At 47.6% G+C, this 283,507-nt stretch overlaps 7 protein-coding genes and 1 long non-coding RNA gene across 12 annotated transcripts; 3 read left to right on the forward strand and 5 right to left on the reverse strand.

The window, feature by feature from the left end:
• Positions 1-2,410: 2,410 nt before the first annotated feature.
• Positions 2,411-42,864, forward strand: RAB11FIP1 (RAB11 family interacting protein 1). Of its 3 annotated transcripts, XM_053578660.1 has the most exons (7): positions 2,411-2,834; positions 22,049-22,488; positions 23,849-24,650; positions 25,611-27,428; positions 28,080-28,188; positions 40,660-40,851; positions 41,770-42,864. In XM_053578660.1, exons 1-7 carry the CDS (start codon positions 2,458-2,460, stop codon positions 41,773-41,775), a joined length of 3,744 nt encoding a protein of 1,247 aa, XP_053434635.1. In that variant the 5' UTR covers positions 2,411-2,457; the 3' UTR covers positions 41,776-42,864. The 3 variants fall into 3 exon arrangements, with proteins under 3 accessions (XP_053434635.1, XP_053434634.1, XP_053434636.1); XM_053578659.1 differs by having other exon boundaries at positions 40,660-42,864; XM_053578661.1 differs by lacking the exon at positions 25,611-27,428 and having other exon boundaries at positions 40,660-42,864.
• Positions 42,865-52,495: 9,631 nt separating this feature from the next.
• BRF2 (BRF2 RNA polymerase III transcription initiation factor subunit) lies at positions 52,496-56,985 on the forward strand. The gene is made up of 4 exons (XM_053578404.1): positions 52,496-52,780; positions 53,592-53,651; positions 54,105-54,426; positions 55,279-56,985. The coding sequence occupies exons 1-4, from the start codon at positions 52,627-52,629 to the stop codon at positions 55,985-55,987; spliced, it is 1,245 nt and encodes a 414-aa protein (XP_053434379.1). The 5' UTR covers positions 52,496-52,626; the 3' UTR covers positions 55,988-56,985.
• Positions 56,522-97,380, reverse strand: ADGRA2 (adhesion G protein-coupled receptor A2). Its single transcript, XM_053578402.1, has 19 exons — positions 96,718-97,380; positions 80,090-80,161; positions 69,883-69,954; positions 69,545-69,616; positions 69,313-69,384; positions 68,915-69,078; positions 68,024-68,237; positions 67,174-67,338; positions 66,359-66,557; positions 65,760-65,909; positions 65,484-65,645; positions 64,637-64,861; positions 64,292-64,505; positions 61,954-62,162; positions 61,193-61,320; positions 60,764-60,887; positions 60,248-60,393; positions 59,668-59,757; positions 56,522-59,462 (listed from the first exon to the last, which is right to left on the reverse strand). The coding sequence occupies exons 1-19, from the start codon at positions 96,981-96,983 to the stop codon at positions 58,205-58,207; spliced, it is 4,002 nt and encodes a 1,333-aa protein (XP_053434377.1). The 5' UTR covers positions 96,984-97,380; the 3' UTR covers positions 56,522-58,204.
• On the forward strand, positions 70,439-73,225 carry LOC128576332 (uncharacterized). The gene is made up of 2 exons (XR_008377348.1): positions 70,439-71,623; positions 72,448-73,225. It is a non-coding gene; the product is annotated as an uncharacterized LOC128576332 (long non-coding RNA).
• Positions 97,381-112,240: 14,860 nt separating the features above from the next.
• PLPBP (pyridoxal phosphate binding protein) lies at positions 112,241-134,048 on the reverse strand. Its single transcript, XM_053578259.1, has 8 exons — positions 133,895-134,048; positions 131,167-131,274; positions 131,053-131,088; positions 130,448-130,523; positions 118,536-118,670; positions 116,664-116,806; positions 115,328-115,426; positions 112,241-114,170 (listed from the first exon to the last, which is right to left on the reverse strand). The coding sequence occupies exons 1-8, from the start codon at positions 133,991-133,993 to the stop codon at positions 114,042-114,044; spliced, it is 825 nt and encodes a 274-aa protein (XP_053434234.1). The 5' UTR covers positions 133,994-134,048; the 3' UTR covers positions 112,241-114,041.
• Positions 131,380-132,411, reverse strand: LOC128576257 (40S ribosomal protein SA-like). Its single transcript, XM_053578258.1, has one exon. It carries the CDS (start codon positions 132,326-132,328, stop codon positions 131,441-131,443), a length of 888 nt encoding a protein of 295 aa, XP_053434233.1. The 5' UTR covers positions 132,329-132,411; the 3' UTR covers positions 131,380-131,440.
• Positions 134,049-140,420: 6,372 nt separating the features above from the next.
• On the reverse strand, positions 140,421-158,969 carry ERLIN2 (ER lipid raft associated 2). 3 transcript variants are annotated; one of them, XM_053578254.1, is made up of 12 exons: positions 158,834-158,969; positions 157,489-157,610; positions 155,528-155,609; positions 154,326-154,372; positions 151,692-151,753; positions 151,429-151,554; positions 147,060-147,133; positions 146,848-146,906; positions 146,233-146,324; positions 145,099-145,188; positions 142,679-142,758; positions 140,421-142,002 (listed from the first exon to the last, which is right to left on the reverse strand). In XM_053578254.1, the coding sequence occupies exons 2-12, from the start codon at positions 157,593-157,595 to the stop codon at positions 141,802-141,804; spliced, it is 1,020 nt and encodes a 339-aa protein (XP_053434229.1). In that variant the 5' UTR covers positions 157,596-157,610; positions 158,834-158,969; the 3' UTR covers positions 140,421-141,801. The 3 variants fall into 3 exon arrangements, with proteins under 3 accessions (XP_053434229.1, XP_053434232.1, XP_053434230.1); XM_053578257.1 differs by lacking the exon at positions 158,834-158,969 and adding an exon at positions 158,711-158,825; XM_053578255.1 differs by lacking the exon at positions 158,834-158,969 and adding an exon at positions 158,497-158,651.
• A 38,548-nt stretch (positions 158,970-197,517) lies between these two features.
• Positions 197,518-202,006, reverse strand: ZNF703 (zinc finger protein 703). Its single transcript, XM_053578613.1, has 2 exons — positions 201,275-202,006; positions 197,518-200,380 (listed from the first exon to the last, which is right to left on the reverse strand). The coding sequence occupies exons 1-2, from the start codon at positions 201,515-201,517 to the stop codon at positions 198,860-198,862; spliced, it is 1,764 nt and encodes a 587-aa protein (XP_053434588.1). The 5' UTR covers positions 201,518-202,006; the 3' UTR covers positions 197,518-198,859.
• Between the last annotated feature and the right edge of the window lie 81,501 nt (positions 202,007-283,507).

Genomic DNA, 283,507 nt, shown 5'->3' on the forward strand with positions numbered 1-283,507 from the left:
CCCGCCACAACGCCCAGCTATTTTTTGGTTGCAGTTTGGCTGGGGCCGGGTTTGAACCCGCCACCCTCGGTATATGGGGCCGGCACCCTACCGACTGAGCCACAGGCGCCACCCAGGGCTATCTTATTTCTACTCCTGCTCTGTCCTCTTAAAATACTCTACATTCCAGCCACAACAGGGTGCTTTTGACCTCTAACTATGCCATGGCTTTCTGGCCCCTAACTTTGCTTAGGGTGGTCTCCTGTTCTCTCCTCCTGACATGCTTTTCCCCTGCCCTCTGCCCACCAAACCTGATATAGCTTCAAGTTGCCACTGGGGGAAGAGCTGGGTGAGTGAACACAAACAGCCATCCAGCTCCTCCTTGTCCAGCTGCCATTTGTTTTTATGAATGCCACAGCCTTCATAAAAATCCACCTATTTAGGGGCCGAGTGCAGTGGCTCACACTTGTAATCCCAGCACTCTGGGAGGCTGAGGCAGGAGGATTGCCTAAGCTCACAGGTTGGAGACCAGCCTGAGCCAGAGCAACACCCCATCGCTAAAAATAGCCAGGTGTGTGGTGGGCGCCTGTAGTCCCAGCTACTTGGGAGGCTGAGGCAAGAGAATCCACGTGAGCCCAAGAGTTTGAGGTTGCTGTGAGCTAAGACCCCCTAGCACTGTACCAACGGCGACAAAGTGAGACTCTGTCTAAACAAAAAAGGTCCACTCTCGTAGACAAATTGCTCTCTCCTCAAAACACTCAAAGCATTTTAGTAATTGAGACTTCCTTTACATGAAGTATGTCTTGAAATGGAGTCTCATTCAGCTTTGTGCCCTCAGTAGCACCTAGCACATGCCTGGAACAAAACAAGTTCTCAATAAATCTTTATGGAAGCCTCATCACAAACCTCAGTTGGGTATGTCTGTCTTCCAATCTCCTACATGATAAAAGAGGAATTATACTATTCACATTTGCTGAATACCTGCAAACTCCTCCATTCAATAGCATTGCTTGAGTCACCTACTGCACACCGAGGTTCCTGCCAGAGGCCAGCAAGGAGACAAGAGGACTAAGTCACTCCCTGGCCACTGCCCTTCAGGAGACCACAGAAAGTCAAATCTTGGGGAAATGTGAGGGAAGCCTTGCAGTGGGAGGATGGCAGGGATAGCCAAGGGGACAACAGGTGAACAAAGGCCTGGAGGGAGGGAGAGCTTCTGGAGATAGGATAACATGCATGCCTGGAAATCTCTGTCAAGTATGAAGTGACCGCAGTGGTGGTGAAGCAGCATTGTAGGATTTCCAGCAGGTCAGCTTGGAGGGCGGAGAGCCCAGGATCAGGTGGGAAAACCCCAGCAATCCAAGATAGGGGTTCTGCACATCTAGAAGGAGCAAGAGATACAGTAAACACCAGATTGGGAGTCAGGGCGCTGGCATCTGAATCCCAGCTCTACAGCGGGACCTTGAACATGTACGTCCCTTCTCTGTTCTGGGCCTTTCCTTCATAGTAAAACTTAAAAGCCTTCAAAGTGACCTTTCTAATCTGATGCCCAATAAATGGAACAGTTGAGCCTTTGAACTAAGACCTGAGATATGAAGGGAAGCAGCCAGTTTATTATAGACACTTGGAACAAGGAAGGGACTGAGTGGGAGCCCAGGGGAGAAATGAAAAGGGCCAAGCCAGGGCAGAAATGGGGAACTGCCCCCCGCAACTGGTCCTGAGGTTTGCTTTGGTAATCCCATTTTCAGTTCCTCCTTTCTTCTCTTTTCCTAGTTTAGCCTCACCTTATTTGGTGAGGCAGGGCAAAATAGGTCATTTACACACCGACCTCACCTCCCACCCCCATGTGCCTTCCCCTTTTCAGGGCTTGACAAGATGCGCCATTCCTCTGCACCCACCTTCTCCCAGAGCAGCGCCCCCAGCCGGCCAAAGTAGCAAAGGGCAGTGAAATGCGGGTATTTTCAAGACCACCCTCAAGAGTTACCGTTTACTGAGAACTCACCCCATGCCAGGCACTGCGCTAAGCACTTGTAACGCATTTCTATTTGTTCTTCTTACGGCAATTCCACGAGAGGACTTTTCTCATTTTCAGGTGAAGAAACTAAGATGTGACGTTAAGTAATCAGTGCAAGGCCACAAACCTGCTCATAGGCGAGACGACACTAGCAATTGGGTATGACTGACCTCCAACCTTTGCTGGCTGGTAACCATCAATCACCTATCCCGACTCCCGGCAGAACTCTCAGAGACCCGCCCCTGTCCACGTGACCCTCGCTGCGCCAGCCCCGACCCCCGCGCCCGGGGTCCTGCGCAGCCCTCACCACGGAGGCGGGTCTGGAGCTGCAGGTGGGGCGGGGCCGGGTCTGGGGCGGGGCCTGGAGTGGGCGTGACCGGAAGCCTTAAAGGGGTTGGGGCGGCGGGGCGGGCTGTAGAAGCCGCGGGTGGCGGCAGTTTTCTGGTTGTGTCCGAGCTGTTGCCACCATGTCCCTAGCGGCCTCGGCTGGCAGGGGTTCGGGGGCCGTGTGGTCCCCAACCCATGTGCAGGTGACGGTGATGCAAGCACGGGGCCTCCGGAGTAAGGGCCCCGCGGGCACGAGCGACGCGTACGCGGTGATCCAGGTGGGCAAGGAGAAGTACGCCACCTCGGTGTCGGAGCGCAGCCTGGGCGCGCCCGTGTGGCGGGAGGAGGCCACCTTCGAGCTGCCGCCGCTGCTGTCCTCCGGGGCCGTACCGGCTGACGCCGCAACCCTGCAGCTCACTGTGCTGCACCGCGCGCTGCTCGGCCTGGACAAGTTCCTGGGCCGCGCTGAGGTGGACCTGCGAGAGCTGCACCGGGACCAGGGCCGCAGGAAGACGCAGTGAGTGCGCGCGGGGGGCCGAGGGCGAGGCGCGGAGCCCTCGGACACAGTGGCCTGGCGCCGCGCGGCGGTCAGGGCGCGTAGGGTGGGAGGCCTTTGGAGAGAGGGCGCCCCTCTGCTTGATAGTAATTCCTTCTTGCTTCGGCTTCTCATTCGCACCGGGAGGGCTCTCTGGAAGCAGGGGCGGCATCTGGGGGCATGTTTGAATATTTAGGCAGAAAGCACGGAATATATTTTTGATGAGTTGAAACTGTACGTGGAGAGGCGAATTCCTCTTACTCGGGTAGGTAGAGTGTGTATGGTACGTGCCATAACTTAGTTGGAAGACCCCCTGAGTATTTGATTGAAAACACACTTTGAGCTGAGAATGAGTGGGCCAGGACGCAGGGAAGGTTAACTGGAAGCCTGAAACGCACTGACACCCCCGGCCCTGAAAGGCTAATCCAGGGAGCGAGGCCATTACAGTGCAGGGCGAAGGCTGCTGGGGGAGGGGACAGCGGTATGCCGGCTGCCCTGAGATTGCTAACTCCTACCTCTAGCTCTTACCTGCCTGGGGGGTTGGTGAGAATTTGCCCCTCCAGAAACAATGCTAGGACAGTGTGGTGTGTGTCCTGGGACCCATGTTAGTAAGGATTTCCCAGTGACCGATGGAGCCAGGGTCTGGCCTTGGCCATGCAGGACTGGGCATTGTTCTTCTTTGGAGTTTGTCCAGCTCTTCTGTGGGTCCTGATTCTGGTGGACGGTTGCTCACCTGTAGCTATGCAGGCAGTCCAGCACTCTGTCAGGGTGCCTAACTTCCACATAAAAAGCTGGGCAAAAACGAGTTCACTCCCAGCTATTACCCATTTATTTGTTCTCTTTCACAGGTGTTTGGAAAGGGCAGTGCTTGACCCAATGGAACGTTTGATTACCTTTATCAAATATACCAAAGCCAGCCTTGATTAGCTTATTGGATTGCTTTACTAGATTTTACATAGGCAGGCCAGTCACCTTCTCACCTAAACCCTACAGTTTAGGAATCACACTGATTGATTCACTTTGTGTATTTTATTTAGAGCGTCTGGCTCTGTCATCCAGGGAGTGCAGAGGCACTGTCACAGCTCACTGTACCTCAAACTCATGGGCTCAAGCTTGCTGGGGCTACCGGGGTCCACCACCATGCCTGGCTAGTCTTTAGTTCTGTAGATATAGGGTCTCACATGTTGCCCAGGCTGGTCTTGAACTCCTAGCCACAAGTGAATCTCATGCGTTAGCCTCCCAAAGCACTGGGATTACAGGTGTAAGCCACCATGCCAGGCTCACTTTGTATTTTATTTATTTATGTTCAAAAAGTTTTTTGTTTTTGAGACAGAGTCTCAACTTTGTTACCCTTGGTAAGTGCTGTGGCGTCACAGCTCTCAGCAACCTCAAACTCTTGGGCTTACGCTTAAGCAATTCTTGTGCCTCAGCCTCCCATGTAGCTAGGAATACAGGCATCTGCCACAAGGCCCAGCTATTTTTCTTTTAGATACGAGGTCTTGCTCTGGCTCAGGCTGGTCTCCAACTCAGGCGATCCACCCGCCCCAGCCTCCCAGAGTGCTAGGATTATAGACTTGAGCCACTGCACCTGACTTTTTGTTTTGTTTTTTGAGACAGAGTCTTACTTTGTCACCCTTGGTAGAGTGCCATGGCATTATAGCTCACAGCAGCCTCAAACTCCTGGGCTTAAGTAATCCTCTTGGGTCAGCTTCCGGAGTAGCTGGGACTACAGGTGCCTGCCACAATGCCCAGCTATTTTTTAGAGACAGGGTCTCACTCTTGCTCAGGCTGGTATTGAACTCCTGAGCTTAGGCAATCCACCCACCTCAGCCTCCCTGAGTGCTAGGATTACAGGTGTGAGTCACCCATTCCGGGCCTTTGTTTTTTTTTTTCTTTTTGAGACAGGGTCACACTCTGTTGATGGAGCTAGAGTGCCAGGGCGTTAGCCCAGCTCACAGCAACCTCAAACTCTTGGGTTCAAGCAGGAGTACTGACCAAATCTGGCTACTTTTTCTATTTTTAGCAGAAATGGGGTCTTGCTCTTGCTCAGGCTGGTCTCCAGCTACTGAATTCAAGGGATCCTCCGCCTCAGCCTCCTAGAGTGCTGGGATTACAGGCATGAGCCACTGTGCCCAGCCCAACAGGTTGGGTATTTTAGATATGCATAGTATTTTGACTTTCCCCTCTGAGGCAGACGGGAAAAGCCAGAAGGTTTGTAGTTACTAGACTCCTTTACTATAGGGCAGGTTTGTTTTAGCATGCATGCTTGCAAATGGAATATCTGATGCCCTTATCTCACTAAAGATGAATAGGCATTTCTGAACTCAAATCAGATAAAAATAGAGCCTTGATGTGAGGACGGATGAGGTATCTCAGCATTAACTTACAAGACATAAGGTGAGCAGCGCGTTCTCTAAGGAGGAGCCTAAGCAATGCTAATTTTCCATCTGATTAAACAGCCTGGGGTCAGCTTCCTGTCCAGCTTCCTGTCCAGCTTCACATGGACACTCTGGGCTGTTCTTTGCTCCCTCCCAATATGTCTGTATCTGTTTTGTTATGTGGATATTTTCTCCCTTTATAAGACAAATTATATCTCCCTGCCAGAGGTGGAGATTCCAGAACCCTGGGTCTGCTGCCTGCTGTGGTCCTGACTCACCATTGGGCTGCTCTGTTTCTGAATCCCCAAGATACCCTGTTTGTAAAAGGGAATATGTTGATAGATGTCACTGATGTTTGGAAGATGTTTCTGGGTGCGTGGACTATTCAGAAGGTTCCGTACTTGCTTTGTGAGAGATGAAAACCTCCTTAAGCTGTCTTTTCCAGGAAGCATCTGGTCTCTGCGTCTTCACTTGTCTCATCTTCTCCGAAATAATCCTGAACAGTTTCTCCTGTCTCATTATCTGAGCTGATTACCACTTAGTCACAGTATCAACTTGCAGGGAAATAGTGCTTAGTTGATGGTTTTTGACTCTGCAGAAGAAGGCTTCTTTGCTCCTCTAGGTAGATTTGCAAACTTTCCATCTACAGCTTTTTGGGACTTTCCAGGGTGGTGGGGAACACAGTTAAATTAAGGCTGTCTGAAGCCTGGTATATCACTTGAGATAGCTGAGATTTGGAGAATTAAGATACACACCGATGTTTAACAGAAAGAAACTGGTTGGGGTAGGGAAGTTATTTGAATTAGTTATTAATTGTTTGACTCCATCTTAGACACTAAAAACTAGAAACAAAATCCAAAACTTGGTCTCTGTGTGTGTCTATCTATGTCAAAGAAGAGTTCCTGCAACAGAGTGTGACTTTTGTCATGGGTCCAGAAGCTAACTGTCGTTAATATTTCCATTTGTTTTCTTGATAAGCCTGATCTGTCACATTTATTTGGAATCAAGAGAATGTGCTTTTTATCTTGACTCAGAATTTGCTGACCTCAAATTTACTGTGATGACACACACTTTTAAAACCCCAGATGCTGACATAAAGATAGGATTCATTTAATAGGGCAAAATGTGTGGCCCTTTGGCTAGGAAAAATGGAGGTGAATTGATTTCGCACTTCTACATCTGTTACAGACCTGGGCTCTCAGTAGTTTTTAGTTAAATGGCAGTCTACTAGTTAGACTGGTTATTAGGATACTAGACTTGAATCTGAGAGGTAGAACTAGGTGACCAACAGACAGAATTCTTTGCTCAGCTCTCTAGTCTCACATAGTTTAGAATTTACTAAGAGCACCAAAATGTGGGGGAAGTAATATAGTGCAGATTAAAGCAAGTCTTTATTCAGCCTGGTGACTGGAAGGCTGTTGTGTAACTAAATACTGTGAAACTTAATATTGTAACAGTCTTCCCCATAGAAGACGTCCTGTCAGTGACTAGAGTCATGTTCTTACATCTATTAAAGACTCCAGAGGGAATTCAGTTACATATGAAAGGGTTAGATATTTTGAAGAACTGAAAATGTAGTAAGATGGTGAGATAGGTTGCCAATGGAAATTTAGGTTATTAAAAAGAAATAAAGGCCAGATAATTGGATGCAGAGACACAGATGACTATATTGAGCTATAAGTCACAAACTACAAACAGTTGGTGTTTGCCTTTATTCCCTTAGGCTTCCTAAGCACATTTAGGTTTTTTGTAATAGGTTGGAAAATTTGAGCAATGTAGTTATTGGTTAAGTTTTTCCTTTCTTAGAATTTCCCTTAGCAATAATATTGGGTCTTACCGGAAACCCTGCTACCTCCCACTGCAGGGTAGGAACTGAATTTCAGCCCTGAACACTGAGTTCACTCCAGGTTCTGGAGTAAACACCCCTAATCTGTTTGTAGCAACGGAATGAAATGACTAAGGAGAGCAATCCGGAGTTGTTCAGGTGAAGTGAAAGATGTTCCTTCGTGTTTGTTTGATAGTATTATTTACGATTTTGTTTGTGAGACATTGAGTTAGCAGTGGGGAAATTTCTGCCTCTTTTCCTTCTCATTTCTAAAGTTCATCCATTCTTTTAGCAAATATTTAAAAATCCCTAAAATGTGCCAGGTGCTATAATACAGTATAAATAATGATCCCTGCTTTGGGGAAGCTCAGAGCCTTATGGAGGAGTATATATTAAACGTATGAACACATAAATAAATAATCGTGTGCTGTGATAAGTACTGTGAATAGGGTATCATAAAAGAAAAGAGTGGGAGGGACATGATTTAAAGAAGGAGATTGTAAATAGCTTCTCTGAGGCAGAGAGAGCTGAAGAAATTGAATTGTTCTAGTCAAGAGTGGAGGAAGGGGGCCTGATGAAGGAGGAACAGCCTGTGCAAAGGCCCTGAGGCAGGAACACCTGGGGTGGGCTTTACTTAAGAGGGATGGGAAGCTACAGAGCATCACCTAACCCCAGCAAGATCAGCCCACATCACAAAGTCCCAAAACACCAGATGCTGGTGTAGATGTGGAGATAAGGGAACACTTCTGCCCTGCTGGTGGGACTGTAAACTAATACAGCCCTTTTGGAGAGAAGTATGGAGAATCCTCAAAGATCTAAATGTAGACCTTCCATTTGACCCTGCAATCCCATTACTACCTCGTTTCCCTGAAAATAAGACATCCTCCGAAAATAAGACCTAGTTACAGGAAAGATAAGACATCCCCTGAAAATAAGACCTAGCGCATCTTTGGGAGCACACCTTAAAATAAGACACTGTCTTATTTTCGGGGAAACAGGGTAGGTATCTACCCAGAAGAACAAAAATCATTTTACCACAAAGACATTTGCACTTGAATGTTTATTATGGCTCAATTCATAATTGCCAAGTCATGGAAGCAACCTAAGTGCCCATCAACCCATGAATGGATCAACAAACTGTGGTATAAGTATACCATGGAATTCTATTTAGTCATTAAAAAAGATGGAAACTTTACATCTTTTACATTTACCTGGACGGAATTGAAAAACATTCTTCTTAGTAAAGTATGGCAAGAATGGAAAAATAAATATCCAGTATACTCCATACTAATATGAAATCACTATATGAACAATTACATGTTCCTAAGAACAATAAAACACTATTATAATCCAGTTGGGGGGAGGACGATTGGCAGAGGAGGGAGGGCCTTAGGTGGGATCTCACCTAAAGTGCACATTGCGAGGGTGTATAACACGCCCCTCGGTGAGGGGCTTTTCTACAAATGGAACCTAAATATTGTACCCTCATTTAAATTTGAACAAACTTTAAAAAAAAAAAAGCAGAGGGTTGGCATCAGCCACTTCGTCAGTGATCACTTTGGCTCTTGGGCAGAGAATAGATTTCAGCCTGGCCTGGAGTCGCACAGACAGATGGAGGCTGTGGCAGTGATCTAGGTGACGGATGGTAGTGGCTTGGGCTAGGGTGGTGGCTGTGGAGACGGCAGCGGTGGCTGGATTTCAGAAATCTCTTGGAAGTTCAGTCGACCTAATGTGAGGTGCATTGAATGTGGCAGGGGGTGAGGGAGAGGCAGTGATAAGAAAGAACAAATAAAACAAGGAGAGCTTAGTACTGAAAGTGAACCAGGAAGTGGCAGCTGCTTTCTTTCCCCAACAGTCACGGTGATACTGGGGTGAGGTCACCATGACAAAGACAGCTTTGGGCGCTGACACCTGGAGTGGCGTCTTCTGTTGGGTGAATTACCAGGAAACACCATTGAAACCAGGGTGTGGATGTGTGTGTCTTCCGAGTGTTCACTGTTTTCACACAGACCACGTCTTTGTTTGGTGACTTTGTGGCAGATGCAGTCTCATTGGTGTGCTGTCACCCAGCTGATGAGGTCACTGCTTCCAGGGCTACCGGCGTAGGAAAGGAAAGCATAGAATTTAACATCAGGAAAGCTGAACCCCTAAGTGAAAAATAAAACTCTCAAGTGAGTGAGCCATTGAAATGTTTCTCAATGAGGGAAAGTAAGTATAGAAAAGAGTCTTCTGCCTTTTTCATTTTGCTTAAACTGCCTTTTGGTTACAAAGGCTTCTATTATATTTCTGTAACTACTGTCAGAGGAAGGTTTTTATATGCACATAAATAGTATCTGATGTGTCATTTTAATTGTAGTTATTAACTAAAAAAAGTTATAATTACATTACCAGCAGTACATGTGCTTATTAAAATGCTGTCACCTCCAACTTATATTTACCGACATCACTCTTCCTCCCCTTTGACGATAATCTTAGATATATATTACAATATTGTAATGGAAAATTACAGCCATATGTCCTGGAAAATTGTGCTTCTTACCCTACATTTTTGGAGAGGCAGGTAACTCTGGCTTAGCCCCAGGAGGATTAAGAAGCCCTGACCCTGAATAGAGAGAGTGATAACAGGTCTTTTTAGACCGTATCTTCATGTCAGAGCAGTTCCTCAGGGAGCCTTTGGTTCTGAGTCTGTGTAGATCTTTGAATTCCTACAAAATTAACATCCAGACCCTTACATTGAGCAGAGGGGTTTTGCTCCCCTTAAGGTGTCCAGAGTCAGATCTGAAGCCCTACCTGGTTTAGGAGGAGACCAGGCCTCCTTGTCTGCTTTCCCTGGGACAGGGCCCATGGCTGGCTGTTTAGTTCTTTGCTGAGTGACCCGTCCTCTCTGCCAGGGAGTGAATGGCTGTGGTTCCCGCAGACACAGGGCAAGGGGATGCTTGCCTGAATGAGCAGGGAGAACTATTTTATATTTAGTCCACTGGATTAGAGACCAGAGATGTCTGAAAGTATGAGGTCAAAGCTCTGCTTCTTACAGTTTCCCAATTTGGAATGTGGCATCTGAGCCAGTGCCCTTAGCATTGAAGAAGGAGTTTTTGCCTGCAGCCGCTTGGTAGCTAATGAAGCCTTTGGCAAAGGATCCTTAGCAGCTAATGAGATGAGAAATTCTTTTCCTGCAGGGAGAAGTCTGCTGATAATCTTCTAGACAAAAATCCAGGGCTTGCGTCTCCTGGCTGTTCCTGAGGGACACACTTAGGAATGTGCTTTGGAGAGGAAAGAGGCAGTGGTGATTGTCTTTTCTCCTAAACAGAGTAGTGGGAGGGCATTTCTAAGGACTCCCAGTAGAATATCTTAGAAGTGTGTCTGCCACATGCTTCGCTTTTAAAATATTCTTTCACTAAAAGGAACATGGCTAATCTCTAGGTAGAACAAGGAAGGCTTCCAGAAAGCCTTGTGTTGTCCTGAAGTATGGGTGTCCTGTGGGAAGGGCAGCAAGCTGGGCTGGGATGTGCCTTCAGGGCTGTCCCCTCCCCCGCTGCCAACGCTGGGGGATGTTTCCCACTCAGCGAAATGTGACATACCTTTCACCAAAGTGGAACTTTTTGTTTCTGCTAATCATTTGTTATTAACACAGGATTTAAAAATGCTTCTGGTGGGTGGGGCCTTGGTGTGTGTCACACTTTATGGGGGCAAGACATGATTGCAAGAGGGACTTTACCTAACAATTGCAATCAGTGTAACCTGGCTTATTGTACCCTCAATGAATCCTCAACAATAAAAAAAAAAAAAAAATGCTTCTGGTGTGTGGGATTTACCTTGCTTATGAAATACAGTTTAGATACTCTGCCGGTTTGCCAGGATCTCTGGGGGGAACAGTGTGTGAGTCTCTTTATGGAGTGAGGAGGGGACTGAATGTTCTTTGATGTCCCTCATGCTGGCGTTTGTTTTCCTTTGTTCTGGCCCTGTAATGTTGAACCAAACTATTTATTGTATTTTCTTTTTCCTTAAAGTCTCTGTGTGAAGACCCCACAGGACAATGCCACAAGACACTGTTCTGTGACAGACCAAATAAAATGCATCAGTGGGGCTCAGCGCCCATAGCACGGTGTTTACGGCACCAGCCACTTACACTGAGGCTGGCGGGTTCGAACCTGGCCTGGGCCAGTTAAAACAATAATGACAACTGCAACAACAACAACAAAATAGCCAGGCATTGTGGTGGGCACCTGTAGGCCCAGCTACTTGGGAGGCTGAGGCAAGGGAATTGTTTAAGCCCAGGAGTTTGAGGTTGCTGTGAGCTGTGACAGCACTGCACTCTACCGAGAGTGACATAGTAACACTTCGTCTCAGAAAAAAAAAAGTTAAAAAAATTGCATCAGTGGCACAGACATTTGGGCAACAGGTGGAGATACTGGATGGGGTGGGATGATCTTAATGTGTGTGGCATTTGGAGATAGGATGAAACTTTGTAAGGAACTGGTAAGCTGGTGGCGGGACAGGTGCACTACATGTTTAAAAACGCATTCATTGTTCTAAATTTTAGAGACTCTTAAAAAATACTGAGGGTTAGTATTTCCTTTAGTCTTCACCTTCAGGGAATTTAGTATTGCGGTGTTTCTTGTCTGTTCCACCCGTGTGGAAACTCTGATGAGTACCACGAGGACCCTTATGTTTCTCAACAAGTTACAAAAATATACACTAGTCATGGTCTTTTAAAAATGGTAGGCTCAGTGTGGAGGTTCATGCCTGTAATCCTAGTGCTCTGGGAGGCCAGGGTGGGAGGATAGCTTCAGCTCAGGAGTTCAAGACCAGCCTGAGGAAGAACAAGACCCTGTCTCTAACAAAACAGAAAAAATTAGCCGGGCATTTTAGCCTGCATCTGTAGTCCCAGCTACTCAGGAGGCTGAGGCAGGAGGATCACTCGAGCCCAGGAGTCTAAGGGTGCTGTGAGCTATAATGATACTGACTGGGTACCAGAGCGAGCCTCTGTCTCAAAAAAAAAAAACAAAACCAGGCTCAGTGCCTGTGGCTCAAGCGGCTAAGGTGCCAGCCACATACACCTGAGCTGGCGGGTTTGAATCCAGCCCCAGCCTGCCAAACAACAATGATGGCTGCAACCAAAAAAAAAAAAACAGCCAGGCATTGTGGCAGGCACCTGTAATCCCAGCAACTTGGGAGGCAGAGGCAGGAGAATCGCTTGAGCCCAAGAGTTTGAGGTTGCTGTGAGCTGTAATGCCACGGCACTCTACCCAGGATGACCGCTTGAGGCTCTGTCTCAAAAAACAAAAACAAAAACAGCACAAACAAAAAAAAATTACATATTTTAAAATTTTGGAAACTGTGTAATATAAACCAATTTTGGAAGTCTTTCCTTACTCTCTTTAAGTGCAGATCCTTGTTATTTGATGGATAAGTTTGGGTACTTAGTAATATGGTCAGTAAGAACTGTTATGACTTAGATTACCTTTTGAGAACCATCTGGATGGGTAAACTGTGGTCTGTATCACTTGTCAGAATATCAGATAGCCACTAAAAATGATGAGTATGAAGATTGTAAGGCAATAATATATAAATTATGCTACAAATAAAACTTGCATGTGCACACTGGTTACAACCACATAGTAATTATAGTTAAGGCTTCCAGCCAGGCACAATTCCAAGCCCTTTACCTGCATTAAGCTGTTTAATCTTCACAATATCCTTATGAAGTAGATGCTCTTAACCCTATTTTAGAGGAGGAAACCTGAGCATAGAGAGGTTAAACATCTTGCCTAAGTTCTCTTACCTACTAATTGTTAAAATGTACAGGAAAAGAAGAGTAAGAGTTCAAGACAGTTTATAAAGAGGTATTAGATTAGCAATGGATTGTGTCAATTTTTAAAAAATACATATTTAAAATTTTTTCCAAAACATGTTTTGATCACTTTCCAGGAGAATTTCTGTAGAGCAAATTGTAATACAGAAAGGGCCAGAAGCGTTTTAACCTGTCTTTTCTGTACTCTGTCCTCTAACAGGTTATGTACTAATTCTTAGGGTTGAGTTTGCTGGCTACCAATAGCCTTTCAGTGCTGCCAGCTTGACGGTTTTAGGGATTAGGGTGAAAAAATGAGCCACAACTCGTTTGCTGTGCTTGTGACTTACAAGGAGTTCTTCCAAGTAGCTGACAACAGGCAGAGGGGGAGGTCTAGGGAGCCAAGGTCGGCTGATGGGTGATTCTGGATTCAGAGTGAGGTGACAGTGACCAGCTACCTCGTTCAGTGACAAAACCTGTTACACTGCATAGCTTCTGTAAGGTGCACAGCACAAATGTTTCATAGGCATGAACACCCTGTCTCTGTTTGCTAGGCATGGCTTCTTGGCTGCTGGGAGAAAACGACAGGCTATTTCTTTTTTTTTTTTTTGTAGAGACAGAGTCTCACTTTATGGCCCTCGGTAGAGTGCCGGGGCCTCACACAGCTCACAGCAACCTCCAACTCCTGGGCTTAGGTGATTCTTTTGCCTCAGCCTCCCAAGTAGCTGGGACTACAGGCGCCTGCCACAATGCCCGGCTATTTTTTTGGTTGCAGTTTGGCCGGGGCCGGGTTTGAACCCGCCACCCTCGGTATATGGGGCCGGCGCCTTACCAACTGAGCCACAGGCGCCGCCCACGACAGGCTATTTCATCCATAAGGAATCACTCCTTTTTCAGAACCTTTTTAGATGTTCTCAAGTACTGACCACATAACTTCAAGCCTTAGATTTAATCCCTGGGGAAGACAGTTCATAAATTGCTTTTAAAATTTCTTCATCTAAGAAAGACTGAGTGGCCAGGTGTGGTGGCTCACACCTGTAATCCTAGTACTGTGGGAGGCCGAGGCAGGTGGATTGCCTGAGCTCCGGAGTTTGAGACCCGACAGCCAGAGTGAGACCCTGTCTCTGCTAATAATAGCCAGGTGTTGTGGCACCACCTGCAGTCCCAGCCACTTGGGAGGCTGAGGCAGGAGAATTGCTTGAGCCCAAGAGTTTGAGGTTGCTGTGAGCTATGCTGCCATAGCACTCTACTGAGGGTGACAAAATGAGACTCTGTGTCAAAAAAAAAAGGAAAGAAAGAAAGAAAGACTGAGTGCATCTTGTAGGTCAGGGGTGGTTCTGTTCTTCCTGCTTCTTTCCTCACCCAAGGCCATAATCTTGTGTCATGATGCTTGGTTAATGTGGACACAGCTCCTGCTATAGTCAGGGCTGAGATTTTGCACGCTGAGGGAAGTAGACAGTCCACACTGACCCTGGAGTCCACCCCACGTGCAGAACAACTCACTGTCCCTTGAAATTAACACCGACACGTCTAAAGTGTAGGAGTGACCTGAAGAGCTGGTCATCCTCCTTGCCTGTGTTTGATACAGGGGTGCAGGATTTATTCCTGTGTTTGATAGGAGGATGCAGGATTTATTCCTTTGCTGAACACTTCGGGTAGCTGGTTCTTATAGCTCCTTGAGGCTTAAAGTTGCTGAGAACCTTATTTGTGTGTGAGCCCTTGTGATGAAATTGTTGAAGAGTGGGCGGCAGTAACACCCCCTTGTGGTGTTTAGTGAGCCTGCTCTCTGTCCCACTGGAGGGGAAGTGTCTCTCGGCCTCCTCTTCTCTGTCTTTCCAGGGTCTGATATGTAAAAATGTTGGCACTAAATCTTTGATGCCATCAGTTCTCTGTACGTGTCTGCCCTCTGGGATGTTTTAAAGGAAAAACATGTTTGTGTCAGCTATGGAAGGATTATTTTTGAGACATACCAGTGTCATCTCAAATGCCTGGGGGATACACCAGAGGCCTTCCATTTCCCAGTAGTTGGACCCGCATTGACTCTGCCACATTCCAGCAGAAGTCTCCCAACTTGCCCCGCCCCGCCCCTTCCCCGGAGATCAGCTTGCATTGTGTTTGGGAAACCAACTGTCCATTCTGAGGCAAGCCAGCCCTGAGAGCGGGGCACGGGTAGATGGTTTTAGCTGTTCAGGGGATTTCCCGGTGTGGATCCAGGCACTGCCTCCCCGGTGGGGCTCCTGTGCCTGCGGAGCCTCGTCCTTCCCTGTACCATCTCACGTGGGTGCAGACTTGGGAGTCATTCTCATTTGTACCTAGTTCGTTTTTTTCCTACATTGCCTTATTTCTCTTCATAAGACATCTTTTTGAAAGTGTAAAATATTTAAATAACATTTTTTTTTTTTGAGACAGAGTCTCACACATAGCTCACAGCAACCTCAAACTCTTGGGCTCTAGTGATCCTCCTGCCTCTGTTTTTAATTTTTAGTAGAGACAGGGGGTCTCACTCTTGCTCAGGCTGGTCTCGAACTCATGAGCTCAAGTGATCCACCCACCCAGCCCTCCCAGAGAGCCAGGATTACAGGAGTGAGCCACTGCGCCCAGCCTTAAATAACTTCTTATATACTTTTGGCTGTTACCTTATCTTGTATTTGACACCTCCCCCCCCCCGCCCCCCAAGGAGTTCATAAAAACAAAAACAATAGGGTTCTCTGTTTGGACGATATGCATTTTTGCTCGCCTATGCTCAGACCATTGCAGGGGAGGGTTTATAACAGCAGATAACAATAGTTGTCTTTGGAAGGAAGACTGAGGACTCTTGGATAGGGAGTGGTAGGAAGACCGAACATTTCATTCTGTGCTATTTTGTATGATTTAAATTTTTACTCCATGCCTGGTATTACTTAAAAATATAGTTTAGGCAAGGTGTGGTGGCTCACACATGTAATTCGAGCACTTTGGGAGACTGAGGCAGGAGGATCCCTTCAGGCCAGGAGTTTGAGGCCAGCCTGGGCAACAAAATGAGCCCCCTTTTCTGGAAAAAAAAAAAAGATCACACCTATGGTGCATAATGCAAGGGTACATGTCGGATCTACTAGTATAGAGTATAAATGTCTTAACACAATAATTAAGTAAATGAGATGAGTTATCTATTAACCAGTGTGATGTAAGCATTCCTAATTCTCTATGAAATCAGCACGTTGTACCCCATAAATGCATTAATGTATAAATGATCTGTGTGTTTATGGTTTAATAAAAAAAAGAATAGAAAAGAAAATTAGGGCTCGGCGCCTGTAGCTCAGCAGCTAGGGTGCCAGCCACATACACTGGATCTGGCGCGTTCGAACCCAGCCTGGGCCTGCCAAACAACAAGGACAACTACAACCAAAACAATAGCTGGGTGTTGTGGTGGGCGCCTGTAGTCCCAGCTACTTGGGAGGCTGAGGGAAGACAATCACTTAAGCCCAAGAGTTTGAGGTTGCTGCAAACTGTGAAGCCACGGCACTCTACCAGGGTGACATAGTGAGACTCTGTCTCAAAAAAGTAAGAAAAGTTAGCTAGGTGTAGTGGTGCACATCTGTGGGAGGCTGAGACCAGGAGATTGCTGGAGCCCAGGAGTTTAAAGCTGTAGGTAGCTTTGATTAGGCCACTGTATTCCAGGCTGGTGAAAGAATGAGACCTTCTTTCTTTAAAAAAAAAAATGGCTCGGCACCTGTATCTCAAGCAGCTAGGGTGCCAGCCACATACACCGGAGCTGGCGGGTTCGAATCCAGCCCGGACCCTCCAAACAAGAATGACAACTACAACGAAAAAAATGGCTGGGTGTTGTGGTGGATGGCTGTGGTCCCAGCTACTTGGGAGGCTGAGGCAAGAGAATCGCTTAAAGCCCAAGAGTTTGAGGTTGCTGTGAGCTGCGATGTCACGGCACTCTACCCAGGGCGACAGCTTGAGACTCTGTCCAAAAAAAAAAAGTCTATATAGATGGGTACAGTTTATGGAAGTTGTCTGTCACTTTCAACATATTCACGGATGCTTTTAATTCTTACAGGACCTAGTTTTGATTATAAGCAAAAATAATTTTTAACTTACAGAAAGGATCACTTGATTTTTTTTTGATAGGTTGCAATATTTTTTTTCAGAATATAGGCTTAAAATAAACTTGATACACTGAGATTATGGTTTTTGTACTGTACTCTGCCCTTTGGACTAGTAAAATGGACCCAACCCTGATTTCTGAGATAATAGAAGCTTTCTGGGCCTGTGGGAAAGGTGAGGCCGGGACACACCCGCACCTCCATCACAGGCTGTGTGGCTTTGCTGGGACTCTATTATTTATGAACTACTTCTGTGAGGAGCAGGAATTAAGTGAACTTGAAAAACACATAGAAACACTTAGAAACGGAAGTGATCTTAAAGGTTAAAACCTACAGTTGTATCTTGGTTTGAAATTTATTAGGGCCAGACACTTACTGAGTGTGGCTTTCCTGAATCTTACCAAGTTATGCTTGGGTCAAATATCCCTTAAACTGTTTTTAAATCTAAGGATAATGTTGGTAGTAAAAGAAATAATTTCTGTTTTCTTTTCTAGCTTTAATAATCCAGCACAGATTTTTTAAAAATTTGGAACATTTGCATGGCTATTTACCTGCCTGAAATAATCAGTCTGCTTTGTACGTCTTTAAGTAGAACCAGGGCTGTTCTTGGCTACCTGGGGTTTGGTTTTAGGTTTGCTTGTGAAATAAGCAGCAGGAACAGTTGAAGTTTTTGTTTGAACCTTTTAACGGTGTTGTGAGTTTCCAAAACAAATCCTACTTTTTAGGCTTAGGAATTGGACCTGGGTGTCAGGTATATAATCAGTCTCCAGAGAATGTTCTGGAGTTGGTTGTAGCTTTGCTCAAAAAACATCAGGAAGTATGAACAAAAAGTTCACCGATATTTTGGAAAGGAAGGGCTAGGCTAGCCCCCGGAATTGTCAGGTGGCCTTTTTTGAAGGTCTGTAATGTTGCATCTCTGGGGAAGGCTGACAGAAGCAGCTGTTTACAAGAGCTGGGGGCCAACTCCCTGACTGACCCTCTGACCCAGGCAGGGAAGTGGGGCACTCCGCCTGCCTGTGGCTGGCATGGTCATCTGAGCCTGTGCCTTCGGCCTTCAGCAACTTCTCCTTTTCAGGTATTTACAACATTGGTATTTACGAAAGCCAAACACCCTTCCTTACCAAGGCTACCATTTACCATGTGACTTTCAGAACAGAGAAATACAAATAATCCTCTCAACATCTAAGTAACAAATATACAGACTATTCTGGGCAGACTATTCTGGCCAGGTCCCAAGACTGTATTGGAAAGATACTGGGGCGGGGTGGGGGTGGGGTTGTGTATAAAGACCTTGCATCTTTCCCCCAGCATCTATGCTCCCCCACCAGAGATTTTTGGTTTAAAAAACCATAAAAGATTTCTCTTAAAGGTCCAAAATTATAGCTCATATAATTTTATCAGATCTTGGCTATATTTTGTTAATCCATTTAAAAATAATTCTTCTTTTTCTTTCTATTTTACTAAAATATTTTTGAGACTCTGTCTAAGTCACTTTGTTGTCCTGGGTAAAGTGCTATGGTGTCAGCCTAGCTTACAGCAACCTCAAGCTCCTGGGCTCAGGTGATCCTCCTGCCTTAGCCTCTTCAGTAGCTGCGACTACAGGTGTAAACCACGATGCTCGACTGATTTTTCTATTTTTAGAAGAGACAGAGTCTCACTCTTGCTCGGGTAGGTCTTGAACTCCTGAGTTCAAGGGATCCTTTCACTTTGGCCTCTCAGAGTGTTAGGATAACAGGCGTGAGCCACTGCGCCACGTCTTAAATTCTTCTGATGACTTAGTATACTGGACTTTAAGTAATCTTATGATACATGACTGATGTCAAGTGGTGGTGGTTTTCCTTCTTTATCTTTTTATCTTTCAACATTTATTTATTTTTGAGATAGGGTCTTGCTCTCTGTTGCCTGGGCTAAAGTGTGGTGGCATCATAGTTGCTTGCTGCAAACTCAAACTCCGAGGCTCAAGTGATCCTTCTATCTTCAACCTCTTGAGTAGCTGGGACTGTAGGTGCACACCATTATGCCCAGCTCAATTTTTAATTTTTTGTAGAAACAGAGACTGTTTTGCTTAGGTTGGTCTCAAACTCCATCCACTCAGTCCTCCCACCTCAGTGTCCCGAAGTGCTAGGATTATGGGCCATGGCTGACCTAGACATTTAAATTAGAAGCTTAAACTGTCCTCTAAAAGAATTTATAGGGCGGTGCCTGTGGCTCAGTGAGTAGGGCGCCGGCCCCATATGCCGAGGGTGGCGGGTTCGGACCCAGCCCCGGCCAAACTGCAACAGAAAAATAGCCAGGCGTTGTGGCGGGCGCCTGTAGTCCCAGCTGCTCGGGAGGCTGAGGCAAGAGAATCGTGTAAGCCCAAGAGTTAGAGGTTGCTGTGAGCTGTGTGACGCCACGGCACTCTACCAGAGGGCGGTACAGTGAGACTCTGTCTCTACAAAAAAAAAAAAAAAAGTTTATATTTTTTATTTATTTTTTTAAGACAGTCTCACTCTGTTGCCCAGATTAGAGTGCTGTGGTATCATCGTAGCTCACAGCAACCTCAAAGTCTTGGGCTCAAGTGATCCTCCTACCTCAGCCTCCCAAGTAGCTGAAACTACAGGTACTTGCCAAATTGCTCAGATAGTTTTTTAATTTTTTTAGTAGAGACGAGGTTTTGCTCTTGCTCAGGCTTGAGCAAAACTCTTGAGCTCAAGCAATCCAGTTGCCCTGGCCTCCCAGGGTGCTAGGATTATAGGCCTGAGTCACTGCATACCCATCCCCTCTAAAAGAATTTAAATTCGAGGTCTTCTTTCTCTGTGTTAAAAAAGATGGCCTATCATAGATAAATAAGGACAGAGTTTAAAGTAGGAGTCTTGGTGTAGGAGAAAGAATAGGAGCTTTGGGGAAATGCAGAGCTCATTGAGAATCTTAGTTGCACTCCAAAACAATCACAAGACCTTATAGCAATAACCTGGATTGCAAGCTTTGGTTTCCTCATCTGTAAAATGGGTATGCTGTCCACTGCACGTCATTCTCACAAGACTGGAATGAGGATGTTTCCTGATGTGTGCAATGCCAGGTACACAGTACGTGCAGCTTGGGTGTTAGCTATCTCCTTCCCTCTGCCCCTTTTCTGTAAGTGCAGAGTGAGCCATGGTTGTGGGGGTAGGGATCTGCCCTGGGGGCAAACCCCAGCTGAAGGCCGAGAGGAAGTTGTGCTCATTTGGGCAAAACCATCATTTCCTTCAAACCCATGGCCCTCAGCTCTTAAATAGGTCATCAAGAAAGAACATCTGAGTAAGCTTTTTCCGTTTGCCAGGGTGACCCTGTGGAGGGCTCTCCCTGTGGAGACCAGGTATTTGGAGGCTTCTGTCCCAAAGTGGTTGTGCTGCTGATTAGGCTAACACGTTTGCAGTTCACCAAAGGTGTAGGACTGGCCAAGGGCAGCTTTCCTTTCTCTGAAGTTTGCTAGTCAGTAGAGTGGGACTAGTAGAATGTCATTTGCTACATCTTGAAGTAGTTCGCAAATGGTTACGTGAAATTCTCAAATAATATTTATATATTCCTTTTTCTGATTATCAAAACAGGGAAGACTGCCTCCTTTCCAATTTCTTATTTGTGTTGTTATTGTGTAAATAAAATAAAATTTACCATCTTAAATTTTACTTAAATTATAACTGTAAATAATTTTACAGTTATTTTTAACTATCCAGTGGCATTAAGTACGTTCATATTGTTGTACGACCCTCATCGTCATTCCTTTTCCCCACTTTAATCTGTACCTATCAACCATGAGCTCCCCACCCCCAGCTTCCCCCAGGTTCCCCCACTGTTCTTCCGTGATGAATTTGTCTACATTAGGGACCTCACATAAATGGAATCAAATAGTATTTGTCATTTTGTGACTGACTTATTGCACTCTTTAAAAAAACAACTCAGGTGGCGCCTGTGGCTTAAAGGAGTGGAGCGCAGGCCCCATATGCCGGAGGTGGTGGGTTCAAACCCAGCCCCGGCCAAAAACTGCAAACAACAACAACAACAACAACTCTGTCTTGTATATTCATTACTTCCTGGCAGGGACTATTCCTTAATACAAACTTTTTTTTGAGACAGAGTCTCACTCTGTTTGTTGTCCTGGGTAGAGTGCCTGGGGTGTCAGCCTAGCTCACAGCAACCTCAGACTCCAGGGCTCAAGAGATCCCCTTGCCCCAGCTGCCCAAGTAGCTGGGATGATAGGCGTGGGACACCACACGCAGCTAATTTTTCCATTTTTAGTAGAGATGGGGTTTCACTCTTGCTCAGGCTGGTCTTGAACTCCTGAGCTCAAAACTAATCAGCCTTCCAGAGTGCTGGGATGACAGGCGTGAGCCACCCCACCCAGTCCATGCTTTCGATTTTCCCTGAGATTTACATATACATGACAGATAAAAAAACCGAAGAGACCAAAGTGTAACAAAGGCTGCATTATTTATTTTGACACTTGAGTGCAAGTGGGTTAAGGTCTAAAGGGTGTTAAGGGGGAGGGCTAGGAAGGGAGGCCAGCTCTTCTATAGCTGGTGGGGGTGGGGTGGTTTCTATCAAGGACTACCAAGCTCTTGTTCTCATCCGGGTGTCAAAGCTGTCATCGCATTATAGGGGCTCTCCTGGCAGGTTCTTATCGAAGTGTCAGCATGTTTCTCTTGGGTGGGTCTATAATTGGGCCAGTGCAAGATGTGCAGGGATGAGCCTGCAGCCTGCCTCTTTCTTATCTGAGTTACGTCCACCTGTAACAGAGTCTCAGAGAATGACTTTACAAGATGGAGTTAGTTTGGCCAACCTAACAGTACACTTGCACGTTACCTCCTCAGATGCCTTTTTTCCCATGGAAGGAAAATATCAGTCACTGGAAGTGATTTGATGGAATGTTTTTATTTTTTTCTTTATTTTTAGAAATAGCACTCTTCTCAATAAATAAAAGTATAAATTCTGCCCTCTTCCCCCCCCACCCCACCTCTTCCCTAAAAGAAAGCATAAGAAAGTGTTTGTGTAAGAGGTTCGTGGTGGCAGAGAGGAGAGGGCCAGGTAGTGGGTGCTGTGAATATTGCTTTATGCTCTTGCATTTGAAGGTGACTCGTAGCCGTTCTTCCTTTCAGGTGGTACACTCTGAAATCCAAGCCAGGGAAGAAGGACAAAGAGCGAGGAGAGATTGAGGTTGACATCCAGTTTATGAGACACAACATGACAGCCAGCATGTTCGACCTCTCCATGAAGGACAAGTCTCGGAATCCGTTTGGGAAACTGAAGGATAAGATCAAGGGGCGGCATAAGGACAGCCCGTCAGATACTGTCTCAGCCATCGTGTCTGCCACAGCGCCCTCCGGTGACAGTGACGATGAGTCTTCATCCAAAGATAAGAAGAAGAAATCGAAGATCAAGGGCTTGTTCTCCAAGTCTAATTTGCAGAAGACGCCACTCTCCCAGTCCATGTCTGTCCTGCCGACTTCCAAGTCGGACAAAGTGCTGCTGCGTCCTGGGGACTTTCAGTCCCGGTGGGATGATGATGACAAGGATGAATCCTCCTCCACCTTGGACGGTGAGTTCTCACCACCTTCCTGCTGACCCCTCTTTCTCTGCGCAGCCCATGTGCCAAGAGAGAAGAAACAGATTATAGGAGGAAGATTTCAACCCAGCATCTTTGTTACTGAGACGATGGTGGTGGTGGGCGATCTTGGATAGGATACTGTCTATTTCTAAGAAGGCTTCTAAGAATGTGAAAATTACTTTCCTAAAATGTCTGGCTCTGTAACTGATGGGCATTAGTTTAAGCTTTTGCAAGTGTACTGTTAGGTTGGCCAAACTAATTCCATCTTAGTTAAGCTTTTGGAGCTAACAGGATGAGTCCCTGGTGTACATCCAAGTTATTATTATTATTTTTTAAGACAGGATCTCATTCTGTCACCCAAACTAGAGTGCAGTGGTATGATCATAGGTCACTGCAGCCTCAGGTTCCTGGGCTCAAGAGGTCCTCCTACCTCAGCCTTGCAAGTAACTGTGTCTACAGACATGTGTCAACAATTAAAAAACATTTTTTTTAGAGCTGAAGTTTTGCTGTGTTGCTCAGACTAGTTTCAAACTCAGGAGATCCTCACTCCCAAAGGCAGGTATGAACCACCATGCCTAGTCTTTTTTTTTTTTTTTCTTTGAGACAGAGTCTCACTTTGTCACCCTGATAGAGTGCGGTGGTGTCATAGCTCACAGCAACCTCAAAATCTTAGGCTCAAGCAATTCTCTTGCCTCAGCCTCCCAAGTAGCTGGGACTACAGGTGCCCACCACAATGCCCAGATATTTTTAGAGAAGGGGATTTCACTCTGACTCAGGTTATTTGTGAGCTCAGGCAATCCACCTGCCTTGGCCTCCCAGAGTGCTAGGATTACAGGCATGAGCCACTGCGCGGGCCCGGGCTGTTCTGTTTTTTTCTTTTTTTTTTAAGGTAAAACCATGGAACCTTATAGTAATTCTGATATTTCACTAATTCCTCAGATAGTTATTGAGTTCCCCTGATATGCTTAACCCTCATGGGGTACATCCTTAAAGGAAGCCCAGGAATTTGAGTCATTGAAGTTTGAATTAATTGTGTACTTTGAACTTCCATTTCAGTGATGACTAAATCTGTATTGGCCAGATTCTGCTGTCCTACCAAGAGTGTTCCCTCTTCACTGGTTTAATGTAAGGATCCCAGCCTCAGCACTGTGGTCAGTTAGGGCCAGAAAATCCTTTGTCGTGGGGCCGTGCCCTGCACTGTAGGACAACAAACACCAGTAGCACTCTCTGTCCCTGTCCTCATTGTGACAACCCTAAATGTGTTCAGATATTGACAAGTACCCTCCCCCGCATCGCCAGCGTCCTGCCTGACTTCTGATCTTCTGTCTGTTCTTTGTTTTTCTTCCCACAGTCATGTCTCACAAGAGAACAGCAAGTACAGATCTTAAGCAGCTGAACCAGATCAACTTCACCCTCCCCAAGAAGGAAGGACTGTCCTTCCTCGGTGGCCTTCGGTCTAAGAATGACGTCCTTTCCCGCTCTAACATCTGTATCAACGGGAACCACGTATACCTGGAGCAGCTGGAAGCCAAGAGCGAGACCAAGGACAGCAGCCCCTCTTCCTCCCCATCCCCTCAGGGCTTCAGAAAGAAGAATTTATTTTCATCTACGGAAAACCTGGCTGTTCGGTCTTGGAAGGAGTCTGGGGACGGCGGTGAGACGTCATCTGACAGGCAGCTCTCCAGCTCTTCCACCCATGACTCTGTGAAGTCCATGTCTCTGCCATCCTACCGGCCACTGGTCAGTGGGGATATTAAGGAAAACACAGCCCCAGTGAATGCAGAGGCTGCGAAAGAAGCCAAAGAGAGCAAGAAACAGGAGAACAAAAAGACCTCTTTGCTTTCCCTGGTGACAGGGAAGAAGGATGGGGCTAAGGGCAGGGAGGGCGAAAAGCCCTCTGCCAACCTGGGGCAGGAGAAGGAGGGCACGCTTGCTGATGTCAGCCCGAGGGACGGTGGGCCGGGGCCCGTCGAGGACTGCGTGAGGGGGTCTGAGAAAGATACCACGGCTGTCGTCCCTGGACGGGGCAACTCCCTGAATCCTTTCGAAGATGTGCAGATCACAGAACCAGAAGCTGACCCAGAGTCCAAGTTTGAACCAAAACCACCAGTCCCCTCTAGCAGGGCTCCCCAGACGCGAGCTGTGAAGCCCCGGTGAGTCTCAGCCTTTCCTCCCCACCATGGGTGGTGTTCTTGCGTGTTCCACGACTGGCCCTGTCTATGCCGAAGGTTTGCTGTTCTGAGTCAGTTTTTAGGCAGTCCCTGCCACCAGCCTGGCCTGCCCTTCTCACATTGCAGTGAGGTTTCCAGCCCCAAGCCACTGTCCAGCAGACATGGTGTGTCCGTCTCCACGAGATGATCAGGTCACAGAGGAATGCAGGGGTTTATAGCAGATAAGGAGTGTTGAAAGTTAGAGCTGGAGTGCAGAGCCTGTGTTTACTGAGTTCTCATCACACAATTCCCTTTGAGGCAGACATTATTTTCCCTCCTTGCACTTCGGCATCGGCTTGCTGGCCCTAGAGACCCCCCAGTCCACTCTCCAGTGTGCCTGTGACGGTTCTCTGCGCGCCCACTCTCCCCTCACGAGAGCCTGTGTGAGCCTCGGGGGCTTGTGCTCCTCTCCTGACTCACACCCACACTAACAATATTTCTCCCAGGGTGGGAGACACTTTTGAGAGACCTTTTTTTGGAGATTCTGCTTCTTTATTCTGAGACAGACAGCTGCACGCGCGCGCGCACGCGCACACACACACACACACAGACTGTTCCTCTTACACACCTGTGCCTGTTGCTTCACATCTTTTATGCTTGGAACCTTCGAGATGTGCTTTGGCCTGCAGTAACCACATACTAGGGCCTGGAGGGCGTCACCAGCAAGAACTGTAGGCTGTTGCTGTCCTGGATCTTCCCCTTTCTAGTGCAGCAGATAAGCTTGGTGGTAAAGGTGCCCCCTTGTATGTTAAGTATTGATGCTCTTTAACTTCTTAAGGTACTGACTACCCCCGATTTTTTTTTAAAGTTCTCCCCTTATGAATGGGTTTATTTTACATGTTTTTTTGTCTCTCACCGTGCATCTGCAACTGACCTGCAGATTTTATTTTGTCCTTTTTGCAGAGTGGACGTGTCTCCAGAGGCTCAGCCCACAGCCAGGCCCCTGCCTCACTCTGACTCTCCTTCTCCTCCTTTGTCCCCTTCCGGTTCTGGTCAGGCACCTATCCCCTCTGACTCGGGGCAGGGTTCAGAGACACAGTCCTCTGAGAGTCCTTCTGTCTCCTCCTCTTTCTCCTCTCCCATAGCAGCTCCCATTTCCACGTCCACTCCGATCCAAGGATGGCCTTCCACAGACAAGGGCCAGGCTGGGTCTGAAGAACCATCCCTGCTCCTTAAAGCAGAGTTGCAAAAGGAGAGTTTAACATCAGCTCCAAATGCTGTTTCTTCTGCCTTGGGGTCACTTTTCGTACAGCCACACCTTCCAGGCTTTATGGGGATGGAGGATTCCTCAACCGGGAGGACTTGTGAGACAGGAACAGAAAGCAGGAGCAGTGACAGGTCAGAAGGGTTCCTTCCAGAGCAACCTAAAGTGGGGCGACAAGAAGAGCTTCTAAGGTCCCCCGCTGCCGAGCAGGACGACACCTCTGGAGAGGCCCAGGGAGCAGCGCCTGCCCTCTCTCTCCACGGCGGCCGCCTCGCAGGCTCAGGCGTGAAGCCTCGGTCTCAGGCTTCTGCAGAGAACATGGCTGGGGACGATGGGGTGACATCTTCAGTCACAGCGACAGCAACCCCTCTTCACATGGGAGAATTGGTCCCCTCAGTTGACTCTGTGGTGCAGAAACCTGAGGAGATGGGTCTGAACATAAGGGAGGGCCCAAAGAAAGTTAAGAAGCGTGTCTCATTTTCCGAGCAGCTTGTCATGGAAGAAGAGGTGGCCAGGTCTGCTGGGTGTGTAGAAGAGGGCGAAGGTCGTCTAAGGGAGCTGATTCCTGTGGGGACTGCCACTGGAGACATGTCTGAAGCAGAGCCTACTGTGGCTTCCCACACAGAAGATGCCGAGAGGGAGCTGGCAGCCGCACCTGGGCCGGTGACACAAGGTGCCCCAGCTCCCACCGAGGGTCAGCCCCTCCGCTCATCCGGAGGGGAGAGTTTCTCCAAAGGCCCCACAAGGGAAGCAAGCTCAGCAGGGATCACTCCATTCCTCAGGGTTCAGGGAGACGATGCCTTTCTGGCCCAGTGTCAGAGCAAAGCCAGTGACCATGAAGGTCTGCTATCTGACCCCCTGAGCGACCTTCAGTCGGCCTCCGACGTTAGATCCCCCATCATGGCTGATCTGAACTTAAGCCTTCCTTCCATCCCTGAAGTTGCATCGGATGACGAAAGAGTAGATCAGGCAGATGATGACAGAAGGACAGCGCAGCCGGCGACCCTGGACGCTGGAGCTTCGTCCTCGAGCATGAGTGGCAGGCCAGAGGGGTCAGCGCCCGCAGAGAGGCTGGGCGACTTCAGGTTGGAAGCACCCAGAGTGTCTGTGACAGCTCCTTCCCAGCAGACTGCAGCTTTAGGAGTTCATAAACCACACCCTGACAAGATCCCAAGTCTGGAGAAGCAGCTGCTGGGACCTGGCAGTGGTGAGGAAGAAAAACCAAAGGGAAATGGGAGTGTTAGTCAGCCTCCGGGCATGTGCCTGGACCCTCCTCTACCTAGCCCCTCCCTTTCTGAGACCTCTTCTGCCACACACTCTTTTCCCAGCTCTCCACATTCTGACACTCATCACACCAATACAGCAGAATCTCCAAAAAAAGCAACAGCAGAGGGCTCGGCGGGGAAAGTTGAAAATTTTGGCAAGAGGAAGCCGCTCCTTCAGGCCTGGGTCTCACCCTCAGAGACACATCCAGTCTCAGCTCAGCCAGGCGCTGGCCTTGGGTCAGCCAAGCACAGGTGAGAGATGGGGAGATGGTCTTTGTGAATGTGAGCAATGTCCCCTCTGCACCTGACCCGCAGGGGTTTGGCTTTCTGACGGCACAGATATTCTGGGCTGTCCCTCATGGTGGGACAGACACTGCTGCGTTGGTAGCAGATCATGGTAGTAGGCTTCAAAGACAGCCTGGGAATCATTCTGCAGGGTCAGAGCTGGGATTTGGAGCTCTCGTGTTTTAACAATCTCAGAAGCTGCTGACAACAAGTGGCAGCACCCAGCGGTGTTGAGAGCACAGCTAGTGTGTTTGCGCTGAACTCTTTGTTTACTGTGGAGACACAGAAAGCTCTGCAGGGGGCTCCACAGTGAAGTCCTAGGCTCTAGTTGCCTCCAAACATAAGAGACCGCCTTTAATGTTCTCCTGGTGTTCAAAACGAGACTGAGGGTCTGGTGAGCACATCAGGACACCTGGCCAAGGACATGCCTTGCTGGCTGGCACATGGCTGCTGAGCCCTGACTTGCCTTCATCTCCACAGCAGCTGAGACTTGCCATGTGAGTGGCCCATGGAGCGTCCTGCCCCTCTCTCAGCTGGCTCAGTGGCTACCGTCTTTGACAGGGGCAGTTTCTTAGTTTTGTTGTTACACAACGATCTAAGGATGTTTTTCCCCTTTAGACTTCATCCTGTGAAGCCGATGAACACAACAGCCACCAAGATTGGTAACTCCAGCTTCGGAACTGCCACCATCATCAGTGAAAACATGATCAACGAAGCCATAATGAAGGTAAGTCTGCTGAGAAGTTAGGAGGTGCAGAGCTCGCGTCTAGAGTCACCATTCCATCTGGCTCTGAGCAGTTAGGGAGGCACAGAGCGCTGGGGTCTAGAGTCACCATTCCATCTGGCTCTGAGAAGTTAGGGAGGCGCAGAGCGCTGGGGTCTAGAGTCACCATTCCATCCAGCTCTGAGAAGTTAGGGAGGTGCAGAGCGCTCGCGTCTAAGAGTCACCATTCCATCCGGCTCTGAGAAGTTAGGGAGGCGCAGAGCTCTTTTGTCTAGAGTCACCATTCCATCCGGCTCTGAGAAGTTAGGGAGGTGCAGAGCACTGGGGTTTAGAGTCACCATTCCATCCAGTTCTGAGAAGTTAGGGAGACGCAGAGTGCTGGGGTCTAGAGTCACCATTCCATCTGGCTCTGAGAAGTTAGGGAGGCGCAGAGTGCTGGGGTCTAGAGTTACCATTCCATCTGGCTCTGAGAAGTTAGGGAGGCGCAGAGTGCTGGGGTCTAGAGTCACCATTCCATCTGGCTCTGAGAAGTTAGGGAGGCGCAGAGTGCTGGGGTCTAGAGTCACCATTCCATCTGGCTCTGAGAAGTTAGGGAGGCGCAGAGTGCTGGGGTCTAGAGTCACCATTCCATCTGGCTCTGAGAAGTTAGGGAGGCGCAGAGTGCTGGGGTCTAGAGTCACCATTCCATCTGGCTCTGAGAAGTTAGGGAGGCGCAGAGTGCTGGGGTCTAGAGTTACCATTCCATCCGGCTCTGAGAAGTTAAGAGAGGCGCAGAGCTCTTTTGTCTAGAGTCACCATTCCATCCGCCTCTGAGAAGTTAAGGAGTCCAGAGCGCTCGCTTCTTAAGAGTCACCATTCCATCTGGCTCTGAGAAGTTAGGGAGGCGCAGAGCGCTCGTGTCTAGAGTCACCATTCCATCTGGCTCTGAGAAGTTAGGGAGGCGCAGAGCACTGGGGTCTACAGTCACCATTCCATCCGGCTCTGAGAAGTTAGGGAGGCGCAGAGCTCTTGTGTCTAGAGTCACCATTCCATCCGGCTCTGAGAAGTTAGGGAGGCGCAGAGCTCTTGTGTCTAGAGTCAACATTCCATCCGGCTCTGAGAAGTTAGGAAGGCGCAGAGCTCTTTTGTCTAGAGTCAACATTCCATCCGGCTTTGAGAAGTTAGGGAGGCGCAGAGCTCTTGTGTCTAGAGTCAACATTCCATCTGGCTCTGAGAAGTTAGGGAGGCACAGAGCACTGGGGTCTAGAGTCACCATTCCATGCGGCTCTGAGAAGTTAGGGAGGCGCAGAGCTCTTGTGTCTAGAGTCACCATTCCATCTGGCTCTGAGAAGTTAGGGAGGCACAGAGCTCTTGTGTCTAGAGTCAACATTCCATCCGGCTCTGAGAAGTTAGGGAGGCGCAGAGCTCTTTTGTCTAGAGTCACCATTCCATCCGGCTCTGAGAAGTTAGGGAGGCGCAGAGCTCTTGTGTCTAGAGTCAACATTCCATCCGGCTCTGAGAAGTTAGGGAGGCGCAGAGCTCTTGTGTCTAGAGTCACCATTCCATCCGGCTCTGAGAAGTTAGGGAGGCGCAGAGCTCTGTGTCTAGAGTCAACATTCCATCTGGCTCCTGGTAATGCCAGGAGTTACTTAGTGGTAAGGTGTCTCTCGTCACCTTTGAATAATTACTCTTCCCCATATAGTTATTTAGTTTTTGTTGAATTTCTCTGTGTGTCTCAAGAAAATGCCACCCACAAGCTGGCCCCTTCGGGTCAGATTTTTATTTCCCCGTATTTCTTTTCTTTTGGCAAGAATGTGAAATTCTTACCATTGTAATCATTGCATAGATATACTTTTTTGGTAACTTGATTATGAAATAATTTTAAGCATTAAAAAAGTTGCCAGGATGGTACAAAGACCTACTGTCAGCCCGTCCTCCAGAGGGACCAGTTGTTAGCACAGAGCAGGTTCCTGTGCCCTTCTTCCCTCCCTTGGTCCTCCTTTCCTTCTGGGTTTGCATATAAAGGCACATCATTTTTTCTCCTAAACCATTGAAAGTAAGATGTATAGCTCATGCTTCTTTTGTCCTAAATAGTTAAGTGTGTAATTCCTAAGAATAATAAGGACATTCATCAAAATCAGGGAATTTATGGCTCAGTGGTAGGGCGCCAGCCACATACACTAAGGCTGGCAGGTTCGAGCCCAGCCCGGGCCTGCTAAATAGCAATGACAACTGCAACCAAAAAAATAGCCAGGCCTGGTAGCAGGTGCCTGTAGTCCCAGCTACCCAGGAGGCTGAGGCAAGAGAATTGCATAAGTCTGAGAATTTGAGGTTTCTGTGATCTGTGACGCCATGGTATTCTACCAAGGGGGACATAGTGAGACTCTGTCTCAAACAAAAAAAAGAAAAATCAGGAAATTTAACATTGACTGAACGCTGTTTTCTCAGCTGTGGCCCTTATTTCAGTTTCCCTGGTTGTCCCAATAGCGTCTTGTTAGTTTTTCTTGGTTTTGTTTTTCCAGTCCAGGGTCCTCCCTGCATTTAGCTGTCTTGTCTGTATAGTTGCCTTCATTCTAGAATAGTTCCTTGGCTTTTTTTTTTTTTTAATCTTTCAAGACATTGACACTTTTTTAAAAAATTGTTTAGGAATTACTGAGGGTACAAAGAATAAGGTTACACTGATTGCAATTGTTAGGTAAAGTCCCTCTTATACTTGTGTCCTGCCCCTGACATTGACACTCTCAGAGTTTAGGTCAGGTGTTTGTGGAATCTCCCTGAGTTAGGGTCTGTCCAGCGTCTCCTCGTGGTTTGGTTGATGTTACCCACTCTTGGCAGAAGTTAACTGTGCAAATCACATGTCCTTCATGTACTGTCTAAAGAGGCACGTGGCGTCACACTGTTCCACCAGGGACAGTGGTGACTCCGACAGCTTAAGTGGTGTCTACCAGGTTCTCCATTGCAAGGTTGCTATTTTTTCCCTTTATAACTGAAAAAAAACTTGTTGAAAGTTAATTTCAGACTATGTGAAACTTTTACTCATAGACTTTAGTGTCCATTGCAAAATGATAATTCTTCCAACTGCTTCACAGGTATGGAAACACTCTTAAATTCTCTCTTCCACTCAACAATACATTATAAGCATTTTTGCATGTTGCTATTTAAGTCTTTCAAATGGTCATACTGGTATTTACTTAACCATTCCCCTATTATTGACAATTTAGGTTTTCTGTCTTTAAATATGAATTAACACTATAGTAAGCAATTTCCTACATAGAACTTTTTCTCTTCTTTCTTTCTTTTTTTTTGAGACAGCCTTGGGTAGAGTGCTATGACGTCACAGCTCACAGCAACCTCAAACTCTTGGGCTTATGTGATTTTCCTGCCTCAGCCTCTTGAGTAGCTTGGACTACAGGCCCCCACACAACACCCGGCTATTTTTGTTGTTGCTGTTGTTGCAATTGTCTTTGTTGTTTTAGCTGGCCCAGTCTGGGTTTGAACCTGCCATCCTCAGTGCATGTGGCCGGCACCCTACCCACTGAGCTATGGGTACCACCCTCTCATTTGGAACTCGCCAGCTCCAGTGTATGTGGCTGGCACCTTAGCCCCTTGAGCTACAGGCATTTAGCCTAGATTATGTTCTTAAGTTAAATTGCTGGGGAGAATATTGCTAGTTTATAGAGTCTCTTTCCTTTAAAAAGCATAAGGTAAATAGCCGGGCGTTGTGGCGGGCGCCTGTAGTCCCAGCTACTCAGGAGGCTGAGGCAAGAGAATCGCTTAAGCCCAGGATTTGGAGGTTGCTGTGAGCTTGTGAGGCCACGGCACTCTACCGAGGGCCATAAAGTGAGACTCTGTCTCTACAAAAAAAAAAAAAGCATAAGGTAACATTAAAAAAGGATTCCTCCCCACAGATGATCTCTGCCTGGAATTGTCTTCATCTTGCCCTTTCTGGGTCTAAAATTAGAAGGATTTATTTATTTGTTTTTGTGTGTGTGTTTTGAGATAGAGTCTCACTCTGTTGCTCTTGGTAGAGTGCTATGGCTTCATAGCTCACAGCAACTTCAAACTCTTGGGCTCAAGTGATCCTCTTGCCTCAGCCTCCTAAGTAGCTGAGACTACAGGCACCCTCCACAGTGCCTGGATGATTTTTCTATTTTTAGTAGAGACAAGGTCTTGCTCTTGCTCAGGCTGATCTTGAACTCCTGAGCTCAATCGATCACCTGCTTCAGCCTCCCAGAGTGCCAGATATACAGGCATGAGCCACTGCACCCAGCCCTAAATTAGAAGGATTTACAGTATGGCATGCTGTAAATCTCTGATCTTCAACTCAAGGTCATGCATACCAGAAGAGAATGACTTACTGAGGCATTGAGGATCTTTAGTTGGCAGGGATGTACCATGTTTCAAATATGTGCAGAGGAACTTCCTAACCCGACTACTGGGAACTAAAATCTGTAGGAATAAACTTTTTGTTTTATTCAGAACAGCTGAAAGTTTCACTGAATCATAGATTTTGCAGTTTCATGGACACGAAGATATCAAATAGTTTTTTTTTGGCGGGGGTGGGGGGTTTGTGGGGGTTGATGGGATCTTGCTATGTTTTCCAGGCTGGAGTGCAATGGCATGATCATAGCTCACTATATCCTTGAACTACTGGGTTCAAGATATCCTCCTTTCTCAGTCCCCTGATCCCTAACCAGGTGGGACTACAGTTGTCCGTCATCATGCCTGGCCGAAATTGTTTTTCTAAGTGCCAGGTGGTGGTTGTTCCCTCTGGCTTTATTGTACCTCTACCATTAGGAGTTGGGGAAAGGTTCACTGGAAGCTGGAGATCTGAGTTTTGGATAACAGTGGCCAAGTAATGATAACTAATTATTGTTGAAAGCAAGCTAGCTTCTTCTAGCTGTCTTGCCTTCCCTTCCCTTGTAGTACATGGTAACACAGCAGGTGGTGACAAGCGTCAGCCTCAGCCTGACCAGCCACAGCCAGAACTGTATACCTACTACGTATTAGCCCCAGGGCCACTCTAAGTCGACCAGCTTGCCAGGCTTCTGTGTGGCTGTTGCAGAAGAGGAAGCACTTACCTTCTTGGAGTTAATGATATTTACCAGGAAATAGGGCAGAAGAACAGCATAAAGGGGACGTAATGAAAATTAGGGTCATTTGGCAGCCTCCCACCCCCTCTTCCCTTTACTGTGGAATGCAGCATAGCTCTGAAATAAGCAAACACCTCTGTTTTAGGAAGTCTTGCTAACTTCCCGCTTTATTTGCTCTTCCAAGCTCATTCAGCCAGGGGCTTCTCTCCTGGCCCTGATTAAGAGAATAACTTGTCTCAAAACCGATTTGTAAGCCCTGCTGCAGTCCCACTCTTAACAAGAGTGGGATGAGAAAGAATTCTCAATGCAAATATTAAGTTAGAAAGAAGTACAAAGTGTATTTTACTTTCTCTGAGAGAGTGCAAGAGAAAGAGAAAAGAAAAAATAATTATTGCTGCCAGCTGATAGCAGAAGGCAGAAGCAGCTGCATCAGTTTTTCCTTTTTGAATCTTCGCTGTGAGGCTTGCTTATCAGGGTCCTTGAAATAGGGTCTGATGGGAGCTGGGGGAGTGTCATGCTCCTATATGCTCAGTTCAAGTGCTGTAAAAACACTTAGAGAAGCTACAAGTACTTAATCTTTAAATCAATGAGTTAAGCCACAGGTGGCTAATCAAACAAAGGAGCTGTGATCTTTCTGTTAGTTTACTCCTCCTACCCCAGTTACTTTACTAGCAATGCTGTCCTTTCGTTTCTGCCTACCTGCAACTAAGCTCTTGGTCCTCCCGGACCATATCTAGTAAACACTCTAAGTGAATATGGTGAGTTTCCTGGAGACTTTGCTGTTGGCCTGCCACATAATTAATTGATGCTTTGTGCTAAAGCATAAGACAGTATTTATAAAAATAACTTTTGTTTGGAGTTTTGCAAAGTAAGAGAGAGGTTAGAGAAAGAAATTGCATAGCTAAAGTTTTGAAAAGCTAGTTGGATCATTTCTACAATGATGGTTTTCCTCCTTGGTTATTGTTTTGGGTCTCCATTCATTTTTTTTTTGGCCAGGGCTGGGTATGAACCAGCCACCTCCGGCATATGGGACAAGCGTCCTACCCCTTTGAGCCACAGGTGCTGCCCGGGTCTCCATTCATTATAGATGATTTATAACTGGGAGTTTATTTTTTACCCAGGTGGTTTTAACCCTTCTACTTTAAAATAGTACAGCCAACTAGATCTAAAAATCATCTGTTATAAGGATAGAGTTACACATACATTTGCATGTATGTGATCATTATCACGCCTATGTAAAAAGAAAAATCCAGTATAAAATTCCTGATAGAAAATACGGAATGATAGGCGCTGTTCTTTCTTGCATTAGTGAATATTTTATCTGTGCCTATTTTTCTCCATGGTCATTACTTTTTTTTTTCTTTGCAGTTTTTGGCCGGGGCTGGGTTTGAACCCACCACCTCTGGCATATGGGGCTGGGGCCCTACTCCATAGAACCACAGGCGCAACCCATGGCCATTACTTTTTTAGTGCTAGAATGTCTTGTATTTTTAGATCATCACATAGCTAGGCTCTTTTTTTAATGAAGAAGTTGAATGTTTTATTATTTTGCTGCAAAGCTATTATTGTTCACTGTATAAAAATAACTCCAGCAAATGCAGCATATTGCAAAATTAAGATAACATTGTTCTTCATTTGACACTATAAGACCAAGAAAAACTTCTCCACTCACAGTTATTTCCAAGCAAAGATCATTAAGAATTTCAACTAAGGGCAGCGCCTGTGGCTCAAAGGAGTAGGGCACTGGCCCCATATGCTAGAGGTGGCGGGTTCAAACCCAGCCCCAGCCAAAAACTGCAAAAAAAAAAAAAATTTCAACTAAATTGGCTGGGCGCAGTGGCACACACCTGTAATCCTAGCACTCTGGGAGGCCGAGGTAGGTGGATCCCTTAAGCTCATGGGTTTGAGACCAGCCTGAGCAAGAGTGAGATCCCATCTCTAAAAATAGCCAGGCATTGTGACGGACACCTGTAGTCCCAGCTACTCAGGAGGCTGAGGCAAGAGGATCACTTGAGTCCCAAGAGTTTGAGGTTGCTGTGAGCTATGATGCCAGGGCAGTCTACTGAGGGTGATAAAGTGAGACTCTATCTCAAAAAAAAAAAAAAGAATTTCAACTCAAATCCTGGTATTGATGTAAGTAAGTTACAATATTATATAAGACTTAAAACAACAATTTTATCCTCAAATTACATAATTTTTGCAACTAACTTTTATAATGGATAATGTCATGAATTTTGAATACTAGTGCCTAATCTAAAAGTCATAGGGTATTATGAAAAAGGTGCATATTTTGTTTATCTATAACCACTGGAAAGTTAAAGACTATTTCCTATTGGCAGTGTTCAGAGTAGTTGATATTTTAAGTCATGTACCTACCGCTAATTTAAATGACTCTGTTGCACTAAGTTATTTCACACTAGTTTATTTAGGGCTCCATTTTGACCCCTCAATAGATTTTACCAGTTTCTCACATGCGTCTTCACTCACTAGCTCATCTGGTTCTGAAGATGACTCAGTGTCATCTTGATCAGCCAACCATCTTCATAACGAGATTGTTGACAAGTCCTAGATTTTCTGCTAGAGCTTCATTAATTTCAGTTACTTCTGATAAAGGAGAATGGAGTTCCCTACCAGCTTTCACACTTTGCAAAGCACCAAACTCATCTTGCCTATTTAATTCTGTCCCAACTTCAAGCAGACAACAGTAAACATCTCTCAAAGCTTCCTGTGCACAATGGCTGATCCCCGATGTCCCAACACCATTTTCTAGTATTACCCATTCAGGTTTCTCTCTGAATTTATGCACTAAGAGCAGCGCGGGTCCTGTGAGCAGTGTCCAGACGAAGCCCACTCCTCACAGACAGGGCCGTGGGATGGGGAGCAATGTGCTGTGGGTGCCAAGGCCCAGCGCAGGCTGCAGGCCACAGTCCACGTGTCCCCTGCCATTCATAGCACCATGATTGCAGGGGGACATAGCTGGGCTCTTTTGATTTCGAAGTCCTATGTGTCTCCTCTCCCATGTGGATTACAGAACCCAAATGGAACATCTGTATGGCAGTTTGTAGGAAGTACCTTAAGTATTGTAGGCATTTTTCAATTTTAGGCATTTATCTTAAGGAAATATTTAGAGATATAGCCAAAGATTTATGTTAATGCATTTCAATAAAAATGTTATATGTAATTGTGAAAATTGAAAACCTAAATACCCAGCAATAGAGGAGTGGTTAAGATATAACAATTTTGGCTGGGTGCTTTTTTTTTGGTGGCAAAGTCTTGCTCTGTCAGCCCAGCCTAGTGTACAGTGGCTCTCGCCTATAATCCTACCATTCTGGGAAGCTGAGGTGGGAGGATGGCTTAAGGCCAGTAGTTTGAGACCAGCCTGAGCAAGAAAGAGACCCTGTCTCTACAGAAAATAGAAAACAGAAAAAAAAAGAAAGAAAGAAAGAAAGAAAACTGCTGGGAGTGGTAGCTTATGCCTGTGTTCCTAACACTCTGGGAGGTGGGAGGATCACTTGAGCTCAGGAGTTTGGGACCAGTCTGAGCAAGAGTGAGATCCTTTCTCTACTAAAAATAGAAAAATTAAAAAAATAATAATAAAAATACAAAAATTAGCTGGGCGTCATGGTGGGTACCTGTAGTCCCAGCTACTCAGGAGGCTGAGGTAGGAGAATCACTTGAAACCAGGAGTTTGAGGTTGCTGTGAGCAAGGCTGATGACATGGCTTTCTAGCCTGGGCAACAGAGTAAGACTCTATCTTAAAAAAAAGAAAAAGGACCAAACAAAAAAAATGAGAAAAACTGGCTGGGTGTACTGGCATACACCTATAGTCCCAGCTACTTGGGAGGCTAAGGCAGGAGGTTCACTTGAGCCCAGGAGTTTGAGGTTGCTGTGGGCTATGATGCTGCTGCTGTAGTCTAGCTTGAGTGACAGAGTGAGATTCTGTCTTTAAAAAAAAAAACTATATATATATATATATATATATGTATAAATTTTACGTGTCTTTTAAAAAGGTTATTGTTGCCAAAATGTAATGATGGGAAAATGTTCACAAAATAGTAATAAAAAGATGTAAAACCATATTCTGTATGATGCTAATGTTATAAAACATAAAGAAATCCAGGAAAAATTCAAGAAAGAAACCCAAATGTTAGATTTTGGGATTATAGGTGATTTTTTTCCCCTTCTGTATTTGAGATTTTTCTATGGTAAGCAAATATTCCTCTTATAATTAAAAAACTGTTGTTGGTTACTTTGAGGAAAATGAATTTTAATTTATTGTCGAAGTCTAGTTCAGATGCCACTTCATCTTTAAAGCTTGTCCCAGTCACTGGGGTGGCAGTGATCTGTTGCTTGTTCAAGCTGCTGGAGTGCATTACACCTCTCTGGCGTCTAAGCCCGAGAAGCCTCTTACTGCAGTCCTGGAGCTGGCAGGGTATCAGGCCCCGGCAGACCAGTGCTAACAAGCCCTGGCCTGGCCCCACCTTCAGGGACCACCACCTGCCTGGTCTTCCTCCCTCTTCATCTTCTGTCTCCCAGACTTCAGGACTGCAGGGAATTGCAGAGTATCATATGTAATAAGGCATTTTTGAATAAATAAAATCCTTATAAGACAAAGGTATAATCTAAAGTCCCCTGAGGACATTTTCTTGGTCTTTATTTACAAAGACGACTTTTTTCATTGATATCAAATGTCATGAGTACGTTCACATCATTGTGCCACCAGTCTCAGGACTCTTTTCCAGACATGCAGCTTTTTGATTGAATTTTGTTTTGGAAGTCACAGACAGAGCAGTGGAGGTCCAGAGGGTCTACCCTGTGAAGGCATGCCTTCACAACTTAAAAGAAAAAAGAGGATTACAGGGCATGGTGGCTCACTTCTGTAATCCTGCACTCTGGGAGGCTGAGGTGAGTGGGTCACCTGAACTCTGGAGTTTGAGACCACCCTGAGCAAGAGTGAGACCCCCATCTCTACTAAAAATAGAAAAATTAGCCAGTTGTCGTGGTGGGTGCCTGTCATCCCAGCTACTTGGGAGGCTGAGACAGTAGGACCACTTAAGCCCAAGAGTTTGAGGTTGCTGTAAGCTGGGATACCATGTTACTCTACCCAGGGCAATGGAGTGATACTTTGGAAAAAAAAGAAAGGATTAAGAGAGAAGCAGCTTTTAAAAAAATAGACCACCATCTGGCTTATTTGTGTGCAGTCTGTGTTGGTCACAACCTGTCGGTGAAGGGTAGTGTTTGTGTCTAAGCTAGAATGGCCATCGTTGTGTTTGGTTCCCAGCCAGGACAAGAGGGCAGGGATTTCTCTGAATTCTGACTTGCATCCAAGCAGTTTGTGTCACTGGGTTTGTACGGGGGCTTTAGTCATGTCGTGGAAGGACAAGTGTTGATTCTGCTCTGTCCTTAGCTGCTGCTTGGAGAAAGTGGTCTCCTACCTCTCTTGGTGGACAGTGAAACTGTTACTGTCTCAGTTCTACAGGCAAAATCCTCTTAACCTTGTTTCTTTAGATTCATAAATCTCCTGAGGATAGGTTTCAGGCACAGTCATGCTTTTATCTCCCTTAATGGAGAATTATACAACATTTACTTTCTGTTTAATCTTTATTTTGTGTTTCCTTATGGTTCAGGCCTCTTGGGCTGGGCTTGCAGTTGGGTCCCAGTTGTTCTGGATTATTAATGCTGGGAAAGCACAGTGACTGTAGGGCAGCTGCTGTCATCAGGAGCGGAGCACTCGGCTCTGGCACAGGCTGCTGTGTACCCAGAGGGTATGCTGGGGCATGGTGGTGCTTGACTCAGACTCTGCATATTTTGCAAGTATGAAATAACTTAAACTGGGGCCTCTGAGTGGCCACTGCATCAACTGATCACCAAATCCTTGAATGTAGCCTAGGCAGCAGCAGGTGGTCAGAGTCAGTGTGGCCTGCTCGTTGGAAGGAGTGCCCTCATTCCACCCTCTCTTGCTGGCATCCTTCAACAGCCCTTTCTGTCTTGGGGCCAGTCTCTAACTCTGTGTTGGTATTTGGTTGTGTAAGCTCCTATTGTCCCAGAGGAGTGAACACTCATTTGGACAATTGAGTCCTCCCGTGATGACAGTATTTTTTTTTTTTTTGTGGCAGAGTCTTGCTCTGTCACCCCAGCCTAGAGTGCAGTGGCATCATCATAGCTCACTGCAACCTCCTGGGCTCAAGAGATCCTCTTGGGGCTCACTGTCTGTAGCTCAGCAGCTAGGGCACCGGCCACATACACGGGAGCTGGCAGGATGGAATCCAGCCTGGGCCTGTCAAACAGCAATGACAACTACAACCAAAAAACAGCCGGGCATTGTGGTGGGCGCCTGTAGTCCCAGCTACTTGGGAGGCTGAGACAAGAGAATCGCTTAAGCCCAAGAGTTTGAGGTTGCTGTGAGCTGTGATGCCACGGCACTCTACTGAGGGTGACAACTTGAGACTCTGCCTCCAAAAAAAAAAAGAGATCCTCTTGTTCAGCTTCCTGAGTAGCTGGGACTATAGGCACCCACCACAACACCTGGATGATTTTTCTATTTTTAGTAGAGATAGGGGTCTCACTTTTGCTCAGGCTTGCCTCAAACTCCTGACCTCAAGTGATTCCTGCCTTAGCCTCTCTGAGTGCTAGGATTATAAGCATGAGCTCCATACCTGGGCCCATGATATATATATATATATATATATTTTTTTTTTTTTTTTTTTGCAGTTTTTGGCCGGGGCTGGGCTTGAACCCGCCACCTCCGGCATATAGGGCCAGCGCCCCTCTCCTTTGAGCCACAGGTGCCGCCCCCATGATGAAGTATTTTCTAAAACCCAGAGTCAAGTCCAGAGGCCTGGTGTGGTTTTTACATTTTTTAAGGGTCATAAAACAAAAAACAAAACCCCAAAAAAGCCAGTGAGGAACATGCTGCAAAGGCCATGTGTGTCCTACAAAGTTTACAACTTAATATTTACTCTCTGGCCATTTCCAGAAAACTCCAGTCAACAACTTGTGTTCACCCTAAATTGAAAATGTATTCCCAAGGGCGGCGCCTGTGGCTCAGTGAGTAGGGCGCCGGCCCCATATGCCGAGGGTGGCGGGTTCAAACCCAGCCCCGGCCAAACTGCAACAAAAAAATAGCCGGGCCTTGTGGCGGGCGCCTGTAGTCCCAGCTACTCGGGAGGCTGAGGCAAGAGAATCGCTTAAGCCCAGGAGCTGGAGGTTGCTGTGAGCTGTGTGACGCCACAGCACTCTACCAAGGGCCATAAAGTGAGACTCTGTCTCTACAAAAAAAAAAAAGAAAATGTATTCCCGAGAGACCCAGATTATGAATAATAGTTTCTTTTGTGTTTCTTTTAGACATTAGATTTATGCTGATTTTTATAATGTTTCCCTCTCTATTCTCCTCTCTCCAAAGAAATACAACCCCTCGGACCCTGCCTTTGCTTACGCACAGCTGACTCACGATGAGCTGATCCAGTTGGTCCTCAAACAGAAGGAAACAATAAGTAAGAAGGAATTTCAGGTCCGTGAGCTGGAAGACTACATTGACAACCTGCTGGTCAGAGTCATGGAGGAAACCCCCAACATCCTCCGCATTCCGGCTCAGGTCGGCAAGAAGGCAGGAAAGATATAAATTGCTAGAATAAAACAGAGACATTTTTGTGAGTTTGTTTCCACCTGCCTTTGAGATCAAGAATGGTTTGCTCGACAGCAGCCAACAGACTCCAAGTCACCATCTCCGTTGCTTGTTATCTGGCCAGAGTCAATTCCACCAATTGAAGTTAGGTTAATTATTGCAATATATCTTTTACTGTATGTTCCCAGGGCTTTATGTATAAATGCCACTGTGCCTTTTACTGGGTGGTAAATATTTTATGCCTACCAAAGATGTGGCCTTCAGAGCTGCTCCTGAGCTGGAGATTCAGACAGCATAGGAGCTATTAACATATTTGAACACAGGGTTTTTTTCTTTCTTATTGAGATTTTTTTCCAGTATGTACCCTATAGTTGTTAAAGCTTAGGGTAAAATGAGAAAAGGGCCATGCAGGTGGTGCTGTGTTACACATATTTTCTTGGCTTTTGAGTAGCTCAGGTATAGCTTTTGGCTACAGCTGCTAAATTTCGATACCGTGTAAACCTACCCAGCTTCTCAAATTTGGGTCTTGTTTTTTTTTTTTTGTAGAGACAGAGTCTCACTGTACCGCCCTCGGGTAGAGTGCTGTGACTTCACACGGCTCACAGCAACCTCTAACTCTTGGGCTTACGCGATTCTCTTGCCTCAGCCTCCCAAGCAGCCGGGACTACAGGCGCCCGCCACAACACCCGGCTATTTTTTGTTGCAGTTTGGCCGGGGCTGGGTTTGAACCCGCCACCCTTGGCATATGGGGCCGGTGCCCTACTCACTGAGCCACAGGCACCGCCCTGGGTCTTGTTTTTTGACAGGAACAGAGGCATTTAGCCTCTCTGTTGTGCCTTTCAGATTTTGAACAAGCCATCTTTCTAAACATGAGTTTCTACTTTGCAGCTTTAAATGTGCTCTTTAGATCCATAAGGCCATTCTGCAGGAGAGATGGAAAGTAGAGTACAGGGATTAAGAAATGGCCTTGACGGTGACTGGCTGATCCCAGCACTCGCTCTCCTCAGGTATGGAATGATATCAGTAGAATTCCCTTGGCCATTTTCCCCTGTGCCTTCTCTTGGCTCCCTGGATTCCTTGGCAGCGCTTGTTGGGGAGAGACAGATCACCAACTCCTCAAGATGAAGAAGCCCCTTCATTGTGAAGGGCACAGGGAGCCAGTCTTGGACCACGAAGGGCGTGAACTGTGTTCATATGTCTATCCTTTGAATACTTCCTGGCCCTGCCCAAAAGGACACTCAAGTTACTTCTGGGGTGCTGGGGATACTGGGGAAGCTGTAGTGAGGGACTTAATATAGTTAATAAAATTTAAAAGCTGGTAGATAACAGAAGTAGAAGCAGCATTCCCTTCATGAACACAGTCACAGACATTTTACCTCCTTGTTACAAAATCGTGAAGAGCAACAAGATGATACTTATTTTTTGCATTATTGTATTTTTAAAACCAGAGTAATAGACACAAACTTTTTAAACTAGGATACTTGACCCTTTCTTAACTAAAAGGATCAGTTCAGATTCTTCGGGTAAATTCATTATTAGTCACCTAATGTTGGAATTAGGATATTTCTGAATTGCTTATTTTTTCTCCTGGTTGTGATAGTATCTTATCAAATCTTGTTATCTCTCCTAAGGAAGAAAATCACAGGCCCGTGGGGGCAGGGAGTGAGGAGAGAGTGGTTATTAAATTGGGACTTTCTTCTCTGTATGTTTTTGTTAGGTTAAGAAGCAAGATTATTTGGCAGCAGAATCCCTTTCCAGGATTTTGTTTGCTGCAGCATTGGTTATGTTGGAGCACTTTAATCTGAAGGATGAAAACGTAACTTGATTTATCTAATTAGCTTTTAATTAACTACAATTATTTTATTTTATTTAATTCTCTCTTACAATATTGGGGACCACTGTAAGCTTCTCAGATGACTTGTATTTTTGTAGGGCTATGAAATTTATTTACAGACTTATAAAGAAAACTGTATATTCACTTGATTCTGAAAATGTACATGTGTGTATTTGTTCTGCATTATTTTGTACTTGATATAAATGCATTGTACTGTGATAACCCAAGTGCGCTAGGAGCAGGTGTGCTTTGAACAGTGTCTCTGCCTTTGGAGATCTAATGGGGGGTGTCTGTAGCATTCATAAGGATGGTTTGCCTGGGGTATGAAACACAGTCAGTGTGTGAGAGCGACTCTGGGTGGAGGAGTGAATTCCCGCGCTCTGAAATACCACTTGGAAACTCTGGAGAATGAAGGACAATTGACTTCAAGGGTGTGTCTGGCTTCTGCCGCTGCCGCTGGAAACACATTCAGTTTATAGCATTCCTGCACCTCACAAAGTAGATACCTGGAGGTTGTTCAGGTAACCCCTGTTGTCTGGAAGCTTTAGGTTGCTCTGAGCCTGTAGCAGATGTTGGTGGGTCAGCACACAGCTGTACCGCTGGCGTGTGTCTGGCAGAGTGCACATCAGCTGCACAAGAAGAGCTGGCATTTGCCTCCCTCAGCTGCAGGGCTCACCTGGCTGCTGGCCCGGGAGGGGGCTGTGCTCTAGAAAAGTCGGAGCAGTTCCTTCCTCGGCCTTGCCTGGCTGCCTCCAGAAAGAGCAGTTAGGAGATGAGACAAGTATCAGATTAAATACCAGGGACCTTCAGCTTCCTGGAAAAACACCAACCATCTGCCCGATTGCTTCATCTCTTCTCCTTCTGTGGATGGTGGCTGGGGTCCTCCCTCCCTCTTTTACTCCAGTGTGGTAACTTCATCAAGGCAGCCAAATGGAGGAAGAAGGAAGTCCGCCCTTTGCCGTGCTGAAGGGCTGTGGACCCTAAGTGGCAAGAGGGGATGTACTGGGCCTGCACCAGTGAGGCACAGGTGTGTGCTTTCCAGCTTTGCTAAGGGTGGGACCTCGGAAAGCAGCGAGGGGGATGGGAGGCCGGTGACACTTAGCCACATGCTGTAGAGAGCCACTTTAATGGTAACTGAGGCACCATCTTCCCTCCCTGGGTCCTTTCTCCTAATTAACCTTTTTTCTTTTTTTTAGAATGACTAATATTCTTTCAGGGCTGAAAGGTTAATTGCCTCCGATGGAGAACTTGACTCCTTGTGTCCACACCGGCCTCCACCCTGTGGCTTCTCTGTATTACTATGTGAGCTGCTAGACTGATTTCCCCTCCTGCCAACTGAAGGATCACCCAGCATTTCTGGATTACAGAATTATTATTTCCTACTTTGTTACTTTGGGAATTTTGAATTTCTTTGGCTTTTGTTTTTAAGAAGTAACCCGAAATTCCTACAACACTAAATAAAATGGTACAACCTTTCAAAGATTTGTGTTGGTTCTTTAGTATAAATGAAAATTCTTTAGTATAAATGTGTAAATGAAAATTTCTCCTTTTTCCTGGAAAACCTCTTGGATGGGTGTGGCGACTGGCATTTCTAATCCTGTGAGGGTCTCTCACTTGGATTCCTGCTGCCGGCATCCTACCTGGGGCCCAGGAATCCCAGAGCCCTTTGTCCTGCAGAGGACGGGACATCTCAGATCCCTTCTCAAGACAGACCTTTCCTCTTGGCCTGAGGGGTCACAGTAGCTATCAGATAAACATTGTTTGAACATTCTGCTGCCAGTGCTGAAAGCTGCCACCTTTTCCTTTGCAACAAGTGCTTGTGAGCATATAAACAAGGGTCCTTCCTTGATCTCCCCACCACGGGTTCCCAAAGAGTAAAGTCTTAGAAGGGCATGAGTTGAATCCAGACCTGCTTCAGCACTGTCCCATCTGGGAGCCAAGTCCTTGATTCACTCAAATTAGCTGACCTGTTTCTGAACAGACGGTGTTGAGGCTGTGCGAGAGTCTCCTTTGGAGCTCATCTCCCACGTCCTGAGCCTTGAGGTTTGCCTATCTCACTGGCATGTCTGTGGTCCATGCTCCAAGGCCCCAGACCTGTTGGGACAGAGGAGATGCTGTTGCTTTAAGCAATAAAAACCACATTATGGAGAGACAGGTAGGTGGTGTCCAATGAAGCTCCCAGGTTGAGCTGGGAGCCTCCCTGGTTTGGGTGGAAGAGCCTTGTTACCCCAACTGGGCGTCAGTGATGGGACCATCTATAAAGTGAAATGTGAAAGCAGTTTCTCTCAATAAAACACATACCTCTCCAGGTTAGATTTTTTTGGGGGGGAAGACAGAGTCACTTTGTCACTCTTTATGGTAGAGTGCTGTGGCATGACAGCTCACAGCAACCTCGCTTGGGCTTAAGCAATTCTCTTGCCTCAGCCACCCAAGCAGCTGCGATTATAGGTGCCCACTATAACACCTGGCTATTTTTTGGCAAAGACAGGGTTTCGCCCTTGCTCAGGTGGGTCTCAAACTGTTGAGTTCAAGGGATCCACCAGCCTCAGCCTCCCAGAGGGCTAGGATTACAGGCATGAGCCACTGAGCCTTGCCAATAGAAAGCTTTTTAAAAACTGCCATGAAAATAAGGGAAAAAGAAAAAAAAAATAGGGAAATAAGTATGGGATATAGGAACATCATAAAAAGTGAACTTTCCCTGGCTTGGCGCCCGAAGCACAGTGGTTATGGCACTGGCCACATGCACCGAGGGTGGAGGGTTCAAACCTGGCCCGGGCCAGCTAAATAACGACAACTGCAACAAAAAAATAGCCAGGCGTGTGGCAGGTGCCTATTGTCCCAGCTACAGGGGAGGCGGAGGCAAGAGAATTGCTTAAGCCCAAGAGTTTGAGGTTGATGTGAGCTGTGATGCCAGGGCACTCTACTGAGGGCAACATAATGAGACTCTCTCCAAAAAAAAAAAGTGAACTTTCCTAAATCCAGATTTCAGAGTCAAAGTCAAGCTCCAGGGGCTTAGCAGGCACCTGCCCACTCAGCCAGGTGACCTCATGTTCAATCAGCTGATCTGAAGTCCCTTTTGTTCTGCTCTGCAGGAACAGTAAATGCCGTTCTCCCCTCCACTGCCCTATCCACTCTGTATATTTTTCTAAGTAACACAACATGTTTGTTCTTGGAGAAGGAAAAGAAAAATCACAATTTCCCCATTGCCAAGAGGACCACTGTATTTTGACTTGTTACAGGAATGAACAGATAACACTGCAAAGGGAAGACAGGGTCACGAAGTCCGTTCTGCTCTGAGCAAGTCTCCATGCCTTTAGAGAATCTGCTGCTCACTCTACTTTGCAACAAGAGCAAATAGTGACTCCGAGGGAGAGCCTACCCTGGCCAACAATGCCCCCGGCAGAAGAGCTGCGGTGGCTGCAAAGACAACCTAGGTCCCTCGCACCAGAGAGGAGATGACTCACTGAGGGAGCACCCTGTTTTTCTCCACCCATAGAAAATGGTCGTTTACAGGGTGTCGTTACCGTTTGTGAGCCAAGGCCAAATGGTCATCAGCACAGCCACCTGTAGCCCTTGAACCTGGGTTCTCCACAAAGGGATCCTCTTCCCGGGGCAGCTCTTCGGGTGGCATCTTTTGGGCCCTGCAGAAGTCACAAGCTGTCATTTCTGACTGGAATCTGGCTTACTGGAGTCCTGTGATGCCAGCATTTTCCAAAGCCAAATAGTCTTGTGAGAGAGGACATCCTCACTTAGCCTCTCAGTTATCATAGAAACTATATCCCAAGTCCTAGCAAGTTGCCTTGGTGGCACTGATACCGCTCTCACATAGTTGAGAAAAAGTTGCCTCTGTCTTTTACATGTTGACAGCTCATCTCAGGCTAAACCTTGATTGCAAAAGGAAGGACGACTTCTTGAGTTCCTACTATTTGCTAAGCACTGATACAATTGTAATGATTCTCATTAAGGTAGGGAACATCTCCATTTTGCAGATGAACAAACTGAAGCTTACAAAAGCATCAGAACTTTAGTTTGACCAAGGTTTCACTGTAAATAGCTAAGAAAGGACTTGCTGGAGGGGTACCCTGCCCTCCCTCTACCCATGGAAAACGATCTTTTAATCTAACTTGGAGGTCAAGAAACCAGTCTGCATATTATTACCTGCCTCCAGTCAAGCCAAGAAGGATATTTATTTATTTATTTATTTATTTATTTGTTTTGAGACAAGGTCTCACTCTGCTGCCCTGGCTAGGGTGCAGTGGCATCATCATAGCTCACTACAACCTCCAATTCCTGGGCTCAAGTGATCCTCCTGCCTCAGCCTCCCAAGTAGTTGGGACTACAGTTGTACACTACCACACATGGCTAATTTTCCTATTTTTTTGTAGAGATGGTGTGTCACTCTTGCTCAAGCTGGTCTTGAACTCCTGAGCTCAAGTGATTCTCCCTCCTCAGCCTCCCAGAGTGCTAGAATTATAGGTGGGAGCCATTGTGCCTGGCTGATTTTTACATTTTTTTAATGCTTAGGAAAAAAATCAAAATAATAGTATTTCATGACATCAAAATTACACAAAGTTCAAATTTCAGTGGTATATAGACACATCCCTTGGTTTATGTGACTGCAGTTGTTTTCACATTACAACAGCACTTGAGTACTTGCAACAGAGTCCTTATTGCTTACAAATTCCAAAATATTTGCTATCTGGCTTTTTGCAGAAAAATTTTTCCAGCCCCTAGTTTAGGATCACTTCACTTTGGGGGCCAAGGAGATAATGTTCTGTGATTTGCTTGGGACTGTGAAGGATTGGAACATGAGGGAAAATGGTGATCACACAACTCAACCCCTCCCAGGGCTTCTGGGAAGGCTTCTCCCAGAGGAGCAGAGATCCATGTAAGGACATGTATTCAGGCTCTTAAGCCCATGCAGTGATGGGAGCCTGTGACCACTTTCTGATAAGAATCAGATGCCTTTGTTCCTAGGAGTTAAAGAAATTGACTGTATTAATCCTCATCCCAGGAGAGGGGAGATGTGTGGGGACAGAGCAGCAGCACTGGAGAGGAGTGAGGGAGGGAAGGTGGCGGCACAGGAATTTGGGCAGTCCTGGCTGTGCTCTGAGAGGTGCCCATCTCATCTGGGAGTGATGGGGAAAATGAGTGTTCACTAAAAAGCTGAGGTGGTAGAAAGGAAATCTGGTCAAAAGGCTCCAAGGCCATGGGTGGCAATGAGAGGATACTCCGGGCTCAGGGAAACTGGGTCAGAGTCACAAAGTTTCAGTCCACTGAGCTGGGAGGAGCCCCAGCTGGCAGCCAGGTCAATGGCCTCAAGCACAGCCCTGCTCTCACTGGTTTTCTTGCTCTAGATTACCATGGGTCTCCCTCCCAGGAATTCCATCTATTTGGTGTCTCTGATAGGCCCGCCTTGGGACAGGGCTTCACTGGGGTGGGCAGCTCTTTTCTGAGAGCCGACCCTCACCGCAACAACGCTCCTGGGGACACCGGGCTGAAGCAGCCGGACAACAGGTGAAGAAGCTGCAGCCTCCAGGCCACATGTGGCCCTCCAGATCCCCAAAGGTGACGGAATCTGAACTTTATGGAGGGATTTGTTCTGTGAAGTTTGGATTCAGTGAAAAGGCCGCTGAAGGATCAGGAAGGCCACATGTGGCCCCACCACTGCCAGACACCCATCTTGAAAGCCTCTTGGCCTCCAAGTCAGCCTTAAGTGCCTGGACCACAGCCAGGCTGCCTTTCCAACAGCCTCCCCAGCCCCTCCCCAGAAGCTTTCTGCTCTGACCAAGCCCTCCCCGGGACTCAGCGGAGCTGGAGGAGGCATCTGTTTAAAAGACACTCACCACCATGAATGACGATGACACCTAAGAGTTTGTAGCAATAGAGAGGGCACCAGGGATGATGCTGATTTCCTGCAGCAAGGCAAATAAAATACATTTTGCAAACGGATTTCTTGCTGAGAAAGTGCAGAACCCCAAACTTACATATCTTAGTAGAGTGCGCCATCTTCTGGCGAGGATCGGGTCCTCACAGGGTGTCTGTGTCTGAAGACAAGACTCTCCAGGGTAAGTACGTTATATGCTTGTGACAGGGAAAGACCATCCCCTTCCGACCCTTTATAGTTGCTGGATGCAGAGTCACAAAACAGCTTTTCCACTTTACAAGGAGGCATGCTGGGAAAAGTAGGATTTTAAGGTGGCTGTCAAGGTGGGTAGACAGCTGTACAAAACCTCCCTTTTTTTTTTTTAATGCAGTTAGGTTCAAGAACTGCACAAAATTGGGGATGAGAGAAGTTGATGCAGTTCTATATAATGATGCATAACTGCTAACCTTAATCATGTTGCTTTTTGGGACATGTTTTTTCTCTCCAGTAAGAGAGCTGTACCCTCTAAAACTGATGAATGTCTGCGAACCATGTTGTGTGTGAGCATACATGCAAGTGTGTCTTAATATTTACTTTCTGGAGAACAGAAATAAATCCTTATCCCATGCCTCACACTGTTGAATCCTGGAGAAGAGGAGTGTTAAAAGAGGAGCCACAAAACCCACCTGTGGCTATTGTGCTGAAGCTCCCTCTGGTGTAGCACTAGAGAGAATAATCCTAATTTAAGAGGAAGAACTATTTGGGGTTGTTGTGTCTCTTGCTTTGGTGGTGCATGGAGGATCCTCCACCGTGATCAAGCCCTGTGGTCATGGAATGGATAGGATTTCTCAAAAAAGGAGTAGTAGTCCTCAAACTCTGAGAAAGCAGTCTCTTGGGGAGGGCTGGCCGCCTAGCTTGTGTCTTACTCCTTAAGGAAGTATCTCTAGTTGTTAAGGGGCTGACGAGATCCTCTTATAATCTATCAATTCATTCTGCACAGAAGCTGTCAAGTAGTTTTCTGTTCTCAGCAGGAAGTGCTGGTATCACCCCCAATTCTTAACACAAGATTGTAATTGAGCTAACAACAGCTTCCAAAATCTGCAAATGCTGGAAGTTCTCCATTGTCAGCCTGGGAGACAGAATTTCTACGTACACTTTCAGCACTTGCCGTGATGACTACTTTCTGCTTTCTTGGACTAATAAGGGACAGGATTCTGGTAGCTCTTGTCATTTAACTCAACTTTCTTATTTTTTTGACACAATTGATTCTAAAATTTTCAGGCATTATATAAAATATTTATTCTTAATGAGCACAATTAGGATTTACTAATACGTCTTTTTGTTGAGTTTAATTTATATTCAAACATGCCATACATGTCTTGGTCCATTTGTACTAATCTGACAAGATACTTAAGAATGGGTAATTTATAAAGAACAAAAATTTATTTATTTTTATTTTTATTTTATTATTATTATTTTTTTTTTTAGAGACAGAGTCTCACTTTATGGCCCTCAGTAGAGTGCTGTGGCCTCACACAGCTCACAGCAACCTCCAACTCCTGGGCTTAAGCGATTCTCTTGCCTCAGCCTCCAGAGTAGCTGGGACTACAGGCGCCAAAAATTTATTTATTTTTATTTATTTATTTATTTTTTTGTAGAGACAGAGTCTCACTGTACCGCCCTTGGTAGAGTGCCATGGCGTCACACGCAGCTCACAGCAACCTCCAGCTCTTGGGCTTATGTGATTCTCTTGCCTCAGTCTCCCGAGCAGCTGGGACTACAGGCGCCCACCACAACGCCCGACTATTTTTCTTTTGTTGTTGCAGTTTGGCCGGGACTGGGTTTGAACCCGCCACCCTCAGTATATGGGGCCGGCGCCTTACTCACTGAGCCACAGGCGCCACCCTATTTTTATTGTTTTAAGAGACAGAATCTCAAGCTGTCACCCTGGGTAGAGTGTGGTAGCATCACAGCTCACAGCAACCTCAAACTCTTTGGCTTAAGTGATTCTTTTGCCTCAGCCTCCCAAGTAGTGGCCACAATGCCTGGCTATTTTTTGTTGTTGTTGCAGTAGTCATTGTTGTTTTACCTGGCCCAGGCCGGGTTTGAACCTGCCAGTCTCGCTGTATGTGATTTGAACCTGCCAGCCTCGGTGTATGTGGTTTGAACCTGTCAGCACTACCCACTGAACTACGGGTACTGCCCAAGAACAGAAATTTATTTTCTCACAGTTTTGTTTTGTTTTTTGGAGAGTCTCACTCTGCTGCCCTCGGTAGAGTGCTGTGGTACCAGAGCTCACAGCAATCTCAGTCTCTTGCACTCAAGTGATCCTCTTGCCTCAGCCTCCCAAGTAGCTGGGACCAGAGGTGCTGCCACAATGCTTGGCTATTTTTAGAGATAAAGTCTTGTTCTAGCTCAGGTTGGTCTCAAAGTCCTGAGCTCAAGTAATCCACCTGCCTCGGCCTCCCAGAGTGCTAGGATTACAGTGTGAGCCACTGTGCCCCACCTTTTTTCACAGTTCTAAAGGCAGGTTTGATGTCTGGGGAAGGCTGCTGTCTGACTCCAAAATGGAGCCTTGAAGACTTCCTGAGGGGAGGAAAACTGTGAGCCCACATGGCAGAAAGCAGAGGGGCAAAAGGGGCAAAACTCCTTCCACAAAACTCTGTTCTAACAGCATAAATCCATTTATGAGGGTGGAGCCCTCATGACCTAAAACACCTCCCGAAAGGCTCCACCTCCTAACAGTATTGAATTGGGGATTAAGTTTCTAACACATGACTTGAGGGGACACATTCATACCATAGCACATTTCTAATTAGTAGAGGCAAATTTTTAGTCAATATTCTTTGGTGTATACTGTCCCAAGTTAAGAACTTTGGAGCTAGAATTATGGAGCATCTTAAAGCTCAAGGTTTTAAAAACATCTGAATGTGCTCAACCTTCTCCCCTAGTTTGCCAAAAGCGTCCTTGCTCCATATTCTTTCACTCCAAATGAACTAACATGATTCCTCACTGCACTTGTGAGCCCTACACCCCACCCCAAACATGCAATGGGGTTCACTTCCTTTATACGTTATTCATTTTCACCTTCATAAAAACCCCTTGACCCTGCTAATCAAGGAGGTGGATTTGAAGTAGCCTGTGCTTCCTCTTTCCAGTTGATGCGTCCTCTGAAATAAATCCTTTCTCCATTGACAATCCTTGTTGCCTCAGTAATTAGCTTTCTGTGTGGCGCGAAACAAGAACCCCACTGTGGTTTCGTCAACACAAACTGTTAGCCATTCCTTGAATGTCTCCTGCGCTCAAGAGACAAAAAGCATTTGAATTTGCCCTCCCAAATTTTAATTCAATTCTCTCATTTTGCAGATAAAGAAAATAGACTGAAGGGCGGAGCCTGTGGCTCAGTGAGTAGGGCGCTGGTCCCATATACTGAAGGTGGTGGGTTCTAACGCAGCCCTGGCCAAAATGCAACAACAACAATAAAAAAGAAAGAAAGAAAGAAAATAGACTGAAAAGAGAGAAAGCAATTTGGCTGGGTAAGCAGTTCTGGAAAATAGAACTCAAATTCCTGCCCATTACTTAACTCTCCCTTTTAGAAACGTATTATACTTTCTACTATGGCCAAAATCACTGTTCATTATCAAAGAGAAACGAAGACTCTGAGATTCCCCTAGCGCTTTAAAAGGAGATTGTCCGGGAATGTCAACAACAGTTTCTTGTCTGCTATACGTGTCTATGTAAGTAGCAATTTCACCCAAATTCAACCCTCAGTCTAATTTACCCCAAACCAATTACAGATAATGGGGAAACTTGGAGACCCCGTTCAAACAAGGGACCGTTTTTCTCTAGCTCACGTTTCTACCCGAGTTCGCCGAGGAACAGACCGGAAGTGTAGCGGAACGGCCTATCCAGCTGTCGCTCTGGCCGGAAGACAAAGGTGCAGCTCTTGGACGCCTGCCCTTGTAGATTTTGCTGTCCTACGGCTGCTATTGCAGACGCTTGGTTGCGTCTCTGAAGGCTTGAGCGGCGTTGGACAGGTTGTGAGATGCCCGGCGGAGGCCGCTGTCCCGACTGCGACTCCACTGAGCTCGTGGAAGACTCGCACTACTCACAGAACCAGCTGGTGTGCTCCAACTGCGGCTGCGTGGTCACCGAAGGGGTTCTCACCACCACTTTCAGCGACGAGGGCAACCTCCGAGGTACCTGTGCCCGGCGTTTCGCAGGCTCTGGGGACATCTTTGGGCGGTGGGGTGATTAACATCAGATTCCTCCTATCTCCTCCCTTCACGCACATACTTAAATATGGGAAAAACGGTCTAAGTGAACAAGTGAATGAAGTGTTTTCTCAGCACCGAGTATGGTATCAGACGTATATCGTGGACATAGTACATGTGGGGTAAATGGGGGAGAAAGAGAGACCGAGCGAGCAGTGGCATCATGATAGCTCCCTGCAGCCTCCAAATGATCAAGTGATCCTCCTGCCTTAGCCTCCCAAGTAACTGGGACTACAAGCGTGCACCACCATGCCCAGGTAATTAAAAAAAAAAAAAAATTGTTTTTGTAGAGAAGGGGGTCTGTGTTGCCCAGGCTGGTCTTGAACTCCTGGCCTCAAGCAATCTTCCCATCTTGGCCTCCCAAAGTGTAGGATTACAGGTGTGAGCCACTGCACCTGACATCTCTTTTTTGTTGTTTACTTTTCAAGTTCTTGACCAGTGCAGCCCTCAAAATCTGCAGCCAGGAAAATTACCTGGGTTGGATGTACAGGAGCGATGACTGAAATTTGGAATACTTGGAGCTGCTTTAGTGTAGTCTTAACCTCTCTCAATCTTTGTGTATTTGATACTGCTTGTGGACAGAAACTGGATGGGCCTTCACCTATGCATAGATGGGCACCATCTGTGAGACAGGGAGCAGATGCTCAGTGATGTGAATTTTGCTTCCTGGACTTATGTGGTAGGAGGCCAGAGGTCTGATGAAAAAGCACACTATTTGTTGTTCATTGTCTTACAGAAGTAACATATTCCCGAAGCACAGGGGAAAATGAACAAGTTAGTCGCAGCCAGCAACGAGGTAAGAATTGACCTATTTCAGCACAGTGGCTTTAAAAAAAATTGTCCTGATCGTACAGCCCATCTATTTGCTTTTCCTGTTTTCAGCATCACTGGTAGAAGGTAGAGAAGAGAATGGCAATTAGAAATAAAGAGTGGGGATAATTCTGAGAAGCGTAGCAATTCAATGTAAGGTTTGAGTTTGCTCAGGGGTGTGGTTGAGGTAGCCTCCAGGAACCTGGAGTATGGCTAGGCCCTAAATCAAACTAACTTCCAAAAAAAATGGTGGGCTGAAATGTGACTTCTTTGTAGACATGTTTTTGTGACTCTAGAATGAGAACATCAAATGTCATTTATGTCAGTGCAAAAAGGCACATAGTTTGTGCATCTGAAGCAAGTTTAGCAGAGCTAAATGAAGTCCTAGCTGAAGTTTCTAGGAGCTCTCTCCTCTAATTCTTGCCATGGGTTTTCCTAGGTCTCCGCCGAGTGAGAGACATTTGTCGTGTTCTGCAGTTGCCATCAACATTTGAGGACACAGCAGTTGCTTACTACCAACAGGCATACCGGCACTCTGGCGTGCGAGCTGCCAGGCTGCAAAAGAAGGAGGTGTTGGTTGGGTGCTGTGTCTTAATCACCTGCCGGCAGCATAACTGGCCCCTAACCATGGGAACCATCTGCACCCTGTTGTATGCAGACTTGGATGTGTTTTCTGGCACTTACATGCAGATAGTGAAGCTCTTGGGGCTGGATGTGCCATCTCTATGCTTGGCAGAACTAGTGAAGACCTATTGTAGCAGGTACCTCCTGCCTGGTGGGAGACACTGGGGTGAGAGGGCTCCTTAGAGTTGAATCCTTTAACTTTTGGCTCTTTTTGACCAAACTCTTTCTAAAAGGATGTGTGAGAAAGATCCACCCTATTTTATGCTTGTGTTAATAGAGTTAATATCATTTTGCATTTCCAGAATGCTATAATTTTCAAATCCCTTTGCCCTCATAGCCACTTAATGAAGTAGGAAAAGTAGGTATGAGCCTGGCTACAGGCTGCTGCGCCAGTGGTGCTATATGAGGTGTGGATGTCGTTCCTGGAGTTATGCTGCAGGTGGCCCGTGTGGCTGGATGCCTTGGCCCTGCCTCAGCAAGACCATCTGTGAAGGAGCTGAAAGGATATTAGTGAATGACATAACTGGGGTTAAAACCTTTTTTTTGTTGTTCCTAAGTGGTTATGTTCTTACCTTTTTCTTGACAAATATGGTAGCCATCAAAAGCTATTGGTATCACATGGCCATAGATTTGAAGCGTGGTTACTTCCTAGCTGGATGACTGTGGGCAAGTCTGTCAACTCTAAATGCACGTAACAGGGTGCATTTGCATGTAGATTAGATGGTGTAAAGCTCCAAATAATGGCTGGTACGGAGTGCTCAGCACACTCACACTCTTCTGCATTCTTCTGCCCTTCCTCTAACAAGCAGAGGACTCACCCTTTTCCCTCTCAGTGCCTCTATAAACTTGCTGCCCAGTAAGCCAGAGTGTTCCCAAGAGGACAGAATAGCTGTCCTATCTTGAGTAGAATGTCTTTCTTCTGGAAGAGCAGCACCCCACCCTCCGCCCCCAACATCACTGAGACCCAACTCTCATTTTGGTTGTTTCAGCTTCAAGCTGTTCCAAGCTTCCCCGTCAGTGCCAGCCAAGTATGCGGAAGAGAAAGAGAAGATGCTGTCACGAACGTTGCAGTTGGTGGAACTGGCAGATGAGACATGGCTGGTGACTGGGCGGCATCCCTTACCTGTCATCACTGCTGCCTCTTTCCTGGCTTGGCAGTCACTGCAGCCTTCGCATCGGCTGAGGTGTTCCCTTGCCCAGTTTTGTAAACTGGCAAACATAGACCTGCCCCACCCTGCTTCCTCCCGCCTGCAGGAGCTGTTGGGTGTGCTGCTGCGAATGGCTGAGCAGCTGGCCTGGTTGCAAGTTCTGAAACTTGACAAACGGTCTGTGGTGAAACACATCGGTGACCTTCTCCAGCACCGCCACACACTGGTCCGCACAGCTTTTCGGGATGGCACAGCAGAAATGGAGACCCAGGAGAAGGAGCGGCGGGGGCAGGGAGAAGAGGTGCAGAATAGTTCCTTAGGTTTGCCCCAGGGGAAACGGCCAGCCAGTCCTGCCCTTCTCCTCCCACCCTGCATGTTGAAGCCCCCCAAACGGATCTGCTCTACACCTGCCATCTCCACTGTCACTGGAGATGAGAACATTTCTGATAGTGAAATAGAGCAGTATTTGCGTACACCTCAGGAAGTTAGGGACTTTCAGAGAGCACAAGCTGCTGGACAGGCTGCCGCCGGTGTTCCTAACCCTCCCTGATGCACATCAGTTGGGGCCACTTCACTGCAGTCTGATAGCAACTTAAGAACAGGTCTGTCATATCCGAAGAAGTAGGTGTACATGAGTCCTTAGGTAACTCCTTTTTTTGAAGGAACCAAGAAGGGCTTTGTGAATAGTTCAGTCTTTGGTCCTGGAGTAAGTCAGGCACGCAGGGATGACTGATTAGGAGAGTCCCATCCCTTGGTTCCTGAGAACAAGTTCTAGATACTCATTTTCTGTGGGATGGCTTTCCTCTTAGACTGTTGGGAAAATGTCAGGCTCTCTTGCTCCTGGTTTGAATTGGACAGGACAACTGATGCTTCTCTAGGCCTGGCAAGGCATCCCTCTACTTGTAGAGCAGTGCTTCTCTAAACACCACCTGCAGCCTTACTACAGTGGCCCCACTCTTCAGAGCATTGTTGCTAGGACTTGGTTTAGGCATGACTAGATTCTGCCCTAGTTCCAATGGTGGCTGGTGTGTGAGGTATTAGGAGATCCTCTACCTTGTAACAAAAGGACCAGGGGTGGACTAAGGCTCAAGGGCTTTGCAAAATTTTAATATATTAAAACAAGAGGCATCTGCTAGAAAACATTCTATTGTATAAAACCCAAGCTCTTAAAAACGTGTTTTCTTTGGCACTTTTCATTCCCTCCCTTCCCTTTCCCCAGCGTATTGCAAAAGCTCTCCAGTGCTAAGGCATTGGCAGGGTATGTAAACAGCAGCTGGCATATGTGGAAGAATAATACAAAGCTTTTTTTTTTTTCCTTCTAATATTGTCTGTGCAGCAAGCATAAATAACAGGACTCATCCCTGGGAGTGTGAGTTTTCTCCCCTCCTGTGTCTCCTTTCACCTTGGTGAGCAGGCTGGGGTGACATGAAGACTGGGAGGGGACCTAGACCAGACTTGGGCTTCCTGTTGCTCTTCCTAAGACCCAAGGTTCCCTCCACTTCCATTCAGTTGTGTAGTAAAAGGCTGGTCTTGGTTTCTTAGGTTGGGGGAGAATATAGGTGCTGGTGTTTAATAGTAGTGAAGGCACAGGCCTTTGACAATGTGCAGGGACCCTAGCCACTGCCTCAGGTCTCAGCTTGGGGTCTGAGTCAGGAGGCTGTTTTGACTTTGCAGAGGTTTCTCCCTACTGTGGAGCTAGAGATTAAAATAATTGGGATGGTTTTTCCATAAGGCCTCACAGAGGCAAGGAAGTGCTTTCATTAGTCCCTTAGTGATGGGAGGCTGGGATGGGGAGATGGATCTTGTTATAGAAGAGTAAGTGCTTATCCAAACGCCACCTGCAGCCTACTATGGTGGCTCCCACTCTTCAGAGCATTGTTGATAGGACTAGGTTTAGGCATGACTAGATTATGCCCTAGTTCCAAGTACCAGCTCCTTCTACTTCCTTCAGATCACCTGACAGACACCTGGCAGACTCAGCTTCTAAGGTACAGGGCCTAGATGTTCTGGTGTGCCACCTCTGAGCCCTGCTGTGCCGTCTGAATACCACTCCTATGGGAATGGTGGCTTTATCCCTAGCTGTACTCCCCTGTCTCCTCCCCCAGGGGATTTCAAAGGCTGCCTTTCACAGTTCTGGTCCTTCCCCTCTGGCATAGTTGGTTGGAGAAGATGACAGAAGGGGACCCATCTGTCCTGGTCACCTGACTCATCTGCTAGGCTGGCTCTCCTGTCAGCCAAACCCAAGAGGAGAGAGGACTTGGGATTTGGGCATTGGACTGGGCAGACTTCAGCAGGGGACGGAGAGAAGAGCACGGTTCTGAAGCTCCCCCCTGTGATTTCCTGGCAGGGCTGATGTCCACCAGCGAGGCGCAGCGTGGCCAGGAGTGGTAATACACTAGGGGAGGGCCCACGTGGGCTGTGCTGTGCCCTTTCACTCTGGTTGAGGGTTACCCCACATAGGACTCACCCCTGCCTGGGAGGACCCAGTAATCTGGTCTGTCAGAACTGGCCTGGGCTGGACGGAAACGTATCATGCCTGTTTCTGGGATTGTCTGTGGTTGCCCAGAGGGATACCCTCTAGGTAAGTGGCAAATATCTGCCTATCTCCTTTCCCCAGCGTCGGGGATAATGCTGGCCAACCTAGGTGCAGCCTTGGGCACCGCCACCTCACACTTGACGTACCGAGCGACGTCTTTGAGGGCCTCGGAATCGCTGAGGGTAACGAGCCCGTGTGTCCAGCCTGTCTTACAGCGTCGCCCGCCCCGCTTTAGACGGTGGTCTCGCTCTTCCAGAGGCCAGTCTTCATGCAGGCGCCGCCGGCCGCCTCGGCGCCCCCCGCGTTGACGTCGTCGTACTTGCCCCCCTTGGGGGCGCCGTTGAGGCCCGCGCTGTTGAGCGGGTACGAGCGGCGCTTGCTTTCCTCCAGCGCGCCGCCGCCGCCGCCCTTGAGGTTGTCGCGACTGGCGCTGCGGCGCTGGCCCGGCCGGCCCGCCTCCGGGAGCGGCGCGGCGCTGGTGTCGCTGCCCTCGGAGGGCGTGAGCATGGGCTCGCCTTCGAGCGGGTGGCCGCTGCTGCCCGCGTAGCTGTCGCTCGGGCTGTAGTGTAGGCTGCCGCTCTCGCTGGACGGCAACTCGGGGGCCCCGGCCGCCGCACCGCCGCGCGGGGGCTTCAGGCGGTTCTTGCCGACGGCCTCCCCGGCGCGGTGCCCCTTGGCCCGACTCTTGTGCGCCCGACGCCCCTGGTGGAGGTTGTTGGGGTGGCGAGAAGCCAGGCCCCCCCGGGGTCCCGCGGCTTCCGGCTCCCCTTCCTTGCGGGCCACCGCCCCGGCCTCGCACACCTGGCTCTGCGCCAGCTGCAGGTTGGTGAGCTTGCAGAGGCCTGGGGGCAGCGCGGGGCCTCTGCTGCCGCTCGGGGAAGACTTGAGGGAGGGGGGCCCTTCCCCGAACTCGGGGGAGCCATCCTCTGAGGCGGCTGGCTGGGCCCGCGGTGGGGCGTGGGAGGCCGAGGGCGAGGCAGGCGGGCTGCAAGCGCGCCAGGAGGCCCTCACATCCCTACGCCTGGCACAGTGGTGGGTGAACACGAAGAGGCCCAGGGCGGAGGCCGCCACGCCATACAGACAGCTGCACACCACCCGGGGCAGCCAGCGCTGGGACACGGCCAGTGCTCCGCAGACCCACATGGCCAAGTACAGGAAATGCGTGGTTACCAGCGCCCCCAGTTGGACGCCCGGAGAATAGACGCCGTCACCATCATCGGGGGGCCCGGGCGTCACCATGCCTGCACTCCCAGTTGCCAGAAGGGAACCTGAGTCACTCAGGAGGGGGCCGCTGCTCCGGAGCCGGGTGGGACCCCTCAGCTCCTCCCCTGGCTCCAGGGAGTCCCTGCTGTTGCCCCCCTTTGAACTCTGTGCCAGGGGACCCCGTAAGCGCAGCCCTGCGCACAAGAAATACATCCAGGTGACTAGCAGAATCAAAGCCACCGGGATGTAGAAGGCTCCTAGGCTTGGACGCCACACCAGCCAGCAGCTGCGGGGAGACAGAGGGGAGGGGCATGTTTGAGGTGGGACCCATAGGTGGGGTGGCTGGGAAGACAGGCAGAGACCAGCTTGGTCCACATGCAGGGATTTGGGTGGGTTGTAGTTGGTGAACCCTGGCAGGTGTTTCTGCCAGTGGGGTAGAATGAGTCTGGTGCCAGACGGGTAGGGATGGGGCAGGAGGGAGCGGCACTTACTAGGGACTGTGGTCCCTGTAGTTTTGGATATTGACAGCAGCTGTGATGCCACAGATAATGAGCGGGATCCCTCCAGCAATCAAATAGAACCTGGAAGAGAATGGAGTTGGGGGTCAGAGAGATGGGGAAAGGAAGATTCGCCAGGTGCTCAGAGCCCTTGATGTGCTGTCTCTGCCCCATCCTTTTTTCTCTAAGGTCTGTCACAGTACTTTGCTAGGGATGCAACGCCCCTCCAGGGCAGTCTTGCACATCTGCCAGGGACTTGGCCAAGACTTTTTCAAGGGATGGGGCCAGAATTGTTCTCTCACTCTAAACAATACATACATCAGGCGTGCCAGTCAGGTTCCTGGGATTCCCCCATCAATGCCTTCAAAGAGTCACCTCTTTCCCTGGCCTTGACATGCCTGGAAAGCTGCACCCACTCCACAGTCTTGTAAGTTGGCTGCACATAAGGCCTTGGCTCTTCTGTCTTTGGAGAGCAATCTTCCAGGGACCTTGAATCCACCCTGCACCCACCCTGGGAGGTTTCCTATGCCCACCTCAGTCCCCCATTGCAAAGCTGACAGTTGATAGTATGTACCGGAGCATGGGACGCGGAGTAGGTGGGGCAGGGTCCCCTTCTTGTGGAGGGGGCGCCCTCCAGGTGAGCTCCTTGTGGAGGACTCGGGCCTTCACACCCATCCAGAGCAGTGTGGACAATGAAGAGTAGTGCAGGGTGATGCCCACCTGTGGGGCAAGGCAGCGAGGCTGCAGGGCCTAGGCTGCCACTGTTGGGCCCTCCTAGAGCCTCACCCCTGCCCGTGTTGTCCCACGCTCCCCAGGGCCCAGACCCCAATCCCACGCTCCTTTGCTCTACCCAGACATTTGCCAAGCTTGAGCCACTGTGGGGATTCCCCAGGGCCCTGTCATTGCTACCTGGCTGACCCCTCTCCATCTTGAAGCCCATCTCTCATCTCTGATCTGGTTCTTACCACCCCACTCTCACGCTCCATGCCACACCCCACATTGCACTCCAAAGCTGGTGTAGGGGAGCAGTGGAGCTGGGCCCTGGTAGCACGAGCCTCTTGGTCCAGTGTCCCTCCCTGATCCTGCTTACCGCCTGGCAGACCATCTGGTAGTTGGTGAGTGTGATGCCCCCCGCAAAGACGGCAGAGGTCATGGCCATGTGGAAACACAGGTTCAGCAGCATGTGCCAGCCCTTCCGGGACACATGGATAGAGCTGCCCCAGAAATAGTCTTTCATTAATGGGGCACCCAGCCCAAGGTCAGGCTCATGGGGTCTCAAGGCCATTAGGAGAGCCAGAGGAGGGAAGGCAGCTATCTGTGTGCACGTGTGTGAACGTGACAGAAGCCCCAGGGCAGCAGGTCCTTATCCTCCCCTGCCCCCCAAAACGTGTTTTCCTATCCCAAAACCTCAGGCAAGAGCCTGAGGCAGTTGCATGGACCCACCCCAGGAAGAAACACTTGCCATCCTGTAGTGAGATCCCTGGCTGCTCTCATGCCCTCCTCCCTGCAGGGCACCCACCTGTGGTTGAGGATATAGGTGATGATGGTGGAGAAGAGGCAGAGCAGCAGCAGGGCTGTGCAGGGGTACACAGCAGGGTGCAGCCCTGCCCCTGAGCCACCCTCCTCCCGGGGGAAGGCACTCAGCTCCTGGGAGGGGCAGGGGAGAAGAAGTAAGCAGCGTGGAGACCTCACCAGACCCCCAGTCCCCCAGCCTTGGTGCTGGTGCTTCCAGGCTGTCAGGGTCGGGAGCACTGGGACACCCACACGGGGGAAGTCAGCCTCAGGGAGCACTGCCTGTCCTTCCCTCCCACTGTCCTGCCTTGCTGGGGACCCTTCACATCCCCAGCCTGAAAACTCAGAGGTGAAGAAGGAGGGAGAAGGTTCTGCTCATGGTGGGCTGTGTGTGCCTTCTCTGCCTCTGGGAGCACAGGGTACAGGATGCAGTGAGGGAGGTGGTGCTAGATGGTGACCAGTGAAGAGGATGACAGGAAGAGGGGAGTTGGTCCTAGGTTCCTTTTTCTCATTTTAAGAATCTGGTCTCAGAAAGTGCAGCATGTGAAGACCAGGCTAGATAGTTCCAGAACTGTCTATCTGGATGTAGGAGTGGAGGCAGATCCTCCCTGTCTCTGAAAGGTGGAGAGGCGTGGGAGAGAGCAAAGGGCCATCTCCCAACGAGTCCTGCCACAGGCTAATGTGCTTTCTGTATTCCTCGAGGTCACAGGGGATCAGAGTGCCCCACCCCTCATCCTTGCCCTCCCACCCCTGGGCCCCAACACCCACCATGAGCACAGCCACATTGCCCAGGTGCTGGCAGTGCAGGGAGCTGACATTGGGCTGGCTGGAGCGGAGCTGGCAGCCCTCGGAGCTCCAGCCCCCGGCTCCCCCGGGCCCCTCCTGGCTCCACCAAGCGGCCATGGGTTCAGCCCCCTCAGCCCAGTGCCGCAGGGAAACAGCCACCGGTTCTGTCAGGTTTCCCACGCCGCAGCCACCTGCAGGGGGAGAGACATGTCCACACAGGTGCACATGGGACCATCAGGGAGGCTAGCTCGGGTGGGATGCGGCGGCGGCGGCAGCAGCAGCAGCAGCAGCATTAGCAGCAGCCAGAACATGCATTAAACACCTGCCAGGCAGGGCACTGTGCAGGCTCAGAGGATCCAGTTAGAGGCCAAGTGCAGCCTCAGGCTAACTGGGGAGACTGGACAGGCGTGAGTGAAGAGGGTGAATGAAGCGTAGGCTCTGGATGACTGCTCCCAGGAGACGGGATGCAAGCTGGGTGCTCGGGGACAAGGCACAGAGGTGACAGTTGAGGGAGCCAAGCCCAGCTGCAGTGAGCAGTCAGGAAGGGGTGGAGGGAGGACAAGGAGGAGGCATTCCCAGGGAGAGAGGAACTCTGGGCAGAGCTGTGAGGATGGACTTGCCCAGGGCCTGGGCTATCCAGACCCCAAACCACCCTCTTCTCCTCACACTCCATCAGCCCACACGGCTGTCACATGGGACTTTCATCCTTGCTCAGCTAACTCTTACTTGCCCTTCAGGTCTTGGTTTGGGGGCAGAAGGCCTCCCTGGCCCCTCACTCAGCTGGGCCATCCCTCCCCTGTGCCAGCATGATCCCAACAACTCCTGTGGCTGCTGGCTGACACCCCGCTCACTCACAGGGACTTGGTCAACGCCTGACCTCTCTGCTGAAGTGTGTGTTCGTCATGGATAAGGAACAATGTCTGTGCGCAGGGGGGTCCCAGCCTCGCACAGTCTGGCACATACAGGGACTCAGCGCACGTTTCTGGTTGGAATGCAAGCATCTATAAGCAGGACAGGGGGAGCCAAGCTAGTGGCTGCAGTGCCTCTAGCTGTGGGAGGGAGTGGACCCTAGACAGCACGTGCGTGCTCTGATGGCGAGAAGTGCCCTGAGACTTTGGAAGGCTCTCTAATGTGTAAAGTGATGTTTTAAGGAGATGAATCCATGGCAGCATGTGGGACGGACTGCAGATGGAGAGGGTCTGGCAAACAGGTCAGGGAAGGCTATGACAGGTGAGGCACAGTGGTCAGGGATGGGGCAGGGGTCAGTTTGGTAGGAAGAACAGCAGCAGAATCCTGGATGGAGAAAAGGCAGGGTAGCTGGTCTGTGGAGAGGTGCTGCTCATGGTGGAGCCATGACAGCTGGATGGCTGAGGAGGGGCTGTCAGTGACCCATCTAGCTTCAGGTGCCAGACCCCAAGCTGGACACATTTGTTCATGTTATCCCTCCTGCCCTGACCTCCACCCTTCCTGGTGTCTGGGGAGGTCCTGATCATCCCACAAGGCCCACCAGTGTCACTCCCACTTCAGACCAGAGCTGCCTTTTTTTTTTTTTTTTTTTGAGACAGTCTTTCTTTGTCACCCTCGGTAGAGTGCTGTAGCGTCATAGCTCACAGCAACCTCCAACTCTTGGGCTCAAGCGATTGTCTTGTCTCAGCTTCCCAAGTAGCTGGGACTACAGGTGCCCACCACAACGCCCGGCTATTTTTAGAGGCAGGGTCTTGCTCTTGCTCAGGCTGGTCTCGAATCTGTGAGCTCAGACAATCCACCTGCCTTGGCCTCCCAGAGTGCTTAGGATTACAGGCGTGAGCCACCCTGCTCAGCCTCAGACCAAAGCTGTCTTATTTTTCTAGAACATTTCTCCCCCGGTTGCCCATCCTTCATTTGCTCAGTGAGATGATGGCCTCTGGGGGCAGGGACCATGACACAAGTGATTGTCCTTCCAACCCCAGAGATATCCATGCACCACAACTCGCTTCCTTGGGCCCGTGTGTGGCAATACAAGTGTGTGTGTTTGTGTGTGGCAGTGCAAGTGTGTGTGCCTTGGAGTGCATTGGAGGGAGCAGACTGAGGGTTTGTGTTCACAGCCCTCTTGAAATTTGCTCCATCTGGGATATAAAATCCAGTGTCTTCCTGAGCCTTTCCTCTTTCTGCCATCCCTTCCATATAGGGCATCTCTGTCCCATATTCCTCTGAGGGAAGGGTGAGGGACCATCATCCTCTGCCAATTCCACTGGGCCACTGGGGGCCACCGGCAAGGGAAGGACAAGATACAGAGGTGCAGGGCAGACAAGTGGGAGGCACTGGGCATCCAGCCCCTTACTGGTTCCTGCAAAGATGACAGGGGTGGCCACTCCACGCCTCTTGCCAGGCCCAGCTCCAGGGCGGGAGGTGTTGCCATGGCTGCGGAAGAGGCGGCCATTTCGGAAGATGAGTAGTTGCAGGGTGCAGTCTGGGGGAACTGGGGGGGCCAAGGCAGCCGGAAGGGATGAGAACAGGCTGGGGGGCAGCTGGATGGAGGCCAGGGCCACGCTGTTCTGGGGGGACACAAGAGCTCCTCAGACACACTGCAATCCCTGAGGGCTCTGCTGCCTTCCAGCCCCCTCTTCCTGCCTTCTCTCCCACCCCACCCCCACGGCCAGGCCCCTGCACGTCCCCCAGGGCCCACCTTGATGTGGAAGGATGACAGGGATACGTTGGGCCTCCCGGTGGTACAACGGAAGCGGAGCTGCTGATCAGTTAGGGGCTCGGGCTCGGCTGGGAGGTTCTGGCCAGGGCTGCCTGGCAGGGTGCCCGGTGCCCCTGCTTCCCTCCTCTGGAAGGCTGTGCAAGTGAGTCCCACGTAGCTGTGTGGCTTTATGAGGTAGGCCTCCAGGGCCACATTCCTCGCATTCTGGGGACAGGGATGTTGTCACTCCACTGTTTGAGGCATGGCTCTTTGGCCTGAACCTGCACCCTCCTCCTCCACGGATCTGCTCAGGCTGTGCCCCCCCCTTCACTCCTCACTGTCCTTTCAAGGGCTGGCCAGGCTGACATCTGCCTGGACTCTCCCACGTCCCTGGCCCTGGGCTTCCTCCTTTCTCTGGAGACGCTGAGCCCCGCTTGCCTGGCCATTCACTGTCAACCCGGCTGGCTGTGGAGCAGACTCCATGTCTGGCCCTTTACACTGCCCAGTACTTAGCACATAGAAGATGCTCTTCTGTGACTTAGACTGGAGCGGTCACCTCCTCTCAGGGAATGCCCATTACTGCCACCAGGCTCCCCTGTGCCCCCTCTGCCCCTTTCAGCCTTCCTCCTGTGCATTCTGTCAGGCAAGCCCCCCAGCTCATCTCCCCATTCTCGATTCTTGCATGGCCTCCCTGGGATCATGGCCCACTCTGGGATCACTGGCCCCTCTCCTTTGCATTGCCCCCCAACAACTCTGAAGTGGACCACATGGCTCAGAGCTAGCTGGGGCATGGCAGTGTGTGCCTGACCGGAGATGATGAGGGCTCTCCCACTCCAGACCCCATTACCACAGAGATGTGCTGGGCGTGAGGGCTGAGGGCAGCTCCCCCAATGCGCTCCAGGGCACCCACGATACGGCTGCAGGCCTTGTCCTCGCGCTGGGCCAGCCACAGCAGGTGCTCAGCCACCAGCATCAGGTTGCTGGCCATATCCACCATCACCTCTGCCAGCTGGTGGGTGATGGGAAGTCACCAGGGGCAGGCGTGGGCTGGGAACCCAGGGGCTGGGGTGGGAGAGAGGTTTCAGCCAATGAGGGGATTTCCCGGGGTCCAGTTAAATCTCACCTCTTTGATCTGGTCAACATAACCCAAAAACTTCTGTATCATCTGGGCCACATAAACTACATCCATCGTATCTGAAAAGCTGGCAGCCTCGGCTGTGTAAACGCGCAGCTGGTGGGCCAGGGTCAGCGCGTTGGATGCATTGATGGGCATCTGCAGCATTCGGAGAAGAAAGGGGCATGGCACCTTGTTCATTCCACCCCAACCACCCCTGGGGCCCTGTCCTCTGTACTGTTACTTAGGGCAACAGTGCCTGGGGAGAGACTAGCCTATCTGCTAGTCTAAGAAAGCTAGGAGGGCCTAGGAGACCAGTACCAGCACAGCCCTGGCCTGAGGACAGTGGGGCTCTACCTTTGTGTGCTGGGAGGCAAAGAGGCATGGGGTGGCCGGAGGTGTTAACGAAGGCCTGGTTCCCGTCCCCACTGTGGCCTTGGTGGATCTGAGTCCCTTGGGAGGGGAAAGCCAGTGGAGAGCAAGGGAGACAGGTACCAGCCCCTCACTGTGCACGCCCAGGGGGCAGAGGCATAGCCAAGCAGCCCGAGGGCGGCTGTCCTTGGGGGGGAGGGGGAGGTGCGTCTTCCCTTCCCTGCCCCTCTCCTCACCAACACGAAGGTGTAGAGCACCCTGGTGATGTCGTTGGTGTACAGGCAGTGGGAATAGTCCCCTGGCTCCCAGCGGCCAGCTCGGTCACACCGGCGGGAGGCTCGGGTGCCTGGAGCACCCCCACTCAGGGGCACTGAGGTAAACGGATACTGCAGGCAGGACTGGTAGGCTGTGATGCCAGCCAGAGTTCGAGGCCACCTGGGGGCAGAGGCAGGAAGTTGCTAATGACTCAGGAGCCTTAGACCAAGGGCTCTCCCCTGATGTCAGACCATGACATGAGACTTCTTTGGGGCATGGGGAAAGACCAAGGAGGGGGTGCAGGCCAGCCTTGGTGGGGGGTCCTAGTTCGACCTTCCATCTCTTGTTTTGGTTCTGACAGTGCTATCACAGCTGATGGGGGTGGGATTCAGAGTTTTAAGCTCCAAGTTCTGCCACTTATTTGCTCTGGCCTTAAACAAGTCACTTATCCACACATACCTCAGGATTCTCAGCTGTAAAGTGCGCGGAGCGATACCTGCCCCGCCTAACAGAGAGGGTCACTGGGATAGTAGAGTGTGTTGCTCCTAGCAGGCGAGCTTTTGCAAGTTGTTAACGTAGAAAGCAAACAAAAGCCTTTTTGTGCTATGAAGCGCAAGTTAGACGGTGATTTTATATATAAGGATAAGGCCTCTCTAAATGATACAGCAGGACTTTGGGCTGAAAGACAACAAGAAGTGTTTTCTCCATCTTTAGGACTTAGTCAAGATAGCGGGTGGGGAGACCTGGGTGCTCTAGTGGTGCACGGGCAGAGTGGGGTGGATGGATTTCACTGAACCTGAAGTCCCCGCGGTTGTTGGCCACGCGTTCTGCAGGGCAGTAGGAGGCTGAGGTCTCCAGCACCACAATCTCCACCTTCTTGCTGGCGTTGCCCTGGATGGTGGACACGGAGCACTCCCACTCGCCTGAGGCCCACACGCCGATATGAGACAGGGTCAGCTCGCTGTGGGAGCAGGCAGGTGCCATGAGGCACTCTGGGGCCAGCTGGGCACCTCTCTCAACATTGTCTGGGCCAGTGTCCTGCGGGTCCCTCCTTCTTCAGTGGAGTGAGAGGTACAAGTGTACCTTCCTTTTGTTCTGATAGCCTTGTATTGTTTATTTGAGCCTAAATTCCCCCAGCTTTACCGTGGATGGGCTAATACCCTTCTAGGCCCACTACAGACATTAAATAGGTGAGAGCCACTGTATACATTGTAAACGTACTACAGAAAGGACAGATTATCATCATTTTTTCCTATGAGGTATTCAATCTCTACTCTTGATTGCAGTGTTTCTCAACCTTTTTTACATCACAGCACACTTGAACCTATAGTTAAACTTCAGCGGCACACCTACATTATGTTGATAAAAAAAAAAAGTAACAAAAAGAATCTACTTAGTGTGCTTTGAATTTCTTTTGAAAATAATTTAATGGCCTTTAAACTTTTTCGCAGCATACTTAGGATCCTCTCACGCCTCACCAGTGTGCCACAGCACATGGGTTGAAAATCACTGATCTATTCAGACCATTTATGACTTAATCCAAGAATTCTAGAAACCATACACACATTTTCCATGAACATGTCTGGGCACAGCTCTTCCGATGAGGGTGCTCTGTGCCCTCGCTGGGGAGGGCGGCAGGACAGTACCTGGTGATGAAGGTGCAGTCGTGGACCAGGCTGTCTGCCAGCAGCACTCCCGCCTGCTCATCACCCTCCACAGCGGCCCGGTTGTGGTACCAGCGGATGCGAGTGTCGTTGCCCAGGTAGCTGGCAGAGCACTGGAAGGGCAGCCGGTCACCCTGGAACACCACTTGGCGCAGGGATGGGATGAGGTGGTGGGTGTGCAGCTCCAGGGCCCCCTCTGTGGGGAAGACACCAGCAGTGAGGCCTGAGTGCACACACATGATGGGAACCCTGTGGGGTGGGCTGGGCGCTCTCTGGCTTTGGCCTGCTCCAGATGGGAGGGAAAAGGGATGGAAAGAAACTTTCTAGGCTTGGCACCCATAGCTCAGCGGTTAGGGTGCTGGCCACACACACTGGAGCTGGTGGGTTCAAACCCAGCCCACGCCTGCTAAACAATTACAATACAAAAAAAATAGCTGGGCGTTGTGGCAGGCACCTGCAGTCCCAGCTACTTGGGAGGCTGAGGCACACAGAATTGCATTAGCCTAATAGTTTGAGGTTGCTGTGAGCTGTGAAGCCATAGCATTCTACCAAAGGTGACAAAGTGAGACTCTGTCTCAAAAAAAAAAAAAAAAAAAAAAGGAAGGAAGGAAGGGACGGAGGGAGGGAGGAAGGAAGGAAGGAAGGGAAAGTTTCCAGAGACTAGGGGCAAAGAAGGGGAGCAGGGGGGCCTTTTTATCCTGAGAGGTAGGGCCAGATGAAAACACACAAGTAGCCCCAAGGAAGCTTAGTGAAGCTGATGGAGGATGGACGGCAGTGGCCCCACGGGGAAGAGCACACCTTGGAGACCAGGCCCAGTGCACAGGGCTGAGGGTGCAGGCAGGGCCCGGGCAGGTGAGCCTGGTGAGGACTCACCACAGCGCAGCTGGGCCTCCTGGAGGCTGCCCAGGGCCTGGGTGTGCAGTGCACGGGGGTAGGCACAGAGTGTGTGTTCCGACAGCTGCAGGGAGTGGTTCTGGGCCCAGGGCAACAGCCAGCGAAGGTGGCAGTCACAGGTCAAGAACTCTGTGCCGAAGTCCCTGTGGGTGGAAGAGGGTCAAGGAGCAGAGCAGAGGAGGTATGGACACACAGGGTGGGGATGAGGCCCCAGGAGGAGATGGCTCCAGAGGGCTGTAACCTTTCACCCTCGGCAATCATGGGGAGGCACAGGGTGGCCACCCAGCTGGCCAGGGTGGTAACAGTGCTGTGTGCCTTCCCTCCTGGGCACAGGAAGGGAGCCTGTCAGGGTCTCTGGGCTGGGAACAGATACTCACACAACCTTAAGGGCTGGCAGCTCATCAAAGACCCCTGGCTGCAGACTGGAGAAGATGTTTCCAGATATGTTTCTGCAGGGGGCAGGGAACAGTGAGATGGGGCCTAGAGGTCTCCCTGGGCCAGAGGAGGTGGTGGGAAAGATGCAGGGAACTGTGAGGGTTTGGAGCCGCCTCCTTCCTCCCACGCCCTGTTCCTCTTGCCTCTGCTCCCAACTTCCCACCCGGCACTCACAGTCGGAGAAGCCTGGGGAGGCCTTGGAAGGTCTCAGAGGTGAGGCAGCCAATCCGGTTGTTGGAGAGATCTCTAGAGAGACACGCACAACCTTAGCCAGCCAGCTATGTGGTAGCTCATGGATCCGCTTGTGAGGGGCACACATGTGGGGCTGGGGCATGTGTGTACAGCCGGGCTAGAGATGCCTGCTCTCTCGACCCCAGTCAAGTTCTGAGGTACGGGGTGGGGGATGAGAGGGAGGTGGGGGTGTGAGCAGGAGGAAGATTGTTCATAGGCTCCAGGGGACTTTCTCTGGGGTAAGGGGAGGCTGGGACTGTGGGTCAGGACGTGCCACTCACAAGCGCCTCAGCTCTCCCAGGCCCAGGAAAGCCCCGGGCTGCACCGTGCTGATGATGTTGCTCCTCAGGTCCCTGCGGGAGGCAAGTGGGGAGGCCTCACACTTCTCCCCAGGGGTCACCTGCTTCCCAGGGGCAGTGTGTCCTCATTGTCACCACAGCTGTTGGGTTTCTTTGGGGCCTGATTTCCTGCCAAGTCTCTCTGTCCCCACTGGTTAGAGAGTTTGGGTTAAGGACCCCCTCAGATACCCTGTTTCCCCGAAAATAAGACCTACTTACAGGAAAGATAAGACGTCCCCTGAAAATAAGACCTAGTGCATCTTTGGGAACAGGGTAGATCTCCTTGGCCACCATCAAGGGGTCTGGCCAGAAAAATGGCAGAGGATGGAGAAGCCAAGAGGTGGGGTCAGAAGGGCCTCGGAGTAGGAGGTGCGTGGTGAGAACAAGCTGTGGGGAGAGAACTGGACTGGGAGTCAGAGAGCTGTGTTCTGACCTCACCTGGCCTCTGAGCTGCCCTGAGGATCCCATGTGGCATCCCCAGGAGGCATCTGGGAAAAAGGTGTTCAGGCCTTTTGTAAATTGCTATCCCAAGGTAGAAACTTTCTCAAGCTTGGCCTGGGGAGGTGTGGTGAGGAAGTCAGTTGGGCGGGTGGCCAAAGACCAAAGGACTCTGCCTGTCTCCCCTCCAGGGCAGGGTGTGAGTCCCCCATCCAGCTCCTCCTCAGATGAGGAATCCTGGGGGGGGGGGGCAGGAGAGGCACAGGCTGGTTCATGGTCCTCAGCCCCACCTCTCCACCTCTTGAGCAGAAGATGGCTGTGACCCACCTGGGCTGTGAGGTGCCAAGCCCAGCCTGTGGGGTGAACTGCAGGTAGGTCCTTAAAGCAGCTTTTTTCTCTTAGTCTGATGGCCCAAACCCAGCCATGGCTGCTCTGCCCCCTTCCACACCCACCCAGGGGCAGTGCCAAAGGGATGGTTCCTGCCCGTGGGGTACTTGCCAGCTGCCTGCCTGGCCCCAGCACGCCTGACCCAGCAGGCTTCTGGGCTTCCGGGGCAGGAGGACCACTGGCCTTCCTTCTCCAGACAGCAGAGCATCTGGAGCACCTCTGTAGGCTCTCTGCTCCGGTGGCCTCCCCTGCTGTGACCCTGGCATGGAGGCTGGGGTGGGGGAGTTACTTGTGCTCTGGGTTCCACCATCCTCCCTGCAGAGGGCGGGGGGCGGGTGGGGAGACTCCTGGGACAACCACAGGTCATAAGGGCCTTAGCAACAGGAAGACAGGAGACTGGTAGAGATGTCTGTGGTCAATTTGCTTTCCAAGGCCCTGCTGTCCCCAGCCCAGACGGACATAGGGGACTCTTGCTCTGCCTGCCAGAGCCTCAGGGTCACTTCTGGGTTATAGTTAGGAGGGGGTTAACTGAGCTAGCTCTGCACTGGGAGGAGAGGAAACCAGTGTTCAGGACAGGAGGTGCCATCCCACCAGGGGGCCTGTTTGTGCACAGTCCAGCTGGGTACAGAAACACCCCGCCCAGCCCTTCTCACAGCCAGGGGTCCTCCCACCTCAGTTCCCTCTCATAGGAAGGACTCAAAGGACTCCATGGCCTCCCCCACCCTGTATCCCCTTGAGAAAGAAGTCAGGTCGTCAGAAGGGGCCAGCTGCCCAGAGGGGAACTCCATCCTGTACACACGGGGAGGGTGCAAGCAGCAGAGCCTCGGTACCCGCTGCACCAAGAGGGAGATGATGCAGGGTGAGCGTCCCTGCAGCCTGCCCAGGGCTGCCCTTCCTGCCTGGGCCCCGTCCTCCCAGCCTGCCCCTCTGATGTTGCTCTAGCATGTGCCCCGGCCCCTGTCGGGCTCTGGCTCCCACCCCCACGCAGGAGACAGGCAGAGGGAAACACATTCCTCATTGTGTCACTTCCCTTCATGGGCTGCCAAGGGGCTCAGGCTGCAGCCCCCCTTCCTCTGTGCTCACTTGTGTTTATTCTCATTTCCTCCCCGGGCCCCTCAAAAGCCCCCGCCGCCTGCCCCACTGATGCTCTACAGATGGGAGTGAGGCTGCACTCGGCCCAGCCGCTTCCTGCCCTAGATTTCCTACAGCAGAGCAATGCTGGGCCTCTCTGAGAGGGGAGCTTCTACCAAGTGTTGGCATCCCCTCTCCCTTGTATTGCGCCTGCCTGGAGAGTGGCTTCGGGGGTGACCAAGGCAGCCCCTTGAAGCTCCCTTGAGAGTGGGAGGGTGCTCTCCTCCTCCACCTCCACCAGCTGAGGGCTGATTTCCTTCTGTGCGTGAGGCCGCCAAGGCCTCCTGGTCCCTCTCAGTAAGGGAGCAGCTCTGGGGCCGCAGCCTTCTGAGGGGCAGGAGGGAATGCTGCCATGGAACTTGGATGTTGTTTGGACCTGCAAGCCAGCTGTCCCAAACCTTTCTTGTCAGCACATCCGTTTGGAAGTCTGAAGAAGGCCTCCCACCCTAGGAAAACACGCTGTCCCAACATTGTGCCTATGATTTCACAGGGGTGTAGAACCCGTATTAAGAGGCTTTCAGGATTGTTTAATTTCTTCCTTTCATTTCTTAGGTGAAGTTACAAGGCTAAAATAGCTCATCTGAGGACGCACAGATGTTTCTATCATGTGGAAGTGCCCACTCCCTGTCTCCTCCATAGAGTCTGGTTCTTAGAACCTAAAAAGATGGTGTGTATTGACAGTGCTCCCCCCGCCCCTCCACCTGCTGCCCCACCTGGAGCAGGCTCCCTTGACTCCAGGCCACCCCTCTGTGTATCTCCGTTGATGTGCAGGAGTAGGACTCCCCACGCCACTGAGGCAGAAGTAGAGGGAGGATTCCTGGGAGCAAATCACGCCCTAAGTTGTTCTTAGGAAGACAGAAGCTGAGTGTGTAAGAGGGAGCCCCAGCAAGGAAAGAAGATTGAGAAGGGAATAAATAACGAACACAAGTTCAGAAAAAGCAAAGGGGGATGGAGTTGGAAAAAAGACTGATAAGTTGGACTTCATAAAAACCGAAAACTTTTGCACTTTAAAGGAAACTATCAAGAAAGTGAAAGACAACCATAGGATGAGAGAAAATACTTGCAAATTCCATATCGGATAAAGGACATCTATCTGGAATGTATAAAAATCTTTTACAGCTCAAAAATACAAATACAAATATAACCCAGATGAAAAAAATGGACAAAGGATTTGAATAGACATTTCTTCCAAGAAGACATATAGGCTGGGTGTTGGCTCATACCTATAATCCCAGAACTTGGGGAGGCCGAAGTGGGAGGATCACTTGAGCTCAGGATTTCAAGACCAGCCTGAGCAAGACCCCCTTCTCTACAGAAACAAACCCAGAAAGCTTAGCCAGGTGTGGGTGTGCGTGCTACAGGACTAGCTATTTGGAGGAATGAGGCAGGAGGATCACTTGAGCCCAGGAGTTTGAGGTTGCTGTGAGCTTGTCGGCACTCTAGTAAGGGCGACAGTGAGACTATTTAAAAAAAAAAAACAAAAAAAAACGGGCCTTGGCACCTGTGTCTCAAGTGGCTAAGGCGCCAGCCACATACACCTGAGCTGGCAGGTTCAAATCCAGCCCAGGCCACCAAACAACAATGACGGCTGCAACCAAAAAATAGCCGGGCGTTGTGGTGGGTGCCTGTAGTCCCAGCTACTTGGGAGGCGGAGGCAGGAGAATTGCTTGAGCCCAGGAGTTGGAGGTTGCTATGAGCTATGATGCCATGGCACTCCACCCAGGACGACAGCTTGAGGCTCTGTCTCAAAAAACAAACAAAAAAACCCCGCTAGGTGTGGTGGCTCACGCCTGTAGTCCTAGCACTCTGGGAGGTGGAGGCAGGTGCTTGAGCTCATGAGTTTGAGACCAGCCTGAGCAAAAGCAAGACTCCGTCTATACTAAAAATAGAAAAACTGAGGCAAGAGGATCACTTGAGCCCAAGATTTGGAGGGTGCTGTGAGCTACAACACCACAGCACTCTACCCAGGGTGACAGCTTCAGACTCAGTCTCAAAGAAAAATATACACATGATTGTTACACACATAAAAAGATACTTAGCATCACTTAGCAATAAGAGAAATGGAAATCAAACTCACGTGAGACCCCACTGTACACCTCGCAGACAACTATTATATAAATGACAGGCAACAGCAAGTGTTCACGAGGATGTGGGACAATTGGAATCTTCGTACAGTATTGGTAGGAATGTAAAATTGTACAGCCACTTTCAAAAACAGTTTGGCAATTAAAAGTTACCATATAATCCTTAATTACACTCTAGGTATGTATCCCAGAGAAATGAACGTACATTTACAAGAACCTGTGAGTGTTTCAGCGGCATTATGCATAATGGCCAAAAAGCAGAAGACACCCCAGTGTCCACCAGCCCAGAGAAGAGATGCTCAGATGGTATATTCATGCAATGGAATATTATTTGGCCATAAAAAGGAATGTGCTAGGTGCTAACACGTGGATGAAACTTGAAAACATCCTGCTGAGTGAAATAAGCCAGTTATGAAAGATGACATATTGTATGATTCCATTTATACGAAATGTCCAGAGCAGGCAAATCTATAGACAAAAGCAGATCAGTGATTGCTCAGGGCTGGAGAACAGGGAGTGATGGCTAATGATTCCAGGGAGTGACTGCTGATGATTCCAGGTTTCTTTTGGGGATGATGAAAATGTTCTAAAATTAGATTATGGTGATGATTACACAGTTCTATAAAATATACCAAAAACCCTTGGACTGTGCAATTTCAAAAGGGGAACTTTTATGGTGTGTAAATTATATCTCACTAGAGCTGTTAAGAGTGTGTGAGTTTTTATGATTTGTGTGTGTGTGTGCCCACATTCAGGCAGGGTGGGGCAGCAGAAAGTTGGCTTCCTCTGGCCCCCACAGACCTCCCTGCTTGTGGGTTTGAAAAACCAAATTATAGGTTTGGAAGCCACAGAGAAGCTTTCCCTGGGCCCTACAAGACTTCCAGGGTTCGTTAGAAAGTGAGGGCTGGCTGAGAAATAGACCAGAACATCCCTGAAGGTAGAGTGGTTGTCTAAGGGAGGAGAGAGAGAGGGTCTAGTGGCTGCGCCCCCCTGTCCCCCCGCCAGGAATTCACATGGTCCCAGCCTCTCTGCCACCTTGTCCCCCAAGGCCCCTCTTGTCTCTGATATCAACCAATAGGTATTTATTGAGCATGTAGCCTATGCCAAGAGTTGGGGCCACCTCAGGAAAGCCCCTGAACCCATCAGCCTCTGCACCCGCCTCCCCGGCCTCAGCCTCTCCATGGCATTCCTCCCCAGCACTGCTGGGATGGGAAGGAGAGACAGAGGCCTCAGGCCTCACCCTTGGCCCCACCCCCCGATTAATGGAAACCACCTGGTGTGAGAGGGCTTTACACTCCACTCTCAGGCCCCACTTGCCACCATTCCCATGAGCATCTGCTTCTAATGAGTGCCTCAGCACCCCTGCATACCAGCCCCCTGGGCTCATTAATCTCATTAGGCAATGACAAATCATCCTGGGGCCTGCGAGGCTCCTCCACCCCCTCCGCCCCCAGGTCCCTTCCTGTAGCCGTGCACAGCCTCTGAGGGCCTGTTTCACAGACTCACACACTCAAATGCACACGCATGCACACCAAGTCCTGTTCCCTGGGCCTTCTCCAGGGGCCAGCTTGGTTCCTGGCTTAGGGTCATCTCGTTGCAACTGTGACACCTCAGTGCACCAAAAGCCTTCCAGGGGCCTGCTCCCCACTGTATGTGCTTGGTGGGGGACCTGGACAGTGAAGCAGAGACTCAGGAATGAGTCATCAAGTATTTTGGACACTTAACATTTCAGCTATGTAATAGCCTGCCAAGGCTGCGGGACTCTGGACACATCTATGCCAGTGACAGATGACCAGGTTAGCATCTCGCAACTTGGGAACTGCTGTTTGCTGAAAGTTCACGGGCTCTGTACAGATTAACTCATCCATCATTATAACAACTTGTCATTGCCCCATTTTCTAGGTAAGAAACCTGAGGCTAGGAGACGCACCCAGGAGGTAAATGAAAGAGGGGTTTCAATCCTGGGCCTCTTTTTACATCAGACTAGTGTTCAGGCTCGTCCATCAGCTCCTCCCTGCCCCAGAAATCTTTTCTGCGGGAAACAGACACCCTTGGCCATGCTGAGAGGTGATGGGACAGAGAGGAGGGCTCAGAGTCAGGGCCTCACACCCACCTGGGCCTGCCATACACTCCCTGGGCTGGCCAGGTCCATCACACATGGGTAACAGAGGCAATCCCCCATCTCCATTCCTACCTCCAGACTCTCTGGACCCTGAGTCCTCCTATAAGAACATCTCAGATACATCCCATGAGGTGTCCACTGTGTACTCCCCCTGCTATGCTGTCTTCACCTCCTTGGCCTCAGAGTCCTACATAGCAGAACAGGCATCATGCAGGTCCCTGGACTCCTGGCCAGCAAGGTGACCCCCCCACCCATTTAAACACAACCCATTCTGTTGGCACACAGAGGCCACGTGGGCACTTGCTAGAGCAGCCTGGACCTTCCACACCAGCTGTTGACAGGCCCCAAACCCTCCCACGGGACTTACTGTATAGAGACCGCAGGACGTTCAGTAGCCATGGCCTCTGCTGCCCAAGCCAAGATATCTGAATCTACCAGGACAGACAGATCAGTGTTTCCTGAGCACCAACTATGTGCCAGGCCATGGTGCTGCATTTGTGATGAATAGGCCCTCAGTCTGGGGGTCATCCTATCCTCTGGCTCCTAACCCTGGATGAGCATGAGAATCGCCTGTATGCCATGTAAAAAATTCCCAGGCCCTCCAGCCCTGTTGAATTAGAAACTCCAGGAGTGGGGTGGCGCCTGTGGCTCAAGGAGTAGGGCGCCAGTCCCATATGCCAGAGGTGGTGGGTTCAAACCCAGCCCCGGCCAAAAAAAAAAAAAAAAAACCAAAAAAAAAAAAAAAAAAAAAAAAAGAAACTCCAGGAGTGGGGTCCCAGGTCCATATTACACAGGGGCTCTGTCCCCACTGTAGGACAGTGGTTAGATGGTGAGTTTTATGTCAGCTTGGCCAGGCTCCAGCACTGAGAGACTTAGTTGAACACCAATCTCAATGCTGCTGCGGCAGCATTTTGCAGATGTGCTGGACATGGTCAGTAAAGCACAGCACCCGCCCAGTGTGCGATGAAGCCTCAGGAGCAAGCACTGAGGTTTCCTGGAGAGGAACTTCTATCTGCAGACTGTGGCATCAGCTTCTGCTGGATTTTCTAGCCTGCTGGCCTGCCCTGCAAGAATTTGGATTTGCCAGTCCCCACAGTCATGGCAGCCAATTCCTTTCATTAAAGAATATCTTTATATGTTAACATATATTTATATAAAGTGGTGCTGGAACGAGCCCAGCCCCTACAAAGGCACTGTCCTGTCCTGACATGCACAGCACGCAGCACAGCTGCCTGAGGGCCCCTCCTTGCAGAGCCTGGCCCCATCTGCTTCCCAGCTGCAGCACTATGGGCCATCACACACTATCCACAGATCACAGAATGTTAGATCCACAAGGTACCTTCCAAATCACACCATTCCCCCCATCTTTTTTTGCAATGAGGAAACTAAAGGCCCAGGCCTGGCACTGGCCCTGCATCACCCTGACCTGTCTCCTAAGACTTCCCCCTTGCTCCGCCCACTCACACTGTCCTTCTGTCTCTCAAATGCACCAGGCACTTCCTGGATCCAAGGGCCTTCCCAGAGCCTGCTCCCTCCATCCCTTCCACCTTGGTGCTGTCCTCTTACTTCCTACAACCTCCCTCTGCCTGGTTTTCTTTGCTGCACTTATGTCTCCTGACACAGCACAAGCCTATTTGCCGTTTCCTAGGTCCCTCAGTAGAGATGAGAGCCCCGAGGGCAGGTGCCTGGTCCAGTCTCTTGTCCAGAATGGAGCCTGGTGTGTGGAGGGGCTTAACAAACACCTGTGAAATGAATGGATGAAGCCTTCGATGTGGAACCCCCACTCTGGAGCACATTATCACGCCCCTTCTCTCCCCCTGTCACACACCTCAGCCTCGTCAGATGCCATCCTGCATTAGTCTCTTATGACCCTCCCATTTCTCTGATTGCCTGCTGCGCCTTGAATGCACTGCGGCGTGGTCTCCTGTGTCCCTGGGCCTGGGGACAGCAGCTGACACAGTACCTCTGCATGGGTGGGAAGGAGAAGGCCATCATTTCATACTCACCAGAAAATGCACTCTTATAAGACTGTGGGGTGAGAAGGGGGTAGAGGAGGAAGAAGGGAAGATGCTAATGAGGCCACCAGAGGCTCTGAGCTCTCCTGCTAAGGCACAGCCACTGTAGGAGGCACCTGGATCTCAAGGGGGAGGGGCTGGGCTGGAAAGGCAGCCAGGTTAGTGTTCCTCCAAAAGACCCTGCAAAGAGCACCTGAGAGGGGGCCTCAAAGCTCCTGGACGTTCAGCTGCCTTCCCTCTTTGTTGGCACCAAGGAGACTTTAAAATAGCAGCTTGATGGCTTCCCATTCTCCTTGTCAGGACCACTGTGTCTGTGAGCTGCACAGCAGGTAGATGGCCAGAGGCACCTTGTCTCTATTGCCATCCTCCCAGACATACCCAGCATGCCCCAGATGGTAGACAACTCCCTTTGCCTTTCTACACAGACCCCAATAGGAGCTTTGCTCTGGGCCTTGGGCTTGATGTTAGAGGCTTGTCCTTGCACTGCAAAACAGGTGTCACAGAGGTGTGCTCATGAGACTACTGTTTTGGTGAGAGGTCTTAACACCATATCATGGAGATGTTGCACCTCTCTTACCTGTGAACATAGTCAGCCTTTGCTGACACTTCCTTTGAATTTAACAAGAGCACCACCTACTTAATTCTAGCATGTCGGGTTGTCCCTTTGGTGCTCTGGAAGCAGGTGTCACACCTTATTCTTCCGTATCTCCCATTGCACTGATCCAAAGTCTTTGGGTAACATGGTAGGAGAGTGAACCAAGAGCCTTCCCTAGGAAGAACTGGGAATGCCTAGCACACAGGGGAACCCCCAGCACATGGGAGCATCTCCTAGCACATGGGAGCACCATCTAGCATGCGGGAACAAATCCTGGCACACAGGAGCACTGCCTAGCAAAAGGGAGCACATCCTAGCACACGGGAGCATCTCCTAGCACAAGGGAGCATTGCTTAGCACAAGGGAGCATCTCCTGGCACGTGGGAGAATCTACTAGCACACAAGAGCACCTCCTAGCACATGGGAGCATCTCCTAGCACAAAGGAGCATCTACTGGCCCACGGGAGCATGGGAGCATCTCCTGGCACATGGGAGCATTGGGGAGCAAGAGGGGGGCTCGGTGGAGAGAAACCAAGAATCAGCCTCCAGGAGAGGTGGGGGCCAGTCTCTCACCCTGAGCGCAGGCTGTGATTCCTGGACCATGCAGGCAGACGGGGAGTTGGGGGGGGGGCGGGGGTGGTGTCCTCATTTGGCAGCTTTCGTGACTTGCCCCAGTGGCTGAGTCAGGTCTCTGACCCAGGGCCCACACCTCTCTCCATAGCCTACCTGAATAGCTCTGACAAGGCTCATTTCCCTGACCAACTTGCCTGGTAACAGGCTCCTCCTCACCAGTCCTCAGGGGTCCTAGCTCTGGGGAGGTTTGCGTGGGCTGGCAGGGCCCTCACAGCCCCAGTCCAAGGCCTGCCTGCCTGGAGGGTGCTGCTGCAATTTTCCCGCTCACGGGCAGGAGGCTCGGGCAAGATAGGCCTCCCAAATCTCCAGCCCAGCGCTCTGTCTCTGGGGGGCTTTGTTTGTTGATTTGTTTTTAGGGAAGGAGGAAAGAGGCCTCAGCACATTAAGCTGCCCTCAGACCTTTTATGCGAGGCCCCCAGCTGGGAGGGGGTGGCAATGAAGGATTTGGCCCTCACAGCTAATTGCTCATTAAAAAGCGTTAATGAGCTTCCCCCCCATCCCACCCAGATCAGCCAGGTCTCCCCACTTCCCTCTGGGTGCTGGTGGGGGATAGCTTGTCTCTCCCTTCCAGACCGGCCCTCTCCGTCTTCCTGGTGGTCTGGCCCCAGGCTGATCCCAGAGGGTCCAATTCCAGGTGCTGCTCAGCCAGCAGGTTCTGGACACAGCGGCCAGCGCTCCTGTCTCCCTGAGACCTCCAGACCTGGCCCCCATCCCAACCTTACCCCGCTTTCACCCTGGCACTTACAGCTTCTCCAGCAGGTACAGTCCCAGGAAGGATCCGTTTCGGAGCCCTGTAATCTTGTTGTTGCTCAGGAGTCTGGGGAACAGGGGGACACAAAGGGGGAAAGGTTATGTCATACCCGTGAAGTGCACACAGAGCGGGATCTGGTTTCATGTCCAGACCCTTCTGTGCACATGGTGCCCCCTGGAGTTGTGCAAGGCAGCAGTCCCACCCTCCAGCTGCTCCAGGAGGTTATAGTGAGAAGACCTCACTAGTCCTGGCAGATGGTCAGCTGCACCTGCTCAAATGTCCCTGCCCCCAGGCTGGATCTGACATGTGGCACAGGTGGGCTGAGCAGGGCTGGGGCTGTGATGCTCCCTTTCCACGCTGGGCCCCCAGGACAGATCCCATGAGCTCTCTCATGCCCTTCTCAGCTGTGTCCTTGCTCAAGCCAGGCCCAGTGTTCTGAAGGCAGTGGTGGGGTCAAGGGAAACAAGAGGCGCAGCAGGTGTGCAGGCAGCAGGTGAGGGGAGCTGCCCTCCAGGGGTCTCTAACATTTGGCCCTGGAACCCAAGAACCTTATGGGAGGGCGAGCCCTCCTGGCTCTCAAGGGACCCCACTCAAAGGATCTGAATGCCCAGTGGCTGGACTGTCCCTGTCCCCTTGCCTCCCAAGCCCGTCCAGCCCTGGGTCTAGGGCAAGGCCAGGCCCTCTGCCTGTGCCTCTGCCCCTCAGAGTTCTGTTTGTTTATTCATGGTATTTAGGGGAGGAGGAGAGAGGTCACAGGCCCACTGAGCGGTCCAACCCCGCCCACCCACTCAGCCTTTCTCTGCCAAGCTCCCTGCTGGGAGGAGGGAGTTCCAGACCCGCTGAAGGGCGCATCCCTCTGGTTAATTGTTTTTTAGAAAGCTTTAATGAACCTTTCAGCCAGCACTCTGGCCTGCCTGGGGCTGAGGCAAAGGTTTCCCTTCTATCCTCTGCCTTCAGGAGTAGAGAACAGACCCAGGAAGGCCAGTTCAGGCATCAGGCCCAGGGGGAGCTGGCAGAGAGGTCTGCCCCAGAACTGGGGGGCAGGGAGGAGCACAAGACAGGCAGGGAGTGTCCCCAGTTATCTCAGGGCCAGCCAGGTGCCTGAAGTTCCCGCTGCTCCAGCTTCAGGAGCCTCTTGTGGAACAGACAGGCCAGGACTGAGGCAGGAAGGGAAGGGGTGGAGACCTCTTCTCCTTCCTCCTGTCTCCCCCCTCCAGATAGACCCCAATCTTCCCAGTCTCTACCTAATGGTCCCTCCAGTGGTGACAGTGACAATTCCCAATGGGCTGTGAAGAGTGCTGGGAGAAGGGTATGATGGATGGATTTCCAAAATGCCACACACACACACATATTTTCTTGATATTTCAAAAAAGGACCTCATGATAGTCATTTTTTGCTTCTTTGAGACAGAGTCTCACTTTGTCACCATCCCTGGTAGAGTGCTGTGGTGTCATAGCTCACAGCAACCTCAAACTCTTGGGCTCTAGCAATTCTCTTGCCTCAGCTTCCCTGGTAGCTGGGACCACAGGCGCCCACTACAATGCCCGGCAAGTTTTAGAGAGGAGGTCTCAAACTCATGAGCTCAGGCAACCCACACACCTTGGCCTCCCAGCGTGCTAGGATTACAGGTGTGAGCCACCCAGACGATAGTCATTATATGAGAATTTAGTCTGGGTTTGGCTCACACCTATAATCCCAGCATTTTGGGAAACCAAGAAGGGAGGATTGTTTGAGGCCAGGAGTTCGAGACCAGCCTGAGAAACAAAGCAAGACCCTACCTCGGGCAGCGCCTACGGCTCAAAGGAGTAGGGCGCCAGCCCCATATGCCAGAGGTGGTGGGTTCAAGCCCAGCCCTGGCCAAAAACTGCAAAAACAAAAAAACCCTGTCTCTAAGAAAAAAGAGCCTCAAGCTGTCACCCTGGGTAGAGTGCCATGGCATGACTACAGGCGCCCGCCATAGTGCCCAGCTATTTTTTGTTTGTAGTTGTCATTGTTGTTTGGCAGGATTCAAACCTGCCAGCTCTGGTGTATGTATGTGGTTGGCGCCTTAGCCACTTGAGCTACAGGTGCTGAGCAAAAAAAAATGTTTATTAATAAAAATTATCTGGGGCGGCGCCTGTGGCTCAGTCGGTAAGGCGCCGGCCCCATATACCGAGGGTGGCGGGTTCAAACCGGCCCCGGCTGAACTGCAACCAAAAAATAGCTGGGCGCTGTGGCGGGTGCCTGTAGTCCCAGCTACTTGGGAGGCTGAGGCAAGAGAATCGCTTACGCCCAGGAGTTGGAGGTTGCTGTGAGCTGTGTGATGCCATGGCACTCTACCGAGGGCCATAAAGTGAGACTCTGTCTCTACAAAAAAAATAAATAAATAAAAATAAAAAAATAAAAATCATCTGAATGTCGGCTCGGCGCCCATAGCTCAGTGAGTAGGGTGCCAGCCACATGCATCAAAGCTGGCGGATTTGAGCCCTGCCCAGGCCTGCTAAACAATAATGACAACTGCAACCAAAAAATAGCCAACACCTATAGTCCCAGCTACTCGGGAAGCTGAGGCAAGAGGATTGCTTAAGCCCAAGAGTTGGAGGTTACTGTGAGCTGTGATGACATAGCACTCTACCAAAGGTGACACAGTGAGACTCTGTCAAAAAAAAATAATAATAATAATTAGCTGAATGTGGTGTTGTATGCCTGTAGGCTCAACTACTTGGGAGACGGAGGCAGGAGGATGGTTGCTTGAGCCCCGGAGTTTGAGGCTGCAGTGAGTTATTATGATGCTACTGCACTCCAGCCTGGGTGACAGAGTGAGGCCCCCGTCTCTTAAAAAATTTGATTTTAATTTTAAGAAAAGACAAATTAGGGCTTATATGAACTCCTACTCTCATGTAATGGAGGAAGATTACACAGGGTGGTGGGGGTGGTATGTCATAATCTTTTTTTTTTTTTTTTTATTTCTTTCCAGTTTTTGGCCAGGGCTGGGTTTGAACCCGCCACGTCCGGCATATGGGGCTGGTGCCCTACTCCTTTGAGCCACAGGCACCACCTGGTATGTCATAGTCTTATCAGTTCCCAGGGCCTCTAAAGGTCTCATGAGGCCCTGGTGGAGCTGGGGTGGCTCCTTGGAGTGACAGGCTCTTGATGGTAAACAACCTTTTATTTTTATTTGTTCATTATTTATTTATTTAGACAGAGTCTTACTTTGTCACCCTTGGTAGAGTGCCATGGTGTCATAGCTCACAGCAAACTCAAACTCTTGGGCTCAAGCAATCTTCTTGCTTCAGCCTCCCAAGTAGCTGGGACTACAAGTGCCCACCACAATGCCTGGCTATTTTTAGAGATGGGGGGGTCTCCCTCTGGCTCAGGCTGGTCTCGGGCCTCAACCTCCCAGAGTGCTAGGAATATAGGCTTGAGCCACCCTGCCTGGCCAACAACCTGACTTTTAAATCAATGCCCACCTCGCTGGTCCATGCTGTCCCTACATCCCAGAGTTTGCATTATATGCTGGAGAAGGGAAGAAGGTGAGGGGTCCTGAACTGTCAGGTGGAGAAAGGACATACATTCCAGCCTCCCCCCACCCCAAGGTCCTCTCCAGGGGTTGTCCCTTATTCCTCCCTGTAGAGAGGAAGTGAGGGGGGTGGTGAGGGAGGAAGATAGAATGCTGCTGAGGGCAAAGGGCAGAGGAAGGGAGCTCCCAGATTGCCATAGTCCCCTCCACAGAGGCAGAAGCCCCAGAACATTCTCTCCCAAGCTTGAGAGCACATGGACCTCTCAAAGGGGGAGAGTATCTTTTTTTTTTTGTAGAGACAGAGTCTCACTTCACTGCCCTCAGTAGTGTGCCGTGGTGTCACAACTCACAGCAACCTCCAGCTCTTGGGCTTACCCGATTCTCTTGCCTCAGCCTCCCGAGCAGCTGGGACTACAGGCGCCTGCCACAACGCCCGGCTATTTTTTTGTTGCAGTTTGGCCGAGGCCGGGTTTGAACCCGCCACCCTTGGTATATGGGGCTGGTGCCCTAGTCACTGAGCCACAGGCGCCGCCCGGGGGAGAGTATCTTATTTCCTAGAAATACGTTTGAGGATTCCAGTTTGAGAGACACTGGCTTTAAACATCTTACACCGTGAAAATGCCCTCTAATCAAAAATTATCTCAAAATTATCTGCAAAAGATTTTTTTTGTGTGTGTGGAAGATTTCTTTACTAAGATCATTGAATTGAAAATAGAGTATTCAAACAATTCTCCAATTCCCAAATCCCTGAGATTAAATCCTGAGATTCCTGTTAGAGAATCTTGTCAAGGTGGAATGGGGGGAGGTTCTCCACATTTTCCAGACTCTTTCACCTTTAACCACTTCCAAACACCCTAAATTCTTTAACTCAGAGCTGTCCTATATAAATACAATTTGAGCTACATATGCAATTTACAATTTTTCTTTTTGAAACATTCTCACTTTGTCGCCCTCTGTAGAGCACTGTTCTGTCATAGCTCACAGCAACCTCAAACTTTTGGGCTCAAGTGATTCTCTTGCCTCAGCCTCCAGAGCAGCTGGGACTATAGTTGCCCACCACAACACCCTGCTATTTTTAGAGATGGGGGTCTTGCTTTGGCTCAGGCTGTTCTTGAACCTGTGAGCTCAGGCAATACACCCTCCTCAGCCTCCCAGAGTGCTAGCATTAAAGGCATGAGCCACCATGCCAACCAATTTTAAAATTTTCTAGAAGCCACATTTAAAAAGTTCAAAAATTAATTTTAATATATTCTTTATTTATTTTTTTTTTGTAGAGACAGAATCTCACTTTACTGCCCTTGGTAGAGTGCCGTGGCGTCACACAGCTCACAGCAACCTCCAGCTCTTGGGCTTCCGCGATTCTCTTGCCTCAGCCTCCCAAGCAGCTGGGACTACTGGCACCCACCACAACACCCGGCTATTTTTTTGTTTTGTTGCAGTTTGGCCGGGGCTGGGTTTGAACCCACTACCTTCGGCATATGGGGCCGGCGCCCTACTCACTGAGCCACAGGCGCAGCCCCCAAAAATTAATTTTAATATATTCTATTTAACCCAGTGCACCCCAGTGGTCTCCTTTCAGTACGTGACTGACATGCAAATTATTAATAAGACTTTCTTTTTACTTTGCATGAAGTCTTCAGAATCTGGTGTGTGTTCTGCCAGCACATCTCTGTTCAGACCAGCCACATGCACGCTCTAAGTGCACGTGTCTGTGTGTGAGGAGTAGTGGCAGGTCTCCCTGTGAGGGAGACAGGCTAGGGTGGGCAGCCCTGACCCCAGACCTCCAGCAGGCTGGGCCTGCTTCTCTCCCTCTTTGAGGCAGTCTGTTGCTGGGAGCCCAGGGCAGAGCTGAGGAGCAGGGTCAGTGTGCCTGTACTCACAGCTTGGGGAGGCCAGCATCAGTTCCAGCCTGGAAGGTCTGGAAATAAGAGATTTTCTTGCTGCTAAGAACATGGCCCTGAAGCACCACCCTCTGACCACTCACAGAAGCAGGTACCAGGAAAATGCCTGTTCATCCTTCTTCCACGGCCCTCTTCTTGCTGCATTTCCAGATCTTGGAAGACTCTAGGCAGATAGCCTAGAGTGTCACCAAATATACAGCATGGGATCTTTCGGCCTTAACAACCGGGGGAGGTCTGAGGAAATTTACTCTAGACTTGGATTGTCCCGAGACCAGCCTCCACTGTGCTGGTGGGTTCTGTTCTCCTGAGGGCCCCCGTGGGCCCTCTAGCTCTGTCTGGGGAGGGCATGGAGCCATAATTCTGGACAGAAAGTACATGGGGCCAGCAGGTAGGAAGGTGGCAGTTACAGGGCTGCCGCGCACATGCGTGTACACACACACACACACGCACACACACACACACACACAGCTTCATCCAATGGAAAGAAAAATGTTCCCACCATTCTAGGCTGTCTCAGGGGATGAACGCTGGCAGGGCAGCCACAATGTCTGAGCAGAGGAGGGGGCCTTTCATCTGGCTAACACAGACCCAGGGTCGGCCTTGACCCTCCTCAACCCCCAGACAGGCACCTCCTTAGCATCCTCTTGCCCTGCAGCCTCACAGGGCCCAGCCGAGGGGTTTGGCCCACTGCACTAGCTGGGCCCCAGAGCCTTGGTTGGCCAGGCCAGTCAGCCTCAGGTTCTTTCTCCCCTACTCCCTCCTCCTCCTCCCACCCCCAAAGTCAACACTTTTCACAGGAAGAAGGGCCAGTCCCTAGAGTCTCCTGTCCTCTACTTCAGAATTTGAAATTTGGCCAGAGAGAAGGGGCACTCGGAGTCCATTCTAGAACTCTCTTGGGGTCCTATTTTCAGGGAGAGAAGCAAGCAGAGTTACCACTAATGAGGCTGGAAGCTGAGGGATCGAGCGGCTGGCGTCTATGGAGAGGCCCTGTGGTCTCTGGGCAGCCACAGGAACTCACCAGATACCACCCCAAACATCAAAGATGACCCTGAAGGAGTCACATGGGCACTGCTCCATGCAGCATGGAGCCAGCACATGCCTGAACTAAGCAGTTGTTACATGTGTAGGAAAAGTCATACAGGTCAGACCTCTCCCCACAAAGATGTAATGACCTCATGCTGGACACTGAGGACCTATGCTCTCCAAGGGGTCTGATCCTGGGACTTTACTGGACATAGGTCCCTGAAGTCTGGGAGGCCCCATTTCCAACACCTGCTGTTGGCAGCTTGGCAGTGTCTTAAGGAAACTAGTAATGAGGGGATGCCAGGCAGTCTGCTGCTGACACCAGAAAGACTTGAGGCCTGGCAGGGTACGGTGGCTGATGCCTGCAATCCTAGCACTCTGGGAAGCCGAGGTGGGTAGATTTTTCTGAGCTTACAAGTTCAAGGCCAGCCTGAGCAAGAGCGAGACCCCATCTCTAAAAATAGCCGGGCCTTGTGGAAGGTACGTGTAGTCCCAGATACTCTGGAGGCTGAGGCAAGAGGATCCACTTGAGCCCAAGAGTTTGAGGCTGCTGTGAGTTATGATGCCTCAGCACTCTATGGAGGGAACAAAGTGAGACTCTGTCTCAAAAAAAAAAAACAAGAAAGAAAAAAAGACTTGAGGCCTATAATCCACTCTGAGCCATCCAAGTGGATCTAGAGTTCTGCCCACCAGGCAGTGCCTATGACCTTTGAGCATATCCAGGCCCCACAGAGATGCCTCCAATACATAAATGCTATAAAAATGGAAATTAACAAATGCTTAATTACATAATCACCAACTGCCATGCTATGTCCTTAGCATGATTTTTGTGTTTAATGAAGGATGTGGTTACCTTTTGTGTAGTTGATTCGATAGGGAGGTTTCCCCACATAAGCTAAAGCCTGTTCTGAGGATCCCCTTCCCTTCCAGGCTTCTCCACGTGCATTTAACCTGGCTGCAGGGAACATCGGTGTTGGAGAGGGCATGCAAACTGTTTTCTCTACTTCCCCCACCCCCGGCTGGAAGCCTGTCCCGTCAGCCCTGAACATGTGCTGGTGATAGAAGGAGGCCCAGGTAGGGCCTTTAGAGGGTCTTGTCCTGAGATTCCCCCTGAAGGCAGCTTGGGAGCAGGGCTATGCAGGCAGGGCAGGAGGTCAAGCTGTAAGAGAAAATATCTTGCAGCAACTTCTGCTCTAACCTGGTTTATCTAGTAGGTCTTATTTCCTTTTCTCTGGTCTACCCTCTCCATAAGGGCACCCCATCTTGGTGGTGTGCAGGCAGAACCAAGAAACTGAGGCCTGCATGGGAAGGGCTGACTTTGAGGAGGTCAGTGGCTTTGGGTCTGACCTGGAAGGCAAAAGCCTAAGAAACAGAGCTATAGGTGTTTGTGGGGATGATTGGCGGGCCTTGGTGGGAATCCTGGAGCTGTAGCACCCTGGCTCAAGCACACGGAATAGTATGCTAGGATCACCTCACTCAGGCATTCACACACTCATGCATTCATCTCTCTCTCTTTTTAAAAAACTTTTCACATCACTTTCTTCTTTCCTTTTTTTTTTTTTTTTGAGACAGAGCCTCAAGCTGTCGCCCTGGGTAGAGTGCAGTGACATCACAGCTCACAGCAATCTCCAACTCCTGGGCTCAAGCGATTCTCCTGCCTCCGCTTCCCAAGTAGCTGGGACTACAGGCGCCCGCCACAATGCCTGGCTATTTTTTTGGTTGTAGCTGTCATTGTTGTTTGGCAGGCCTGGACTGGATTCCAACCTGCCAGCTCAGGTGTATGTGGCTGGCGCCTTAGCTGCTTGAGCCACAGGCGCTGAGCCCACTTTCTTCTTTTCAAACATGGTAGAATGCCATGGCATCACAGCTCACAGCAACCTCCATTCTCTTGCCTCAGCCTCCCGAGTAGCTGGGACTACAGGCACCACCACAATGCCCGGCTATATTTTTGTTGCAATTTTGCCGGGGCTGGGTTTGAACCTGCCACCCTCGGTATATGGGGCCATTGCCCTGCCCACTGAGCCACAGGCGCCGCCCTCATTCATCTCTTAAACTTACCTTAACATCCCCTGTCTAACATGCTGTCCTACAAACTGCCACTCATAGCAGGTGCAGGGAGACGTGCCTGGCAATGCAGAATGTTACTTTGAGTACATGTGTCCACCTCATTTTCAGAAATTGGGAGATTACCCCAAGCCACACTTCCTCCTCACACATCTGACATAACGCCCACCACTCAGGAGCCAAACTTTTGGCAAAGGAGAGCAGACCTCTTTTTAAATAGAAGTAGTCCTTAGCCGGGTGTTGTGGCGGGTGTCTATTGTCCCAGGTATTTGGGAGGCTGAGGCAAGAGAATCGCTTAAGCCCAAGAGTTGGAGGTTTCTGTGAGCTGTGATGCCACAGCACTCTACCCAGGGTGACATAGTGAGACTGTGTCTGAAAAAAAAAAAAGTAGGCCTGACAGGACCAGTGGTATCAGTCTTAAGTATAAATTAGTTTTTTGACCTTTCCTCCTTTACTTCGGGAGCCCATTTCCGTCACCACCATGAGACTGTAAGAATGTAAGGGCTGAGCCTGGGTCTCTCACCTCCTGGCTCGGGGCTTGAATGCACAGCTGGGTAGGGGGGACAGGCAGTCCCAGAGTGGTGGGGTGCTTGGTGGGCAGCAATTCATTGTTGAGCCGTAGGTTCTCCCAAGTCAGGGGGCAGTTTCCTTCTGTCTCCATTTCCCCGCTGTGCACCCCTGGGAGACAGCACCCATTCATCTCCTAGCTAACCTAGGCCCTTCTGGTACATCACTGCCATAGAGGTCACATTGTCCTGAAGCTGTCCCCGATGGTGCAGGAAGGGGGGAAGAAACACTTGGAAGGATGTTTCAGAGACCACAGACCTCACAATTCCTGGGGCAATGTGATTCCAAATACACTGTGCAGGGATTTTATACCGTGGACCCCGATGTACACATGTACTTGTTAGTCCATTATGAGGGGAATAGTGGCTCTGCCCTGCTCTGTCCCAGGGGTGACTTCTCTGAGTGGTTAGTGTGAAGAGGCACCAGATTTACCTGTCTGCCAAGCTATGTGGCTGAGGACACCCACTGACTAAAGCCAGGTCTTCCAATTTATCTAGTATCAGTATAAACCTCTATTTTGGTCTCCTGTGTGCTAACTTTTGCTGTCTCAGAAACTCAACCTGAGTGAAGAAAGGGAGTATTATCTGAACTCCCAGTTCCGTGTGCTTGCATTTTGATCAAAAAATACCACTGCCATCAGCAGAGTGGACAGGCAAGGCCTCTGGGCCCCTGCTGCCTGTGGCTGTGTCCCTGTCTGGGAGTGGTGGTGAAGCCTTCAGGAGGCCTGACAAGCCTCAGAGTCCCCAATCTGTCTGCCCTGCTTCCTGTCCCTCTCCTCCTTCTGAAGATGTGGCTTTGTTCCCTGGTCCTGCAAAGGCTAATGGCAGAGGTGATGGGGCGTCAGGAGCCCAGGGCTAAGCCTGTGCTGTCTGACTCAGAGCTGTGTGACCTTGGGCAGATCAGCCCTTCTCTGCCGGCTTCTTTCGTGGTAAAAAGAAGGGTCTGGGCTGGAGACCCCATGCCTAATCTTTGAAGGCCTTTCCCATCCTGGACACTGAGTCTCCTGAAGCCTAAAGTTGTACAGTTTCTGCCTCTCCACACAATTCCCTGCAGAGAGTCCTGGCAGGAGAGGAGGGGTGGGAAGAGGAAGGGGCTTTCAGACCCTTTCAGCCCTTCCCAGCTGGGAGATGTCAGGCTGGACCTCCCTCCCCAGGCTGAGCTCTCCTGCTGCTGCCTGGCCTCTCTGACAGATCGGCCCCTTGCCCCTCACCTGGCCCCATCCATCTTTCACACCCTCTGGCTCCCCCATCTGGACCTTCCCCAACTCCCAGGGACAGTTGAGGCAAGGGCTGAGCTAGCAGGGCCAGGAGGATCCTGGGAGGCCACCTGGGTTAGCCACAGTTCAGGATATCTCTGCCCCTCCCCCTTCTCATCTCATTCCCTCATAATCCAGTCCTGAAAGCAAAGGAATGTTCTGGAGTTTGGGAAGGATGGGGGCCCAGAGGAGGGAGGAAGGGGAGGAGGCAGCTTCGTCCTGTCAGTGTCTGAGCTCTAAATAGAACAGAGTAGCTGGGCTGGGGGAATGGAAATAAACAGCCCCTCCAAGCAGCCCTGCCTAGCCATTACTGGATTTTCCCTCTGGTCCTTTAGCTCAGGGCCATTTCCCTCCTCTCTCCTACCCTGCTCTCCCGGTGCTCCTAGGGAGGCTGGGGTAGCCTCCACCTCACCGGTGATAAGGAAGCCCTGGTCCAGGCTGTGTGGCTTCTGTGAACTAGCCTGCCCTCTCTGGGCTTTGGTGAGTGGAGTAGCCAGTCCCTGGATTGCTTGGAGGGACAGGGATCCAGAGGTGGCTGGAATTTCTCCCTCAGGACAGGGTTCTTATCCTCTGTGGGATAAACTTAGAAAAACTCTCTCCCTTGAAAAATACGACCCCAAATTTAGAGGTCAATTTGTGGTTAGGTTCAAATTACCTTGGTTTGCCCATGCCTTTGGGGGAAATTCTTAGGCTTACCCCCAGAACTAGGGATTGCCATTTCCTTGGGGTTCAGGAGTGGCTGGGTTCATGCACATGTGCTGAACAACCCCAGTGGGTCCTAGACCAGCACCCTCTTTGGAGCTCAGCAAGACGGCCTGTGCAGTGTGTTTGGTCCAATAAGAACTCGACTACTGACCCTAAGAGGGCTCTGATCTCTGCCCAGCGCCCTCCCTGGGACATGGGACAAGAGGGAGCCCTAAGTGCAGGGGTTCTCCCAGGCCCCAGGGTGAACCCCTGCAAGCTGAGCTGGCTGCCTCTAGCCCCTGGGTAGGTAGATGAGAAGAGTCTGTTTCTGCTGTGTCCTCACTTCAGATGGTGGAGGCCTACGACCCAGGCCATGACACTGGGCAGTGCAGAGTGTGCTGGGACCTCCTGGTTGCCCCAGCCTTCTCTGTCTCAGCCTCTCCTCTCTTTTCTTTCCTTCTTTCTCTCTGCTCTTTTCCCCTCCCCCTCCTCTCTCTCACAAAAGCTCTCTGTACACAGCCACTTCCTCTGGCTGCTGTCTCAGAGCCCAGACCTTATGAGAACCATATGGGGGAAAGAGGGTGGACAAGGGGGTGGGGGCCAGCCTGGGCCCGCCCCGCAGCCAGCACCCTCCCACTGCCATAGGCCATGTGTTTGGCAATGGGCCCTCTGTGCCCCACACTCCCCTAAGTGGATCTTGGCGCCCCCACCTCCTCTCGTGCAGTGAGATGAACCCCTTCAGCAGCTGGAGGGCCATCCAGAGGGAGATCTGTGCTCAAGAAACCCTGCCCCAGGCCCATCTTCCTCACCTCCCCCCCCAAGATTCCCATACTTCCAGGAGCAGGGCCCAGCCAGTGCTAGGCAGCCTGTGGCAAATAGCCCCTGGTCTCCTCGGTGGCAGCCTGCATGGTTAGCAAGCTCCCTGGAATGGGAGGCTGAGCAGGCTGAGGAATGGCTGCCAGGGTGGAATACGGAGTATCTTGTCCCATGGCTGCCCCTCCTCGCCCAGCCTGGAATGTTCCTAGGTCCAAAGGGCTTGGATTTTTTTAAAGCACCTTCTGTGTGCTGGGGGGTCCCAAGTCCAGCTAGGTGAACAGCGAGGCCCTCTCCTGAAGGAACGTTAATCCTGCCTTGGCTAGCTGTGTGACTAGCGGCAGGCGCGTTCCCCTGGAGGTCTCAGAGGGAAGATTGGCTTATCTCTAGGTTCCTTCTCAATGCAGACGTTCTAGGAATTTATGATACTGGCATTTTCTCCAGGGCCTGCTAAGACGTTCAAGGAGGTCCTTATAGGAGATCTTTTGGAATTCCTTCCCCCTCACCCAGAGCTGAGAACCAGAGGGCTGCTGCCATTCCCACACCCGGGCTCCCCTGACTTAAGCTGCCCACCAGGGGGGCCCTTCCCCTCCGGGAGGTCCTCTCAGGCTCTGTACAGGAGCAGTGGTGCCACAGCTGCCCTGCAGAACGGCAGCCTGCCTGGGGGGTGGGGTGGGACAGACACAGCAGGAAGGAAGCCAAGAGCTCTGCTGTCCTGGAAAACTGCAAATGAAAATCTGCTGGAGAGGAAAACGCCAAGGGTGGGGGAGATGGGGCATGGAGTCTACAAAAACAGAAGGCAGAGCTGAGATAAGGAGCAGAGGTGGCTGCAGGCTGTGTCCCTGAAGAGGAGGCTCCCACAGGCAGGGACCTTACCTAGCACTTTGTGCCTGAACAGTCCCCAGAGTCTGCCAGGCTCCCCAAGGTGGAACCTTGAGACCCCCTAGAGGCCTCATGGGATTTGCACCTGGGAGTCCATTCTGGAGAAAGAAAGGGGTCCTCAGTGGGAGGGAGGAGAAACTGCATTGTAAAAATAATGACTAAAGTCCTGTTGTTTTCACCAGGTGACAAGCTAAAAGGAGACAGGGGTCATTTATGTGGGTGGAGGGATTAAAAAAAAAAAAAAAAGGAGAACATGAAGGAGAGGTTTGGGGGCCAGGCTGACCATTCGTGTGGGGAGGCTTTGACCTTTAGCTGAGCTGCCAGGCTGATGCTACGACAGCCCCTTCCTTCCCAGCTGTGAGGGCCCAGAAAGCAGGACCCTGTGACTGGTGCCGTGACAGGCTAAGAGGCCTTAGAAACTGCCTCAGGACCAAGATCCCACTAACCTTGTCCTATCTCCCGGCGCCCCAAGGGCAGGGAGGAGAGGCTCTACCTGGAATTCCCTAACATGACTGAGTAAAACTTCTGTTCCAAGGAAACGCAGTTGTGTGAAGGATACAACTACAAGTCAGACTTTACCTTACAGATGCAAGCAATGTAACTTAATCATGTGTAGGGGAAAAAATAAAAAAGAAACGCAACTGTCTTAATACTCCTCTCCCTAGTGGAACAACCAGGAAAGATGCCTTGGAGAAGATAAGGCCCTGGAAGTAGTTACCACGCCCAGGCATGCCCAGGTGGACTTTACAGTCTTCCCGGGCTGTGGCTCTGGCCTGTAATCCCAGCACTCTGGGAGGGCCACGTGGGTGGATTGCCTGCACTCAGGAGTTCCAGACCAGCTTGAGCAAGATTGAGATCCGTCTCTACTAAAAATAGAAAAAACAGCCAGGCGTGGCAAGGGCCTGTAGTCCCAACTACTCAGGAGGCTGAGGCAGGAGGGTCGCTTGAACCTAAGAGTCTGAGGTTGCTGTGAGCTATGATGCCATGTCACTGTACCCAGGGCACCAGAGTCAGACTCTGTCTCAAAAAACAAATAAACAAATCCCCCCCAGATCACCAAACGCTCCCCACCCCCCCAAAAAAAAACCTCTACTCTTCCGTTATCTGAGGGAGTTGATCTGCAAAATCAACTTTTGTTCCTGGGCAGCCCTGATGACACTCACATTCCCACCTGCCTCCCACCCCTATGAAAGAGAGTTTAAAACTCATCCACCTGGCCCCTCTTTGAGTTCATATTTTGTATGACTCCTGTGCACATGTGTTATGTTTTTCTCTTGTTAACCTGCTTTGGGTTTGACCATGATCCTTTACGGTACAGAGGAAAGGAATCGCCCCCTTTTTGATCCTACGCAGACCTTGCTTCCCCCTTTCTTCAAGATGCATCCTAGGGTAGGGACGAGTATAGGGACTGAGTCCCAAAAGAAAGCACCCATTCTTTCTTCAGAAGTCAGCCAGGGGTGGGGAACATTAGGGCAGGAGTATGTGGCTGGTGGGTGGGATGGGTAAAATTAAGAAATATGTCTGAGACTGAGGATTTTCTTACATTCCAGGGTGCAGGTGGGGGCTTCCCTGGCCTGCCCTGCTCCCTCCCCGGAGGCGCACACTGCCAGGCACTGGGGGAAGTTCCTTTGGAAGGCACCCTAAGCAGTAGGGTCAATGGCCTGGGAGGAAAAGGGAGTCATTCTCTGGGGAGGCGTTGGGATGCAGACGTGAGCTAAGAGTCACCTTTGCTGCCACCTGGTCACAATATATTTTCACCAACATTTGGCCACACTCTTTCCTTGGAGTGGCATCAATGGGAATTGGCTGTGGCTGGAAAGCATTAGTTGCCAAATCATTCTAAGATGTACTGCAAAACCACCTTTCCACCCCCTCTTCTGCCTTTGGTATGTTAGGATTCCGTAACTCTGACACAGAAGACAGTGTGTCCCACATGTGTGCATGAGCTCAGACACAGAGCATGTGCGTGTCGGCACACACACTCATACATATGCGTGGCTCTCAGCTCAGACACAGAGCATGTGCGTGTCGGCACACACACGCACATACATGCACAGCTCTCAGCTCAGACACAGAGCATGTGCGTGTCGGCACACACACGCACATACATGCACGGCTCTCAGCTCAGACACAGAGCATATGCATGTCGGCGCACACACACATACATGCATGGCTCTCAGCTCAGACACAGTATGTGCGTGTCGGCACACACACACACATACACGCACGGCTCTCAGCTCAGACACAGAGCATGTGCGTGTTGGCACACACACGCACATACATACACAGCTCTCAACTCAGACACAAAGCATGTGCGTGTCGGCGCACACACTCATACATATGCGCAGCTCTCATCTCAGACACAGAGCATGTGTGTGTCGGCGCACACATGCACATACATGCACAGCTCTCAGCACAGACACAGGGCATGTGTGTGTCTACACACACACGCACATACATATGCGCGGCTTCAGAGCTGAATTATCTTCATGCAGCTCAGACTCACACAGACACAGGCCCTATTAGTCCACCCAGCAAGCATTTTTCTCCTCCACCACTGAGTGGTCTGGGGGAATGCCCAGGCCTTCTGGGCCCCTTAAACACCAGTGGACAGTTAGAGAGACCTGGCCATTGCCATAGCCCCAAGCGGCAGGGAGGCGGGAGGCGGGAGGCGGCAGACAGCAGAGGTGCTGCCCCCCCCCCGAGTGCGCACACACAGCCCCCTCCCAGTGGGGACCGTGCAGGCCATGCCGCCAACGTCAGAGGCTGACCAGTTGTGTCCTGTCAGGAAGCGGGCAGCCTCTGAACTCACCCAACCAGAGGCGTTACTGTATTGTTCTGGACACAATCAAACGGACTGCGCCAGCCCAGCTCCGGGCAAGGGGCGGTGGAGAAACGGTCGCCACTGGGGTCAGGAGGACAGGGAAAGGGAAGTGGCTTCTAGGCTTGATTTGGGACAGGGAAGGAAGGGGCGGCCGGGATGGCCCGACCCTCAAGTCCAAGCGTGCGGTGGAGCTCGGAGCACGTGGTAGGCGCAGGAAATCTGTGTGGTGGGGAGGCGTCGCCGATGTTCGCGCGGTTGGTAGTACTTGAACCCACCCGCCGTGGAGGCGGCTTGGGGTAGGGTCTCTGCGCAGCCCGGCTGCTTGTCAGCAAAGCAAGGGCTTACTAAGGCTCTGGCTGAGAGGAGAGTCCCGGGAGGAGGCCGGGGTGCACCCGTCCGCCCAGCCAATTTCTTTCTTTGCAATCTTTGCGCTTCGTCAATCTAGAAGCAGCCAAAACTAGAGTCACTTCCCAGGAGGGAAGGAAGAGGCAGGGACGCGGGATCCCGCAGAGAGCTCACTTACTACATGAACGCACGCCCTGGGAGAGAGGCAGTGGAGGGATAGGGACGCAGGGTCTCCTGCAGATCAGAAGCGCCCACATTTCAAGGACAGACTTTTCCGAGCCCACCCTCCAGCTGCCTTATGGAGACGGGCCGGCAGCGGGGCTGGCAAGCTCGGAATATGGATGCGGTGCCCCCCACGTCAGGGGCGGGGCCGCAGGGTAAATACGGGAGACTCCTTCTATCTGGCCCGGATAGCGTTCTCTGGGCCGTGGGAGACCATCTGTCCCGAGCCGCGTCCCCCCTCTCACACTCCAAGGTCCCCAAAGCCTGCAGCATTAGCCTAAGTTGGAAACTAGGGCGCCGGCCGCTAGCCTGCCCTCCACTCTCCTGCGCAGGTGAGGGGCGTCCGCGGCGCCCTCCCTCCAAGCCCCTTCCTCCCTGGACGCTCAGGGAGCCTCGGTCTTTCCCCTGCTCCCCCAGCCTCCATAAGGACGCCAGTCCTGAAGTCTCCGAAGTGGTGGGCTCCCTCCCGACCCACCTTCCCGCTCCTCAGACCCCCCCGCTCCCCCGTCTTCCTCCGTTCGTTGCGCCAGGAAGGGTACTCACAGGGTGACGGTGCCGTTAGGCAGAAGGCCGGGCTCGGGAGGCTCCGGGAGGTCCCCGCCGCCGCACACCACCCTCCTGCGCGCCGGGTTGGGGGCGCTGCTGCTCAGCCCCTTGGGCCGCTCCCCCGAGCACTTGCAGCTGCGGATGGGCACCGGACAGCCGGGCGCCCCCCGAGTCTCGGGCGCCAGGAGCAGCAGCAGCCACGGCAGCAGCGGCAGCAGCAGGCGCCCCGGCGCCCCCAGCATCCTGCGTCCCCCGGCGCCCATCAACCCATCGCCCCGCGGGGACCCACAGCGCTGGGGCCCGGCTGCGCGCCGGCCGGAGGGACCCGGGCGTGCTGGAGGCGTGCTCAGCGGGGGCCCAGGGCGCCCGAGGGCGGGGCGGGGGGCCCTGGGCGGAGGCGAGCCCCGGGGTCCCCGCCGCCGCGCCCCGGGGGCATGTCCGGCGAGTGCCCCGGCGGGGAGGACGCCGGCGCCGCTGTCAGCGCCGCGCAGGCGGCCCCGGGCGGCGCGGCCCGAGGCTCCGCGCTGTGCTCGGGGGCCGACGGAGGCCCGACCCCTCCGCGCCCCTTGCTCGCTCAGCGCCGGGCTGGGACCTAGCGGATCGCGCCCGGCTCCTGCCGCCGCCGCCGCCGCCGCTCCGTGCCATGGATGGAGGCAGCTCGGCGCCGCGCCGCTCCCGCCGCCGCCCGCCCGCCCCGCGCCGCCCAGGCCTTCCGCGAGGCCCTAGCGCCTCCCGATGCGCAGCCAGGCCTGGGCCCTCCGCCGAGAGGGGCCCCCACGTCCCTGCACCCTGCCTCAACCACGACTCCTCTCCGCCTGTCCCTTCTCCCTCGGGCCAGGACCCTTCCTCTCCACAAGCCACCTCGGACCTCTTAACCAAGCACCGTCCCCTTTCCACAACCCCTCCTCGCCCTTGCTCATCTAGCCCACAGCCACGCTGCTGGGGCTTTCAGCGACCAGGGTTTGGCCAGAGACCGCCTGTGCCCCGAGTTTGCGGTTGAACTTAGCGCACCGCGCTGTGTTTTCCTTTGACCGGGCAAGACCGGCCAGTCTGGAAGTCCGCTCGTCCCCCGGCGCCTGCCTGCGCTCAAGCTCCGGGTTGGAGCGCGGGCAGGAGGTTACAAGCCTGAGACCAAGGAGGCGGCAGACCTTCACCTGCTGCTGGTGACCTCGCCCAGCAGGAAGTGAGTGTCATTCGGCCAAGGAGAGGTCAAAGGCCGGGCAGACAAGGCTACATCTGGCCTCCTACCTTTTCCACAACCCTGTGTGTGGTGGGGTTGCGGGGGCAGTGAGTGGGGAAGGAGAAGAAAGATCAGGGCTCAGTGGGAGGGTGTGGAGGGGGCACTGCGCGGGCAGGTGCCCTCGGGTCAGAACGGGCCCTGTCTGCTCCCGGGTGTATAAATTAAATGTAAATTGGGCAGGAGCGTGAGGGTAGGGGAGCAGGGCGCTTGGTTTCCAGTCATATTTTGACAAGGAGGGCAAAGCAAGCTCCCTGCGGGATTAGATGGACTGCAGACTCAGAAACTGCGGCTGGAGACAGAGGGAAAAGGGAAGGGTGGCCCAGGTGTCCTCAGTTCCCCCACAAAGGCTGATCTTTCTGCAGCTTAACAGAGCTGCCAGGGTTGGGGCAGGACTTTTGTCCCCATCCCTCACTGTGCCACCCAAGCCCCTCAGGTGAGCAACACCCTCCTTTGGTGACGCTGGCCCTGCTGGTGTGTGTGGTGCCTTTTCCAGGCCCCCTCCTATCAGCCCCCACCCCCTTGCCCCCCCAGGGAAGTGGCTTCCCTTGACCATTGCTGGCAGACATTGGCTTCTTCACTTTCCCTCCCTGGCTCCACAGATCTCTCCCAGTTGCAGGCTCTGGTTCCTTGAACTTCCAAAGATAAATAAATAGTGATTGCAAATGGAGGAAGGGAGAAGGGGAATGGACTCCCAGAGCAGGAGCCCAGCGGACAGGCCAGCTGAGGCTGCATTCCTCTGGAAAGGGTGAGAAGCAGCCACAGCGGACAGGCAGGGGGCTGTGCAGGACATTCACAGACAAGGAAAACTCAGAGGAGGAGGAGAGGCCTCTGGTGTGGGTTACACAGCTTTTCTGTGATTTCCTCTTGGTAAATGAAGACACTCAAAGTCTGGAAAGGAATTCTACTGTAACACCCACTCTCTGAGGCTGAATGGAGGCTAAAGGCCATTTAGTGAGACCAAGCTTCTCTGTTGCTGGGAATGAGGTGCCTGGAGGAGACATTTACAAAACCCTGTCTTGTCCTGAGGGTCATCACATTTGGCTTCTGTACCTACCCAGGGAGCTGAATGGGATGGGGACTTTTTTCCTATTTTGTAGCTACAGATGAGGAAACTGAGTCATTTTGAGGTAATACCCTGGAGACAAGGGTGGGAAGTGACCTTATGGTTTGTCAGTGCCCTTCCCATGGGAAGCTTCCCCTCATCTGCATTCAGAGGTGCAGAAAGGAGCGAAGGAGTTGCCCACATCAAATCTTTTTATTTTGGCTGGCATGGTGGCTCATGTCCTTAATCTTAGCACTCTGGGAGGCTCAGGCAGAAGGGTCACTTGAATTTAGGAGTTCAAGGCCAGCCTGAGCAAGACCCTGAAGCCTCTGTACTAAAGAGAGAAACCTGGGCCAGGGGGGCAGTGGCTCGCACCTGTAATCCCAGCACTTTGGGAGGATGAGGCAGATGGATTGCCTGAGCTCAGGAGTTCCAGACCAGCCTGAGTAAGAGCGAGACTCCACCTCTAAAAATAGCCAGGCATTGTGGCAGGCACCTGTAGTCCCAGCTACTGGGGAGGCTGAGGCAAGAGAATCGCTTAAGCCCAGGAATTTGAGGTTGCTGTGAGCTGTGACACCACAGCACTCTACCAAGGGTGACAAAGTGAGACTGTCTCAAAAAATAAACAAATAAATAAAATGAAGAGCCAGATCCCAAGGCCCCCATCTGTACTAAAATAGAAAAATTAGCCAGGCACACCTGTAGTTCCTGCTACTCAGGAGGCTGAGGCAGGAGGATTGCTGGAGCTAAGGATTGAGGTTGCTATCAGCTAGGCTAAGGCCGTGGCACTCTAGCCTGGGAGACAGCGAGACTCTGTCTCCATAAATAAAAAAATCTTTTTCTTTTGAGATTTGTTTGAGATAGAAGGATGACTTGAATTTAGTTCTCTACCTCAGAAAATCTGGTCAGGGAGTCTGATCAATTAATAATCCTCCATAGGAGATGACAAGTTCTGCAGGGGAGATTGGGTTAGGTAGCAGGTTCATAGAGAGGAGGCTGAATTAATTCTGACCAGAGCAAGGGAGAAGGGGCTTTCCAAAAGTTTCAGTTGAAATCTGGAGCAGGGATGTAATCCACCTGACTCTATTAGGCCTTATTCTCTTTTTTTTTTTTTTTTTTTGTAGAGACAGAGTCTCACTTTATCACCCTCGGCAGAGTGCCGTGGCCTCACACAGCTCACAGCAACCTCCAACTCCTGGGCTTAAGCGATTCTCCTGCCTCAGCCTCCAGAGCAGCTGGGACTACAGGCGCCCGCCACAACGCCCGGCTATTTTTTGGTTGCAGTTTGGCCGGGGCCGGGTTTGAACCCGCCACCCTCGGTATATGGGGCCGGCGCCCTACCGACTGAGCCACAGGCGCCGCCCAGGCCTTATTCTCTTAAAGGCCTAGGGGCACCTATCTTCCATTTCCCTCTCAAAAGAAGTTTGCCTGGGCGGCCCCTGTGGCTCAAGGAGTAGGGCGCCGGTCACATATGCCGGAGGTGGCGGGTTCAAACCCAGCCCCGGCCAAAAAAACACAAAAAAAAAAAAAAAAAAAGAAGTTTGCCTTTGCTGGGTGCTGGCTGATTTCTGAGACGGGGTGGACCAGAGCTTCCACAGGCAGTATATTTACTGAGTGCTACAATAATTATGTGCTGGGCATGGCTTGCATACATTTTACTCAAGAATTACCTTCTTTAGTCCTCACAACAGGATGAGGACAGTCGTTTTAGTAGACAGGGAACCTGAGTAGTCCTTCACCCACATATACACAGTAAATAACAGAACCAAGATTTGAACCCAGGAACTCTTGGCACCAGACCAGAGTCCAAATTTTTAATGGCTATACTCTATCATTTTTAGGGAGCAGAAGAGAACCTTAAAAAATTCTCAAAAGAGCTTCACTTCCCTTTGACGTTTTCTCACTGGCCCTATATGAGCTGAATTCTTAAAGGTATCCACGCCCATAGCTGGTGGTGTAGACAAGACCCCTTCCACTAACTTTGCTGACAGAGTCAGGTGGGAACTTTCCAGAGAAGCTCCACTAATGAGCTGGGAGAGAGGAGGGGTGGATGGAGGATAAAGAGTTTGTGAAGACGATTAGCCCGTGTCAGAGGCTGCAGTGGCTGAGGTTTTCCCAGCACCAGGCCCTGTTCTCTTCTGAGGTCTGTCTGAGGGCCCTGCCCAGGCATCTTGTCTTTTCATTCTTAGTTTTCTCACCCTCTTTTGTGCCTCATTGCCCTTCAGAGGCAGGATTCTAATAGTGGAGTGAGGAGTTAAGAGTCCAGCTCAGGTAGGGCCGTGTCAACAGTGGCTGAGATAATGGCCCCATAAATGGATCCATGAAGCAAACCTGATGTTTCCCCAGGTCCCATTACCCAGAATGACAAGGGGAAGGCACAGAGCTGTGACCTCCCACTGGGCAGTCCTCTCAGCTCTAGTCTCTGTCAGCACCTCCCTGCAGACTGTGCCCAGCTGCCCCATCCTGGTGGAGCATTCACTGGACCCAGAAAAGTTCAGGCCTCAACCAGAAGGAATGAGCTCTTTTAGAGCTCACTCTCCAGCTCCCCTCCCCTTCCCAGAGGCCAGGTGGGTGGGGCTGAAAGATCCAGCCCTTTAGTCACTTGGTCCATAAACCATGTTTGTATTATGTCACACAGACACACAACTCTCATCATCATCATAACCCTCTGAAGTAGATGCCATCTTTTATTCCCCCCATGTCACACCTGAGAAAACCAAGGTCTAGGTAAATTCAGTGACTTGCCCAAAGTCACATGATCAGTGCAATGGAGCACCGGGATTTGAATCCAGTATCTGAGCCCATGCTCTTAGCCACTGAGCTGACAACGCAGTAAGTCTTCCTCCTTCTCTGAAAGAATGTTAGCAGACTTCACTTAAAGGATGAGTTGGACTTTAAAAGATTATGACCTTTCCTGCAGGAATGTCTAAATCATACACAGGTACCTCATATGTGGTGGAATCCAATCACCAGAGAGAAGCCATCACAGGCTCAAATAATTATCTGAGTAACTTCCCACAATTCTGATTCATTCCTTCTGGTTGAGGCCTGAGCTTTTCTGGGTCATGAACATCCAGTGTGAATGCTCCACCAAGATGGGGCAGCCGGGCACAGTCTGCACAGGGAGGTCCTGGACTGCCCAGCAGGAGGTCATAGCTTTGTGCCTCCCCTTGTCATTCTGGGTACTGAAAACTGTTTGCATCATGGATCCATTTATGGGGCCATTATCTCAGCCACTGTTAACCAGCCCTACCTGAGCTGGACTCTTAACTCCTCACTCTGTTATTAGGATCCTGCCTCTGCAGGGCAACAAGGCACAGACCAGGGTTAGAAAACTAAGAATTAAAAGGCAGGCGGCACCTGTGGTCAAGTGGGTAGGGCACCTGCCCCATATGCCGGAGGTGGCAGGTTCAAACCCAGCCCCGGCCAAAAAAAAAAAAAAAGAATTAAAAGGCAAACATCTTGGGCAGGGCCCTCAGACAGACCTCAGAAGAGAACAGCGCCTGGTGCTGGGAAAACCTCAGCCACTGCAGGTGGCTCCTGAACAGTTAGATTTACAGAGGTTGGTGAGCACATGCAGGCGCTGGGGGCAGGGTGCCCAGAGAGGGCGTGGACGCTGTGTGTCCCCCTGCACCCCCTTAATACACTGGTCTATATATCTTATCCATTTGGCTGTTCCTGAGTTGTATCCTTTATAATGTATGGGTAAATGTACCGTTCTAAAAAATTATCTAGAATGAGAAGGGGGTCGTGGAAACCCCTGGTTTCTAGCCAGTCTCTCAGAAGTACAGAGAAGTACAGGTGGCCTGGGACGTGCGAGTGTTTGGCAGTTGACAGGGAGGCAGTCTTGTGCAACTCTTCCTCTTGTGGGGTCTGCAGTAAATTCCAAGCAGTTAGCACCTGAATTGAATTCAATTGTAGGATGGCGGTTGGCATCAGGAAATTGGAGGACTGGTGTCAGAAAACATCCCAGGCTGGCACCAGGAAGTACTCAGTAGATGTTACCTGACTGCTATTTTGCTTTTTGGTGCTTACTTAATTTTGTCTTCTGTTGTAGTTTACTGTTTACATAGTTGACACTCCCAGCAAAATGTAAGGTCCCAGAAGAGGGGATTCTTTTATTTATTCCTGTGACTCCCAGCTTGTTTTAGTGCCCAACAAATAATTAGAAACATTTATTTAACTCATTTAATGAAGTGTCACTGAGGTCTTAGTAGCATTTAGTATGTGCCAGATACTGTTTCAGGCACTAACGATATAGCAGTGAACCCAAGGAAAGTTTGTGATTTCATGACGCTAACAGGATAGGAGAGGAGGAAAAGAAATATGCAAATAAACAATACGCACCATCTAGGATGCATGAGATGAGATTAATGGAGCAAAAGTAAGCAGTGCCTGTGGCTCTGAGCAGGGTGCCGGCCCCACATACCGAGGGTAGAGGGTTTGAACCTGGCCCCGGCCAAACTGCAACAAAAAATAGCCAGGTGTTGTGGCAGACGCCTGTAGTCCCAGCTACTTGGGAGACTGAGGCAAGAGAATCGCCGAAGTCCAAGAGCTGGAGGTTGCTGTGAGCTGTGATGCCACAGCACTCTATTAAGGGTGACAAAGTAAGACTCTGTCTCTAAAAAAAAGTAAGCAGGGTAGGGCTTGGACAATGATGTGGAGGAAGTCTCACCAGGGGACCTTTGAGTGAAGTTCTGAACAACAACTGAGGGAACAGGCCATTTGAGTCTGGGGGCCAGGGAACAACAGGTGGCATCAAGGTGGGAGAGCACTTAGTGTGTTCATGGAGGACTTAAGGGAAAGTGCAGGGTCTCAGAGGGACAGAGCTAAGAGCTGCATCATGGTGCCCTCTGCCCACAGGTCCAGGCCAGGCAGGGCACTGAAGACCAGGGAAAGGACTTTGAATTTTATTCTGCATGAGAAGAGATGCCTACAGAGTCTGGGAAGCGGAACCATCTGCTCTGAATTAGACATAAATGGGCTCTCTGCTTCCTCCATGGGAAGGAAGGCAGAGTCACTAGCCAATGAAGACCTCACAGCCTCTTGGACAAAGGAGCTGGTGAAGGGGGGAAGACAGGAATCCTGGAAAGGGGTCCAGCGGGATTTTCCAACATGCAGAGAGCAGGATATGAGAAACTCTTGGTAAGAATGCTCCTAGGTGTTTGGCTAAAGTGTGACAAAGGTGGAATTGTGAAGGCCGAAGTGGTGGACTGCCTGAGCTCACAGGTTCAAGACCAGCCTGGGCAAGAGCGAGACCCCATCTCTGAAAATAGCCGGGTGTTGTGGCGAACACCTGCTATGTGGAAGGTGCTTGAGCCCAAGAGTTTGAGGTTGCCGTGAACTGTGATGCTGCAGCACTCTACAGAGAGTGACAAAGTGAGACTCTCTCTAAAAAAAAAAGAGAAAAGAAATGAAAAGGTGGAACTGCCTGCCATTTCCCAAGCTGGAGAAGACTTAGGAAGGATGAAATCTGGGGAGGAAATCGTCACTCTGTTGAATAAATAAAGACATAGTGACTAATTCAACATTGTGATAAGTGCTGTGAAGGATGGGGGTTTGGAGAGAGTGGGGGATAGAGGGCCCTTAACTTCCACGGGGAAAGGTCTTCTCCAAGGAAGTTATGGCTGAGTTGACGTTTAGGACTGCCAGGTACTAGGCCAGTGGAAAGGAGGCCAGGGTTTCTCTGACCCTGGAAAGGAAAAGTTGCATTAGACCAAGGAAAGAATCATGTTGCTGGTGAAAGTCAGGAGAGAGGGAGGGAGAGAGCAGGTGAGGGTTGGTGGCCTGGCCTCCCCCAGCCAGCCCAAGGGCCCTCTACAGCCCTTGGACTTCTTGGAGCTTAAGGTGAAGTGGGGATCCCTCTTGCCAAGGGTGTTAGGAATGAATCAGGAGGCCTCCCCACCCACAGTCTCACCAGGACAAGAGGGAGGAGGACCTTTTCTGGGGGCCTGAGGGGAACTGTGCCCTTTGAGGGACAGCTTCCCATCTGGTTTCGGGTCTCCTGTTCTGGGCCCACATGAGAGGCTGGCTCCATCCATGGCCTTTTGTTCCTGGGGCAGCTAAGAAGATGAGGCTTGTGGCAGGCCAGCACCCTCTCCTGGACCCCACGGGAATTAGACACTCATGTCTTAGGAGGAGGAGCAGCTGTGGCCCAGGCAAGAGTGTGTGGGAGGATGGGGAGGGAGCAGGAGGCCAGCACCTCTACACAGGTGTGTCAGCAGGTGGCTTTAAGGGACCAGGGGGCACTAAGCCGGGCATGTCTGGGGTTTGAGCGAACCCTCTGCACCATCCCATATGAGGTTGTTATTTTCTTTCTCAGATGAGGAGGTTTTGTGTGTGCATGTGTTGGATAGGGGTTCCTTTCTGTGCTGTGACAGGGTGACTCGGAGTGGAGGAGCTGGGGTGGCCCTGGCTCCCCGGTGCCCCCTCCACATGCTGCCCGTTGCTGTGCCCTGGGATGGCCAGTGTGATCTGACCATCTGTACCCCTCATACCAAGGAAATGAGAGGGCAAAAGTCACTGGGTGGAGACAGTCGCAGGCCTTATTCTAGGAAGGATGAAGGGTAGAGAATGCCCAGGGTGAGCCTGGAACCTTTGGGGTCACCCCTCGGGGACTGGGCCACGTGGGGGCTAGTGAGAGTGAGAAGGGAGTGGCAGGGGGCCTGAGATTTGCCTGCTTCCAGCTCTTACCACGGTTTTCAAAAGTTGTTTTTATCAGCCAGCATGCCTGTACTTCGGCACTCTGGGAGGCTGAGGCGGGTAGATTGCCTGAGCTCATGAGTTGGAGACCAGGCTGAGCCAGAGTGACACCCTGTCTCTAAAAATAGCTGGGAGTTGTGGTGGGCGCCTCTAGTCCCAGCTACTCTGGAGGCTGAGGCAAGAGAATCACTAGAGCCCAAGAGTTTGAGGTTGCTGTGAGCCGTGACGTCACAGCACTCTACTAAGGGCGACAAAGTGAGACTGTCTCCAAAAAAAAAAAAAGTCATTTTTATCAGTGATACACACTGTGGTTAAGAAATGGAATAGTGCGTTAGAGTTAGAGCTCATGATGGAAAGCCTCAGCCCCTGCTCCCACTCCCCAGAGGTGGTGGTTTTTAACTGTTTCCATTTTGCTTCTTCCTAGCTCTTCGTGGAAGCAGCCACAGGCGCTAAGCTCCTGGGGTCTGCCCTGCGTGGGGTTGGGCCTAGTGGTCCTCAGAGTTGTGACTCTCAGAGGTTTCCAAGTGGCAGCTGGCTGGGTTGCTGCTGCTGGCCTGCCCCACTCTGTCCTACCTCAGGTGCTGCTGGAGCCTGAGAGAAACGCACCCTGAGCGCACAGCACAGCCAGGTGCTCCGGGCAGCTTGGACTTTTAATTTGCTGGGAAAATCTGTCTTTGTGTGGAGGCCTGGCCCGATGGTGTCTGGAGGGCCCTGCGGTGTGTGCGGCCCTTTGAGTCTTTTCTTTCTCCTCTGCCTCCCTCTGTACTGTTCTTTCTCCCTCCCTCCCCTGTCCCGTGTGCATCCTCTCCCTCCTTTCTATCCTTTGTCTCTCTCCTCAGGGCCCTGGCTCTCAGAAAGGACCAAGTCAGGCCTCTGTGCAGGAGGGTGCCGGCTCTGTTTGCTGAGACCTGTCAGCCGCCCCGTAAGGGCCCTGTGGTTGAGGCTGGGAGAGAGGTGGCTGGAGGAGACCCCCCACTCCTGGGCCTCCTGTCTTGGGATCTTCACTCGAGGGACCTTGACAGTGTGGCAGGAGTCTGGATGCCCGGGGTGTGTGTGCCAGAGGATTTGGTTTGGTTTTGCTCTGGGCTGACTTGGCTGTTTTTATGGCCTGGTCTTTAGTTTCAAGCTGGGATGGCCATGTTTGGGCAGCATGCCGAAGGGGAGCTGGGCCTTCCCCTGCCCTGAGTGCAGGCTGGTTATGTCGGCTGTGATTAGCAAGCGGCCCTTGAAGGGAGCTTGTCATGGGGGCCTGCAGTTTTAGCTGCCTCAGGGAGGGTCCCCCTTTCTCCTCAGCCTCAGCTGCTGACGGTCCTGTCTGTTCTGCCAGCGGGGCTGTGCCCATCTCTCCACGGACATTTGGCCGGCTGCACCCCCAGCATAGTGGGGCTGCAGGACAGCTGCTGCCTGAGTGCCCGCTGTGCCCGCTCTGTGCACGTCACACTGCATGCACGGGCACACTTAACCTTCACAGCAGTGACACGCTCACAAGATCATCCCCTGTTTACACATGAGGAGACTGAGTGCTTGGCCCATGGCAATTTGGCAGGTAAGGAACTGATGTGAGATTCAAACCCAGACAGACGGGGGCCAGAGTCTATGAGCAACCATGTGGCCGTCTGTGTGCGTGTGTGTGTGGCTGTGTATCTGTGTATCTGTGTTTGCGTATGTATGTGAATACAGCATGTGTCTGTGAGTATGGTGTGTGTATCTGTGTGCATGACCTAGTGGAGCAGCCCCCCCGCCCCGCCCGGCTTCCTGTTACTCCTGCTGCGCCCCTCCCTGCAAGTATGTTCTCATACTTGCTGCATAAAGTCCTTCTGATGACTGGGTTCCTTGAAATGGGCACAGTGAGGGCCCTGTTCCCCGTCCCCACCCCCTGCCCCCAGCTCTGGGCCTCCACCCAGAGGGCCAAACAGCAAACTGGCTGCCAAAGTGGGCCTGGGCCCCACAGGAGAGCACAACCATGCTGGGGCCCATGCTAGGTCCTGGAGTCAGGCCTGAGCTGGGTCATAGGGAGGGACACAGAGCCTCCTATGAAGACCTACCTCCTGGGACAGGAGGAAGGGCCTGCCCCCCAGCAGGCCTGAAGCCTGCTAGCCTCATACCTGAACTGCAGGAGAGCCAGATGCAGCAGAGCCACCCAACAGGGCTGCGCCGAGGGGCTGCACCTGCAACCTGCACAGGCCCTGAGGTCCCCGCAGCGTCAGCAGCTGCCCTGGGTGGTGGCAAACTCCTGCCTCATCCTACAGGGCTGGCCAGAGCAGTAGAGCCAAGGGGTGGGAGAAGGGATGAGGGAGGTAAGAGGGAAAGTACATAGAAACAGGATACTAAAAGGGAAAGAGGGAGAGACATGGGCAGGCCCCCCAAAGCAGGGAACCCTTTCCTTTTGTCCCCAGTGTGGGAAACCGGCAGGAGGAAGGCAGACTAGACTGGCTGAGGTGAGACAGGCTGGCCAGGCCCCAGGCCGGGAGCAGCAGCCCTCTCTGCACCATGTTGCCTGTGAGGAGCAGCGGCCCAGCCGGTAACACCTTCCCCAGAGCCCCAGCCCTTCCAGCTGGGGCATGCTGTGGCACAGGCTGCCTCTGCAAAGCTCTGGCTTTATCTTCCCCACACTTTGAAGCCATCAGGCCCTAGCCCTCCAACTGTGGCCTGCCTGGCTCTGTGTGTCTGACACAGTCTGGAGCTGGTCGCTTTCATCCAATCAGACCTGCCCTTCCCTTGCTCAGGGGACGGGGGCAGGGGCAGGGTCCTCATTCAGGCCCCAGTTTCAGAACTTTTAAACTATCATCTCTATTTTGATCTCTCTAAATGCTTAGGAGGCTACCTTCCACTCTGGGCTCCTTGTTCCACCCTCCTCCTCCACAGGGAATTCTAGTCACTTCTGCAGAAACAGGGAGTTGGTGGGGGGCAAAGCTATTCCATAAAAACAGCGAGCACCCTTCAGTGCCTCATGTTCTAGGGAAGCCAAATCAAAGGCAAACCCTGAATTCCTCTTGCTCACAGCCAATAAAAACCTTGCTTTGAGTCGGCTTCCTTTGCTGAAATCAGATATCTTAGCAATAAACAAGTCCGAAAGGCAGGGAAAAGCTCTTGCATCTTTCTTCTGATTAGTTCTTCTTCTTCTTCTTCTTTTTTTTTTTTTTAAAGTTCTCTCCTCTAATGGGATGCCTGCCCAGAAACTTGAGCACAGAATGGCTGCCTTCTCCTGGCCCGTACCCCTGACTTTTCCAGAAAATTTCCCCTGGACTGCCATCGGGGGTGGGCTGTGGGGTGATGGAGCTGGACTGCTTAAGGTCAGAGGGGCTGCAGGAGAGCCCTCTGCCACTCCAGGAGCAGGCGCTGGCTTGAGGGGAGGGCTAATGTCTCAGCCTTTGACTGCTGATGGTGGCTAGAAATAGGAAAGTGGACTAAAGACAATGTGCTTTTTCCTAGAGCAATTCTCCTGAGTTTCAGTGGACCATGGGGATGTACAAAGCAGATCGGGAGGTTCCAGCAGGGCTGGCAGGGCAGAAGGCCTTGGGCTTTTGCATCCTGGGTCTTTCTTAACTTTTCACACCAAGACTGTCCTGGCCCCCGTGCTGCCCCAACTCCCAACTCCAGGGCAAATGCAGCTCCACATGTGACCTGCTGTGAAGGCGTGCCCTCCCCTGATGTACTGACATCTCTCCTCTTCCCTCCCAAATAGGTTTTTAAATGACTTTACAGTTAAAAGATGCTATTCTGTTTTATTTTCCTTCTGACACTATCTCTCCAGAGAGTTTCTGGTTAAGACAATTATGTCAAGGCTGCAGATTGCAAGAGAATTGCGCCTAATAGGGAACAGACAGACAAGACACCTTTCATGTCCAGCCAAGTTGCTTTTTTTTTTTTTGTCCCTCCTCTTACTCTCTCTCCCACTTCTCATCTTCCCTTTTTGGCTTCAAAGTTGGCCCCAGTTTGTGCTTGTTTCTTCAGTACATCTGGTGAATAAGGTCACACATTGCTTTTATTTTGGAGATTGGCAGCTGGGTCAGACTTAGCTCTGAAGCTGAGAGTGGCACGGGGGCGGTGCGTAGACAGAGTCTGGAACCCTCGAGAGTGAACGGAGCCATTCAGGAAGGCGCCACAGCACTCCAAGGATGGCTTCTGTTCCCTTGTGATCTCAAAGCTCAGGACCATGAGCTTATAAATACAAGAAAGGAGCCAAAAGCCCCCACTGTTACTCCTCCCACATGTCATTTCAGCGGATCTGTGCTGTATTTTATAGGAAAGAAAAGTGTCAGCTCTGAGGTCCTTTGGGAACTCAAAGTGATTATAGAAGAGGAACTTAGTTTAAAGCATCTCTCTACCCTGTAAGTAGCCGTTTAACCACACAGAGCCGGAGCCTGTACACGTGGAAGCCAACGTGGAAAGGAAAGCCCTTTTCTTTACCTACATGCTTCTTGAGGGGAGGGCAGATTAGTAAAACATTTTGGTGGACAGTTTGGATTCCTTGGCTCTTAGTCATGAGGCTGATGTAATAGCATTCAACTAATTTCATGGTCAACAGTCACAGTTCCCAGAGAAATCATTTCCAATTGCACTGCTGATAACCCACCCTTCTCACAGCCCTTCAGGACTCGGTGGGCAAGTCCTTCCTTCTTAAAAGCTTTGGTAGGAAGCACAGGGCCACTTCTTTTCGGAGGGTCAAAGATGAATTGGATTTTTAGAATGTCCCGTCCGACCTCATTCCTCCTGTGTCTAGAGTCTTGGGGAGCAGAATTCACTGCCCTTCCAGCTCGGGGGGGAGAAGGGCACAACTTTGCTCTGGCCCCACAGCCCGTGGGACAGTCTGAATCAAGAGGAGGAATGTGCATGTTGGGAAATGGGGTGATAAAAGGTAGGCCAATCACTCGCCTACCTCACTCCTACCGCTTATGGGTTCAAAGTTTGTTCTGCATTAAGATGTGTCGATTTTCAACTACTACAATAGACTAAAAAACGCATTTCTTTTCTGGCAGTAGACTTTTTTTTTTGAGACAGAGTCTCACCATGTTGTCCTTAGTAGAGTGCCATGGCGTCACAGGTCACAGCAACCTCAAACTGTTGGGCTTAACTGATTTTCTTGCCTTAGCCTTCCAAGTGGCTGGAACTACAGATGCCTGCCATAATGCCCGGCTATTTTTTGTTGCAGTTGTCATTGTTGTTTAGCTGGCCCAGGCCGAGTTTGAACCCTCCAGCCTTGGTGTATCTGGCTGGCACCATAACCACTGTGCTATGGGCACCGAACCCAAGACTCTTTTAAGTTAAAGGTGCTAATCTAAAATAATGATGATTAAATCCAGATATAAGATATCAGAATGGTGTAGGGACCCAACTGTAGACCTGATCAAGAGTCCTGAGTTTATTTCTTGCCCTGCCACTAATTCTGACCTGAGACAAAGAAAAGCATCTAACCATCTCTGGGCATCAGGGTCCTCGTCCACAAGAGAATACTGCCAAATAGCCTAACTACCCACCAGCTGTCATGAGGGTGACATGAGAGAATGTGGGGGATAGTGCTTTCTATGCCACCATGTTTTAAAAAAGGGGTGGGGGGATACAATTTGAGAACTAAAAGATTGCTTTAAGAAATGTGATAGAATCTATAAGGAACCTCCCAAGAGAACAATGTCTTGATGGATTATTTGGAGCCTTTTCAATGTCTCAAAACCTCCTGGGGCAGGCCTGGGCCAGGCCACAGAGTGTGCCAGGCTGCATGGTGGGTCTGGCTGGAGAGGGCTATTTTAACTCTGGAAAACTCCTCTGATGACTATCTGGAAGAAATTCAAGCTGCTGCTCATCCCCTGTAACAAAATACAAAGTCACAACCTGGCTCAATTTTATCTGTGCAAAAGGTCTTGTCCTACTGTGGATACACTGGGCAGACTTTGGCTTCCTTCTCTTATGTGGATTTGATTCAGCTTTCCCCAGCTTGCCTCCTTCTTCATTCTTAATTTTCAGGCACATGATGGAGAGATCTTTATTGCTCAAATCATTTCAGCTCTCCAGAAGGGTTCAGCAGCTACCTTCAAGCTAGCAAATACACGAGGAAGCTGAATGTATCTAGTGGCTCTGCAAGAGTCACCTGTATCACCTGGGAAAATCACATCCTTTCTGGACTCCATTTCTGCCTATGAAGAATCAGGGAGACTAGATGACCAGGAATCCCAGGCAGAGCAAATTGCTGACTGGATCCTCAGCACCTGCCCCTCAGGTTAGCCAATGTCGCCATCTAGAGGCAATCCAACAGATTTTCCTGCAGCAAGAAGGAACTTTTATTTTTTTAATTTCTGAAATGCCGACTTTTCATTTTCTCATGCTTAGAAGGTCAGAATCCCTTTCCCACCAGTGGTATGGCTCGAGCTGCATCTGTGACCCAAGGGAAGCCTTCTGCCAAAGCCAGGCTGGCATGCTGCCAGGAAGTGGGCACAGCTGTTTCTGGCTGGCTCAATGCCCCCCCTCCTGTTACATTCACTCACTACACCAGATTATAAAAAATAAATCTTTTAATTGCTTTGTAATTGGCACAGATGGTATAATTCAAACTCACATTTTTATTTAATAGACTCTGAAATATCACACTATAGCTTTGAGCAAAACAGTACAGAAGGTAAGTTTTACAAAAGTACATTCAGCAGCAGCATCATGATCTGAAAATTTAAAAGACTGGGGCTTGAAAAAATAACAGAAAGAGCCATCCAGAAAATAACAATCCACAGAAGCCATCTGTCCTGACTACTGGAGAACTGCATTATCTGGTTTTTGAGCATCTTGCTTCTTAACAATCAGGAAGGGTTGCAAAATTCTGGCTTATAAACATGGTGAGAAGCTGTACATGTGCTTGGAAAATGCTCCTCAGGGGAAGGACCATCAATGCCAGGCATTGTGGAAACCATGTGCCTGAGATGGCTTTAAAGGAATCTTTCATTTCTCAGGAGTAGTAAGATTCAATGGTCTTTGATTGAAAAAAATCACCATAAAAAATATTATGGTGGAAATCATTAAATTCTCATCAATGTAGGTCCCAGAGGAAAAACTCCAAGTCCTGCCCCTTCAGAAGGATGTCAGACAGGCCCCAGTCCTATTTGTGTCACCCCGTAACCTCAGCATCAAGACCACAGGGTGGCCAGAGACACTCACATCAGCAACAGTTTGAGTTTGGGGAATTAACTTGAGATATTACATTAACTTTAGGATACTAAAATTACCTGCACCACCAACCCAAAGTAGAGTATCTTCACATACTTACTGGCTAGAGGAGAAAATGGGGGCAGCAAGTTAGAGGCTTTTGTAGTCATTAACCAGAGAGAATTTCCATTTTTTTTTTTTTTATCTTCTGTGCTTCTCAGGCTGGTCTCTGGTTCCAGCAATTCTCCCACCTCTACCTCCCAAAGTGTTGAGATTCTAGGTGTGAGCCACTCCACTCAGCCAAGGAACTGCCTGTGAGATGTTGAATGGGAATCCCTGACACTCACGATTGCATGACCAAACATACATATATTTTTGAGATACCTCTGTCACCCTGGGTGGAATGTTGTGGCATCAGCCTAGCTCACAGCAACCTCAAACTCTTAGGATCAAGTGATCCTCCTGCCTCAGCCTCCTGAGTAACTGGGATTGTAGGGGCCCTGCCACCACACCTTCCTAGTTCTTCTAGAGACAGTCTTACTCTTGCTCAGGCTGATCTTGAACCCCTGTGCTTAAGCTATCCACTCACTTCAGGCTCCCAGAGTGCTGGAATTCCAGCAGGAGTTAAGTGACCAGATTTTCACCTGGAAAAGCATTCATGGATCAGTTTGTGCCTTTGGGCAGAATTCAACATTGACCCCCATTCTTTGCTATTGATTTGGTGTCCTGAGTCTTATTTTGTAGAGTGCCGTGGTGTCACAGCTCACAGCAACCTCAAACTCTTGGGCTCAAGTGATTCTCTTGCCTCAGCCTCCCAAGTAGCTGGAACTACAGGCGCCCACCACAACGCCCAGCTACTTTTTAAAGATGGAGGTGGGGATGGAGGGAGGGGGTCTCGCTCTGGCTCCAGCTGGTCTCCAATCTGTGAGCTCAGGCAATACACCCGCCTCAGCCTCCCAAGTGCTGGGATTACAGGTGTGAGCCACCGCGCCTGGTCCTGAAATGTCTGAATTTCACAAATTCAATCCAAAGCCACTGCTTGAAGTGAGCTTCCTATGTCAGATACTAAGACAGATGGTTTCCATCAACACACATGATCGCTGGTGCTCGCTCTGCCAGTTACAGGAGTGCAGGACTGTGCTGTGACACAGGGAACATCAAAATGAAAACTGAGGTTAGTGCAGTTTTTCTTCTGGGTTATTCCTGGGCTCAGTGCTCCTGAGTCACATCTGGGGCCTTCAGGTCCACCTTGGACTTGTCCGGGGCAGGTTTCTTTGAGTAATCCCGCTCTCCAAAAATGGTGCTTCCTATTCGGACATTTGTAGATCCTACTTCAATCTGGGAGAAAGGAGAAGGGATAGAGAAGTAGTTTAAAATAATGAAATGCAGCAAGTGCTGAGGCTGTGCCTCCATTCTGGCTCTCAGAGGCTGCTGTGAAGAATGACACAGCTGGAGATGACCTATGGGCAGTGGTTCTCCTTGGGGCAATATTACTGAGGGGTGTTCGGAAGACAAGGCGGGGTTTCTTTGGTTTTACAGCAACTGGGGAACACGACGGTCATTGAGTTGGGTGGGCACCAGGGATGTTAGATGTCCACAGTGTGTGGCACAAGGCTGAACAGCAGGGAGCCTTCTCACAGCACACACACCTTTCCAATATTCCATGCACAGGTAGATGGAGAAAGTCTTTTTTTTTTTTTTTTGAGACAGAGTCTCACTACATCACCCTTGGTAGAATGCTGTGGCATCATAGCTCATAGCAACCTCAAATTCTTGGGCTTAAGCAATTCTCTTGCCTCAGCCTCCCAAGTAGCTGGGAGTACAGGTGCCCAACCACAACGCCTGGCTATTTTTTGTTGTTGTTGTCGTCATTGTTGTTTAGCAGGTGCAGGCCAGGTTCAAACCCACCAGCCCTGGTGCGTGTGGCCGGTGCCCTAACCACTGAGATACGGGCACCACGCTGAAAAAATTCTCTTCATAATTCTCTGAGCGTAAGATGAAATTTGAGTTTATTTACAAATGTAATGTATTTTTGCACTGTTTTAATACATACCATTTTCCAGGAATGCAAGTTTATACTTTGATATTTGGAACTTAATCAGGTTACTTACTATTCCAGAAGATCATGTGTTTGAGCCGCCCATCCAGCCTGGCCCGATCAGTTTACATGCACAGCTGTTGCCTTGTTGGTGAATCTCTATCTAAGATTAACTCATTATGAGTTCCTGTCACATAGCCAGGCCAAAGTATTTACATAATGAAATGCCCTTAGAAACATTAAAGCTTATTTTATTTCCCTTTAGAGTATGCTAGTTTTTAAAAATTAGATGACAGGCTATGATTGCTATAAATTTCTTTTCAAAAGGGAAGTGGTGAGATGTGAGAACCAATGTGACTGGGCCCTGCTGCTACCCATGAGGCATTGCAAAGGTCTCTCTGGCCATGACCTGTTCCTGTCCCAGCCTCTGGGCCCACTCCTGGCGCAGGACGCTCACCGCATGCTGGAAGTCCACAGACATGCCCATGCTCAGCTCCACCTGCCCAGGGGCTATGGGTAGCTTCTCACACAGCTCCTCCCGGAGGGACAGCAGCACCTGAGGGAAAGATGGACGATGCCCACTCCGTTCCTGCCTTTGCTGACAAAGCCTGAAAGTGGCTGAACCTGAACATCTTTGACAAAGGTTATGTATTCTTCATGATTTCAAGGCCTGTCAAAATTGCCAGAAGTTACTGAAAGGGTTTTTTACTATTATTATTATTATTTTTTGTAGAGACAGAGTCTCACTTTACTGCCCTCAGGAGAGTGCTGTGGCGTCACACAGCTCACAGCCAACCTCCAGCTCTTGGGCTTACGCAATTCTCTTGCCTTAGCCTCCCGAGCAGCTGGGACTACAGGCACCTGCCACAACGCCCGGCTATTTTTTTGTTGCCGTTTGGCCGGGGCTGGGTTTGAACCCACCATCCTCGGCATATGGGGCTGGCGCCCTACTCACTGAGCCACAGGCGCCGCCCTACTGAAAGGGTTTTTAGCAAACTCTCCCACTTTCAAGAAAATTACCAGTCTCTGCAGAGGAAGACATAACTCATTTTCTCTAAAGCAGAGGTCCTCAAACTTTTTAAACAGGGGGCCAGTTCACTGTCCCTCAGACCACTGGAGGGCTGGACTATAGTTTAAAAAAAAAACAAACTATGAACAAATTCCTATGCACTCTGCATATATCTTATTTTGAAGTAAAAAGACAAACGGGAACAAATACAATCACACTGCCTCATGTGGCCTGTGGGCCACAGTTTGAGGACACCTGCATAAAGGTTGCGTTTCAGCTAAGTTTAAATGGAGTTGAGAAAGGTCTGTGGGGTTTTGGAAAGCTGTTCTTTCCTTTTCCTCCTGAGAAGAGTTAAGAAGAGGGTTAGATCAGCAGCCTGGCAGCCTTTTATTTTTTTTGAGACAGAGTCTTACTCTGTCACCCTGGGTAGAGTGCCATAGTGTCACAGCTCACAGAAACCTCGAACTCTTGGGCTTGAGCAATAATCCTCTTGCCTCCGTGTCTCAAGTAGCAGGGACTATAGGCATGCACCACTACACCTGGCTAGTTTTTCTATTTTTAGTAGAGACAGGGGTCTCACTCTTGCTCAGTCTGGTCTTGAACTCATGAGCTCAAGTAACTGATCTGCCTCAGCCTCCCAGAGTGCTGGAATTACAAGCGGGAGCCATTGCACCTGGCTGCTTGGCGGCCAATAGACCTCTGCGCTCACCAGGGCAGCTGACCACAATAGCACTTCAGCATGGTGCTTCCTTAGCACCTGAGCATCTCCCTGACCCCCCAGTACCTGGAAGTCTGGATTTGGCCCTTGAGTAAGGTCATGTCCAAAGCTTCCTATCGTCATCAGCCCCACGAATTCCAGGCTGGGACACTTGGCATTTATGTGCTCCACCATGGCCAGTGTCTCTGAAGGGGGAAGGCCATGTTTACCTTCACAAAAAGAAAGAGAAGACACACACACTGAAGTGTCGTAATGCCTAGAGGAAGGCTCTACTTTCATCCCCTCTGCGTATCAGAGGGGGTGACTCTCAGACAAGGGGACCTCTGCAAGTAACTTCTCAATTCCTAAAGAGTAACTTTACATTTGGGATCTTCTTCCACGTTGCTCCCTCAGGTCAGGACCTCAATTTTTCAAGAAAAAGCTATAAATTGGATTCTTTTTATTCTGAATCAGGACCTTAGCTGAGAACAGTGAGGGAAGAGGGAAAAGAAAAATCCTTGCTTTGCTTGGGACACAAGGAAGAGTCACATTGCCAACATGCTGGATGAACCTGATGGGATTTTTATAGTTTTATTAATTAACAGGATTGCAAAATATTTAAGATAAAGTATATATTAAATGGTTTCATCTGTATTTATTTGCAAATGTAACTGAATTTGCGTTACCAGGCAGAGGAGATCTCCATCATAACACATGCTCCTTTGTCAGCAGTTGTAAAGACTGATATCGTCTTGGCCCTGTTTATCACAGAGAGAGCTAGGAACATTTACTTCAATCTTTAATTAGGGCAAATTATAGCGAATTATCAAGAAATGATGTCATATAGGCTTGATCTAGAATCAATTTCAGATTTACCTATATTGATAATATAGCTATAATCTGGGTATAGGTACATATAATGATAATTATTAAAATCTACTGAACACTTATGTAAAGCACTCGTGCCAAGTCATAATAGCTTTGCATTTAATACAATAATTCTCTGAGGTAAGTACTCTTACTAGTTCTATTCTAAAGATAAGGAATCTAAGTACCTCCAAAGGTTTTCTAAGGCTGCACAACTAGGAGCTGTGCAACTGGGATCTGAGCTCAGGCAGCCCAACTCCAGGACCAACCCATAAAACAGACGCCTGGATGCCTCATTGCTGTGTACTAAGAGCTGGTGAATTCTGGTGCTTTGATGGTGGCAAGCAAATGCTCAATCTGTAAACATTTACTCTTAACAAATAGCTAACAAGGAAACATCTAGAATTCTACGCTAAGAGCTCTGACATTCAATCCTACCACACCCTCTGAAGCAGGTCCTATTAGGATACCATTGCCCAAAATGGAAGCTGAGGTACAGAAAGGTTAAGTAACTTCCTGGAGATTATGATGCTCAACCCCAGGTCTGATTTAAGAGCCCAGCTCTTGTTCACTAGGTTGTGCTGTTAATCCACGTCCCATGAAGATATTCACTGACTAGCGCTCACAGTGGTTTTCTTCTATTCTCTCCCAGTGTAACATTAAATAACTTTTCTAAGACCTGATAAGTATTTTACTCCAATTGCTTCAAAACTGATAGTGATCTTTGGGGACATTCAGATGAAAGTCACAACCTTCCTCCTCCTCTACAATTAAGATATAACAAGTTATGATGCTTTAAAGAATCTACACAGACCAGCTCGCTTGTCATTACGCTGAACAGATGGAACAAGAAACGGCTTTACTGCAAGGCCTGTGATTGGTTCTTCCCATTACATCCCCGGGCTGCAAGGCCTGTGATTGGTTCTTCCCATTACATCCCCGGGCTGCAAGGCCTGTGATTGGTTCTTCCCATTACATCCCCGGGCTGCAAGGCCTGTGATTGGTCCTTCCCATTACATCCCCGGCCTCACCTCGCTGAGCATCAACCGTCCTAAGGGAAAACAAATGTACAATTTAGGTCTGGTCACTTACTCGCCTCTCCACTGGTGTTAATCTGGACCATAACCTTTAACCTTTCTGGAGAACCTTTTTTCTGCCAGGAACTGTTCACTTTGTCGGCCAACTTCATAGAATCTACCGTTTCCAGCATGAAGAGATTGGGGACAGCTGTAATGAAAGAGGCATGGAATCCTACAGTCACGCATGGCAGTGAGGAACGTGTAAGAGACCTTGGACTCGGTGGAGGAGAAAATATCCCAACAAGAGAAGAGGACAGGCCAGGCGCAGGGCTCGCGCCTGTAACCTTAGCACTCTGGGAAGTTGAGGCGGACGGATCGCTTCAGCGCACGAGTCTGAGATCAGCGTGAGCCAGAGTGAGACCTCGTGTCTAAAAATGGCCAGGCGTGGTGGTGGGTGCCTGTAGTCCCAGCTACTACTAGGGAGGCTGAGGCAAGAGGATCACTTGAGCCCAAGAGTTTGAGGTTGCTGTGAGCTGTGACGCACGGCACTCCACCAAGGGCGACAAACTGAAACTCAAACAAACAATAACAACAAAAAGACAGTTAAATCTCAGTTATTGGCTGGGGCCAGTGGCCCATGCCTGTAATCCCAGAGCTCTGGTAGACTGGGGAGTGAGGATCATTTAAGCCTGGTAGTTTGAGACCAGATGGAGCCTCTACTAAAAATAGAAAAATCAGCCAGGTGTTGTGGTATGCACCTATAGTCCCAGCCACTAGGGAAGCTGAGGCAGGAGGACTGAATCCAGGAGTGTGAAGTTGCAGTGAGCCATGGTGATGCCATAGTACTTTAATCTGGGACAAAAGCTCGAGAATCTAGTCTCAAAAAAAAAAAAAAAAGTCCTCACCCTACAGAATACCCACTATTACCTTTGGGAAGAGAATTCTTCTAGATATATTTCAGTGTATCTTCATTCAACCAAACACCCCCACTCCCACACACAAATGTGTAATTTCTTGTTCTGTTTTTTTTTGTTTTTCCCTGAGACAGAGTCTCACTATGTTGCTTTTGGTAGAGTGCTGTGGCATCACAGCTCACAGCTCACAGCAACCTCCAACTCTTGGGCTTAAACTGATTCTCTTGTGTCAGCCTCCCAAGTAGCTGGGACTACAGGTGCCTGCCACAATGTCCGGCTATTTTTCTATTGCAGTTGTCATTGTTGTTGAGCTGGCCTGGGCTGCGTTCAAACCTGCCAGCCTTGGTGTATGTGGCTGACGCTGTAACCACTGTGCTATGAGCGCCGAGCCTATTCTGCTTTTTTTTATAACACAAATTAGATCACACTAAATGCTCTATTTGTCTCAGTTCACCTTTACGTGGTGTCATACTACTTCACATATAGTTTAAGAATGTTACAGTTAATGTACTTCTGTGTCTCCACTTCCTTCTGTTATTGTAATATTTTGCTTTTACATATGTTATAAACCCCAAGATACACATTGTTGTTTACATAATATGATGATACCTTAAAATAACAAAAGAATAGAAATAAATGAAAATCGTAAGAATGATAAACCTCTAGCTAGATGGGTAAGGAAAACAGAAGAGAGTCAATACAAATTACCTATATCTTATAGCTTCTACAGATATTAAAAGGATAATAAAGAGATATTAGAAACAAATTTATGCCCACAAATTCATCAGCTTAGATAAAATGGACAAAACTTCTTAAAAGATACAAAGTACCAAAACCAACCCAAGAAGAAATAGATTATGTGAATAGCTCTACCTCCATTAATAAAGTTTAAACTATAGTTAAAAATCTTTCCAAAGAAAATTCTACTTCCCTGGTGAATCCTACCAGTTAAGAAAGAAATACCAATTCTACACACATTCTTCCAAAAGACAGAAGAGGACAGAGTGTTTTCCAACTTATTCAGTGAGGTCAGTGTTACCCTGATATCTAATCCAGATAAAGGTATTATTAATACAAAAAAAGAAAACTATGGACTGAGTGCAGGGGCTTACTCCTATAATCTTAGGACACTGGGAATCCAAGGTGGGAGGACTGCCTGAGGTCAGGAGTTTGAGATCAGCCTGAGTAAGAGGGAAATCTCATCTCTATAAAAAATTAGCTGGGATGAGGAAAACTAAACCAGCAGCAGGACAGAGTGGGGAGGAGACAAGATGGCTGACTGAAGCCAGCTTTCCACAGAGGCTCCGGTCCAGAAGGAGAGTTAAAGGACAGAAATTTAGCAAGTAATCTGGTGGATTAGAGCTGAGCCAAGAGAGAAGGTTGAAGAACGCACATCAATCCTGCTGAGGTGAGCTGTGACCCCAAGGATACAAACAAAAGGTATAAAATCCATCACCAAGCGGATGGGAGTCCCCTCCCCAACGAGAACGGCTCGGAGTACCCCATAAACAAACGAGTAGAGTTCAAAAGTCCTCCCATTATACTCCACGGGAGAGACCCTCTAAAAACTGGACCTACTTCCCCGACTAGGGTGCCATAGCGCTCTCCTGCCAGGCACAAAACTGTGTAAAAGTGTATATATTCTCTACCTGCAATTCTGAACTCCCAGCACTCCCCTCCACTCTCACTCTGAAGTCTGGAGGCCTGTCCCCCAGGAGTCCAGATTCTTGGGTGATTTCTCGAGAGGTGTGGACAGGGCCTGAACTGCAGCTGGTCAGTGCTGATTCTGCGGTACGGAGTGAGGAGAGGACAGTTGGCTGAGAGGGAACCACGCAGGAGCAGTGGTGCCCTGAGGTGCAGAGCAGCAGCCGTTTTTGGCAACAATAGGGCTCACACCCGGATATTCCAGAGTCACACCCCCTGTTGCTCTGGGCAACCAGAGGAGGCCAGGCATCTTCTCAGGTGGCAACGACCGGTGGAAGAGCGTGGGGACTAGAAAATGCACGCGCAGAGCCAGGAGATTCCCAGGGTGGGGCTGACACAGAGGACAGCTTTACTGAGCCTAATACGCACCTGGCCCCCAGGGGATTATTAGCCTACACAAAGGAGGGCAGGCAGAGGCTGGAAATGACAGGTAACCATGCTGTAAATACAAATTACAGCAACACAGACAGGGCCTGAGGCACAGGTTCTAGGAACTCAAAACAGCTTCTCTTCTGCAGGTGAATTTAGCAGGGACAGAAACAAATTCCCGCAAAGTTGTTCTGTTCTGTCAGTAACATCAATCAGGGGTGGGGCTGGAACTGAGTAAACAGCCCTGGCCTCACCTCCACATGCCGGATAGTGGCAGGGAGCAGTAGCTTGGCTGAGCAGACATAGATCTCCTTGTGATTCAGGCAGGTGCAAACCCCTGGAGTATCTGCTCACTGGAGGCAACTGGGTCACAGCCCTACGGGGTTATCAGTGACTGGGTGTGACAGAGGTGCAAGGTGGGGAAGGAGGCATCAAACTTCCCAGACTAATCTATTTGCTGGGTGGGTCTGCCTGACTTCATGGAGCACCGGAGTCAGTCATATTTGAGTTGTCAGCAAACCCCTGCAATCTACCCTGTTTCCCTGAAAATAAGACCGACTTACAGGAAAGATAAGACCTCCCCTGAAAATAAGACCTAGTGCATTTTTTGGAGCACACCTTAAAATAAGATACTGTCTTATTTTTGGGGAAACAGGGTAGTTGCCAGAAACCTTTTAAACTCTCCCACCTGAGACAGGGGCTGACAGACAATTGATTTGGACCTTTTGAATGGAGCCAATCGCCCGAGGACTATCCAAGTGGTGCCCTGGGTGTGTGGTTGTAGGAAGGTTCGATTTTCCTTTTCCAATTGTTACCTGTGGGGGGCGGGGTGACTGAATTGCTGGTATTTCTCCACAGCTGAGACTTCAACCCAGAGTAACTGTTTCACTAGGGTCGGACAGAGACAAGCTGAAAATAAGACAGAGCCACTTACTCCACCACACCAAACAGGTCCCCAGTTTCTCAGGCCGTAGCACTGTACAGGTCCTCCACAAAGCTCCAGGGGAAAAATCAAATGGTGTAAAATAATCATGGGGTGGAATCAGTGGAAAAACTCTGGTAACATGAATAACCAGAATAGAGCACCCTCCCCCCCCAAGGAAAGATATGGCAGAAGTAACTGAAGATCCCATTCATAAAGAGCTGGCTGAGATGTCAGAAATAGAATTCAGAATTTGGACTGCAAACAGATCCAGAACCCCAGCACGACTCAATCCAAATAAAACATCCCCCAGGCATATCATAATTAACTTCACTAAAGTTAATATGAAGGAGAAAACTCTGAAAGCAGCCAGACATAAGAAATCCATTACTTACAAAGGGAAGAATATTAGAATGACTGCAAATCTCCCTGCTGAAACTTTTCAAGCCAGAAGAGGATGGTCATCGACTTTTAATCTCCTAAAGCAAAATAACTTTCAACCCTGGATCCTGTTTCCAGCTAAACTGAGTTTCATTTATAATGGAGAAATTAAACACTTTAGGGACATTCACATGTTGAAGAAATTTGCCATAACCAAACCAGCTCTTCAGGATATTCTCAGACCTATCCTCCATAATGACCAGCCCAATCCTCTACCACAAAAGTAAACTCACTCAGAAACTTTTGATCAAACTCCAACTTACACAGTAGCAAAAGGATTAAAAATATCCACTGGACTTTCGAAAAACTCGATACCCAAAATTTTGCCAGACTTATCAATATTCTCCATTAATGTGAATGGCTTAAACTGTCCAAAACTCAGGCCAGACATTTGCTGCATACAAGAGTCACATGTTACCTTAAAAGATATAGACTCAGGGTGAAAGGATGGTCGTCCATATTTCAGGCAAATGGTAATCAGAAAAAAGCAGGTCTTGCAATTCTATTTGCAGACACAATAGGCTTTAAACCAACAAAAGTAAGAAAGGATAAGAATGGTCACTTCATATTTGTTAAGGATAATACTCAATATGATGAGATTTCAATTATTAATATTTATGATCCCAACCAGAATGCACCTCAATTTATAAGAGAAAGTCTAACAGACATGAGCAACTTGATTTCCTCCAGCTCCATAATAGTCGGAGACTTCAACACTCCTTGGGCAGTGTTGGATAGATCCTCCAATAAGAAGCTGAGCAAAGGAATTTTAGATTTAAACATAACCATCCAACATTTGGATTTGGCAGACATCTACAGAACATTTCATCCCAACAAAACTGAATACACATACTTCTCATCAGCCCACGGAACATACTTCAAAATTGATCACATCTTAGGTCACGAGTCTAACCTCAGTAAATTTAAAGCAATAGAAATTATTCCTTGCATCTTCTCGGACCACTATGGAATAAAAGTTGAACTCAGTAACAACAGGAATCTGCATACTCATACAAAAACATAGAAGTTAAATAACTTTATGCTGAATGATAGTTGGGTTAGAGATGAGATTAAGAAGGAAACTGCCAAATTTTTGGAACAAAACGACAATGAAGACACGAATTATCAGAACCTCTGGGATACCGCAAAGGCAGTCCTAAGAGGGAAATTTATAGCACTGCAAGCCTTCCTCAAGAGAACGGAAAGAGAGGAAGTTCACAACTTAATGGGACATCTCAAGCAACTGGAAAAGGAAGACCATTCCAACCCAAAACCCAGTAGAAGAAAAGAAATAACCAAAATTAGAGCAGAACTAAATGAAATTGAAAACAAAAGAATTATACAACACATCAATCAATCAAAAAGTTGGTTTTTTGAAAAGGTCAATAAAATAGATAAACCTTTGGCTAACCTAACCAGGAAAAAAATAGTAAAATCTCTAATCTCATAAATCAGAAATGACAAAGACAAAATAACAGACTCCTCAGAAATTCAAAAAATCCTTAATGAATATTACAAGAAACTTTATTCGCAGAAATATGAAAATCTGAAGGAAACTGACCAATACTTGGAAGCACGTCACCTTCCAAGACTTAGCCAGAATCAAGTGGAAATGTTGAACAGGCCTACATCAAGTTCTGAAATAGCATCAACCATACAAAACCTCCCTAAAAAGAAAAGCCCGGGACCAGATGGCTTCACGTCAGAATTCGACCAAACCTTTAAAGAGGAACTAGTACCTATATTATTCAACCTGTTCTGTTCCAAAATATAGAAAAAGAAGGAAGACTACCCAACATGTTCTATGAAGCAAACATCACTCTGACTGCCAAACCAGGAAAAGACCTAACAAGAAAAAAAAATTATAGACCAATATCACTAATGAATATAGATGCAAAAATATTCAACAAGATCCTAACAAACAGAATCCAGCAACTCATCAAACAAATTATACATCATGACCAAGTCGGTTTTATCCCAGGTTCTCAAGGCTGGTTCAATGTACATAAATCTATAAATATAATTCAGCACATAAACAAATTAAAAAACAAAGACCATATGATTCTCTCAATTGATGCAGAAAAAGCTTTTGATAATATCCAGCATCCCTTCATGATCAGAACACTTAAGAAAATCGGTATAAAAGGGACATTTCTTAAACTGATAGAGGCCATCTACAGCAAACCCATAGCCAATATCGTATTGAATGGAGTTAAATTCAGATCAGGAACCAGACGAGGCTGCCCATTGTCTCCACTGCTCTTTAACATTGTAATGGAAGTTTTAGCCATCGCAATTAGGGAAGAAAAGGCGATCAAGGGAATCCATATAGGGTCAGAAGACATCAAACTTTTGCTCTTTGCAGATGATATGATTGTATATCTGGAAAACACCAGGGATTCTACCACAAAATTCTTAGAAGTGATCAAGGAATATAGCAGCGTCTCAGGTTACAAAATCAACATTCATAAATTGGTAGCCTTTATATATACCAACAATAGTCAAGCTGAAAAAACAGGTAAGAACTCTATTCCATTCACAGTAGTGCCAAAGAAGATGAAATATTTGGGAGTGTATCTAACAAAGGACATGAAAGATCTCTATAAAGATAACTATGAAATCTAAGAAAAGAAATAGCTGAAAATGTTAACAAATGGAAAAACATACCATGCTCATGGCTGGGAAGAATCAACATTGTTAAAATGTCCATATTACCCAAAGCAATATACAATTTTAATGCAATCCCTATTAAAGTTCCACTGTCATACTTTAAAGATCTTGAAAAAATAATACTTCGTTTTATATGGAATAAAAAAAAACCTCGAATAGCCAAGACATTACTCAGAAATAAAAACAAAGCAGGAGGACTCACGCTACCAGACCTCAGACTATACTATAAATCGATAGTGATCAAAACAGCATGGTACTGGCACAGAAACAGAGAGGTAGATGTCTGGAACAGAATAGAGAATCAAGAGATGAATCCAGCTACTTACTGTTATTTGATCTTTGACAAGCCAATTAAAAACATTCAGTGGGGAAAAGATTCCCTATTTAACAAATGGTGCTGGGTGAACTGCCTGGCAACCTGTAGAAGACTGAAACTGGACCCACACCTTTCACCATTAACTAAGATAGACTCTCACTGGATTAAAGATTTAAACTTAAGACATGAAACTATAAAAATACTAGAAGAGATTGCAGGGAAAACTCTTGAAGAAATCGGTCTGGGCGAGTATTTTATGAGGAGGACCCCTCGGGCAACTGAAGCAGCTTCAAAAGTACACTACTGGGACCTGATCAAACCAAAAAGCTTCTGCACAGCCAAGAACACAGTAAGTAAAGCGAGCAGACAGCCTTGAGAATGGGAGAAGATATTTGGAGGTTATGTCTCCGACAAAGGTTTAATAACCAGAATTCATAGAGAACTCAAAAGTATAAGCAAGAAAAGAACAAGTGATCCTATCGCAGGCTGGGCAAGGGACTTGAAGAGAAACTTCTCTGAAGAAGACAGGCGCACGGCCTACAGACATATGAAAAAATGCTCATCATCCTTAATCATCAGAGAAATGCAAATCAAAACTACTTTGAGATAACATCTAACTCCAGTAAGATTAGCCCGTATCACAAAATCCCAAGACCAGAGATGTTGGCGTGGATGTGGAGAAAAGGGAACACTTCTACACTGCTGGTAGGAATGCAAATTAATACATTCCTTTTGGAAAGATGTTTGGAGAACACTTAGAGATCTAAAAATAGATCTACCATTCAATCCTATAATTCCTCTGCTAGGTATATCCCAGAAGACCAAAAATCACATTATAACAAAGATATTTGTACCAGAATGTTTATTGTAGCCCAATTCATAATTGCTAAGTCATGGAAGAAGCCCAAGTGCCCATCGATCCACGAACGGATTAATAAATTGTGGTATATGTACACCATCGAATATTATGCAGCTTTAAAGAAAGATGGAGACTTTATGTCTTTCATGTTTACATGGATGGAGCTGGAAAATATTCTTCTTAGTAAAGTATCTCAAGAATGGAAGAAAAAGGGCGGTGCCTGTGGCTCAAAGGAGTAGGGCGCCAGCTCCATATGTCAGAGGTGGTGGGTTCAAACCCAGCCCCAGACTAAAACTGCAAAAAAAAAAGAAAAAGAAAAATAAAGAATGGAAGAAAAAGTATCCAATGTATTCAGCCCCCTATGAAACTAATTTATGGCTTTTATATAAAGCTGTAATCCAGTTATAACCTAAGAATATGGGGAAGGTGTAGAGGGAGGATAGGGAGGGGGGAGGATGGGCAGAGGGAGGGTGATTGGTGGGATTACACCTGTGGTGCATCTTACAAGGGTACATGTGAAACTTAGTAAATGTAGAATATAAACGTCTTAACACAATAACTAAGAAAATTCCAGGAAGGCTATGTTAACCAGTGTGATGAAAATATGTCAAATGGTTTAAAAACCAGTGTATGGTGCCCTATGATCACATTAATGTACACAGCTATGATTTAATTAAAAAAAAAAAAAAAACTATGGTAAAATACACATAAAATTTACCATTTTAATCAATTAAAAAAAAAATAGCTGGGTGTGGTAGCGTGCACCCATAGTCCCAGCTACTCAGGAGGCTGAGGCAGGAGGATCACTTGAGCATAAGAGCTTGAGTTTGAAGTGAGCTATTATATTGACTTTGTACTCTAGTTGGGGTGACTGAGTGAGACTTTATCTCAAAAACTTCCCCCACCCAAGCCAGCCTCCCAGCTCCCCTTATATATCAACATCCCTCATGAGTATAAGATATAAAAATTCTAAGCAGGGTGGTACCTGTAGCTCAGTGAGTAGGGCGCTGGCCCACATACAGTGAGGCTGGTGGGTTCGAACCTGGCCCAGGCCAGCTAAACAACAATGGCAACAACAAAAATAGCTGGGCATTGTGGTGGGCGCCTGTAGTCCCAGCTACTTGGGAGGCTGAGGCAAGAGAATCACTTAAGCCCAAGAGTTGGAGGTTGCTACGAGCTGTGACACCATGGGACTCTACCGAGGGTGACAGCTTAAGACTCTGTCTCAAACAAAACAAAACAAAACAAAACAAAACAAAACAAAAATTCTATGCAAAATTTAATAAATCAAATGTAGTATTAAAAGGGTTAACAGTTCGGGGTGGCGCCTGTGGCTCAGTGAGTAGGGCGCTGGCCCCATGTACCGAGGGTGGTGGGTTCAGACCCGGCCCCAGCCAAACTGCAACAACAAAAAAATAGCCAGGTGTTGTGGCGGGCGCCTGTAGTCCCAGCTGCTCGGGAGGCTGAGGCAAGAGAATCGCCTAAGCCCAGAAGCTGGAGGTTGCTGTGAGCTGTGTGACGCCATAGCACTCTACCGAGGGTGATAAAGTGAGACTCTGTCTCTAAAACAAACAAACAAAAAAGGGTTAACAGTTCATGATCAAATAGGAATGCAGGGGTTGTTTAACATTTGAAAACCAATAAAGTGGTTTTCAAATAAAACAAAACAAAAAAACTGCTGTTTTTCAAAAGACACCATTAAGAGAATGAAAAGACAAGCCACAGACTGAGGGAAAATATTTGCAAAGCACAAATCTGATAAAGGATCTATATCCTGAATATATAAAGAACTCTTTTGCCTCCACAGCAAGAAAATAATCCAAGTAGAAAATACACTTTTCCGGCCAAACCGCAACAGAAAAATAGCCGGGCGTTGTGGCACGCGCCTGTAGTCCCAGCTGCTCGGGAGGCTGAGGCAAGAGAATCACGTAAGCCCAAGAGTTAGAGGTTGCTGTGAGCCGTGTGATGCCACGGCACTCTACCCGAGGGCTGTACAGTGAGACTCTGTCTCTACAAAAAAAAAAAAAAAGAAAGAAAATACACTTTCAACAAAAAAGATATACAGATGGCAAATGTGAAACGTTCAACATCAGTAGACGTGAAATTAGGGAAATGTGAGGACACCACTACATACCTGCTAGAATGGCTAAAATTAAAAATGAATGACCATACTAAATGTTGGCAAGGATGTGGAGGAACTTGAACACTGCTGTGGAAATGTAAAATGGAACAAGCACTTTGGAAAGGTTTGGCAGTTTCTTAAAAAGTTAAACATATGTGGGCGGTGCCTGTGGCTCAGTGAGTAGGGCGCCGGCCCCACATACCGCCGAGGGTGGCGGGTTCGATCCAGGCCCTGCCAAACTGTAAAACAAAAAAATTGCTGGGCGTCATGGTGGGTGCCTATAGTCCCAGCTCCTGGGGAGGCTGAGGCAAGAGAATCGCCTAAGCCCAAGAGTTGGAGGTTGCTGTGAGCTGTGACGCCACAGCACACTACTGAGGGCAGCAAAGTGAGACTCTGTCTCTAAAAACAAACAAACAAACAAACAAAAAACATTAAACATATGTAATGAGTGTAGAGTTTCAGTTTTGCAAAAAGAAAAGAGTTCTATGGATATAGGGTGACGATGGCTGCACAACATTGAGTCTCTAAAGAATGTCACTAAACTCTAAGCTAAAAATGGCTACCATGGTAAATTTTATGTTACGTATATTTTACTGGCAATTAACAAAAAATGAAACATACTTATGTGATTCAGCCATTCCACTCAACAGTATTCCAAGAGAAAAGGAAATATGTGTCTGTACCAAGACTTACGCACGAAAGTTCATAGCAACTTATTTGTAAAAGCCAAACATTAGAAGTTACCCAAATGTTCACCAACAGGTGAATAAACACATTGCAATATATTTATACAATGGAATATTACTGAACAGTAAAAATGAACTATTGATATATACATGAACATGATGAATCTCAAACTAATTATGCGGAGTAAAAGAAGTCAAAGAGAGTACATACTTCATGATTCCCTTTATTTTCTGTATTTTATTTTTATTTTGAGACAGAGTCTCACTCCATTACCTTGGGTAGAGTGATGTGGCATCATAGCTCACAGCAACCTCAAACTTGTGGGTGATCCTCTTGCCTCAGCCTCCCAAGTAGCTGGGACTACAGGCACCAGCCACAACACCCAGCTAGTTTTTCTATTTTTAGTAGAGACGGGTTCTTGCTCTTCCTCAGGCTGATCTTGAACTCCTGAGCTCAAGCAATCCATCTGCTCTGGCCTCCCAGAGTGCTAGGATTAGCGTTAGCCATTGCACTTGGCTCATGATTCCCTGCGACCAGCGTCACAGATCAAAGCAACCTCAAACTCTTGGGCTGAAGTGATTCTTTTGCCTCAGCCTCCCAAGTAGCTGGACTACAGGCGCTTGCCACAATGCCCGGCTATTTTTTGTTGCAGTCATCATTGTTGTTTAGCTGGCCTGACCGGGTTAGAACCCGCCAGCCCTGGTGTATGCGGCCGGCGCCCTAGCTGCTGAGCTACAGGCACTGAGCCTATGTGAAAGATCTTCAAATAATAATAAACATGAAAGAGAGTAGGTTTCCAAGTATATATAACCTAGCCAATATGAACTCATTGTTTTTGGTACGATTATATTAAGAACTAAGATTTTTCTAAAAGAAACACCAAAACACAAATGGTAAATTCGCTACAGTCTAAAAGCTGTTCTCTCTTCCACAGAAGGTAGTATAAGCAATTTTGCCTTCATATTTAGACTTTTATCTTACCCATCAATTTATTGACATTTTGTTTCTGTAGGTGGCCAATGAAATGCCATTTGATCTCAGGACATGAAGACAGAATCTAAAGAGAAAAAGGTAACCATGTTTGACTCAGATCTGAATATATAAAGAACTCTTTTGCCTCCATGAAGGCCTTGTTAGCTCAAACACTTTACACACTCCCCAAGACCTTTCACACCTATGCTCAGATTCTTAAATGTAATAAACCACTATTCACCATCTTTGGCCAGCCTCCTAATGAGGTAAAAGGATACTGAGAAAAAAATCTAAAATTTCTGCTCAGTTTCCCTTCCTTGTTCCCATGAACTCCATTTTTTGGCCGTCACCCATCAAGGATGAACTGGTTTAAGCTTTTGCATTTCAAAAGGACCCAAGGTTATAGCAAGTTCCTAAACCACTATTTCCAAACAGCTGCAGATGAGAAAACCATAGTCTGAGAAAAGAAAGAAAATCTAGTCAAGAATTATTTGGGGCACAAGGTGAAAGCAGACAATTCTCCCCTCAGCCCAGCCTCCTGCTTTAAAACTCAAGCACCAAAATCGAAAAGCCAAGATTTAAATAAAAACTAAAGAATTCAGCTATCTACTTACTTTAGGATTTGATGCTTTTTCTAGCAGTTCCTGAACCTAAAAGGTAAAATTAGAACAAGTCAGAAAGCTGGTAATCATGATGTTTCCAAAGGTGCTTGGGAAAACGGCTCTTACATAGTTCTCTCCAAAAGTGCGCTGGCCGTGACTGTAGGCCTCGATCACCATGTCTGCAGGCTTGGTTTTGCTGACTGCTACGAGCCGGGGCTGGATGGCCGGGAGATCCTGTCAAGAACGGAAGAGCCACATGAGTGAACATTTGGGAATATTATTCCAATAACTCTCATGAGACAGATCTCAACTTTTTCTTTCTTTTTTTTTTTTTTTTAAAAACTGATGTTTATTTTCCTCCTTTATTTCCATCTTGTTTAAGAGCTTGTGGAAGAACAGCTTAAGACCACTCAGTGGTTGTTCCTACCCATTCAGTGGCCTGAGCAGTGGGAGCTGCAGACCAGTCTTCAGTGGCAGGCTGGGCACTCCAGTCTTCAGTGGGGAACTGCTGAATAGGCACAGAGGGCACTTGCACGCCTTCTGACCAGTCTGCAACCTCTGGTTGCGTAGCAGTAAACTCAGGAGCTGGAGCAGTCCATTCACCCTGAAATTCCTCCTTGGTCACAGCTTTCTCAGCAGCAGCCTGCTCTTCCTTTTCAGTCTCTTCAGGATCTCTGTAGAAATAGAGATCTGGCATGACCTCCCACGGATGTTCATGGGAGAGGGTGCCACGCATGCGGAGAACTTCCCGGGCCAGCATCCACCACATCAAACCTACTGAGTGAGCTCCCTTGTTGTTGCAAGGGATGGCGATGTCCACATAACGCAGAGGAGAATCTGTGTTACACAGAGCAATGGTAGGCAGGTTAACATAAGATGCCTCTGTGAGAGGTTGGTGGTCAGCCCTGGGATCAGTAACCACTAGAAGACGAGGCTCCCGGAAGGCTGCCTGTATCTGGTTAGTGAAGGTTCTGGGAGTGAAGCGGCCAGCAATAGGAGTGGCTCCAGTAGCAGCAGCAAACTTCAGCACAGCTCGCTGGCCAGTATTCCTGGAGGATATGACACTGACATCGGCAGGGTTTTCAATGGCAACAATGGCCCGAGCTGCCAACAGAAGTTTTTCCCAGGTCCTCTTCAGATTTATGATGTAGATACCATCACTTTTCCTTTTGTAGATGTACTGTTCCATTTGGAAGTCAAGATTGGTGCCACCTAAGTGGGTTCCTGCTGCAAGGAATTTGAGGACATCCTCCTCCTTCATTTGCAGGACATCAAGGGCTCCGGACATTGTGAAAATTTCCCTTTAAGTTACGGTGGGAATCCAGAACAACGCCGTATGGGCCCTCCCTGAGCGGCGCCGAAAAGCTCAACTTTTTCTGATAGTGCAGGCTGATCAGTATCAAATTGTGATGGTCATATGTCTTTTACATGCAGGGAAGCTAAATCTAATATGTTAGCTACCTTTATATCTAACAGGGGATGTTTCTTTCTCAGAAACTCATCCTGATTCTGGTGTAATTATTACTATTGCCCTCTTCACTCTAAAAGTGACTGGCTCAGGGTAATTATGTAATTGTTCAATTTCTGAATCAAGAACAAGTGGCACAACTAAGACTGGGACACAGAAAGTTCTGAACTAAGAATCAGACTATTAGACATCCTCCCGTGGCCACTGCGTGAACAGCAGGGGTTCCCTGCAGTCTGCTACAGCCAAATCCACACAGGTGTAAATAAAGATTTATTCTTCCCTACATAGTTTAGTCTTCATGTACTCCATCACCCCTTGGGATTGTTCACAGAATCATGGTATTCTCAAGGATCTGAAGGAGTCAGGTCAATTAGCAAAATGTTTCCCCTTCCTTCCAAGTGGCTGCGTTACCAGCCTCTTTATGAGACCGTGTCATGACTCTTAGGATTATGTTGAATTGATGGTCTCCAGAGAGAAAAGTGGAACAGGCAGCCCATCTCCCTGAAAGTTCCCCTAAAAGAGAACCTCCCGGAGTGATGTTTATTAAGGGAGTCCCTAGATTTTGCGGGGAAGAATCACTGAGAATCACAGAATGTTAATGCCATAGGGAATTTAGAGCTTTCAGAGTTTATCCTACTGCCTATCCAGAGGGGAAAGTGGGGACCAGAGTGACTTGTTCAAGGTAGCATTCTTAGTAGTCAAGGAAAGACTACCACACACAATAAAGATCTTTGTCTTCAGTCCAGCACTCTGAGTTCTGATACTGAAAGCGCTTGATCAGAGAAACCTTTGTCCTCTCTGGCCAGGTCTGTCTCATTCTACACCATTCAGCTTAAATTTGTACTGAGGTGGGACGATTTTGATTCTTGGGCTAATAAAAGTCCAAGAGCAGGCAAACTATATATAAGCAAAAGAAAAAAATCTCCCCTTAACTTGCTTGGGGTTGGACGTCAGACAGCTCTTTGTTGCCCCAAACTGGCGCCTGCCAAGTCCGGCCAATCCCCGCTCACCCAGGCCTACTGGTGGAACTGACATTTACTGAGCTCCTGGCTGGCAACCCGCCCATCCGGTAAATCGCGGATCTGGCCTCCCGACGCTTTTGCGTTACAGGTCTGCTCTTCCTGCCTGCGGGTGCTTGGCCCTTCTCGGGGTCCACCAAGGCTGTGGATCCCCACCCGAAGCGACTCTAGTAATTTTCCCGAGGTAGCGGATACCTTCTGCACTCGCCGCGCCAACCTAAACTCTGCAGCCCCCGCCGACTCCTAGGCGGCCGGAGGATCCCGCCCCTCCGGAGACCCCTCTGCGTCACCGTGAGGACCCATTCCCACGCAGGTGTCCCTCTCCGCAAAGCGGCCGCCCACCGTGCCCACGAGGCTCCATCCTCACCCGAGGCCGCCGCGCCACCGCCTGCTGCACGCGCTCGTTCACTGCCCGCAGCGCACACCCGATTCCCACCTCCGCCGACATGCTGCCCACTCTCCACATCCCCGGGGGAAGGACGCCAGCTGTGCCCCGACCTCACATCACTTCCGGTCCCACCCACCTCACGCCGTGCGGTCCAGTCACTGCTCACCACCGAGCCTTCCTAGCCAATTGACACGCAGGCAGTACGGGGCGGTGCGCGCAGGCGGGCACAGCGGGCCCGCCCCCCGGCGGCGGCCATGTCTGGAGGTAGCTCCGGGAGCTGCGCGGGAATCCCGGGTTCTGGGCGCCAGGTGCCCAGGCAACTGCATCACCCTGCCCCAAGGGACTTTTCTGAGGCGAAAACCCCATTCTGTTCTCAGGGTCCTCTTCTTTTTCAAAATGCCTTACAGGGCATGCCGGTCCCTCGCTTTAAAGAGCAGTGAACTAAAATTTCTGGGGGCAGGGACCGGGATTAGGAGCCATTAGATCGAGAGGCATGGCTTTTAGTATGTCGGATGATTCTTGCAAGGAATAGCCTAGCGATATAAAAGAAAACGCTTGCTAAAGACAAGGCATTATCCAAATGTATTTTTGTCATCCACTGTCCGATAGGCCTTGGACGGGATCCATGTTATGTAAAGATGTCTCATTGGCACATAAAGAATAAGAAAATGTTAGCATTTAACCCAGTGTATACAAAGTAAGATTTCGACGTGCAATGAACAGAAAAACTGAATGAGAATGCCAGCTTGTTTCTGAAGTCCGCTGTGTGCTTTTGACTTCAGCTGGGCTATTTCAAGCAGCCACGTGTGGCTAGTGCCACCTTAGAGGGCACAGGCCCTTTGGACAGTCCAGCTGTAGCATGATCTTAGTACACATTTTAGTTCAATTCCTGAGTCTCCTGTGTGTCCAGCTCAATGGGGGCAATATGGTTATAAAGTTGATGGGAGCCAGACAATACAAAAATCAACAGAATAGTCAGTTGGGGAAACGGTAGGCACTGCCCGTAAGTAGAAAAAGTTCACTTTTCTTAAGAAAAGCACTTTTGGCTGTAAGATTCAATGTAATGGAGAGAGATGTTAGAGATAGGGCTAAAGTTCGTCCTCCAGGTTGTCTTGTCTTGAAGTGACTGGGATTAGAGATTTCTGGAAAGAAGGGGCAGTTATCCTTACTGTCTTTCTCTCATTCCTTTTCCCAGACTCCAAGAACAGAGACGGAATTTCACAGGTTCTGCTCTGGGAGAATCAAGGACCGAGCAGAACCTCAGTCCTTGCAGTAAGGAATGTCTTTTGGGGAAGACTCGGGTCATTTACAATGGTACACATAACTGAGTTATCTATAAAGTAGGATTGCTGAAGACATTGTAATAGTGTTCAAATAAAATGTCTCCGGACTTGATACATTTCTTCTCTCCCCCCCCCAAAAGTAATAAAAATTAAAAAATGACACAATAGTCCTTCATGGTGACAGTATAAGAGATGTTTGCTGAAGAGACACAAAGTTGGAAGGAGTTAGGGCAGCAGTGGTGTGATGGACCAAGGTGATCATGGTAAAGGGATGTGTAGAGGAAGGCCTGGGTGAGTATGAAATACTTTAAGTGACGGGCTATTTGGAAAACATTTAAAATATATATACTTTACAAATCTAGAGAATGTATAATCCAGGTGACAGTAATCCTGGCGATAGTCACCTGACAAGTCACTGTGACAAGTAATTGTACCATCATTTTATTGAGGCAATTACTCTGTAAAGGAACCCCGGGAGAGACCAGAATGCATAAGAGAGGCTTTATTGTAGATTTCTGACTTCTTTTTTTCTGAGATAATTTCTGTTGCCTGGCGCTAGAGTGCAGTGGCATTATCATAGCTCATAGCAACCTCAAATTCTTGGGCTCAAGTGATCTCCTGCCTCAGCCTCTCAAAGTGCTAGAATTATACCTGTGAATCACCGCACCTGGGCTGCTGTGGATTTATTTCTAAGATGATTTTCATCTCTAACATTCCATGCTCTTATGAAAATGGAAGTGAATATAAAAACATCACGGCGACCTCAGTCCCATGATTATTTCACGTTCTAATTTTTTCACTTCTTAGTTGTAATTTTGAATTAATTTTCACTTTTTATTTTTTTTTTCTTATTTTCTTCTTTTTCCTGGGACATCAACCAGGAATCCAATTTAACCTTTCATCCTCCCCTACTAACTAATCTTGAAAAATGCAAGTCTAAAATCCCTTCATCACCAATAATTGACTTTAAAATGCTTCAATAATTTGCCAGGACAAAGGGGAAAAGAGAAAGATTAAAAAGCCAAATACCCAGAGGAACAGATTTTATAAACAGCCTAGCATACTTATTTGCCATAAATGCCATTAAGCTTTTAAAACATTCACCTGTAGCCAGGCACAGTGGCTCACACCTACAATCCTAGCACTCTGGGAGTCCGAGTCAGGTGGTTTGCTTGAGCTCAGAAGTTTGAGACCAGCCTAGGCAAAAGTGAGACCTCCCCATCTCTACTAAAAATAGAAAAACTGAGGCAAGAGGATTGCTTGAGTTCAAGAGTTGGAGGTTGCTGTGAGCTGTGATGCCACAGCACTCTACCCAGGGCGACAGCTTGAGACTTTGTCGCAAAAACCAAGAAACAAACAAAAAAACTCCCCCCAAACATTCACCTCTGTAGTCCAAGGCCCTGGATTATTAGAATAACTATGGATCTGAAAATTGTTTCCATTTGAGCCTACTGTGATTCTTTTAGAGAGATTAAAAAAAAGATAATAGAAAATTACTGTTGCCTGGTTACTTAGCTCTGAACAGAAGTGGAGAATGCCTATGTCCCAGTTTAAATGAATTCGGGTACGGTAGCCCATGACAGCAATCCCTTTGCAAACATGCTGTCACATTTGGCTTTTGAAATGTCAATAGAGATTCTAGAACCCTAGACCTAAGCACGACCTTTAGAGATCATTTGATCTTTTATATTAGAATGACTTTTAAATCAAATAGTACAGAATCTTCCTGAAGACCATCAGAGATGTTACATATGCTAATCCCTGGATTTATTTATTTTCTACCTCTCCCCACTTCAAAGTTCAGCCAGCTTCATCTTAAGTAAATTCTTTTAAAAATGATCTATTCTGGCTGGGCGCCCGTACTCACTGGTTAGGGCACTGGCCACATGCACGGGGCTGGTGGGTTCCAACCCGCCCTGGGCCTGCTAAAAAAAAAAAAAAAAAGAAAAAAAATTGCTGGGCATTGTGGCGGGCTCCTGTAGTCCCAGCTACTAGGGAGGCTGAGGCAAGAGAATCACTTAAGCCCCAGAGTTTGAGGTTGCTGTGAGCTGTGACACCACAGCACTCTACTGAGGGAGACATAGAGAGACTGTCTCACTAAAAAAGAAAAGAAAAAAAAAAGATTAATCTTCAAGCTAACTTCCTCCTCTTTGGATCCTGTAGGGCTAGAGAACAGCTAGCTGACCAACTTTATTAATGTGAAGTTGTTAAATTTCTCTCTGCCTCTCTGGGTTCAATCCATGAGTTTTATTTAACTACTTTTTTTCTTTTGAAAGATTTTAATGTTTTGTTTTCTTTCTAGCCTCTAAGTTTTTTTTTTCTTGGAGCCCAAAACTGGCCAATTCCTCTCAACACTGTGTCTGCTGCGCTGCCGTGCTGTCCCTTCTTCCCCTACATCGCTTGTCGTTTTATTCTAGCTTTTCACTTTTGTTGACTTTCCACTTAATAGTTGTGTGCTATCTAGCCCATTTTCCCAGGTGATTGACCATACATCTAGACACAGTGCTGAACCATAGATATGCATTACTTTATATAATCCATTCAACCCATTTTATAGATAAAGAAACTGAGGTTTGGAGAGGTTAAAAAACTTATTCAAGACCACACATTTAGGAAGTAGTAGAGCAGTGATCTGAATTTAGGTAGTCTAACGCCAATAAGCTTACTCTTAACTTACCTATGTTCAATTGTAAGTTCATATTATTTGTGTAGCAGGTTCTCAAATCAATAAAGAATGAGAGCTCCATTAAAAAATCTGAGAAAGCCTGTAGGGTTACCAGATTTAAAAAATAAAAATACAAGATACCCAGTTAAATGTGAATTTCAGATAAATTTTTTAGTATGTCTCATGTAGTGTTTGGAACATACAATATTTATGCTAAAAATTATTTCTTATTTATCAGAAATTCACATTTAACTGAGAAGCCTGTATTTTATTTGGAACCCTAGGCTGGGCAGCTTTCCACAGCAGAGACTGAGACTTCCTGAACTGATATAAAAATGACTGTGGGGTCAATTGAAAATATCTCTGCCTTTTGGAGCAGAATTGCACTTGTGTGTGAATTGTTTAAAATGATAAATCTCTATAATACCTACCAAGAATTATGCCATGTTCACAAATTAGTTTTTTATTGTTTCTATTTTGATAATGGGGATAGATTCTCATCTGAGTATATTTTAAGGGAGATCTTATACTTCACTAGTCAGGGATGTTTTATTCTGTATATCACCTATCCTTACATTAGCTATTGCAAAATTTCACTTTAATAAAAAAGCAAATACAAAGACTCATTTTATTTAGCAGGACTGAAAATGAAACTAAGACATAAATTCACACAGGACCTTTAGTGCTGTCCAAAACAATTCCTCCGGCTATTAATTCAAGGCATTTGAATTAATCCAGCAGTATCATTTATAGGATGATTGCTAAAACAAGAATTGTTTCACAGTTACAAATCGGGGAGGGTCATTACACCCTTGGGACTCTCTGAAAGTAGAATTAGTTTGACTATTCAATCACTTCTACATAGAAGCAGAAATAAAAAGGAATGGAAATACAAACACAAAATGATTGGCTATTATCTGTTTTATAATGAAACAACAAAAACAGGGGCTAGAACCTTTTTGAATAGAACTAAAGAAGTAGTGGTTAAGTTCATAGACACAGAGCAGCCATTAGCCAAAATATTATTTATCCTGAAACTTAAATAGAAAACATCAGTAAATAAGACCATCTGACTTTCACTATTTACCCTCTTTAAATGGTAAAGTTATTAATGTTGACAGGTACACAGACCCATAGAAACTGCTAAAGATCATTTATAAAACATCTTTTTGGATCAATATATTGCTAAGACTCTTCCAGTGATCCCCCTCCCCCCTTTAATATGATCACAGATCTCTCCATATCTATTTTATTTTAGTTATAGAAAAATTATTAATAAACTTTGGCTTCCTTGCAAACATTCTGTCCTTATATTAAAAAGCAATTAAAAACAGTACTGGATGTGAATTGCTTCTGCAAAGTTTAATGAGAAACATTCAACCAAGGTGCCTTTTCCTTGGAAAATCCTACAAAAACTGAATTTTATAAACAGTTACTTATTCTGATAGAAGTTCCATTTATAAATAGCAGCCATTACTTCACTGTCTACAAAATTGTAGGCTGTCACATTTTACATGTTTAGAATTCAAATTTTTTTTTTTTTTTTGTAGAGACAGAGTCTCACTTTATGGCCCTCGGTAGAGTGCCGTGGCCTCACACAGCTCACAGCAACCTCCAACTCCTGGGCTTAAGCGATTCTCTTGCCTCAGCCTCCCGAGTAGCTGGGACTACAGGCGCCCGCCACAGCGCCCGGCTATTTTTTGGTTGCAGTTTGGCCGGGGACGGGCTTGAACCCACCACCCTCGGTATATGGGGCCAGCGCCCTACCAACTGAGCCACAGGCGCCGCCCAGAATTTAAATGTTTTAAGATCAGATTTTCTAGTGTTAAAAAAGCAAAGTCACACGGACAGATGGGCTAGAAGTCCCATGCCAAGGAAACAGCTGACTTCCATGATTTTACTGTTCAGACAGGTATAGAATTTATACTTTTTTGTTTAATGAAGAAGTGACATTAACATGGAGGGGCAGCTGTCACAGGACTTCATTGAGGCTCTTTTGTGGTCAAGGGATAAACTATCACAGGCCGTTGGTACCCAAGAGGCTTTCAAGTAAAGAACCTGAGCAGAGAGGCTAAGGGATCCTGCCCTGATTCTATTGTGGCTAACTGGTATGTTCTGAAGTCCAGGAAGCAAGGGAAGGAGCGGACCATATGTGATAGGGGTTGTGTTTTAACAATGGATACCCTATGCTCATCTTTGGGAAACCGCATCACCTTCTGCATGGGGCTCTTGAACACATTAAACTCTGTTACTCCTAGAACATCTTGGTGCCTGTGCAAAATGTGACCAGGACTCCTGGTTTGAGAATTCTTAAGTCTTGGGAATTAAAACAGAGAAAAGCAACATTTGAAGTAAGAAGAGTCAACACTGTTATCTTTCTATGCAGGCTGAAAACTCCTCAAACTCCTAAGCAAGCTGGCCCAAGTTCTGGGACCATTTGATAAACCAGAAATCTGGGCATGGAACCAAAAATGAGGTGGGGATTGGTGCCAGCAAGGATCCTTTGTAGTATTCATCTTGGGAAGAGGGGGACAGTAGGAGATGCTTTTTTTTGGGGGGTGGAGGGGGCACAACTAATAATAAAGCTAAGTGCTAAGCCCAAGCTGCTTGCTGGTTTACTCCAGACAGGCGCCGTCTACCTGACAATTCTGTATACAACTCATGGGCTACATGGTTGGATCACCCCACCCCCAGTACCTTTAATCCCGATTTCAGGATGTAAGAAAAACCTTTCTTTCATGTTTGCCTTCCCGGACCTGAATCTCTCAGAGTGACTTGAAATTTTCCTAGCCAGTAATGAATAAGAAAACATTGTGATGCAGCCATTCCAACCCAAGGACTTGGGCATGAACTCTGACTTACAGCTGCATTGTATCCATGGAGATTTAACATTCAGTCTGACCTCTGTGTGGCACACGGAGCTCTGGATGTAAAAACAAGGCTACGTAAAGGAAGGTCTGCTCTTATCCCGATTTCGGACAGATTCCCAGCACAAGTCATAGGCATTAAGACTAGGAAATCTCTTCACTGTCCTTTAGCCCCCTCTGTGCATGATGTCAGAGCCTTTCACTGTAGAATCTCCTCAATAAAGACACTTTATCTCAAAGTACATACACCATCTGCCAAGTAGGAGCTGCAGTGGCTAAATAGCTATCAGGATCTCACTTCAGCAGCTACTAAGACACTTGAGTTGTTTATTTCTGTCTTCTTGATGCTAAGTAGAATCAGATTGAGAAAAAAAATCCAAACACAATAGGTGATAAGTTTCAAAAAAGAACTGTGTGGTGGGGACCGCTTGGAGAGTAGTCAGAAACTGCTACTCTGAGCCCTCAGGCAAGGAGCACAGTGTATAGAAAATCTTGCAAAACCTAGCACCAATGCTTCCTTATGAGGGCTCAAGAAAGCATGCCTCTAAAATAACTCACACACACGGTGACCAAATGCCAGCAGGGTCAAATGTTCTCAGCAGCTGTTTCTCTCTAGCTCTTCTGGCAAACTGACAAGCACGTATTTGCTCAGTTGCGGGGCCTCACCCACATCTCCCACCTTGGAGGCAGGGGAGAGAACACTGGACTGTGTTTTCCCAAATAAGGGAACGTGAACCACTCGGAGGCACCACTCTGCACTCTCCCTCCCTAATGACAGCTCCCTCAATAAGCCAGCTCCAAAGGACAAAGTTAGTGTCTGGAAGTCAAAGGTTCAAACCCATGGTTTACAAATCCTATCAGAAGTCATATTACCTACTTACCTGAATAAAATCCCATATCATCAATCCCTGCCCTTCCTTCACAGGAAGGGGAGTAGACTTAAGTCCATTTCTTCTTTTTCACCATAGTAACTTGAAGAGAGTCAAAGAAGGTAGTGTGGGAAGGGGGCGCATTCTGGTTCATCTTAAAAAATAAAGATCTCTTTAAGTCATCTGAGTTTGTATAAAGCTTTCAATTCTCTGTAGTGGCTGCCTCCAAGGGCTCATCTTCTAAGCCAAAGCTCAGCTTGTCAGTTAGCCCCTCAAAGCGCTTGCCTAGATTGCCTGCAGAGTCCACGAACATGTTAGGAATGTCTTTGCCAAAGTAAATCTTGCTGTTGGAAGCAATAGCCTTGTACCTCATCAGCTGCAGGTATTCAGGGGTCAGCTTCAGCTGCAAACAACAAAAACAAACCAAACCAAAACAAAACAAGGAAGACTTAGGTGGAACAATATTAGAGAAAATTTGGGGTGGTACCCCTTCAATTGTCATATGGGAAAGATTTGTGCCCAATTTACTTTTTGTGGCCTGTTACACTAGTAAACTAGGGAACCATTTCTGTAAAAGTACTATATTTTGCTGTGTATAATGCACATTTTTTTACCACCTTTTTTTTTTTTTTTTTGAGACAGTCATACTTTGTCACCCTTGGTAGAGTGCCGTGGCATCATTAGCTCACAGCAACCTCAAACTCTTGGGCTCAAAGCAATTCTCTTGCCTCAACCTCCCTGGCAGCTGGGACTACAGGCGCCTATCACAACACCCAGTGCGCTCTCTCTCTCTCTCTATATATATATTTTTGTTTTTAGAGACAGATCACATTTTACATGGCAAAATATGGTAATCTCAGATATTTTAGACAGAGTTGCAAGAGTTTTAAGTGTCCATATTTGAAAAATTAAACTTCTACCAATGCACTGCTCAGGAAAAGGGAAGCACCTGTCCCACACAGCATAGGCATCCTCAGTTCTGGCCTTGGGTGGTGGCGGGCAGTCAACACTGAAAACTCTCGAGCAATATAAACCCAAACCCAGAATTGCCTCTTCATCAGGCTATGTGGGACCTTCACCTTATTTGCCTCGGCTACTTTTATAGCAGTGTAGCACTCAGCATCAGCCTTCGCCTTCTCTCGGGCCAGAAACGCAGCATCTGAGGGGAAAAAGCACAGTGAGGGGATGAAGTGCACAAGCCAGATGCCCTGTGGGGGCTACCAGAGACTCTGCCCTGGTCCCTGGGACTTTCCCCTCCTTCCTTCTGTGACCGTGGGGAGACTGCTTTTTTCCCTCTATGCTTTGATTTCCTCACCTATGAAACTGGGAAAAAGGCATTTCCCCTTATTTACAAGTTGTTATAGGATCAACCAAGATGAAAAAGTGCTCTGAAAGTGCTTCCCTCTGCTGAGGACTAGTTATGAGTCTCCTTCTGACGAGGGCTAGTTATGAGTCTTCCTAAGATGAGGGCTAGTTATGAGTCTCCCTACGATGAGGGGTAGTTATGAGTCTCCCTACAACGAGGGCTAGTTATGTGACCCCCCCACGGTGAGGGCTAATTATGAGTCTCCCTACGACGAGGACTAATTATGTGACCCCCCCACGATGAGGGCTAGTTATGAGTCTCCCCACGGTGAGGGCTAGTTATGAGTCTCCCTATGATGAGGAGGGCTAGTTATGAGTCTCCCTACGATGAGGGCTAGTTATGAGTCTCCCCACGGTGAGGGCTAGTTATGAGTCTCCCTACGATGAGGGCTAGTTATGAGTCTTTCTAAGATGAGGTCTAGTTATGAGTCTTTCTAAGATGAGGGCTAGTTATGAGTCTCCCCACTGGGAGGGCTAGTTATGAGTCTCCCTACAATGATGAGGGCTAGTTATGAGTCTCCCTACAACGAGGGCTAGTTATGTGACCCCCCACGGTGAGGGCTAGTTATGAGTCTCCCTATGACTAGGACTAGCTATAAGCAAGTCTGCTGCTGCACTTCTGACAGCATCATCAACAAGAGCACTGCAGAGACACCTGTTTCCACACACTTAATTTTGTAGCTGTGCGTGTGCAAAACTGAGAGTGGGACTCTGCCTCAAGCCCCAGCTGCAGAGCTCTCTGCCTCATCCTTTTGTGCTACACACCAAGATCAAGAATAGCCCAAAGAAGGTTGAAGTGTGCCAAACTAAAACTGAATGCCATAAACAAATAGTTCAGTCCTTCTCTAACTTCATTGTCCTTTTATTTCCACCAAGCATTTAAAAAAGTTTTCAATTAATAATGATTAAGCTGGCCTACTTCTAAGAGAGAATTACATACTACTGCCTACACCAACACTTGTTTGGATTAAGACCTATTTAACTCCACTATGTAATCAGCTCTGACTAGCTTTCTGTCAAGCTAATGCAAACTTTTTTTTTTTTTTTGGTATAAACTGAGCTGGAATATAGTCTTCTTAGTAAAGTATCTCAAGAATGGAAGACAAAGTATCCAATGTACTCAATACTACTATGAAACCAACATATAATCAACTAATGCAAAATTTTTGATATTTACCCCCTTATCTTAGGAATGAGGTCAGCCTCAGGTGAGTAGTATTTGTAGCAAAATGGGGAGAAAGGTCTGTGGGGGTTCTCACTGTATATGGTTTAGGGGGTTCTGGCTGCATGTGGCCAACTCAGCTGGCCTCAGCATTTGATAACAAGCATTTATAGAAATAAAAACCCTGCTGCTTTGTTAAGAGCTCCTTAACAAGGAGCCACTGATCTGTGAAATGCTCATTTCCTCCTCAATGGGCCCCTACAAAGCCTGACAGGTCCCATAATGAGCATAACTGGACATAACACTGTGTAGCCAGAAGCTGGGCCCTGAGGCACACCCTGAAGTCAAAGGTGGGTGGAGGGAAGGAGGTGTGGGCTTGGGAGCAGGAATTGAATGAATGACAGTCAGAAAAGCCAGCAAGGGCGGTGCCTGTGGCTCAAGAAGTAGGGCACTGGCCCCATATACCGGAGGTGGTGGGTTCAAACCTGGCCCCGGCCAAAAAGAAAAGCCAGCAAAGAAAACATTTCTCTGTAGCTCCAGTGTGGGTGGTACTAAAAGAGTGGCTGTTCAAACTCGGCTTAATGTGTACATGGACTTGGAGAACACACATTGTGTCTAAAACAATGGTGCTGACCAACTTCTGAGAGGGTAGCTAGGTCCCGAGGGACAGACAGCCATTCTGTGGCTCTGCTAGCTTGTGAACTCCAAGACGGCAGTGACTCCATTTTTCTCATGCCTCACAAAATGCCTGGCACACATTGGCATTTGCATCAAGTTCCCTGAATGAATAATGTTCTCTGGATTAGAAAACAGAAGCTGACTTGGCCACCATCTCCTCCAAACTCAAGTCTAAGCATAGAGAAAAGCTAATGTATCAGTGAAGCCACGGCTTCCCACAACAGAGATCAAAGGGCAAGGGTGACACAGGCTGGGTCTGAGGAGGACTCAGGCAGGGACGCCATTTCCACTCACCTTCAATTTCTGAAATCTTCTTCTCTGTCTCCTTCTCCATCACTTTCTGCCCATACGTGATTTCGGCAACCTGGGCCACTTTTTCTGCCTCTATACAAGTGAAGTTGGGAAAGACTTAGAACCCTGGTATTTCAGAAGTTTGGCTAATTTCCCCTGATCTGAGTGCCCTGGTACATGACGGACATACAGGCAGAAATGGGCTGTGCCAGCGAGTACAGTCCCACATTACCAGCACGAGATCGTGACTGAGGAGACACAGGCCCCAGGGAGGAGGAACAAGCCCTAACTCTCCCCTAAGTCTCAGGGTCTTCTGCCCAAGAAAGATTCTGAAGAATAAGGTATTCTCTAATAAGTTTCTACCTGGCACTTCATTTTAGAAAGTAGTCAAGTTGGTCATTGATAATAAAGTTGGTGGTTGATTAAGAATGTAAGTTCTAGAACTAAAGTCCCTGGATTTGAATCCCAGTCCCACCACTTACTTGCCATATGACCTTGGACACGTTATTTCACCTCCCTGTGCTCCAGTTCAATAAAATGAGTTTAATGATCGTACAGTAACCACTCACAAGGTGGTTGTGAGGACTGAGAAAGTACCTCGCTCATAGTAGGTGCTCAGTAAGTGTTAGCGGTTATCATGAATTAAGAACGAATAGGGGCTTGGCACCAAAGCTCAAGGGGCTAAGGCGCCAGCTATATACACCAGAGCTGGCAGGTTCGAATCCAGCCCAGGCCTGCCAAACAACAATGACGATTATAACCAAAAAATAGCTGGGTCTTGTGGTGGGTGCCTGCAGTACCAGCTACTTGGGAGGCTGAGGCAAAAGAATCCCTTAAGCCCAGGAGTTGGAGGTTGCTATGAGCTGTGATGCCACAGGACTCTACCCAGAGGCGACAGCTTGAGGCTCTGTCTCAAAAAAAAAAAAAAGAACAAACAGGAAGGGCTCCTTTCATTTAAGAGGCGTGTGGAAACTCAGACCTCATCGCCTTGGCCACAACCTGACAAACTCCACATTGCTTCTGGGCGTCTGAGCCCCACTCCTGTGCTGGGGAAGTGTTCGCAGGACTGTGTGGTCTGACCAAGGCCCAGCCTTCCCTGCGTCTCCCCACCCTGCCCAGCCCCTTCCCCCTGCTGACCGATGAGGGCCTTCTTCCGCTCCGTCTCGGCTTCCTTCTCCACCACCTTCTGTTTCTGGGCTGCAATGAGAAGCTTTGTCTTCTCGCTTTCCCTGAAGGGGAAAAATGTTTGCCACTGTGAGGCTGCTGCAGAGAAGCTTCTAAGGCACTTCACTGTCCTCTGGAGAAGTTGAACCTTTACACTGAGGAGAGGCAAACTGTGATTTCTTACTCTCTCCTAGAAGGCTGTTTAATGGCCCAGGTAAAAACTGATCTGTTGCAGTCAGTAACATAGTTCTTCTTCTCTCCCAAAATAACTCATTTGTGGGAAATAAAATCTAATTTACTTTAGTAAAATATGCCTGCCTGTCCACTCACTCGTCTCTCCCTCCTATCTCCCCTTTGGCATGAACCACTGAATACAAAAAGGCTCTCTGGCCCTTTAAAAACCTTGCTGCTCTGAGGGGCCTCTCTCAGGGTTCTCAGTCATAGTTAAGGAGACCCGGAGATGGTTGTGACATGCCTACTCCATCTCACAGTGCAGTGGGCTGCAGCAAATACTCAAGCAAGGGAACAACTGAAAAGCCTGGCCCAGCTTCAGTTACTTCTGGGGTGGGATAGCACAGGTGTACTCACATCAACTCGTAGTTTCTGCGAATTGCCTCGGGTATATTGGGCTTTGTCACCCGTACTGCCTGGAGAGGGATAAAAACAGTGCCTGATGGGAGAGTGAGGGAGGTGAGGGTGGTGAGGGATGATGTTAAGTAGCTCCCCCCGACCTTGATCTTCCTGCACAAATGTCCTTCCCTTGGAAGAGGGGACCCAGTATCAGTGAGAGCAGTGCTTACTTGGATGACAAGTCCAGGAGCCATGGAGGTGAGGTCCTGCTGCAAAGCCAGTTTGAGATTTTCATCAATCTGATCTGGAAACAGGAAAGACACAGAAAGGAGTTGTTACACTTTCCAGACACGGGTGAGGGCAGTCTGGAGGAAAATATAAGTTTAATTGCCAGCTCAAGAATGGGCTTTCTGGACACAAGGTCTTCCCATGTGGTGTACTTATCAAAAGATCCTCTGCAAGGCTCCTGCAGCACTGAGCCTAGGCAGTCTCTATACAGCTAAATGTGAAGACATCCTTCCTCTGTGGCTTCCACATAAAAAGGTAAAAATCAACTTTGTTGTTGAAAATATCAAATATGCCATACAGGGGAATCTGAGCTTAAAAAAAATAAAAAGAACAAACAATTCAAGCACATTTCTTGAGTGAGGAAGCAGCCTTTTTCTGGACAATAACAGCAAAAAAGAAGGCTCACGGTTTCTATGAAGAAGTAAGATAGAATGGTTATGTTAGGTCTCTTAAAAAGAACTAAGCACATTAAATCTAGAATTTTCGATGTTTCTAAAAGAAAAACAGACTCGGGTGGCACCTGTGGCTCAGTCGGTAAGGCGCTGGCCCCATATACCGAGTGTGGCGGGTTCAAACCCGGCCCTGGCCGAACTGCAACAAAAAAAATAGCTGGGCGTTGTGGCGGGCGGCTGTAGTCCCAGCTGCTTGGGAGGCTGAGGCAAGAGAATCGCTTAAACCCAGGAGTTGGAGGTTGCTGTGAGCTGTGTGATGCCACCACACCCCACCCAGGGCCATAAAGTGAAACTCTTGTCTCTACAAAAAAAAAAAAAAAAAGAAAAACAGACTCTGATGTCAAGGAGAGCCCCAGTGAAGACTGTTTCTTTTAGGAACTCCATCAAACAACACAAGGGGAAAATGAAAATTTACAATTCTGGAAATGAGTCCAAGTCTTTGATGTGCTGTTTGCTTTGGGGGTGATTCCTCTGTCTGGAATTCACATGTGAGTCATTTCACAGACAAGTGTAGGGACAGCTATAACCAAATCCCTTCACTCCTCCAGCTGGGACCTCGGAACAGTAGCACCAAAGCTGCCTTCTCTGGCCAGGGCCTTCCCAGGGTTTTACAGCCCTCTTCCCTGCCTTTCCTGCCTTCTGCCGAGAGTGCCTCACTAAGATTCTGGAAGAGTTATGAGAAGAGACTGGATGAAACCAGACTGGGACTTGTGGCTAGTGTCACCTTCCCCATTGCTAGCTGCCATCTCCTTAAGTGGACCTTTGGTCACCTGTGTCCACATAAGTGACACTGAGGAACTTCCACACAGGCCAAAACTGATGCCTGTGGAAGCTGGCTAGTGGCCAATATCATAAACGTGTTTTATAACTATGCTTTGACTATTAGGATTTTAAAGCAGCATATTGATAGGCAGGAAATTGCAATGTTTCTCCATGTAGGATATGCCCTCACTGAGGGAAGTGTGCCATAAAGTCAGTGCTCTAATGATTTAACAACTAGAAATAAATACTGCATTTCATATTTTATAGTTTAAATAGAATACCAACCAAACTTTAGTGAGATGGCCTTTACCCTCCATAAATTAATAACAAAAGTCATTTATCAGACCAAATTATATCTGAGTGTAAATCTGTAGCTCTGGGCTAGTAACCTCCTGGGAAAATCTGGAAGAAATATTTTGCAAGGTGTTTTAGTAATACTGATACTAAGTTGTTTATATGTAATGATAATATATGGATCATTATGAAAAGTTTTGAGATAAACAAAAAACAAGAAACATAAAATTCCAGCTAGGCATGGTAACTCATGCCTGCAATCCTAGCACTTGGGAGGCCAAGGCAGTGGACTGCTTGAGCTCATGGGTTTGAGACCAGGCTGAGCCAGACCAAGACCTCATCTCTAAAAATAGCTGGGCGATGCCCGTAGCTCAGTGGGTAGGGTGCTGGCCACATACACCGAGGCTGGTGGGTTCAAATGGGGCCTAGGCCTGCTAAAGCAACAATGACAACTGCAACAAAAAAATAGTGGGGCATTGTGGTGAGCACCTGTACTCCCAGCTTCTTGGGAGTCTGAGGCAAGAGAATCGCTTAAGCCCAAGTGTTTGAGGTTGCTGTGAGCTGTGATGCCATGGCACTCTACCAAGGGTGACATAGTGAAACTCTGTCTCAAAAAAAAAAAAAAAAAAGAAAAGAAAAAAATAAGCCGGGCATTGTGACAGGCGCCTGTAGTCCCAACTACTCAGGAGGCTGAGGCAAAAGAATCGCTTAAACCCAAGAGTTTGAGGTTGTTGTAAACTATGACCCCACGGCACTCTACCGAGGGTGACAAAGTCAAACTGTCTCAAAAGGAACATAAAATCCCAGCTGGACATGGTGACTCATACCTGCAATCCTAGCACTCTGAGAGGCTGAGGAGGGAGGATCATTTGAGCTTAGGAATTAAAGATCAGCCTGAGGAAGAGCAAGACCCTGTCTGTACTAAAAATAGAAAAAAATTAGCCAGGCATTGTGGTGGGTGCCTGTAGTTCCAGCTACTTGGAAGGCTTAGGCAGGAGGACTGCTTGAGCCCAGGAGTTTGAGTTTGCTATGAGCTATGATGCCACAACTCTCTACTGAGTATGACAAAGTAAGACTTTGTCTCAAAAAAAAAAAAAAGTAAAATCTGTGCAGACAGGAACAAATGAAGCCCTCCCAGCAACACTGATAAACCCGACAAGTTGAAACTTGCATGGGTGAATCAGAAAAGACGCTGTCAAGTGTGTTTCCTCAAGTGAAATAATGAACCATAGCACAACCTGTCTGAAAATTTTCATTGTGACCCATGTATTTGTAAGTGGCATGTAAGTAATATTACCAAGTAAACACAGAGAGGTCCTTCAGGTAAACTTCTCAACAAGTATTAGATACTATTTTTATAAAATGGACAAAGAGGATGCAGCAGAAAGAAGTGATGAACAGGCTGCAGAGTGGTGTTTACAGCCCCGGCTATGTGAGTCCTGAAAGGAAGGGACTGTGGAGGAACCTCCAAAGTTCGAGGAACATGAGCAAAGTGGAGCTTGCCTGCAAGACTGAAATTTAAACAGAAAAAGTGTCAAAGAAAATACATTTCCCTAGCTCCTCTGAACTTTGTTAAGCTACCAAGTTGATCTGTAAGACAGTAAGTTTTCTAACGAAAAATGAATTAGTATTTTTACTGTTCTCTTTAGGAACACTGAAGATTCTTTATCTTCTGCTGTTTCAAATGCTTTGAAATGTTCACATAATGACACAAACTCTAAAACAACAGCTAGAGATAAAATTAATATTTTAGAAAATTCTATTGGTCTGAGGTTAAAAAAAATCAACAGCGCATTTACCATTTTTCTGAAATGCACACCAAATTCACAACTGATAAAATATGAACTCTATAAAATGAATTTAAATTCATTTTCTACTGCAGAAAAATTAAAAGAGTGATTCTGATGATTTCCTAAATCTTCAGCAGTGCAAAAGGCTATTTGTGTAACTATGATCATTAACAATGTTGATGATTTCTCCTTCTGTCTACTATTAAAAATGTTCTCGCTCAGGGTCCTTTTTATGAAGATTCCTGGGAAAAATCATTGTCCAGTCTAGTATCAAGAATAGTTTATATTACTAGTTGAAAAATTTACTTTTAGCATTGGCTACTAGAAAATTTCTAGAAGCAAGTCTAAACAAAATTCTTTACCATAAGAATTATAACAATTGCTAAGATGTTTCCTTCCTTTGCCACTGAAGCCAGGCTGTGTTTACTCTGACCAGGTAAAATGGACAAAATATGTGTACTTCAATAGGCAGATCCTTTTCATTTAATGTGTTTTCCTATTCACCTCTACAGGTACAGGGTAAAAACCACCCCCTTCTTACCACCTATCTTGGCTGTCCCTCAGCGTGCTGTGGTGAAAAGAACACTGACAGAAGAGCCAGGAGATGAAAGTCCACCTCCAGCTCTGCTACCAGCCAGTGACCAGCTCTGCGGCTTTCTCACCCTGGACTGCAGTACCCTTCTCTTACAATGAGGATGTTGGCTGGATAATCTCTACGGTTTTTCTAGAACTGACTTTGTCTTCATTATAGAATGATGTTTTTGCATTCTAGTCCTCTGATTCAGGCCAGAAGTGAATACTCCATTCTACTATTAGTCCTGTGTCCAAAGCTCAACCACTCTAATGATCTTCCTCCACTGTCATGAACACTTGTTAGCAATTCCCTCTGTGACCAGTTCTGAGCACTGGATTCTATTGGTAAATCCTCATTTACCCTGCAAGGTTGCTCAGGACCAGACAATGGGGATAAGCAGGGATCCTGAGCATGGCGTGATCAGGACAGACTTTCTTACCAAACAGCTCAATGTAGACCTCCTGAAGTGTGTGTACACTGCAGAACTGGTTCAGTTCGTGATGGATCTTGTTGAAGATGAGAGCCTTGTCATAGTCAGCAGTATAGTTCTTCACTATATCATATACTGGGAGGGAAGGAGAGGGTTTAGCATAACAAAAGGCAAGACTCAAAACTTTCTCAGGCAAAGCAGTTCTTCTTTGCTGAGGTGCCATGACAGACATGGGGCTGGCACGCTGGGTGAGAAAAAACTGGATGACCTACCTGCATTTGGGACCAGGAAGTTCACCACTTCAATTCTGTCAAAGTAGATCATCACGCCACCACTATTGGAGGGACAACAAAGAAGTCACCAGAAACTCTAGAATACGTCATACATTGTAGTCTCCTACAGTGATGGCGTAAGGATTATAAAGAAATCATGGGCGGCTGACAAGCATCTGGGATCTCCACGCGGGAGATCTTTAGAGCTGACAGCAATAACACAATCTCCTGAGAAATCATACTGCCAAAAAGTATCTCCCCAAAGACCCCAGGAGACTTATGGGGTATCAGTATGGAAAGAGTTGTTCATAGCTTTCGAATCAGCAATGCCTTTTGAGTAAAGCAATTAACTACAGGGAAAAGACAATAGCAGGTCAAGAAGGTGTCCGACCGTACAAGGTCATGGTGGAATTTCACAGCTGGGGTTTCTCAAATTGCCTTCACTGTCACTTTAGTTAAGCAGGCCAATAGTATACAAAGGATTTCAAACATACAGAAAAGATGAAACACTAGTACACCCATACACCAACACTTAAATTCAACATTGATAATATTCTACCTTATTTATTGACTTTTTGCTGAACATTTTCAAAGTAAGCACTTGACACTTTAACAGTTTAGCAAACACTGCCCACACAATCTTGGTATCATTCTCAAGACTATTAGCAAAACTCCTTAACTTCGTCTAATATCCAGTCCTTATTCAAATTTCCCCAACAGTTCCTGTTATGGACTGAAACATGCACCCCTGCCCCCCCAATTCACACACTGAAGCCCTAACTCCCAATGTGACTGTATTTGGAGACAGGGTTACTAAGAAGTTAATTAAGGTTAACAGGACTGGTGTCCACTGGTGTCCTTTTCCTCCTTGCAGAGAGGAGGAAAGGCCATGTTATGACACAAGAATGTGGTTATCTGCAAGGTAGGAAGAGAGGCCTCACCGGAAACTACCCCCCTGGCACCCTGATCTTGGATGATGGTGAGAAAATAAATATCTGTGCTTAAGCTCCCCAGTCTGCGGACTCTGTTCTGGCAATATGAACAGACTCGCATAGTTCCCATTGGAGCTTTTTATTTATTTTTTTTTTATTTATTTATTTTTTTTTTGTAGAGACAGAGTCTCACTTTATGGCCCTTGGTAGAGTGCCGTGGCATCACACAGCTCACAGCAACCTCCAGCTCCTGGGCTTAAGCGATTCTCTTGCCTCAGCCTCCCGAGCAGCCCATTGGAGCTTTTATAGCTGTTATTTTTGAACCAGATTCTACCAACATTCATCATTGCATTTGTTTACATCTTGTGTAAGTCTCCTTTCAATCCAGCACCCTCTAAATACATCCACTTTTTCCTTTTTTTAAATTTTTTTATTGTTGCAGTTTGGCCGGGGTTGAGTTTGAACTCACCACCCTCAGTATATGGGACCAGCACCCTACTCACTGAGCACAGGCACCACCCTAAATACATCCACTTTGTGAGGACGTCAGGGCAGTTCTTATGGGATGTTCCAGTGCCAGATTTGTCATAGTGTTTCTGTGTGGCATTCTTTTCTTTTTTTTTTTTTTTTTTTTTTTTAAGATTGTAGAAGTTTATTGATATGGTCACAAAGCAAACGACAAGAAATTTAGTTATCCTTGCCACCATAATCTGTCATTTTGAATAGCATGTAAAAAGGGATAACAAGTAATATCTAAACCATTACTAGAAACGTAAATTAAGAGTCTTACTTAAAAGTGCTTCAGGTGAAAACTAACTTCAAAATTTCTGCAAAAGAAATGCCATTTAAGTGTAGTACATCTACTTTCCATAGATTTTATTTTTATTATTATCATTTTTTTTTTGCAGTTTTTGGCCGGGGCCGGGTTTGAACTCGCCACCTCCAGTATATGGGGCCGGTGCCCTACTCCTTTGAGCCATAGGTGCCACCCTCCATATATTTTAGCCAGAACATTACCTTTCTCCTTACGAAGAGTATGCTCTTAAAGAGAGACAAAGCCAACACAAGAAACTGTCATTTGATCAATGCCCATGACAAACTATCTGGAGCTATACAGATTACATGGCAGAGGTATTACCCTGGCCAATCTGTGCAGATCAGGGCCTCTTCATCCAAGACTCATAAGAGTCACAGTGTAAATTTATTTGGCCCGAGGCAAGTACAGAACAGCAGATAAGGAAGTCTAGATTCCTTATCACAATGTACAGGGGAGCTTGTTACTCTACTTCAGTTGAGACTCTCTTTGCTTCTCAACTGGACACTGCAACAATGTTCACCTGCCCTGATGGTCTCCATACCTCTAGAATATTTTCCTTAGTTGTGGTAAAGTTATCTTTCTGTTTCAGGTCATCTATCTGCTAAAACCCTTTAGTGCACCCTCACTTCTAACAAAAGTGCAAACTTCTTATCACAGCATGCCAGCTCCTCTGAAACCTGCTACAATTTTCTCTACTGCACTCCACCCGCTGCTCAAACCAGAATATAGGGAGCTAGGGGATGGGCACTTTGGTAAAACCACACAAAAAATAAAAAAACAAAAAAACACCAAACAACCTCCCTTTTCACTGTTTCTTCCTACAGCCAGCCTGATAGTCCTTCCTTTACTTATTTGGGCTTAATAGCTTTATTCTGGGTATCTTACCTAGTCCCACAAGGTACATTCTTCACCTCATCTGTCTGGAGTGTGGTCTGGAAACAGAGGAAACATGAAATACTGGAAGATCAGCAGTGACAGGCACAGGCAAAGTTACTCTTCAGAAATCCAAATGTCTTTGTCCTTGAATAAATGTTTGGGTTGAGCTTTGCCTTCGTTAAACATGATGACCTCACCTCATCCTCCTTTCTTAGAGTGTGGTTGCTAAACCAAACAAAGGTACCCACCCCAGCGTCACTGTAAGCGACCACCACAGAAATGAGTAACAATGGTTCGGGGAAGAGGACTCTGTCCTGGGAGTCTTAAGACTGTGTTTACTTCCATCTCTTCCATTTACAGCTGTCCCCTTATCTTTGGGGGTCATGTTCTAAGAGCCCCAGTGGATGCCTGCAATCTTGGATTGTACTGAACACTATATATGCCATACTTTTTCGCCTATATATACATATGATAAAGTTTAAATTATAAATTACACAATAAGAAATGGACTAATAAAACAATATAACAATATATTGTAATAAAAGTTAAGTGAAATGTGGTCTATCTCTCCCAAAACATCTTACTGTACTGTCCTAACCTATTTTCAGACTGTGGTTAACCACTGGTTACTGAATTGGTAGAAAGTGAAACTGAGTAAGAGGGAACTGGTTTTGAAACAGCACGTTCCTTATTTCTCAGACCATAACACCTCCTCAGCTCATTCTCAGGCTTCCTGAGACTCAAATGAGATCATGTACCTGAATGCACTTGGAAAGCCATAATGCATGGTAAATAGTAGAAGAAACTTACAGCGTTAGTTTAAAAGTCATTCTCAAAATATTATTATTAGCTAGATACACTCGAGAGATGGCTTTAGCTCTGTCACAATTGATTCCACTCCTGGATGTCATTTCCCCTCATCCAGTTCAACTCCCCTACTCCCACAAAAATTATGTTCACATTTCTGAGGTTCAAATAAGAATCAGCAAAATTACCATTTTTATTTTCATTTATCATGGTAGGCTGTGATTTAAAACACACACACACACACCCCTTTTCTTTTTATACATGCAGAAGAGATTCTTCTCTAGATTTTAAACCATTCTCTGAAAAGGCATTTTACTCATCCAATGGCTAAATAATTTCAAGTCATGTACTCGTCAACAGCCCAAATTTGCAGTCATCTAACCACAGCACACAGCCAAGTTTACCTGCACAGACTTATACGATGTGATAAAAGGGAGCATGAGATGGAAACCAGGGCCACTAGTCGAGGTCAGGAGGGCGCCACCTCTGCAGAGGGAGAGACAAGGCAGGTTTGGTTTAACAACAGGGTTCTATTACATCAATGCCACGTGGCCCAACTTTCTCTTCAGCCCTATAAACAGAGAAGGACATTGGCCAGGGCCATATCTCCAGATCCCCCTTGTCTTTTCAACTGGACTCTAATTCTAGGGAGGGTGATGGTAAAACATAGACCCATTATTCATGCTTTTGCAATCAGAAAAATAAGCACAAAGGGCAAGTGGCATAAAGATAGCAGAATCTTTGACTATACTTAGATAAGATAGGTAAAACTGTTGTACTTGTCGTATGTGCCAAGCCATTAGGGCAGTTAAATCCAGTAATATGGTTATCAATTAACTGGACTAATGCTGGCGTCCAGTAACGTGACCTGCCAAAAGAATAATTTTAAGTACATTTCATAAGCCATTTAAATATATACTCAGAGGGTGTCAAAAAACTGTATACACATTTTAAGAAAGGGAAAGACTGTATCAAAATTGTGATATTCAGCATATACCGATATTTGTTACCTTGTATAACGTATCTTATATCTCTTGTAATTGCAGAAGTCAAATGTTACTTATTACAATTTTAATAGTTATTTCCTTTCTTAAAATATGTATACAATTTTTAAGCATCCTCTGTATATTTTTTGGCAGTTGCCTTTCTAATCAAGTTGTATGTAAATGATAAAAGCCTTTTTCAGGAACATAACAGCAGATAGCAGGGAGACATAAAGGAGAGGAGGACTTGATCTCAGTCGGAGTTTTAGAATTTGTTTCCAGCAATCCAGAAATAAACATTGGAGGGCATACATAAAGAGTTCACAGGCTGGGCATGGTGGCTCACACCTGTAGTCCTAGCACTCTGGGAGGCTGAAGCAGATGGATACCTTGAGCTCATGAGTTCGAGACCAGCCTGAGCAAAAGCGAGACCCTACCTCTACTAAAAATAGAAAAACTGAGGCAAGAGGATCATTTGTGACCAAGAGTTGGAGGTTGCTGTGAAGGAGTTTATAAAGACTTAAAGCAAAAAAACTGGTCATACTAAAAGGAAAGCAACCCAAGATTTATGAGTGCTTCATAATAATGAAGGAAATTTTTTTTTTTTTTTTTGAGACAGAGTCTCACTCTGTCACCTTGGTAGAGTGCCACAGCATCATAGCTCACCACAACCTTAAACTCCTGGATTTAAGAGATCCTCCTGCCTCAGCCCCCGGGTAGCTGGGACTATAGGTGTCCGCCACCTGCCTAGTGAGTTTTTCTGTTTTTAGTAGAGATGGAGTCTCACTCTTGCTCAGGATGATCTCCAACTCCTGAACTCAAGGGATCCTCCCACGTCGGCTTCCCAGAGGACAGGTGTGAGCCCATCCTCAAGGAAAAAAAATTTTTGGGGGGCTCTTGGGCTTAAGCAATTCTCTTGCCTTCGCCTCCCAAGTAGCTGAGACTACAGGTGCCTGCCACAAAGCCTGGCTATTTTTTGGTTGTAGTTGTCATTGTTGTTTGGCAGGCCCGGACTGGATTTGAACCCACCAGCTCTTGTGTATGTGTCTGGCGCCCTAGCCACTGAGCTACAGGTGCTGAGCCTCAATGAAAAATTTAAAAAAAACAACAAGCAATAAAATAAACTGACATGACGTTGCTTTGTTGTAGGAATCCTTAGGCTTGCCTTGAACTGACATAAATCAACCTGCAGGTTTTTCATTTTTCCTGAAATGTTAATTTGAAGAGAGTATCCCAAATTAGCAGAGGTTATCTTCTCAAACTGCCATCATGAACCGGGACTCAGCCAGTTTTACAGCGGCAACCTAGCAGCATGGAACCAAGACTGCCAGAAGGGAGCCGTTTAACAAGAAGTTCCAAGTTTCTACCTGTTTCTGCCTTACCTGTAATATACCCCAATATGTCCTTCTTCTATCTTGTGCACAGCTGAGAAGAGAGATGCACAAAAGAAACTGGAAGTCAAGGCCACAACTGCCCCCAGCTGAGCCATCAGTGAGCCTTTATCCTAGGGAAAAGATAAGGGGAAAATGTGTGTGCTCTCTCTCTTGCAGGAGAAAATCTACCATAGCCAGAGCGTCTCACCAAGCTGAGTTCCCTGAAAGTGACTGATATTCAGCGTGGTATAGCATGAACACAAGGCTAGATTTACAACTCACTTCATCCGTGTCCTTAGTCAACATCCCCATTCTGTAATTACGGAATTACATTTTCCACTGCACTGAAGAGGCAGTGGGTCCAGATACAGCCACTGCCCAAGAGAGAACCAGTGCCAGTTGGACAGGGTTCAGAACACAGCCTTCTCTTCCTGTGAACATGAATGTGCTGTCACCAGAGCCTCTCATGCTAGCAGAGGGAAGAGACGCAGCTTTGGCCCAAATTACAGAGTATGTCAAATGACAGCCAGTTGTGGCTATGTAATTCTGGTCAGAGCCTCCCTGTCCTAATTGCCTGCTGTTTCAAAGGAAACCATTATTTACTCCTTTCAGATGCTGGAGTGACAGAGACAGTATGCGAGCAGAGTTCCAAGGCAAGATTCTCCGGCCTCTCATCTACCTTCCCAGTTATTCCTTTGGCCCTAACGGGATAGAGCTCTGAACAAGAATGAAAACACGCTGTCTGCCATCTATTTGAGCACTGTGCACCTGACAGAGCCCCAAGCCCGTGGTTAGAGGAAAAAGGGGGTGCCCCAGACTGGGGAACTCTGGGCTCCTCGTGAGTCCAACCGCGTTCAGGCACCAGGACGCGAAAGAGTTGGCATCCAGAAGCTAATTTCCTGAACGCCGAATGAACAGGAACTACGGTGACCGACAGCAACGTTAAGTCGGCGTGGATTCTGCCTCCCAGGTCTAACAGAACTCGGGCGCGGTTATCTGGGAGGCGCTTATTTTTACCGTGGCGGCCTCCAGCTACCGATCTGCAGTTGCGTTCTTTCAGCAAATGTCCTTCCCTCCCCGAGGTCACCCCGCCCCGCCTCGCGCCCCTTCTCCGCCCTCTTCTGAGGGACGGTCAAGCGCCGTGGGTCTGAGCTGGGGCTCCGGCAGCCTCCACTCGGTCCCGCCTGGGGGCTTGCGGGGAGAAGACTGGCCAGAAAGGGGTTTCTCTCACTCAGGAGCGGGCCGGCTGAGGGAGAGGTGCTGTTGGGGTGGGAGCTCCCGAGGACGGTGAGTCAGCCCCGGCTGGGAGAGCAACGAGACCCGGTGAGCACTCTAAGGGGCGGGGGCCGCGTACCACGCTGTCCCTGCTGGCGCTCCGTACCCGTCCGAACCCCAGTGCAACCGCAGAAACCGCCACACCTCTCTGCACGCTACTTCCTTCCGGGCTGTCGCCTCGATGACGCCATCAGTTCACGCGAGAAGACCACACCCCCGTCTCCCTTCGCCCCGCCCCCCGGCGTGCTTAGCTTTCCGAGTCCGCTCGCGGCCGCCAGGGATCGCCCGCGGCTGGGTCCGAGCGTTTCTGGACCGCAGTCTGGGATTTCGGGAACGGGGCTGGGAATGAAGGTCGGGGTATGGGAGAGTGAGCGACAGGACGCCCAGGGTATCCCTTTCCATGGTTTTGAGTCTGCATTACCCCCCTAACCCCCAGCAGGTACTAGCGAGTTGCACCCATTCGCTTTCCTGTGGAACAGCTGAATGAAACAGTCTTTTAAAGGTGCAGATTAGCACCATTATGTCGCTACTTTGAATTAAATTTTTCTGGGAGCTTTATCCTTTGAGAGCCCCACAAAATCGAAAAGCAGATTAACAAGGAATTATTCCAATTTTAATGAACAGAATCTAAGAAATTCAGTGACATGGGAGGGTAAAAGCAGCCTTCGTCTCCCAGAGTTGACTGTACGTTCCCGGAGGGCAGGGACTGTGTATTTCCTGAACTGCGCTCGGGGCTTAGGCGCTGCGTAAACGCAGGTTGAAGACGTAGGACGAGAATCCAGACATTGTCTTCTGGTCCGAGGGCTTCACGCTGCCCTTAACCTGCATGTACAGAAGCATTACATTGGGGGCATTTCTATAATAATTCAGTCACTGAATTTGTTTGCAGGCTCTACTTAATCAGTAAATGCAAAACTTTTACAACAAGGCGGATGGTAAGCTGATTCGGGAAAAGAACAGTGTAGGTTTTCCAGGCATGGCTGCTTCAGATTGGCCCATTCTCCCTCCCTGAGTTTGTGTTGGAATGTTTCAACACTATTTGATTAAGCCCATAAGTGAGCAATATCGTGCTGTCTGGGAGCTCTGCGCCCACCTCCTTAAATCAGAGCTTCTCTCTTCACTCCCTCACTGCACCACCCCATTCCCCACTCTCAGGCACAGCTGGCTAATCTCTTGATGGGTCCGGTCAGAACTTGAGAGCGTTCGCTCTCTGTGGTCAGGGAAGTAACTCAGCTGCGAGTGCTTAATAAATAATTATTTAATAGTTGAGGGTATGAGGAAAGATGGAATTATTGGGGTTTATCAACCCCCCAATTAGGCATTGGAGTATAGACTGCAGCATAAAGTATATAAATTACTTGTAATTTAATAATTTCCTTTAGTAAAAAAAAATAATAATTTCCTTTAGTCAACCTCTGGCTATCCTGCATGCCATCACCCTACCCATAAGTACATACAATTACTATTTGCCATAAAAATAATAATAAAAGCAAAAAGATTTTCCTGACTATTAAACCTTGGATTGGGGCCAGGTGAGGTAGATCATGCCTGTAATCCCAGCACTCTGGGAGGCTGAGGCAGTGAATTGCTTGAATTCAGGAGTTCCAGAGCAGCCTGAGCAAGAGCAAGGCCTGTTTCTAAAAATAGCCAGGGCATTGTGGCAGGTACCTATAGTCTCATCTACCTGGAAAGCCGAGGCAAGAGTATCGCTTGAATCCAGGACTTGTAGGTTGCTGTGAGCTATGACACCATGGCACTCTACCAAGGGTGACAGAGTGAGACTCTGTCTAAAATAAAATATAAAATAAAATAAAATAAATAAAATAAAATATAGCTGGGCACCATGGCTCAGGCCTGTAATCCTAGTACTTTGGGAGGCTGAGGGAGGTGGACTGCTTGGGCTCACAGGTTCGAGACCAGCCCGAGCCAGAGTGAGACCCCCATCCCTAACAGTAGCTGGGTGTTGTGGCAGGCGCCTGTAGTCCCAGCTACTCTGGAGGCTAAGACAAGAGAATCACTTAAGCCCAAGAGTTTGACGTTGCTGTGAGCTGTGATGCCATTGCACTCTACCAAGAGTGACAAAAAATAAATAAAATAAAATAAATGTTGGAATGCATTATGAGTAGAAGTTGCAGGATTTTGTTCTCTAGAGGATTTTTATCAGGCCTGAGTTATTTAGTTTTTTTTTTTTGTTGTTTGTTTTTGAGACAGAGCCTCAAGCTGTCACTCTGGATAGAGTGCTGTTGTGTCACAGCTCACAGCAACCTCCAATCCCTGGGCTTAAGCAATTCTCTTGCCTCAGCCTCCCAAGTAGCTGGGACTATAGGCGACCGCCACAATGCCTGGCTGTTTTTCGGTTGTAGTTGTCACTGTTGTTTGGCAGACCCAGGCTGGATTTGAACCCGCCAGCTCTGGTGTATGTGGCTGGTGCCTTAGCTGCTTGAGCTACAGGTGCCAAGCCAGGCCTGAGTTGTTTAGTTGTGGTCCTGTCTAAAGGAAGGAAGCAGGCTTCATTAGAGGATGCTTAACAGTTTTGAAAATCCCTTTCTTAATAGACCTGCACTTTTAATGATTCAGTATCCAAAGTTTCAAGCAGATAAGTGTGTGATGATTGGTTTAAAAAAAGTATATAAAAGTTAAGTTAATAGAATTAGTATAGAGTAGTGGTTAACCTCAGATACTACATATCCTAGAGTCAGACTGCCTGGGCTTAAATTCTTCCCTGTCTCTTATTAATCATGTAACTCTGGAAAACAACTTAATCTAGCTGTGCCTCAGTTTCTTAATCTGTAAAATGGGGGCAATAATGGTATGAACCTTATAGGACTGTGAGGGTTAAATACCAGAATAAGAAAACTGCACACAAAGTTTGGCACATTTTAAAAGATTTCACTGTTAGTTGCGGCTGTTTTAAATAGCAAATTCCTTTAATGTGTTGCCTGTTTGTAAGTTCAGATTATTAATGTGACACAGGGTGAAAGAAGTGTAAGCTTAAAATGGTGTGATATTGAGTAATAACCAAGTGGGAAGAAGTGATAAGGGCCCCTGAAATTTTATCTCAATAGATATTTACAATACAGATTTCATAAGGTATTGAGTATTGTCTGTGCATCGGGTCTTTTCGCTTTCTCACTTTATGTCATCTTCAGGTTAGCCAGCCCTTTGAGTTCAGCTCTGTTTTACAGGAGGAAGTTGAAGGTTAGAGAAATTAAGAGATTGTATAAGATCATAAAGTTGCAAAGGCAGAATTCAAATGATCTCAAGTATATTTCTTTTTTATAGTAAATGAATTAGGAAATGATTCAATTTAAAACACACACACACACACACCCCACATTTATTTCACACGTAACCTTTTTGGAATGTATACCAGTCATCTGAAATTGTGAGACTTTAAATCAGGCTAGTTCATTTTGCAGTTATAGGTTGAAGTGAGATAAAAAATACTTTGACCCAGCAATCCACCTCTCCGTGTCTCTGGATTGCTGTTTGTTTGGTCCTCTTATCGAGCTATTAGTGAAAGTATCACTGCAAAGAGTGAAGAGATATCCTTGTTTCACAATGAGAACGTCTTTTTATTGATAACTAGGTTAACCCCATGGGAACTAGGCAACATTAAAAATCTTTGGTTCTTTTATAACACAAAAGTGGAAGTTGCTGGAAAAAGTTTTTGTTTGATTTAGATTTTTTTCTTGTTTACTTTAGGCTCTAAAACAGACAGTAGAGATAATCTTTTAGGATATTTAATGCCAGTAAGATTTTGGTGAATTTAGGGGAAGAAGAGTGAATAACTATATCCTGAATTATTAAAAGACTTTCTTAGAACCCGATTTTCAGTTGGAAAAACCTGATTTGTGCCTTCAAGGAACAAAAGCATATTTGTTTGGAGCTAATGACGTTTCTTTAAGACAGTTGGATAAAGGGATCAAAGAATAATTACCAAAAAAATTGAATTAGAGGTCAGTGGGAAGTCACCTAAGGGTCATTTTGTGATATTTTACAGCTTAATTGAGACATAATTGACACGTAATAAAGTGTACATAAAGTATACAATTTGAGTTTGGAGATGTATATACCTATGAAACCATCATCACCATTAAGATAATGAACACATGCACCGAGCTGCCAGATTTCCTCAGGCCTCTTTGTAACCTTTCTCTCCCATTCTTTTCCAGGACGCTCACCCCACCATTCCCCCCAAACTATTCATCTGCTCTGTCACTCTAGATTAATTTGCATTTTGTAGAATTTATATAAGTGGAATCATAGTGTATGTACTCTTTTTTGAGGGGAGGGGAAGTCTGTGTCTTTTTAAAATTTAAAGTAATTATTTTGAGATTCATCCATATTAGATGTGTCAATAGTTCATTCTTTTTCGTTGCTGTGTAGTGTTCCCTGGCAAAGCTATACAATTTGATTATCCATTTATTTGTTGATAGACAGCTAGGTTGTTGGTTGTGATTTAAATCCAACACATTTAGTTTACTCTTAAAGAAGCAGAGAAGGTTGACCAGGTGCAGTGGCTCACACCTGTAATCCCAGCACTCTGAGAGGCTGCAGTGGGTGGATCCCTCAGCTCAGGAGTTCGAGAGCAGCCTGAGCAAGAGCGAGACTCCTTCTCTGCTAGACAGAAAAATTAGACAGGCGTTGTGGCCGGTACTTGGGAGGCCGAGGCAACAAGATCACTTAAGCTCAAGAGTTGGAGGTTGCTGTGAGCTGTGATGCCACGGTACTCTACCAAGGGTGACATAGTGAGACTTTGTCTCAAAAATAAAAGAAGAAGAAGAACAACAAGAAGCAGAAGGCCAGGGAGAGGATCTCCGAAAAGGGGACTTGGCCAGACCCCCAGTGCATTGAGGAGGGGGATGATGAGAAAGAGTAGCTTGTTATCCTGGGAGTGTGCCAATAGGCTTCACAGTTTGCAGTTTGGCTTGGGCTGTTTTGGCTTTGTCATTTCTTTCTTTCTTTCCTTTTTTTTTTTAGAGACAGAGTCTCATTTTTTTGCCCTCGGTAGAGTGCCGTGTTGTCACAGCTCACAGCAACCTCCAACTCCTGGGCTTAGGCGATTCTCTTGCCTTGCCTCCCCAGTAGCTGGGACTATAGGCACCTGCCACAACACCTGGCTATTTCCTTTGTCATTTCTAATCCCTTTAACTCTAAGTTTATAATAACATGAATTTTTATTTTTTTGTATTTCTTATTTTTTTATTATTAAATCATAGCTGTGTACATTAATGTGATCGTGGGGCACCATGGTTTTATAGACTGAGACATTTTCATCACACTGGTTAACATAGCCTTCCTGGCATGTTCTTAGTTATTGTGTTAAGACATTTATATTCTACATTTACTAAGTTTCACATGTACCCTTGTAAGATGCAACGCAGGTGTAATCCCACCAATCACCCTCCCTCCGCCCATCCTTACCCCTCCCTCCTCTCCATCTCCCCCTTCCCCCTATTCTTAGGTTATAACTGGGTTATAGCTTTCATGTGAAAGCCACAAATTAGTTTCATAGTAGGGCTGAGTACATTGGATACTTTTTCTTCCATTCTTGAGATACTTTACTAAGAAGAATATGTTCCAGCTCCATCCATGTAAACATGAAAGAGGTAAAGTCTCCATCTTTCTTTAAAGCTGCTTAATATTCCATGGTGTACATATACCACAATTTATTAATCCATTCATGGATCAATGGGCACTTGGGCTTTTTCCATGACTTAGCAATTATGAATTGGGCTACAATAAACATTCTGGTACAAATATCTTTGTTATAATGTGATTTTTGGTCTTCTGGGTATATACCTAGTAGACAAATTATAGGATTGAATGGCAGATCTATTTTTAGATCTCTAAGTGTTCTCCAAACATCTTTCCAAAAGGAATGTATTAATTTGCATTCCCACCAACAGTGTAGAAATGTTCCCTTTTCTCCACATCCACGCCAACATCTCTGGTCTTGGGGTTTTGTGATACGGGCTAATCTTACTAGAGTTAGATGATATCTCAAAGTAGTTTTGATTTGCATTTCTCTGATGATTAAAGATGATGAGCATTTTTTCATATGTCTGTAGGCCATGCGCCTGTCTTCTTCAGAGAAGTTTCTCGTCAAGTCCCTTGCCCAGCCTGCGATGGGATCACTTGTTCTTTTCTTGCTTATACATGTGAGTTCTCTGTGGATTTTGGTTATTAAACCTTTGTCGGAGACATAACCTGCAAATATCTTCTCCCATTCTGAGGGCTGTTTGCTTGTTTACTTACTGTGTTCTTGGCTGTGCAGAAGCTTTTTAGTTTGATCAGTTCCCAGTAGTGTATTTTTGAAGCTGCTTCAATTGTCTGGGGGGTCCTCCTCATAAAACACTCGCCGAAACTGATACTTTGAGGGTTTTCCCTCCACTCTCTTCTAGTATTTTTATAGTTTCATGTCTTAAGTTTAAATCTTTAATCCAGTGAGAGTCTATCTTGGTTAATGGTGAGAGGTGTGGGTCCAGTTTCAGTCTTCTACAGGTTGCCAGCCAGTTCACCCAGCACCATTTGTTAAATAGGGAATCTTTTCCCCACTGAATGTTTTTAATTGGCTTGTCAAAAATCAAATAACGGTAAGTAGCTGGGTTCATCTCTTGGTTCTCTATTCTGTTCCATACATCTACCTTTCTGTTTCTGTGCCAGTACCATGCCGTTTTGATCACTATTGATTTATAGTATAGTCCGAGGTCTGGTAGCGTGATTCCTCCTGCTTTTTTTTTTATTTCTGAGTAATGTTTTGGCTATTTGAGTTTTTTTCTGATTCCATAGAAAATGATCTTTAAAGTGTGACAGTGGAGCTTTAATAGGGATTGCATTAAAATTGTATATTGCTTTGGGTAATATGGACATTTAACAACCATGAGCATGGTATGTTTTTCCATTTGTTAACATTTTTAGCAATTTCTTTTCTTAGAGTTTCGTAGTTCTCTTTATAGAGATCTTTCACGTCCTTTGTTAGATAAACTCCCAAATATTTCATCTTCTTTGGCACTACTGTGAATTTTGGAATAGAGTCCTTAACTGTTTTTTCAGCTTGACTATTTTTGGTATATATAAAGGCTACAGATTTATAAATGTTGATTTTGTAACCTGAGACGCTGCTGTATTCCTTGATCACTTCTAAGACTTTTGTAGTAGAATCCCTGGTGTTTTCAATATATATAATCATATCATCTGCAAAGAGTGAAAGTTTGATCTCTTCTGACCCTATAAGGATACCCTTGATTGCCTTTTCTTCCCTAATTGAGGTGGCTAAAACTTCCATTACAATGTTAAAGAGCAGTGGAGAAAATGGGCAGCCTTATCTGGTTCCTGATCTGAGTGGAAATGATTTCATTTTAACTCCTTTCAATACGATATTGGCTGTGGGTTTGCTGTAGATGGCCTCTGTCAGTTTAAGAAATGTCCCTTCTATACCAGTTTTCTTAAGTGTTCTGATCACGAAGGGATGCTGGATATTATCAAAAGCTTTTTCTGCACCAATTGAGAGAATCATATGGTCTTTGTTTTTTAATTTGTTTATGTGCTGAATTATAGATTTACGTATATTGAACCAGCAATGAGACCGTGGGATAAAACTGACTTGGTCATGATGTATCATTTGTTTGATGTGTTGTTGGATTCTGTTTGTTAGGATCTTTTTGAATATTTTTTTCACTAATCTATATTCATTAGTGATATTGGTCTATGATTTTCTTTTCTTGTTGGGGCTTTTCCTGGTTTGGGGATCAGGGTGATATTTGTTTCATAGAACGTGTTGGGTAGTCTTCCTTCTTTTTCTACATTTTGGAACAGGTTGAGTAATAGGTACTAGTTCCTCTTTAAAGGTGGTAGAATTCTGATATGAAGCCATCTGGTCCTGGGCTTTTCTTTTTAGGGAGATTTTGTATGGTTGATGCTATTTCAGAACTTGATATTGGCCTGTTCAACATTTCCACTTGATTCTGGCTAAGTCTTGGAAGGTGATGTGCTTCCAAGTATTGGTCAATTTCCTTCAGATTTTCATATTTCTGAGAATAAAGTTTCTTGTAATATTCTTTAAGGATTTTTTGGTTTCTGAGGAGTCTGTTGTTATTTCGTCTTTGTCATTTCTGATTGATGATTTTAGTGATTTTACTCTTTTTTTCCTGGTTAGGTTAGCCAAAGGTTTATCTATTTTATTGACCTTTTCAAAAAACCAACTTTTTGATTGATTGATGTGTTGTATAATTCTTTTGTTTTCAATTTCATTTAATTCTGCTCTAATTTTGGTTATTTCTTTTCTTCTACTGGGTTTTGGGTTGGAATGGTCTTCCTTTTCCAGTTGCTTGAGATGTCCCATTAAGTTGTGAACTTCCTCTCTTTCCGTTCTCTTGAGGAAGGCTTGCAGAGCTATAAATTTCCCTCTTAGGACTGCCTTTGTGGTATCCCAGAGGTTCTGATAATTCGTGTCTTCATTGTCGTTTTGTTCCAAAAATTTGGCAATTTCCTTCTTAATCTCATCTCTGACCCAGCTATCATTCAGCATAAAGTTATTTAACTTCCATGTTTTTGTATGAGTATGCAGATTCCTGTTGTTACTGAGTTCAACTTTTATTCCATAGTGGTCTGAGAACATGCAAGGAATAATTTCTATTGCTTTAAATTTACTGAGGTTAGACTTGTGACCTAAGATGTGATCGATTTTGGAGTATGTTCCATGGGTTGTTGAGAAGTATGTGTATTCAATTTTGTTGGGATGAAATGTTCTGTAGATGTCTGCTAAATCCAAATGTTGGGTGGTTAGGTTTAAATCTAAAATTTCTTTGCTCAGCTTCTTATTGGAGGATCTATCCAACACTGCCAAAGGAGTGTTGAAATCTCTGACTATTATGGAGCTGGAGGAATCAAGTTGCTCATGTCTGTTAGACTTTCTCTTATAAATTGAGGTGCATTCTGGTTGGGTGCATAGATATTAATAATTGAAATCTCATCAAATCAAGTATTACCCTTAACAAATACGAAGTGACCATTGTTATCCCTCCTTACTTTTGTTGGTTTAAAGCCTATTGTGTCTGCAAATAGAATTGCAAGACCTGCTTTTTTCTGATTACCATTTGCCTGAAATATGGACGACCATCCTTCACCCTGAGTCTATATTTATCTTTTAAGGTAAGATGTGACTCTTGTGTGCAGCAAATATCTGGCCTGAGTTTTTGTATTCAGTCAGCTAACCTGTGCCTCTTTAGAGGACATTTTAAGCTGTTAACATTAATGGAGAATATTGATAAGTCTGGTTAAATTTTGGGTATCGAGTTTTTCGAAAGTCCAGTGGAGAGTTTTTGTCCTTTCGCCACTGTGGAAGTTGGAGTTTGATCAAAAGTTTCTGAGGGAGTTTACTTTTGTGGTAGAGGATTGGGCTGGTCATTATGGAGGATAGGTCTGAGAATATCCTGAAGAGCTGGTTTGGTTATGGCAAATTTCTTCAACATGTGAATGTCCTTAAAGTATTTAATTTCTCCATTATAAATGAAACTCAGTTTAGCTGGATACAGGATCTGGGGTTGAAAGTTATTTTGCTTTAGGAGATTAAAAGTTGATGACCACGCTCTTCTGGCTTGAAAAGTTTCAGCAGAGAGATCTGCAGTCATTCTAATATTCTTCCCTTTGTAAGTAATGGATTTCTTATGTCTGGCTGCTTTCAGAATTTTCTCCTTCATATTAACTTTAGTGAAGTTAATTATGATATACCTGGGGGATGTCTTATTCAGATTGTGTTGTGCTGGGGTTCTGAAACTGTCTGCTATCTGAATTTCAGAATCTCTTGGCATGTCTGGAAAATTCTCTTTCATATTTTCATGGAGAACGGCCTGTGTGCCTTGCGAGGCCACTTCATCACTTTCAGGGATTCCAATGAGGTGGTTATTAGCCTTCTTCGAATTAACCCAGAGCTCTATGAGAGAGTGATCCATTTTTGCTCTTCATTTGTCTTCCTCTTTGAGAGTTTGGGAGCGTTCAAAGGCTTTGTCTTCAATGTCAGAAATCCTTTCTTTGGCTTGTTCCACTCTGTTACTCAGGGATTCTACTGTATTTTTCAGATCTTTGAGGATCTGCAAATTCTTGCTTCAATGCATCAAAATCTTTGGCGGTTTTGTCTTTAAATTCATTAAATTCTGGAGACAACTTTTGAATTTGTCCTAGAATTTCTAATTCCGACTTTTGAATTGCTCCTCGAATTTCTAACTCCAAATTTTCCTCCATTCCATTAATCTTGTTTACAATCCAAATTCTGAATTCAATTTCTGACATCTCGGCCAGCTATTTATGAATGGAATCTTCAGTTACATCTGCCATATCTTTCCTTGGGAGGGTTGATCAATTCTTGTTATTCATGTTACCAGAGTTTTTCCGCTGATTCCGCCCCATGATTATTTTACACCGTTTGATTTTTCCCCTGGAGCTTTGTCAAGGACCCATACAGTGCTATAGCCTGAGAAACTGGGGACCTGTTTTGTGTGGTGGGGCTAAGTGGTTCTGTCTTGTTTTCAGCTGATCTCTGTCCGACCCTAGTGAAACAGTTACTCTGGGTTGAAGTCTCAGCTGTGGAGAAATACCAGCAATTAAGTCACTCCACCCCCTACAGGCAACAATTGGAAAAGGAAAATCGAACCTTCCTACAACCACACACCCAGGGCACCACTTGAATATTCCTTGGGTGATTGGTCCAAATCAATTGTCTCAGTCAGCACCTGTCTCAGGTGGGAGAGTTTAAAAGGTCTCTGACGACTGGATCGCAGGGGTCTAGTGACAACTCAGATATGACTTGCTCCGGTGCTCCATGAAGTTAGGAGGACCCACCCGGCAAATAGAAGGTGCCTCCTTCCCCACCTTGCACCTCTGTCACACCCAGTCACTGATAGCCATGCAGGGCTATGACCCAGTTGCCTCTAGTGAACAGATACTCCAGGGGTTTGCACCTGCCTGAATCACAAGGAAATCTATATCTGCTCAGCCAGGCTGCTGCGCTCTGCCTCTATCCAGCAGGGGGAGGTGAGGCCTGACAACCTCAGGTGCTTGATGGAGGCTGGGAGGTGTTCACTCATTTCCCACCCCAACCCTGATTGATGTTATTGACAGAACAGAACAGAAAAACTTTGCGGGAATTTGTTTCTGTCCCTGCTAAATTCCCCTGCAGAAGGGAAGCTGCTCTGAGTTCCCAGAACCTGTGCCTCAGGCCCTGTCTTTGTGGAAGCTGTTTTGAGTTCCCAGAACCTGTGCCTCAGGCCCTGTCTTTGTTCCTGCAGGTTTGTATTCGGTTAGCTGTCAGTTCTAGCCTACTGCCTTTCTTTGTCTATAGGCTGACCATTCCCTGAGGGCCAGGTTCATCTTAGGCTCATTAAAGCAGTCCTCTGGGTCAGCCTCGCCCTGGGAATTTCTCTGCTCTGCGTGGGCGTTTTCTAGTCCCCGTGCTCCATCCAGGCCTGTACCACCTCAGGCAAACCCTTTACTCATGGGCCCTGCATTTCCGTCCCAGATCTGTTCCGCGGTGGTTGCCACCTGAGAGAGGCCTAGCCTCCTCTGGTTGCCCAGGGAGACGGGGTGTAGCCTCGGAATATCCAGGAGTGAGCCCTATTGTTGCCAAAACAGCTGCTGCTCTGTGCCTCGGGGCACCTCCGCTCTGGTGTAGTTCCCTCTCAGCCGACCATCCTCTCCTCACTCCTGTGCCACAGAATCAGCACTGACCAGCTGCAGTGTAGGCCCTGTCCACACCCCTCGAGAAATCACCCAAGAGTCTGGACTCCTGGGGGACAGGCCTCCAGACCTCAGAGTGAGAGTGGAGGGGAGTGCTGGGAGCTCAGAATTGCAGGTAGAGAATAAATACAGTTTTATACAGTTTTATGCCTGGCAGGAGAATGGTGTGGCACCCTAGTAGGAGAGGTAGGTGCAGTTTTTAGAGTGTCTCTCCCATGGACTGTAGTGGGAGGACCTTTGAACTCTGCTCATTTGTGGGGCACTCCGAGCCGTTCTCATGGGGGAGGGGACTCCCATCTGCTTGGTGATGGATTTTGTACCTTTCGTTTGTATCCTTGGGGTCACAGCTTGCCTCAGCGGGGTTGATGTGTGTTATTCAACCTTCTCTCTTGGTGCAGCTCAAATCCACCAGGTTACTTGCTAAATTTCTGTCTTTAACTCTCCTTCTGGATGGCAGCCTCTGTGGAAAGCTGGCTTCAGTCAGCCATCTTGTCTCCCAATAACATGAATTTTTAATAAAGATTGTATGGAATTTTGTATATCTCTGTCTATATCACTGCTAGACTCCTTTCTACCATAGACAAAGAGATACCTTATATACATGGTATGTGACTCTCAGAGGATAAGGTGACCTATGTTCATTCTAGGCCATTCTTTTTCCACCTGAATTTTCTTTTTTTTTGAGAATGAGCCTCAAGCTGTCACCCTGTGTCACAGCTCACAGCAATCTCCAACACCTGGGCTCAAGTGAGTCTGCCTCTACCTCCAAAGTAGCTGGGACCACTGTCAGCCACCACAATGTCTGGCTATTTGTTGGTTGTAGATGTCATTGTTGTTTGGCAGCCTGGGCTGGATTTGAACCCGCCAGCTCAGGTATGTGGCTGGCACCTTAGCCGCTTGAGCCCCAGGTGCCGAGCCTCCATGTGAATTCCTAATCTCATCCCCATCTCTCCTCAGAGACCTAGATGGAGCCTTCACTTATCTCCTTTTGTTGGCAGTTCTTTAGCCTCAGCCTTAACCTGGCATAGGTCTCTCCAACTCTCCTCTCTAAGCCTCTCTGTTGATCCTGTGTGCGCCTTCAGTTCTTACTGGATTCATTGTTTTCCTTTGGAGCAGTTTCTTGAAAAAGCAGCCTGCAGTGGGTGCTGTTACACCCTGGGTTCCCTTTACTATGGTCTGGGCTGCTGTGCCCTTTCTCTGAAGCACTCGCTGCTGTTAAACATGTAAGCTTCTCGCCTTTGGCCTCTGTCAATGACCTGCTCCCTCTGCGTTTCCCTCCGACTTGCCCAGATGTTCCTTTGTCTGATCTCCTCCATAAGTCATCTTCAACTATTCCTCAGAGCTCTGTCCTTATCTGCTGTTCCTCTTTCTCTGCCATCGCTTTCTGAAAGGCCACCTGCTTTCTCAGTGTTCTAATTATGTGTTTGCTGGTGACTCTCCCAAGTGTGTATCGACAGCCATGAGTGACAGCATAGACTCCATTTCTTCAGATTTTGGGCAGGATAAATGAATCGCGTCTATAACTGAATCTATTCTTCCCCTGCACAGAACTCCCCCCTGATAGGCATCACCACACTGGATGCTCAGCCTCTCTTTTAAACCCGGTCCATGCTACTCACACCTCAACCTTGTGCCTTCCTCTCACGACAGTTCAGGTCTTTGTTACTTCTCACTGGATTACTGCAGTCGTCGAAAGCTAGCTGTCTCCTGACTCCGCCTCGTTCCTGTCCCTTAAGTCAGCGTGTGGCCCGCATGGCGGCCTGGGTGATCTTGATGCCTACCTTTTCTGCAGTAATGGCTTTCCTACAGAAAAGAGCCCAAACCTCTCAGATCGTCATAGAAGATTTCCAGTAACCCCTCTGTACACCTGCAGTTTTCTGGTGTTATTCTGCTGTTTTTGTGTTCTGCCAAACCAACTCTGACTCATCTTTCTAGGCCCTTCTAAACGTCTCCTCCTGTTTCCACAATGTCCTGTGCCTTCTTCCAAGGTAGCCCTGAGGAGAACACAGTGAAATGGTCTAGTTGTCTGTCAGTGCTTTTCACAGCAGGGGTGGGAAACCTGAGACCTTGAGGTTTACAGATAAGCATGTGCAGTTCCCCAAGGCCATGGGCAGATCATCTGATTGTAAATCTAGCATTTTTCCCTTCTGCATTTGTGAATTGGGAAAATATCAATGATCGGGACAGCAATTTAGTTCAATTTAACAAGCATTTATTGAAACAACTATTTGCTATAAGCCATAATCCTAAGTGACAAAAATGTATCAAAAAGAGTGGAAAAGACCACTGTAGCAGGGCTTCTCAACCTTGCCACTGCTGATTTTGCAGGCTGGAAAATCCTCCCTTCTCCCCTCCCCTCCCCTTTCCTTCTCTTCCCTTCCCTCCCTTCCTCTTTTCCCTTCCTTCCTTCTCTCTTTCCCCTTCTTTCCTTTCTTTTCTTTCCTCCCGTCCTCCTTCCCTTTCTCCCTCCCTTCCTCCTTTCCTCCCTCCCTTCCTTCTCTCTTTTTCCTTCTTTCCTTTCTTCCTTCCCTCCCTCCCTCCCTTCTTCTCCTGTGTGGGAGTTGGGGCCTGTCCTGTGCACTGCAGGATGAGCAGCAGCTTCTCTGGCCTCTATCCCTAGATGCCAGAAGCAACCCCTCACACAGGTATGACAACCAAATATGCCTCCAGATATTTCCAAATGCCCTGATGCGTGTGTGTAACAAAATTGCCCCCAGCTGAGAACCAATGTTGTGTAGACAGACTTAAAAAGGAAGGAGTTCAGAATGAGAGGGCCAGCTTTGCCAGCCTCCCCAAAATATGGGATTGTATTGACAGATGTATCAAGGCAGCACCGTGTGGCTGAGAGAGTCAGGGGAGCAGAGAGAGGATGGAGGGAGCCATGGTGAGTGTGGACTCATGGAAGCAGCGGCCAGGAGGAGTTCTGTAGGAAGACAGACCTTAGGGGTACTGCTGGTGCAGTCCCAGAGAATCCTGAGACTAGAACCACAGCTACAGGGTGGGGGTGGGGAAGCATTTGTGTGTGCGCATGCATAATATCTTGGCGCATAATATCATCCTACTGAGCCTAATTCCAAAGAGGGGAGTCACTTGTTCTTTGGAAAATCAGACTTGGGGAGAGGCTGTGCTGTAAATCATAGATGGGAGGACTTTAATGTCACTTAGAAATTGGGCTGAAACACCCCTAATGCTTGTCAGTCACATTTTAGTGTTCTTAAGTAAGTGTGTGGGGTGCAGAGGGGGAAATATGGCAGGTATTTGATTTAAAAAGCCTGCACAGATTTAATGTCCTGATAACATGTATTAAATCTTTTAAGGTTTTAATGAATCTAATATGTGTTTCATAAATCAAGAACTCTGCTAAGCCGTCTCCTGGTTTAATAAGAGTAAACTAGGAAATTGCTCTGAGCAGAAGCAAAATACATTTATATCACACTGAAAAGTAATAGATTTTTAAGCTGAGGGGGTCTTTCTGGGCCTTTTAAACTGTTTGCTTATTACATTGCTCCAACTCCTTCAAATATTAAACCACAGGCAAACATGTGCTTAACCGTATCAAGATGTGAAATAGCACAAAGGTAAATATTCATAAGATATCAGAAAACAAAGCCAGTATTTCCTTACCTTAGACCTAGGAGCAGGCTGATTTCTGCTCTGAAACCTGGCTTTGTGCACCTAGGCTTAAGGTAGTTGGTAAAAAATCATTATTAACTGTTATTGAACTACTCACTCCTCCATCCTCACCCTGTTAACATATTTGCTGGATTGAAGTGGTGAGTGTGTGAAATACTTCTTGAAGTTTTCAGCTGACTGTGGCATTGCTGGTTGGACTGTCCAGACCAAGCACTCAGAAGAGTCTTCCCTGGTCTTAAACCCAAAGGCTATATGGTTTGCTTTTGCTCCTTTTCCTTTCTCCTGGGTCCACTGTGCAAGCTGCACTGGGGGTGGGAAGGGCCCTTTGGTGCTGTGGGTGTAGCAGATGGCATCTCCAAGGCTTTCTGCCCTGCTTGCTTTGTGGATGGGCAAGGTTCTGGGGTGAGATGGTGGTTCCAGGAGTTGGGGGAAAGTGTTGTTGGAAGGATGGGGGAGGGGACTGGGGCTTGAGCATTCCTGTGCACAAAGCTGGCTAGGCTTGTGAGCTCTGCAGCGGAGGGAGCAGGCCCCATACAGCTCAGTGTGGAGAAGCCTGTCCAACCTCATTAGCTGTCACGGGCAACAATACTGATCTGGCAATAAAGGCGATTCCAAACCTGTTGGTCATTAATCACCCGCCTGACAGTTGCGAATGGAAGTGGAAAAACCTCATCCCCCTCGGCTCTTCCCCTCCCCCGGCCCAGCTCTGCAGTTTAGAGTTACCTCTTGGTGTCTACCCGCCTGGCTGCCCTGCTGGATTCTTCTCCCGTGGCTTTTCCTGGGGGTCCTTGTCAGCGTGGAGAGGCTACAGGTTGGCCAGAGCCTGGCAGACAGTGATTCCATGATCAGAGGCTGGGGATCCAGAGAGTGAAAGGTAGTGGCCCCTGGGGGGGGACCTTGTCTGTGACCCCCTCTGAGATGCAGGGCTGGGTCTTGGCAGGCTCATGGAATTGGGCAGCTTGCTGTCCGCGCTCCAGCCCTGTCTATCCACACCCACCCCCTCGCTCCCTGACCCGCTTTTCTCTCCCTCCTTCAGTCACTGAGGGCCTACATACTTCCCTTTTTTTTTTCCTCTACTCTCCCCACCGACCCCACATCCCAGGAAGCAGACCTTGCTCTCAGGAAAAGTTTTCATCTCCATCCTTTATGTCTCACTCTGAATTTAAGTCCCGTTTCCTTTCCCAGAGGGACTTGTTTTTACAGCCTCATCTCTGGCTGTGGCACTTGGTGGAGAGCTGTGTTTTGGGTGTGGGAGGTGGCGTCAGTCTGTCTGATCGTGGGAGGGGAGGAGAGGCCTGCACAGGAGCCCCTGAGCAAGTGCCGGGTAGTTACTTCGTCCATTTCACCGAGTTTTGTACAGAGCAAGGAGGGACCCAAAGGAAGGAAGAGGTGGTGGTTTAGGGGACACTAGCAGAGCACACCAGGACAAGGATTTTTATCTCTCTTCAAGTTTCTGACATGCTCTCTGATGCACTTGAACCAGATTATGTTTTGGAGATGGGAGATCTGACTCCTGCCCACTTTCATAGGAAGTGAGGGGAGGAGGACTGTGGGGAATTAGCTAGGAATTTCTGCAACAGTAGCCTTAAAATAATCTACATCCTTCTTGGCTCTTCTGATGGGCAGGCAGCAGAGAGAGTCAACTGAATGTTGACAACCGGGGAAGAAGAGAGGCTGCATCATAAATTTTCAAGGGCCTCAGATGGCTGCTGGGTTTCTCCAACCTTTCTGTGTCCCTTTGGCACAGACTGCCCGGTCGCTGACCATCAGTGCAGACTGCCCCGGCCCTGACAGCATATGTTGGTGTGGCCTGTTCTCTTCCTGGCACCCCTGACCTCCTGCTGCTCATTATACCGTGAGGCAGGGACAGACCCACGTGTCTACAGTTGATCCATCCGGACTGCTCTGACAAAGACAAATTCCTGTGACAAAGTAATAGGAACAAAATGGAAAAGGAGGATAAACATAATTGCAGCATTTTAGGCCTGTTTCTTATTTTTATTTATTTATTTTTTTGAGACCAAGTCTCATTTTGTTGCCCAGGCTAGAGTGCTGTAGCATCATAGCTCATAGCAACCTCAAACTCCTGGGTTCAAGTTATCCTTCTGCCTTGGCCTCCTGAGCAGCTGGGACTACAGGTGCCCACCACAATGTCCGGCTAGTTTTTCTATTTTTAGTATAGACAGGGTCTTGCTCAGGCTGGTCTCGAACTCCTGAGATCAAGCAGTCCATCCACCTTGGTTTCCCAGAGAGCTGGGATTATTGGCATGAACTTGGCCTATTTCCCAGTTTCTTATACACTTTTAGGCATCCACCCGGCCTGTTTCCCAGTTTCTTATACACTATTTTCTTCTTTGTCCTTATCTTTTGTCTGACCTGTGGTTGTTTTTAACTCTAGCTACACATGAGAATAACTTTGGGAGATTCTAAAACAGAGTCAGGCCCAGGCCATGTTCTCCAACATTCTGATGAAATCGGTCTGGCACTCTACCCTCAACACCCATGGAGACATTTTTTAAAGCTCTTGGGGTCATCCAAGTCTCAGTTCAGGCTGGGCACTACTGAGCTGAGTAGTGCCCATCACCCCATCATAGCAGTTCACACCACGGTATCTTGGTTTTTGAGATTTTCCTTGCCTGAAATGCCCTCCTCTTTTATTTGTGCCTATTAGCCACATGTTACCAGGTACCACTGCCTGCAAAATGCTTGGCACCGCTCAGAAGAGAGAAGCAAAGGATGTGGTTGGTGGGTGGTAGGGTTTGGGTAAGGAGGCGGGAAGGGCTGACAACTTCAAGCAGGGTGATGGTAAGAGCGTGTGAGCAGAGGTTGGAAAGACACAACGTGTGCTGGGGACGAGGAGATTCGCTTAATGAGACAGGAGCCTCGGCCCAAGCTCTTTCTCTTCCTGCAGCTGACGGCGATTCTCTCCTATGCTTCCCACAGCATTACTGTGCGTTCCCCTTTGTCACGTATTTTTATGTACTGCTCAGTCTCGCTCATGTGTACGCCTCTAACTCTCTCAGATTTATAAGCAACTGGATGGCAGGGACTGTACTTTACACAAATTGAGACTTAATCCAGTCCAATCCAATCCAATCTGGTGTGCATTTATGGAGTGACAGTTATAGGCCACTTCTTGGCATCTGGGATTCAACTAAACAGACAAAAAACTAGCTCTCCTGAGCTTAGTTCTTGCAGGGAGTTATGGACAACAAGATACACTATAAATAATATTTATAGGAATTGTATAATATGGTGGAAGGTGGTAAGTACTATGGCAAAAAGAAAATAAAAAGGACCAGAGTAATAGGAATGAAGTGTGTGTGTGTGTAGGTGCTTATGTGTCTGTGGGTGTGCTCAGTCATTGGATGGAAGGTGGCATTATTAAGTAGGTGGCATTATTAAATAGAAGGCATTATTAACAGAGGTATTAAATAGAAGACTAGGTCTTCTAGTCTAGGTCTCAGGGAAAAGATAAGAAGTAAAGGAAAGTGAGAGAAGTATCCATGTGGATATCTGGAAGACACATTTCCAGACAGAGGGGACAGCTAGAGCAAAGGCTGCAAGAGGGAGGGTCCCGGCATGTTTGAGAGATGTTGAGGAGGTCAAGTGACAGAGGAAGCAATGACAGGAGGGGAGATCAGGAGGGGGGCAGGGAGCTGGGTCTTGAAGCCACTGCCCTGTGGACTTGGGCCCCGAGTAGCCAGCTGGGAACCCTTAGAAGGTTTTGAACCAATGAGTGGCATCATCTGACTGACAGTTTCTGCTGAATCTCTCAGGCTGCTGTGTTGAGAATAGACCGTGAGGACGAGGAGGCGGGGAGGAGGACCAGGGAAGGAGACCGATCTTTACAGACTCGGCCGAACTTACACAGCTCAGTGAAAAACGCTCTTCAACATATCCCTGCTGGATGCTGCACATTATTCTTACGTGCTCATTATGAGCTTTGTCATGAGATACATATTATTTTAGATTTTTGACCTAACTGAATAAGCCTGACCATCCAGCTTACTCACTGGGGTTGGCTGTAAGAGACATTTTCTCCCTTAATCAACACCTAAAGATTTGCCACTGTCACATGGTGAGCTTTGAAGATGGTTTTCAAAAAATTCCAAAGAGTTTTGAGCAATGGAACATAGGCGAACAAGTGCATGTCTTTCCGAAGCGACATTTTGAATGGGACAATATTCATTGTGATATCTGATATCTTGCTGTGTTTGCTTAAAACATCTTAATACTTTATAGCCTTTCTTCCATGTCCCCTACCTTTGGGCAGAAGCTTGGCATTCAGACGTGGTATATTTCGTAAGAACTTGAGGAATGGAATTAAACCTTGGGCATGTTGGTATGTGCTAATTTGCAAGGCAGTATTAAAAATTCCATTTGAATTTCCAAAGCCAACTAATTTTTAGGGGCCGAAATATTTTTGTCTTCCTCAAGAGATGTGAGACAGACATATTCGTAAGAGGTTTTTTACCTTCCCCTTCTAAGAAGCAAAGGTGAGCATTTTCCTCTTAAGCTTCTTACAGGTCCATTTCAGGGAATGAGGCAGCCTGCTGGGGTAATCAGGCTGTCACCCAGTCAAGGACATTAGTGAGTGTCTTCCGTGGGTGGTAGTCCCTGAGGAAGGATGGCACACACAAAGGGAAGCCTCCTTCTCTGCCCTCAGGCTGCTCCCAGTCTGGCAGGGAAAATAGAACCAAGGAAACAAAAGGACACGTGCTGGTGGGCAAGGCGAGAGAAAGGGACTCACAGGCGGGCATGGTGGCTCACACCTGTGACTCCTTCTCACTGTGGCCAGGCCTGGAATCAAGGCTGCCCTGTCATCCTGGGAGGCCAAGGCTGGTGGATTGCCTGAACTCAGGAGTTCCAGACCAGCCTGAGCAAGAGAGAGATCCCATGAATACAAAAATAGAAAAATTAGCTGGGAGAGATGGGGCACCTGTAGTCGCAGCTACTGGGGTTGCTGAGGCAAGAGGATCACTGGAACCCAGAAGTTTGAGGTTGCTGTGAGCTGTGGTGCCACAGTACTATACCAAGGTGACAGAGTGAGGTCCTATTTCAAAAAAAAAAAAAAGAAAAAGAAAGAAAGAAAAAGAGACTCTAAAAATTAGTGTGTATATAGCTTTTAAACCTTTTCAGGTGTTTTAGAACACCCATTATCAGGCTGCGCCCGTAGCTCAGTCAGTAGGTTGCTGGCCACATACACCAAGGCTGGAGGGTTCAAACTCGGCCTGGGCCTGCTAAACAACAAGGACAATTGCAACAACAACAAAAAAATAGCCAGGTGTTGTGGCAAGCCTTTGTAGTCCCAGCTACTGGGGAGGCTGAGGCAAGAGAATCGCTTAAGCCCAAGAATTTCAGGTTGCTGTGAGCTATGATGCCATAGCTCTCTACAGAGGGCACATAGTGGGACTCTGCCTAAAAAAAAAAAAAAAAAAAAAAAAAAAAGAGCACCCATTATCTCATTTCCTTTGGACTGCATGAGAATTCTCTGAAATAAAAATCACAGGTTGCCTGGGCTGCAAAGGACCTCAGAGATCTTTCATTCTATCCAACCCCTTCATTCTAGTCTACAAGGAGGAAACTGAGGCACCGACACATGGAGGGCTTCACCCTGATCACCCAGAAAGCAAGGGAACTGGACCCTGAACCTGGGTGCTCACTTCCAGACCATGTTCTTTCCTACACTTTCAGAATGGGGAGGGTTACAGGATTGAGGTTCTAGGAGTATTAAACAAAGCCAGGGAGAAACCAGGTTTGTCAGGGGAAACAGGCCCCAGTGGGTGGAGCTCCCGAGGGTCTGTCCTTTCAAAGGGCAGAGGCCTAGACCAGGAGGAGGTGACAGCTCAGGGAAGGGGTTTAGGAGGTTGGGGCATCCCGAGGCCCACGGTCCCAAGAGGAAACATTAGCTTTTAATTATTGTTTTCGGAGGCCAAGCCTCCCACAGTCAGGTTGTTTGCAGCAGGCAATCAGGAGGGTAGGAGTGTCTGCGGGCATGAAGGCCGCCGGGCAGTAATTACACCAGGGCTCAGTAATGAACTGAATTCCTCAGCGTGGGGCACTGAGGATCCCGCCACTGCGTTGTAACAAAGACACGAGCCTGGGACACCCACAGGGGAAAGTTGCCTGTCTCAGCCTGTGACCTGAGCCCTTTGGTGCTCAGGGTGGCAGAGCCACACAGAGTCGGGCCTTCTCACTGTGGCCAGGCCTGCAATCAAGGCTGCCCTGTCATCCTTCCGTGACTCCTTCTCTGAGGTGTTCCAGCTGTGGGTCACGGGGCCCTGGGGAGTCTGACGGGGGAGACGGAAGGCACAGCCAACCCTGGTCCCCTGAGCAGAGGAAGTGATTCAGGAGGCATCTCTTGATGTGGCAGCACAGCGGGCACATGTCTGGGGACCCCTAGACATCAAGTCCTGGGGTCAGGCCTGGTTTTCTTGTGTGGCTTCTTGGACAGGACATTTTGAATAGCGCTTCTCAAACTTTAACATGCATATGGTTACTTAGGGAGTCTTGTCAAAATGGGAATTTTGCCATTCTGAAAGTGTAGGAAAGAACTATGTTACTCCCATTCCAGAACTCACCACTCTCTTAGGAGATGAACAGGCTCCATCTTATTATTCTAGAAACAGAGTCCCAGGCAATAAGGACAGAGCAACTGGCTCAGCAAGGATTCTCTGGGCCAACAGAGCAAGGTGAAGAGTGACCCAGAGGAGGAGATGTTGGTTCCCGATCAATCCAAAGGATCAGCGTTCATGGGCTACTGGCCATGCCACAGTGCATGGCTGGGCTTTACAAAGACAGAAGGAAGAGGGGAGCCAGTGAGACACAGGGAGCCAGCCGTCCAGTGGGGGTAACAAGTGGACACACAAGAGCCACACCTAAAGTGGGCACAGTGCTCTTGCTTGTGATCCCAGAGTTTGGGGAGGCCAAGGCAGGAGGGTTTCCTGAACCCAGGAGTTTGAGACCAGGCTGAGCAATGTAGCAAGACCTCTTCTCCACAAGTATAGAAAAATTAACTCGTATAGCTGTCATCACAGCTGCTCAGGAGGCTGAGGCAGGAGGACCACTTGAACCTAAGAGTTAGAGGCTGCAGACAGCTGTGATCATGCCACTGTACTCTAGCCTGGGTGACAGAGCAAAACCCTGTCTTCAAAAAGGAAAGAAAAAGCAGGGCGACACCTGTGGCTCAGTGGGTAGGGCGCCAGCCCCGTATACCAAGGGTGGTGGGTTCAAACCCGGCCCCGACCAAACATCATCATCAACAACAACAACAACAGCAACAACAACAACAACAACGCCAGGCGTTGTGGCAGGCACCTGTAGTCCCAGCTACTGGGGAGGCTGAGGCAAAAGAATCGCCTAAGCCCAGGAGTTGGAGGTTGCTGTGAGCTGTGACGCCACAGCAGTCTACCGAGGGTGACAAAGGAGACTCTGTCTCTACCAAAAAAAAAAAAAAAAAGGAAAGAGAAAACAGGCTAGACAATGAATGTGTTGGGCAGCTGAGCAGGCATGAAGTTCCACAAGCTCTCAGAGGACAGGTCAGCAGAGGCTGAAGTGTCCAGAGAAGGTGAAAGAGCATCTGAGGCATCTGAAAGACGGGCAGCGCTCAGTGGAAAGCCCCAGGAAGCCCTCTGTCCGGGGGAGAGTTCTGGGAAAATTCCCTTTCAAGGTTTGTTCCTCAAAGTCTGTCCATCGAACCAGCAGCGTCACCTGTGAGGAAAGCAGACACTGTTGCTACTAGAGGCCGGGCTGGGTAGGAGGGCGGGTAGGAGAAATCGTGTCACAGCTATGAAATACAGCTAGACAGGGCATGGGAGGAGGACGTTCTAACATTCTGTAGTACGACAGGGGACTATAGTTGACAATAATTTATTGTCTATTTTCAAATATCTAGAAGAGAAGATTTTGAATGTTCCCACGACAAAGGCTTGAGTTGATGCAGACACTTACGCCGATGTGATGGTTGTACATTGTGTATGGGTATTGAAATATCAGTCTGTACCCTATAAACACATACAATTATTATATGTTGATTAAAAAGGAATAAAAAAGAAATTCACTCTCTTGGGCTCCACTTCAGATCTATGATTCTAAATCTCCATTTTTAAAAAAATTTTTTAGAGACAGTCTCACTTTGTCATCTGGCTGGGATACAGTGAGGCACAATCATGGGTCGCTGCAGCCTCAGACTCCCAGGCTTAAGCAACCCTCCTGTCTTGCCTCCCCAAACTCTGGGATCACAGGCAAGAGCCACTGTGCCCACTTTAGGTGGCTCTTGTGTGTCCACTTGTTATCCCCACTGGACGACTGGCTCCCTGTGTCTCACTGGCTCCCCTCTTCCTTCTGTCTTTGTAAAGCCCAGCCATGGACTGTGGCGTGGCCAGTAGCCCATGAACGCTGATCCTTTGGATTGATTTGGAACCAACATCTCCTCTCCTGGGTCACTCTTCACCTTGCTCTGTTGGCCCAGAGAATCCTTGCTGAGCCAGTTGCTCTGTCCCTATTGCCTGGGACTTTGTTTCTAGAATAATAAGATGGAACCTGTTCATCTCCTAAGAGAGTGGTGAGTTCCAGAATGGGGGTAACATCCTCTCTCTTGGCAAAGGAGGAACTGCCCAGTCAGGCAGGGCCAAGGCATCCTTGATCTGAGTTCAGTGAAAAAGTGGCTTCTCAGGAACTTGGATCCTGGCCCACTTCTAGACGACAACTTCTTTCAACTTCCTTTCATGTGTTTTAACTCCACAAACATGCCAGTTCCCACCTGCCTCTCAGAGACAGCAGCGGTGGTGGTGGTGGTAGTAAGGGACACCGCAGCAGGGGTCAGAGGAGTGGGATGGGAGGGCTGGGGTGAGAGTTTCATGGTATCCGAGATATTTCTGCTAAGGGCCAAGGTTATGTTGTAGGTCACATACACCAGTGACTCATGGGATAACACCAGCACACGTATTAAAATGAAGACACCCACAGGAAGCAAATGGACATGCAGACGTTTTGCCCTTTTTTCTGCTCTTGTATCTTTCTATTCTCTCTCTCTTTCACACACACACACACACACACACACACACACACACACACACACACACACACACACATTCAAATACTTAACCAATTAAGTCCGTCGAGCACTATTTGTGGATGATGGTGTGGAATTGTGCTGGAGTTGCGTCCGGCCTCATTAAATGTCAGGATTAACAATACGGCACTTGGCAATCAAGGCTGCTCTGTGGCTGTTAGTCATTAATCACCATCTGACAGTCCTGAATTGGAAACGAGGAGCTGCTCACATGTGCTCTGTGTACCTAGTTACCCTCTTGGTGATCAGTCTCAGAAAAGTTTTCTTTGCCTCCCTGCCTGTGAGGACCTCTGTCCTGGCGTGGGGGCAGAGGGTCATCAGGCTTCTCTCCCCTGTCCTTCTCCTCCTCACTGGGAACAGACATTGAGGTCTTGAAAACACAGGGCAGAGAGGACTGTGTTGTTTTTGGCCTTCTGTTTCCCTCTTGGGCCTGTTTAATGTAGCTTTGCTTTTAGATTCTGGCCCAATGGCCAGGAAAATTCTTTTTCTCCCCAAAGAAATTCTGAAAGACAGCAGGGAGCTTGGGCCTGTTCCAGAACTGTTGGTTAAGTTTGTAATGTCCAGTTCTTCCCGAGCTGATCAGGTGGGGACCTGAGTTGCTAGAAGGGAGTCTTGACTTATTCCAAGTATTTCTTCCAGCAACTCAGGCCTAAATTTTGGCAGGTTTTCTAGATCCCTTTGCTGAATTTATTGTTTTTTGAAACAGTGTCTCACTCTGTCACCCAGGGTAGAGTGCTGTGGCGTCATAGCTCATAGCAACCTCAAACTCCTGGGCTCAAGCGATCCTCTTGCCTCAGCCTCTTGAGTACCTGGGACTACAGGCGCACAACACAATGCCCAGCTAGTTTTTCTATTTTTGGTAGAGACGGGATCTTGCTGTTGCTCAGGCCGGTCTTGAACTCCTGAGCTCAGGCAATCCACCTGCCTCATCCTCCCAGAGTGCTAGGATTATAGGTGTGAGCCACTGCGCCAGGCCTCCCTTTGCAGCATTGAGAGGAAGAATTAGTTTTTCTTTGGGGTTCGTTCTCATCACCTTTCTACAGCCTCACTTTTCCACTCATTAATTCATTTATTCAGGAAATATCTATCAAGTGCCTGTTACCTGCCAAGCATGAGCTGGATGTTGTGGATACAGCAATGAACTCACAGCCAAGGGCCCTGCTCTTGGGGCCGCTTTCAGTAGGGGAGGGAAGATGTCCACCAGACAATCCCATGCTGTGGCAGGGAAGAGCTCTTGCCCTGCGTTCTTGGTATGTGTCGCCTGGTTGCTAGCTCCTCCAAGGGTGCTGACCCTGGTGGTGCCATTCCTGGGAAAATGGTCTTATTCTCACCTCCAATGCTCTAATATCTCATTTTCTCAGCCTCTGCACGTTTTTCTGGTGTTTTTTTCAGGACTTTATCCGTTAACTCCTAGGGCTGACTTGAGGGGATCATTTCAGCCACCATGGCAAGTTGGTAGAGGAGGGAGGTCACTGACTGTCCTGTCCCCTGTGGGTGCTCTCTGCCTGCCTCTAGAGTTTGCTGACATAGCCAGAGTGCTCAGTGTGACTCTCGGTTCCAGACTGGGGGTGGGGAGGGATGACTAGAGAAAGAGAGCCTTTTGGAACAACCAGGCCATTGTAAGATAGTGTGCATTCTTCCCCGTTCTCTGATCACGCTTTCTTTTGTCACTCTGTTGAGTGTCATTGCCTGGGTTTCTTCCCCCACCCACCTGATGAAGTAAGTTCAAAGACACTGACAAATGTTTTAGCCCTTTCGTGTTTTTCAATGCACAGAATGCAGCAAACATTTCTCAGTAATCCCCCGTGTGCCTGCCAAAGTCCTAGGCACCGGTGACAGGGAGACGGATAAAATACCCTTCTTCCTTTCAGGAATGCATGTTCCTTGGCAGGACGATGACAGTTGGAGAGTTGCTCATACAGGGAAGAACCAGAAAAGAGATACAAATAAAGAGGCCGAGATATACAGAGCTTGGGGAAACCACAATTCCACAACTGCTTGGGGTAAAGATGGGAACAGTGAATTGGTGAGGAGTGGGATTAGCCTTTTAGGAAGAAGGAGCAGCTTACAAAAGCTCGGGGGCCCACAAACAGTGACTTGCTGTGTTTGGCTTCTGTGGAGAGATCTGGCAGGGAAAGGGGGAAGTTACACTGGGGACATCTGGGGAAGGCATGGGTGCTGGGGTAAAGGCTTGGCCTTATTAGCCAATGTGGAGCCAATGGAGACTTGTGAGTTTCTAAAAGTGAGAAACACTCTTCTAAATTTCATTAAAAAATTATCTTTCTGGAGGAGAGAAGGCTGAGTTTCCCTCAAGCTTCATGGGGCCAATAAGAACCTTATAATTATATGTTGATTTGCATAATTATTATTTGAAGTTTTGTCTCCATGAGTACCTGCAGAACCTCTGCTGTCACCCAGGTCATCTCCGTGGCTCCCTGGAGAGCTTCTGTCCTGTACAAACTTAGCCCCACACCCTCTCACACCTGCCTTGGTGTGTGGAGGTCACGCCCCGCCATCCCTGGCTCCTGTCCCCTCCCAGCTCCTCCCTCTTCTGCTTGTTCCAGGACTTGGCTGAGTCACCGAGTCCTGTCCTTCTGCAGAGGCGCAGCTGAATGGGAACTGGTCTGTGTCCAGGCGCGGGTCCCCCAGCTTGGAATGCTCTTTCGTAACCGCACTCAGCCTGCAGGTCTCAGCTTCGGCTTCCTGTTCCCAGAGGGTTGCCCTGACCTGGGTCCTACACGAAGGCCACTGGTCGGACCCTCTCTGTAGGTGCCGGACAACACTCTGTACCACTCCCTGCTTCTCTTCCATTGCCACTACCACAAGCCACCCTTCTACACTGATGTGTTTTGTTTTTTTGTCCCCTTATTTGTCTGTAAGCTCCACGAAGGCAGGAGCTGTGTGTCTTTTTACCCCTGTTACTGTGTCCTCAGAGTCCAGCCTGGTGCTTGGCGGGCAGTAGGTGTCAGTGAACGGATGAACCTATGGGTTGGGTGACCTCAGAGCTGAGGGAGCATCTCCTCAGTGTCCCAGTGTGACTCCCTGTTCCAGACGGGGGAGGGGGAGCCATGGGGTCTCTCTCTTCATAAGGAAAGATAGAGGAGAAATGGGGGCGGGGGGAGAGCAGGGTCCTGGAGCCCTCCCTCGTGGCCTGGCCTCATGGTATGTGCGTGGCCTGCTCTATAAGAGCTCAGGGGTGACAACCCTTGTCCCAGGGACCCAGCTGCTTCTCTTCTGGATAGAAGTGTCCTAGACTTCCAAGTCTGGCTTAAAAAAGAATTCTAAGGATATTACAAAGAGAAATAGTAAGTCCCCAACCTCAAATGTCCTCCACCTACCTGTTGCTGAGGATTCTGAGCTTGAAAACCCCTAAGGTGTTTGGGTACCATTCTTTCACCTGAGGCTGGATGGGCTGCACTCTGCTGGGGAAAACAGGGAGCCTGAAGTGGGGGGAAAGGCACAGAGTTGGAGGCAAGGGGGTGATTGAGGCTCCAGCAAAGGAGAAAAGCCAGTACTGGGGGTGATGGGAGAGCAGCCTCACCTCTGCCTGCCCCTCTCGCAAGGCATCCCCCTGCTGAGCCGGAGTGAAGGGAACAGGTGGGAGTGGAAGGGGACAAGAATGTCAGTCCAGTCTCAAGGTGTGTGTGGCGAGGAAGGCTCTTTGCCGAGGCTGGTGCCGTTATCAGGACGTTTGGAATCATGGAGGTCATTCTGGTTGTCTCCATGTTTGGGGTGGTGTCCCTGCTGTCTGGAGACTAAAAAGGCCTCTACCTTCTACCCTCATAGGAGAGTCCTGGCCAGTGAAGAACTATCTTGTCCTAAATGTCAACAGTGTCCCCTGGACAACAACTGTGAGAGAAGAGGAAGACAGGAGTTTGGATGCTTTATCCCGTTGGGGCTTTAGACACCCCATGGTTTCTGTCCTTAGAGGTACTGAGATGCATGAGATGGTAACAGTGAGGCCCACCCCGACCACTGGGGCGTGGGATGTGCACTGAGGGGTTTGGGCCTCTGTCCTCGCCCTCAGCACCCTTCGCTCCCGGAGCTGCCTGCCAGGCCGGCCTGGCCTCACTCAGCTGAGGTGTCTCACTTTTTCCAAATGCAGGGCTGCTCGGGATCCCAGATGAGGCAGCACTGGAGGAGGCACGCGGCTGGGGCTGGCTGCGGGGGTGACGAGAGGTGGCCAGGGGAAGGGTTTTGGGGGGCTGTCACCATAAGGGGGGATTGCTGGGGAAGTCAACGGCAACACGTTCTAGCCTGTTGGGAGGACGGCCGTTGGCACCAGGAGAAATCCACCCAGCTCAGCCAACCCTCATTAATCATCCGGGCGGCTGAATTGCCAGCTCCTTTCAAGATCTTTCAAGAAGGGTTTTCACCCAAAATAGAGTTGAAAATGTGCTGGGCCCTACTCAGAATCTCATCAGTCTGGGCATTATGGGAAGTGTCAGGCAGGCTGTGACAGACAAGGCCCACTCTGTTCATGGGGTCCTGACTCCCACAGCCTGTCATATCAAGCGCCTGATCAAATTTGACAGCTTCATTTGTACCTACAGAATAGATAAAAGGGCCTGTTCATTGAAACAAATGGAGGGGAAGGGGTTGGGGGGGAAGGGAGGTGAGTGTTGTGTGTGTGTGCCGGGGAAGGAGGGGGAGGGTTGTGATTACGAAAGAGGGGTGCAGAGAAGGATGCTGAGAACATTTTCTTCCCCAGCACTCCTGAAGAAGGAAGTGGGCTGGTGGGAGATAGGTGAGTATCAAGAAGGGGTGGGAGTGAACTCCCCACCGTCAGTGTGACCATCAAGAGACTCTTTGTGCTCTGGGCCCTGAAGCTGTCACAGAGCCAGGAAGGTGGTGTCTGGAGGCAGGAGAGCCCTGGGTGGGTGCCTGGGACCAGGGGACTGGGCCAGCATGCATGATGCACATTGCATTTCCAGGGCCCAAGCCACACGTGGCAGAGCCCTCCTGCCCCCCGGCTGCAGTCCCTTCTCTGTCCTGAGGCTGTCCGCACTCCTTCGGCTAAGTTGTGGTTGTGGGGTGGCTGCACAACTGTGGGTGGCTTAAGTAATGCTTACAGAAGCTGGTTGGTGAGAATGGAGGGGTGTCCTCAACACACATGGCACAATCCTGCTGTACGCCTTGCTCCCACTGACCCCCTGGCCTCAAGGGCCTCTCCCTCCTCCTCTGGGACTGAGCAAGCAAATGAATCCTAGCTGCGGGGCGCTCGGAATGCCTTGTTGGTGGGTCCCCTTCATTCGTTATTATCCGACGTTGCTAGGTATTATTAGTATGGGCTTTAGTATCTGTTCTTCCTACTGGATTGTAAGCAGCTTGATGTGAGGGATTGCACCCTGTGCCTCTTGTATCCTCCTGTAGCATTTAGCACATTGACGGACAGTTAGCTTTCTACCAGTATGTGCTCACTGTAAGGCTCAGCTGTGACCATCAGAAGGCAAGCCTGGGTCAGGGGATTTAAGATTCTTTTCTGATCTATGACCTTCAGGGCAAAGGACCAGAGCCTAGCAGGGCTCCCTGTGTTCTGCTTCCACTCACGAGGCCTTTTGGAGATTTGGAAAAATAAAGGCCCCCTTCCAGGCTTGTGCAGCCTCAAGCCAGGTCTCAGGGGTAGCTCTGGAGTCCCCACTTTTTCCCTTGGCCAGATGCCCTCATGTGGGGGCATCACCTGCACATGGTGGGTGTCTCTGGTGACAGGAACAGAGGTTTTTCTAAATCAGATAGATTTGGTAGGGATCTGGCCTGTACCAATAACTGGCTTTATGACCTTAGGCAGGATACGTCTAATAGTAGACTTTTGGCAGAGAACTACTGCCAGGATGAAAGAAAAGCTTGTATGCAAAGTGCTTATTAACACAGTGCCCAGCACACAGCAGGCACTCTGTGAATGTTAGTGAGGGAAGAAGGCTCATGTCTGGTCCCTGTCACCCAGACTTTTTCATTTGAACGCAGAGAACATTCTATCGACAGCTCTTGTCATGATCATTGGTGATTATTGCTTGTATCAATCCTCAGTTGTTTCTAAGTTTCACAGATGCAAAAACTGTTAGAGCCTAATGCATCAAAGGTCCTGTCACCAGGAATTCTTGTCAGTATACTGCCTCCATGCTCAGACAGGTAGCTCTGTGCAAGCCACCAGGTGGAGGTCTCAGTGGTATGAAGTACTTGGAGGGTCCCACATTTCTGTGAACCTCAGGGTTTCACAGGCCTGAGCCTTCTGTCCTACCTCAGTGAAGCCAGCATTGTCTTGCTGGAACATTTCATCCCTGGAGGCACCAGTGTTTCCTACAATCTCAAATGTAAACTTTCTCCAGGTAGAGAGAGCCCAGTGGGTTTGGAAGGGGCTTCTGGGTGGTAAAGGCTGAGGCTGCAGGATGGAGAGGGAGCAGACCTGAGAGAGAAGGTGAATTCTTGCCTCTCCCTTACAGCGTGGCCTGAGGTGACGTCATCTCACCACACACTCAGTTTCTCCTTGTATAAAATGATCACAGGCAGGGTAGTATGAAAGTTGCCAACACCACGCCTGGGGTGGGCTCCCATCCAGGCCTCCTCATCTCTGGGCACCAGTGTCTTGCCCTAGCAGTTAAGGCGGCTGGCCGGAAGATTAAGGGTAGGAGTGACACGTGCCATTTTTGGCCTGAAACACATAATTGTGCGAGCAAGGTGCCTCTCTGGCTTTTCCTTTGGGGTAGTTCCCCTGTCAGTCAATGGGCCTGGCTAATTACATGCACAGTTGATGCTTTCTGATACGACCTTGGCGAGATTGGACTCCAGTCCCCAGTTATTATTCAAACATGAATCCGGGTGCTTCTGTGAAGGAATTTTGCAGATGTGACTCAAGTTCCTCATCAATTGACTTTAAGTTGATCGCAAGAGGATGATCTGAGGCCGACTTTATCAGGCAAACCTTTTAGAAGAGGGCTCAGGCCTTCCCTGAGCTCTGGAGCCTTCAACAGCTTCCGCTAGGGGCACTTCAGCCAGCTTGTGACATTTCTTTTCTGCTGGCCTGCCTTGCAGACACCCAACTTGCTTAGGTAGGGACCACAATTTCGTAAATGTCTTAATACATAGTACTGCTTCTGCTTTTCTGGTTGAATCCTGACTGATAGAGACCCTTGTCAATTCACAAGGGATACACAGTGTCAGGGTGGAAAAAAGGCCTTTGTCTTGTAAGCCACTAAGATTTGGGGGTTAGTTTTTCCCATGGCACACTCCAGCACACTCTAGCTGATACCGATTACTACAACACCATTAATAGAGCCCTTAACACATTATATCTTAGATTATACGTCTGTCTCCTACTTCTCTGTTAGCTCCTGAGGCAAGGCCAGTGAATCCCCAGGAGGGCAGACCATAATACTTAGTGTATACAGTGAGCACTCTCTAAATGTTTGCTAGAAGTGTCAAACCCACTGCACTTAGCTCTTGGGAGGGAGAGGCAAGGCCAATTTCACTTGAGTTGCGTGTGGTCTAGCATAGTCCTAACATGGGCAGACATAGCCAAAACTTTCCGACGGACCGATCCCCTCATTCTATCTAACTGTAGCATCTAGACCTAATGAGATACCAAGTCTGATGCAGCTTGGCTAAGTGAGAAGAGTTTTATAGTCAGAACTCCATTAGAATCCTGGCTCCACAGCTCCTTAACTGTGAGATCTTGGGAAATTTACTTATCCTCTCTAAATTTCAGTTTTCTTATTATAGGGAACTGGAGGTAAGTTGTAAGAATCAAATGTCCAGCATATATCATAATATTTAACTGTACCATGACATTCACAAAAATGATGCTTCTTGAGATGTCTCAGGGGGCCCAACTTGCAACTGTATGTTTGGTGGCACCCACATTTGAAGATGTCAAAAGTAAGGAGGAGGAGCACAGTGGCACTCTTTGCTTTGTGGACTGGCTATAATCTCGTGCATAACTCCCACTGTTCACACTGGTACCCACATGTGCACACCCAGAAGAGCAAACTGGATATGGGCAGGGGAGGGGAATAAAATAGCATTTTCTGAATTGCTGTTTCCATTCTAAAGTCTGGCTCTGATTTGAACCTCAGAAGAATCATTTTATTTTATGTTCCAGAGAGCTGTGGAGATGCCCACTGCCTACCTAGAGCATGGATTCCCCTCCGTGGCTTGATTTTTATCTGCTTTTCATTTCTTTTCTTGCCAGTCTCATCTTCCAAATGCAGTTGCCTGTCGGCTATGAAATATAGACCTGGGTTGAACCTTACAGGACCCTCAAAACTATTTTAAAGAGTTTTAAACCAGCTTGATTACCCCAATACCTATATCATCCTATACTCAGCATTTCATCAAATTAAAAAAAATAATTCACTTTGTTGGAGTTAGTTTTCTGGGTGAAAAAAATCCCCATGACAACATTCTGCTTGGGTGCCACTTCCCACTCCCCATTACTGAAGTCATGAGGCTTCTTTTACTGGGTCTTCTATATTTGCTGTTCTGATTTAAACTTGAGAACTGCACTTGGTGAGGGCCAGACGCGGAGCATCCTCACCAACTCCAGCCATCATAATGCTTCACTCTTTAAATGCTTTGTAAGTTCTTGGATATTCCAGTTAGAAAGAGCTTAAAGATTGTCAGCCCCAACGCTTTCATTTCAGAAATGAGAAAATAGGTTCCGAGACACTAAGTGACTTGCTCGAAGCCACATGGTGATTAGGTTTTAAAACCAGAACAAAATTGACGTCCTCCAACACTCATTTCAATGCTCTCTACTACGTGCACAAGGACCAGACATTCCGGACTTTCCAGGACGGTCCTAATACCAAAGTACACTTCTGCCTTTAGTCTCCACTCTGAAATTTATAAAATATGGTCACTTTCTTTCTCTCTCACCTAAAAGGTTCAACTTCTTTTCTCCTAAGAAAAAAAAGGCATCCCAGTTCATCTGGTGATTCAAATCCAGCAGTAATTTTTTTTTTTTAGGAAGTGTTAATGCTAATGAGATGCCAACACCTTGGGAAAACTTAGAAAGGTACTTCATTTAGGAAAAAATACCAACCTTTTCCATGCCTGGAATGCTGTGTAGAAGGTGCAAGCTGATCAGGGCGACAGGGGTGGAAGAACAGGCGGATGTGCGTGTGTAGCCATAGTTAAGCCTGGTCCTTAACCTGCCCTGGAAACGGAACTTACTGGCTCGGGGCTCAGCCCTCTTACTGCTATAGGACGAAGGCCTCATTCTTGTTCCAGCCTCCAAAGGACGATGGGCTTTGGAGCACAGGACGCCTCAGAGCTCTTCCTCCTCCAGTCCCTGCTGCTGGACCATTTGAGCTGCACAATTAGCACCGTATTATGTCCTGTCCTATTCCCCACTGTCAGCACAGAAGGACTTATTCTAGCACTTTCTCAGGTCAACAGAAATGCAGTTATGCTATCTTGTTCCCTGTCTCACGGGCATGTCTTGTCTCCTGCAACTCAGCTGGGCAGGAATTCTGTCTGAGTTTTCTTCTGCTCCTTATGGTGCATTCAGCAATGTGCTGGGCATAACAGGAATTTCGGGAATTCTGTTTGCTTTGATAATTGGCCACCTGGAACTCAAATCCCAAAATACTTGGGACTCTATTCCCAAGCTGCCACGTCTCTATTTTGGTCACTAGACACATCCTTTGTCAAAATGTAAAATGTACAAGTGGAAAGAAGTAGATATTGTCAAAGAAGTCACCCCACCCTTTTTGTAAAAGTTGAAACTGTCCTGGCATGGTGGCTCGGGCCTGTAATCCCAGCACTTTGGGAGGCTGAGGCAGGAGGATCATTTGAGGCCAGAAGTTTGAGCCAGCCTGGGCAACATAGCAAGATCCTGTCTCTACTGAAAAAAAAAAAAAAAAGTAAAACCAGCAGTTGGTCTCCATCAGTTTACCACCCCTAACCCTGCCCCAGCCCCCTTTGCCCCTGCCCCTGACCTCCAGGGGTTGCTTTGCTTCTGTTTTTACCCCATGCCTTGCCTCTTCAGTCCCTCCCCTGCCTCTCCCTCTGCTGGGGGCCTTTCCTGTACTTGGACTCAATGGCTGACAGCTGGTTTGGAGGACTGGCAGGGGAAATGTGGGCATGCTGAGTGTTACAATAGGGCGGGCTTTGTCCAGGAGCCATGGTGCGTCTCCACTGACCTTGGAGCTGAGTGTCTGGGGATGACCCGGGGAGGCCGTTTCCTTCCCTCTCTGGACTGCAGGTTTTTAATGTCTTCTTTGTTGGTCTGGGCCCCTGGAGACTGAACTGAAGGGGAGAGACTTTAGGCTGCTTTCTCCCTCCTGGACAAAATGGGGCATGCTTTTCCTGTTTAAACAGGGCTCAGTTGTGAAGTGCCCTGACTTCGCACACACCAAGGCCCGGCAACGGCTGCAATAAATCAATAGGAAAATAGAAGCTGCCAGTTAGACTAAACAAGTGCATTTGCAAAGACGGCTAGCCCTCATTAATCACTCTGACAGTCCTAAAAACACATTTCCCCTTTAATGACTGTATTTGGATAATCAGTGCTTTTTCCTCCTCAGTCAGAGTTTGAGTAACAGACAGCTGGTGTTATTACAGCCATTGGGGAGGGTGTGCTGGGATTAGGGTCGCGGGAGAGCCATCCACTGGAGGTCTCCGGAAAAAAAACCCCTGAAAACTGGGGTTGGCTGCAAAGCTGTTGTTAGGCAATAATGAGGGGAGCTTTTTACTGCCATTGACAGCCATGTGCAAGCCCCCCTCCAAACCTCGACTCCCACCTGCATTATGTGAATACGAAAGCCTCACGTTGGGTTTTATGAGCTTTGGCAGATTTAACTGGGCTGGGGGAGGCAGGAGTTGTTCTGGCAGGGAGGTAAGAAGATGGGTTGAAGTGATTTGGCTTTGTTTCCTTTAGGTGACTTTGGCTTTCAGGAGAAAGTTTGAAACCCTGTACATTCCTCTTTATAAATGATGTAACACATTAATGCACAGCACATTATGAAAATGGTAATTCAAACCCATAGTGCTCCAAATTAAACCATACATTATCGGATGCACTCAACCATCTATTTTGCAAAAAGACAGGATGAATGAAATCAAATCAAACAGAAAACCCGAGTGCAGCTCCCCTACAGAATGATTAATAAAGTGCAGAGCCCACGGGATTATCGTAAGACGAATTCCACCCTGACGCAGACATACATCAGGAGAGAGCTAGTTCAGGAACTGAGAGACATAGTCACACGTACGAGGTAGGCAGAGGCAATGCTGGCTACAGGAGGGAGGGGAAGGGCCACCCCTCCCTCTCGGACTGTGATTTCTTGGGGAGATGGGTTTGTGGGTGGGACGTTAAGAACTTACAATTAAAAAAAAAAAAGAGCTTACAATTTTACTTGAGTCAAACCTGTATGTGAGGGTGAACCTTTCCCCTCCCTCCTCTTCTTCCTTCCTTCCTCTCTTTGCTGCCAGAAGGCCACAGAAATAACCAGGCGAGAGGTGTGAAAATAGGACCCCGAGCCAGGAACATCCAGTGTCTCAGGTTCCAGCTCTGTGGCTTCTACCCTTCCTGGTGCTTTGGGAACACAAGCCCCAGAAAGCCCCATTTCTGGCGCCTGGGAGAGATTAGGAGAAAGTTGGATGAGAGCTAGGAAGAGAAGGAGGCGGAGAAAGGGAAGGTGGAGGAAGGGAAGGTAGAGGGGATACCCAGAGAAACAGCTGCTCTATAAATTAATTATGCAAATAAGCAGTTGGTAGGTGGAGCACCGTCTCTATTAAAATGGCAACTTTAATGAGAATAAGCTATTAAAAGTAACAACGTCCCTACCAGCTAGTTAAAATAGCCACATTTCTCAGGAAATGTTGACAATTTACTGCCAAGAGAGCCATCATTTCAAGGAAAGAGCCGGACACTCCAGACTCCAGACCTGATCTTTGGGATCGCTGTGGTCATTGGGGGCACCACCATGGTAGCTGGGGGCAGCCTATTCCAACCAGGCCCATCAGTTGACCCCCTGAGGCTCCTCCAAAGGCTGCCAAAACATTTTATGGAGGAAACTCAGTAGTCTAAGCAGTTTGCTAACCTGTATTCTCACACCAAAGGTGAAAGCCAAACCCTCTGTTGGCAAAGTTTCTTTTGGTATACATAGAATTCGCTAGTTGTTGGAGATACTGAATTTTTTCCTGTTTTTCTCCCTGACAAGGGGAGCCCTTGGGTCCTTAGGCAGGGGCATCTGAAGACCCAAGACTGAAAGTGTGGAAAAGAAAAGTTTAGGTTGGGCTGAAGAGGAAGCAAGTTCCATCAGCTTTAAAAGACTTGGAAAAGTAGCTCAGTGGTTAGGGTGCCAGCCACATACACGGGCTGGAGGGTTTGAACCTGGCCTGGGGCACCTGAACCACAATGACAACTGCAACATAAAAATAACTGGGCATTGTGGTAGGCACCTGTAGTCCCATCTTCTAGGGAGGCTGAGGCAAGAGAATCGCTGAAGCCCAAGAATTTGAGGTTGCTGTGAGCTGTCACGCCACAGCACTCTAATGAGGGCAACATAGTGAGACTCTGTCTCAAAAAAAAAAAAAAAGACATTGAAAAGGAGAGACTCTGAAGGAAAGGGGGGACTTAAGAGGAAAAGAATGCTAATAAACAGCAAACAACAGAGAAAAATAAAGTAATGATGGCTACATCTCAGGCCTTTTAAGGATTCGGGCCTATTTGAACCCTGAGAAATCTGAGAATCCTGGTTGCCCATGAAGACCCAGAGGTGTTCAGGGCGACTTTCTCCGCCCTTCCTGCCTCCACCCTACTGGGGTCCTTACTGTGCCTGGTAACACCAGTAGCCTGAGCTCCCAGTCTTGGGACACATACAGGGTCTTAACTATGACCTTGCAAAAGGAACCTGATGTTCTCTTGACCAGTGAAGGGATTTTTGGCTAGATCCAAAGATTTGAGCAAAGAAACCTATACAAACACGTTTTATGCTGAGGTCCCGTGGAAAACAGAGGGGAGCACTCAGCCAGCAGCTGGTCCTGCGCAGCCTTCCTCGGAGCTGCAGCTGAAACCTTTCTATGCTTCAGTTGCTGAGTTTCTGGACAACTAAAACCCCGAAGGCAGAGGCGGCACCCCGACTTCCAGGATGTCCACACACTTGCCCTCGGGCTATAGGCAGTTCAGACACAAAGTGTTTGGGCACTAGCTCCACGCTAAGTCACACTCCTCACAGAAAAGGCAAAGCTGAGCAGTGCCGCAGACCTCACAGCCACGCGGAGCCCACGGAAAGAGACGCAGCCCCGAGGGTGCAGAGCCTGCTGGCCTCACGCTGGCCTAGTTCATGGAGAGCCAGAGCCCAGCGCCAAGAGTCTCTGGCCGCTGGAGGGTGTGGGCAGCAGCCAGCACTGGGCAGGACAGGGCTGCAGGCCGCCCCGTGGGCGTCTTCTCTTCTGGTCTAGAACGCTCCCCCAGGCCTGTCCCTTGCTAAGTGGACAGATGGACACTCTGGCTAACACCCCAGTCAACCACACCCGCATCCTTGCTTGGCCGATGGTGCAGAGGTCTGTGTTGGTCCTTGGAGCTCAGGAAGACAGATAAGCCAGGCCTAGGAGCCGGGCTCCACTGGATGGAGAAGTCGCAAGCAATAGCTGTACCTTCTCAGCAAAAGCCCAAACTCCGTTCCAAAAAGTTCTGTGGGTGCAAAGATGCAGGTCCACTCCCCAGAGCTGGCTGAGGTGAGCCTTCATGCCTTGAGCAGCGACTTTCTCAGTAGGTATATTTACCCTTTGGCCAGGAAAGAGAGGATTTTCCTCACCCCCCACTCACCGTAAAAAACCCCATCAAGTAGGAACCATGGGCTAATTAAAGGATGGGACACGCAAAGGTGCCCTCGGGGCTGAAGCCAGGTGCGGCTTCTCTCCGTCGCTCGTCCTTCTGCCACCAGGTGGCGCCAAAGGCACATCTTCTCTGCCCTTCTGCCCTCCGGGCTCCCGGACCGTGGGGCAGCGAGTCTCGCTGGAGCCCTAGACGCTGCTTCCCATCTCAGCTCTCCGCGAACCTCGAATGCAGGCCCAGAGGAAAATCTACTTTCACACACGCCCTCCACCCTGGCCCCACGAAATGTCGAGGCCTTTGAAGTGAGGCTAGAGGCTAAATAACCAAGTGGAAAAAAAAAAGTGGTTTTATGTTATTTGTAATGCGTTGGCAGAAGTTTTGTTTCCTCCCCCCTTTCTTGAGGAAAAGCATTAAAATTGTCCTTGAACGGAAATCACAGAAGAAACCATAAGGTATTTTAAACAAGAGTAAAAGAAGGGCATCTGCTTAGGTGTTTGAAAGTGGGCGGTGGGTGATGCAAGAGAGAAACACACCACGGTGTGAATATAGCCAAGTATTCCATTTATTAACAAAATAAGTCTTACCAAGGGAGATCTCTATTTATCCAGAACGCCCCGCAGTCCCCGCGCTGCTGCATAACACGGGGGGAGGGGTGCTGTGGGGAGAAGACCCAGGGGCGGGGTCTTCCATCAGTCACTGCGGGAGCCTAGGAGGCCCACGGCCAACTTTGGTGGCTTTGCTGGGTCAGGCCGGGAGGGTGGGAGGTGGGGCGCTGTGATCCGTGCACTCCGACTCCTCAGCCTTCCCCCAGCAGAGCTAACAAGGTTGTGATGCCACCTGACGTTGCTTTGGGGTCTGCTTTGGGGGGATCTAGCTAGAATCACTGACCCTGTACCCCCACCGCCAGGGGAGGGTCATTGCCCCAATTAGGGAGAGAAAAACAATGACTATAAAGCACTTTGCAAAATACAAGGAGCAAAGTTTCAGACCAGCGGGGCCTTCTAGGGCTTTTACTTGAATAGGATGAGCCCTATGGTCGCCCACCAGCAGGAGGGCGGCTGAAAGGTAAAAGAGGAAGGAAAGGCTCTGGCGGAGGCCATCTGGGCCCCTCTACAGGGAAAGCCTGTTGGGGTCCAGGCTCTCTGTGCTCAGAGCAAGGTAGGGGAGCAAGGCTCTATTTTTATTTTTTTTGGGGTGGGGGGCAAGGCCCTGACCCAGGAACCTAAGAGGAGAGGGTCGGTCGGGAGGAGTCCGCAGAGCAGAGTTCCCTGTCAGCAGCTCGGGACCCCCTGCCACCTTAGCAGCCCCCTCCATACCCCAAATGTGCTACACACACACACACACACACACACACACATCTCTCTGTTACTTGTACAAAGGATAAAACAGAACCTCCAATGGAAAGAAACAAGAAGGAATGAGAGGAAAGAGAGAAGGGGGAACTGTAGTTTTAACAGTTAAGACTCATGCAAGAAACTCCCCAGGGAGCAGAAATCAGAACACAGAAGAGCCAAGGGCCCTCCTCTCCGCCTCTCCCTGAAACCAAACCGGTGACAAAAAAGAAAGAGAAAAGGAATACACATTTAAAACTTACACCTAAGTAAAGGAAAAAGAGAAAGAAAGGAAGAGGGGCGGGGTACATGTAGTTATTTGTGATTAATATTATTATTTGGGAAAACACAGACTTTTTGCATACCATTGACTCATGTGGCCGTTAATGCACTTATATTCCCAGCTTGTAAGCTAACATTACAGTAAATAAATACACAGTCCGGTGGGGAGGGTCTGGGCGGGGAATCCCGGCAGGGACAAGCAGTAGTGGAGGTTGCAGCGGCGACAGCGGCGGGGGAGGCGGGGACAGGGCGGAGGAGGAGCTGTAGTTACTGGTATCCGAGCGCCGAGGCTGAGGCGAGTCTCTGTCCGTACAGCGCGTACGGCGAGTAGTAGGGTCCGGCTGTGGGCAGGGACGGCACAGCCAGGCCCCCAGCTGTGGACAAGTGGCTCTTGCCATAGGGGTGGTACCGGCTTAGCCCCAAAGTGTGTGGACTCCGCAATGACAGCGACCCCGGGCTGCCGGGGGCGGCGGGCGGTGGGAGGTGGAGGTGGCAGGAGGCTGCGGCCGCGGCAGCTGCAGCGGCGCTGCCCAGGCCCGAGGCCCCCGGGTAGGCGGCCAGAAGTTTCTCTGCGCCCGGCAGGGCCGTGTGAGTCCGCAGGTGGCTGAGCAGCTCCTCCGAGGTGGCGAAGCGCTTGTCGCACGGCCCGCTGGCCGCCACCCAGTTGCAGCTGTGCGGCAGGGGCTCGTTCTGAAGCATGAAGCCGTAGGTGTAGAGCGGATGGCCAGGCAGCGCGGCCTGGGCGGCGCTGGACGAGAGGGCGGCGGGCTGCAGCGGGTGCCCGGGGTACACCAGCGGGTAGCCCCCGGTCTTCAGGCTGGGCCCGGCCGGGTCGTGCGCGCTGCAAGTGGAGCAGCTGGAGCCACCGAGGTGCGAGGCGCTGTGGTAACCTCCCAGGCAGTATGGGTCTCGGCACAATCCCTGCAGGAAGGAGGGCGGAGACGCCCCCGTGAGCGGGCTGGAGCTGGGGGGCTTGCCGGCTGGCAGGCCCAGTCCTCCGGACAGCTGGCCTCCCACAAGGCCAGACTTGCTAGGATCCAGGCCAGGCACGAACTGGGAAGGGTAGCCAGCGTAGGCGCCCACGATGGAGCCATGATAGCCGATGCTGGAGGGCGGCAGCGGGAACACCGAGTGACCTGGCTTGTAGGGTGACACGGGCGCCACGTGGCCGGCCCCCACCAAAGCCGAGGGCGGCTCCGACTTGCGCCCGGAGGCCCCAGCCTCGGTACCGCCGTGTGCGCCCGGCTCGCCGCTGCCGCTGCGGCTCACGGCCGCGGGCTCCGGGCTGGGCTTGGGCTCCTGGTCTTTCTTGTCCAGCTCCCCGCCTCCGGTCTTGCAGTCAGAGTGATGCGGGGAGCCGCCGCGGGAGCCACCCGGCGAGGACGAGGACGACGACGCGGACGCTGGCGCTCCATGCGGGGGAAAGGGCGGGCAGGCAGCGCTGGGGACCCTGAAGCCCGCCTTGTCTCCCGGGGACGAGGAGGACGACGAGGAGGTGGACGACACGGAGGACGAGCCGCCGTCTTTGCGGGAGTCGCCGGCGCCGGCGCCCTTGGAGTAGGGCTTGAAGCTGGACTTGTCCTCGGCTGGGGAGTCCCCCAGCTGCTTGAGGGCCGCGGACGCGGAGGTGGCGCCCGGAGCGGAGCGGCCAGGCTCCTTCTCCGCGCCCAGCCCGTTGGCCGCCGCGGCCGCCACCGAGTTGAGCTTGGAGGAGGGCGGCGGGTCCGGCTTGCCGATCTGCGAGCAGGTCTGGGCCAGCAGAGCCAAAGGACTCTTCTTGGCGTCCAGCTGTGGGAGACAGCGGCAAGGGGAAGGAAAGGGGCTGAGGCTGAGAGACCCACGAAGCGAGCGGGGGCGAGGGGGAGTTGTGTGACGCTGGACGCGCGGGCGGCGGGGGCGCAGCGGGGCAGGAAAGGCCTTGGGGAGCCGGGCCGGGAAGGGGCGCGGCGGGGCGGGAAGGGCCTTGGGGAGCGGGTCTGGGAACCGGGCCGGGCCGTCCCCCCAACTGTGCATGGGTCCGCGAGGGCGCCACCGCTCGGGGAATCGGGTCCCCTCAGACCACGCGGGAGAAGGCGACTTGTCTGCAGTCAAGGCTGTGACTCCCCTTCTCTCTACACTCCCCCTCCTCTAGGCCCGGGCAGAAACTTATTCCTTCAGTTTGGGGGAACTTCGCTCGGGACGGGTTTCAGGAGGAGGCGCCGCGGGGTACGAGCGCGGAGACGCGGATTCCACAGCGGGGGCCGCAGCTGGCGCTGGCGTAGCAGCCCCTCCCTCCCGGGGAGGGCACCGGGAAGGGGCAGGAAGAGAGACCTGGGATCGCCAGTGCCTGGGGGTAGGGCGCCCTAACTGGATGGGACGGGGCTTCAAAGAGAACAAACCAGTGGGGAAGGCCCAGAGGCGGTCACCTCTGGGCTTCAAACCAGGTGCCAGAGGAAAAGTCAGGGAGCCAGTGGGGACTGCAGGAGCAAATCCCACCGAACAAACGCGGAGCTCTGAGGGCCGAGTGTGGAAGGAGAACCTTCCCCGGGGAAGCGTGGGGAGAACCCGCTGGGCTCTGCTCACTCGGCCGCCAGCGTGGCCGGACTCGGGGGGCTGTGTCTCGGGGCAGGGAGCAAGGTCCCGGGCCCGGCGGTGGTGGGCGGAATGGGGCCGGCGCTGGGCCGGCAGCGCCGGGAGACTGACCTCAATGGGGCTGACAGGAGTGGAGGACAGCGGCTGCAGGTATTCCGGGTGCAGGAGGTGACCGGTGTGAGCGCTCAGCATCTTCAGGACCCTGATAGGGAGCCGGTTCGCCTGGCGCAGGGGGTCCGCCGGGGGCAAGAGGGACACCGCCGCCGGCACCGCCGGCCTCTTCCCGCCGCCGCCGCTGCCGCTGCCGCTGCTTTCGGGTGTCCTTGGGTTAGATCCAGCGGGCGAATCGCTCATTTGGAGGAGGCAGCGCCGCTGGGGGGGCGGGGAGGGCGGGGAGCACCGGGGAGACGAGCTCCCGGGGCGGGTGGGCTCTCTCAGCCGCGCCGATCGCGGTGCAGCAGTCGCTGCGCCTCCTCCCCTCCTCCACCGCCGCCGCCGCCGCCAGCCCGGACTAGCAACACAAAAACCTTCGCCTTCCGCTAGCCGCACGTCAAATAGCCGCGATCGGCAGCCACACTTCAAAAGGATCGCCGCGCCCGCCCAATCGCAGCTCTCTCCCGGACCCGGGGGCGGGGAGAGCGGCGGGCGGAGGCTGGCGCCGCCGGTGGGCGGGGAGAGTCTTAAAGGGGCAGTAGCCGCGCGCCGCCTCCGCCCGGGCCTTGGCGACTCGCTGTCCTCCTCCCCTCCCCCAGACTGCGCTGGCCTCGCCGCGGGTCCCACTAGGGACAGGAATTCTCCAAGACCCTGGGGTCTCTGCCCTATCCTGCGCTTGGTTTCCAGTCGCGCTCTCTCTTCTCTGCCTTCCCACCACTGGGGGGTGGTGCTGGCAGGGGCTGTCACTCTGCCGGCCGAGAGTTTTTGGGGTGGGGTCGAGGGTGGGAGGGAGCGCACGGCTCCGGTTCGGATAGGAAGCCGTCCAAGCCTCTCCCAGAGGCCGCCAGGGAGCGGGCCGCGCCTCAGGAGCCCCGGCCCTTCTGCGCAACTCTGGCTCTGCTCTCCTTCCCCTAATTGGCCTCTTCCGGGTGTGTGCACTTGGAAGCATTTGAGCCTCCGAGGCATCCACTCTAAGCAGCTCCAACTACTTTGAGCCTGGCCAGTCCGAAGCCTTCAAGTTTGCCTCCCTTCCGGGGTGAGATGGTCGCGCCTGAGCGCGGTCGCCGCGGCTGTGCGCTCCGCCCTGACGCGCTGTGCCCGCGCACTGGTTTAGGTTCGGTGTTTGGGTGTTTCACGTTTCTTTTCGTGGCCGGTTTAAAGGCGTGAAGTTTTTTCACTCTACGGTGTCTAGCTGCTATTTTTTTTGGGGGGGGGGACCCGGGTTCACGGTAGAGGCCGGTGTCCCAGAGGAGGGGAGATTTGTAAGTGCTGCTCGTTGTCACGAACTCCAGAGATAAGCCCTTCCGTCATTCTCCAGGTGGGAGGTGGAGGGTGGGGGGAAGTAAAATGGACCCGCTTTCCTCAGGGAAATTTCAGGACACAAACTGTTAATTAAAAATAACCTTTCCTGAAGGTGCCCCCTTTTTGGGTAACCTGTGCACGACCAGCTTCGCCCTTGGCCCAGATTTTACCTCGTCATAGTCCTGGTATCAAAGTTCCTGGCCGGCAGCTCTAAGGCAGGCACCAGAGCTGGCCCTCTGGGCGCAGTGGTCGGGGTAGACCACCTCTCCTTGCTCTTGGCTGCCAGTTGAGGCGCACTGGTGTCACTGTCTCACTCGGAGACTACTTTTCCAGCCATCGCTCAGATTGTCAGGCCTGTCACCCAGGGCGTATTGCTCCAGGACTGCCAGTTCCTGGCTCTGCCACGCTGACTGATGTCCTGAGAGAATGTGAGAACCCAAGATGGGGATAGGTGATTTCAAAGGGGTTTTTCCAGTACAAGAAAATAACGGTTTTAGGACTAACAGTCTCGACCCTTTATCCTGCTCAGTGAGAAGACAGCAGGCACCACTCCCAGGCCACATCGATCATACACCAAGCTGGATTCATGTTGGCTTGGGGTAGCATGAATAGAACTCTTTGAAAATTACACAGGCTGTAATTAAACTTCCGCTGTGTTTAATATTAGTAAAATCAAGTTATACCTAATGACAAAGCATGTCCTGACTGCGAGGTGTTTCCCATATTGCAGCAAGAGGGGTACAGGAATGGAAGGGGAGAGGCCATCTCATTTATTTGACTGTAATGGGCTCTCCCTTCCCCACATCGATATTGCCGTCACCGGCCAACACCACTGTAGGGCAGTTCCTGCCTGTGAGGCCATCTGGCCTTCAGGAGACTGCGGTGCAGATGGGACCAGCAGAAGAAGGCTGGTGCAGAGGGGCTGGCCTGTAGGCCCCTGGAGGAGGAAGAGCAGAGGGGAGACCTGGGAGGCAATGAAAGATGAAAGGCTCCCTGGTTATTGTGACCAGCCCAGCTGAGAGAGCCAGTCCAGGGATCCTTCTAGAGCCCAAGCAGCTGTGTGTCAGAAATGATTAATGAGCAATAAGTCCAGACAAAAAGGGGAGGGAGGGAGAGAGAAGAGGCATTTAGGAATTTGGAAGGATGGGACAACTGGAGGAGAAAGGAGGACATAGGGTATTCATCCTCTATTTGGAGGAGAAAAAGGTAGTGAATGAAAGAAAAGAAGTGAGAAAAAAGGAGGTGAGGACAGGCTGTCTGGTTGGAGTGTTTGTGCAATAGTGTTTGTGCTTTTAAAAGCACCTCCCTCCCTCAGCTTCCAGCACTCTGATACAGGCAGGGGTTTCAGGCAGCTCTGCTGTGTTCCACCTGGACGGTGGGCAGGATGCACATGGCTTGGGTGAGTGCACAGGGAGGCGGGACACACTTTGGGGTGTTGATGAAGCCAGCAGGGTTTCTCTGGCTGGATCCTCCTATCGCCTTAGTAGGGAGAATGGAAAACCATACTTAGCCAGGCCAGAGGTCTAATTAAAACACTACTACATGATCATTACCATCAGCATTTGACATTCACTTAGCTGAACTGCTAAACCATACAGAGCCCTAGACTCTCCCCTAGTGGGTTGAAAGCAAGGGCTGTTTTCAGAGGAATGGCACCTGGGAGGCAGCCTGCCTCAGTATTCAGATCAGAGGAATGGGCACCTGGGAAGCAGTCTGCCTCAGTATCCAGATAGGCCATGTTTATTGAGGGTCAGCTGTGGCCAGCTCATTGTGCTAGGGGCGTGGTTGGAAAGTCTGTGTAAGATGTCACAGTATAGGGCATATGGTAAGTCCTCCCTCCCCTTGCAAAACAGTGACAGATGTATGGTGAAGGGGCCTTCCTATACCCAGGCCCTTCTCAGATTGCCCGGGGAACAAGCAGCCACCATTAAAATGGGATGGGGAAGAGGGCTGTCTGAGAATGTGCTATGACACTGTGTTGAAGAGTGACAGCTCTGCAATTCAGGCCCTTAGTAAGCTGAAGCGAGCCAGGTGACCAATGAGAGGCAGAGCAGTCCCTTGGAGCCAGGCCTCTGAACCATGCTGATGTGCTGATCCTGAGCAAGTTAACCTTCCTGAGCATCAGTTTCCTCCTGTGTAAAATGTCAGCACAGCCACCTCAGAGTCGGGAGACCAAAAGCAGACAAGGCGTGTCACCTGTTCTATGCTTGCCACAAAGTCTCAGGTAAATGATGGCAGCTACCAACGGCACCATCTGTGTCTGCAGAAGTAGTCATGTCAGTGACTGAATCCAGAAGATCTCAGCATTAGTGACCCACCAGAAGAGCCCCTGTTGTCCTAGAATTCCACAGAAATGAGAACAACTCCTCACCCAGCCTCCAGTCAATGTGTCTTTAAAAAAACAAACAATCCACTCTTTGCAGAAGCCATCAAGAAAATCCATTAGGAAACTGAATATTTATAGATTTTTTTTCCTTTTACCACTTCAATTTGCATAAAATTCACCAACTAAGAAAAAAATACCTGAGTCAGGTTAAGACCGAGTGGAGGTAGATTTGTTGTATGGGTGAACGTGTAGCATTCAGTCCTGGCTGAGGCAGAACTGCCTGAATGATCACCTCTCTGCATAGCACTCAAACCCTAATGGCAACAGCATGAAATAATATCTCACTGGTAACTATTTACATTTTTTTTTTTTTTTTTACCAGCTGTAAGAACTCTTAAAAAGTCTGCCTCATAGAGAACTTGGTTTTCCTCCCTGGTGCTTAATATCTTTCAGCGGCTGGCAATTAGAGATCTGGGTGGGAGCCCTGATTCAGTGGCATTGCACTCTGGACCCTCAGGGGCACTTCCTCTGCTGTGTGCTCCATCCCTGGGCTTCAGACATGTGGGGGGGGGCGGACCCAGGAACAGCAAGAGCAATCTGACTAAAGGGGAGGACAGCCAGCCTTGCATGAAGCCTGCCCTACACTGACCCAAGGGGGAGACCCTGTCCATGTTCTCACAGTTCAGACTATGCTCCGTTGCATTTATCACGGGGCATCTGCCAGTGTTTGTTTCCTTGTCTTTTCTTCCACTGGTCTGTGAATGCTGCTGTGTTGTCCTCATCCTCTTTGGACTCTTACCGCCTAGCGGAGTGTTTAACCATCATCACAGCAGCCAGCACTGAGTGTTGCTCACATAATTAGGATAGTGCATTATCTCATTCAATCCAGAGACCCTGTGAAGTAAGTCCTATTACCCTCATTTTAGAGGCACAAATGACTTGCTCAAGGTCCTGGCTAGTAGGAGGTAGGGTGGAGGGATGTGTGTGAATTCAGGCAGTGTCAATGCAGCTAGGTGCCCGAGGAATGTTTGTTGAACGAATAAGAATGTTACATACACTTTATATAGGGCTATCTATTTATATCACACCTTACAGTATTTTCAAAAGATTTAAGGAGGATGACTGTATTTTTCAAAATGTTGGCTATATAAACATGTTAAAATATCAGCTGGGCATGGTGGCTCCAACCTGTAATCTTGGCACTTTGAGAGGCCAAGGAGGAGTGCTTGAGGCCAGGAGTTTAAGACCAACCTGGGCAATGTAGCAAGACCCTGTCTCTAAAACAAAAAAAAAAGGTAAATTTTTTTTTCTACATGCATTTTTGTGTCTATCATCTCATAATTTTCTGAGCTGTTTTGGGCAAGTGTTCTTGTCCTTGTTTGACAGGTGAAGAAACTAGTCCTGAGAGCTTAAGGGACAGTCTAGAGCATGCAGCAAGTGGCTGGCAGAATGGGGCCTTTCCAGCCCCCTCCCTGGTTCTTGGTCTATTACCTTCTACTTGCTCCATCCTCTTTGGATGGGAGAGCTAACTCTTACTGATAAAAGAAGGAAGAATTAACTCCTTTTCCTCTCCCAAGAATTTCCTTTACTGCTGTGGTAAGAAGGAAGGGACAAAAGGAAATGTGGACTGAAGCTTATCTGTGTGTTAGATGGGTCCTTGAGCAGCTGCTTTGAAGACATGGTTTCATTTATCTCCTATCAGCCCCTGGGGAGATAGGCAGGGCCCCAGCCAGGCGGGAGAGTAGGTGTGCCTTTGAAGTCCTCCTTCCTTTGCCTGCCACCCAGATACATAAACCCCAACTCTAGGCTTTCACTCTGGACTACTTTGTTCCTTTGGGCCTTCAAGTTTCTTAGAGATTTCTCTTTTAAGTTGCAAATATTGCAGAGAGACATCACACCCTGGTTATCAGCTAACACCTCGATTGTGATTAGCAGACACAGTGTCCCACCCAGGGTAATAATAACATTTATTGAGCACGTATCCTATGCTAGATACTGCTCTGAGCACCTTCAATGTCATAACTAAGCACTGTCGTTAAGCCTGTTTTGCTACATACAGGGGAAGCACTGAGGCCTTGACAGGTTAAGCAAAGTGACACAGCTAGAAAGTGGAAGATCCAGGATTTAAGCCCAGATGATTGTCCTGAGCTGCTCTATAGACTGCAGGACAAAAGGAGTGGGCCACTCAGAGCAGAGAGAGAACAGCAGGAGGAACAGGGGAGAATTGACTTTAATCATTTTATGGAGGCTGATCTTCTCAATTAGCATCTTCCTTTCATCCCAAGAAACAAGGAATACTGAGGCAGCAAAGGACATGAGGAGGACTTTCATTCACTCAATTAATTGACTTGATTGAATTGGTTAATTCAATTAATCATTCATTCAGTTACTGTTTATGAACTGCTTGGCAGGTGTTCCCTTGGTGGATAAAGACCAGAGTGACCCTGTGAGCCCAGGTCCTCCTCTTCTCTCTGTTGCGCATGTTTAGCAACTCTTCATGAGCCGAGTAGCCCTTTACTCTGGGCATCTGTAGACTTGTTTTGAAGGTTTAAAAAAAAAGTCAAGGCCGGGCACCATGGCTCATGCCTGTAATCCTAGCACTCTGGGAGGTTGAGGCAGGTGCATTGCCTGAGCTCAGGAGTTCGAGAGCAGCCTGAGCAAGAGCAAGACCTTGTCTCTAAAAATAGCTGGGCATTGTGGCGGGCCCCTATAGTCTCGGCTACTTGGGAGGCTGAGGCAAGAGGATCACTTGAGCCAAGAGTTTGAGGTTGCTGTGAGGTATGATGCCACTGCACCAAGGGTGACAAAGTGAGACTCTGTTAAAAAAAAAAAAAAAAAAGTCAGGAGGTCCTAACTTAAATCTTGCTTAGTACTCTGTTGTTCTGTTACCCACTGTTCTCAAGTGCATTTAATCAAAGCTAAGTTCCAGTTTCCACTGATATTTACTGAGTACCTAGGTGCAGACGCCATTCTGGGTGTGTTCATGCACTTTCTCTCATTTGGTGTCAGAGGAATCCAGTACTAGGGTAAAAGGCCTCTGAAATGGAAATCAGGGTCCGTGTTTCTTTCCCCAGTGGTATTGTGTCCCCCCACATCGCCCTCCAAGCTACCACTGACTGGAACCGATGGGAACTCTGGTCTCTCCAGAAAACCTCGGTAGGTGACTGATAGTGGCTCAGTGGTACAGGCAGGGATCACACCCACCTCTGTCCCTTACCATGGGCTTCCGCAGGAAAGGGGATGATCTTTCTATGACTGCCCCAGCTGGGGTGGAAGCCTCTCAACACACCCAGTGTGTGTCCCTTGCTAGGCTAGGCTTCCAACTGGGATGTGGAGCTTCAAACTCATTTCAAAAAGCACAACTTAAGGAAAGGGGAGAGATACTCAGGCCGTGGCTCGATTATCACGAGTTGTATTTGATAAAACCAAATTCTAATATGTCAGAAAAATGTTGAGGAGTGTTTATTTCAGTGGCCCTCTGCCAACCTCTGCTCTGAGCAGGAGGCCTGAGGAAACTGATGGCCACAGGTGTTGTGATCCCCAGCCCCATTTTAAATGATTTTTATTTTGCTGAAAAATGCATTTATTTATTGATGATGAAGTGCATTCCCATGGCACCAAATTCCAAAGCAATGAGAATGTACAGGGGTAGAAAGAACAACAGCCTGTTCCGGCCCTGGGTCTAGTTTCCCTCCCCAGGGTGTCACTGCTGTATGCGTGTTGCCCGCCCTTCCAGAGAGATTCTGTTCAGATATTAGCAGATGCTTATACAGACATTTTCCCCCTTTCTGTATACAAAAGATAACACACTATACAAACTGTTCTGCTCTTAAATAAATTAATATATTTTAGAGACTACTTAATAAGTTTTTGTGTTTTATTTATTTTTTTCTGGCTTCTTTTTCTTTTTTTTTGAGACAGAGTCTCCCTATGTTGCCCTTGGTAGAGTGCTGTGGCGTCATAGCTCACAGTAACCTCAAACTCTTGGGGGCTTAAGCCATTCTCTGGCCTCAGTCTCCCAAGTAGCCGGGACTATGGGTGCCCGCCACAACACCTGGCTATTTTTGGTTGTAGTTGTCCTTGTTGTTTGGCAAGCCTGGGCTGGGTTCGAACCCACCCCCTCTGGTGTATGTGGCTGGTGCCCTAGCTGCTGAGCTATAGGCGCCGAGCCTTTTTTCTGGTTTCATAGCATTGTTACATGGGTGTGTCACAGTTTATCTAACAAGTCTTTTACTCATTGACTTTAGATGGTTTCTAACCTTTTATTCCTGCAATGAATAACGCACACTCTCTTTATATCTGTGTGAGATACTCATATATGTGTATTACATATGATGATATATATGTATTCATATATAATATGTATATATGATATATACATAATATATGTAGGTCATTACGAAAGTATTGAGATGGACTGTGTTATGGTCCATTATTTCACTTCCAAGAAACACAGTGTCCTTTCAGACACATCCATGCAGGTTCAACTTGCTCGGCTTATTGATGTTGCTGAGAGGGCTTCATTTGTTTCCACCCAAGGGGATTTTATATTTCTTTTTTTTTTTTCATTAAATCATAGCTGTGTACATTGATATGATCATGGGGGCATCATTCACTAGCTTTACAGACTGTTTACCAAGTTTTATATTTCTTCATTTCTGTACATCTCAAAACTTTTGGAATGACCCACATATATGTCATCCATTCTCAGTGTGTGCTAGCATAATTATAACATAAATTCCTAGGTGTGAAAGTCCTGGGTCAAAAGCTACATGCATTCAAAACAAGCCCCTTTTAAGAAAGTCTGCAGGATAGCCTTGAACTGGGTTAGAAATTCAGCAGGGGCAGGGGTGTGAAGGTAGGAATACATGGGACAGACCTCTGGGCCTTTCTGGTCATATTCATCCGGAGAACTGTGAAGACTCACAGACGAAGTGGTTCCATTTCCGTCTTTGGATTTAGGAAAACATCACGCTTTTCACGTGCTACATCTCCTCTCCCTCATTTAGTGAGGGAAAGAGACAGAGGAGAGGCATAAATCAGACCGGGCCTAAAAGAATCCAGGATATTGACAGATACATACTTTAACACAGCAGGATTTCCAGGAAGTGAGCCTTAATGAAAACCCTTTTTTGTTCATGCTCATAAGTAAGGCAGAAGTTGCATCAAAGACAACATGCAAGTAATTTTGGTAGTGTCAGTAAAAGGTTCACTTCTGGTCCTAACTGTGAATTTCCAAAATGAGAGCTGTGAAGCACTGGAAGACATAAAAGCATGAAATAAGTAATTATTGTTACTACAGCACTCATCAAGGCAGGAAATTTGACTTTATTTTGTCCTTATTTTATTTTACTTTATTTTATTTTGAGACAGAGTCTCACTCAGTTGCCCCGGCTAGCGTGCTGTGGCATCAGCCTACCTAACAGCAAGCTCAAACTCCCAGGTTCATGCGATTCTCCTGCTGTGGCCTCCTGAGTAGCAGGGACTACAGGCATACCACTATGCCTGCCTGGTTTTTAAAAAAAATTTTTTTGTAGAGATGGAGTTTTGCTGTGTGTTCCTGGGTGGTTTTGAACTCCTGGCCTCAACTGATCCCTCTTCCTCAGCCTCCCCAAATGCTGGGATTACAGGTCTCAGCCATCGTACTGGGCCTGTCCTTACTTCACTTATTTTTTGAATAGGTATTACCTGCAAAATTCAAAGATAAAGGTTGTGGTGATGAAGATTTTCTGCTTTATCAACCATTTACCCAGAAGCAAAAAAGTGAAGTCAAGCATCCTCTTTCCTAAGGGCATTCTGGTTTCCACAGCTTCTCCTCGCAGAGACAGACTCATAGCTGTGGCTGGGGTCTCAATGCTGGTTAGCGACATTGACCCTGTGACACCTGGAAGAAGGATCAGGACTGGTCAGACTTCTTTTTTTTGAGGCAGAGTCTCACCATGTTGCCCTCTGTAGAGTGCCATCGTGTCATAGGTCACAGCAACCTAAAAACTCTTGGGCTTAAGCGATTCTCTTGCTTCAGCCTCCCAAGTAGCTGGGACTACAGGCACCTGCCACACGCCCAGCTATTTTTTTTTTTTGTTGTTGTTGTTGCAGTTGTCATTGTTGTTTAGCAGGCCCCGGCTGGGTTCAAAGCCTCCTGCCTTGGTGTACGTGGCTGATGCCCTAACCACTGATCTATGGGTGCTGAGCCAGGACTGGTCAGACCGAACAATGGGCTTGTTTAGTAAGGATTAGTGGAAATTCTGGGATACCTAAAGGAAACATTTAGCAAGAATTATAGTTCCTGCTGGACACATCTCTCTCACTCCCCTGCCTCAGGTGCTGAAGAACGTTTATCTGGCGCTCTGAGCACCCCAGCCCCATCTCTCAAGTCCTGACATTGGCAAGACCAACTCTACCATCTTCTGCCAGGCTGTCTTTGTTTTTCTTATTACTTTCCTTAAATAAATAAACCAATGTACAAATGATTTAAAATAACCACAACAAAAATCCCCAAAACAATCAGAACCAGAAAAGCTGCAGGAGTTAAAAGCCATGAGCGGAACGCGTCCCTTTTCTTACATTTCTTCGTATTCTGCATCCAGCCTGAGTGGGCTCTTACGGGCCCCTGTCCTCTTTTGAAGAGGAGTGAATTTTTCACCACTGCAGTCAAGCTGCATAATGATTACTTTATTTATGACAGGAGACATGTTTTAAAACAGTTGTTTTAAAACAACTGACAGAGCTGCAAGATGGAAAACGACAAGAAAGTGATTTTTTTTTCCTCTGAGGCAAGGAAGGGGATAGGATGCTGGCAAAGGGAGAACAGTATTTTCCTTATTAAGAGTTGGAATGCATTCTTTGTTTCTTGAGCAAATAAAGAAAACCATCCTGGAAGAAAGCTGGGGTAGGGACAGTGTATAATGACAGTACTCAGAGGCCCAGGCTACTGGGTGCCCCTGTGAACTGTGTCTCATGGGGTGGGGGTGGGGTCTCTCACAAGGGACAATGACGAATGGAAGTGTGGAGGTAGTGTGGGTGCCAGGAGCAGGCGAGCTCTGTCTCCCAGCCTGTGTGATGTCACGTGTGTGATGTGTCTGTTCAACGCAACAAGTATCAACGAGGCCCCTAAATCTCTGCTCTTGACAGCATATTTCCCAGAATGCAACACAGATGTCCTCAGAATGGCAAGAGAATGGTAAAGGCTGTTTTTCAGGTGGTTTGTGGAGGACTGAGTTCAGGGAAGAAAAATTCCGTTTTCTCAGCTTGTGCTTGAGTAGAAATCTCAACAACTGGAAATTGTAATTTTCTCCTTATAGCTGTTCCTCCCTAAAAGGCTGGAGGGAAAATTACAGAAGATGAGACCTTATCAGAGTTTACTCTGACCCAACAGGAGAAGAAAAACAACAAAAATCAAGGATAAATGAGGACAAGTAGAGAAAAGAAAGAATGTTCTTAGTTCGGAAAGAAGGTGCTATCTCCTCTGTGGTGGTGGATTATAAAAAAACTTTCTGGGCCAAGAGTGCATGTCAGCACTTTGGGAAGCCCAGGTGGGAGGATCTCTTGAGACCAGGAGCTTGAGACCAGCCTGGCCTCATCTCTACAAAAAGTTAAAAAAGGGCGGTGCCTGTGGCTCAGTGAGTGGGGCACTGGCCCCATGTGCTGAGGGTGGCGGGTTCAAAACCAACCCCTGCCAAACTGCAACAAAAAAATAGCCGGGCGTTGTGGCGGGTGCCTGTAGTCCCAGCTACTCGGGAGGCTGAGGCAAGAGAATCGCGTAAGCCCAAGAGTTGGAGGTTGCTGTGAGCCGTGTGACGCCACGGCACTCTACCGAGGGCGGTACAGTGAGACTCTGTCTCTACAAAAAAAAAAAAAGTTAAAAAAATTAGCTGGGTGTGGTGGGATGCTCCTGTAGTCCCAGCTAATTGGGAGGTTGAGGCAGAAGAATTGATTGAGCACAGGAGTTGCAGGTTGCAGTGAGCTGTGACTGTGCCACTGTACTCTAGCCCAGGTGACAGAAAGAGACACTATTAAAAAAAAAAAAAAAGGGTCTCTGGAGGTGGTGATAGGACCCACCATTTGGAAAGCAAAAAAATTTTACTCATGGTTTGGGGGCCCATGGGTGATAAAGAGGATATAGCATAAACAGCCAGCTCCATGGGAGGGTAATTGGCTAATTTTATCCTAGGTTTGTGGTAGGATCATGTTGATATGAGATCTACCTGATGAATTCCACCAGCTCATCTCTTTTCAGATTGCCAGGGACTTAGCCCTGGGTGGCCAAAGCAGCCAGCACGGGTCTCCAGAGGCCTGTACCTAGGAGCCTGCCATGCTGAGTGACCCTTCTGGTCAGGCCTGGGCAGGATAGAGAATTAAAGCATTTGGTCAACTTCTTCCTGGGGGACACAGATTCAGACCTTCTTAGAACACATTCACCCCCCCCCCTTACCACTCTTGCAAGCAAAGCAGGATATTGGTTTCTTAAACCCCAATATGTTTTACAAAATAAGAATGTTAATGTCGCCCTTCCAGCCCCTGCTTGAATTGGATTGCATACAACATCTTTTTGGAGATGTCAGCAGTTTAATAGAGACAATAAGTCAGGGCTGCCCTTGTGTTTTATTTTTCTGCCACTATTTAGATAATTAAAGAATGCAAATTAAAAACACCTTAATTTATATAATATCAATACCAACGCCTTAAAACATTTGGCATAACTGCTCTGGCAAGTCCCTTACATAAACTTCTCAGAGCAGTGCTAATAAAGATGAAAAAGGTTGTAAATCAAATTTAATTTATTCATTTGCTGTTTGGTATTAAAGCATGTGCCAAAATCAAGTTATTTATGAGTGTGTCATAACAATAGGCACTTTTATGGGCTGAAAATGACAAAAAAGGTTTTCAGAGGGATGTGTATGGAAACGTCTCTAGGTACATCTATTTCCTGGGCTCTGATCTCTAAAATTTATATTTTTACACCCATATCTCCAGAAAAAAATAGATTTAGATAATGGAAAACATATCAAGCCTAAAAACATGGCAACATCTACTCAAAAAAGCACCTGCAACCATCTATATGTAGATAGACTTCTACACAACGCGTCCTATGGTATATGGCTCTGAGATAAAAGGAGGGTGATTTATATCCGATTTCTTAAATATTCCATTAAGAGGATTATCTCACAGGAGGCTCGGATACAGACAGCATCTGAAGGGATTTGCTGTATGGCTGCTTTCTTGGAAGCCTTGAGAGATGAACTACATATACGTGAGTAAAGAATGCCCATTTTCATCTTTCTCTCCTTTGCTGATACATCTTTTTCTGATGGATCTGAGGCTACAGTACTTCTCTTCAGGACTGGAAGAACCGTAGGCTCCATTCTGGGGGTGCGAGGGAGGGGCGGCATGGTCTCCCTCCTTGTCTTGGCAAACTCTCCAATGCAACTGGCCCTTTTATTTATTATTATTATTTTTTAAATTTCAGGTTAATGTGAGGGTACAAACAGCAAGGTTACAATATTTGCTTTGTGTGGTAGAGTCCCTCTTGTAGTTGGGTCCCGCACAAAGAGGCGTGTCATATACACTCACATTGTGCCCATTAAGTGAGAGCTCCTCCATCCCCCCCCTTTCTCCCTTCCCTTGAATTGAATTTTTTCTCTTATGTGGGCATGTGTTAGATCATCTACTGGCTTCATGGAGTACATTGCATACTTGCTTTTCCATTCTTGTGATACTTTACTGAGAAGAATATACTTCAATTCCATCCAGGTTAATACAAAAGGCATAAAGTCTTCATCTTTTTTAATGGCTGAATAGTATTCCATGGCATACATGATACCACAGTTTGTGTGGGACTACAAATTTATACCACCTCCTTGGAAAGAAGTATGGAGGATCTTCAAAGCACTCAAATTAGACCTCCCATTTGATCCCACAACCCCCTTACTAAGCATCTACCCAGAAGGAAAAAAAATCATTTCATCGTAAGGACATTTGCACTAGACTGTTTATTGCAGCTCAATTTACAGACACCAAGATGTGGAAACCAACCTAAATGCCCACCAACCCGGGAATGGACCAACTGCCGTTTTTAAACCTTTTTTCTCACCCAGCCTTTTAACTCAGCAGTTCTCAGGCCACGTGGGAGAGTCAAGAGACGTTTGGGAAAAACCACCTCCACCCTGATCATCCTGCTTGCTTATCCTGACAAACCCAAGCAAAGCCACAAACGCAACCCTCTAGCCAGCCTGGGGTGTCCCTACTTAGGAGGGAAAAACTCAGTACAATACTGTGCTATCTTTTATTAATTGTCTGTCAGTGTGAGCCCGGCAAGCCTGGTGGAAGGGGAAGAATGTGGACACTCATCACTTGGGGAGACTGATGCGGAAGTGGCATCTTGCAGTGACCTGTGACAGCCATGGCTGCCACTAGGGTTGTGGGGAGACTACTACAAAATGCCAAGTAAAGTGTATTCTGGAGACGTCCTTTCTGAGGTTCAGAACAGTAGCATACCTTTTACATGGGTTCTACTTGAAGCTGATGGGGTTCCTTTCCTTGGCTCAGACCCACTGCAATAGTGAGCTAGAAATAGGCAGATGCTTCGTTTTTGGGGTTTGCCAAGTGGAGCCAAAAAAGATCCTAGAAAAGTTAATTGTCTCCTCCCACACACCACTCCCAAATTCCCTTCCTCTCCACAGTGTCTTACTGGGTCATGGGAAAAAAATCTGGTGTGGCAGATGACAGCTTGAGGGGCAAGTGGAAGGTTCTTTATCAGGGCACTTGGCCCTGGAGGTTCTCTGTGGAAGGCTGGAGGGAGCCCCGGGGGGTGGGGAGCGGCTGTCTCATGGGTACTGGCTGGGCAGTTCCCCGAGGATGTCCACATGCAGCTCACACGTCCCCACCTGTGATTGTGGACATATTCCCTCTCATTATTTTTCTTGCTCTATGTCAACTTTAAAAGCCACTTTTTGCCTTTATGTTTATTTATAGCCCTTCTACTGCCATAAAAGATTTGAGGTTGCTTACAATTCAAAACGCAGATACGCAGATACAGTAAAACCCGAAGCCATTAACAGCAAAGTAAAAAGATCAGAGCCAAGTACAAAGAGGAGGGAGGAAGAAGGAGAGTAATTATACTAGAGGGGGAAAATCTTAGATTAAGGAAAGCTAATGCAATTGAGGACAAAACCCCACTCCGAACTCCTTGGTAGCGTGGTGGGCGGCTGCCAGCTTTTGTAATAACTGTAGATTATTGCAACTCAAAGGCAGGTTTACGTGCCTGCTGAGGGCTCACTGGCTATGTGAGCTCGGTCAAGCTACTTCATCTCTCTGGATTTCTGTTTCCTCATCTGTAAAATGAGGTTGAGCTCCCTCATCACGGTGTTCTTGTGAGAATGCAATTCACCAGTGATGACAGGAGCTTTCACTTCCATAGCAAGCACGAGGCGCCAACCACAGTTCTAAGCGTTTCACAGAGACATCTTTAATCAATTCTAAGATGCATTTTCCTACATTTTTAACATCTCTGACACTGATAAAAAAGGCACTGTCACATTATTTAGCAGAATTTCCCTCCCTTTTTTGTTGGAGCTAAAAGAGCGGTGTATTGTGGATTAGATGAAATATGTTATTAACTCATTAAAGCCTTCCAATATAACTTTATAAGGTAGGTACTATTTTTGTTCCATTTTACAGATGAAGAGACTGAGACAGAAAATTTAAACAACGTGTCCCTGGGCTATTGCTGGCAAGCAGTGGAGTTGGGATGTGACCCTAGGCTATTTGAATCCACTGCTATACTGTACTGCCTTTCAACAGAAATTCCAGCAACAAACAATTTAGCAAAATTTTACTGTTGGGCACAGGGGGCCTAAGATTTAAAGATAGGTACTTTCCCTAAAGGACTGGACTTTCTAGTGAAGAGACCAACATGTAAACAAGTCATAATATCTCAGGTCATTAAGTGGGTCAGTGGAAATACTATGCCACTCAAGGCATAGAGGCAGAGAAGGGAGAGATGATTAATTTCTCTCAAGCCTCAGCCCTAGGCAGCCCTAGGGATTAGCCGTGCAGTAGAAAACACCCCTCCAGCAGGTCACAAAAGGTGCAAGGTTTCCTGGCTAGGGAGGTGTCTGCTGGGTAGCTCTCCAAATGATAGCCTGTGAGCTACCTTAGTGGGCATGTTCTCAGCAGCAGAGAACACTTATGTGGATGGTAGTGGAAAGGGGGTGGGGGCAGAAGGTCTTGAGGGAGCATCATGTGGCCAGGAAAGGCTTGGGAGTGATCTTTAGGCAGAGGCAAAGGGAGAGGGGTCTGGCTCCCCAGGTTAGGCTTGCAGGCTCTGACCCGGGACACCCCAGTCAGGAGGCTAGGGAATCAGGGGAGGATCGGAAAGGTGAAAAAGGAAGGGTAACAGAAACAAACCATTTATTTAGAGTAAGAAGAATGCAGCTTCCAAACTAATGGGGCAGTGGACTTTGGGGTGCAGTGAGAGGCAGGGCATGAAGCAGCTTAATTAGGGAGAGAATCCCCGAGTCCAAGACCTGTTTTTGCCTCTTAGGAGCACATTATTTTTTGAGACTCAATTTTATCATCTGTCTAATGGGCAATCAACATCACATGTACTTCACACAGTTGTTGAAAGATCAGTTAAGATAATATATGTGAAAGTCCCTTCCAGGTGAAATAGTGACACTCCATGTGTGTTAATATCATGGCGTTTCTAGCCAGGGACTGCTCTGTGTGCTTGGACAAGTTACTACAGGGGAAAGCGAGAGTAAAGAGAACCAAGGGAAAGAGAACCTCCCAGTTTCAGGTTCGGCCTGGAACACAAAGGTCCTCCACACCAGGAAGTCTCAGTGACCCCCCACATCCCCCCACAAAATGAGGAAGTTTGGGGGCTGCTCTGGAGGGTCTTTCCTTCGGAGTTCAAGGACTCTGCCCCGTGGACGGGGACCAGGTCCTAGTTTAGCTGATACTGCAAGAAGGTTTTCAACATATCTTTTTCCACGAATAAAGAAAGTTTAGCAGCCATTAATTAAGTCAGGACTTGAACAAACAAAACAAACAAAACCGAAACAAATCCGCAGCGACAGAACTTCCCTCATGGAGGGCATTTTCTACACTTTCAAAGGAATAGAACATATCTCATGAAAGCACCTTCTAGAGTCTCTAGACTAAACAAGAATGGGACAGACGCCAGTGCTGAGTCCCTGGCCCGGGGCGCGGAGGCTCAGTGTGGGGTCGCCCGAGGAGGGGGCGGCCGGCGAGTCCGGGGCACCAGACCCAGCTCCACCTTTCCTGGCTTTTCCTGCGAGAGGGAAGGAGAAAGTGGGAGGAGAAGGAGGAGGAGAAGGAAGAAGCCTGCGAGCCGGGAAGGGCAAAGCTAAAAGAAGGGCTCCAGGCGCAGGAGGAAGTGAGGAGGAGCAGGAGAGAGCGGAGCGGAAGCGCGGGCCTGGCGCGGAGGCCTGAGCCGCCCCTGGCGCGTCGCGGGCCCGCCAGCTCCGCCGCCTCCCCCGGCCCCTCGCAGACGGGCTCGGGGTCTCCCACCCTCCTCATTCCTCACCCTTCTGGAAGACGCGGGGCCTTCCGAGCAGGGCCTGCCTTCCTTGGCAGCAGACAAAAGGCCATTTCTGAGTTGCAGAAAACGTGTTACTTTGCCAAAGGGCCGGGCGAGGGCGGCCCGGGCCAATCCCCGGCGAGCCGCAGCCTCCGCGGAGGGGGCCTGTCACTCACCGCAGCCCTCGGTGAAAGGGGCCCCTTGTCAACTTCCCCTGCCTTTGAAGTGACTGGTTTGGAGGTGCTCAATTAAAAGCCCATCAGTCTGTAAGTAAATCAACGCCTATCAGGCTTGTCACATCAAACAAACGATTATTACCCCGGCCCGCCCACCCCATTAATCTGGCTGTTCCTTCTTGACGGCTCAGGGTCAGGGCAGCGTAAATCCCGTCCTGGACTACAGCCACCTGGATCGGGATGAAAGCGGTGGCGCAACCTGCGCGGCCACGCTCGGGCCTTTCCCAGAGGCCCCAAGGGAGGGCGGAGGGGCGGGGAGGACGGAGACGGAGCCGGGAGAGCCGTCTGGGGACCGGCCCGTAGAAGAGACTCGGTGGGACAGGAACAGGAAGAAATGACAGAGAGAAAAGAGGCCAAGATAGAAATAACTGGAAGTGGAGAACAAAAGTGGTTGGGGCAGGTGCCATGGAAACTCATTCAGAATGTTATGAATGAGTAAATGCTTCCGGAAAGCCAGGCGGTCTCAATCTTCCGGACACTAGGTTCTGAGTCTGAGACGGTGACCCGGTCAGGCCAATGCCCGCCCCCTCGCTGCCTCTCCCCATAGTCGTGGGAATGGTGGTCCTGGCTTTGCCAAGCAATGCCCTGCCCCAGACTTCCAGGTGCATGACGGCGGGAGCTTGATTTTCTGCAATCAAAAGATAGGAGCAGACACACTGGACCAGACTGTCAGGTTCTGATACCCTGCCGAGCCAGTTCCTAAGAATCACTTTGTTCCAGGCTACTTTCCGCCCCTGAGATCAAGCTTCTGACTTTCCCAACCGCAGACCAGAATAAAGGGCAGGCGTAGGGGGAAGCAGGGAAAAGAGGGCTTGGAGTTGGGACTTGAGGAGGGGCTGGAGTACAGGGTGAGGAGCAGAGAGGGGTGTGAGGAGGGAGGCCTAGCATCCTGCTTGCAAGAACAGGGTATGCTTTTTAAGGGAAGTAAAGAATAGTCTTTCCCCAAAAGGCAATTCCAGAGGTGCCCCAAGGCCTAATTCGCTTTCACTGCTGATGTTCTATATTTAAAAAGGGCTATCACTTGCCTTTCCCATCCCTAGAGAAATAATTTCCCAAAGAAAACAAGAGATGAAAGTGGTGCAGGGGAAACCCAGGCTACAGGGCAGACTGTGGTAAACTTATGGATGCAAGAAGAATTTTTTTTTCTTTTTTTTGAGACAGAGTCTCACTATGTCGCCCTCCGTAGAGTGCTGTGGCATCACAGCTCACAGCAACCTGAAACTCTTGGGCTTAAACGTTTCTCTTGCCTCAGCCTCCCAAGTAGCTGGGACTACCGGTGCCTGCCACAATGCTGGGCTATTTTTCTTGTTGTAGTTGCCATTGTTGTTTGGCAGCCCCAGTACTGTGGCCCGGCGCTGAGCCAAGAAGAAAATTTCTTGAAGATACTCAGGACTTATATGCTTATCCCCATCCTCCCTCATGAATGGTAAGAGTTGCTCACAGGCCGCCACCAGCACTTCTGCTTTTCCTCAGGACCCAGTAGCATATTCCTTACTCCTCTGAGTGGATAGACAGACCTGGTGACCCATCCCAGGTCTGTCAGCGAGGCCTTTCATAGATGAGCAATGGTACATAGATACTTCACACTGTGTCAGGATTATGTGTCATTCCTACTTTCACTCATCTAACCCAAAATTCAGTATTGAGTGAGTACTTACACTCACAGGCCCTTTTCTAAGTCCCAGGGATATGACCATGAATATGATAGGCAAGGTCAAGGGGTAAGAGGGAACCTTTACCGGGAACTTGGGTTTTGGCTTCATTGTCATTTATTTGTCTTGTACACACTCAGTGTACAGATATTTGCTCAGCACCTTAGATGTCTAAGTAATAGGTACCAGAAGTAAAGAGGGATCAGAAACAAATTTTTCCCTCCTGGAGGAGAGATAAGACACAGATAAATCCAATTCGTTTATAAGATGTCAGGTATTATAAGCCAGGAAAGTGTGGGAGAGCATTTGGAAAAGAAGAGAATTTATTCATTTTAGTCCTCAGTGAATTCTGGAGTTAAGAAACTAACTATGCTATGCTAACTCTTCATAGCAACTTTTTTTTTTTTTTTGAGAGAGTTGTACTCTGTTGCCCCAGGCTAGAGTGCCCTGGAATCATCCTAGCTCATTGCAGCCTCAAATTGCAGGGTTCAAGTGATCCTCTTGTCTCAGCCTCCCAAATAGCTGGGACTACAGGGGCCCACCACAATGCCCAGCCAATTTTTCTGTTTTTGGTAGAGACAGGGTCTCTTGCTCAGGCTGGTCTCAAACTCCTGATCTCAAGGGATCTTCCTACTTTACCGCCCAGAGTGCTGGGGATCACAGGCGTGAGCCACCGTGCCCTGCCATGACAGGTTTTTAACAAACTCTGTAATATGGCACAATGTGGGCTTCTTGTTTATTGTACATTGTAATACATTACATTATAATTACAGACACATCACGAAATTCCTTTCTATAAGGCAGTTGTACATGGCACTCTGTGACGCCACATCGGGCTTCTTCAGAGGTCAAGGGTATGGTGGAAAACGAGAAATGGGAAAACAAGAGGCAGAGTGTATAGAGGTGGAGAGAGAAGCCCTGAAGCCAGACTGTAATTCAAAAGGAGGCTTCAGATGCTGGCTCCACTGCCTGCCTGCTGAGAGGCCAGGGGCAAATCACTTGAACTCCCTGTGTGTGTTTCCCCATCTGTTAAATTGGGATGATAACAGCACTAGGCCTCATAGGGTTATATGACAATTAAATGCACGTAAAGCACTTACTCCAGTGCCCAACAGATAGTGTGCACTCAGTAATGCCTGTCCTCACTGCTACCCTGCCTCACACAAAGTGGTCTCTTGAAGACACAATCAGCAAGATGCTACTTATTAAATTACTGCAATTGTCTTTTTGTATTTAAACACCAGGGAGAGTTATTTATATTATTTTTAAAAATTCTTCTTGAGTTCCTAGATGGGTTGTAAATATTTGAAGAACTTGTTTTTGCTAAAATAGTGTGTCTGTTAGCATTGAATGTGATATTAGATACGTATAAAAGGGCATCTGCATTGCATATGTAAAGTCAAAGTCTCTGTGTCTCCTTCTCTGCCTCATCTCCTGGTCCTTCTCTATAAGTGACCACTATCCTGAATTTTGTGTTCATCATCCCTTTGCTATTTTTTGGTAATTTTAATTTTATTTGTAAAAAATATAGATTAATATGAGGGTATAAGCAATTAGGTTACAATGTTTGCATTTTTTAGGTTTTTAAAAAAAATTTTATATTTATTTATTTATTTATTTATTTATTTATTTTTTTGGTTTTTGGCCGGGGCTGGGTTTGAACCCGCCACCTCTGGCATATGGGACCGGCGCCCTACCCCTTGAGCCACAGGCGCCACCCATAAAAAAATTTTTATTTTTTTTGAGAGATAGAGTCTCACTTTATCGCCCTCGGTAGAGTGCTCTGGTGTCACAGCTCACAGCAACCTCCAGCTCCCGGGCTTAGGCAATTCTCTTGCCTCAGCCTCCTGAGTAGCTGGAACTACAGGCACCCACCACAATAGTGCCTGGTTATTTTTTTGTTGTAGTTTGGCCAGGGCTGGGGTTTGAACCTGCCACCCTTGGTATATGGGGCCAGTGCCCTACCCACTGAGCCATAGGAGCCACCCAGGTATTTTTTTTTTTTAAAACCCTTTTCTCTTAAAAAATTACAGTATATATTATGATGATAAAATGCACAAATAGGCTTGGCATCTGTAGCTCAGTGGCTAGGGTGCCTGCCACATATAACAGGGCTGGTGGGTTTGAACCCGGCCGGGGCCTGCCAAACCACAATAACAACTACAACAAAAAATAGCTGGGCGTTGTGGTGGTCACCTGTAGTCCCAGGTACTTGGGAGGCCGAGGCAAGAGAATCGCTTAAGCCCAAGAGTTTGAGGTTGCTGTGAGCTATGATGTTACAGCACTCTACTGAAGGTGACATAGTGAGACTCTGTTTCAAAAAAAAAAAAGCACAAATATCAAGTATACAGCTTGATTAATAGAATTTGCATTTACTGTGAGCTATGACACCATGGCATTCTATCCAGGGCAACAAAACAAGACTCTGTCTTAAAAAAAAAAAGAAAGAAAAAAAGAAAAACTAGCCAGGCCTAGTGCCTAGTCTCATCTACTTGGGAGGCTGAGGCAAGAGAATTGCTTAAGGCCAAGAGTTTGAGATTGCTGTGAGCTATGATGCCATGGTACTCTATCCAGGGCAACAAAGCAAGACTGTCTCAAAATAAATAAATTAAATAATAACAAAAAAATAAAAAACTCATTCCGTTTCCCTACTCTACAAGCTTGTTAATTGTATATTATTTTATTATTCTTCAGTGATCATCCTAGAATTTGTGTGCTATCTTTGCTTAGGGGCCATGCTAACCTCTGTATCGTACATGCTGAATCAAATACAATGATTACCCTAAAGATTCCAACATGTATCATTATTTTATTATAATCTACCTTAAATTATAATAGTAGGGTTGGGTTCTGCCGTGGGGATTCTGCATCTGTGGATTCAACCAACCTTGTGCCAAAAATATTCAGAAGAAGAAACAGATGGTTGCATCTGTAATGAACATTTATGGACTTTTTTCCTTGTCCTTACCCCTAAACAATGCAGCATAACAACTATTTACATAGTCTTTATATTATATTAGGTATTATAAGTAACCTAGAGGTGATTTAAAGTATACGAGAGGATTTGCACAGGTTAATCAGGGGTGTCCAACCTGGGGCCTTTGTGTATTTAACATGTGGCCCAAGACAACTCTTATTCTTCCAATGTGCAACAGAGAAAAAAAAAAGTTGGATACCCCTGGTTATATGCAAATACTATACCATTTTATATAAGGGGCTTGAGCAGCTGTGGATTTTGGCATGTACAGGGGATCCTAGAACCAAACCCTGCAGATCACATCCTGGATAATATAAGAAACTTACAACACTTTAGCTCCATTTAACCTACTCCTGCCTCTTGTGCTGTTGTTAACATATATTTAATTCTCTGTATATTTTGAATACTGTAAGACATTAATATTATTGTTTATCCGTAAATTTTGTCTTTTTTGTTCTGTTTATTCCTTTTTGCATCAGTGTGTTTTTATCTGGGATTATTTCCTTCTGAAAATGTCCTTCCAGTGTTTTTTTTAATGCAGATATGCTAGTGATACATTCTTTGTTTTTGTTTGCCTGAAAATGTCTTTACTCTGCCTTTGTTTTGAAGGATATTTTCACTGAGTAGAGATTTTAAATTGGCAATTATTTCTTTTCAGCACTTTAACAATTTTCTTTAACTATCTTCTGGTTTTTGCTAAAAAAATTGCTTAGCTGTCAGTTTTATTATGTTTTTCTGCCTGTCTAGTTGCTTTTAAGATTTTTCTCTCTCTTTTTCTGTTTTCAGCAATTTTCTGTGATAGATCTCAGTGTGGTCTTTTTTAATATTTGTTTTGCATAAAGTTTGAAGAAATTCTTTACTCTGTGGCTTGATGTCTTTCATCATTTTTGAACAATTCCCCACCAGTGTTTCTTTAAAAATTGCTTCTACCCCATTCCTTCTCTCCTTCGCATCGGGAGAGACCCAATTACAAATATGTTAGATGTTTTTACCATGTCCTCTATTGCTTATGATCTCTTTTTTTCCTCTATCATTTTTCATTATTTTGTCTCTTTGCTTTACTATCTTCTCTGGCTATGTTTAATCTGATTTTTTTTTAGAGACAGAGTCTCACTTTATCGCCCTTGGTAGAGTGCTGTGGTGTCACAACTCACAGCAACCTCCAAGTCCTGGGAGGCGATTCTCTTGCCTCAGCCTCCCTAGTAGCTGGTACTATAGGCGCGCACCACAACGCCTGGCTGTATTTTTGTTGTTGTTTGTTTAATCTGATTTTGAACCCATCTATTAAATTCTTAATTTTAGTAATTTTATTGTTTTAGTTATAGGATTTTCATTGCCTCTTTTCCTTTGGGAAAATCATCCTTTATTTTCTTGAACATATTAATAATAGGTATTTTAAAGTCCCTGTTTGATAATTCCAATCTCTGCCATCATTGTTTTTTACTAGTATTTTTCCCCCTTTTGGTTTTTAGTCATTTGATCTTATTTCTTGGTGTACCTGGTAATTGTCAATTGAAATCTAGACATCTTTATGAAAAATTGTAGTCTCTAATGTTATCCTCCTTCAGAGATTATTTAATTTTCTTATGATGGTGAGATAAAATATTTTCAAATCATCCTCATACAACTGAAGATGAGTCTAGAAGCCTTGTTAGGGTTGGTCTATTTATAGTTGTTCCTAGTCCAAGATTCCTAGGGGATAGTCACTTCTAGAGCATAACTCACTTCTGCAGACATAGGGATCTCAACTTCTGGGATCTCAACTAATATCCTAAAGTGTCTACCACGTTCCTTCCACACTGATGGTCCTTGAACTTCAACCTCTGACTCCCTAAGCCTAGGTGGGCTTCTGTGAACCCCACTGCTGCTCTGCCCTCAGCTGTCATTGATCCACATTATAAAATGGCAATTGACCTAAAGGAGAAATCAGAGCCAAATGTGTGCTTTCCCCCAGTTCCCTTCTCCACGTGCTCTCGGTCCCACCAGTGCCGCCAAACTTGGTCAGTCGATGATGCTCTGGCACAATTGTTTTATGTGTTGTATCTAAGCATTATAGTCATTATCAGTGTTAGAGTTTGTCTGATATTCTCATGCTTAAGAAACAGTTTTATCACATGTGTATGTTTGTATAAGCAATTTTCTTGATTTTGAGATTTTTAAGAAATAGTTTATGTTGCTGAGCAACAAATGACCACCAAACATGGTGGGTTCTGATAATAAATATTTATTTCATAACTTTATGGATCCTGCACTTGGAAGTGGCTCAGCTACATGGTTCTGGTTTGGGACAGTTGAGGTTGAGGTTGAGGTCAGAGTGTTAGTAAAGGGGAGTCATCTGAAGACTTCACTGGGGCTGCAGGATCTTCTAAGAAGTCTTTGCTGGATCCTGGCAGGAAGGCTGTGTCCCTCCCACGTGGGCCTTTCCCCAGGCTGCTTGGATGTCCTTGCGATTGATGATTGGCTTTTCCAGAACAAACGATACAAGAGAGTAAAGCAGAGTGACAACATCTTGTTTTGATTTAGTCTTGAAAGTCATATACCAACACTTCTGACATATTCACTAGAAATGAGTCACTAAATCTGGCCCACATTCACAAGGAGGGGAAATTAGTTTCCGCCTTTGGAAGGGTGGGGGGTGTCAAAGAATTTGCAAACATCCTTAAGAATTACCACATATTGTAGGTAGATTTCATCCAACATATATGTTTCTAAGCTTCATCTACGCTGTTGCAACTAGCTCTAGTTCATCAGTTTTTATTGCTTTGTAATATTCCACAGTGGGAATGGTGGAATTGCTCCCCACCATTCCCACTGTGGAATATTGATGGTCCTGTAATTTGTAGAATCATTTTAAAGAAAGCAGTTAATCTTAAGCTTCTTGAAAGCATTTCAAATAATTAATTCTGGAGTTATTTTGAGCTTAGAAAGCAAGCCAATACATTGTGCTTGGACCACACTGGCAATGGACCATCTCAATGGTTTAACTACTAAAATGTGCTATGAATACAATTTATCTTTTATGACCTTATTCTGTGTACTCAGAGAAGCCCATTAAAATTTCAGAGCTATTTGTTTGCAGTTGTTTTGGCCACGGGTGTGAGTAGCTGGTCTCAGATTGGGAACACAACAATTAGGAGCTGGACTGGATCAGCTCATTCCTTGCAGAATGAAGTGAAGGCAGCGTGAGAAGACCAAACTTAGAATTTCCCTTGAAGCCGTGAATGAGATTGGAATCAAAACACAGGAAGCTGGAGTTGTGTGTGCTTATAGTCCCCCAGGAGGCAATTCCAGCTCCAAAACCCATGCACATCATCTGAAGTTCTTGAGACAATCACTCAGAGTGGCTGAGTGCCACCAGCTCTTTTGCTGGAGTCTGAACATCTGCAGGGGAAGCGGTGTAGGGACGTGGGAAGATTACAAGCTGCCGTCAGGCTGACCTGGGTTTGAGGCTTGGCTTTGACAGTTACTAGATTTTTTACAGTAGATAACTTATTTAACTTGTTTCATCTTCAATTTTTTTCATCTGCAAAATGGGCATGTGCTATGGTTTGAGTTTTTGTCTCCCCCAAAACTCATATTGAAACATAATTCATCCCCATTGTGGCGATATTGAGAGATGGGGCCTTTAAGAGGTGAACGAGTCATTATTATGAGGATGTGACTGGTGGCTTAATATGAAGAGGAAGGGAGACCTGAGCTCACATGCTCAGCCCCCTCACCCTGTGATGCCCTATGCCACCTCAGGACTCTGCAGAGAGTCCCCACCAGCAAGAAGACCCTCCCTAGAGACAGCCTCTTGACTTTGGACTTCTCAGTCTCTATAACTGTAAGAAATAAGTTCCTTTTCTTTATAAATTACCCAGTTTCCGGTAGTCTGTTACAAGCAAAAGAAAACAGACTAAGACAGCATGGTAGTAACTTCCATACCAGATTTTTGTGAGAATAACACACCACACTGTCCTGAAGAGGACTAGGATAATGCCTGGCGAAGTTCGATGTTCATAAAGGACAGCCGTGTGTCCTTGTCGACATCATTGTCATCATCATATAGGAAAACTTTGGGAGGTGATAAGTATGACTGAGCCTCTCTGAGGTCCTGAAATCTTTGCTATTCTGTCATGCAGCATGTCCCTGGGCAAGTTAAAGACATTGCTGTTTCCCACAGCTTGGTCATTACATGAGGGCTTTTTTCTCAAAGAGGGAAGGGGACTGGTTCTACCAACTTAGGAGTAGGGTAGTCGGATTTAGGGTGAACTGCTCTAACTCTTAGTCAAATGCTTATGGAATGCCAATCAATCTGGAGAGGAAGACAGGTTCTAGCCCAGGCGTCCTCAAACTTTTTAAATAGGGGGCCAATTCACTGTCCCTCAGACCGTTGGAGGGCTGAACTACAGTTTAAAAAAAAAAAAACTATGAACAAATTACTATGCACACTGCACATATCTTATTTTGAAGTAAAAAACAAAATGGAACAAATACAATTCACACCGCTTCATGTTGGCCTGTGGGCCTCAGTTTGAGGACGCCTGTTCTAGGGCAATCTGCACCAGGGAAGTCAACACAGAGCAAAAGGTCCTTATCAGTCCTACAGAGCTAACTTTCAAATGCACTGACAGATGATATACAAGTAGGACCAGAAGAAGAAAACCAGTTTAGGGGTCTACCAGGTCCTGGGGAGATGAATTGATGATGGGCCATTATTTTGGTTTTATATCCCAGTTCAAGCAAGAGGTCCACAGAACAATGTTCTGATCAATTGGTTTTTTACATACTCTTGTTCACTGGTTGGTTAACTTATTTATGAAATCTTTTCAGAACATTGACCATGTGCCTGGCACTGAACACTGTTAAACACAGAAAAATCTAATCACCTATCTACCAACTATTTATCTATTATCTCTCTCTCTATCAATCAATCATCTGTCTACACAAACACACTGCCATAAGAAGCATTGAGGTCAGTAAGTTTCTTTATATGGTTTAAATATGTGAAAGCAACTATAAAACAAGGAATAAAGTGGTGAGGGCACAAGGTCGTAGAGCTATGCTGCTTCAATTCTATGGGAGCTCAGACGAGGGCGAGAACTCCTGAAGGTGGACAGTGTGAAGCATCCTGGCGGCCTTGTTGTCCCCAAACCCACTCCTCTCCAGTTAATTTCTGTGTGTTATTGCCATGCTAATCACTCTAAAACACCAATTTCAGCATGTTCCACCTGCTTTCAAAACTCCTAAGTGATTTCTATTTCCAGCTGCCCTGGTTTCAGAGTCCTTTTCAGATTTCTTTATTATCTCGACAGATGTGACTTCTTCCTTCTTGGGGGGGATGGGCATGAACATGGGAGGGACAGTGGGGTTTGGAAACCACCTGCCCTGGGTCTTGGATTTCCTCATACAGGTTGTAATTTGGGCTGAGTGCACCTTTCCTTGGGGATGTTGTCTGTGAAGATTTTTCTTGTTCATGTCTTGGGTTGTGACTATCTGTGGGGTAGTCCCTTGCTTTCCTCTGCTGGAGTCTAGGGCTTCCTGGACTGAAGGATAACTTAATTTAGGAAGTTTATCTTGAGAGGCAAAGGACTTCCACACATGGACTTTGAGCCTGAGCTCAGGAACAAAGATACTATAATTTATTTTTATAGATGGCCTAAGATCTACAGTTTCATGCTTGTGAGGTCCTGGGGCCTGTGACCTTGACTTGGCAGGAAAACCCAGCCTCTGCGGCTTGTGCTTTATTGATGCCTAGGAAGCTGTAGGCAGATGACTCCCTCAGTCTGTGTCTCTAGTCCTAACCTGATCCCTGACTGAATCCCAAAGCTTCAGGCTCCACTGTCCAGCTGTCTGTCATCTGAATTTGGCTATCTTACGGCCATCTCAGATTTAACGTAGACAAGACATTAACTGATTTGTTAGTATTTGTTAAGCACACTGCCACAATATCCATGGCCTATGTCTGAATGCATCATACAAAAGTTGTAAGATACACAAAAATCAGGAAATGTAAAATCCACAGATGGAAACAAATGAAGCCTTTCCAGTAACACCGATAAGCTGAGCACATTGAAACCTGCACGGGTGGATCAGAAAAGACGCTGTGGACTGTGCTTCCTGGAAATGAAATGTTCCGTAACTCAGTCTGTCTCAAAACGTTCACAGTGACCCATGTATGTGAATCAATACTTGTCCTGTTTCACACTGGGCACTTTGACGGCTGTGTCTTGTGTGTGCTGCTGTCTGGGTGAATGTCTCTGCTGCAGAGATCTGTACACCATGCGGTGGTGTCCGTACATGGTTGCCTGGATTAACCCAGATAGGCTCAGCTTCAGATATTCTAACAATCTCAAGATTTACAAGAAAATGCCTGTTAGATAAGTGGTCCTGATGTAGTTACCTCTTCCTTTCTTGTAAACTCTGGTCCTGCTCTACTTACAACAGGAGAGGAAGTGAGTTTCCTTGCATTCCCCTAATCCAGAGTTTTGAAAAGTGTGGTCCTCCAACGGCATGCGTCAGGGTCAGCCAGGGCACTTGTCAACAAGGGTTTTTCTTGGATTCTCACCAGCTACACTTTCTGGGCCCAGAAATTCCTATTTTTAACAAGTTCCTCAAGTTATTCTTAAGTGCACTGTGGTTTGAGAACCACTGTCTGAATCTCTTTTTTCCTTTGGCAATTTTTCTAAATATTTATGGAAGAGACCATTCCTGGGAGCTCAGAGAAGAGGGAGCTGACACAGCTATTCCCTCCCACAGTAAATTTGCCAGGAGTGCGAGAGGGACCTTGTTTGCCCACATTTAGTGTCTGTGTTTGTCTTTCTGAGCTGTGCATTGGACTCTACTGGAACTTTCCAGACAATTACTACGTCAAAAAAATTTCTCAGTGATTTTCATCTTGTGGTCTAAACATAGAAAATTCAAAAGAGGGTGAGGAAGCTTAGATATCATTACAGGTTGCCCAACTGTCCTGGTTTGCTCAGGACTGAAGGAGTTTCCTGGGACACAAGACTTTCAGTGCCAAAAATGGGACAGTTCTGGGCAAACTGGGATGAGTTTGTCACCCTGGCAAAAGTGTCTTACATGGCCGGGCACAGTGGCTCACACCTGTAATCCCAGCACTCTGGGAGGCCAAGGCTGGCGCATTGCCTGAACTCATAGGTTCGAGAACAGCCTGAGCCAGAGCGAGACCCCATCCCTAGAAATAGCTGGGCGTTGTGGTGGGCACCTGTAGTCCTAGCTACCTGGGAGGCAGAGGCAAGAGAATTGCTTGAGCCCAAGAGTTGGAGGTTGCTGTGAGCTGTGACCCTACAGCACTCTATCAAGGGTGACAAAGTGAGACTCTGTCTCAAAAAAAAAAAAAAAGTCTTACCAATCAGTTTGTGAGTAGAAGCTAAATGCATTAGGAAATAGTAGATTTGAAATCTACGTGGGTTATAAAATAAGAAAGATTAGTTTGGGATCAAGTTTATTTTGGGATGGATCAGATTTGTGGCAAAGGATCGAACAGATCATGATGTTGAAGAATGGGAGGTTTCCGCCCCCTTTGATAAAGGTTGTGTACCCTCCATGTCGTATGGGGGCCACTCTTTTGAAGTCATGCTGTGTTTGACAACAATGGTGGCAACGGGGCTGGGTGAGGGAGGGTTTGTTTCATGGCCTGAGAGCAGGCTCCTTTTCTGACTCAGCAGAGGGTCATGTTCATCAGCTGTGGTGAGAACACATAAAGATTGTCCCATCTGTTGGTGCATGGAGGATGGAACCCCTACTTGCCAATCAGAAGTCTGTGGTCAGAGGTGGTGGCCGGGTGTTCCTCATGTTTTCTCTTTTCAGCATCTTCTTTAGCAGAATTGGCAGCTGCTGGGACCATGCTCAGTGGTCATCCTACTTTCAAGGACCTATGAAAATGTTTGAATTTATTTAAAATGATGAAAAAATCTTTTAGTTTGAAGAAAATGTTTTTATATATAACATGAACACATTCATCTTTATACCGATGAAGTCATGAGATACTTTAAAGATGTAAACCCTTACCTATTTATTTATTTACAAACAGGATCTTGCTATGTTGCTCAGGCTGGACCCAAACTCCTGGGCTCAAGGGATCCTCTGGCCTCAGACTCTTGAGTGGCTGAGACTACAGGCATGGGCCGTGATGCACTGCATAATGTGAACATTCGTATAAAAATTTAAATAGTAATTACTTTTTGCCCACGAAGCCAAGTGTCTAGGTTCTGTGAACGTCACAATGTGGCACTCCCCCCGGGTGGCAGCTGTGAGCCACTGTGGGATGCGGCAGAGGGAAGGGCACAGGAGCACAGACGAGTGCGGGGGACACTACACATATGCCATGCCTGGAAGATGGAGCGTCTGCAGAGGAGGGAAGCTGGTCAGGCTCGCTTGTGGGCGTGAGCTCTGCCTTGAGAGTGGCTGTTCTCTGATGCAATTTGCTGCTGTCCTGCGGCAAGGATTCCATTGTTCTTTAATATCCATGCTCCTCTCTTCCTTTAGCACAACCCCCTTTGCTGGGTTGAATTGTGTGTCCTACAAAGAATAAGTTCAAGCCCCAACTCCTGGTACTCATAAATATGATCTGATTTGGAAATAGGATCTTTGTAGATGTAATCACATTTAAGATGAGGTCATGCCAGAGTGGACATGGGGGCCCTAAATCCAATGGCTAGTGTATTGGTAAGTGAAAGGGAAAGAAGATTTATACACAGAGACACAGAGGCCATGTGACAACAGAGGCTGAGATTGTTGTAATGCAGCTTGCAAGTCAAGAAAGGCCAGAGATTGCCAGCAACCACCGGAAGCTAGGGAGGAGGCAGGGGGTGGTTTCTCCCTCAGAGTCTCAGGATGGAACTAACCATACCTTGATTTCAGCTTTCTGGCTTCTTGAACTGTGAGAGAATAAATCTTGGTTGTTTTAAAGTCATCCAACTTGTGGTACTTTGTTATGGGAACCCCAGGAAACCAATATGCCACCAAAATTGTGCTAGGCGAATAGCCACCCAAGAGAAAGACTCCATTTCCCAGCTTCCCTTGCAGCTAGGTCTCTACATTCCTGTTCTTTGGTTCTAGTGACTGGGCTGTGGGCCCAAGTAATGTGTGCAACTTTCTAGTTGTGCCTGTAAGCCAGAGGGAAGTGGGGTGCCTTGCCTTTGCTCCTTCCCTGTTTCTTCTGGAAGCTGAATATATGAGTCTTGGTGGTGCTACAGCAGCCATCATAGATTACAAAATGGAAACCACATGTTCAGGCCCTCAGAGCTGTACGCCAGGAGGAACCTGGCTTCCTAATTTTGTGGAGCTGCCCTGTTGCCCTGGATTGTTTATACTTGAATTCTTAAGTGAGAGAGAAATAAACTATCATGTTTAAGCCACTATTATTTTGACTTTTGTTATAGCAACTGAATGCTTTCCCTAAGTCATGCAGTTCTCCTTTATACTTGAGATCTCTGCTTCTCTGCAGCCTCAGGTACTGCTATTTGAAAAGGACATCAGGTACCACTGTCAAGAAGAACAACATTTAAGAGTTTTAAAAAATTATTTTTGAGATGCAGATTGTATTTAATCATTTAATCTTTACTGATCCTCCTCCCCACCCCGGCTCTGACAAAACTCCTCCATTCAATGAGAAACGTCTTCAAATGGGCCAAAACCAGAAGGCTTGTTGCCAGGATAAATCCCCTTATGGGGCTTGAATACTCAACCTTGACCTTATAATCAGCCAAGTTCACCAGGCTCTGCCTTTCACTCAGCAGATTCCTAGTCAAGTTTGGGTGCTCTGGCATCCTCTAATTCTCTTCCTGCCAGAACAAGGGGAGAGCAGGGGAGTAAGGTGTCTTTTGCTGTTTCCAGTGACCAGCTCGTCTTCCCTGGGAACAGACATGTCCTTTAGAGTCTTGTGCACAGTTGGGCATTTCTTCTTGAAAATGGTTCCTTTTAATTTTTCCATGGAAGATTTTTTCCACGCAAAGCTTCTCCGAGTAAGACTTGTGAAATGTGTGTGTGTGTGTGAGTGCTGGTGAATCTTGGGTGAGATGTGGAATGGAATGGAAAAAGACCTGCCAATTACCAGGTGTCCTATTTACTGCAAGCGCTTTAACACACATTACACCATTAAACTCTCCGACAATCCTGAGAGATAGGAATTAGTCTCCGTTTCCTAAACACACATAAACTGATACATATGGCAGGTTGACAGCCTGTAAGTGGCATTTGACTTCAAACTCTGTTTGTCTTCAGTGAACTTTTTCCATACAAACTAATCACAATCACACCCTTTGTTTTGTCTGTAAGGGATAATGGGGAAGCAAAAACTCTATAAATATTTGGCTAATCTGATATGGAACTGCCCATTCTGGAAACATAAACAAAATAATCTTTGGGGATCTTGCTATTTAAGTTTTTCATCTGCATATAGAAGTTTACCTCTGCCTTCTCCAGCTTCCTCTTCTTGTGTACAAAGAGTTGATGACACTGGTCTGGTTATATTAACGAATACTGATTTCCAAACCAAAGAAGCTAGTGAAAGTTTTTGTTTTCAAAAACAAAAACGCTAGTGGAAGCGTTTTTTAATTTGTTTCCTTGTGTTCTAATAGCTTTTTCAGTAATAGAGCCAAATTTAAAATTAACATTCTAGAATGTCTTTATCCTTTTAAAATCTTATTTATATTGAAATTAATTTTATTACACAAAAGTTTGAATTAAGCATTTCTCTTCACTTGTACAGATTCTGTCTGTGAATTTGCATGTGGCCAACCTGTAAAGAGGGAAGTTCTTTTTCTTTTAAGTGACATTAATTTCCTAGCTTAAAAATTAATGCCCAACCAGGAATAGCAATTTCAGTGTATTGCCTTCTGATCTTTCCCTATAATTAAAAGTGTGCAGTATAATTGTGATGAAACTTTATATTTTGTGTCTTCCCACCTCCCTCTTCCCATGCATACACGTGGCTTTGCATATGGGTCTGTATATGCAGGTGCACACACACTTCTCTCTAACCTTTCTGTGGTGACTCCCATGGGTCTGTATGTGCAGGTGCACACGCACTTGTCTCTAAGCTTTCTGTAGTGACTCCCATGGGTCTGTATGTGCAGGTGCACATGCACTTGTCTCTAACCTTTCTGTGGTGACTCCCATGGGTCTCTATACGCAGGTGCACACGCACTTGTCTCTAACCTTTCTGTAGTGATTCCCATGGATCTGTATGTGCAGGTGCACACGCACTTGTCTCTAACCTTTCTGTAGTGATTTCCATGGATCTGTATGTGCAGGTGCACTCGCACTTGTCTCTAACCTTTCTGTGGTGACTCCCATGGGTCTCTATATGCAGGTGCACATGCACTTGTCTCTAACCTTTCTGTAGTGACTCCCATGGGTCTGTATGTGCAGGTGCACATGCACTTGTCTCTAACCTTTCTGTGGTGACTCCCATGGGTCTCTATACGCAGGTGCACACGCACTTGTCTCTAACCTTTCTGTAGTGATTCCCATGGATCTGTATGTGCAGGTGCACACGCACTTGTCTCTAACCTTTCTGTAGTGATTCCCATGGATCTGTATGTGCAGGTGCACACGCACTTGTCTCTAACCTTTCTGTAGGGATTCCCATGGATCTGTATGTGCAGGTGCACTCGCACTTGTCTCTAACCTTTCTGTGGTGACTCCCATGGGTCTCTATATGCAGGTGCACACGCACTTGTCTCTAACCTTTCTGTATGACTCCCATGGGTCTGTATGTGCAGGTGCACACGCACTTGTCTCTAACCTTTCTGTGGCGACTCCCATGGATCTGTATATGCAGGTGCACACGCACTTGTCTCTAACCCTTCTGTGGTGACTCCCATGTGTCTGTATATGCAGGTGCACACGCACTTGTCTCTAACCTTTCTGTGGTGACTCCCATGGATCTGTATATGCAGGTGCATATACACTTGTCTCTAACCTGTCTACGGTCATGCCTCCTTTCTTCTTTCATCTCTGTGTTCTTCTGGCCATGGGACAGTGAAGCAAATCACCATCTTGTACCCAGGGCTGGTTTCGCCTTACCCCATTGTTTCTTCTGATGTGTCAAGGGAGGTTAGGAAACAGCACCTTCAAATTTCCTGAGGCGGGACATGGCTGCCCATATTTTCCCACGGTGGAAGGATGGGTTGTTGACCCACCTGGCCCTCTTTCCTCTTGGTTGTGACAGAGCAGTCTTCCAAAGCTTGCAATTCTTTCTTCTTGGTGTCATAAAGCATTTCGGCAGATGCTTTTTCATTTTGCCTGCCTTATCTATGCAACCCCTGCCTCATCGCTTTTAGAATTTTAGAACAAATCTTTTAGGTCATACAGTATTTGCTGGAAAGTATAACCAATTTGAGCCACTTTAAAAGCTTTATTGAGGTATAATTTGCATATCATAAAATTCACCTGTTTTCAGTGTACACTTTGATGAGTTTAATAAATTTATACAGCTGTGCAACTAACATTACAATCATTTTAGAATGTTACCATCACCCTCTCAAGGCTCCTGGGTGCCCATTCACTGTGTTTCTCCATTCCTGGTACATTCCCCCCACCCCCAGTCCCAGGGAACCCCTGATCTGTTTTCTATCTCCAGTAATATGCCCTCTTTAGAAATACCATATAATTGGAATCATATAATATTTGCTTTTTTGTGCCTGGCTTCTTGCATTGAATATACAGTATTTTTTTTGAGTACCACCCATATTGTTGCAGGTAACAGTAGTTTGCTCCTTTTTATTGCTGAATAGTATCCTACTGTATGGATATACCACAGTTTGTTTATCCATTCATCTGTTGACAGACTCTTGGGTTTCTTCCAGTATTAAGCTACAGTGAATAATGCTGCTATGGACATGGGTATACAAATATTTGTTCAAGAGTCTGCTTTCACTTTTTCCCCAAATATACCTAGAAGTGGAATTGCTAGAGCATATGGCAATTCTATGTGTAATTTTTTGAGGACTTGCCACACCATTTTCCATGGCAGCTATATCATTTTATATTCCCATCAGGGTTCCTGTTTCTCCGCATACTCACCAATACTCATTATTTTCTGTTTTGTTCCTTTTATTTTAAAGAAAGGATCTTGCTCTATTACCTGGGCTGGGGTGCAGTGGCATCATCATAGCTCACTGCAACCTTGAACTCCTGGGCTCGAACGATCCTCCTGCCTCAGTCTCTTGGGTAGCTGGGACCACAGGCACATACCACCACCCCTATAGACGTGCAATTTTTTGTAGAGGTGGAGTCTCACTATATTGCTCAGGCTGGTCTGGAATTCCTGGCCTCAAGTGATCCTCCCTCTTCAGCCTACCAAAGTGCTAGGATTGTAGGCATGAGCCAGTGTGTCTGCCTGCCTGGACTTTTTTTTTTTTTTATAGTAGCTATTGCAGTCGGTATGAAAGTAGTATCTTATCGTGGTTTTGATTTGCATTTCCCTAATGGTTAATGATGTTGAGAATCTTTTCATATGCTCACATATGTTATCTTTTTTGGAGATATGTTTATTCAAGTCTTTTGCCCAGTTTTATCATAGGGTTGTTTTTTTGTTGTTGAGTATAGGAATTCTTTGTATATTTCGGATATCAATTCCTTCTCAGATATAGGAATTGCAAGTATTTTCTCCCATTCTGTCGGCTGGTTTTCCAATCTGTTTATGGTATCTTTTGATGCACAAAAGTTTTTAAGTTTGATGAAGTCTAACTTACCAATATTTTCTTTTGTTGCTTGTGCTTTTGGCATTATATCCAAGAAATCATTGCGATTCCAGTGTCATGAAGCTTTTTTCCATATTTTCCTCTAGGAATTTTGTAGTTTTCTCTCTTATGTTTAGGTCTTTGATCCATTTTGAGTTACTTTTTATGTATGGTGCAAGGTAAGAGTTCAACTTCAGTATTTTGCATGTGGATATCCAGTTTTTCCAACATTGTTAGTTGAAAAGACTACTGAATGGTCTTGTTATTGAAAGACCTTGGAACCCTTGTCAAAAATCATTTGACCACATACATGAGGATTTATTTCTGGGCTCCCTGGTCTGTTCCATTGGTTGTCTGTCTGATGTCAATAGCACATTATTTTGATTACTTTATTTGCCTTTTCAGTGTGCATTGAAATGAGGAAGTGTGAGATCTCCATCTTTGTTCTTCTTTTTCAAGATTGTTTTGGCTATTCAGGATCCCTTGAAATTCTATATGAAGTTTACTTCAGATTTTTTTTCTATTTTTGCTAAAATAGCAAAATTTTAATAGTGAATCTGTAGATTGCTTTGGGTAATACAGACATCATGACAATATTAAGTCTTCTGATCCATGAACACAGAATGTCTTTCCATTTTATTTGTGTCTTCTTGAAATTTTTTAGCAACATTCTGTAGTTTTTGGTTTACAAGTCTTTCAGCTCTTTAAATGTATTCCTAAGCATTTCATTATTTTGATGTTATTGTAAATGGAATTGTTTTCTTAATTTGTTTCAGATTGTTCATTGTTGGTATATACAAGCGCAACTGATTTTTGTGTTCATACTTTTTAAGACATTGACCTTCCATAATCTGAGATCTAGATGTTTTCTTTTGAGAAGTTCGATGTGCTCTGACTCTTATTGCTTTGTGTACACCTGATCCCTGCACCCCTACCTTGGCCCATGGAAGTTGTTAGAAATCATCTCTTTACCTCTGATGTTCTGAAATTTCACAGTGGTTCCCTGACATGGATCTTTTATTTTACTCAGTATACTTCTAGTCACTTGGAATACCTTCATGTCCTTTAATTCTGGAAAATTTCATTTAATTTTCTCATCAATAACTTCCTGCAATTTTTTCTCTTTTACTTTTATAAAATAATTTTTTTTGGAGACAGGGTCTTGCTCTGTGTCCCAGTCTAGACTGTGGTGGTGTCATCACAGTTCACTGCAACCTCAAACTCCTGGACTAGAACGATCCTCTCACCTCACCTTCCTGAGTAGCTGAGACTACAGGCATGCCCCACCACACCCGGCTAATTTTTCTATTTTTTGTAGAAGTAGGGTCTCGCTCTTGTTCGGGCTGGTCTCAATGCCCTAGGCTCAAGCTGTCCTCCCTCCCTGGCCTCCCAAGGTGCTGGGATTACAAGTCTGAGCCACCTCACCTGACTAAAATACTTATTATTTGGATTTTGACTCTTTGCGTTTACACCTAATTTTTATATCTTTTCTATTTCGATTTTGTTGCCTTTTAGTTCTAATTTATGGGAGATTTCCTTAACTTTCAATTTTAATCCTTTTGGATAATATCATTTTGGTTATCAACTTTAATTTCTAAGAGCTCTTTCCCGTTTTCAAGTTAGGCCTTTTTAGTAGCACTTTTGCTTTATGGATGAGAAATCATCTTATCTCTCTGACGATATTATTGCCTATTTTCCTTCCAAATCTCTTCTGTTGTGCTTTTTTTTTTTATTGTATGTTTTGTGAGAAGGATTTCTTCAAGATCTGATGATCCTTGGCCCTCTCTTAAGCGGAGACTGTGTGTGTGTGTGTGTGTGTGTGTGTGTGTGTGTGTGTGTAGGGTATTAGGTCACCAGTGACCCTTTTTACTGTATCCCTCGAGTGTCAGTGTGTGGCGTCTTTTTTTCCCCCCACCAGAGAAGTACCATACAATTTCCTGCTTTAGAATTCTGGAGGTTGTGTGAGGGTGAACTTGGCTGCTTACATTCTGGAAACAGAGCAAGTATTATGTGTCACTGTGTAAGGAGTAGACTTCCATTAAATTCCTTTATGTTTACTCCTTACCTAGCTTCTTTCCTTTGGTAAACCCATTTATCTGAATTCAGAGCCTCTTTGGTTTAATTATTTTCAGAGAAAAGACTTTCAGTTTTCTTGAGTGTGAGGAGAGGTGGCCACCTGCTTCCTGCATAGGTAAGGACACCTACAGCCTCCAGATATAGATTTCTAGTAACTTCCCTTCTTTTCACCCCAACTCCCACGTCCACTGGGACGTGGGTTGAAAGTTTGTACACGAGCTTCTGAGATTGCTAACACACCATTCTGAATCTGATGACTTTCTATTTAATATCTGGTGAGGCAAGTTCATCCTCATTATTCTTAATTTTCTTGGCCATTCTCAGACATTTTTTACATGAAAAATCACAAAATAGTTTAAATCTAGGGTACGGTACAGGTCAATACATATTTTATAACAATTTAACTTAGTTTCTCAAATAACCCTATTGGGATTCTAACTGAATTCTTATCCATCTTTATCTTTGTATCTTTGAGTGCCTCACCAAGGGCCTAGATCATGTTAACCTCTCAAAAAACATCTGTTAAATGGAAATAAACCTCTGATCCTAACACCTATCCTTTTTCTATTACACTCTCCTGTCTGACTTGTGCTCAGATCACAGAGCCAGCTGGTAGCAGAACCAGAAGAACTCAGGTCTCATAACTCACCATCCAGTGGTTTTTACATCACACTTGCACCTGTAAAACAGTTCCTAGCTTTACAGAGTCCAGTGTAAAGGTCATGCCAGAGTGAGTGGAAGGCGCTAAAGCCGTGGAACTTAAAGTGTTTTAAAATCCCAAAGAAATATCTTTGTTTGGGTCACGCCTTCCCATGCCCATCTCTAGCTTTTGGTGTGGGAGAGCAGGATGGGGAGGTGATCCCTCCAGCCCAGATGGGTATATTATGGCAGGGCAGAGGGAATGCTGTCAAGTTTATTTATGTTTTTCCATAGGAGGGGCCTTATTTCAATGGCACGAAGATGAGAGCAAAAGTAGAATGGTTTATCTGCCACGTCTGATCCATGTGGAGTTTAAGTAATAAAGTTTATTAGTGCCCCTGATTTAATATGACACACTTCCAGTGCAAATTACTCTGAGATCATCATGTTCATAAAATATGACAGAAATCTTTTAAGTGTGAGCATAAGTTCTGAATTAATTTAATAACCTAGTCTGGGAAAAGGCATGCGGTTTAAAACATAACATTATGCACTGAGCTCATCCATTTCTCCTCCACAGCCCCTCCCCGCACCGCCTCCAATTCCTTTGACTTTTTTGAAAATCCTGTCTTCGTGTCTCGAGTCATCTGGCCTCTTCTCAGGGCTCAGGGTGTTTCCTTCTCCAAGAGGTCTGGATGAGACCTTCTCATTGCCTGATTTTCTTTTTTAAGCACCAAAGGAGGCAAGAAAAGCTTCATTTTTGTCTGCTGTACCACCCGCCCCCTTTTTTGAGACAGAGTCTAACACTGTGTTTTGGATAGAGTGCTGTAACATCACAACTCACAGCAACCTCAAACTCTTGGGCTCAAGAGATCCTCCTGCCTCAGACTCCCAAGTAGCAGGGACTACAGGCACCTGCCATGATGCCCAGCTATTTTTTCTATTTTCAGTAGAGATGGGATCTTGCTCTTGCTTAGGTTGGTCTTGAATTCCTGAGCTGAAGGGATCTACCCACCTCAGCCTCCTAGAACATTCTGTAAAATTTAGATTCAGTCAAAAGGCTCCACTTAAGATCTGAGAAGGGCCTTCAGGCTGCTGGCTCCCAAACCCTGCGCCCTAGCCACTGTGGGAGCGTTTGTCTTTCTGTACCCTTGAGCACAGCTGATTGAAGTCCTTAATGGTGTCTGCCGCAAGAGAATGGGCAGGGGCTGACCTGAGAGCAGTGCTTGCTCTCTGTGACGTATGGCCTCGGTGGGGCTGGGAGGTGGGGGGAGAGTGGGAAATGACAGTCAAGGCCGTGCTTCTGGGGAACATGAACATCACCCCTGCACCAGCAGACACATGCCCTAACTCTCAAATGCACACAGTATCCCTGTGAAAATTGTGAAACGTCAGTCAGGGTTCTGTTTATCCTTTGGCAGTGTAAAATACACACACATACAAATTTTCAACAAGGTAGAAAATAAGAATAAAGAGAAACTGTGAGCACTTTGGTTTAACTCAAGCAAGATGCTGGTCAGACTTCCATCTTGTGGCCAGGGCTGTGACTGTGGTGTTGGAGAATCCAATCCAGTCACCTATGTCCTGCTCCTGCTCCGGTAGCCCGGGCTGCCCTCCTTGCTCAGTCTCTCACCCCTTCCCTTCCTGGGCAATCCTGGGTGATCCTGTACTATATCTGCACCTTAAGGTCCCCCTTTATACCGTCTGTCAAGTAGGCAGGGATGCTGGACTGAAAGAACCTTCTGACACATGCTGTGTGTCTCCTGCAGTGCTCTTGTTCAGTCCCTGTTTCAGCATCCAAGCAGAGGCTGGGGTGGGGGCCAACCTGCACCACCCAGTGCTTGTCCCCTTCCCACAGGAAGGCAGGGCACGGTACTCCCAGTGGGTTAATCAGCTCCTCAGAGCAGTTACCCTCAAGCTCCAGATCTCACCCAAGGGTGGGGCAGGGGAGTGTGACTCCCAGTTCAGGTGCTCCTCATCTCTGGGAACTTTCAATAGCAAGAGAGCAGAACAGGTGTATAGAGAGACCACACATTGTTCCTTTCAGGGAGAAGCCAGGGAGTGGCAGCTGCCACCTTCTCAGCCAGGGGAGCTGCTGGAGGGACTTTGAGGCCTCACTGACGCCCGCCTGTCCTCACACCTCAGGCCTGTGGGGCTGGATAGCTTTCTCCTCTGTGCCTGGTTCAGTCTTAATGCCCCTGCTCAAATTTCTGGGCTGCTTCCTCACCTTGTGTGAGGACGTCTGTCTCTGACAGGGCTGCTCAAGTCCCGTCTCTTCACAAAATGTGCCCCCTCCTCCCTGAATCAGCCAACACGACATCTTTCTTCATGGGTCTTCCCGTGTACATGTCACTCAGAGGGCACATTTGGCACTTTGTGATATTCAAATTAACTCTCATACTGTGCCTTGTATTATTTTGTTCTCTAATTATTTCCTGTGGCTAAGCTTTGTGTTACCGGTGGGGCTATAAATGCCAATGAGCAGCATGTCCAGGACTCCAGTGTCAGGGCAGGAAGCTCTTGGATAAGGGAGAAAATTGGAGTCTCCACTGTGGGGGAGGAATTGGAGCTGGGGACATGCCAGCCTTCTGGAGGACCCAGGTGCCCATTCAGCCAGGCAGAGTCTGAGGGGCCCTGGCCCTGGGAAGGGCTGTTCTTGGGCTTCCTGCCCCCCCCCGTGCCTTCCACAGTGGGGGAAACCAAGCCACCTCCCCACCTGCTCTCAGACTCTGGCCCTGGAGCTTTTCTCCTTGCTTCCTCCTCCAGCCTGTAGCACATGGACTCTCCTTTCCTTACGTCTAATATCCATTATCTTAAAAAATCAGCTCTGATGTCATTTTTCCCAGAAAATGCAGCCTTGTCCCTCAGCTGAAAATTCCCCTTCCCTTCGTGGAATCCCACTGAAGCCCAGCTATACCTCTTTGATGGTATTGGGCACATTTTCTTTTGCATTTTTATATGTTTGTTTGCTGCTGTTACGAACTATCACAAAAATAGTGGCTTAACATGACATAAATTGATCTTATGGTCCTGTAGGTCAGCTGTCTTACATGGATCTCACTGGGCTCAACTTGAGGTGTCAACAGGGCCGTGACCCTTCTGGAGGCTCCAGGCCACAGTCTGTTTCCTTGACTGCTCTGTTTTCCAAAGACCGCCCACATTCCTGGGCTCTCAGCCCCTTCTTCCATCTTCAGAGCCAGCCACAACGCATGTCTTTGATTCTTCAGTTGTTAAGTCTCCCTCTGATCACAGCCAGGAAGACTCACCACTTTCTATGTCATGTGATGGTTTGCACCCACCTGGATAATCCAGGATAATTTCCCCATCTCAAGGTCCTTAACCTTAAGCACATCTGAAACCTTAATTCCCTTCACTGTGTAGCGTAACACCCAGATTCCCGAGCTCAGGACAGGGACGTGGTATTCTGTCTAGCTCATCCCCACAACACAAAAAGCTACCTGATGTATCATACATACTTTTTTCAAAATTGAATGAGGTGCTAGGCCTTGTCATGGAGCTAGAGATACGGTGCAGAGTTTAGAACCAGGTGGGTAAGACAGGCTCAGAAACAGTCACGTCCCAGCATGTTAGTAGGAGCGGACACAGGGAGTGGAGGTGGCCAGGAGGAGGGGTAGGTGACTCTGGAGGAAGTCGGGGACGACCGCACCAGGGAAGCAGCAACTGAGTGGGTCCCTCTGGTGGGCCCAGGGAAGGAACCCGCACGCTGTTTGCAGGGAGAGGCAGCCGAGGTGCGCGGAGGGATGTTGCCTGTGTCTGGGGAAAGTGGGGAAGTCCAACCTGGAGAGCTTGGCCCGGGCTCAGTCACACACAGTTTTTTTATGCCTTGCATCTTGGATTCTATGGCTGTAGGAGTGGAGCGGACTTCTAGGGCTTTAGGGGTAATTGTGTGTCAGAAAGCTTGTACAAAAACCACAGGGTCGTGACACACGAGGCAAGAGAGGGAAAAATGTAAAGGAAGGAGCGGTAGGTGCACAGTGTTAAGGAGAGAAGGAGCGCAGCTAACTGGAGGGGAGCGTCTCGTCGTTGGGTTTTACAATTAGGAGATCTCCGGTGTCCTCTCCGGGTGGGGCAGCCGGTGGTGGGAAGGTTTTTTAGGCTGGGTCTAAGTCTGCGCTGACTGTGGCGGTCACCCTCTGCCCCCAGTGCCTCCTGCGGCGTCAGACCTTGTAGTAGACGGTCGCCACGCGGTAGAGAACGAGACTACGCACTGCGCGCGTCCGGCAGAGGGGACCTAGACACCGCCCTGCTCGGGAGCGCCCCCTGCGGTCCGGGCTGCAGCGGGGGCGGCTGGGTCGGAGCTCGGTCGGCACCCGTGCGCTCGCTCTCCTACAGTGGTCCGAGGGCACAGGACCAGCGCGGCAGCGCCTCGGTCACACCACATCACATAGAGCCCCACTGGGCTTCCGGGCTGCCGTCCACATTTTGCTAAATCACTGAGACAGCTCGAAGATGACATTAACTTAGGTTTCAAATAATGCATTCTAGATCAGAGCCTGCAGTGACTCTGAGGGAAGTGCTGGAATTTCCCGGATGAATAAAAAGCCCCTTCCTGGTCAGGCAAGGTGGCTCAGGACTATAATCCTAGCGCTCTGGGAGGCCGAGGTGGGTGGGTCTCCCGAGTTCAGGAGTTGGAGACCAGCCCGAGAGAGGTGAAACCCCGTCTCTAAAAAACATAGCCCAGTGTTGTGGTGACTGCCTGTAGTCCCAGCTACTTGGGAGGCTGAGGCAGGAGGATCTCTTGAGCCCAGGAGTTTGAGGTTGCTGTGGGTTAGGCCGTGTGACACCATGGCTGTTTAGCCTGGGCAACAGTTGAGTGAGACCCTGTCTGAAAACACAAAAACAAAAAACCCCTTCCTGTATCCAAAAGACAGGCTGTGGTTTCAGGGCACTCCTTGGGAGAAGTTCCGCCAGCTCGTCCAGTAGGGCCATCTCATTTTAAAACCAGGGAGCCAAACGCGAAAAAACAACTTCTCCATCTACCTGTCATCAGCATGAGGAGACGGCACTGTGATGTGGGCTTCTTCCCAAGGGTAAAATAATTTCCCTGATAGAGCTGGACATATGATTCCTGCAGAGGTGGGTGTCAGGTGGTGTCAGGTCCTAGACCCTGGTCACCGGGAGAGCCCTCTGGGCACCAAGCCAGGCTCCAGGGGCAGGGACAAGCCTCCTGAAGAGGCGTGCCTGCTTCCAGCTCCCCGATGCTTCTGCCTGTAAGCGGTGGTGGACACGGATGACGGCAAGTGGGTGGCGGAGGCTTGAAGCATCTGTGGGCCGCAGCTCCCAGCCTCTCCTTCCACTCCGATGCTGTCCTCAAGGCCTGTCCCTCTCTGCTGCTTTTCTTGCTGCACTGTGAGTTGGCAGAATGGGCAGCTTCTTCCTTTGTGCTCCCTGTCCCCACTTTATTATTTTATTCCCACCTGTTTTGCCGGTGTCTGCCTGCACCCCCAACCTGTGAGCCTTCTGGGAGAGTCCCTGTGTTGTAACTAGCTCAGCATCCAGCACAGTCTGGGACTAAGTAGCAGGTTCAATGAATAGATGAACACATTTATAAATGTCTATCACTGCCCATCCTTCAAGGGCCACTTACTTGCTTTTGTCCAGTTTCTTCTGACTTCTCAATTCCTACCAACCCTTTATGCAATGAACGTTCCTTGGACACTTATTTATTGGACTTGGTTCTGTGATAATGCCTAGATTCCTGTCCCCAAGGAAGTTTATGTGCAGCTGAGAGTAGAGGTAGGTATCAACTATGAAGTGAGATAGGTGCTGTTATAAATAGCCATAGAAAAATAAAGGTCATTTTAAACAACCTTTGAAAATGCCCTTCAGTGATAGTTTTATCATTTTGGTGTTAGAATTAAATTTTAATGAAGCTGAATGTAAAACTCTGAATTTGCTTGTGTTGTATTGCAGATTAAGTATATTTTTTCAAAATTAGAAAATAATGTGCCTGTTGAAGAAATTCAGAGAAACATAAAAATGTAAAGGAGAAATAAAATTATTAATCCATCTGCAGAGATAACTACTGTTAACTCCTTGGTGGGTACCCTTCTAGCCTTTTGTTAATTATTACCTATTTATTATCTGTCTATGACTGTCCATTTTTTAGAAACAAAACAAAACATAACTGAAATCATGAAAGTTTTCATTCCTTTTCCTCTTTGATTATGAACACTTTCTTTTATTATTAAATATTATGACAAATATAATTATCAAATATAATTATCAATGCAAGGTGACTGCATTGTGATTAAAATGAAAAGTGTTCTTACTGTTTTGGGTTTACACCATTTTCAGTTTTTATTATTATAATTAGCAGGAACATTTTTGTACAAAAATCCTATGTTTTTTATGTATTGTTTTCCCTTTTGGGACAGTCATCTTTTTTCCTATTGATTTCTCCCTTACATATCAAGACTTATTTATTAAAAAGCAATCCTGGTGAATCACCCAGAGGTTTGAGGCTGCAATGAACTATGATGTACTCTAGCCTGAGTGAGACCCCATCTCAAAAAAATTATATCTATGTAATGTATGTATATATATATATAAAAAATACTGTATATATTTCCTGTTTTGTCTTTTAATTTTTTTTTTTTTTTGAGACAGAGTCTTAAGCTGTCCCATGGGTAGAATGCCGTGGCGTCATAGCTCACAGCAACTCCAACTCTTGGGCTCAAGAGATCCTCTTGCCTCAGTTTTTCTATTTTTAGTGGAGACAGGGTCTTTGCTCAGGCTGGTCTTGAACTTGTAAGCTTAAGCTATCCACCCGCCTCGGCCTCCCAGAGTGTTAGGATTACAGGTGTGAGACACTGCGCTTGGCCTGTCTTAATTTAGCTTAATGTTAGTCTCTTAAAGGTAGAAAGAGTCTTTGAGGACTTTTACCCTGTCTCATCTGACAAACAAGGAAACGAAAGCCAAAATATTGAAATGACTCCCAAATCGCTTGGCAGCGTGTGACTAAAGGTCGGTCCCGTGCTTTCCGTGTTCAGAAATCGTGATGTTGCCTCTCTCAGTCCAGCAGGACCGACTGGTGATCCTCGTTCTTTGCCCTGTGGTGGTTCTGTCGGTGTTAGTTTTTCCTCCCTGTGGGGCGAGCAGGGACTGTCTCTCAAAGCCACTCTCTGTCTACCCACCCAGTTCTGGTCTTCTGCTTCCTGCACACGACTCCCGCCAGGAGTCTCCTTGTTTCTTAGTAAATGCTCACTGGTTAATACACTGGTTTCGGAAGAGTTATTGGTAATGAATACACAACATATCTCTTTTGATGCATACAGCAAATTCATAAAGAGGGCAAGGATCATATTACTGTCCCTATTATATGGGTTAGGCAATTGAGGATAAGAGAATTTAAGGGGCTTATTTGAGATTCCACAGCAGACCCTGGCAGAACCAGCACTGCGGTAAGGATGATTTGACTTCAGACTTTTTGTTCTGCTGTATTAACTTCTCTCTTCCAGGGTTCCCTGGCTCCCACTCCAAGACCCCTCATCCCCAACTGGGGCGAAAGTCTGGTAGCTCTTTCTGATGCTTGGACAGGTTGAGGAAGTAGAAGCCAGAGGCCTATGGGGAGCCAGGATCAGGCCTACAGGGAGCCAGGATCAGGCCTACAGGGAGCCAGGATCACAGAGCGAGGTCTGGACTGAGTTTCCTGATGGAAAAATCAGGAACCTGTGAGAAGGAGCCCAACTTCTCAGGGACCTAATAAAACTCAGCCCAGGTTTTGTTTTTTTCTTTCCATTTAAAAAAATTAAGGTGAATTTCACATAATATTAAATTAAGCTTCTTGAAGTGAACAATTCAGCAGCATTTAGTCATTCATAATGCTGGGCAGCCTCACTTCTGTCTGCCTTTGGAATATTTATTGTTTTTTGAGATAGGATTTCACTCTGTCACCGAGGCTAGAGCAGGATCATCCCCCTGTAGGTCAGAGCAGGAGTGAGTGTCCTCACACATCCCGGGATCAGCCTGCAGCAGCATCATCCAGCCCCTGAGCTTGAATGATCGTCCTGCCTCAGCCTCCTAAGTAGCTGGGACTACACGTGCCACTGCCACACCCAGCTAATCTTTCCATTTTTTATGGAGACGGGGTCTCGCTCTTGTTGAGGATGGTCTTGAACTTCTGACTTCAAGCAATCTTCCTGGATGGGCCTCCTGAAGTGTTAGGATTATAGGCGTGAGCCACCATGCCCAGCCATCTCAAAAACATCTTCATCACCCCAAAATAAAACCCTGAAGGCGGGAAGCAGTTTCTTCCCGTTCTTCCCTCCTCCCCCTTGGTTCCCACAAACTTACATTCCGTCTCTTTGGACTTATCTGTTCTGGTTATCTTGTAGAAATGGAATCATATGCTATGTGACATCTTTTTTTTTAGTTTTTGGCCAGGGCTGGGTTTGAACCCGCCACCTCCAGCATATCGGGCCAGCACCCTACTCTTTTGAGCTGCAGGCTCTGCCCTACTATGTGACATCTTGAGCCCAGCTTTTGTCACTTAGCAAAATGTCTTTGAGGCTTATCCGTGTTGTAGCATCAGTTCTTTATCCCTCTTTGTGCCGGAATGCTATTCCACTGTATATGTTTGTTTAGCCTTTGTTTAGCCTTTCAGCTGTTGATAGAAATTCGGTTGTTTCTTCTCAGCCTGGGTTTTGAGAATAATGGCTTTGGAAAGTCAGAATCTCTCTCGTCATTCTAAAGCCAGCCGTCTCTAGACCCAGTCCCAGGCCCAGTCTCTGTTTGCTTTTCTGGAGGTGAGAATGAGGCTCCTAAAGCTGGCTCCAGGCTCAGTGCCTGTAGCTCAGTGGCTAGGGCGCCAGCCACATACACCAGAGCTGGTAGGTTCAAATCCAGCCCTGGCCTGCCAAACAACAATGACAACTACAACCAAAAAATAGCTGGGTGTTGTGGCAGGTGCCTGTAGTCCCAGCTACTTGGGAGGCTGAGGCAAGAGAATCGCTTAAGCCCAAGAGTTGGAGGTTGCTGTGAGCTGTGATGCCATGGCCCTCTACCCAGGGCAACAGTTTGGGACTCTGTTTCAAAAAAACCAAAAAAACAAAAAGGAAGTGGGCTCCAGACAGAGACCCCAAGGGCCGTGTGATGGTGGAGCTGGGAGCTCAGAGCAGCTCGTCTCTCCTTGCCAACTTCCAGGCAGCTGGTGTGGGTGGCTGTGGGGGCATCCTGGCCTTCGTCCTGGTCGCGATCCCCTGCTCCCTGCAGGTAGGAGAGGGGCTGCCCATAATCACCTCTCTCCTCGACTTCGTTAACAGCTTCAATTAGCCCATGAGCTGGAGATGCTTCATCAGCCGCCTGCACCAGCAGCAAAATTAAGCCGTCATGTTTATGAACTGCCCGGCGAGTTCTGGGAGGAACCTTGCATATTTTACATTTAATAACTTGCTTCTCATTTTTATTTATAATGTTAATTATGACACGGAGATATGGCAGGGTGTGTGGTGAAGGGTGAGGACACTCACTCCTGCTTTGACCTGCCCCACCCCGCCTGACAGTGAGTGGAAACCAGCACAACCGAGGCAGTGAGACCTTTTCTGGCCTTACAGACTGTCCTCTCCTGCCTGCTGTTGGGGTCTCTATGCTCCGATGGGGCTTCTGGGGTCCAGGGACACTTGATGGCCTTTAGTGGGGGTCAGTGTCCAGAGTGGGTTCCTCCTCACTCCCTTCCCTCCCAGCCGCAGTCCTGCCTCATGTGCTTCTCCTAGGGCCGGGCTGTGGCTGGGACAGGTGCCTAGTTGGGGGAAGGGAATGGAGTTTGGGGCCTGGGAAGTGTTTTTACAGAGTGTTGTGCTGTGGGTTTGCTTAGAGAGTCCCTTAGCATCTTTCACAATAAGTGTTTCAGTGACTCCCCATTTAGTGACTCCTTATTCTGAACCTGAGGATGCTAAGAAAGGTGACCTTCCCAAGGTCACCAGCTGGTGAGTGGTAGCACCCAGTGGACATGGGCACTCTGAAATAGGGACACTTGGGCTCAGCTCCCAGTCCGGCCTCTGCCTCCCTGTGTGATCTTGGGCAAATTATTTTATTTCTCTGGGGCCTGCTATGCTCCTCTGTACAGCAGGAATAGTAAGAATCTTCACTACACAGGATTGCTGGGGGTTTGTCTCAAGATCCAGTTCATAAAAGCACTTGGTAAACAACAAACAGCTGTGTGTGTACTTATTTTTGGTTGCCTCCCACTGAGAGACGTGTTGTCCTGCGGCTTTGTTGGATAGAGTCTAGGACAGGGGTTTGCAATTGTTCGGAAAGGGCAGGTTACGTGTATTCTGGGCATGGTGTGCCTCATGTTCCCTGCCAAAGCACCGAAGCAGCGTATACAATACATAATTGAATGGTTGTGGCTGTGTTCTAATGAAACTTTATTTGCTGTGTTCTAATGAAACTTTATTTGCAAAAAACAGGCTGTGGCTGGTTTGGTGCTGCAGGCTGCGGCCGGTTTTGTCCTGCAGGGTGTGGTGTTTGAACCCCCATTACAGAGCAGCAGGTTCTTGGGGCTCCAGGCACTGGTTTTGAGAAAGCAAGGTGGTCTCGTAGGAGTGTCCTCTGACCATGGACGTGCTGAGACACATCCACTGTGCTACAGTCTGGTTGTTTCAGGTTAAACCACTTTGTTTAACCTGAAAATGATCACTCCCAAGAATGTAGTGTTAAAAGCTCAATTATTCCGGCCTCCTGGGGACACCTCTTGGGGAAGCTGCATGGACCTAGTCTCTGCTCTGGGAGTTTGGCTCAGCTCACATTAGAGAGAGGAAAAAGCCTACTCACGCCAACTGCTTTCATCTGTGACAATCAAGGAAATGCTTCTGCACTGAAGATTTTGTGCTTGGAAAGATGATCCTAATTTCCTCCATAACTGCCTCTTCCCTGACCATCTCCAAGGCCATTATTCTGGAGGTTAAGGCAGGGAATAGGGAGAGGACAGAGAACCCAGGAGATGTTGGGTTGGGAGATGGCTGGCTGCTGCTTTTCCTGTTCACTTGCTGCACGCATGCTGGGCTTTGATCTCGGAGTCTCACAGACACTAGATCTAATCTCCAGTACCTTATGAGGTAAATTATGACTGCCATCCTACAGGCAGAGGAGCAGAGCCCCAGAGAGGTTAGTCTACCTGCCCAAGGGAGTGAGGGTTGGAACCAGGATTCAGCTGGCATCAGTGTGATTCCCAAGCTCATTATCTTTCCACTGCACCTCGTTGCCAGGCGGATATGCTGGGTCTACACAGCTTATCAGAAGTGCATTCACCTGCTCCATCCACACCCTCTTTCTCTGGGGCACAGCTGGGAAGCAGAGTGGTAAAGTTGGAACAAGAGTGGGCAGAAAACCAGGCATCCTGCCCAGGCTTTGCCCAGGCTCTTCCCAGGCTCTGCTCAGGCTGTGCTCCTCAGTTGCTGTTTGACCTTGGGCAAGTCACAGTCTCAGTTTCCACATCTGTACACTGTGGCAGCCGTGAAGGTACCTTCCAGCTTTGTGATTCCCAGAGCTTTTCCGCTCATAGTCTGTGATGGCCAATCGTTCTGCTCCTTCCTGTCTGGCTGCTGGATGGGAGGGTGGGAGGGAGAGGGAGAGTGAGCTGCAGAGCAAGCTCAATCAATTCTGAGCCCAGACCAAAGCCTAAGAGATAGGGCGTGGCATGCTGAAAGATGATGGCTGGCAAAAATCATTAGACGCATCTTTCAACAATCCATATGCTGTTATTGATCTTGTTATAGATCATCTTCCTCCATTTCTTCCCCTACCTTTTTTTTCCCCCAAGATCTTCTGGATCAATACAGCAAGTGCATTGAGACTGTAGCAACACATTTAAAACCTTATAAAAGGTTATTTAGTTGCTAACAGTGCAGTGGTTTCTGCAAAGCCTGCCAAAAGGTTACAGCTTTTTGGGGATCATAAATTACAGACGACAGGAAAAAAGTAAGTGCGGTTTTCTTTATTGTCTTGATGATGGATGGACTCCCGAACAGGGCAGAAAATACATCATATCACCTTTAATGGGCGTGCATTTCTGCAGCCATAACTCACAATTTTAAAATAGAAAATGGTGAAATATGGCGTTGTATATTCCACTTGTGACATATTTATGAGTCCTTGCCTTCTTATAAATACAGTGATTGCTGTTTCAAAGCACCATGTCAGGTATGAGCTGAGCACAAACAGCTGGTGCGGCTGAAAAATTATAGCCAGAGTGGACGTTTTCAAAAACTCTCTCTCGCAGCAGTAAATTTACAGTGTTTGCACTAACTGTTATTAAAACCAAATCCATATCTTGGCAACAGGAATCCATTGCTCAGTAACAGCTGGAGTGACAGTGTGCCCCGACAGCTGGGGTGAGCTGTAAACTTGGCCCCGGTGCACATCACAGAGGGAAGGTCACAGACCTCCGACTGAAACCAGGGGGTTCCTGGGTTTGGAGCCCAGTCTAGGGGCCCTGCTGGGCATGCCTCTGTTTCCTCCTGACCCTCAGGTCCAGGTATGCTGCTCCCAGCTCTTTCCCAGCCTGGGAAGGATCCTCTCCTGACAGTTTTGTCTAGGCCTTTAAGCCTTTCAGCCCTGCTCTCTGCTGGCTCCCTTCTCTCCATCCCGCCAGTCATTCCAGTGTCTAAAGAAGGGAGCAACAGAGCTGTAGACAGGGACAGATCATGTGAGTAAAGCCCAGACAAAGGACAGGCTGATGTGGGCTGGGGAGTAGGCTGAGATCAATTAGGCTTTGGGTTAAAAAAGAAAAAAAAAGGAGGCTATAAATAGGCCAGCGGGTCTATGCAAGAATGATTATTTTCAATTCTAGCAAAGTATTGTTGAGCCCCTATTATTTTAAGAGATGGAAATATAAAATGAACTAGGCATCACTTTTACTCTCGAGGAGCTTGCAGTCTACACACGGCCTGAGACTCGGCTAATTAATTAACACTACACTTTACATAGTTTTGATTACCTGTGGGGTACCATGTCCACTACTCAAGGTTGTGGATACACCAAAAGCCCAGACTCTCACACTGTGTATTAAATACATATGACATTCAACTCGTACCCCCTAAATCTATTAAAATAAAAAATACATAAACATGAAAAATAAACAAGCAAAAATACATACATTATATATTTTTGATCTTTACTCTTTCTAAATTATTTCCTTTTCTGGCTGTTTCAATAGCTGAATAAAACACATAGCAGAGCGGAGACTTCAGATGGTGTGATCGGTGAGAGAAGCCACATGCAAAAGAATGCGCACGCCGGGGTTTACCTCACACGGTGTCCAGGGACCGGTGCACACGCCGGGGTTGAACTTACATGGTGTCAGGGACTGGTGCACACTCCGGGGTTGAACTTACACGGTGTCCAGGGACCGGTGCACACTCTGGGGTTCACCTCACACGGTGTCCAGGGACTGGTGCACACACCGGGGTTGAACTCACACGGTGTCCAGGGACCAGTGGGGCAAATCCACAGGAAACAGGGTCAGAAGAGTGCTTACCCCTTGGGGAGGGTGTGGAAGTGGGAAGGGGCCCAAAGAAATCCTGTAAGGGATTGGAAATGGCTCTCTATCTACATTCAGGTGGAGGTGACATGGGGTATACATAAATCAAACTGTTGCTCTGTAAATTTAAGATAAATGCACTTTACAAACATCGCTTTGTATATGTTACAGCTCAGCTTCCTTCCTTTCCTCTCTGGGCACACTCAGAGGACAGGCATTGGTTCTTGTCTTACATATGGGGAGACTGAGGCACAGGTGGCCAAGGGCATGCAGTTGGATTCAGAGGGGGAGCTCTGACTCCACTCTCAAGCTGACACTCTTTATTTCCGTGATAGTCTCACTTTATGGGTGGCCTTTGAGGTATAGCCTGCAGGCCATCAGGCGGCCTCTTGGTGCGATGCAGTGTTTTCAGACCCTTTCTGGCAGCATAAACTGTCCTCTTGTTGCTGTATAGATTGGCTCAGCACTCTGCTTTTCTTACACCCCAGAGTGGCCCTTGATCTCTAGTGTGAACTTGAGTCTCTGGAGAATGAGGTTTGAAAACCAGTGGTCCAGTGATTTCTAACCCTGGCTTTGCAACCTGCTCAGATCATTCCTGTTAATATCAAAGGGTAGGTATAAAATTCCCGCAAACATCTAGGACTAATTATACATATACTGTTTCATTCTTTCTTTCAATATTTGCTGAGATCCTTGTATGGGCTGAACGGAGGTGTTTGCTAGAGCTGTTCAGGGGGCTGGGGCTTAAGGATGACCACTACAAGGTCCCTGTTTTCAGGAATTTGCAGGTTAGCGAGGGGGCTGCTCTGTCTGTGCTGGTGGCAAGGACAGATGGATTCCCCTGTGGCATGGTGGAAGAGGACTTTGTGAGGGGGTGATGTTCACACTGGGTCTTGAAGGAAAAGTACAAGTTGACTAGAAAGAGCAGTTTCAGTGAAAGGAGCAGGTTCCAGGATGCCAGGAACATGGTTTGTAAGGGAGGCGTGGCCCTCAGAGATGTGGTGGAACAGGTGGGCTGGAGGGTGTGGAAGTGGGAAGGGGCCCACTTTGTGGAGATGTTAAAAGTTACCCCAAGCAGTAACACTGGTCAGATCTGTGTCAGAGATGGCTGCCTTTGGAGTGAGGGGAGACCAATTTCAGGGACACAGCTGATTCCAGGATGCACTTCTGAGTGGAAGGCGCTATGGCTTGTGTTGATCTCTGCGGGGCCTAAGATTGTGTCATCCATATTCACATAATAATCAAAGGACAATCACTCTTCACAAAGTTTGGGAACTACTTAGAGATCCAATCCAACGTCCCCACCATATCTTCCCCCCTCAGGGGTAGGTGTGTGTGATTTTTAATAGAAATATCTGTTTAAAATCATAGAATAAATACATGCTTTTTGTAAAACAGAAAACCAATGTGGATAAGAATAAGTTAGAGATGCAGCAAAGGTCCACCTTGGCCTCGGCATACAGCCCAAATCTGCTCTGTGGCTTTGGCTCTGGGCTTGGCCTTTGGAAAGTTGCAGAGTTGATCCCAACTTCAATGCCATTTATGGCCTCCCTGAACTTGGGTGTGATCAACTATTGTGTGATTCCATTGTAGCCAAACATCATAACAACAGCAGCGATGATATGAACAAGGCGTGGCATTCAGATCTATTAACAGCAAAACCTTCATTTTGAAATAGAGGCAAGCCCTCTAGATGTAACTCTGAGTGGGACTCTCTTTTGTACTTTATATGCTGAAATTCTATCAATGAGTTGAAGTTAAAATGTGCATTTATCATTGCAAGTCTTAAGTGCCATAATAACTATGAATGTGAAAGTTGCTTTTATGTACAAGAATTATTATGAACTTTCAAATAGTTAACTAGGAAAATAGTTGACACTTAATGTGGGTGTCAGGAGAGCATGTTAACTTGACAACTTAGGTAAGACATTAAAGTCTGTTTGGGAATCCAAAATATTGTAAAAATATAACAAATAACAAGATAAAAAGTAGATTGGGTTATGTCATTAAATCTCATTTTTTATGGAATTATTTGTTGTAACAACATTCATGATATTAAATAAAACAGCATTTCAGACCTGTTTTTAATTGTTTAATTTTTAATTCTGTTTAGGGCCAGGGATCTTCAAGAAAAAAATCCGCATCTGAGAATCCTTCCTATCTTGTGAGGATAAAAAAAAGACAGAATGTCAACTTTTGCCACCTTAAAAATTTCAAAAAGAGGAAACATTCTGAAATCACATACAACATCTATGATAAATGCTCCTTGACTCAGACATAAAAGAGAATATAAACATGAAGAAAAGAGACACTTTGTGAGAAAAATATCAAAATATCTTGCTTCTCACCTACCTTGGTTGGAAGCCATCAACTCTCAGTGACACAAATGGGTGCTAGAAGGCCATGGAGTATCCCTTTAAGTTGACAGTCTGGAAAATCTGTTTTTCCACCCGTGTCAGCCCTCAAAATTTTGCTATAGCTTTAATACAGAATTATAATAATGAAGTTTTAATATAAAGCCACACACAGGCTTTGATCTCCTCTTCAGCTGAATTTTAACACTTGGCCATTGGCATTCAGCTAGACTGTACTTCTAGCTATAATGTGCCTCTAAATAGCAATTGAAAATCTTTTCTCCCTAACTCTTAGTCTCTTCCCCAGAGACAACCACTGGTGCTTAAGTCTGTAAGAATTTTGAAACATATTTATAAAATATTTGTATTTTTTTCTTGCAACAATTGGGTCATACCATTATACTGCCCAGTAGCTTGCTGTTTTCCACTCAACAATTTAATTCAAACATCTTTTCATGAAACTACATTTAGTTCTAGCTTATACTTTGTAATAGCTGCATATATTCCAATGTATAGATGTACATTGATTTATTCAATTTTCAATTAAAGAACCTTTAGGCTATTTCCAATTTTTATCCATTGTAAAGAAGGCTGCAATAAACATTGTTGTATGGTCTCTTTGTAAGCACTAATTATTTTCTTTGTGTATATTTTTCTGCATATGTATATGCCCTTTTTGGTATATCTTGCTCTGTGGGCCCCTAGAAACATTGTATCAATTAATATTTTCAGCCACAGAGCCTATTTCTCTCTCCAAAACTCGGCACCACCTGCCTTTTGAATCTTTACCAGTGTTAAGGGAAAAATGGTCTCTTGATAGTTTAATGTGCATCTTTTATCATTAGTGAGGTTGGACATCCTTCTGTATATTATTGTGTTGATTACCTTGGGTCACAGAGGAAATGACGTCATCTCAGTGGAGCAGAACACTCAGGCCCGTGGGTGTGATGTTCCTGTGTAGCTGGTTCCCTAGAGGTGGAACGTGTGACCATCTCACCTTTGTGTCCCTCATTACGACAGTCAACATCTTTCACTTGCTCTTCTTACTTAATCCTCATCATCACTCTATGAAGAATTTATTGTTATGATGAACATTTTCAAGTGTGAGAAAATAGTGTCCAGATCCATTTAAGACTTCATAGGTTAAAAAAAAAAGAGAGATCGGGGTTAGAAGCTTGATGTCCTAAACCCCCAGCTTCATTCTACCTCACTGCATTGTGTCTGCTGATGAAAAATTTAAATCCAAACTCCTGGACAAAAATTTCTCAAATTGCAAAAATCACTATAGTTACTGAGCACAGCCCTGTAGGTACATTTTCTCACTGGATCCTCACCCCAACCTCATGAGGGAAGAGCAAATTTTTATCCACACGTGCAAGTGGGGACTGACCACTGCCAGTGACCAGGAGACTGATCAGGGTCCTGGCCTACAGCCACTGTGTCACGCAGCTCCTGTGCCAACCCGCACAGCACCCTCCTGGGCATGCCAGTGAGTCCCCCAAACCGCAGGGCATCATATGAGAACGTGTAATGTATTCAAGGCTGATGTGACAAAATCATGGTGGGAAGTCAATCTGATAGACAGTAGGTATTTGGTTTTTCCAACAAGTGCACTGCTGGCATCTGGGGCAGGAGAATTCTTTGTGCAGGACTGTCTCCTGTTAGTATCTCTGAGTCCTGCCAGTGGCATCTCTTAGGTACCATGACAATTCAAACCCCAGTCCCTGAATTTCCAAATGCCCCACGAGGGGGTGTTACTCGTTGGTTGAGAACCACTGGACCAGGGGCCCCTCCTTGATCGTGGTGTTTATTTATTTCTTGGCTGATGTGATTATTTTGTTTGTCTGGGATGCTGTGATGTTCAGGGCACTCCTCTTGGAGAGGGAGTAGGTGAGTCTGGAGAGTGTTCTGCAAAGGTGATGTGGTGTTTCTGGGCCTTCCTTGATGCTGATCCCGGAAGCCCCGCAGCAGATGCGGCCTCTGTCTGCAGACAGTCAATAAATGTCAGTCCTTGCTCCTGATGGATGTCTGGGTGTCTGCTGTTCTGTGCTGGGCTCTAGCCCATGGCAATCACTTTTGCAGGCCCAGAGATTTTTCTTTCATCTGATTGCAGAGGTGGCAGCAGGTAGGAGGATCACCGGCTCTCAGTCAGGTAGCTATAGGGAAAGGCTTTGAAAAGGTTGGGGCTCGAGCTCTGGGCGTTGGCTTCTCTGAAAGCCAACCCGGCCCAGTCCTCTGGCCATGGCAGCAGATCCACTGTCCAGCTGAGGCCCTTCTGTCAAGCTTCTGGCATTCCCAGGGCTGCCATGGGCTCGTGCTGTGTTTTCAGAACTTCAGGAAACTCAGGGAGGAAAAGGCGATGAGTGGCTACTTGGGGCTCTGGGCCTGAAACGGCCTCTCACCTGCCATCTGTGCCCATCAAAGTGGCTCTGTGGGCACACTTTTCAAAGTGGTGGCAGCAGTGCAGTACTTAAACCATTGCTTGTTCCCAGTTTGCCTAACAAAGAGAGTTAAAACAGGAGAAATCAGAAGGTGTATGCAAAGGAAGGTCATCCTGTGAAGGGGAAGTTCTTGAAAGCTACTGGGTTTCTAACACAAGGGAGAAGGTTCCTTCTGAGTTCTCCTTCCTTATTTGTGTAGACAGAAGAAATCTCCTTCACCCTTGTTATTGTCTGGGGCTAGACTATGACCAAGAAAAGGCTCACCGTTGAAGAGCAATTGGGTTTTAAATGGATCCATATATGATATAGTCTAAAAACTTTGTAGTCCCCCCATGCCCAGGGGCAGGCTCTTGCCCTGGGAGGGTGTGAAGTGAAGGGAGGTGGGGGCCTCTTAAGGGGCTGTAAGTCACTCTGTTTCCTCTGTTGGGAAAAATCTGGGCAGAGAATTTCCAGCTTGAGGCTCTGGCACTGTGGATTTTCATTTGAGGTTCTTCCTCAGTGAAGAAGGGCTCCTCCCTGGGAGGGCTCTGAGGTGCTCTGAGGGTGGTCGGGGTGAGTCTGTGGGCCCTCTTATGTCTTTGCTCCTTGGATCTGCTCACTGTCCTTTCTGGGAGACACACCTTCCACCTGCTGTGTGGCTTCAGGAGTCAGCTGAGGAGGGCAGTCTGGGCCTTTTCTGACTGCTGATGTTGGCATTATAAGGCCAGTATTTGCATCTATGGAGAGAAGTAACAGGGGGCATGTTAAGGATGTGTTCTTTATAATGATCACAATGGCTCTCCATTAACTTTGTGGCTTTGTCTTAATGCAGACCAGGTCACAACCAAAGTGGATGAATCCTCTGATGTGGCTGAACCTTGCAGACTTGGGGCTGACTGAAGAGGATGCTCTCCATGAATGCAGTGTGTTATGGACACATGGGCATCTCTGTAAACGTCTGCAGACATTCAGCATCGAACCAGTCAGACTAGTGGGCCAGCACGTTTTCTTAGAAATATGTTTATCTCTGACTCTAATGCTTCTTGAGAAGTACCAGAGACAAATTTCAAATGTTCCCTTTGAGCTGAGTGTGTTTTATGTTGTGATGTGCTAGAAAGAGCTTAGAATTCAGGCTCAACCCACCTGGGGCCAATGATAGGTGGCCATGATTTAGTGACTCTGCAAATTGCTTGAGTTTTGATTTTCTTACCTCTAATATGGGTATAATAATATCTTACCTGAAATGATTGCCCGGAAGATCAATTAGAGGAATGTGAAGAGACTTTGGAACCCATAAAATGCTTTCCAAATGCTGTCTTTATTATTCTTTGCTCTTAGAAGTTGAACTTTAAAGTCCCTTTCAACTTTAACATTCTGTGATGTTAGACTCTTCCTAGGAGAAATCTCTCTATTCTTCCCACGAGATACCCACAGTCTCAAGAGGTTCATAAAGTCCAGTGCAATGCAGTGAGATGACTCTCCATCTTCTTCATTTAGTACAATTTTATGTTTTTTCTTTATTTTTGTTTAAGTTAAACAAAATAGATCTGTAAAGCAACTATGGGCCTGAGAAGTGCAATGCTGTATTATCAGACATGAAGTCAGCATCACAGCAGCTGTCTGGGAAGGCTGGTAGAAGGGGGGCCACCTTGGTCTGATGCCTTCTTGATGAGGTGTTTCTGCAGGAATGACTTACATACACAAGACTAAAGAGTGTTGAGTTTGGCCAATGCCCACTAGAAAGCTGCCATTACATCAAGGTTAGTTCATGGCTTAAAAAATGTCTTGAATATCTATTCCTTCTTTTTTTCTTTTTTCCTGTGAGGTGGAGGCATATTTGATCAGTCTTGCCAGGATGGTGGTTATAGGTGAGGTTTTGATATATAAATGGAAGCAACAGGGCATAGTAGAAAGAGAACTGGTCTTGGAACCCTAAAACCTGGTTGAGACTTGGCCCATCACTAAATAACTACCTCTGTGACTTTGGGAAAGTCACTTAATCTCTCCATTCCACAGGACTTATATATGGGTATGGAATATATTTGGCATATACCTAAAAATAGAATTTCTGAGTCCCACGGTGTCTGTAAGATTCAGCTGCGATAGATATTGCCAAATAGATTTACAACATGGGTGTATTTCGGTTACTATCCCTCTTCCCCAACAATTGCTGTTGACATTCTTTTTGATTTTGCCATTGTGGTGATAGTGATATCCCATTTTTTTTCATTTGCATTTCCCTAGTGGCTACTGAGATTAAGCATATTTTTATGCCTGTATGAGCCATTTAGATATCCTTTTTTGTGACTTGCTCGTTCAAGTCTTTTGGCCATTTTTCTTTCTTTCTTTTTTTTTTTTTGTCTGTAAAAGTTCTTACTGTATCTTAGTTACAATGTATTTGTTGACTATATTTGTTGTACATACCTTCTCCTACTTTCTGGCTTGCCTTTTTACTCTGTCAGGGTATATTATAATGAACAGAAGTTTCTAATTTTAGTGCAATGTAATGTATCAACATTTTCCCTTATGGCTAGTGCCTTTTTTGTGATCTGCATATAAAATCTCTGGGTATGAGCCTCTGCAGTGGGAATACCGATGACAGAAGTGTGATCTGGAGTGATCTGTGACCTGCAAGGTGGCAGCCTGCTTTTCAGGACACCTCACTCCAACCCCAAGGTGCTCCCAAAGTATCCCTGAGCTTGCAGAGAGACCAGGCCATGGCTGATTTGAAGAACCTTCAGGAGGCTCAAGGTCCTTATTTAAGGGTCTTAGACACTGGGGAAATGTGAACCCTCCCACCCCCCAAAACAAAATGGGATATCACTATGCCTCACCACAATGGCAAAATCAAAAAGAATGTCAACAGCAACTGTTGGGGAAGAGGGAGAGTCAGAGAAATGCACCCATGTTGTAAACCTATTTGACACAGGGCATATGTTTTCTAGGAATCATGCTGTTTGTCCACCTGGTAAAGGGGAAGGGATCACATTCATTCGCATTTTCTGAAGACTGATTCTAGAATCTTTCTAGAAGTAAAATCTCTGACTCAGTGACACTGATAAACAGCTCTTGGTGTAGGAATTAGACACAGTGGCTCCTGCTTGGTCCAAACTCCCTTCTCGGGAGCCTTCCTTCTGTCCTCCCATGGTTTTGCTGAGTGAGCAGGGACCATGTGACCCTTCCTGCCCTTGTCACAACTAATTGGACCAGGTGTCGATGTGGGAGCCAATAGTGGCCTATCTGTGGGCTGGCGAGAGAACAATTACAGGCTTGTGTGGGCTGGAACAGAACATTCACCTAAGCCAGGAAGAGTCTGTTTTGGGAAAATCAGAACCAGGAACAGGAAGCGAGGTGCCGGCTGGTGTTGGGCACTTGTGCTGAAAGGCCCCGGGGAGTTGGGGCAAGAAGTGCCATTTGGGACCATGTGTTTGTTGAATACATAGAAGACTAAGATGCAGAGAAACCTGTTGGGAGAGAGAGGAGGGCGCCCTGCAGGGGAGCAGAGAAATCACTTGTAAGAGAGAGACTGAGAAAATCCCTGTTTGCTGCCTCCTCAAGGCCTGATTCAGTGTTTCCTGAGTTCCCTCGAGACCTCTGTGTATTTCTGTAATAACCCTGTCTTTATTGGAGCGAGTTTGAGTGGGTTTCTGATCCTTGCAATCAAAAGAGTCTGGACTAAGATAGTCCAGATCAAAGGTGAGAAAAAAGAAAAGAAAATATTTATGGGTTGTATTTAATTTAATAAACTTTATAGAGTTCTAGTAAAAGCAGATTCCCCTATAATTTAGCTCACCGATCCTATTGACTGGAATAATGTCTGTGAGAATGACAGCAGTCTTTGGACGTGCAATTTTTCATTCTGGATGTATTAGCAAGGAGGCCTTGCAGAGGCAGCTTTCTGATCATTGATGCTGTAATTACATCAAGACACTATTGTCAAGCTGAGGGAGGGCAGGGAGAGACACATGTGGCCTGTGGGCTGTAGATTACTCACCTCTGGCCTAGATCAGTGATTTCTAAACTGTACTTCCTGGTACTTCAAAGGTCATTGGGGTTACATCTGAAATGGCCAAGAGTAGTCGAATGGTTAAATAAATCAGTGGTCTCCAAATGAAAGAGTATTTATGGAGTGCAATTAGATGATGTCATTAAAGAGGTTTCTAATGACATGGGGAATGAATTATATAATAATGTGTAACATTAACTGGAAAACAGATGTAAAATTTTAATACAGGGATCTTAATGTTAAAATATTTATAGGAAAGAGACACCCAGACCCAGTTTTTAATTCCTACACCTGATCCTCTAAGGCTGAGGGTGTTTGAACCGGCCTCCCTGTGAGGCTGCACCCCCGACCTCTAGGGCTGTGGGTGTTTGAACCGACCTCCCCGTGTGGCTGCACCCCCGACCTCTAAGGCTGAGAATGTTTGGACCAACCTCCCCGTGCGGCTGTGGCTGCAGCTGCCCTTAGCTTTGCCCTTCTTGCCTTTTTCAGGAGGTGTGAGGACAGTTACGGGTCCATCTTTCCAAGCTGTGAAAGAGGATGAGAATCCAGCTCTGGAATCATGAAGCCAAGCTGGGATCTGGTTTATAAAAAATGTGGGGGGAGGGAGCAATGGCAAACCTTAATAGTGGTTTCAGAGGGAGCCACTCCTCCGTGTGTCAGAGTGAGGTACTGGGTGCTGCCAAGCTAACGTTCCCTTTAACCTTCTCAGCAGCTCAGTGAAGTAGGCTGAATAGCCTGTATCTAGCTAATAAGAGATGATCTAACCCTGAAACAAAACAGGGAGAGAATCCAGCTCGGATGTAAAGTGATACGTGTGTTCACAGGCAACTGATGGCAGGTCCTGGACTCAAAACCACCTGTTCTTTTTACTGCAGAAGTTTGGTGATAACACTCAGGTATCGGGTCTTCACTGTGTGCTGGGCCGTGTGCCCAGTGCTCTGTCTGCTCTGTCTCCTTCACTGATCTCAGCAACTCCGTGAAGTAGAGTCGGCTGACACCCCCACCGTATGCTGAAGGACCAAGACTCAGAGGAGCTTGTCAAGGTCACACAGGAGGCAGGGGCTGAGCTGGCCTGGGAACCCAGGTTGGTCTGAGGGCAGCTCACAGCTTCTGATCGCTGTGATGCCCAGTGATTTCTCCAGACTCGGGTGCAGCATCCCGGCCCTGGATCCCAGCACTTTACCAAAATGCCAAGTTCACTGTGGCGGTAGGGCTTTGAATCCTTGGGCCAGGAAACTGGATCTCCTGCTTTCTCCATCCTTTGTCCCACACACCCATTGGAGACATGTTTGGAACATCTGTGATTGTTTGCAAAATACCAGTGCCCAGGCCTTGAGCCGGCGCTGTTTTCTTTCCTGCACACATGCGAAGACCTTTGAGTCGGCAGCTCTGCTTTATAAGGTTGCTACTTCCTGCCCTTGCTTTATTACATCTGTTCTTTGGGGCATGGTGTTATAAATTGGGTACGTGATGATGTGTAATCACTAACTGAAAAGCCAATACATTTTCACTGTACCGGCCGCAAGACAAATAAAAGGCAAAATGAAAGGCTTGTGCTCTTTTGACAAAGGGAAAAGCGCACAACACATATATTAAAGAAAGAAATCGAATTGCAAATTGAAAATGTTGTCATTTCAGGGGAGTTGTTTTCTTGGGGCAGTCTGGCTCGTGCTTGCCTCCTGGGAGTGGGGTGCCTGGTGGTTGGGGGTGGGGAAGCTGGGGAATGGTATTTTACTCTTGGGAACCACCTGGTTGTTAGGCTTTGCAGACTCAGGCTGTCCCCTCAGATGGGTTGAGAACAACTGGTCTGTGGTCAGAGCCAGTTGAAGAAAGAGATAAACAGAAAGAGAAGGCAGTGTACAAGTTTGTGTTCACAGGATGACGCAGGTATCAGAGAGTGACGGTTCCTCCGCAGTTCAGTGGACCCCCCTGGTTGACACTGATGTGCTTTCAGGAGAGTGTGGCTTACAGTAAGGGCTTAATGAGTGATGATACGACATCTGCTCTGATTCTGCGGTCTGAGTTCGTGCCTACAGCACAGGATGGGTGTGTAGAGAGCAGAACTTGGGAGCTTTTAGGAAAGGAGTCCTCTGGCTCATTCCTATTCAATGTGTATGAATCTCCCTTCAGATTCAACTCCGTGGCCTCTGGGAGAACCACGGAATCTTGTTTCATTTTTCTCTTCCCCATTTTTCTCTTCTTCTGAAGAAAATGCAATAAAATGAGAGTTGTGGAGTAGTTTTCAAAAACTGATTATAGCAAAAGATAATAGAAATAATGTATATTGTTAGTACATAAAAATTTTAGAAATTTTTGCCATAAAAAATAAAACAGAAAAAAATCTTTAGGTTTGGCAACTAATTATGTTTGTGAAGTTAAGATGAGGTTGCTCCTTTGTAAAGAGGATCCAACCATGTGTGAGCATCCTAGGATTTTGGTTTTGGGGAGTTTTCCCAACGCATTGTAATGATAATAGTAGTAACAACAACAACAACAATGTAATAATAGCAATTATAATAATGTGGCCACACTGCATTTCTAGAATGCCTGTGTGGATTTGGGGCGATTAGGGGTGGGAACCTAACACAAAATCAGAGCCCGTGGGCTGGAGAAGCCTGGGGTTATGTCAATATCAATACAAATCCCCTTGCTAGAGGTCCCCAACTTTTTCTGGTGGGTAGGGGTAACAAGCCAACTCTTATCAGGTCAATTTTCAAACTCTTTCAGAATTTACCTCATTTGGTTCTGTTCAGAATTTTATGAGGGAGACAGGAAAGACATTCGTGTCATTCCAGATCTATGTGTGGGGGAATGGAGACTCAAATACGATGGCTAACTCATCCATGCTTGTGGGTGGCATAGCCAGGACCTGCCCAAGGCCTTCCGAAGCTGGTTCAGTCTTCCTTTGTCATCATGTGTGGGCGGTGGCAGATGTGAGGAAATCCAGGCCCAGCTCAGGCCGGGTGGTGTGGGCAGACCCGCAGTACCACACCGTGCCAGTTCTGGAGTGCTGTGCTGAGACAGCAAGAGCACCCGGCATCCCCCCAAGTGATAGCAGGGCTGGCTGATGGGTTGGAGAGTGATCCTGGCTCCTGACAGGCTGCCCTGTTCTAGCAGCAAAACAAAATAAGCATTTCCTCCCTGCCATGGCTGACTTCTTACACAGGATGAAAACCTAACACTTCTTTGGGGAGGATGGTTCCCAATTGGAGAGCATTTTCTGAGATGAAGATGTTAGTTTCTTAAGTTCTGTAATATAGACCATCACTTCTTTTTATTAAGGTAATACAATTTATTCATTAATATGCTATTTTCTTTTTTTTTGCAAAGACAGAGTCATGCTCTGTTGCCTGGGCAGTAGCGTCATCCCAGCTCACTACAACCTCAAACTTCCTGAGCTCAAGTGATCCTCCCTCAACCTCCGGAGTCATTGGGACTACAGGCGCTTGCCACCACACTTGATTTAGTTAAATTTTTCTTTGTAGAGATGAGGTCTTGCTATATTGCCCAGGCTGGTCTGGAACTTCTGGCCTCAAGTGATCCTTCCAGTTAGCTTCCCAAAGGATTACAGATTCCAGGACTAATTACTGTTTCTATTTTTATTGTTCAGCCATTGTTCCAGGACTAATTACTGTTTCTATTTTTATTGTTCTACTCCCAACCCTCCCAATCTGCATATAAGGTCTGTGACTGTGGGGCTTTTTGTCTGTGTTTTTTTTTCACTTAAAATCTCAAGTGCCCGGAAGTGTTATAAGTACTCAGTAACTGTTTTTTTTTGTTGTTGTTGTTTGAATGGATGAATAATAAAGTAGAGAGAGAATCGCAGAGGCTGACCACCTCCAATAATATGTTCATGCCCTATGAGGATAAAAGGAGTCCTCATTGGTTGTCCCACAGGTAGCTCCAATAGAGCAGAGAAGCCAGGGGGTTGTACCACCACGTGCTCCAGGGCTGTGGGCACACAGCAGCCAAAGGCACCCACCCCCACTCCGAGTTGGGGGGCCACTCAGATCCTGTATTTTTTTTTTTTTTTGCAGTTTTTGAACCCACCACCTCCGGCATATGGGGCCAGCGCCCTACCCCTTTGAGCCACAGGTGCCTCCCTATCAGATCCTGTTTTTTCCCATTCAATTTGCACAAGTTCTTTAAAACTTTTTTTATTAATATATAATAGTTGTACATATGATATTTTGATACTTGTCTATAATGTGAATGAACAAATCTGTATATTTGGGATATCCATTGGCACAAGCATTTATCTTTTCTTTGGGTTGGGAAAATTACCATTCTTCTCTTCTGCCTATTTTGAAATATATAATATGATATTATTACCTATATTTTCCTATCGTGCTATTGAATACTAAAACTTATTCCTTCTAACTATTTTCATCCCCTTTAACCAACTTTTCTTCACCCCTTCCTCCTTCCTTCCCTTCCCAGCCTCTGGTAACTGTCACTCTACTCTCTACCTCTGTGAGATGCACTCTTCAGCTCCCACATAGGGAGCACATGCAATATTTGTCTTTCTGTGCCTGGCTTATTTCACTTAACATAATGTCCTCTAGTGCCATCCCTATTGCTGCAAAGGACAGAATTTCATTCTTTTATGGCTGAGCAATATTCCATTGTGTGTATACCGTATTTGCTTTGTCCACAGGTCCATTGATGGACACTTAGATTGATTCCATGTCTTGCCTATTGTGAAAGTTTATTGCAATAAACTTGCCTGCACTAAACATGGCAGTGCAGAATCTCTTGGATAACATGCACAAGATCTTTAGCAGTGATTGAGTAGTAAATAGGCAAGAAATAGTTTCTGTTAATTTATTTTCAAGGTTGAATTTTGGAGTGAATTATTGAATTGACTAGTCCATAAAAATGATAAATTGATGTTTGAAAGTGAAATTTGTTGTTTAAAGGCAAAAGGCCCAATGATGACATAATAAAGATGATGGATTGAATTAGGAGTCAGCAAACTATGGCTCTTGGGCCAAATCTTGCTTGGCACCTGTTTTAGTAAATAAAGTTTTATTGGCACACAGCTGGGTGCATTGGTTTACGTATTGTCTATAATTGATTTCGTGCTGTAACAATACAGTTGAGTAGTTGGTGACAATCTGACCTTTTTACAGAAAATGTTTGCTGACCTCTAGATTAAATGATGGGCCATCATGCCAAAGTCTAAAGACAATGAGAAAAAAACAAGACAATGATAGCTCTCTGTTGGTCAGAGACTTAGGTTCTACAAAGCTTCATCATCCATCATGGTAAATTAATGGTGTTAATTTGAATTTTATTGGCTTGGTAGTTTTAATTGCATTTATTCTGTAAATTTGTTTTTATTTTATATTTGCACAAGAGCTAGAAGCATATATAGATTTATGCTTAGATATCTGTTATGTATTAACTTTACTGTAAAATAATTTAAGTCAACCCTCGGGTTTGGTGAGGTTTTCTTTTTTTCTTTTCCTCTTTAAATGTGCTTATATTTTTTGTGACTTAATTTTGGAACTTACTGTTTTAAAGGTGTCTGGTAGGCGCTTGTTTCTAGGTTTTGCTAAGTTATACTATGGTCATCATCGTTAATTGTCACACTTAAAATTTGTTCGGGGCAGGGGAGCAATAATATTAAAATTTTTTTCTCCCTCCTAGTTTGATTCATTGCGTATCTTTAATTCAAAAGGGAATAAACTTAAAAGGAGGTGAATACCTAATTCTTGCTTTTTGTCCTTTAAAAATTTTGGGATCCTGATCACTGTCCCATCAGCCCTCATATTTGCAAATATGAGATAAGTTGTTAAGATTGTTTTCCTTAAACTACATCTTCTCCCCTCACCTGACTCCTGGAGTCCAGATTGCTTCTGTTTGGGGAACTGGGGGGCTGTCTTGTTATTTGTTCTCTGAAATTCCCAGAGCTTGAATTTGACAGTGTTCACTGTCTGATATAAATGTGCATGCCACTTACAAAATCTCTGTATGTCAGAGGATCGTGATATTTTAGAGCCAAAAGAAAGATTGAATTTCTTTCCAAGAAGTTAAAGCTTTTGCCCAAGCAGAAAAGGGATTGTATTAGTTACATTAAGGAAATAATAGACAAAAAATAAAATGAGACCAAGGACAAAACCTTTTGAGGAAAGAAAGCATCAAACAGGGTGACACAGATCTAAGGGTTTTGTTTATGACATTAACTCTGAACGTCGTCTATTTTTATTTTCAAAAACTCTAATTTTGTCCTAAGTTGATTTTTGCAGCTTGTTTTATAGCATGTCTTGTATCTACTTTGTCTGTAAGTCTTACAACATTCTTTCACGGTGAGCAATGTGATTCTGGCCTACAGTCGGTACAAGGCAAAGGTTCCCGTAAGATGGAAGGTTTCACACCTTCTCAGCCTCCAATATGGGACCAAGCTTGGCCTCTGTAAAACCTGCCGGGTTTTGGCACGGTCCCTGCGTTGGCACTGGAGTGAGTTTTTCAAACACTGTGTTCGAAAGGTCTCCCCTACCTGATCTTAGTGAGGGCTTCCCTGTACCTGGAGAGAGGCCCCTTGGCATGTGGTTGGGCCTCTGCCCTCTCTGGCCTCCTCTGACACCTGCTCTTCTTATCCCTCTTTCTACTTCAGACACACTGGCCCCCCCCCCCCCCCACTGGCTCCTACTGTGCTATTGTCCTCTGGCCTGGTTGGGACCCTCTGAACTGAGTTTAGCTGGCACTTCCTCAGGGAGGTCTCCCCTGCTCTTCTTGACCAGGCAGCTCACCTTTGGGAGCCCTCACAGGAAGGGCTGAACCCCCCTCGCAATTTCTCATTCGTTATGTGATGGTTCGCCTCCCTGCTATCCTCCAGTACTTGCTGAGAGCTCTGTGAGGCAGAAATAGTGCCTCCTTCTCTATGGTATCTCCAGCCCTGCGTCTGACACTTACGAGGGGCTAAGGACGTACTTGCTGGACCCTGATTGGATGGATGGATGAATGAATTCCAGCCCAGGGTGCAGCTCAGGTGGCAACAGAATACATTGGTACCAGACCCCACTTTGGAGTCACCGAGACTTCCATTCAAATCTCTGGGTAATGCGGCTCCTCTGCCTCCGCGCATTCATCTGGAAAGGGGAGTGACTAATGACACCCAGCATGCAGGCAATTAATTGTGAAGATTAAAAAGGCAATCAATGGAAACCCCGGGTCTTCCCTCCCTCCATTTGACACAGCCACCCAGTGAGGTCCGTTTCTGTTTTAGGTAGGAGCTTGGAAGCTGCCGCTGTGCCCACCTCGGTGGGACCCGTGGGGCAGGGCTGGGTCTTGGCCTGGCATCGGGAGGCAGGTTCCCTGCCAGGGCCCTCCAGAACCGGTGGGAGATCCTGCTGGGCCTGGCAGGGGAGGGTTAAGCAGCAGCCACTCAAGATGGCCTGTCCTGGGTTGTGCCCGTTCATCATGATAAGTGTCACGGGAAAATCAATTCTCTGTGTACTCTGGGGAATTACAGCTATCATTTTGGTGTGATTGATTTGGTGTATAACACGAACATGGCCATTTGTTTCATCATTCTGAAAGTTCATCTAAAATTGCTTTGAATTTCTGTTTTTTGGGAGTGACATATCCAATTGTTATCATCTCGCCTATGAAATATGGATCAAGGGATTGTTTCCTCCTTGGTCACCCGCTTTAGGGGCAGAGGAAGTTTTATGGCTGTGGTCTCCCTCCTCCTCCCATCGCCCACCCCACTCTGGAATCTGCCCTTCAGACTGCCCTTCAACTCTGCCCCTGCCTCCCTGTGTGACCCTTGACCAGGGTTAAACCCAGGGCTTTCTTCCCAGCTGGGCCTTAGGAACTTCTCTCTCCTGCAGAGACGGAAGATGATCTCTGAAACATACTGGACTCTCTACCTGCCTGGCAGCCTTTGAGTGGTGACTTTCCCTCCTTTGCAGCTGTGGTCTGAGGCTGGCCATTAAGCCATTTGTCCCTAACAAACATAACAGGTAGAAACTGGCCTTGGCGTCTTGGGTCAAGTTGTCCCACCACTTAACTGGCTCTGTGACTTTGGGCAATTTTCTTGCCCTCTCTGAATTTCCACTTCTCCAAAAATGGAGATGGTGATAAGGTGAGGGTTACACGAGATAATAGCCTTAGCACATACCTAGTGCTTAGCTGGGATGCGATAAATGTTCCCTGTTAATTGTCATCCTACCTCTGCTTCTGCTTTGATCTGACCTATGTGGCTGCAGTCCCAGTTTTCCTCATCTGGGACATGGCCTCCTGAGATGAGTTGGAGGCCTGTGAGAGGGTAAGATGTGTAACACGTAAGTTGGATAATAAAACTGCCCCCGTGGGAGACAAAGGTGCTTTCAAGACTCAGAGTGTCACTGTATTGTTTTCCTCTCTTCCGCTGACAGAAGCATTTGGCGTTGGAGCCCTTTGGAGCAGGCTTTGGGGGAATCCTGGGACATGGAGTGCAAGTGAGGTCGAGACGCTGTCAGTCTTCCCATCTGGCCATGGCATCTGTGGGGAGGCCTGCAGTTTATTCCTGACATCTTTTTACAATAATAACACCACCCACTCTGTGTCATATGCACAGACCCCTACAAAATCAGCATCAGGAATTTTCCATCACCCCCCCCCCCCGACACCTGTTCCATTTTCTCGAAATGGAGCAGCTATCCTTGTACAAATTCTTCCTGACGTGTAGGTCATGGCCTGGGCCATGAGGGCGTGCTGCCACCTGGAGCGCCCCGTCAGACCTTCTTCCATCTCTGGAGTCCCTCCAGTCACCATTATTTCCATTGGAATGTGCTATCCCCACAGCTTCATATGTAAATCTGTCACCCTTCAAGATTCAGATGCCACCCCCTCCAGGAAGGCTTCCTCCTCCCCCTGGGTCCCGGTGTCCCCCTCTTCTCTGCTCTCACAGCTCTGCCTGACCTCTGCTCTGGCGTCTCTCACTGCTCCCTTTGCAGTCGGGATGCTTAAACACGCACCTCCATGTGCCTGCCCTCTCCTCCACTCCATGGTGAGGGAGAGAAAATCCTGAGTTACTTCAATTACATGGATGACTGGAGAGAGCTTTAGCACAAGTAATAGAGCCACCTGCTCAGATTGGACAGCAGCTAGTCCTCACCCCGGTCCTCCCTCCAGGCTGCTCAGACAGGCACCACTGACCTTTGAAGGGGACGGGCACTAATGCAGGTGTTAATCTTAATGCCACTCACTTGGGCTTGTCATTAGCACTTATGCTTGTGACAGGTGTTTGTTGTGGCCCTGGCAGGAAGGTCAGAACCTGAGAGCTGCTGAGTTCCTCAAACTAAAGGTGAGTTCTTCAAACTCACACTTGAGGGCTGGCAGATAGCTGGGCTCAAGTTGGCTGCAGCAAGGCCTCAAGGGAGGGCAGGGTCAGAGCGGGCTTTGGAACTACTCAGAGCTGGGGAAAGGGTTTAACTCTGACTATTCTCCTGGTTTCCTAAGAGACTCTTTTTCCTTTCTCCTCTATGTCAGCCCACTTGCTTGGGGAGTCACAGGGGTGACCTGGGCTTCCTGGCTGCGGGACAGCTGTTGGACAAATCCAGCTGCCTGCTTCAGGCCAGGAACCCAAAGGCCTCCTGCAGATGGGGCCTTCGGCAGGTGGAGAGGTCCCCAGGGGGCAGGGTGGCTCTCTTGGTTAGCTATGTAAAAGTGGGGCCAACAGGGACCCTGGGACAGGTGCCACCCTGGGTCTGGATCTTACCCAGCTGGCAGCTGGAGTGGACTAGTTGGAGCAAAAGCCCAGACAGGACTGTGGGTCTTCCAGTCAACAGACCAGAGAGGGCAGGCTGTTGAGCACCTTTCCGCACATGGCAGGAGTCGAGTCTGGAAGGCCTGTGAGGCTTGGTCTGTCAACACTTGACTATTAGAGAGAAAAGAGATTCTGGGGTTTGTCTAATGAGTGGTTTCTCAATTTTTTGTACCTACTTCTCCTGAGCCATTTCTGTCATGGTGGTTGTGGTTTGAATTCTCTGTACCTTCTTCCTTCACTCGTGGGATTAACAGCAATAATAATCACCATCAGAATAACAGCCTCCTGCTCCAAAGCCATTCAGTGCGTGTTCCTCACATGCTGACAATTTTGCACGTGTAATGCCATTTAATTATTTAATAGTGACACGAAACAGGCAATGTCACCCTCCCTTTATTGATGAGGAAACTGCCCCTGGAGAAGATGTGTGACTTGCTCATGGTGGAGCCAGGCCTTGAACCCAGGTCTGAACAGCTCCGGTGCACTTAACCTCTGCCTTCTGCCATTGCTGTTGTGAGTGTAGCTCTCAACCCACTCTGTGCTTTGGGGTAGGAGACTGACACAGTCCTGTTAAATCAGAGAACTCAGCACCGGAATGGTGAGCTGATTCACCTCCAGCCCCACAGGTAGCTTGGGATGGAGCTTGGCCTCGCTTTTACATGCCAACCGACCACTTAGCTGTGCCCAGCACTGTGCTAGGTCTTTGAGAAGTACTAGAAAGAATATATCCAATTCTGAATGAGTTACCTACCAGGTGCTAGAAAAATATAACTGCATTCATAGTTGGTATTTACTGTATCAGGCACTGTTTTTCTTTCTTTCTTTTTTTTTAAGATAGCATCTTACTCTCTCACCCAGGCTAGAGTGCAGTGGTGTCATCATAACTCACAGCAACCTCAAACTCCTGGGCTCAAGTGATCCTCCTGTCTCAGCCTCCTGAGTAGCTGGAACTATAGGTGCCAGTCACCACTTGGCTGATTATTCTATTTTTTATAGAGACAGGTCTTGCTGTGTTGCCCAGGCTGGTCTCAAACTCCTGGACTCAGGTGATCCTCCTCCCTCAGTCTCCCAAATTACTGGGATTACACAGGTGCGAACCATTGCACCCAGCCAGGAACTGTTTTGTTTGTTTGTTTGTTTTTTTACATATATTTCTCATATCTTTGAGGTATTTACTATCATTTTCCTCCTTTTACAGGCAAAGAGAATAAGGCTCAGAGAGGTCAAGTAACATATCCAAGGCTACACAGCTAGGAAGAGGGACAGATGGGACTCCAACTCGTGTTGGGCTGCTTGTGGACCCTGACTCTTAACATTTCAAACAGAGAAACGATGAGAGAACCACAGGGCTACGCTGGGAGGAACTGACTCTGTTGTGGAAGATGAGAGAAGGGAGAAAGTGTGTGTCTGAGTAATCAGAGGAGGTGACTCCCAGGAAGCCACCTGGGTGGAAAGAGTGTCCCAGAGAGAGGCTGAGGTTGAGCGTGAGTGGAGTCTGCCTGCTTCGTGGCGACGGACACTTCTCTGTTTGACTCTCAGCTGCTCCCACCTGATGGGCTGATTCTGGGCATTCGGGGACATGAGTTCCTGCTGCTTAGGAGACATGAGTGTAATGGGACAGTTTAGAACTGGACCCAGTTTAAATCGGACTCTGCCAGATGCTTACCATGTATTCTGGGGAGAGCCTGAGACACACTGAGCTCATTGCTATTTGTGCAACTTTATTTTTCCAGCAAATGCCTCTCAGAACTCAATCGTGATAATTAGTTTATTTGTCTCACCAGGTAGTTTTTTTTTTTTTTTTTTCAGCATAACATATATTTATTAAAAAGAGACATCATTTTATAACAATGAGAAATACAGACAGATCTTCTTTTTTAATTTATTTTGTTTAAATAATTCATAAAATATCAGAATAACTGTAATCTCATATACCAGGTAGTTTTTGATAATCACATGAGGTAAGGTTCCAGTGAAATCTCTTAAGTTATAAATCATCCTCAGTTATGATCATTCATTAAATGTGACTGAAAGAATGTTTGTGAGTGACTAGTCACACATGCATATGTGTGGTGGTTATGTAGGTGGTTATGATTGTGCTGATGTGTTCAACTATGAATGTGAATGTCATTGCTGGGTGCAGTAGTGGGCACCTGTAGTCCCAGCTACTCAGATACTGAGGCTCAGAGTTCAAGTCTAGCTAGTTCCTAGTCTAGTTCCAGACTAGGAGTTCGAGTCAGGGGCCTGCCACAACGCCGGCTATTTTATTTTTAGAGGTAGGGCCTTGCTCTTGGTTAGGCTGGTCTTGAAATCTTGAGCACAAGCAATCCATCCACCTCAGCCTCCCAGAGTGCTGCAATTACAGCTTATTATCCCTATTTTTGTGTAAAATATTTCGGGCTGCTGGGTGTGGTGGCTCACGCCTCTAATCCTAGCACGCTGGGAGGCTGCAGGTGGATCACTTGAGCTCATCAGTTTGAGACCAGACTGAGCAAGAGCCAGACCCCATCTCTACTAAAAATACAAAAAATTAGCTCAGTGTTGTGGTAGGTCATCTCTACTAAAAGCAGAAAAATTCCTGGGCATTGTGGTAAGTGCCTGAATGCCCAGCTACTCCAGAGGCTGAGGCGAGAGGATCGCTTGAGCCCAAGAGGTTGCTGTGAGCTATGATGTCATGGACTCTGTTTCATAGAGGTTGTACTAATTTGCAGTCCCACCAATAGTGTATAAACATTCCTTTTTCTCTGCATCCATGCCAGAATCTTTTTTTTTTTTTTTTTTTTGACTTTTTAATAATGATCATTCTGATAGGGGTAAGGTGGCATCTCACTGTGATTTTAATTGGCATTTCCCTGATGATTAATGATGTTGAACATTTTTTCATTATTTGTAGGCCATTTTTCTATTTTTTTTTTTTTTTTTTGAGACAGAGTCTCACTTTGTTGCCCTTGGTAGAGTGCTGTGACATCACAGCTCACAGCGACCTCCAGCTCTTGGGCTTAGGCGATTCTCTTGCCTCAGCCTCCCGAGTAGTTGGGATTACAGGTGCCCACCACAACACCCAGCTATTTTTTTTTGTTGTTGTTGGCTGGGGCAGGGTATGTACCTGCCACCCTCAGTATATGGGGCCAGTGCCCTACTCATTGAGCCACAGGCACTGCCTCATTTTTCTATTTTTTAAAAAAACTTCAGTTCATGTCTTTTCACTACTTTTTGACGGTGTGTTTGTTTGTTTTCTAGTTGATTTGAGTTCTTTGTAGATTCTGGATATTAGCCCATTGTTGGATGTGTAGTTTGCAAATAAGTTTTCCTATCATATAGGTTGTCTATTTACTCTGTTAATTATTTCCTTTGATATGAAGAAGGTTTTTAATTTTAATAAGTCCTATTTATATGTTTTTGTTGTTGCTATATTTATCTTGGGGTCTTAGTAATAATTTTTTTTGCCTAGACCCAAGCCAATGTCTAGAAGAGTTTTTCCTATGTTTTCTTCTATAATTTTTATGGTTTAATGCCTTATATTTAAGTCTTAATCCTTTGAATTAATTTTTGTGAATGAGGAGAGGTAGGAATCCTGTTTCATCCTTCTGCACATGGCTCTCCAGTTTTCCCAGCCCCATGTATTAAATAGGGCTTCATTTCCCCTGTGTACATTGTTCTCTGCCTTGTTGAGAACATATGTGTTCTGGTCTCAGCATATGGTTTTATTTCTGGGTTCTTTGTTCTGTTCCTTCAGCCAATGTCTCTCCTTTTCCAGCGGCACCATGCTGCTTTGGTTACGATAGGTTGTGATGCCTCCAGATTAGTTCTTTTTGCTTAACATTGCTTTGGCTCTTTTGGGGTCTTTTGGACTCTTTTTATTCCAAATGAAGCTTAGAATTACTTTTTCTAGATATGTAAAATATGACCGTGGCATTTTGATAGGGATTGCATTGAATCTGTCAATCACGTGGGGTAGTATGGACGTGATCAGGCAGATCTAATCATACCTCCCCTCTGCAGAGAATATGGCAAAGGCTCCCTTCCCATGGGCCTCAGACCCCAAGAACCCCAAGTGCAGCCCACAAGGTCTGCAGGTTGGGTTTGCATCCTGCTCTGTGACCGCCACTCACACACCTCTCTCTCTCCCCCCACACCCCAGCCACACTGGCCTTCTTTTAGTCCTTGAAGTTGCTGCTCTTGCTACAACCACAACATTTCTCTATTTTCTCTTCTCTACTTAAAAAACTTTCCACCACTCTCCACCCCCCTCACATATAATGTGCTTCTCGTACACATTATTAATGTGCTCTGTTCCCCATGTCTTTCTATTGTAAACAACACAAATATGTCTTTGCACATAAATTTGGATGCATGCTTCTGATTATGTCCTCAGAATAGACCCTTAGAAGTGGAATTTTGGGGTTGAAGGTTATGAACATTTTTTAAGGCTTTTGATGAACATCCCCATTCGTCAGGGAGCAAACATGCTTTTTAGCCTTCTCACCACCTTCTGTTCCCTGGGTTTCTGTGGCATTGTCCTGGCAATGACAATATCTCTTTTATGTTAGAGTTACTTGTTTACTCTCGTCTCCTCAACTTGATGGAACACCATCAAAGCGAAGGAGCTGATTCTGACTCATCTTCACATCTCCCTGGGGACCTTGGCCACGGCAGGTGCCCAGTGAACATTATTAGAGCTGGACTGAGTTGATCATGTGAGTTGTCTGTCCTTTTCCACAGCAGGATGGAAATCAGGAATCCAGATGTTGCTAAGTCAGGGGATCCCGAGATGTCTAACAAGAGGGAAAACCTAACACATGCTGCCTGCTGGCCAAGGTCTCTGTCTGTCTCCGGCTCTGTCTCTTCCCAGTCTGACAGTTGACTGAGGGAAGAGCCCCAGGGACATTTGTGTTTCCTACTCTGAGTGGAGGAATGGTGGCGTCGGGTGGGACAGTGGCTTGGAGAACTGGGAGCCCGCCTGCGATTTTCTTTCGGAGGGTTCCCTTGCTTACTCCTCACCTTGCAGCTGTGGAGATATGTTCCCTTTTCTTCTCCTCATCTGCCTCTTGGTGCCTGGCGGGAGAAGGCAGAGGAGAGAACTGCCCTTCCTGCCTTCAGCAAGGGTGTCATTTCTTAGCCACGCTCCTACTACATAACACAGGTGTGCTCACTGTGCTAAGTGCGTCACAAATAGTCACTCGTTTCATTCCCCCCAAGCCCAGTGGGGTAGGTGCTGCTCATTTTTTTTTTTTTTTTTTGGCCAGGGCTGGGTTTGAACCCACCACCTCTGACATATGGGACCGGCGCCCTACTCCTTGAGCCACAGGCGCCGCCCAGGTGCTGCTCATTTTATAAATGAGGAAACTGAAGCGTGCAGAGGGACAAGCGAATGAGAGGCTGAGCCAGAATGTGAACCCAGTGGTCTAGTCTCGGGGTCCAGGTCTCTGGGTCCCTGTTAGGCTCTGTGAGCTTAAGTGGATGCACAACTTTCTGTGTGTGTGTGTACATGGGTGTGCGTGTGTCTGTGTGTATGGGTATGTGTGCACACACGTGTGCATGCAGATGTGTGAGTGCATGCACACATGCATGTGTGTGTAGGAGTTTGTGTGCATGCGTGTGTGTCTGTGCGTGTGTGTAAGTGTGAGCATGCACGTGTCTGTTTGTAAGTGTGTGAGTATGAGCACGCCTGTGTGTGTCTCTCTGTGTGTGATGTGTGTTCGTGTGTGCATGTGTGTGAGTGTGAGCATGCGTGTGTGAGAGTGTGTGTATGCATGTGTGTGTTATGTGGTATGCATGTGTGTGAGTGTGAGCACACCTGTGTGTGAGTGTGTGTGAGTATGCATGTGTGTGTTGTGTGGTATGCATGTGTGTCTGTGTATACATGTGTGGGAGTGTGTACGTGTGAGCACATCTGTGTGTGAGTGTCTCTCTGTGTGTGAGTATGCATGTGTGTTTGTGTGTGCGTGTGTGAGTGTGAACACACGTGTGTGAGAGTGTGTGTGCATGTGTGTGTTCGTGCGTGCATGTGTGTGAGTGTGAGCACACCTGTATGTGAGTGTCTCTGTGTGTGTGTGAGTATGCATGTGTGTCTGTGTGTGCGAGGTTTGCAATGTGTGTGTGTATGTGTGAGTGTGAGCATGCATGTGTGTTAAGCATGTGTGTACACACATGTGTGGGTATCTTTGTCTATTTGAGAGTGTGTGTGTATGTGAGAGAAGGAGAAGCTTTTTCTAGCCTGATGTAGAAGTTCTGCACGGGGTCATACCCAGGAGGCAGTGCGGTCTAGTCTTACAGTGGAAAGGACTTAGCAGTAAGCCAGACCCTGCCACTGATCCACTGTGTGACTCTGCGTGTGCAAGCGTGGGACTCTCTGAGTCCTGATTTCCTTGTCTGAAAGTGGAGGTTAGGTATCTACCTCACTGCATTGTGGGAATAGGAAGTGGGTTCATTTAGGTCAATGGTTTGGGGCAGTGCCTAGCACGTGGTCGGCCCTAAAGTAAAGATTACTTACCTTCTCCTTTCAGTCCTTCTAGGCGAACTAAGAGGGAGGGGCAGTTTATTTAAGAGCCTTTACTTGTGATGCCAGAGGCTTTTCTGAGGGTGATGCTTATCCTGAACACTCAAGGCCTTAACAGGGGTAGCAGACTCCCCGGTGCCTCCCAGCTCCCTCACCTGTCCATCCCGCCTGTGTCAAGGCAGGTTCTGGAAGAGCCTCTCCCTTCTCTGTCTTTGGACAAGTGCTTGGAGCTTTTCTTGGAGCCCACACTCTTTGTCCCTGGGTGCCATGCACTTGGCTCTGGACCACGCCCTGCCTGGCTGAGCTGCCCTGGGTGCTGTCAACACTGTGTGCGTGCTGGTATGCTGGCTGGGGGGCTCAGGAGAGCCAAGGGGTGGGGAGCAGGGAGGAATGTGCTGGGCTGGTTCACATTACCTGCCAGCAGGGAAAGCTGCCGGGAATCACGGTGCACGGTGGAGGGTGCTCTAGGCAGGGTGAGAAGGGAATGCAGGCCATCAGAGGGAAGGGAGCAGCCTCAGAGGTCAGGACGTGGGACACCAGGCAGAGTCTCCAGGAGGCTGCTTTTTGTTTAGGATTAAAAGAAAATTAAAATTGTTTAACACTGACCTAGTCTGCCTGTAAGATAGTGAACTCCCCATCTTTACAAGTATTCCAAAGGCTGCATCCTCACGCTCGGGTGCTGTGGTTGTAAGGGCTGTTGGAGGAAGGTGGCTCCTTCCAACTTTAAGATTCCCTGAGCCTAGGACTGGATCCTTAGGCTGTGATTTCAACATTGGGGGTGCAAGCAATTAGTTTTGTTTAATAACATGGATTCTGCACTAGGTTCTGTTTTAATTGCTTGCAAATATTAGCTCATTTAGTCTCATAAGAGGTACCTACTCATAGTCTTATTTTATAGATGAGGAGACTAAGGAGGAGATAAGGCACTTCCCAGGGGCTCCTCACTAGCAGTCTGTCCTTAGAGCCTGGTCTCTCCAGGGCTTTGCCTCCCTGGTCCTGTCCAGATGTGTTTCCAGGAGGCTGGATGCTGTGTCTTCACCTGGGCACGACTAGCAGTATCTGGCAAAGTCCAGCAACAGGCCAATAATGTGTGTAGGCCCTGTGAGGAGTTCCTTTCTGTAGGCTTATCATTTAACATTAGGGATGTAGTGACAGAGCTGTCACCCAGGTACATACCCTTAGGATAGGCAGAAGGTTCCCAGTAATAGAGAATCTAGAAACTTGAAAGTCCAGGCTGGCAAATGAGTGCTGGACTCTCTATTATTCACCATGGAGTCCCGAACCTGGGGAACAGGGAGGAGACCAAGGTGAGGGCTGATCCCAGGATATATAGGATTCCACCAAGGAGGGGACCAAGGTGAGGGCTGTGTCTTCAAGACCAGAAAACAATGTTGGAAACATTGAGGAAAAATGATGGAGTGCCAGGTCTGGTTTGGGGCCATCCACCCACAAAAGGAAGATGGGCTTGGAGGCCTTAGAGCCTGGCATTTACCTCCCAGACCTGGTGACTTGGACAGGCTGGTTAACCCCTCTGATTCTGCCTCCTTATCTGTAAAAGGTGGGCAATGATAACTGCCTTGCATGATGGTTGTGGGAGGAGAAATCAGACAATATTTGCTTACATGGAGCCTTGCAAAAGAGGTGCTCACCAAGCATTTCTACCAATTACTCTTGCCTTGGGTGGGAGTTGACCTTAGAGACAAGGGTGGGACAAAGTTGAAGATGGGTGTGTGGGAAGATAACAAGAGAAAGGAGGGATACAGAGGAATGGCTGCGAGGGCCCACATCTGCTTCACTGTCCCTGCAAATCCCACATCTGGTCTATCACGGCTGTCAAGAATGGCTCCGTGAGACCCTCTGGGTGCTAACGCCCGGACCAGGTAACTGGGGACTTCAGAAACAGAAGCTATTTGAGGTAACTGGGGACTACAGAAACAGAAGCTAAACAGGAATTTGAGGCCAAAGGAGATAGCTGTACACATTGACAATCATACCCTGGGCCAGGAAGCAGGCCACCTTCCCGTAGCACTGAAAGGTCAACCAAGCCTCTGCTCACCCTTCCCCTCCACCCTGACCTCTGCCTAGCATGCTCTCTGCTGTCCCTGTCCACTCCATTTTCTCATCTGCAGAATGACTTGGATAAAACAATGCCTAAGATAAATGATGTAACTTCCATGGTCTTAAAGATCAGAGATTTTACTTTTCTGTTTCTCTGAGGATTTAGAAGAATCACTTCCAAGTTAGGGGACTAAGTTTAAGGCAGTTGGACTAATAGAAAGGACTAGGATTGAGAGTGATGGTAGTAAGAGCAGCGACTTTAGCTCTACAGTTCTCTGCAGCTGATGGCAGTGCCCATGTGTCAGGTCTGCAGATGGGTCTGCTGAGGGCCGGAGGTTGTGCAACCAGGGTTTTCCAATCCCCGCTCTGATACAACGGAACTGTGTGAAGGTACTGCCCATGTCTAGGACCCAATCTCTCTGTATGTAAAATGGGTGGATTGTTCCACTGGCAATAAGATGCATGACCTTATTATTTCCTGTTCATTTCCACTCCTCAGGATAATGACTCATTTGCCCTAGCCAGGTGCTCACCTGTCCCCACAGGTGGGGAGGCTTCTCTTGGTGGTTGCTGGTAAGTAACCATCTTGGAGGCCCAGTGCAGTAGCTCACACCTAAAATCCTAGCACTCTGGGAGGACAAGGCCTGGTGGGTCACTTGAGCTCAGGAGTTCAAGACCAACCTGAGCTAGAGTGGGACCCCATCTCTACTAAAAATAAAAAACAAGCTGGATGTTGTGGTGAGTGCCTGCAGTCCCAGCTACTTGGGAGGCTGAGACAAGAGGATTGCTTGAGCCTAAGAGTTGGAGGTTGCTGTGACCTATGACATCACTGCACTCTACCCAGGGTGACTGAGACTCTATCTCAAAAAAAAAAAATGAAAGTAATCATCTTGGTCTCTGGTAGGTCTGGAAATCACATTTCCCTGTCTTATTGCTATGGTTGATCACTGCTTGCAAAAGCTTGAAAGAAGGCCTTAAAGGGTGGCCTTACTGATGGCTCTAGACCAGGGATGGCCAATCTTTTTTTTCTTTGCTGCACACTGGAAGAGTAAGAGTTGTCTTGGGCCACACGTTAAACACACAAACACTATTGGCAGCTGATAAGCAAAAGAAAAGTTCCATGCATCCTTTTCATAATATCCCACACACAGATTTTCATAATATCCCACACAGATAAGCAAAACAGTCCTCAGACAATTAGCATGTGGTCCGTGGGCCACAGGTTACCCATCCCTGCAAGTCTAGACTCTTTTTTTTTTTTTTTTTTACTGTGCAGGGCCTGGAGCTTTTTCAGCATTTTCAATTGTTAGCAACTGTAGAGGTCATCGTGTGCCCAGAAAGGCCTTGCTTGGTGGGTGTTTAGTCCAAGCCCTTGCCTGCAGGAGGATGGACCAGATGACTTAATAAAGTTCCTAATAAAACCTCCCGGGCAGATCACCAACCTCCTTCCTCTTTAAAGTCTCATTGAAAAAGGAATGTCTACAGCAATCCCTTGGTAACACATTACTGTGTTTCACAACCCTCCTAGCCAGGAAGCTGTTCTTAATGTTTAACCTTAATCCCTCCCGCTGTAATTTAAGGCCCTTTTCGCTTGTTGAGTGCAAATGGGGAACAGCTGCTCACTCATCGTCTGACATCAGCTATTTCTCAAGATGACCTGAGAGACACGCCAGGGTCATTAGACCCAATTTGGTGCTCAGCAAATATGTATTTGTTCCTGCACGTGGGGGCCACAGGCTGTTCTGCTGGGCATGGTGAGTTGCTGCACATTTATCTGGGTGTCTCTGTAGATGTGTGCCTTCTGATGCCCACAGGACACTCCATACCCCACAGGGCAGAGACCCGCCTGTTGGACTTCCCTTGAGAAGACCCTTCTGTGGCTCCCTGCAGCAGAACCTGCTTTATAGAGCAGAACAGTTTTAGGGAGGTGGCTGACACTTTAAACTTTAGGCAACCAATCTGAGGTTAGTGTCCAGACAAAACTCTCTGGCTCCTCCTTGGATGGCCTTGGATGCAGGTCTGCTTCTGGGGTCTCTCTTTAGTCAGCAAGACCCCGGATGTTCCGGAGGATGTGTGGACACCCTGACATCCAGAGGAGCCAGGCTGAAGGCAATGAGAGAGCCCTGGTTCTTGTTGAAAGGAGGCAGGGATGAAATATAATCAAGCAATTAACCACCCCATCCTCACTAAGCAGCAGTCTTAACAACAGGGACAACAAAGCCCAGGGTGAAAAGTTCCTTTCTCAGCCGAGATCTTATCTGGCTCTCTCTGTGCTGGAGGCCTGTGCTGTAGACAAACATGGGCAACGGTCAGTGTTGGAGGAGCAGGTGAATTGAGGGCTGGGAGGCCTGGGCCCACTCTCTTCGCCCCTTCTCTCATTTGCCTCTGACAAGAGCGAGTCTCTCTGGACTGGGTTTCAGAGGCCTCATCTGCCTACCCAAATATGTCCCCTTCCCCAGAGGATGAGGCTGATGGCAGTAACTCTGCTCCATGAGGGCACCTGAAGGCCCAATCTGTCCCTGGGCACCCCCTCCTGGCTCTCTTTTTCCAGGAGGGCTGCATTCCAACCCATAAACCTCCTCCAGGGCTTAGGGTCGAGCTGTTCCTGATGTTTATCAGAGGCTGGGATCAAAGCTGCCCAGGGTCGTAAATCTCTCTCTGTGGCTGTCAGACCCCAGGGCAGCTGAGGAGGGTTGACAGCCTTTTGGGCCTCAAAAGAAAAACATTGCTCTACTCCACCCACTGCCGCCTCTGCCAAGAAGCTGTCCTCTCAGGAGTGGCTGCCAGGCCATTCCATCCTTGGGAGCTGCCCCTGGAGGCCGAGACACCAGACACCGAGTGTGTGGTGGGGGAAGGGAGGCGAGGGCAGGGGTGCAAGAGCTGCCTCTCTGAGTGTGAGTGTGTGAGGGCTGTTGTGTGCCTTCACCCACGTGCCAAGTGCTTTATGGGTGCCCAAAAGGTGGCCAGATGGGATGGAGCATACAGAAACTCAGCCTCGAGCCCTGCCAGGCCCTCGGGAACCCTTGAGCCCAAACCCCTCTTTTCAGAGAAGAAACTAACTCACCCACAGCCACACAACCAGGGGCTGTTGGGACAGCCAGACCATGAAAGCATCTCCCACCTCCCATCCCATGGCTTGGGACAGCACTGAAAC

Source organism: Nycticebus coucang, chromosome 24, assembly GCF_027406575.1.
Source record: "Nycticebus coucang isolate mNycCou1 chromosome 24, mNycCou1.pri, whole genome shotgun sequence".
In the NCBI taxonomy this organism is placed as follows: Eukaryota; Metazoa; Chordata; class Mammalia; order Primates; family Lorisidae; genus Nycticebus; species Nycticebus coucang.

What these genes read in the sequence shown, in the direction of transcription:
- RAB11FIP1 (XM_053578659.1), top strand. Translation starts at nt 2,458, where the DNA reads ATGTCCCTAGCGGCCTCGGCTGGCAGGGGTTCGGGGGCCGTGTGGTCC. An exon ending in ACGCGAGCTGTGAAGCCCCG is followed by an intron (nt 24,651 to 25,610) that starts GTGAGTCTCAGC and finishes TCCTTTTTGCAG; the next exon opens with AGTGGACGTGTCTCCAGAGG. An exon ending in CTTGGGTCAGCCAAGCACAG is followed by an intron (nt 27,429 to 28,079) that starts GTGAGAGATGGG and finishes TTTCCCCTTTAG; the next exon opens with ACTTCATCCTGTGAAGCCGA.
- BRF2 (XM_053578404.1), top strand. Translation starts at nt 52,627, where the DNA reads ATGCCCGGCGGAGGCCGCTGTCCCGACTGCGACTCCACTGAGCTCGTG. An exon ending in CGACGAGGGCAACCTCCGAG is followed by an intron (nt 52,781 to 53,591) that starts GTACCTGTGCCC and finishes ATTGTCTTACAG; the next exon opens with AAGTAACATATTCCCGAAGC. An exon ending in TAGTCGCAGCCAGCAACGAG is followed by an intron (nt 53,652 to 54,104) that starts GTAAGAATTGAC and finishes GGGTTTTCCTAG; the next exon opens with GTCTCCGCCGAGTGAGAGAC.
- ADGRA2 (XM_053578402.1), bottom strand. Translation starts at nt 96,983, where the DNA reads ATGGGCGCCGGGGGACGCAGGATGCTGGGGGCGCCGGGGCGCCTGCTG. An exon ending in ATGTTGACCAGATCAAAGAG is followed by an intron (nt 65,646 to 65,759) that starts GTGAGATTTAAC and finishes ATCACCCACCAG; the next exon opens with CTGGCAGAGGTGATGGTGGA. An exon ending in TGTCATCTTTGCAGGAACCA is followed by an intron (nt 62,163 to 64,291) that starts GTAAGGGGCTGG and finishes CTCCCCCTGCAG; the next exon opens with GTGGCTGCGGCGTGGGAAAC.
- LOC128576257 (XM_053578258.1), bottom strand. Translation starts at nt 132,328, where the DNA reads ATGTCCGGAGCCCTTGATGTCCTGCAAATGAAGGAGGAGGATGTCCTC.
- PLPBP (XM_053578259.1), bottom strand. Translation starts at nt 133,993, where the DNA reads ATGTGGAGAGTGGGCAGCATGTCGGCGGAGGTGGGAATCGGGTGTGCG. An exon ending in CGGTGGCGCGGCGGCCTCGG is followed by an intron (nt 131,275 to 133,894) that starts GTGAGGATGGAG and finishes CGTTCTTGACAG; the next exon opens with GATCTCCCGGCCATCCAGCC. An exon ending in GCACTTTTGGAGAGAACTAT is followed by an intron (nt 131,089 to 131,166) that starts GTAAGAGCCGTT and finishes TTTACCTTTTAG; the next exon opens with GTTCAGGAACTGCTAGAAAA.
- ERLIN2 (XM_053578254.1), bottom strand. Translation starts at nt 157,595, where the DNA reads ATGGCTCAGCTGGGGGCAGTTGTGGCCTTGACTTCCAGTTTCTTTTGT. An exon ending in CGCAGAAACTACGAGTTGAT is followed by an intron (nt 146,325 to 146,847) that starts GTGAGTACACCT and finishes TTTCCCCTTCAG; the next exon opens with GGAAAGCGAGAAGACAAAGC. An exon ending in GCGGAAGAAGGCCCTCATCG is followed by an intron (nt 145,189 to 146,232) that starts GTCAGCAGGGGG and finishes TCACTTGTATAG; the next exon opens with AGGCAGAAAAAGTGGCCCAG.
- ZNF703 (XM_053578613.1), bottom strand. Translation starts at nt 201,517, where the DNA reads ATGAGCGATTCGCCCGCTGGATCTAACCCAAGGACACCCGAAAGCAGC. An exon ending in CTCCTGTCAGCCCCATTGAG is followed by an intron (nt 200,381 to 201,274) that starts GTCAGTCTCCCG and finishes TGTCTCCCACAG; the next exon opens with CTGGACGCCAAGAAGAGTCC.